Source organism: Drosophila persimilis, unplaced genomic scaffold, assembly GCF_003286085.1.
Source record: "Drosophila persimilis strain 14011-0111.01,24,50 unplaced genomic scaffold, DperRS2 tig00000191-arrow-pilon, whole genome shotgun sequence".
Taxonomy (NCBI): domain Eukaryota; kingdom Metazoa; phylum Arthropoda; class Insecta; order Diptera; family Drosophilidae; genus Drosophila; species Drosophila persimilis.
In genome coordinates this window covers 1,466,131-1,718,870 of record NW_020825298.1, presented here as the reverse complement: position 1 = coordinate 1,718,870, position 252,740 = coordinate 1,466,131, and the positions used below count along the sequence as shown (strand labels likewise).

Genomic DNA, 252,740 nt, shown 5'->3' with positions numbered 1-252,740 from the left:
TATCGTCAAATCTCAGAGACAATTAAGGCTAGAGTAACCAAATTTGGTATCCGCACTTCTATTAGATCTCACTAAAAAACGTATATCTCAAAATTTCGCCCCACCTCCCTTCCGCCCACACAAATGACGAAAATCTGTTGCATCCACAATATTGCAGATTCGAGAAAACTAAAAACGCAGAATCATAGATAACGACCATATCTATCAGATTGCTGAATCTGGATCAGATCAGATCATTTTTATAGCCAAAAGGAACAAATCAATTTGCAGTGGCTACGCAGCGCCCGACGTCACGCTCAGACTGATTTTCTGTCTCTCTCGCACGCACTCTTTGTCGTGTCGTTTAATATTCGCGGAGTCTGCCGGAGGAGAGCCATACTTACTAAGTAACGGGTATAAATGTAGAGTTGCGGTGTCCGCAGCAACTCACAACGTTCCCCCCCGTTAGATATAATATTTAGGGTAGAAAACGGCAGCCCGATTTTAATACACATTCATCTATTCCATCGATTCCAACAATCATTCACATGTTCGAGTAAACGTAGATTTGTTTAGTTTTTTGACCATAAACCGCAAAACATAGAGGGGCGTACGAGTAAGCACTGTTTTTTGGATTGGCAGCTCGAAAATGGCATAAAAACGCTACTCGCAAACGTTAAAGCGAAACGAACTGGGGCTCCACGAATGGGAATGAGAGAGAGCCCCGAATATAATAAATAAACTCTGAAGGAATTCCAATTCCTTGGGGCGTTCATCAAAGCAAAATCTATATCAATCATACGTACACACAAACGCATCCACAATCGTATCTGTATCTATTTGATGGAAAATTGAAACATTATATAAAATATTGGTTTGGCAAGCTCATGCATGGCCATGGCCTACGCCAACAATCCAACATACTACCCACTCGGAAAATTACCCCCTAAAAATAATTTAACACACACTCGAGGCTGGACAAAAAAAGTGGATTCAATTTAAAGGAATTCAACAGAAGTTATTTCTGGGACCACAAAAATAGGAAGTGCGATATCGTTTTCTGGTGACCCAACTTTAAAGATGTTTGTTCGAGAGTTAGAAACACGGCAGCACAAAGGGAAACAGTGGAGCGTGACATTGCTGGAAATGTATGCGGCGGAAAATGAAGTCATTATTTCAAGGTAAGTCACGTGGTCGCGATGCTGGCAACCGACTTTTAGACCCAGCTCCCGCCGCGGACCCATCCCCACTCTGGCCAAAAATCAAAGTCACACTTTACCGCTCCCGCAGTCACGGCTGTGTTTCTTACCCTTTCGAGCTGCCGGTCTTTCCCCGACTCTACTCTTTGGCAAAGTGTCAACGGCAGTCGTGCGTCTCCATCTCGGCCACAGCCACGCATCGTGTCCTCATCCAGAGCCCGACTCTTGACTGCTGTCTCGCACAGTAAAAGAAGCAATAGAAAACAGCAGTATCGATGTTGTGGCACAGTTGGGTCGCCCTCTGGATACCCAATGGGCGGCATTTATTCCCAGGATTCCCATAAATACCGAACAACTTTTGAGGCTGACTTTAAGGGTAATTGGTTTTTATATGATATGGTATGAGCTAGTGTTCCTCCTTCTAAAAACACTACTTCGGTGGGCGTCAGAATAACGGGAACTTCACTCATAATACATACGATTACTGGGTATGTAAACGTTCCACAGACTAGCCTTCCTTTTGTCTTCCTGTCTTCTCTTTGCTTCCACCAAAACCGGGCTGACAATGACATTTACACTTCAGCTGCTGCTTTGCCCAAACTTATGGTAGATGATGGATGAAGGAACGCAACGTTGACGCTTGTTTTGCTCGGTCTAGAGTCATTTTTGCAGAATTTATCTCATTAAGCATAAACCAGTTGTAATCATCATTAACCTGACAATATAGAAGGGCTGTCATAAGGCCCAGCCCCTTTCATTTCAGGTTTATGCATAACGTACTTTCATTGCTTTGAAGAGAAAAGACTCTTTATTTTCAATGGTCAATTAGTTGGTTCCTCATTTTAGGGAGAGAAGGTTGGCGCAGAGGCTACCAAATGAAAATTTTAATAATGCAAATCCCTTGCTGTAGCTGGCGGCTTGTTGCATGCAACCCGTAGTTGCAGTCACCGTCATCTGCCACCTGCCTCCCTGTCTTGCCCACACTGTACAGGACGCCTTTGGCTATGTGCCATCATCGGCTTGTCGTTTTCAGTTTTAGCGTCTGCCCGGGCCTCGACACAACAATGCCCCAAAAACGCGACCAACTAAGCCTCCGACAACGAGCGCAGAGTTAATTGAATTGTGTTTACTCTATGGGCCAGAGCATGAGCATCAGCATCAGCCCCAGCCAAAGCCCCATCTCGTACCCTCAGCAGAGCCACGATGTTATTTTTGGGCTAATATTTTTCTGGGGCAACCTCGCATCAGGGCTCCATCAAAAAGCTATTTAAGACTCAACTTCATTTTCCAATTTGGGCGCTGAGAAGGTCTAGTGAATTATTTGCCAAAACTTATGTGCATAGATATGTACTCGGGAGTTGTGCAGAAACTTAGAACTTCCATGAATCTTAACGAAAAATCCACTGAAAGTTTCGGATATTGCATTATTAACTATATTCAAAGTTCTGGCCATTAACGGAGCAGCGTGAGGCACAATGTGGCAAAGTTTTAAGCAGACTTTCCGAATATTAAATCGCGAATTCGAGATTCAACAAAAGAGAAAAGTTGTTCAGCTAATTGTTATAATAATTAGCATAATTAGCGGGCAGGTAAGCTTTCAGTTACCCAAATCAGATCAGACATCGGCCCGAGCTCCACAGACGGGAACTAATAGCTTTGCGTTTCCCCCCGTGGAACCGATGGTCTGTCTATCCGCCGGTTTCAATTACATACTTTTTGATGCTCGTATTAATGTGGACAAAGTGTATCGCAATCCTAGTTCCCTAATGCGTCAAGTGGCCGCAGGACATTTCCCCCCGGAGGACTTACAGTCTGTGTGGAGTAATTTTGAGCGCGTGCGAAATGCAAAAGTTTTGCCAAGTGCGCAATGAGCCGATAAAAAGTTTCGATTATAATGGAAATTTTAGGGCTTGCAGCAGACACGGTCCTGGCTGGGAAACGGGAAATGGAACGCCTGGTGCTGAGGGAGCATAAATCGAGAGCAGAATGCCACATTTAATTTCCAAGCCATTGGAAACTGGTTCAACTTGTTATGCTGGTCTCCCAGTGTTCGGAATCTAGAAATTGCTTTAAAGTTGTGATAAACATATTTAGATCTAGTCGCACACGAGTTCTGGTAAAGTTTATACGATGTTTTAAAGTTTCTTTCCCATTTATCGTATTGAAAATTTGGGTTTGTTTAGAAATGAGTTAAGCGAATAAATGTATACTTAATTGAATTATAAGAATCAAAGGACGGTTGTTATTTTTCCCTAATATAAGATGATGCCCGATTTGTTTCTATCTTTGAATGTTTACATAAATGTACATTTAAAGGCGCTTCTAAAATGGCATCCTCTGTGTAAACATGTAAACGCTTGAAAGTTTCTGCTTCTGAACAAAATCACTTATTCTCCACAGAGCACAACAAACGTCAGCTGTTTTATGGCCTTAGTTCACTCAAAGTTTTTTAACAGTATCAGGCTAACAGCACTCAAAACCAACAGCCAAAGATATCCCTTTGTCGATGCAGAACGGTCTTTATGGCATCGTATATGACAAACAACCGCTTTACTATAGTGCTTCATTGTTTGAACATAAAGTTCATTTCGTGCCACAAATGGAACGTGATCATTAATTTAACTGCCCTTTTACCTACAGCAAAGACCAACAAAGAATAGTTGCTCGAAATACTTAGTAGACCTTCGATTTATGGCCCTTCAATAGCCCCGCGAACAAAGGCCGGGTATACAGAAATATACGAACAAAATGTCTCAATTTACTCGCTTTCTATAAATTAAAGCTGGATGCTGCTATACTCATACATCCCTATAGATTTAGTTGGTGGCGAATGGTTGGTATATGAAAACCCATTACCGGCTACGCTACTCAACATAATGACAAAACTTGTACACGTGCAACGGACAAAGTTTTGTGGCAATCATTTTAATTTTTATGATGTTTGGTAGCACAAAAACTAAAGCTTTACACAGTTTTGTTATTTCCCGTCCGGTGTCTCTCTGGATTCGCATTGGTGTTCTTTTTTGGGGTTTGAGGTCCACAGAACATATTTGTTTCCCCCTCTCTTTGAGTGCCGTCAAACATATCTTTCTCTTTCTTCGAGGGACTCCAACAACTCACTTTCTATACCTCTCTCTCTGTGTCTGAGTTTGTGGGTGGCATTACTTTTAATGCCTCTCTGACAGCTTTATGGGCCTATGTGTGAGAGTGTGTTCAATAGCTAGGACACCGCATGATTATGCGAAAATTACGCATACGCCGCATACTCCACGTGCGATTGCTCACATTTGAAGTGTTAAGACCACCTTGTGTAGGTATGTACATGACGGGGCTCACTTCAACTGGAATGTGCTCTGAGGCGCTAAAATTGAGCGCGACTTTATCAATTTTTTTTTGCATGCCTTTTTGCATTCATTATTTATGCATTTAATTTGTCTGAAAAGGCAAAACACTTGAAAACAGTTATCATCCGTCGCACAGTGGATGATAACTTGAAAACCGTGAGTTTACTCTGAAGATTTTCCCCTTTTTCAACAGGTAAAAGAACTTAAGAATTATTTAAGATACAAATTTTATTTTTCATCCCATGGTGACGGGAAAAATTTACGTTTTCTGTGATGTCTCTGGGACAAGATGTCCTATGGCCATCATAAAAAACACATCAGAAACCAATTTTTATGAATACGCAAGTGAAAATCAATAAAACTCGCAACGTTCATGTATATAATATATTCTACATCTGAAATGTCAGCTTTTCAAAGGAAACACAAATATGTGGAGAGACAAGGTATGAAAACAGAAAGATAGGCAGAGAGGAATCGACATTTAAGCACTTTCCGGGCCCAAAGAAAGCGGCGTTAAATGAAGCGCAAAATGGGCGCAACAATAAGCCCAAATGTGTCTCCAAAATGTGTTTTGGCAATCTAATCAATAAAAGGGGAACTCAGATATTTGAATGCCGATAAAAGGCAGGAAGTTCAAAGCTCAAGGCAGGCACAAGGTTGATGAAATCCATTGATATGTGAAATAATTTGACGTTTGATTTTAAAATGAAATTAAACGGGCACCGGAAAGTCTCCCTGCCCTTTGAAGTGGGTCAAAAACTGATGTCAGATAAGATTGATGAAAGAAATAATTAAAATGATTTATACTGACTGCAATGGGAAATTGCTTACCATTTGAGTAAAAACTAATGAGAGAATTAAACACTTTTCAATCGAATGACAGCTGTTTTCAATATAAATTAAATATAAAAAATTCCTCACTTTTGGTCAGTATCCGCAAGGATGGAGCTTATGCACTGTCTAGGAATTATAAATTTGAGGTTGATTGATTTCCGTTTAAATGGTTTTGCATATATTTTCATTTGTCCAAAGTCGCGACCCATGCTGTCCATTCCTTCCGTCTTATCTGGCTGTTTTCCCCAAGTGCCAAATGTCTATTGGACAAACTTTGCTCTTCAAGTTGAACTTGATCGATATTCGATTGAATCAGAGTGGACAGCGGATCTCTTTCTAAACGCTGGAATATAAACTGCAAGTCATGACCGTAAAAATCAAGAGCTTGGCTGTAAAAAGTGTTTGTATTGAGTATAAGAATCGATACACATCATGGCAATGCGCTGCATTCGCAATTTTTGCTGCTGACGGCAAACGCAATTTATGCGATTCTTATTTGTTCGAGTTTTCTTTTTCGGCAATGACCTTAGCTTACCCTGTGGCCTCTGCAGGCCAAGTATTGGCAAGACTCGACTGGCAAGTGGAGAGCAGAGCAGAGGGGAGAGATGCGAAAGGATGCAATTCTGGGGCTTGAGTATTTGTGCAGTAAATGAGCCGTGCAGCCGAGTTGGGGAAGCGGATGCTGGATGCTACTTGACTTTTATGGCTCTCCGGGAGAATCACCTTCACTCCTTTCGCTTCATTAGCCATTAATTTGAGGCGCCTGTAGACAAAAACCTTTCAATGCCTGGGCGTGGGCGTAGACGGTAGGGCACGGCAGCTTATGGTGGAACTAGCATTAAATTGTGGCATGTCTGGCATGCTCGAATGAACCTCGCGCGGAAATCTCATCGACAAGGCCAATATGTGCAGCACAAACTTCCATCTCTGTCCCAGTGGGGCAGTATCATAGCAGAAGGGTAAGTATCTTTAAATAGAACAGACTCAGAGATAAGATATTTTACATGTTATTTCTAGGAAGTAATTATTCGCTATCATATATAGAATAATAATGCTAACATAATATATTTTTTTTTATTCATGCTCCTGACAGTCGCAACGACATAACTCAAGGTTTGCTGAACAAAAAACGAAACCTTTTCCTTCTCAGAAAAGCAGCAAATAATCTATTAGGTTTGGAAAAACACACATCCAGCGACAGGAAATGGACAAAATACGACACAAAAACATCAAATGGCGAAGAAAAACAACTGTAGAATAAGAGGAGGAGAATTTGTAACAAATAACAAGCAGAAGCAGGGGCAGAAGCCGGAGCAGAAGGCAGGGAAGTGCAAAATCAAGAGGCAACAACAACGTGCCATCGTCGAGTATTCAGCTTTAGAATGGAAAGGACCCGACCCGTGTAGACAGTGCGAGAAAACAGTGACAAAACATGTCTCACTACACGAATTTGCGGCAGTCCGAGACAGGAAAATAAAATCCGGACAAACGCTACAGATATTACGACTAGAAGATACCTGCGAAACCCACCCACATATAAGCTAGAAAATACTGCCAACAGGAGTTTCCTTTGCACTGAGCTCGTTGACAATAAAATAATTAATTAAAGTCTGTAAACTAATAGCTAATACACTCTTGGTCTGTTAGAGTACCGGGTATGACGACGGCGGGCAGGCAGGAAAATTAGTTTTGTTCTGCCGAGTGTAGGAGTAGCTAGCCGTGTTTGCGGGTAAAAACTTTGGCCGAAATGAAATGGGCAAACAGAGACAGGGGCCCGGTGGGAGCAGGTCTCCGAGGTGAACAGATGCAGGAGCTCCTGATACCGATACTGATCCAACTCAATTCCAGGGCGGACTCAATAGCCGTGCAAATGTACACAAAAATGTCAAAGTAGTGCAGGCCTTGAAGTTGTCTCCAGCTGTTGTTCTCTTTTTCTTTTTTCTTGCGTTTGGTTTTTGTCTATCCGAATGCTGACAGGCTTTAGCCGACAGGATGCTGGAAATTCGAGAATTTATTTAGCAAATAAATACATTGTGATGAGGCGATTCCCCTGCGAGCATTCGAATAAAAGGTATAAAAGATTTGCACTTGGAAGCCAGGAGAAGAAGTTCATCACTGATTTGGGTCAAACGACCAAGTACTACCGTGAATATAAAGTTTTAAAATATGTGGGCTACAATTCAGTGGAATTCGGTCTCAAAATTGATTACATATTTGGTAGAATCGTTGCCAAGTTTTGCACATACATACATATATGTAATTGCATGCAAATGGCTTATTAATATTTATTAGGGGTACGATGCAAGGGTATGCATGAAATTTAAGATTAGTATTACAGTATGTCCCTGGTGAGTGAGAACGATAGAGTCTTAGGCAGCCCCATACCGCGTTGCCTTGGCTTGCTACTTAGTTTAGCATAAAATTTTAATTTTAATTGCTAGCATGTGCGTGGCAGTAATGCCGAAGGGTTGACAGGCCACACGCCATGTCCTTACGGCCATCCACAATTCCCCCATCCTGTGCCACTTATTTTGTTCATTAATTAAGCTTTTAATTAAACTTTTCCCGTATAATGCGAGTGCGTAAAGTTGATTAACTTGCAGCAGCCAAGCCAGCCCCGCACGAAGGTGTCAATGTTTAATGCATGCCACCAGAACAAATCAGAAGCCGAGTGTTGCCCGTCAGCTTTAGTGCGGAAATTTATATGAATTTTTCAACCCATCCATACAGAGCATCGTCATGGAGCTGGCATAAAGAAATTACCTGTGTGCCCGGAGCCCTCGTGTCGTCATGTCTTCGCCGTGCAGTGAAGATTGCATTGGGTGGCCGAAAGGGGTTTCTGTATAATTTTTATGTATGTACAAATATTCATATATCGATCGACAATCCCCCAGACACCATCGCCCTGGCCCCCGGCATTGGAGTGAGAATATTTTCATTCAATGGCTGCATTCTCAGAAGCTGATGGAAATAAAACACCTTTGTTGGATATGTCACGGCCAGTTGCAAAGTAAAACAATCGGAGAGTCGCATTTAATTGGATTGAGTCCTTAGCTGAAATTGCTTTCCTTTTCTTATAAAGTCGGGATATATGATTACTCCATGTAAGAAGGTGGCTAGAAATTAGAATTGCCATTAGGTCCATCGAAGAAAATAACAATGTTCCGTTTCGCTTGACACCTTTTCCAATATTTAACAAGTCCGTTAATAATTAATAATGGTCGAGGGCGGCCATCAAAAGTGGACTCTCGAAAGTGCCGTCAGTTCAACTAAATAAATCGGCTTAAAATCTTTTGCTAGTTTTAATGGCCGCCATTACCCGTGAATGGCACCTGACAGCTTATTAAAATGTCAAAGAGGCACACTTTGGTCTCTTTTCTGGACAGTTTCAGAAAGGAAACTTAATTGCCAATTGCGGCGTTGTTTGCTGCCGTGCATGCGGAACAAGGCTGCAGTTCATCAGTGTGCCAGCTATAATTTATTCACCTCCATCGGCCCGGCACACACTTTCTCTCAGTTTCCCAATTTTTTGCTAGCGAGAAAACATCACGCATACGCCATGTGGTCCTCGCTTGGGATAATTTCTTTTGCATTATTCGTTTTTCTCTGCTCTAAGCGGATTACAAATTGTACAAATGATTTTTAAAATGCTACAACACGTTGATCTTTACAATATAAATATAGAATCAAATAAAAGGCATTTTCTGGGTCGACTTGCCAATGCTCTTGGGCAGCATCATTTCTGGTAAGCTATTGTGGCAAAAAAACTCAGGAAAATCGAGAGAGTTCAGCAGTTTACGGCATATTTCTCGTCTTGAATTCCAGAAATGCTTACAGGAATATTGTTTTTAATTGAGTCTTAGAGTTGGGGTTTGTTTCTGTGGTTTGTGAAAAAAGCCATCCAAAGGACTTCAGCAAAGGGCACAAACTTGTTTTCAACTTTTCCATCAGTTTGTGGAACGAAATTGAAAATAACTTAATGATGAACCAGACAGAATTAGAGAGTAGCCGCAGAATTCGTTAGCGAAGCATTGACAAGCTACACCTGCAAATGCTATTACCCTAGCCCCAAAAAGTCACAATAGCCATGTAAGTGTCATGTAAAGCGCAGCATTTGTGGTGCTCAACGTGCTGGCCGTTTCATTTTTCCATTTGGCTTACATGATTTATGACCAGTGCTTTTCGTCGTGTAATTAAAGGTTCAAACGATGACGGCTATGATATGTCAATTAGTGACGCCCGCTTAACCCTGATTAATGTAAATAAAATAGTAATAATTTTTTAAGGCGCATTGATTGAAATTAAATTACGATGCATAATGCCTCCGAGGGTCGCATAATTCAAAGGCATGACAATTTATTCCAGTTTATTTTTGTCGATTTAAACGCCACTTGATAACATTTGCAATGCAAACAAGGATGGGGGCTGCAAATGCAATGCAAATGCAGTCACCGGAAGCGGAAGCTTAGCCTGCAGCGCGGTCTGGCAGTAGCCCCGAGGCGCGTTTATCTTTTGCTCAAACATTTTGCCGCTTTCCGTGTTCCCGAACTTTTGTGCGGTTCTTGGTTTGCATTGCTTCTTTTTTTGCCTCTGTTTTTTCTCTGTGTGCAGATGTTTGGCCCTCGCTGTGGACCAAGGCTTGTAGATTCGCTCGGTCTGCACGGGACAGTGCGGGAGTTGAAATTTGTATGTCGGTTCGGCTTAATTGGCACGCCCTCTTCAGGAGAAGTGTGTATGCAATCGTTTGACTTTTTATGTGATGAGACACTGCCAGGGGAATTGAATCATAAAAGTGTTGCAAATGACACGGCAAATTAACAGCAGCTGCCGTTGCGGGTCTCTCTCTCTTCCTCTCTATAAAAAGCCAGAGTTTATTATTTATGGGATGGGAACCCTTTCGGTTCCATCTGCTGCTCTTGGTTAGCATATTGCGTAGTTTTGTACTTTGTTTTTTTTTGTTTTATGAGCGACCCAGAGAGTTTGAAAAGCCATCAACTGCAGTAATGCTGTTGGCCCGGAGCAAGGGCCATCCATCCGTTCATCCGCTCATCCGCTAGATCGTCCGTTCCGTCCCTGGCGCGTTGGTGCGTAAGTGCTGCTGGCTATAAAAAATGAAATGCCATCTCTGCCCTGATATGCTCGTACAAGTGTATGCATGTGGATACTGGCTGGGTGTTAAACAAAGTAACACGCTCCCTGACATTCGCCTTGATATATCGAAGTCAACAGCAGCGCTCCGGATGAGTATCCTTAACGGCAGCCACGCAGCTGTGCCTGCAGTAAAATAGTTGAAATTTGTATCTCCCTCTCTCTCGTATGCTATGGTTGTGGGATACATAGCTCCGAGACTCATGATAGATGTGGATAAGTCGAAATGTTACAGGATAAAAGATGCCAGGGAATACTTTGGCCAAGATGAGACTAGTTTAAAAGAGAGCTTGGTAAAGCTACAAATGATTTCCTGTTTGATTTAAGTGTTGGTTAAGTGCTGTATTAACTTTATACTTGTTTCAGTGGGTAGGGATAGAGTGGCCAGAGACCAATTCAAGAGAGTGATTTGTACAGCTCCAACTGACATATTTCCTTGGCATCCCAAGGAGGGTAAAAGAATCCAAGAAATAGTTTCTTGCCGATTATTTAAAGATAAATAAACGATGCTTTTCCTAACTTCCTTAGTTATTCCTATTGGTCTAAAGATAAATACTTGTTTTCAGGCCAACAGCAAGATGCTGCCTTCAAGGGATTCACTGCCCAAAGTCTCTGGCAATTCAACTCTTTAAACAAGGATTTCTACAGCTTGGACTTCATCTCATGGAATACTCGAACTATGTGCATTCTTATGCTTGAACATTAATTGTGGCACTGGCTGTCAAAATTCCCTGGCAACTGTTCTCTGGCCCTAACTTATGCACTCGAGATAACAATATATTTTGTGTAGGAAATTCATTTTCAGTTTCAACCTCAAATGTCACAATTCTGCAGGCAGCAGCCTCCGTCATTTTTCTGCGGGCAGGAAACTCTGAGCAGGCTTTAGCACGTTTTTGTGGTAGCTACAAATCCCAGAACCGAACAGGCACACTCACACCCGCACTCCGAACTGGAGAAGTTCTGTCCAGACAAGGGTTTTGGGGTTGAGGGCTGATTGCGAGTGTGGGTTGTATTTAAATGATTTCATTAGAGACGCGCGTGCCCGAGTATCCCGGGAGTATCATCGCATGTAACGCATTACCTTAACTCATTTATCACCGAATTTACCAGCCCAAGGTCCTGCAACCAGCCCCAATCCGGTGTGTAATCGAGCGCCGGGCCTCGAATCGCTTTGTGTGACTTTCATACGTAAATAAGAGGGTCTCAGGCCCGGACCAGACTTCATCTTGCCCACTGGCTGCTGCTCCTTTTGTGCCTGCGTTAGCAGAATTTGTTAATTTCATTTGCCCAGTTTGCACAGGATTTACCGACCTTTTCTTTCTGTGGCTCGTGTTTGTTTCTGGCGCTGCTCGCCCCTTCTAGCCACTCCACTTTCTCCCCTCCGGCATAGCCCCCGTCTCGGCTCTTTCTGTTTAGTCTTTTGCTCATTTGTGTGTGTGCAAAACTCACTTGTAATTATTTTTGTCCTTTAATTGTGCTCATTATGCGTGTGCTGATTATGCCATGCCCCAAGTGGCTCAATTAATGTGCATGCCGCACATAGAGGCACACAAATGTGTGCCATGCATAAAGTCGGGCCAAAGTAAAGCATGCGTGCTCAGTGCTAAAATCTAGGCCATTTTTCGATATTCAGATGTGAGATGTACAGTGTGTACAGTGTAAGGTACATATGTACATATAGAATTTGGGTAGATCTATGAACCAGGAAAAGGGACCGACCTAGCTGTGCTCTTCTGCATGAATGAGCGAAGACTGTCATGGACACTGGAGAAGCTAAAGATTTGTGGAGTAATCATATATATGAATATGTAACCTGAAGCTATCATTGGATTGAATAAACCAGATTCTGATCATTTCTGCATTATTTCAAAAGAAATAACTAAAACCAAGCATCGTGTATCTCTTGATCGGATTTCTGGCAACGACACTGACACCTACACCTTTTCACTTGTACACTCATGCTTGTACCGAACAAAATTCAAAATTCCTTAAAGCTTGTTTGCCCAGAAAATTGTATTTACCTCAGCCCCATCCTCAGCCGCAGCGTCAGCCCAAACATAAAGCGCTGCCCGCTGCCTGCCACTTTGCCAGAGGAACAATACTTTGGGCAAACAGAACAGAGCAGGCGGAACGGAACCCTTTCGGAAGTAGCCCCATCAGCCCTTCGCCTTCCTCGGGACACAAAAGGGAAATTGGTTTGGGAAATAATTGAAAATATGTTCGATGGAAATGTTTGCCAATGGCAGAACACGGACATGAACTGTCCAAAGGTGAAAAGCAAATGGGCGAAATCAACTCAATTATTAACGGAGCAGCGGAGGTCGGCTCGCAGCTCTGGGAAGGTGAAAAGCAAAGTTGAATTTGGGTCATGGGCCAAAACTTTTCATTGGACGGTATGAAAAATGCCAATATGAAAAGGGATTTTACCAGTGCCAGCCATCCATCCACCTTCCTGTGTCATAGATAATTATATTGTCCCAAATGATAGCATAGCATAGGTCAGGATCTACTTACTTACTTACTTACTGCACAGGTTGGAACGACAATTGCATTAGACCTTATAGTTGTGGTGGACAATAAAATGAGGCAGAAAGAACCTTAAAGTCCCATACAAGTTTCAAGACCCATCTATAATGGGTATCTCTCCTCTATCTATCCCTTCAAAACATGAATATGAACCTAAACCTCTAGAAAGACATCAGAGCTGCCTATCGCAGCGAGTATCCCGGCAATAAAAAATCTGGCATCTTAATCAAATATTCAAAGTATGAAGAATGAGGCTATTGGCCTTCCGCAACGCGACGCATAGCATCGAACATCGTTTGGAAAACAAAGGCAGTTAACTTATATATGTACTTGTACACAAATTGCTGGCAAATATGCGAACAACATGAATAAGTTTAGGACTGGTACTAGAGCCCCCGCAAATGTGTGCAACAATAAAAATTTGGCGCGCCCGTACTTGTAATGCGAATTTTTATTTGAGTGGCCGGCCAAGTCGGGTTCGATGTCGAGTGGTCAGCCGTCGGGGCGTATGAATAAACGAAAGATGCGTTTAGTATGCCAATGATGTGGGTCGGGCCAGTATTTGATTTGTGGCACGAAGCTGCTCTTAATTTGTGCTCTCGTCTTTGCGGCTGTTGCCCTGGCATCGGGTGTAGTCAATGCTTTCGCTTTCCCTGGTCGTTTGGGCGCCGGATAAGGCGATAAGTCTGACCGAAAGATTTCCTTTTTGTCTCTGCATTAAAAACTCAATTGGAAAACTTTCGCAGGCTGGCCGGCCCTCACACAAAAGAGGATCAAGCGAGGCAGGCAAGTGAAAGCGGCTTAATTTGTCAGCACCAAAGAAAATATTTTATGAAAATGGAAAAACAAAAAAGAATACGCAAATATGCGAAAAAATTATGGCTTGACTTTTCGCTTTGGAAGCGCGTGTGTCAATAATGATTAAGTATTTTTAATTGCACAGCCAGTGACGCGGGGGCCACAGTTAGTCGCTTCGTCCTGTCCTCTTGGCTGGCACTCGGATTATGTCAGCTCATTAGCGTCACTTCTCCTGGCGCAGGTCCTGACATTTTAGTGGCACTGGCATGATTAGCTATCCGGGCATATGGGGGCTGCCAGTGGGCTGTCCGGAAGCCGGGTGGGTGGCAAATTAGCATGTGACTGGCTGCCATTTACGCGCTTTTAGGCATCACCCTTCTCGGTGCTTCAAAAATGCCAGGACCCTCGACCAAAAAAATAAAAGAGTAGGTCTGTGTAGAGACGCATCAACTGTCAGGTCGCGTTTAGCTGATGCTCATTCCCATTTGGCTGCTGGGGCGGGTCCTGAATGCGCTCTCTGCAAAAACCTTTCATTCGCAGAGACAGGGCGGGGTACAGTCAAAGGAAGACAGGTCCCGACCCCAGGCGACGTTGGGTTTTATGCTGATTACCCATTGGATATGTCCCCATGGTTTATTCCACAGACTTTGCATTTTGTAAAAGGAGGTACCCGTTCCCGTCAAAATTTTCGTTTAATTTTGTATTACTGATCCGGCAAGGCAAGGACTTAAAACATCCGTGAAAACTAGTGTATTGTTGAACCTAAGTACGAGTACAAGTAGTTATTGTTCCGTAAGAGTATATCTCTTTCGACCATCATTTTTGTGGGCCCACTTTTATATTTACTTAACATTTCCACCTCAATGGTTTTGCTTTTGCTTCTCCTCATTTGCTCTGCTCTCCACTCGACTCCGACCCATATGGACTGCCTAATTTAATTTGCTTTGCTGCCAGAGTCGAGGCCCGGGACCGGCGACGACGCCGTATAATTTATTTTACCGCTAATTTGTATGAATTCCTCTTGCAGTCGCATTAAAGCGACTTCGTCTCATCAGGCATTCACCTGTCCGCTCTTTGTCTGCTCTGTGTCCGTCGGCAGCATTAATGGCCGTTTTTTATGTAGTTGTAGTTGCGCATGGCCTACATAGCTTTTGCTCAATTTGCCCTGACCGCCATAGATCCTTAGGGTTATATTTAAGTGTCTGGCTGGTAGCCTTATTAGACTCGTCTTCTGTTCATATAGCATACATATACACACATATGTATGTATGCAGGAATAAGCGCTTAAAGCTAGAGGTCCTCTGACCTCAAAGCATGCTGGTGGTGAAAGCCACTGCATGACTTCACAGTAATCGCGAATAACCTCGCTGACGTGCAACCAATAGTGATCGCATGGAAAGATTAGTCCGACAAATGTTAATTGAACCAACACACAGAATTTTTGTCTCTGTAGATTATTCGAAACTGATACCAACATCTAATTAAAGCTAATGTGTGTGTGCTTTCATCACCTGAACCGAATGACCGACCAGCGACGATGACGACGCGTCGACGAGGATTAATCTACCTGGGAGGGGGGCCGGGGACTGGGAAGCCAGCTTTATGACCGTTTTATGGTGGGTCACGCATGAGTGCCACTCTAATTAGAGAATGATAAATCAATGGAGTGTTGAACTATGCTTAAATCATTTGTCGCCCATAATGCAATAAGTGGAAGAGCAGACCCTTAAGAATGATATATATATTTTTGCATCTGCATTTTCAAGCGTTGTATAAGTATAACTAGCTATATGTCTGTTTGTCCGACTTTATTATTAACAGATTCATATTTACTTCATGCTAAGTGAACTAATACATCATTCAGTGGCGAAACGTTGACCATCTCTAATTTGCACAATGATCTCTTAGGGGTTTACCTAAAAAGTTAGTATCAACGTCACATGAAATAATATGGATCTATTATCACTAGCTTCAACAGAACCAGAAGCGTGTACGATAAGCAGGACGACCACAAGTTCAATAAGGAAAGGTATTAAATATCGTGAAGAAACTTGGGGTGAATTGTTTGCTGAGCAAGTAAATGAACATATGTACATGTATGCCAAGGTATAGCTCTATCACCTATTAAGTTTCAAGTTTCGCTTGATAACAGCGGATGCGGGTGGCGTGTGAAGGTTTTCTTTGCAATTTTATTTTTATTTCATTTCTTTTTACTACACCAAGCACAACGAGAAAGGTGCGCAAAGTGGGGATTGAGTTCGATGACATTCAAATCTGGCGGGCATTCAAAAAAAGGAATGGGACACACTAGGAAACCTATCGAAATACTTACATTGCTATCCTATATTAATATAAATATATCGTCAAACTCCCATTCTTCTACTGGCGCCAACTTTTAAACTATTTACATGCTGTGTACATGAATCTTACACGGTATCTACATAGCTTTTGCTCAATTTTAAAGATGTTGCGCAACTAAGTCTGCCATTGTTACCGAAAGCGCCACTGTGCCACAACATTTGTTTGCTACATGGCAACTACAGCTACACTACATCCGAAGTTTTAAAAACGCAACGGTTATTTGAAAGACTGACGCTCAGATAGGCTACGATCCATGGTTTAGAGTTGGGTGTTTTTTGTTTTTTTACTTAATTTTTTTTTTTAAATTTAATTCAGTTTTAATTTACTTAATCCATTCAAAGGTTTTGCGCGAAGAACAGTTTTTCATTAATGTTATCCGCTTATGGAACAATTTGCCGCAAAGCTTTAAATCAATTAGAAGGGAAACTAAATTTCATTATCATTTAAAAAATGTATAAAAAAAATAAGGCAATATCACGAATTAATGTGCAGAAACTATTTGGCGGTGAGATAATTCCTTTTTTGGAATGGCTTCAACCAAAGTTAACCAAATTCTAAAAAAATTGGAAGAGCAGATTTTAAAAAATTAGACCTTAGAGGACAATCTTGAAGAACAGGACAAATCCACGAAGTTTATCATTCAGGAACTAGAACAGCAAATTGCAGAGCTTGATCTTAGTCTTTTCCGCAATGAGCTTGAGGAGAAGGAGCGTGCATACCTAGAGGAAATAGGCCGTCTGAGACAAGGAGTCCACAACCTTTACACCAATATTACCTGTTCCCTTTGCCAAGCTCCCGGGACATCTGAGGGGGAACACCGTTTGATTGCGTTGTACTGTGGGCATATATTTGGGAAAAAAGCGTTCAGCGACTCCCTGAATGCCCAATTTGCGGATTGGCATTTGGTTCAACAGATATGCGCTACATCTATGGTCGCAACATCTTGCCAGCTAATTAGTCTTTCTGGTGTTCGACGTCGTAACTCTTAGAAACCTACAAAAATACATTATCATAATAAATAATAATAATATCACGAGTACGACGATTTTTTGTATATAATAGAAAGATACTTTCTACGTTCCTGAGAACTGGCTGCCATTTCCTGCAGAGCCCAATGTCCTGACCAGTGCTTCAGCAGCTTGACTGAGCCAATACGACATTCACAAATACATTGTCATTAAATCATTAAAAGTTAAAAGACTTTTCAGCTAACCAAGATCCAACCTTGGTCCACGGGTCTATTATACCACTCCAGACGACCCGCAGGCCCCCGGCCACCGAAGCGGCTTTAGACAAATGCAACAGTGTGACACGTGTTAAGAAATTCCGCACATGGCAACTTGAAATGCCACACAGCAGCACAAGCACAACAGAGAGGAGCCGTGCAGGGCAGGGCACATGCTCGTACGACATGGGAGATCCACGGTCAGGGCCTTGGACAGAGACCCATTCCATCCCGATCAACATCCCCAGACCCTTTTCGTTGTTTCATAACAAATGACTAACAACATGGCCAAGTGACTGCCAGCGACAAACGCAGCTAGATAGAGAGCTGGAGCCCAGCTGCAGATACAGATACTGCAGCGCAAAACTCGTGCATATGCACAAAAGAAATTCAAAAGCATGCACTCGTACGATACTCGACTTGCAGTCCCCCAAGTACGACTTGTATCTGCATCTTTGCATCTGTGGATCTGGGCATCTGAATCTATGCATCTGTGGATCTGCACAGCGGGCCGATTAGTCGAAATGATGATCAAAGTGCTGAAGCTTCAGATCTGGTCCAGACTGTGGATTGCTGATGTTTCAGATCGGGTCCAGGCTGCCGATGCCGGTTGCATGGTGCTGGGGCAGTGGCAGTCCATTGATTGCGTGTGGCAAACAAAAACAAACGCCACAGCGGGCTTCCAACTGCGGAGCACACAGGAAGCGCCCCGGTGCCTAGTGGCCAGTGCCCAAGCTTATCTCGATCGTTGTTATCTGTGGCAGCATCGCCAAATGGCCAGCCGACTGGGGGATAGGACAGCGCCGGCTTAATATTCAATTTGTGCAAGCGTTTGTTAAATAAGCCCACGCCACCAGGCCCCCTTGCATCGGATGCCATGTATTTGTATATTGAAAATTGCCACAGATCCGCTGGCGGCTTAACTTTAACAAGCCCCTCGCCACGGTCCCCCCCACTGCAATCCTCCAAAGTCCCACAGTTTCGCTAAGAATCCCTAAGTTGCAGGTCTGGCTGGAATCGCCAATCAGCGGCAGCGGCCGAGGCACGTAGCTCGGCTTCCGCGCCGCGCAACTTGTTGCTGTAACACTTCATTTATTTTGATAACCATAAGATTGCCAATAAAAATTGCATGCCACAGCCCCAGCCCCAGCCCATTCCCCAGCCCATGACCAGATGCTCTAGTACACTCCGCTCAACCCTTAGTCTGTGCTGTGTTGTTGCTTTATTGAAATTGCAACTGACTGGATGACGGTATGCGGAGGATGCAGCCAAAAAGCTACCAGAATGGAGAGCAGGTCCCGGCCCGGCCACGCTGTCTTATAGCCAGATTTGTAACGCATTTCCATTTTGGCGGTCAGTGTCAGTGGACGAACACGCTGAAGTTGACAACTGATACGATACGGTTCAGGGCCATTGGCATTGAAATGAGGATTAGGACGGTCCATGCCGGTAAAATTCCATAAGAAATTCGTATACAGCACAATCCCATTCAAAATAAAATCATTCAAGATGATACTAGCAAAAAAAAAAATGCCAAAGAATAAGAGAATAAGAATAAGCATTGCCTCTGCGCATTGTTCTATCACACTATCACCAAAGGCTATACAATACTGTACACCATTGTATAGTCTTTGCTATCACAAATTTCTAATGGTAACATTAGATATAGATTAGATTAGGTGTTAGATTAGAAGACTGGGTGACTGGTTGACTCACTGGCAAGACGATCGTCATGGCAGTCGCCTCTTTGTTGGCCCGTTGGTCGTTCACTTCGTGTGACTTAGTTTTCTGCACGAGGTCATCAGTTTCCTCCTGCTCTGGCTGTAACCATGGGCAAAAGCATGGCTCTTTCTGTTTGCTCTGAGAAGAAATATCTGCGGTCGGCCCGCCCGCAACAAGCGACTGTCTATCCACGTATCTATCTATCTGACTAGCCCCGGGCCCGGTATCCGACTGTCTTTGGGATGTTCTCGAGGCCTGCCCCTGCCTCGTTTTGTCGTCTCTTGCTGGGCATTTTTATCTATTGCCGCGCACGTCGGGTCACATTAACGGTGCTTTCTCAACGCTCGAGTTCTGCAATTTGATTTCCCTTCCTTTTACCTTTACCTTTGCCTTTACGTTTACCTTTACCTTACCCGTTGGGATTTTGTTATTTTCTGTTCAGTTCTTTTCTGTTCTGCCATCAACCATGATCTTCTTCTGCGATGTCTGGCAAGCAAACAATTAAAGTCATAAAAAATTCCGCCAAAAGATTTACAATTGTTAATGCGGTAAGCACTCACCGTACTTGTTGCCCCCAAATGAAACATGCCAGGGAACTATAAAGCTTTTTTAATGTAATTTCATTGTGTGGTTATACAATCGCGATGGATGTTCTGCTGTCACAGATTTTGATATTTGCGCGAAAGAAAATTGGTTGCGATTGCGGGGCGATTCTATATATCATGGGTAGGGAGATGCTTCAGAAGACGCTTAATCATGACGGACCAAATTGATCTTGATAGGAATACTTGTAGGACATTTAAGGGTCCCAGAGATGGTTAGAGAAAAGAGATACACAGTCATACATAAATTTCTGTCTTTGGGTGTGCTTCAGTGTTCGTGTCTCCTCCTTTCTCTTATTTATGTTTAGTCAAAATTGGTTACATTTGTGGGTATTTTTCGATTTAAAGTGGTAGGCCTTTTTATCTTCCCAATAAAATAGTATGACGATAGAGACTCTTCATATAATGAGCTTCTGCGCGCGAAATCCCCAGTTTTCTTGCTCAGATCCGATGCCATTAACTACAACATTAAGCTTTAAATTAATGATCATACTATTCATCATCACTTCTATCGTAACCCAATTTGCAGACCCACTTTATCCGCGTGCACCGTGTGCCACATTTGGCAACATCCATTTGTGCAACTACTGCGCATAATAAACAAATTAAAATGTAAATCATTTCGCATTAAGTTCTTTGTACATTTCGCATAGCGAATTATAGGGAATTCTTGGTTAATTTTCGCTTTCGAAACCATCAAGCTGCGACTCCGACTCCAATTGCGAGGAGCGCTCTGGTCTGAAGATGGCCAGAACCAGAGTCAGAGTCCAAGCAGGGAGGTGGCTGTCGGAGCTGTGCGAGTCTTCCAAGTGTAACTTGTTATTTGCAGTAATTAATTTTAAAGCAAAAGTGCTAATTAATTCAGAGAGCAGAGAAAATCAGTGCCGCAGATGAAGACGAAGGCGTTGGGGAGCGTAGCGCAAATTGTAGACCAACATCCGACGCGTCGGCTGCCCCTCGATTGATGTTGGCAATTAACTGCCAGTTTTGCCCGAAACTGAAGCTTGGCTAAGGTGATTTCCTATGAATTGTAGAGAAGTCTAAAATACTGAAAACCAGTCAAATTGCATAACTGTTTTGAGCGGCGATTCTTTTGTAGATTTGTGGGGACTTATGCAATGTCCAAGCTAGATCAAAGAATCCCATCTGCTGTCTCCATTCCTGTTCCATGGGAAGCCTGAGTTAATAGTAACGCCTACCAATACCTTTAATTATAGTGCCTGTCCCGCGAAGGACTGCCAAAGACCAGGGCCGTCCAAACATGACGCACGTATAGAAAACATATTTCAAACTAAACAAACTCATCAGAACGGACACAAAAACCCGCTCGAACGCGAACTCGAACGCGGTCGCGGTCGCGGTCGCGGCCGCGGACGCGTGCAAAATTAAAAGTAAAGCGAGAAAAAATGTACGAGTAGACAGCGCGTCAGGCCCCGCGAAGAGATCTCTGCCAGATCTCTGACACTGTCTGAATCTGCCTTCCCTCCTTGTTAGCTCCACTCGCGCACACTTCACTGCCAAGGTCGGAAGAAATGAGGATGACGTCATGGTTCAAGCAAGAATTAGTTGGTAAAATACATAGTTCTTTGTAGAAAATCTCTTTCCCCAAAAGGCGGTCTGAATCCTCCATCGATTTGATTCAAGAAAACATTTATCAATTCAGAACTTGTAGCTAATTTGTCAAGCTTTTCTTATATGGCATGGGCATGGGCCCCAGAAGTTGTTGAACCTGACCATGAAGATGATGATGATGTGGTGGTGGTGCCCACAGCCCACGCTGGCCATTTGTTAATGCATATTCTATTCTGGCTTAGCGCCTCATCAAATTTCTAATTTATGAGCCTAAAGTTCTCAGGCCCGGAATGGCCGGGGCCATGCTTTTGAGGAATTGAATGGCCGCTGGCAATTTAGCAATTATAAAATGATTAATTTTTGTGCATTTTCTCAACACCTTCCACTTAGCAGCGGCTCCCGCTAGTCGCAGTGCTGAAGTGCGGGCCCGAGTCCGCGCCCGAGCCAAAAACCGGCACCGAACCCTGCTCCGAGCAAAGTGGAGAGTTAAGGCCTGAAAGATGAGGGCCAGGCGTTAAAGCCCAACTACTGTCGATTAAAGTGCCGCTGCCCCATTACCGTGTAGGGTATCATTAGGCTAGACAAAACAATTTAAAGTAACTACAGCAACTAGCATAATAATGTTAAGGAGAAGCTGTCCAGAAACCGCGCTGCCATAGACAATTTTCATAATGGACAGAAATAAATCTGCAAGTGGCAGCTGCAGCGTCCCATCTCTGGGAACTAAACTGAACCTGAAACTAAAACTGAAGCCGGACTGCATGCCGATCGCGCTGCACAACTTAATTAATAAACTAATGAGCAGTTTGCAGCTCGAGCAATCCCCAGTCCCCACCACACTGCACTCCTGTCCAGTCCCAGGTTCGCCTCTGCCTCGGCCCCAGTCCATCTCGGAGATTATCTACATAAGCCAGACCCCAAACCCAACCCAACCCATCGTGCATCGTGCCGGGCCTGGGCTATGGCTAAGGCTATGGTCGGGGCCTATTTGCTAAGAGATCAGCAAGAAATTAAAATAAATGTGCAACGTGCAAAAATGCCAAAGACCCCAACCGAAAGTAAAACCGAACGTGTTCTCCACCGAAAAAACGGAACACAAAAAGCAACAAGTAAAAGCCACACAAAATTGATTTATGCTTATGGGGACGTCGCGGACTGTACGTGATCATCTCAACGGGATGGAGAAATCAGCGTCATTCGTTTATCTTATCAACAAAATAAGCTTAAAATATGTTATATATTTGGAAAAATAGTAATAGTGAATATTAGAATCATTCTTATTCCACCTCCGTTGTGAAAAATAAGTATTTGATATTTAGAAAGGCAGGAAAAAAAGCAAAATGCATCACGAATTCGGAATAAAATATTTTGATTTCCAAACCTACTTTCAGCCCCTGTTATTCTTCTCAAGTCGTCATCGATCTCTATCTAATCTAATTTCAGACTATTTTCCCTCACTCCCTCACCATTCACTGCGATATCATCTTATGGATCTAAAATATGATTTAGAGCTTCGAGTGGTTCGGTGGGTGCCTGCGGCAAAATATCTTTCGATTGAGAGCACATTGACTCTCAAGAAGCTTTTCACACCTCTTCACCACGATAATAAAACCGAAGCACTTGCATTCCTATAAAAGATCTATAAAAGCGAGCGGCTAATGGGTTCCGGACTCGCCACGAACCCACATGGCAGCAGTCTCTTTGAAGTTCTTATGAGAACTATGGGTACTAATATGCAAAGAATAATGACTGGGGAATGTGTTCTGGAACTCGAATTCGAGCTGGAACTGGACGTTGGTTAAGAGAAGCAGCTGCCGCTTAAGCAGACATAATTACAGGGTCATTATTTAGGAGGCATCCGCGGCAGAGCCTCGACGGTGCGACTAAGACAAATGAGATTAAAAATGGCCAAAGCCAAAAATAAAACTGAGCTCTGACACGGCCAATGGGATGTAAGAGGCTGCAGGTTGGGCCAGTAAATCATTTTGTTTTCACTCTTGTCCAGGTTGTTGTTGTTGCTGCCGCAGTTTAATTATCACAGGTCGAGATTTGGTCTGCTCCCCGAAAGGCCGTCTCTGCGGTCGAAGCTCGTAAATTGTGCAGCGAACAAGATGATGCTGACGGCTGTTTCTATGGTCCGAGAATCCGTCCGAAGAATATTTCTTCGGCCGGGTGTGCAAATTGAAAAAGAGTTGAAAAACTATTCAAATCAATGAAAACTGATAGCCCCAGGGCCCCAGCGGCCAAGTCATGATTAACATGGCTTAGTCGACTCTGGTCCTGGGCCTGGGCCTGGGCATCATGGGCCCTATCCTAAGTAGTACTCTCTGCAGGTACTTTAGTACTTGTGACTTGGACGCACCAAAGATGGCACCATGTACCATTTAAGCGACAACACTTGACCAAGGCAGAAAGCTCTTCTTGGCCAGGCCCAGGCCCAAGCCTGGACCTCAAGCTGAAGCCGATTTGGCGAAATGTATCATTAACAAGTCACGACAAATTTGCTGGCCGCCAGGCATCGGACAAAACCCAAAGCCAAAGCCAAACCAAAGTAAAAGCCAAATTTGGTAAGACCTCGACACCGACCCGACAGCTGCTGCCCTGGCATTAGATAAACTGCAAGGCTGTAAGACTGTAACTACAACTCCAGATCCAAGTGCAAGTCCGACTCCGACGGCGACGGCGACGGCTACGGCGAGTGAATCTTGTATCAAGTGCCAAAGACATGGGCAGGTTGGCCATTTCATTGGGAGGCGATTGCCGGCGGCGGCTGCTTTGAACGGACCCACCGCCACGTTCAGGTGTGAAAAAATCTAAAATGCAAACACCAAACACCAATCCAATCCCAGCCGAACCCCCGATTCTCTGATCCTCCATACAATGCGCGCAACGACGCGTCTCTCTGGTGGAGAGCTTTGTGTGTGGAGTCCATTTGTAGTTGCTCCCTTGGGCGCTGCCAAAAAGCAAACTGAGCCACAGATTGAACAGAGAGGGAGAGTCGGATGCACCGGCGAGGATGTGCGTCTATGTCCGCGCTCAGAGATAGCCACATCCACCTCAGGATCCCCATCGACATTCACTGAATCCACTGCCATTCGTATGAATTATTTATTTCGATTGTCTGCACGCTGCATTATTTTTAGAGGGCCTATAAAGCTCGCAATTTATGATCAGCGGGCAGAAGCTGTTCAAATTATCACAGGGCATGCAAAATTTATTAACAAACATAAAAATTGCTACAGAATTTATTTCATCTTAATTCAATTTAACAACTTAAACAGCCATAAAGTGTTCACATAGTAAATCAATGCAACTCTATGCAGATGCAGGCGATGCAAGCTGCCCACCTCCTGTCCTGTCCACATGCATCATCATCATAATCATCATCATCATTCTAGGTATAGGGGGAGCGAACGAGCCTACCTAGCTTGAGTCTCAGTCTCAGTCCCTGTTCCCCAGTTCCCTCGGAAATTTATGATCTGCGCATGAAAATGAGTCAAAACAAATTATGCCGCTTCCAGTCCGGTGTCCGGGGTCTGGGGTCTCGTCTGCGGCTGATTGACAGCGTTCCTTGGATGCCCACTGACGCCGCCAAATGTAGCCGCACCGATTATGATGTGAGCGCTGCCAAAAAGATTTCCATCAGCAGCAACAATTTTGAGGCATTAATCATGTGAGACAAGTACGAGGGTGGGTCCGAAAGAGTTCTCCCCAAATCTGTGCTGGGGTAATGCACCAGGAATGTTCCCGATAAGAATCGTTGAAGTCCAAGGAGACGGTTATAGGAGTAAAGTAAATCAGGAATTGAGGATGTACTTCCATGACTAGCTATAACTTCTGAACACTTTAACAGATGTTCTGTATATATCCATGGTTTATTTGATGAACATTACTTTGAAATAATTTAGAATAATTTATGAATGCCAGTAATGCGAATGCAAGTGATGGAATGGTGTATAAATCGATGACAAGTCTGTTTAGCTCTGGCAATAGCAACCATCGAGGGTGTTCTTCTGTATCCAGTCCAGGAACTTGCTGACTCTGGCATAGACGCCAGGAGCATTCTTCTGGGCACAACCATAGCCGAAGGAAACGACTCCGGCCAGCTTGTAGCGACCTTCGTTGACGATCAGTGGGCCACCGCTATCGCCTTGGCAGGCATCCTTGCCGCCCGACTGGACCAGGCCGGCACAAAGCATTACCTCGGCAATCTTGTCCTTATAGCGTGTGGTACGGCACTGCTGATTGCTGATCACGGGCACACTCACCTCCTGCAGGTAGTTGGAGGTGACGCCACCCTCCTTGATCAGACCCCAGCCGGCGACAACAGCCTAAGAGGAAAGATCGATAGAGAAGTTAACCCAAAATATGGTCCTGTATTAGATCTCCGACTCACAGTCTTTCCATCAAAGTTGTGATTGGCCTCTGGCAGGCAGACGGGGCGCATGTTTCCTGTGAGTGGCACTGGAGACTCCAGCTTCAACAAGGCAACATCATTCACAATGCGGTTAGGATCGTAGTTGGGATGGATCGTGGTCTGGACAACCTTGCGCACAATGCCGGGGTCCCGGGAGGATCTATCGATCTGGAGCAGGCGAATGGTGATCTGGTCCCGGTTTCCATGGACGCAGTGAGCCGCCGTCAGGACATACCGATCGTTGATTAGGGAGCCACCGCAGAAGAGACGCGGGTAGTGGCGACCCTTGACCAGCTGTGCGGTCCACGGATACTTGTTGGAACGCACCTGCTGACCGCCCACAATGCGATTGACATTGGGAGTGCCGCAGACTGGAAAGTCGAAGATAATTATATCCCTTGCCCTCTCCTTGTTCCGAATGTGGGAAACTTACAGCAATTCTGCTTAGCAGTGCACTGGTTTCGCTGCTTTCCCGGGCGCACAGCCTTCACACCGGCTGGATCCTCCACACCCACATCCAACACATCGGCAAATTGTTGGGACAGCGTCTGCTGTGGGCCCTGGTATTGGTATTGGGCCAAAGCCAGGCTGCAGCCCAGCAGCAGGAGCGGCAGGGCCAGGTAACAACGCATCTTGTCTGGAGTAAACTTCTGAAGAAAGTGACGGCGTTGTTTGCCTACCGTGGGCTACTTATACCATCTTCAAGATCGGAGAAGATCGAGATCTCGTTCGAGCTCGCAGATTTAATAAAACTAAAAATATGAATGTTTCATTGGGCTTGTATAAGCAGCGCGCTTCTTTCTTTCTTTCTCCGCTTTCTTTGTTTGACGGCGCCAATGCCCGATCTGACAACGCGGCGACTTATTTGCATAACACTTTATAGCGAGGCAGGCACACACGCTCAAGCCCTCCCTCTCCTCCCCTCAGTTTCTCAGCTCTTAAGTTGATTTTGTATTTTGTTTGTATTTTTGGCTCTGTACAAATCATCATTTTCATCGAGAATAATTTGCCGAAATGGAAAATAAACTTTTTATGGTCACTTCCCTAAAAGGTTGAGTAAAAATACTTTACCCGAAATTGGGTCATCAAAACCGAGAATCATTCTAATAGATGGGGAATAAAGTGATCTTTCTTTTATTATAATAAAATAAAATAGATGTTGGGTTAATTATTGGAAGGAAAGTTCAAATTCTCTTGGGAAAATGTAAGACCAATGTATCGTAAATTGACTCGAACGCTAGAGAGAGATATAGAGAGATATACATCTACTTAATAAAAATACTAAATGAATTCACTTACTCAAGAGTAACCAATCTTCGGTTACGTGCCCGTATTTTTCGTTTAGTGGTTTGCATATTCATGAAAGTGGAGCAAACGCCACCACTACCACCAAGATGCCTGCCACCCGTTGTTTTTTTAATGGACTTTTAATGCGCATCTGGAGAGGCTTAGGCACAGCCATCGTCATCGACTTTGAGGCTCTGGTGGCTCCAGCGCCTCTGACCCAGCAGATCGGGCAAAAATACACTCTGCCGATGAGTGGGCCATCGACTCGACATCGAGTGTTCCTTTCTACTGGCATTGGCAAGCAATGGAATTGCGATGTGGCGCACATTGCAGCATAAATATCCTTTAATTGCTGGTTATCCGGTATCATCATTAAGCGGAGGCAAACGCTCGCTTTCACGCTACTGCCGTTCCCCTGTCGCAGGATGGAATGGAAATAATTTATAAGACTTTTTGGTCAGGGCAAACCTTCTTTTCGGCATAATTTACAAAACGCAACCGAAACCGATCCAGAGACAAGTTATTCCTCCAGCTCCAGCACCTTATGCCCGTTCCTGCTGCCTGTTGTTCGATCATATTTCTTGTATATGGAATGTCGTCTTCGAGGCCTCCCTCCCTTGTGGATACCGAAATTGATTTGCCCCAGGCCCCAGTGTCGTTCATCCAAACGCCCGAAAAATATAAATTAATAAAAGAACCAAAGAGGCGCGCTGATAAATTGCGTGCAGCTTGAAATTATGCAACATGTGGCACTTTCATGCTCCTCATGCAACAAATTGGTTATTTTTTAATGCAAAAAATTAAGGCAACGACAGAAACTGGAAAAAGAAGAAAGCATGTTGGGTATTTTTCAAGGTACTACTATTTTTTAGGTACTCAAAATTCCACACTTAAGTCTTTTGGCAGTTTGTTCAGTTGACCTGACCCACTACGGTAATCATAAATCTGTCCAGAACCCATTAAAAGTGATTCATGTGTAGACTGCAATTTATCCACTTTTCTAATATCTCACGACTTTGTTCCCCTTCATTCATTAAGGCTCTGATTCGTTTCTTTCCACACATAAATAACTTTTACTCTTATGCAAAACTTGGGCACACGTAAATGCTTTTAGAAATTCGTTTCTTTTTGCCAGCATTTGCATAATTTATTTATTTATAGCGTGGAGAGCCGATCAAATGCCTAAAATGTGAAACAAACTCATTTGTTGGTGGCATAAATTAATCACGAGCAGCATCACAAGTACGAGTATGCAAAGTAGTTCGCTTTGTCAAATGATGAACCAGATATAATTGTTGCAATTGTAATACCAAGCAGAGGCACAAACCAAAGATGGTAGAACAAAGATTTCAATATGGCCATTATGCTTACAACGAGAATTTTTTCAGAATTTCCAACAGGCGTGTCTGAGTGACAAACACGCAGTAGTTCTGGCATATAGAATATGGAGGAATATGCAGATCATTAAACCAGACAAACAAAAGACTGGAAGCAGCACCTTTACTCTGGGGTATGCCAAACTATAACACAATTTAGAAAGGTTGAATGGCATGCCATTCACTCGGCACCAGCCCCAACCTCAGCCCAGTGGCAGTTGCCCGTCAGAGTCAGTCAGTCAGTCACTCATAAATTTGCATAAGAACGGAATACTGTTGCATTATCTAAGCTGAAGTTGCAGTTGCAGTTGCTGTTGCACTTATCTCAGCGGTAGGAGAAATCATGGCAAAAGCAACGATTTTAATTATTGTGTGTGACGGAGACGGAGACGGTTACGACTGCGACTACGACTCCAGCTGAGAAGGAAGAGAGGCCAGTTTTCTTCTAGGAGTCATGCAGACATCTGTCTCTGACTCCAACTCCAACTGTGACTCTGACTCTGACTCTGTCTTAGAGTCTGTTTGTGTCTCTGGCCTGATGTGCTGCATTTGATAACTGCCAGCAATGAAGTCTTAGACCCTTAGATAATGAAAAGGAAGCCAGTCTTGAGTATTGCCGGTAGACTGTAATTCAAATTAGTAGCAGTTCAGACCGCTGGGCCGACGAGCTCGACCAGAAATCTTGGGACTGTAAGATACCTTTTAGAATAAGAATAACATATAAATATGAAAAGGAAACAGCTAGCAAAGCTTACAAAGGGGAATTTCTTTATTCGTATGTTTCAAGATGTGTATCGAAATACGAGTATACTATCGAATTTTGTCACTGATTTGTTACCTAAATGTCCACAACAACAACATACCCTTGCACTAGTCGATTACCTGGGTTGAAAAACAAGAGAAGATTCTGTCAGAGATGCAGAGTTCGAGAGTTGTGTGTTTGTCTGCGGCTACTGCAGAATCGGACTGGCAGTGGCAGTGGCAACAGGCAGCCGGGAACATCTTCTTCCTCAATGACATTAATTCATTTCGTATGCAAAGCAATCAGTGAACTCTTCTCCGCCGCATTCGTTCTTGCTTTGTCTTGGCAATTAGAAAAGAGTTGGAAAATTGTATGCGGCTCCAGCTTGGACTTCGGTCTCCTTCTACGCTCCTTCTCCGTCTTCGGGGACTCAGACTTTTCCGAATGGTACTGCTGCGCACTGATTTGCATTGCACGATTCTCAACTTAATTTAACATAAAGTAAACAAGCGCAGTTAACAAGCCAAATACAAGCCATGAGCGTGCGGGTGCCGGCTCTCGCTCTCCAGCATCATCTCCATCTCCAGCTCCAACTCCAACTGCAACTCCAACTCCATCTCCTGCCCAAGCTGCCTCTCCATTTCCTAATCCCTCAACGTGGCCAAGGGCCCGAGCAGAACCCATGCATGCCTCAATCGCCATCCTGAGGCCCCCTCTGCTGCTGTCGTGTGACGTGTTGTGAAAATTCTAAAATATTTCTTCCGCGACCGGCCCAGCTTTCTCACAAGTCAACGCCAGCGCGAGACACTTTAACACTGCACAGTGGTTCTCATTCTATGGAAAAAGTAAATAGGGAATTTTAAATATCAAAACAATTGAAATTAATTGAATAAAGAGTCAATTGCCGGGGCCTGCGAAGCGAGTGCCCTGAGGGCTTTCACCTAGTGTTAACTGTTTTACATATGAAGTCTCTTTTAAGGCATTGTGTTTGAGTACTTCCGAGAGGCAACTATCAACTGAGGGATATATTTCATGGACACCTAACCACTGTGCACCAATCTAGGCTTCAAGCTGTGTCCATCGTGAGGAGTTTATTAAAAGCCACGACAACAACGACGACGTCCGTCCAGTCAGCACAGCGCTCTCGCCAAATCCTTTGTAAGGTAATTGCTCATTTGAGTTATAAACACGCACACAGACGGTGTCCCTAAGTCTGCCCTGTCCCTATCCCAGTCGCTATCCAATCCCTATCCCTGTCTCCATGGCCGCATGACCACAGCCAGAGATGGCAATCGAGGCTGCCCAGAAAGGGCCCTGGACGCTGGCAACGTCCCCGCTTTGCATGTCTAACAATTGTTCTTCTAATTGCGTTTATGGCCAGGCGAGAGAACACGCCGGAGTCCGGGCAGTTCCAGCTCCAGCTCCAGGCCACCAATGCCTTGTAAACGCAATCGGACAAGATAATCTCGGCATCGCAGCGTGCGCAATGATTTGCAGGGGCCCCAAAAAGGGCATGCCCCATCTCCGTTTCCGTACAGGGGGTTTCTATGTGGCGTGGCATGAGGCATGCATTTGGGCGCAACAAATTGCCGCAACGCATCTGCCAGACCCTGGATTGAGTTGAGTTCCTCAAATTGGCACTGGCACTGAAGGAAATGCGTTACATATTGCATTTATGGGCTGCTTATTAAGTGGTGCAACAAATTGACAGCTCCATTGGCCAGCGACTAGGACGCCGACGAGCCGACGATCCGACGAGGATTGCCCCCAGAACCGTTTCAATAGTCATTGCGAAGCAATTACCGCCCAAACTATTCGCAGAAGGATACATCCACTCAGTATACAGCACTTCATTAAAAGTAAATAAGGTGTTCATGAGATATAGCGATAAGTCCCATAGACATGCTGCCAGTTCGTCGAGATCAATTGATTTGCCCAAGAGTAGAGGGTGGATGGAGGAAAGTCATTCCTAGTGTGGGTTCGTTAGATAACGAATCATTCTCCTACGATTTCTTATACCTTTTATTTTCATTATATTCAATTGTGTGTATAGGTGGAAGGAAGATGGCTTGATTTCCGGTAGAGAACTAACTTCTATAAACATCTCGACTACCATGGAGTTGTCAAATAGTACAGGTGATTGTAGGATTACAAGAGTTAGAACAAAAACCTTGAAAATCAAATGAGTTGAAAGATAATTCAGAATAATATTTTGGAACTTTTACACTCGATGCATCGTTTTGGAAAACTATTTGTAGAAGGCCACAAAAGTCACTACTCAGATAACGAGTTGGCACTAATGCCGACTTTTCCAATCAAATATAATTAATAATATTATTTAAAATGAATATCATTTAGTTAGAAAAAACAATCTTTATCGTTTTAGGTGCATTTCCCTTGACTTGATGTACAGATATGCCTCAATAGATGTACCGCAGCGTCTGCATTCTGGATTCTGAATTCTGGACTCACGTTAAAGCCCTCGACAGTTCTTAAGGCCTGGGTAAAGGCAGCAAATAGTTCGTGCAATTGCCAGTTATGGCTGAAAGCGCAAAAAAAGGCGCGCGTCAACTACTCGTACTAAAGAAAAAGGGAGGAGAATCGCCTCCAGATGTGGACCTGCAGGTTACAATAACACTCGGGACGGGGAACAGCAGAGGCAGCAAAGGGGAACAAAGGCAACACATGGACCGAGTGTGTGGCTAAGTTGAATCGGTGGAAAATTGAAGCCCGGGCTCGTTCTCTAATGATAACTGCTGGAACTTTAAAGGCGCGAGATTGCGGAAATTTCCAGGCTGCCAGCTAACGTATACGTACGAGTACACACCGATACGGTTGCAGAACCGATGACGGCAACAACGAATGCGACGACAACGACGACAAGTGTCAAGCGAAGCTTAGATAAATTTCAAAAAGGGCAACAACATCCACAAGCCGCAAAAACACACGACGACGGGTTGGACTTAGAGAGGAATAGGAGTGAAGTGCAGTGGAGTCCAGGGAGTCCAGGGAGGAGGCGACGATTGCTTGAAGCTGAAGTGGCATGAAGAGAAGCTGGAGACGAAGGCCTCACCTTGCCATGCCGCACAAGTAGCCAGCAGGCAGAGGTAGATGCTTCGTCCCATCTTCTATTCGCCATGCCGGGCGACTCCAAGTCGTCTGAGTGGCATGCCATGACTGCCTCTGCTTCCTGCTTGTTGCTCGTATTTGAACTTCCAGACACGCTTTTGGCCCTTAACATTTTTGACCGTCATTTTGCCGATATAAATTCTTCAGCATCTCTGCTGTTGCCGCTGCTGCTGCTGCTTCTGATTCTTCCTTCTTTCTTTCTGAGAGCCAGAGAGCGAAATCGCTTTGGGTTGCACTTTCTTCGTCGTGCCAGCAAAAGTGTAGATCAGCGCGAAATCTAATTTATGCAATGTACAAGAACATACAACATGTAGCACGATGATGAAAATGCGGCAGCCAGCCAGTAATATTTTTTATTAAAAAGAAAAAACCCAGCAGCAGCGGCAGCGGCTGCGGCAAGACAATCGAGCAACGACAACAACGACGCATGTTTTATGACTCTCATTGTCATTTATGCAAATTAGGAAACGGCAATGGCTCAGGAGGAGCTCAGAAGACCAATGGAGCCCCAGAACCTGAGCCAAAGTCAGAGTCAGAGCCAGAGCCAGGTTCAGGTTCAGGTCCAGGGCCAGACTGATGTCGATGCTGATGCCGATGCCGATGTCGATGCCAAAGCCAAAGATCCATGGCCACTTCTAAGCAACGGCGCAAATTTCCCACCAAACGGTGGAGGAGCTAAAGTTGGAGCTGCCTCGTGGCCTGAACTTTTTGTGTCATGGCCTGGTACGCTGCTCCGCTGCCTCCATCCTGATGTTGCCCCTTCGGCCCAACCGATGATTATGAGCAACATGTTTTATGATATCTGGCGGTGATTTATTATCATTTGATTTAAAAAGCAGTGGACAGGACACACATCAATACGAGTACATGTGGCTGGTCATAGTCGGAGACATGGCGTTATTTATAGTTTTCGGTCCGGCAACGGGAACGGGAACGGGGACTAGCCTCGTTGCAGGGCACGGGCACGGGCACGGGCACGGGCACGAATACGGGCACCTGGCATATGGTAGGGTTCGGTGTTGGTGTTGTTGTTTGTGGATGTGAACCTTAGCCGTGGTATTTCATGCTTATTATCGAAATGTGCGCTTTTATGAGCAGTGCCCAGCATGCTAAAGGTGGAGATGGAGAGAGCCTTTCGGCGATTTTAATTAGTGGAGAGCGGCACCGACAGCCCACAGTCCCTCCAATTCGCTTGATCTCGTTCGGACATGAGAACACCGGCCCAGAACTGTACAAAACCTAATTAATTTCATGTGGCGACTGTAGAACGTTTAGAATCTCTTAGTTAGAGTTAAACTATGGACACGTTTAATTAGCTCTTGAAAACAGTGCAGACCCCCTATCAGCACCCTCTCCTTCAGCACTTTATGGCCTCGGAGGGGTTCAGGTTAACGTCTCCTCAAGCTCGGAGATTGATGACTTGAAGTGGTCTAAGAGTACTTTTGCCTAATTACTTATTCGAATTCTTAAATTAAGGAAGAATTAATAGTACTATCAAGAAAACACTGAAAAAAATTCATTTTAGTAGTGATAACAAAGAGAAAATTTGTAAATTTCTTCTGCATACTTTCAGGATTATATGGAATAACAAATCGTTTACAAATGATTACAAAATTTACATTGAAGACCATGAAATGGGTATAATTTCGTAATGAATACACGAATTGCGAAACAATGCAATGGTTTTGTGACTTTTCCTATGTCAGTGGGACAAACAGAAGGCCGAAATTTCTCGCTTCTAGAATTTATAATCCTTTAAACCGGTTTTCCGATTGATTTGTTCTTAGACATCTCTGTTATGTGTTTGAGAACTATACATCCTCTGGGAAATCCGCAGAGTGTCTGGTCATTCAAATAGACAGTTGGCCCTTGAGAGTCAGCTGCAATCTGCAGCCAATCAAGACCAGATCAATGGGACGATTCAACGTTTTATGGTGTTCGTGTACAGAGTGTTTTATGGTAGGGTTTTCGGGCCCGTTCCTTGAGCGGCTTTTAATGGCGCACTCGAATGGTAATTCGCGGACCTAGCATAAAAACTAATACCTGCAAAGACGGTTCATTAGGGCCAGGTCCAGCCCCTGTTAGTCTTATTAGCCAGGATAGCATTTTTTGTGGTGTGTCTGGTTATGCGCCCATTATAAGCGGCTCATGGCAGCTCGAGACTCGCCCAGTCCCACTCCCGGTCCCAGGCCAATTAGCCTCGGACCATTGTCTGCCCTTCGTTGGGGTCTGTACTTGATTCGATTCTCAGTGCAAATGCGCCTCAGTAATCATGTCAGTTCCGTTTGCATAAATTACCGCTAGCCACACGTACGAGTACGAGTAGGAGAATTTCACAATCGGCGACGTCATCAATGGAATCACCTACGTGCCGGGGCTATCCATCTTTCAGAGTCCCCATCATTCCACTCCGGTTGATGTGCTCATCTCTGGGTCGTTGAAACATTCGACTAAAAATAGATTCCAGCACTGGTGTTTGCTTAATAATTTATTGCTTATTATTACCTTCACATACAATCTTTAACGATGCACTTGCCACCAGAGGGTTGGGCGAGAAGTCCAGGAGTAGGCCTCTCCTCAAGCGTTGACTCTTCACAGATGTGTAAAACCGCCACCGCAACATTGAATAGTGCTATTACATGGGTAAACAACTTACTAAGAAGATGTTTTTTCTGTTTCTATTAATTCCAGCATTTTTTTTCATTTGCATGCAATTACATGGGCATTCACGAGCTAGACAACGATCCAGCAGCAACAACAGAGCATACTCTTATAAGGTACTCGGTGCATATGACATCATCTACCCCTCTCATGGCATGATGCGCATTGCAAAGCCTTGCAGAGGCCAACTATTTTCTTGATAACTTGCCAACGTATCTTGCCATATCCATCCACGAACGAAGCTTAACAGCCGCCGCCCACACTCGCAATTGGCGTTGCCCGTAGACCGCAGCCCAAGTCTTTTCAATTGCAAATTTAATTCAATCAATGACTGCAATTTGGCACACTCGGAGAAGGCAAAGGTACTTCCAGTCACTGTCTTTCCCTTCCTCCGGTCTGCGTCTGGGGCTGGCCGATCCAAGTGCACATTTAACTGTTAAATGTTGCAGCGGCGTTTGCATTTAACACGCGCAAATTGCTGCTCTGCTGCAACAACTGCCAGCAATGGGAAAGGTAGAGAGGCAAAGGTAGTGGGAGAGTCAAAGCCAAAGTCAAAGTCAAGACACAACAACCATTAGAAATTCTAATTTCCACAACTTGAGGGGCCAGCCATTGTTGGCTGGTAACTGAAATCAGCCATGCCAGGAGTCACCATCACCCACAATCGCAGGGCGGCTTTCGAGATGCCGAGGAAGATGCAGATGAAGGTGGCAAATATGTAAGTCACGTTGCCCATTCCGAGTGGTTTTGGGTCGGGCTTTGTTTGGTGTTGCCATTGACAACAACCTAGACTGTGGCCGTTGCCTCATCATCTGCAGCGGCAGCAACAGCAACTGCAGAAGCAGCAGCAGAAGCAACATTGCTGTTGTATGTTGCAGATGCCGCCGTAAACAATTGCGATAAAAAAGCGTGCGAATTTCTCACGAACATTTTATGTATAGACGTTGCCGTATACCCAGCCTTTGGCTCTAACCCAGCCACCTATATACGAGTAATGCCATGGCCATAGTCAGAGTTGGCGACTGGCCTCCGATTCGCCTGGCGCATGTTCTGGAGATGGCGGCGGTATTTGTGCTTTGATTGCCCAAATTCAACATGGCCAAAACAACAGCAACATCACCAACATCAGCAACATCCACATACACATCGAACAACAGCAACATCAACATCCACATCCAAAACAACATCTACCACATCCAGAGCTTAACTCCAACAAGTTTCGCCTTAAGTGGGCTGTGGGTCAAGCCATGGCCGGCATTTTTCTATGGCACTAATGATTTTGGTATGGCACAATTGATTGATTGCTTGATTGAGTGCATTGAACCTTGACGGTCAAAGGGGCCTGGGCTTTGGGGGTCTGTGGCCAAGAGCCAAAGGTCAATTGGTTTGTCAGCGGCTCCATGAGGATGTTGATGATGTTCTTGCTGCTGCTGCTGCTGCTGCTGCTGCCGCTGTGACATCTTTTACATCTACGGCGTTCATAACAAACAGCATTGCATGGAATAGAACTCACGTCTAGAAAATTGTCCAACTGTTGGGTTTATTATTTCGATTGAAGATGGCAGAATCCTAGGCACGTAGCAGCACTTTGGGTTTGGTCTGTGTCTGCACCATGGACTGCGGCAAGAACTTGCTGCTTCTTCCTAGTGTTGTGTCTGCGGAGCACCACTTCTAATGATGCAAGCGAGGTCGTTCAGCCAGCTAGCCAGCCAGCCATCCAGCCATGCCTCCCATCTGCAAGTTTTTGTTGTTGGTGCTGGGAGTCAGTTGCAGCCTTAGTTGCTTCCACAGCCTCAGCTGGTGGCTTAGTTGCAGTGTCTGTTGCAGCCTCCGTTGCTGCCTCAGCTTTGCTCTTCTCCTGGCTGCAAGCAATTCTTCTCTGGTTTTTCTTTGCTTTTTTTCCTTTTGGCCCCATGCCATGCCTGGTCCATGCTTATTTTCTATTACTGCTTTTTCCACTTAAGGCCATTGCACTTTTTACGTGCATGCCACGGAGGGCCATTGCCGTTGTTGCTGCTGCTGCTGCTGCTGGTGCAGTTGTTGCTGCGCTAGCTGGCTGTACGTGCAAAGGTTGTGAAAATGCTGCTGCTGCCGCTGCTGCAACTGAAACAGCGGCTGTGTGTGTGGAAAAGTTGGCAACAAATTTTGCGTCATGCTTGGAAAAAATGAAATGGAGCGAAAAAATGTTCGAGCTGGACAAAGTCAAAGCCTCCACTCCACTTGGACCATGGGGTCTTCTCATACTCCGGCTGTAGCTCTTGTCTCGCTTAGGCTACTGCTAGTCGTACCAGGGAAATATGGGACTTTTTAGGTTCGTTGACTTTGAACATTGTATTGGCATTGTTCTTCTCACTTTATTATTTGCTGTTGCAACAATTCGCGTGCAGTAGCCACAACAGCAGCCAGAGCTGCAGCCCAACTGGAGGAAGGCTCGCTGTGGAAAACAAAGCGCATATAATTCATAGCATCCAGGCGGAGCGGAGCGGACCAAGCTGACCCTTTCATTAGACGCAGACGGGCTAACTTTATGCATCCTGCGCGTTGATTTCCATTTAAACGACAGCGTTAGAGAAACAGAAGCAGCAGCCACAAGAGCCAAACTGGCTTCCTTGATGGCTATCCACCGGCAGTCTGTGAGTATTCAAGTCGCAGCAAAAAGCGAAAGAACCCATTAAAATAGCTGCAACTGTAGCAAATGCAACTTCTCGACAGGGACAGGGACATGGACAACGACGACGTGGTAGGTTCTTGTCACAGTCGCATGTGTCCAGACCCCTGGCCTGGCGTGGCCTGGCCTGGACTTTGATTTGCTGTGGCGACCCAGGCGGACACGACCAGCGACAACTTTGACCACCGAGGTTCTGGCTCTGGCAGAGACATAAGACACCGGATCATGGACTTTGCCACCGAATAGAGTGATGTCTGCAATCCAAGAAACCTTTAGTTTTGTTTGCTAGTTAAAGTTTTGTCTAAGTAAATGGGAAACTTTTTAGCCTTTCCCTTTCCCATAGCCTTTCTTATAGCTAAATCAGAAAAAAGAATACAAATAATTTACAAATATTATTAGAGAATCTTCTCGAAATATTTAGAAAAATCTCGATAAACAACAAACAAGTTTAACCCAAAATCCAGAAGCCTTTCCCAAGCGATTCGCTGAAGAACCAGAATTAGGACGCAGTCAAGGGCCTGGGCCACGTAATGTGGTCACTTCTGTTCGTGCTTGGGCGCGAGAAAGAAAGCACTGCTGCAGAGATCTCCCACTTATACGGCGTCTGCGTGCAGCAATTAGTGGAAAATTGCATGGGAAAATTCTATCTGGAAATATGCAAAAATGCGCGGGCGTGCCTCAATGCCTTCGAAGTCGAAAGACTTAGGACAGAAACTTACTTTGGCCAACGCATTTGGCCAGTGGAATATTTCAATACCCAATCACTATGATTACCATTTATGTGGCCATGCCAAAACGGATTGTTTTGCCAACGTTTAAAATACCCAATCGTTTTATAGATATAAGAGTAAGAAAGACGAAACGGTTCATAAATTTTTTTCCTAATACTAGATATTCTGAAACTTAACTCCACGGTGTTACTCGTATTTAAAAAATTTAAATTAACTAAGATTATTGGTACGAGTAAATCAAATTAATTTTATATAATGCCGAATCCGAAGTCATCTAGATAGCTTCATTCCAATATATTTTCGGCAGGCAAAAAAAAACATTTTTACAACTCGTAGGGGCTACCTTATGATACTAAGGCTTCCATTTGCACGAAACCAAAGAAAAAACTCATACACCCCCCTATCAAACCAGAATTACTGACTATCATAGAATGGTGGGGAACTAGTTTACTTCCTTGTTTTCGACGGCTTGGTCGAAAAAACCAACAGCAAAATCGAAACCTTAACCTTAAACTTAAGCTTGCAATCAGATGCCCAGGCCTCGCACTCTGCTGTCTCCGTTTCCCCCAGTGAACTTGCTCGTTGCATTTGTAAATTTGTTGAAAATCAGAAGATCAGAGTGGGACACGGAGGAGTTGCATGCATGCAGCGCATTTGACGTAATAGCCTCAAACAACAGCAACAGTAACAGCAACAATCGGAGGAAAAGTTCATTACTCCACTTAAGAGTACCCTGGCCACAGCCACAGCTGCACAAAGTTGAACATTCTGCTTTTTGGTGCCCCAGCCCGAGTCGACACGAATGCGGAGAGGTCGCTGAGCCGTCATCATCATACACTTTGGCTTGAGTCTTTATTTTCCACGGGTTTTCTTTTGGTTTCTTGAGTCTTATTTGGGGAGTTCGTTTTTGGGATGGATGTTAGCTGCCTGGCTGACTGGCCGGCTGGCTGAAGTGGGCGGTAAAGGAAGTTGTCGGTTTTCGTAAATACCAAACATTTACCAATATGCTAAACGGGTTTTTTCGGTTGCCCAGTCGCCAGGTTGTCCGTGGCCACGGTCGCAATCTTCTATTTCTATAGTTGGCCTAAAGGTTAAGGGGAAATCATTTCAAAGGAAGATGTACATCAAGCTGATAGTGGCAAACGGCAACCTGTATAGTGCACATAAATTGCAGTGCCAGAGGCCCCCGTAATTGGTCTCCGGGTCTTTTTTTCGGCCAATTGTTATGAACATGTCAAAGTTAACGACTTTGCCTAGCCGTCAGCCATTCGGACTGTCAGCTGGTCAAAGTGTTAAGTGGCTAAGAAAGACGAGGTGTTGCTCCGATCAATGACTCTCTCTCCCACTCTGTAAAGTGCCTGCCATCTGGCGCTGGCCAGCCCCAACTTGTGGTTAAGGGGCCTTTGCAAATAACAATCTATCTTTTTAATGGCATTAAATTGCAACTTCAAAAGCATGTGGGCACGATGAAGCTTAATTCGGAATGGGTTTTCAGAGAAGACTGTGATATGGGTTGTTCTACCTAAACATGTAAGCATCTCCTAGTCGTAGATGCTTACATGTTGAATGCTTTCGATGTTCTGACTTGGCCCAGAAAGTTGATTGAATTGTTGGTTTTACTTATAGTATTAAGTATTATAGTATTAAATTCGACAGATTACAAACCACTAGATTTTACCAGGGAGTTTGGACATTAAAAAGAAAAGAACTAATTTTTAAAATATGATATTGTGAACCTTTATACATTGCCATAAGTCTCTGCGTTTATATATTTATGTACGAGTATATTCAAAGTATATTTTATTTATTTATGGACCGTTATAGACTGTTCAATAGTTGGATAGACATTTGATAAGATCATCGCCATCGATACATGACGTACAATCAAATAAAAACATGTTTAATAACACAATGAAGAGATACCAACTCAGAACAAATTCAAACCAAAATTGAATATATCCTTATTGTGGAATAGGAATACCCATTTTCGATTGATCACAAATATTCAAACCATACATCTCTATAAACGTGCGGTAATTTAATTAATTCAAATGCTGCTCATAATCGTAATCGGGCATCGAGGCTAATATTTGGTGCCTGGAGCAGCGCTGGAAATACATAATTCATTGCTTGATTTGCGTTTATTGTTTTGATTTGTGATTAGAAGCCATAAATACTTATGCCACCGTGATGCCGTCATCATTATGCACATCATTCCCTCTGCCTGCTGCAACGTGACTTGTCCAGTGCTGGGTTCTTCGTTTCGCTCAGCTTTTTCTATCAAAATAATTCAATTGAATAAAATATTTAAAGCCCGCTTGGCTTGTGCTAGTCGTCTGCCATTCCATTCATTATCATGTGCGGGGCGGGTCTCGGTCTGTGCCTCACTGCTGTGTCATTCGCCATGTCATATGCCGATTGTGAGGCTTGCAAACTAACCATCTGAACAGGCTTCCCAGACGAGACCATGGGTGCACTATGAGCTCATCATGAACACGCACCCGGCGCACCAAACGACCTTGATGGTGGAAGAAGCCAGGGTTGTTGGGGGCGGTACATCACTGACACGCGCCCCCAGAACAGTCCAGGCCAGCCTAGTGGCAATTAACAGATAATTACGGCTAAGTGATCTTCCCCGGGGGCCTGAAGCTTCGTTAGAGTTGATGTTGATGATGATGATGGAAGTTGGTGGAGAAGGAGATTGCCGTCGCCGAATGTGGTAATGTTACCGAGTATTTTATTGATAAGCTTTTTTTCTCGATATACTGCGAAATAAAGTTGTACCTAAGACCCGCAAACAGTCTTGCTCGGTAGTTCTGGAAACTGATATGAAATACATACATATATTGCATATAGCGTTAAAGTGCATGGTGAAAATAGGGGGAAATCCCTTTATTTATTAAACTGATATGAAATACATATATTGCATATAGCGTTAAAGTGCATGGAGAAAATAGGGGGAAATCCCTTTATTTATTACAAAAAACCAATCATCTAATTTTGGTCTGCGATGATCGCATTCATGCCGTGATTTCGCCACGCAAATTCATCTTCATCAGCTACAAAAACAAATTTTATTATATTATGTGAATTGCTTTCAATTGCAGTTTACCTCAATCTTATTATGGTGCGGTAAATCAGTGCCCAGGACATAGGCTAGCTTGGTATACGCTGCCTCAGAAGTCATGTCTGATCCAGATAAAACGCCCAAATCGCTAAGCACTGCTCCAGCATCGTAGATTGCGGCTACGGAGCCGGACAGGCACTGAGTGCAGTTGACGATGATAACTCCGCGATTGACGGCACTCCGTAGAAGAGAAGTTATCTCGGTCCAGTTTGAGGGTATATTACCAGAGCCATAGGACTCCAGGACAACTCCCATAATGGGCTCCGCCAGAGCCGATCGAATCAAATCCAGTGACATATCCGGAGTTATTCTCAAGGAGGCCACATTCATCTGAAATTCGCCTGTCACAGCGAGTGGCCTAGCTCCGGGCCCTGGGCGTACCAGGAAATTATTTATAATTATGTCACCTTCAAACGTGCCCAGCATTGGAGCGTTGGGAGAATCAAAAGCATCCAGAGAGTTGCAATTGACCTTGACCGTTCGATTGCCACGAAGCAGCTTGTTGGCGAAGACCACGCACACTTCCGGTATTTTATAGCAGCCGGATATGATCAGGGACGAGACGAAGTTGTTCCTGCCATCGGTGCGTGTTTCGTAGATGGGTATCATTGACCCGGTAACGACCACCGGCTTATCCAAATTTTCTAGGAAAAACGACAGGGCAGAGGAGGTGTACGCCAGCGTATCGGTGCCATGGAGTACAACAAACCCATCGAACAAATCGTACGTCCTCTAGAGTTAGCGATTTCTATGAGATGCATATATTTCATTTAAATTTATTTGTAATACATACACCAATATCTTGGGCTATGCGTTTCCAATCTTTCCCGGCCATATTACTGGAGTCCAGCAATGGATCGTACTCTATGAATTGGTAGATAACCCGTACTGACTGACCTTTTACCAGGGGCAGCGCCAGGAAGCCGTCTGGGACCTGTAGGCTGGGGTCATGCAGACTGACATCCTTCCGGATGAACCTTTCAAAAGCTTTCGGTTCTGGCACTAATACTAAAAGATTCAAAAACACAACACTGAACTGGAGCTATCCGTATGCACTTGGAGGCCTCTTACCACCATTGTCGTTGGGAGTCATCCCAATGGTGCCACCAGTATAGATGACAAGAACTCTTTTAAAATTTAGACACTTCGACATTTTTACCTACTGGTTTATCAGGTATACCGATCAGAAAGCGTTGCAAACAAGCACTGAACCTATTTTTTTAACCTAATAGCCAACTTAGCTACCCATAAGATAAAACGAGGGGGAACGTTGTGAGTTGCTGCGGACACCGCAACTCTACAGTTATACCCGATACTAAGTCAGTATGGCTCTCCTCCGGCAGATGGCGCTAATATTAAGCGACACGACAAAGAGTTTGTGCGAGAGAGACAGAAAATCAGTTTGAGCGTGACGTCGGGCGCTGCGTAGCCAGTGCAAATTGGTTTGTTCCTTTTGGCTATAAAAATGACCTGATCTGATCCAAATTCAGCAAGGTCATTCTCTATGATTCTGCGTTTTTAGTTTTCTCGAATCTGCAATATTGTGGATGCAACAGATTTTCGTCCTTTGTGGGGGCGGATGGGGGTGGGACGAAATTCTGAGATATACGTTTTATAGTGACATCTTAAAGGAGTGTGTGTACCAAATTTGGTTACTCTAGCCTTAATAGTCTCTGAGATTTGTGGTTGCCTCAGATTTTCGTCCTTTGCGGGGGCGGAAGGGGATGTGGCGAAATTTGGACATGAAACGGTCAAGGTCCGATATCACAGGAGTGTGGATACCAAATTTGGTTGCTCTGGCTTTTATAGGTTCTGAGATCCTTGAACTCATATTTTGCAATTGGCAAAACCGACCATGAAACCTGTGGTTTAGAGTGAGACAGAGCGAGAAAGAGTGAAATTGTTTTCGTGATTCTGGCTGTAATAATTATACGATCTGGTTCAGATTTTGCACTCTAGAAGATATAGTCATCTTCTACGATTCTTTAGTTTTCTCGTATCGTCGAAATTGTGGATGCCACAGATTTTCGCCCTTTGTGGGGGCGGAAGTGGGCGGGGCAAAGTTTTGAAATATTTTTGGAACAGTGACATATCACAGAAGTCTGGATCCAAAACATCGTTGCTCTAGCTCTTATAGTCTTTGAGCATTAGGCGCTGAAGGGGACGGACAGACGGACAGACGGACGGACGGACAGACAGACATGGCTCAATCGACTCGGCTATTGATGCTGATCAAGAATATATATACTTTATGGGGTCGGAAACGATTCCTTCTGGACGTTACACACATCCACTTTTACCACAAATCTAATATACCCCAATACTCATTTTGAGTATCGGGTATAAAAATTCTGTACTTCCCCGTAACTTATTTTATGCAGTTTCGTACCTAATCTAATCAAAATCTAGCAGCATGTGCTAGCAAATAACACAAAATAACAAAAATTTATAGAAATTTCGTAGAGACATGGACTGTTGGTCCATGACCAACGTTGAAAACATTGTCCAGCAAAATATTGGGTTTACTTCTTTCTGTTTTTGTTTTTTTCAATTATCTAATCATCTAATAATATCATCGTCTAAAAACGATAAATACATATGTACATTAAGTACCGCGGCGCCTCTCTTGCCCATCTGCTTGGTGCACTCAATAGTTTGCATTTGCTCTTGCATGCTTTCGGTAATAAATTGTGCGCTCTCCTGTGGTGGTTACGAATGCTTATTATATTTCTGGAAACTGATGAGAGATGGGATTCATGTATCGAATAGGGGGAAATACTTGGTTCCGAGAATCTATAATCTAATTTTGGTTATCAAATTCTCAAATTAGCACTGAACTTTATCTTTCGACCTCGTTCTTAATGATAGCCACTCTAAAATAAGGAAATGCAACAACAAATACTAATTTTGTACTTTCCCGTAAATTGGATCGAGCGTTCGAGCGTTTGATTCGAGTTCATAAGAGGTTGTGTGTGTGTTGAAACAGTGGTGAAGGTTTATTAATTAGCAATTGGAAATTGGCGACGCCTGCTCATAGGTCGACTACGACGAATTTGGTTTGTAAAAAGGCTGTTTCCTCTTTGTGAAATAAGATAAGATTTTTTACATGGCATATTGATTTGTAGGTATTAACGAGCTACCGATTACACTTTTAAGTTGCATTTATTGAATGATTCATTAACAGTTAAATTGAAAGTTCTAGTCCCATATTGACTTGACAAATAGTCGCTAAAATTGGCGAGACTACAAGGTTGGGTGATTTGTTAGTTAAACATATGTAAGAAGGCATTCATGGAACTGAAAAAAAATTTTTTGCAATATTTATGCAAAGCAATGCTCATTGATGAGCGTTTTAAAAAGGCATTTAATTTTTATAAAGCTATGTTGATGACATTTTTAATTAGACACACGCCAAACACTTTCATTGGCTGGCGTTCGAGCTGACCCCCTCCCATTGGGCAGAAGGCCTGCAAGTTGCCTGTGGCTATAGATTATGGTTATTTATGTATATGGCTATAGTTGCGGCATTTCATCCAAGTCCCGACTTCATCATATAAACACTAATGGGCATCAAAGTCACGTAACATGTTGAAAATATACATGTACATATATGGCCAGATTGAAAATGATCGATTGGCCATTTCATTGTTATCCCACAATTTAACATAGAATATTTATTATTCCATATTTAAGTGATTCTAGAAATTTAGAAAAATTATTTTGAAATTACAAAGAACACATAAAAATATGGGATATATATTAAGGTAACCAAGGTGCTATGCTAATTTGCTTTGGTCTTACATATATATATATGTACATATGTATATCTAATCTATATATTTATGTATAATTCGGCGACTGTATAGAAGGAGATTGCCGTCGCCGAATGTGGTAATGATACCGAGTATTTTATTGATAAGCTTTTTTTCTCGATATACTGCGAAATAAAGTTGTACCTAAGACCCGCAAACAGTCTTGCCCGGTAGTTTCGCAATCAAAATGGTAGCCTCAAGCGTAGCCTAAGAACCCAAACGAATCAATACTGAGATCCACTTGGAAAAACACATGTCGAAACGGCCCCTGGCATTAAGATGTTTGGATGTGATTTTCACATATGTACATATCTCGTAGCGGTTGTCGATATTTGAGAGCCCTCGGTGGCGTAAGACAAGCAGGTGGACAGGAGAAGTGGGACAACTTCTACCTAAGGGCAAAAAGCAAAGTAGCGTGGTAAAGGGCCCTAGAACCGTTCTACCAGCATTCTTTGGTTGGAGAGAACAAAAAAATATAGATAAACACGATAATCAAGAGTCAAATTCATTTCTTAGTTGATAGACATTTATTTTTCTTGCTGCACATGTCCACCGATTGAGTAATATTATTGTGCAGTTTTTGTTTATTAATGCGCGTAAGGTTTTAATAAGTGATTAAATACAAAACTGAAATTGAGCGTCGCTCCGCGTCTTGTTCCGCAACTGGACTAAAATTCTCGCCGATCTGCTTCGTGCTCTCAATAATTTGCACTCGCTATTTCTTGCTTTGCGCTCTCCTCTTGTGGTTGGGAGCTCGCTGGGAGCGAATAGGCGAGTAAATGGTTTATGACTAATCTATTTCTGGAAACTGATATGAAATACATATATTGCATATAGCGTTAAAGTGCATGGAGAAAATAGGGAAATCCCTTTATTTATTACAAAAACCAATCATCTAATTTTGGTTTGCGATGATCGCATTCAAGCCGTGATTTCGCCACGCAAATTCATCTTCATCAGCTACAAAAACAAATTTTATTATATTATGTGAATTGCTTTCAATTGCAGTTTACCTCAATCTTATTATGGTGCGGTAAATCAGTGCCCAGGACATAGGCTAGCTTGGTATACGCTGCCTCAGAAGTCATGTCCGATCCAGATAAAACGCCCAAATCGCTAAGCACTGCTCCAGCATCGTAGATTGCGGCTACGGAGCCGGACAGGCACTGAGTGCAGTTGACGATGATAACTCCGCGATTGACGGCACTCCGTAGAAGAGAAGTTATCTCGGTCCAGTTTGAGGGTATATTACCAGAGCCATAGGACTCCAGGACAACTCCCATAATGGGCTCCGCCAGAGCCGATCGAATCAAATCCAGTGACATATCCGGAGTTATTCTCAAGGAGGCCACATTCATCTGAAATTCGCCTGTCACAGCGAGTGGCCTAGCTCCGGGCCCTGGGCGTACCAGGAAATTATTTATAATTATGTCACCTTCAAACGTGCCCAGCAGTGGAGCGTTGGGAGAATCAAAAGCATCCAGAGAGTTGCAATTGACCTTGACCGTTCGATTGCCACGAAGCAGCTTGTTGGCGAAGACCACGCACACTTCCGGTATTTTATAGCAGCCGGATATGATCAGGGACGAGACGAAGTTGTTCCTGCCATCGGTGCGTGTTTCGTAGATGGGTATCATTGACCCGGTAACGACCACCGGCTTATCCAAATTTTCTAGGAAAAACGACAGGGCAGAGGAGGTGTACGCCAGCGTATCGGTGCCATGGAGTACAACAAACCCATCGAACAAATCGTACGTCCTCTAGAGTTAGCGATTTCTATGAGATGCATATATTTCATTTAAATTTATTTGTAATACATACACCAATATCTTGGGCTATGCGTTTCCAATCTTTCCCGGCCATATTACTGGAGTCCAGCAATGGATCGTACTCTATGAATTGGTAGATAACCCGTACTGACTGACCTTTTACCAGGGGCAGCGCCAGGAAGCCGTCTGGGACCTGTAGGCTGGGGTCATGCAGACTGACATCCTTCCGGATGAACCTTTCAAAAGCTTTCGGTTCTGGCACTAATACTAAAAGATTCAAAAACACAACACTGAACTGGAGCTATCCGTATGCACTTGGAGGCCTCTTACCACCATTGTCGTTGGGAGTCATCCCAATGGTGCCACCAGTATAGATGACAAGAACTCTTTTAAAATTTAGACACTTCGACATTTTTACCTACTGGTTTATCAGGTATACCGATCAGAAAGCGTTGCAAACAAGCACTGAACCTATTTTTTTAACCTAATAGCCAACTTAGCTACCCATAAGATAAAACGAGGGGGAACGTTGTGAGTTGCTGCGGACACCGCAACTCTACAGTTATACCCGATACTAAGTCAGTATGGCTCTCCTCCGGCAGATGGCGCTAATATTAAGCGACACGACAAAGAGTTTGTGCGAGAGAGACAGAAAATCAGTTTGAGCGTGACGTCGGGCGCTGCGTAGCCAGTGCAAATTGGTTTGTTCCTTTTGGCTATAAAAATGACCTGATCTGATCCAAATTCAGCAAGGTCATTCTCTATGATTCTGCGTTTTTAGTTTTCTCGAATCTGCAATATTGTGGATGCAACAGATTTTCGTCCTTTGTGGGGGCGGATGGGGGTGGGACGAAATTCTGAGATATACGTTTTATAGTGACATCTTAAAGGAGTGTGTGTACCAAATTTGGTTACTCTAGCCTTAATAGTCTCTGAGATTTGTGGTTGCCTCAGATTTTCGTCCTTTGCGGGGGCGGAAGGGGATGTGGCGAAATTTGGACATGAAACGGTCAAGGTCCGATATCACAGGAGTGTGGATACCAAATTTGGTTGCTCTGGCTTTTATAGGTTCTGAGATCCTTGAACTCATATTTTGCAATTGGCAAAACCGACCATGAAACCTGTGGTTTAGAGTGAGACAGAGCGAGAAAGAGTGAAATTGTTTTCGTGATTCTGGCTGTAATAATTATACGATCTGGTTCAGATTTTGCACTCTAGAAGATATAGTCATCTTCTACGATTCTTTAGTTTTCTCGTATCGTCGAAATTGTGGATGCCACAGATTTTCGCCCTTTGTGGGGGCGGAAGTGGGCGGGGCAAAGTTTTGAAATATTTTTGGAACAGTGACATATCACAGAAGTCTGGATCCAAAACATCGTTGCTCTAGCTCTTATAGTCTTTGAGCATTAGGCGCTGAAGGGGACGGACAGACGGACAGACGGACGGACGGACAGACAGACATGGCTCAATCGACTCGGCTATTGATGCTGATCAAGAATATATATACTTTATGGGGTCGGAAACGATTCCTTCTGGACGTTACACACATCCACTTTTACCACAAATCTAATATACCCCAATACTCATTTTGAGTATCGGGTATAAAAATTCTGTACTTCCCCGTAACTTATTTTATGCAGTTTCGTACCTAATCTAATCAAAATCTAGCAGCATGTGCTAGCAAATAACACAAAATAACAAAAATTTATAGAAATTTCGTAGAGACATGGACTGTTGGTCCATGACCAACGTTGAAAACATTGTCCAGCAAAATATTGGGTTTACTTCTTTCTGTTTTTGTTTTTTTCAATTATCTAATCATCTAATAATATCATCGTCTAAAAACGATAAATACATATGTACATTAAGTACCGCGGCGCCTCTCTTGCCCATCTGCTTGGTGCACTCAATAGTTTGCATTTGCTCTTGCATGCTTTCGGTAATAAATTGTGCGCTCTCCTGTGGTGGTTACGAATGCTTATTATATTTCTGGAAACTGATGAGAGATGGGATTCATGTATCGAATAGGGGGAAATACTTGGTTCCGAGAATCTATAATCTAATTTTGGTTATCAAATTCTCAAATTAGCACTGAACTTTATCTTTCGACCTCGTTCTTAATGATAGCCACTCTAAAATAAGGAAATGCAACAACAAATACTAATTTTGTACTTTCCCGTAAATTGGATCGAGCGTTCGAGCGTTTGATTCGAGTTCATAAGAGGTTGTGTGTGTGTTGAAACAGTGGTGAAGGTTTATTAATTAGCAATTGGAAATTGGCGACGCCTGCTCATAGGTCGACTACGACGAATTTGGTTTGTAAAAAGGCTGTTTCCTCTTTGTGAAATAAGATAAGATTTTTTACATGGCATATTGATTTGTAGGTATTAACGAGCTACCGATTACACTTTTAAGTTGCATTTATTGAATGATTCATTAACAGTTAAATTGAAAGTTCTAGTCCCATATTGACTTGACAAATAGTCGCTAAAATTGGCGAGACTACAAGGTTGGGTGATTTGTTAGTTAAACATATGTAAGAAGGCATTCATGGAACTGAAAAAAAATTTTTTGCAATATTTATGCAAAGCAATGCTCATTGATGAGCGTTTTAAAAAGGCATTTAATTTTTATAAAGCTATGTTGATGACATTTTTAATTAGACACACGCCAAACACTTTCATTGGCTGGCGTTCGAGCTGACCCCCTCCCATTGGGCAGAAGGCCTGCAAGTTGCCTGTGGCTATAGATTATGGTTATTTATGTATATGGCTATAGTTGCGGCATTTCATCCAAGTCCCGACTTCATCATATAAACACTAATGGGCATCAAAGTCACGTAACATGTTGAAAATATACATGTACATATATGGCCAGATTGAAAATGATCGATTGGCCATTTCATTGTTATCCCACAATTTAACATAGAATATTTATTATTCCATATTTAAGTGATTCTAGAAATTTAGAAAAATTATTTTGAAATTACAAAGAACACATAAAAATATGGGATATATATTAAGGTAACCAAGGTGCTATGCTAATTTGCTTTGGTCTTACATATATATATATGTACATATGTATATCTAATCTATATATTTATATATAATTCGGCGACTGTATAGAAGGAGATTGCCGTCGCCGAATGTGGTAATGATACCGAGTATTTTATTGATAAGCTTTTTTTCTCGATATACTGCGAAATAAAGTTGTACCTAAGACCCGCAAACAGTCTTTTCCCGGTAGTTTCGCAATCAAAATGGTAGCCTCAAGCGCAGCCTAAGAACCCAAACGAATCAATACTGAGATCCACTTGGAAAGACACATGTCGAAACGGCCCCTGGCATTAAGATGTTTGGATGTGATTTTCACCTATGTACATATCTCGTAGCGGTTGTCGATATTTGAGAGCCCTCGGTGGCGTAAGACAAGCAGGTGGACAGGAGAAGTGGGACAACTTCTACCTAAGGGAAAAAAGCAAAGTAGCTTGGTACAGGGCCCTAGAACCGTTCTACCAGCATTCTTTGGTTAGAGAGAAAATATAGATAAACACGATAATCAAGAGTCAAATTCATTTCTTAGTTGATAGACATTTATTTTTCTTGCTGCACATTTCCACCGATTGAGTAATATTATTGTGCAGTTTTTGTTTATTAATGCGCGTAAGGTTTTAATAAGTGATTAAATACAAAACTGAAATTGAGCGTCGCTCCGCGTCTTGTTCCGCAACTGGACTAAAATTCTCGCCGATCTGCTTCGTGCTCTCAATAATTTGCACTCGCTATTTCTTGCTTTGCGCTCTCCTCTTGTGGTTGGGAGCTCGCTGGGAGCGAATATGCGAGTAAATGGTTTCTGACTAATCTATTTCTGGAAACTGATATGAAATACATATATTGCATATAGCGTTAAAGTGCATGGAGAAAATAGGGAAATCCCTTTATTTATTACAAAAACCAATCATCTAATTTTGGTTTGCGATGATCGCATTCAAGCCGTGATTTCGCCACGCAAATTCATCTTCATCAGCTACAAATACAAATTTTATTATATTATGTGAATTGCTTTCAATTGCAGTTTACCTCAATCTTATTATGGTGCGGTAAATCAGTGCCCAGGACATAGGCTAGCTTGGTATACGCTGCCTCAGAAGTCATGTCCGATCCAGATAAAACGCCCAAATCGCTAAGCACTGCTCCAGCATCGTAGATTGCGGCTACGGAGCCGGACAGGCACTGAGTGCAGTTGACGATGATAACTCCGCGATTGACGGCACTCCGTAGAAGAGAAGTTATCTCGGTCCAGTTTGAGGGTATATTACCAGAGCCATAGGACTCCAGGACAACTCCCATAATGGGCTCCGCCAGAGCCGATCGCATCAAATCCAGTGACATATCCGGAGTTATTCTCAAGGAGGCCACATTCATCTGAAATTCGCCTGTCACAGCGAGTGGCCTAGCTCCGGGCCCTGGGCGTACCAGGAAATTATTTATAATTATGTCACCTTCAAACGTGCCCAGCAGTGGAGCGTTGGGAGAATCAAAAGCATCCAGAGAGTTGCAATTGACCTTGACCGTTCGATTGCCACGAAGCAGCTTGTTGGCGAAGACCACGCACACTTCCGGTATTTTATAGCAGCCGGATATGATCAGGGACGAGACGAAGTTGTTCCTGCCATCGGTGCGTGTTTCGTAGATCGGTAACGACCACCGGCTTATCCAAATTTTCTAGGAAAAACGACAGGGCAGAGGCGGTGTACGCCAGCGTATCGGTGCCATGGAGTACAACAAACCCATCGAACAAATCGTACGTCCTCTAGAGTTAGCGATTTCTATGAGATGCATATATTTCATTTAAATTTATTTGTAATACATACACCAATATCTTGGGCTATGCGTTTCCAATCTTTCCCGGCCATATTACTGGAGTCCAGCAATGGATCGTACTCTATGAATTGGTAGATAACCCGTACTGACTGACCTTTTACCAGGGGCAGCGCCAGGAAGCCGTCTGGGACCTGTAGGCTGGGGTCATGCAGACTGACATCCTTCCGGATGATTCCTTTCAAAAGCTTTCGGTTCTGGCACTAATACTAAAAGATTCAAAAACACAACACTGAACTGGAGCTATCCGTATGCACTTGGAGGCCTCTTACCACCATTGTCGTTGGGAGTCATCCCAATGGTGCCACCAGTATAGATGACAAGGACTCTTTTAAAATTTAGACACTTCGACATTGTGGAAATAATGTTTTTTATCCCCAATCGGCCGACTAATTATTCGAATTAAATAAAATTCGGCGCAGAAATAAAATTGCGATATGTTTTTTAATGCGTGACATCCAAATTGCAAGTGTGGCTTGTCTGCCCTTTATATTGGCGCTCCGATCGCTGAGCGCAGCTTCGCTCGGCCGACGTCGGTAGGCAGACGCAAAGCGGAGATAGCGAAGAGCGAGCTGGCAGGGAGCGTTTAGTAGGGCAAGCAAGCGCAACGCTTTAACAAACAAATGAGTGACATAGACATAAGTAACAAACAAAATAAGCGGCTGAGGGCCAAGAATTAGGTGCTATTTGGTAAGCAGCTAATCGGCTGGGTTCTGCTTCGAACATTCACCCCCCGTTGGAAGGCAAAGGCTTTCAACAGATCCATCCTGAAGGGGCAGAACCGCTATTTTTCCAACGGCCCTCTTGAAGATGCTTGCCTGGGCGCAGCTGGCGGCTACGCTGGGTTGATCGTCGAACGCAGCAATCGGCGCTTCCTTACGAAGGCGGCTTGTCGTGATTACGTCTTGATCATCGGGAACCTCTGCAATTGCATAGAATGGCAGGAAATTTGGCAATGTAGAAATTTTTGAAAGTTGAATTTCATTTAGCGTGGATATGTAGGTTTTTAATATATGGAAAAGTTCGCGCTGCAGTTCCTGATTCTCCGATCGCAGTTTTTCCACTTGCACCTGGCACTGGTGCAGCTGCTTCCTGCATTGCTGCTCTACGTTTTGGTACTCCAGCGTTGTGGGTCGAAAATCGTCAATAGAGATGCCCGAGGAATTTTCAAAAGCGGCTAAAGCTGCACGCTTATTCTCCGAGCTATCAATGCTTCCTGATACTATCCAACTAAGTTTTGTCTCCTGCAATGTTGGCAATTGGGCTGACAGTCGAATCTGTCCGACGCACATTAAATCGAAGAACAAACCAGAACCTATCAACAGATCGATACGTTGGGGCTTGGCGAAATTACGATCAGCTAGTTTTAGATTATTCGGCATTGGCCAATCCTTTGCGTCTACGCCGAAGTTAGGCTGCATTTCCGTAATTGAGTTGGTGACAATTGCAGCGAAGGAAGCTCGATAGCTTGCGTCCTGGGATTGTACAACTATATGTACAGACTTGCTCGAAGGTAGAATGGAATCTCCGATTCCAGCGATGTGAACATAAGACGAGCGATGATCCAACTGCAACTGATCAGCGAGTCTAGATGTTACAAAGTTTGCCTGTGATGCAGAATCCAAAATGGCACGACATGGGATAAGTGCTCCATAACGATCTGTTACATGGACGAGGGCAGTAGGTAGCAACACGTTCTGGATAGGCTGAGATTTCTGGATCGAGGGGGGAGGGCTAGAACACCCGCTTGCTAGAAGCACAGTCGCGGCCTCTTGCTGGATCGATTCCTCGGCCGGTGAAGAGGAAGATGAAGCACCAGCTCCCGATGGAATGTGGAGTAGCGTGTGATGTTTGGCCTGGCAATGCCTGCAAAGTCCTGACCTGCACCTCTGCAATTCATGGCCTTTGTTGAGGCAGTTCAAACACAAGCGGCTCTTCTTTGCTTCTTTGTATCTTTCAAACGCAGAGAGATTCAGGAATGCCTGACATCTAGATATGTAATGCTCGGAGGAATTGCAATGGTTACATATGGGGTTAGGATGGTCGTTACTGGAGGTGATAAGGGTGACAGGTTTGTCTTCTCCCACCTGTTGACTAGGACTTGTTGCCATGGCTGATCCCAAATTCTCCAGCATCCGACATCTCGCTTCCAAAAATGAGGCCATGCTTGACCACCGAGGTAGTCCTGACGTCGGCAAGTTCTCTTCCCATTTCTCCTTTGTTTTGTGGTCCAGTTTCGTGCCTATGATGGATCTGCATGGGTATCCAAAGATTCGGACCCCTAAGCAAGCCTTCCGTTTTGTTCTATGTACATATGTCATATTTTTCCGTTTGCACTGGTCTTTTGCATAATGATTCATAACTGTGGCTGTTGCTGTGGCTGTGTATCTGTACCGCTCCCTCGTGTTCGATTCTTGAATTCAATGTACATGTCGGTGCTATCTTGTTCTTACAAATCGCGTGCTGATCGAGCACTTGCCGTTGCCGTTCCCATTCCCCCTCCCTGGCACAGATCCGATTCTGCTTTTGCTTCGCCCCGTGTTTGACAAGAGCGCTACACACGGTTTTAATGATTCCCTGTGGTCTGTGGACGTCGAAGCTCCAATAAGAATTATGACTTTTTCAATGTGATTTCATTAATTTTGTCTGCCGGCCTTCTTGTAATAGTATGGAGTGTGGAGCCTCAGCTGAGTCGCCGCTGTTGGTGTTGATGTCGACTTCAGTTTCTTGAACCCAGCACCAATAAAAAAACCTGCGCAACTTAATTAACTTTCTATTGCTGTCGTTTCACCTTTCCCATCATTGCATAACATAACTGCCAGAATAAAGATAGTCATTCGCCGTTATCGCGGTCTTATCTGCATTAAAAAACATCGTAGTGCTAGCAGAGATAACAGAGAAAGCTCGATTTAGTCGAGTGGACAAGTTATTTGTATGAATGGATGATTAATCGCTATATTGAGTTCACAAATGCACATTATTCAATTATTATTTCCCGGAAAACCCCCGTATTTGCTTATTTGCTCATGCGATTATGTCGGTGATCTCATTGTTGGCCAAAAGAAGCAGGCGTGCAAAATTCCGCTTGGGATTCGACTTCTTGGACTTCCCCTGAAAGGAAATACTCGTATATGGATTTCAGTGGTTTCCTCTGCACGGCTTTGTTCTAATTGCGCTTGACTGATTTTAATAGCAGACTTGTGCGTTGGACTCCGTCTATATATATATACATATACATAGGTTATTAATCAAACAGGCAACTCGCGCCTTCCCCTTTATTGTATTTTAATTACCTGGAATCACGGCTGCGGGCATGTCGGACATGATGTCACTTCATCTGGCGAGGCAATTTGTCACTCATCCTCATCCAGCAAAAGAGAAGCACCAAAGCCAAGCAGTGGCAATAACCACAATCCGTCTAAACACCTACTCTTTGGTGGCAGCTACATCACTTCATCTTCATTTTTATCTCCATTTCCATTACCATTTCTATCACCAAGTACTGGCCCACGACGATGTTGGATTGAGCTGGCTGTTGCTGAGATTGGTCGTCCAATGTGAGCTTGTTTGTTGGTTTTTAATTGGCAGCGCCATAATCTATCATTAATTTTGCAATAAATTGTTTCCATCAATGCGAGGGCTGCCGCACCAATCCGGTTGCCTGGTCTCCCTTTGGAGAGCATTTTATTTATTTTTATACCCGATACTCAAAATGAGTATTGGGGTATATTAGATTTGTGGTGAAAATGGATGTGATGTAAAGTATATGTATATATTATTGATCAGCATCAATAGCCGAGTCGATTGAGCCCTGTCTGTCCGTCCGTCCGTCTGTCCGTCCCTATTAGCGCCTAGTGCTCAAAGACTATAAGAGCTAGAGCAACGATCTTTCGGATCCAGACTTCTGTGATATGTCACTGCTACAAGAATATTTCAAAACTTCGCCCCGCCAACTTCCGACCCCACAAAGGACGAAAATCTGTTGCATCCACAATATTGGGGATACAAGAAAACTAAAAACGCAGAATCATAGATAATGACCATATCTATCAGATTGCTGAATCTGGATCAGATCAGATCGTTTTTATAGGCAAAAGGAACAAATCAATTTGCAGTGGCTACGCAGCGCCCGACGTCACGCTCAGACTGATTTTCTGTCTCTCTCGCACGCACTCTTTGTCGTGTCGTTTAATATTAGCGGAGTCTGCCGGAGGAGAGCCATACTGACTAAGTATCGGGTATAAATGTAGAGTTGCGGTGTCCGCAGCAACTCACAACGTTTCCCCTTGTTATTTTTCTATAAAGCGATCTTTTCATCTGCGTTTGCAAGATTTATGCGCGCGGCTATAAAATAATATGCTGCCATAGCAACGCCGCTCTGCGCCGCGCCGCTCCAGCCAGAGCAGACAACGACTGGGATCTGGTAGTCGGGTGCTCCAGTGTATTGTACATCCTCGGATGGTCATCCTTTGGGCCAATGCCAACTATTTAGGTGGCTAAAAATAGCGTCCCAACACACATACCACAGCAATTGCAATCACTCAGTTTGTTGCTAAAGTCTTTTGTTTTATTTCTGTTTGCATTTTTCAGTGTCAGGCTTGATGCCTCTGCCACTGCCACTGCCTCTGCCTCCGCCTGTACCTCTGCGTCTGCCGCTCTCTGTCCGTTGGCCCAGAATGAAAAAAGGAGGCAATCGGCATGGGATCGCCTCCTCATCGCCTCACCTGAAAGTGAGTTATGCAGTCAACAGTTCATAGAAAATATCTCCCATACTTGTACACACAGATATACTCGTATTTCATCACAATGTTAACTATTTCCCTCTGCGCCATGTGAAATGGGATCGGCTTTTAATTCAGAAGAGCACTTGAGATGGTTTTGATAAAGCATTTCATCAGGCTTTCACCAATCATCAAACGTGAAAGACCAGCAGTCTGCAAGAGTACAAAATACAAAAGAAAAAAAAACAGAATTCAATAAAACAACGCCCATGGGCTAAATGGTGTATTGGGTATTCATGGCCGGAGCTGGACATGGATCTGGTCATGGCCATGGACGAGGTACCTCCATTCACATACACATTTTGTAATAAAATTAATGACACGTCATTACCGTAATATTGTTGTTACAATGTGAGCCGCAAGTACTGGGACTCGACTCCTCACATCGTGTTGCAGCCACGTCTATGGACTGCGACTGCGGCTGGGCCCTCGTGGGGTAAGCACGAGAGTAAGGTGAACCGTTACCACCAGAGTCTCGGTCCAGAGCTGCAGGGTGAAAAAATTTATTCATTCTTTTCGGCCAGCACCCGTCATTAGTTCTAAAGCATTTAGCGTTTAAATTGATAAACAACATTTACATGCAAATTGCCGTAATTTAGCGATAACATCTTTTTGGCCCGTAATGCGAGTCGAGAGGAGGACCTGAAACTGAAACAGAAACGGTTCTCAGGCCCGATAGCCGCTAATGAGCCGAGAGTTAATGCCTGACCTGGGCTGCACTCGGCCAAAATGGTAATTGAATATTAACTGAAAGATCGGGAAAAGAAAAGGCAATCTTGATTGGTGAAAAGCTGAGATCTTTGATCGGTGAAAAGCTAGACAAATTCGCGGGTCAACGGCGTATATGTACATATATCTCACTGGAAATTTCATAGATGGTGAGGAATCATACAATTTAGGAACTGTAGCGTTTGTCAGGCTCGATCGCTTACATCAGCTCTGTTCACTGCAAGAACTTATCTCTAATGGGTGGAAAGCTAGACAAATTTGCGGGTCAACCGCAGTGGACATTTCACTGAGCATTGCTTTCGTAGTGGGGGATCGTAGGGGGAACGGCTGTTGGATGGCAGAAAGGAACGATTTATGTGAGACTGGCACGCCATGTTGTCGCTCCGATGTGGCACTTTAAATGCCAATAGCCGCTTCCCATTGATGCCTTGGAATTTGTGTAATTGCCCTCGACTCTCGACTGTAACTGGCAGTCAAGAATTCGCCTTTGTGACAAGGACCCTCTCTGACAGACAGATAAACTTTAATTGATTGTGCGTGATGAGTGTGTGTGTGTAGGTAGTGGAACGCTCAACGAAACGAGCTTGCCCCACCTAGACTCAAAGGTATATCTCATTATAGAGAGAGCTACATTCAGAAGCCCTTTTGACTCTCACCCACAAGGCGCCGCGGGGTCGGAGTGCTCAGCATGAGGCTGCTGCTGCTGCACTTCCTGGTTGCCTCTGCTCGCAAAATTGCACAATTGCAATGCGCATTTAGTTATGCAAATTTCCCATACATATTTCTCAGACGATGAGCAAAATATTAAAATATTTTTATGACTTAATAAAACATTTTTTATTAAATTCGAGCAGCCAGCGGACAGGCATTTCAAATGCAAATCGCATGCAGCAGCAGGCCAGCACCGAGCCAAGAGTACCGAGCAGAGCAATAGCCCGCGGGCCATGGTTTTGGCTTTGGCTGTGGTTCTGGTTCTGGTTCTGGCTTTAGAATTTGAAATATCTTTGAATTGCAACTGCCAATCGTGCATGAAGTCGGACGATGAGCCACTCCTCCTGAGCCAGCCTCCTGTACACCGCTGCCCAACGCCGTCTCTCCGGCAGAAGCAGCAAAAGTAAATGTTTAAAACATAGCGCCGTGCACTTTTCTCTCAAGGCAAGCGTATAATTTAAATTTAAAATAAATAATAAAAGTAAGATGATGCTAAAAGTGTCGGGCATCCATGCACTTTAGATCTCCTGCGTGCCAGTGCAATAATTTTCCAATGATTGTATATTTTCAAAATATTCCAGGTTTTCATAAAGTTAAAAAGATTCTGCAACACTGAATATCTTTTAGTTATCCGATCATCCATCTCTCACCGAAAATCGATATTGCCTTAGGGGACAGGGTTCAATTGGATCCAATCCATATGCTCAAAAATGTAAGCATTTTCAGTGGTTTGCAGGGCACCGAAGACATAAATTCAGAACGATTGCTCGCCTGCTGCTGCTTTCATTTCAACAGGAAGAGCGAACAACGAGAACAAGATCTTTTATGGAGTCCATTCAGGATGATGATGATCCCGCTGAGCATTTCGGTCATATTGGGATTGGGTAGAACATAAATCTGGGATGCCCGTACCCGTACCCTTGCCACAAAGACCGACATGTTGCGTGTGACGGAGCCACCAACAAGGCGATGGTTGCGTGCCTGGTCAGTGAGGATGGGGATGGGGATGGGGATGGGAAGGGGGTCTATGTTTATAAGGCGTGGCATTCGCGGACGCGAGAATTTCATCGGATTTTGTGGCATTTCTATCTAATTAGACGAAATGCCAAAGATGCTCAATTGGCGCCTAAGTGTTTGTGACCAAATCCAGTTGGTTGATCTGATTAGGCATCGATCGCATCGAACCGAACCGACTCGAATCGATCGGCTGTTCTAATGTGTTTCGAGACCGACTTGGGCATGGTCAACAAGATCCAGCAATTTGTTGCCAGCCGGCCATAAATGGACTTGCAACCAGCTAACGGTAACAGTTAGCTGGCCAAGCTGTGATTTTCATTTCAATTGAGTTATCGGCAAAACGGGCCCAGCTTGAACGGCTAATTTGTGGCCAGCGTTAATGAACAAAGAGGAGTCGGGACACGCGATTCGGGTCCATGACACATGGCCACCCACTCGCCCCATAAACTAGTTACACTCGCACTGAGCGTTATTTTGTGTGTGTGTGTGTGTGTGTGAGTGTGTTTTGTTGTGTTTTTTTGGCCGTGCCAACATCTGGATAATACATTTGCAACGACTAACTGTACACGAAGCGACAATATATGTATGGCATCATCGGGGCCTTAACAGGCTGCCGTGTCAGTTATGGCTTCGACTCGTTTGATACCTTCTGTAAAAAGTTTTGACGATGAAAACTGGAAGGGAAGTACTCGAAAAATGACTTGATTCTCAGCAGCATTTGGCACAGTTTCATCAGTTCTTTGTGCGCAGTCATAAACCGCAACCAAGTTCATCACACTCCTGATACCCTAGGGATATCGGGCACAATACGAGCCGCGGGCAGACTTTGATAGCAGCAACTGTTGTTTATTTACTTTGAAGACAAACCACAGCTCCGACCATCCAGATCCAGATCTAGTGAGATCCCCAGACCGGACCAGGCCAGGCCAGGAGGTAGGTGGCGGCTTAGTGTGCGCAGGCAGATAAAATCATCGACAAGCAACCGCCGCGCGTATCCGTATCACGATCGCCTCGGATGGAGTGCACTTGATTTTGGCGCAACTCTCAGATCCGATCTGCTCCGCTCCGATCCGCTGCGGGATGTGCTCAGAGCGGTGGCCTGTCCACACATTGCACTAATTATGTAGCTGCGAAACCAAAGATTGAGCGGAATCTAGCGGTTCTGATGTAATCTTTTTGTCTTGCCGGCCAACCCACAAATCCGTGGGCGATCTGTTGCTCTGTTTTTCGGCCTTCCAAGAGGAACAGATAGAAAGAGAGAAAGAGAGATCTGCATCTGCGTGATCCAATGGGACGTGGGATGAAGGGTGATCGGGTAAGATGGAGGCTTCGCTGCTGTGGCCATAAATTAGAAGTATGTCATTTGGTTGCTACCGCAGGAGAAAAATCCAGAATCGGCATTCGGCTATAATTTCATGCCCAACTCGGGGGAGAATCCCAAGTCGTTGGCGGAGTGGCACGGTCCCAGTGCCAGTCGCAGTCTTAGTCTCAGTCTCAGTCCCCCATTCCATGGTATCCAATTTCGTAATAAAGCATAACGAATTATATGCACTCGACTTGCTTTATTTCAAGCGACTTGCTGCCGCTGTTGTTCTCCGTTTTGCTGGCCAGTTAACGGTTTTGGCCGGTTGCCTCTTTGGGATTTTAGCCAAGGCAGTAGATGACGATGAAGCAAAAGAAATTGCATGCTGCAAAATCTTCTTTTTTCCTTTTGCATTTTATGCATTTTTGAGGCAAGCAGAACTCTCATCGAATATGCGATTTATGCGGCAATTTGTAAACGAAAATGGCTCTTGCCAAGAATTATTATTGTCCATCATGAAGGAGGGGTAGCGGTAGAGGTAGAGGCGCCTGCCCATCCACAGAAGGCAAAGCAGAAGAGGAATACGGGGAAAAGACATGTCGAGAAGCTCTTAGCGGCATTTAGCAAATATTACGAATTTATACCCATTGCATACCATAAAACAAAGCTATTTTTCTCCACTCCTTAATTCTAGGGAAAATCATTTACCCATCGATTGCAGTGCCCATAGATGTTTCCGAGAGATTTGACGTTCGCCTTGGCCAAACACTAAATGATGAATGGAATGGAAAAGAGCTTTGACCAGCAGGAGGAGAGGTTTCATTTCGAAAGGAAGCGGTTCGATGAATGGTAATCCACGGATCTGTAAAGCGTGTTGTTTACCTTCAACTTGGAGATAAGTTCTGGGAATTAGATGAAAATGAGAGTAGTGGGTAATAAATCGAGTGAATGGGAGATATCCCATCATATCTTTAATATATTCAAACTTTAATCCTTATAAATGGAAACGATTGAGATGGATTTGCAGTTACATAAATACTTATAAATGTCGTATATTCTAAAACGCCAATTCCTATATACATATATATATATGTATGTATATTATTTCTCACAATTTCCAAGTTGTAGCCATAGCTATTAAACAGAGTCCGCTGCCAAAGCTAAGCAAACATTACTTAGATTTCAAAACAGAAAAGATTCCCTTGGCCATGGCCCAGCGTCGTGTGCCAGGCCTAGGTCTAGGGCGCGTTTATACCTCTGGCAAAGGCGGCAAAGGCGGCAAAAAACGCATAAAATTCGCAAAATGGGAAGCCTTGAACTTGACCTGGCCAAAAGGCAGAATCGGCAGCACCAGCAGCAGCAGCAACCGGCAGCAGAAACAACAATAACCATAACAGAGGCACAGTGTCAGGGGACTGAGCGAGTCCAAAACGAAATCGAAGCGCTGACATTGACGCCCTGACCAGGGTCTGGTCGAATGGTCTGGGATCTGGTCTGGACTGAGGTTTTGTGAGCAGCAGCTCAGTCAGCCATGTAAGGGGTTCAAGTTGAGGACCAGAGAGCGCAGCATGAAATGTTATTACATGCGGGAGGGGTCTCGGACTAAGGAAAAAAATCGGAAAAAAATTAAACCTTTTGACACAAGCGACGCTTGGATGAACAGCGATGCAGTTGATGATGAGGATGTTGCCTGGCTGTGGCTGTGGTTGCAGATTATTCCTGTGGTTGTTGTGGGCAACATGTGGATGCTGCCAATTACTTGTTGCAAGCCATCAACATCAAGCGATTTGGCCAGAGAAGCCACCACCAAGCCAATGCTGCCGCCATGGACTACTCCACTCCACTCCGCTCTCCACTTGCTGGCGGTGATGGTGGTGTTGGTGGTGTTGGTGGTGTTGATAGCCATCTTCTTCAGCTTAATTTAGCATGTCTGCTTGGTTCAACACTTTTCGCAGGCAGTCAGCTTCGGCTCATCCGCTCAACCATTCTCATTCTCATTCCCTTTCCCCATTACTATTCCCAGTCCTGGCCGCAATCCCTTGGCCCCTTCGCAACGACGGACGTGCCCATTTGGCAACTTGATAATCTCTTTCTTAAGCGCTGCGGCCAGCGCCAATCACTCAGGACCGGCGAACACTCTATTCCACAACCCTTCAGCCCATCGCGGCCATCTCGGCCCATTGCTCATCATCAAACGTGAGTGCTGTGTTCCTCTTTTCTGTAATTGTCTTAAATCAATCACAGAAAAGTGTTATTATGACAGCGTTATTAATCGTGACAGCGCACTCTGCAAATTGCCCCAGACTGGGAGCAGGACGGGGACCGGTACGGAGACCGAACCTCGATTTTGGTTCCGCCGCTGCCACAGCCGCAGCCGCAGCCGCAGCCGCAACAGACACACAGGAGAAAACCACGTGTATGCGCCTAATGATTTGAACTTGGACCGACATTAGTGCCTAATGCCCGGGTCGGCCAACCCTCTCAGATCTGCGGATCTTTCGGCCTCGGATTGGGATTGGGGCAGAAACCTTCCTCCACATGCGGCCCACGCGGGAGAATGCCGTTAAATGCAAATTATTTTCATTTCTGTGCCAATTGCTGTGCTACTTTTCGACTATACCTGTCGAGATCTCTGCTCTCCCCCTGCTCCCACTGCTCCCCTGGTCACTGGTTCAGTTCTCTTCTTTCTTCTGGTCGGTTCCGTTCCTGTTCGTGCGCATCATCAAAAGCAAATCATCGTCCAAAATAGAAATGCCATTCCACGTACACGCCGCTACCTCTGGCCAAAAGAAATTTCTTGGTAGTTTTATTGATTTTTCATGTTCTACGATTGGCCTGGCCATGGGCACAGTGGTTGGAAAACACACAAGAAAATGGAAACAACAGAAGAAACATAATCAATTTGATGTGAAAATAGCTGGCAAGAGTGAAAGATAGTAACCATTTGAGGTCGTTGATATAAATATGATAAATATTCGGATCAAACAGCATACTTTTGTGGTAGACATTTGTGGCATACAGCCTTGCATTTAGGATATTTATTTATATTTATTTATTAGTGGTATTTTATTTGTATTCCTAAGAATCGCACGAATACCTCGAGTTCGTACTTATAGAATTTTCTTAGACATTTGTGAAGCCCTGTGTCCCACTGTGCCATCGCATAGACCGTCCATCATAATTGCGGAGCTGCTCGTTCTGTGCATCTGATTAGAATTACAGAACCCAGAGAACTGGCTAGGAAATGTGATTGCGGCTGGCAGGAAATTGAGGTCAGTGTTATGATTGTTTTGTGGATGAGTTTTCTGCTTTTGTTTCTTCGGCATATTTTTGCAATTTACGTTGAATTGCCACGGGAACAGGCCTGGTCTGTGTCTGGGTCTGGATCGCAGACAAAGACATAGTCAGCCCCGACCAGAGACAGAGTCAGAGACAGAGTTTTAGATGGCTATTCTTGGGGTAAGTCCAAGTGTCTCTCTCTCTCTCCAAGACCCGGATCAATGTTCATTGACATTGGCACTCGACGCTAATCAAACAAACAAACGGAGCTCATTAGAAATGGTTTCTGCCTCAGAGATTTTAGCACCCAGCGCTACCGCACCATAAAACCGCGACTCGGTCTTAGACTCTAACAAATGTGTGGGCGTGGCAAATGAGGTAACACAGGGGCAGAAATGGGGGCTCCACAAGATTCGCGCCTCTCAGCAAAGAAATTGACAGCAAAAATATTTTCTAACTGCCGCGCTGGAGCGTTTCGCTCTTCAGGAGCCGCCGGCTAGCCCGGGCCACTCAAGGAGCTGCATCTGCATCCGCTGATTTATTATTTGCGTGTGTTATTTGGCTCACACACACAGCCCCTGTCGTATATCATGCTACAAGAAGAGGCACAAACATTCCAGTTGACAGTTCATTTGCCTATGTGATTTGCTGGCTGGGGACAGGCCCTACGTCTGGCTCTGGCTCTGGCTCTAGCTCTGAGTCTTGGTCTGGTCCATACGCAGGCAGATCCTAAACAATTTATGACTGCCACTGGAGGCAAGAAACTCCAACTCCAATAGCAACTGCCACTGCCACCGCAACTTGCTTTTCTAATTAGCATTTACAAATGGCTGCCGTTTTAAGGGCCCTTCGGTGGCCTTTGGTGGCTCATTAGGATCTCTAGTGCTGACAGCCGGCGAGTGGAGTTGCTAATTTGTCACTGAATGCCATTTGCAGAGGGTTCTTCAAATGTTTGCACGTTCCAAGTAAAGGTAAAGGTATTTATGTTAATAGAAATTGGTTTTGCTTTCGACAGGAGACGCCTGCAAGACTGGGTTTGCTAAGAGTTGGAACATAACTTACGAAGGACTTTCGATTGGAATTCGTAGTGAGTAATTATGATAGTTTCCGATCATATATAGTGGATTTTAATGCTGGATATATTTGATGTAGAGCTGTCTCCTACGTTGAGTAAAGAATACGATTATTTAGCCCTGTGAAAAACTATTAAACGAATACGTTCTTCCAAGAATGTGCCATCTCTAATCGAAGCCATATCCCATCAAATGGCATTTTTTGTACCTACTTTGGAGGAACCTTTTAAGGCTTTCAAATAGAAGGACCCAGTGCAGGGCCATCAACTGGAAATTAACCAATCACTTAGCATTCAAATGCCAGACCAGGGCACACGTGCAGGAACTCCGACCACAAGGCTGTCATCTCTGGCGTCTCTGAGTCGTCCGCCTGGCGCTAATCAGGATCGGGAGTTGGGAGCGGCTCCATCAGCTCCACCCAGTCCCCAGAGCCGTTGCCCACTGCCTACTGCCTGTTCATGTGTGTGAGACACCTCTCCTCTAGTATAATTTTTAATGGCTTTCGGATCGCTGTGGCTGGAAATTCACTTGCCTCTCGTTGGCAGTCGTCCAAAACTAAGACGACACTTGAGCAGTCAAATGACCGATGAGCAGCGATCAGCAACTGGTTTCTTCAGCCAGAGAATGAGGATCTGCAGATCTATGGGTTATTTCTTCTAATATTCGGTCATGAATTTGTTGTTATGTGTGAACGACTCTGGATACCTGGTGCTGGAGCCATCTTAATTGGTTGACTGCACTCGGATTGATCTGTCCGTTTCGCGGAGAGAGCGAAAAAGTGTGTCAATGGCTTAATTGGCTGTCTCTGGTGGGTGTTCAATCAATCATTTCGTTGAGCTTCCGTTAGACTACACAGACGACAGATGACAGGCTATTCACTTGACTGCCTGACTGACTGACTGAACACAACTGTACCCTGTTCTGTACTGTTGTGATTGGACCATCATCAAGCTGTCTGTCTCTTTGTTTAGGCCAGAGCAGCAATCCTGGTCGAAAGAAAAACCCTTGCGGCAGATTAGCCCTGGCCGAACCCTTCATTAAAGCTACTTATGTTGCTACCTTTTCGGGGGCAGGAGACTATGAGGACATGGACGATTCATCTTTAATTGGCACCGAACATGCAACAGTTTCATTTTTCAATTTTAACTGTAAAAACAAACACGTTATCCACGCCGCTGTAAAACAAATCAATTTGCCATTTTCAATGCTACAGGACCACACTGTTGGGCTCTGCTCTGGGCCGGTACGGGATCTTACCTGGAATTCAATTAAGCCGCCCAAATGGATCCTTTGGAACAGTTGTGCGTGAATCGCCACAGCCACAGAACCAGTACCAGCACAGCATCAGCACCCTTCCTAGACCACAGAGATCACACAGCCAGAGACCTCCGCAGATCTGGGTCTGAGTCTGGGTCTAGAAACCCCTGGCATGGGGATCTCAATGTAACTGCGAACCCATAATTAAAAAAATGTTTAGCTCTGGTTGAAATTAATTTTGAATATACCCATACTATGGCTGAGACTCTGGCACTTGACTCGGACATGGCAGAGTCTGCTTTTGATGCCGAGCCGCCGCGCAAATTGCCTAGCCGGGGCATCAACTCTTGTGGCATGGGAACACAGCGTACAGATGGCTCTTCGTCTGATGGCTGGATCTGAATAACGCGCGGATTAAGTTGAGCATTCAAATTGAAACTGACATTTTCTGGCCAAGGCCTCTTCACCTTCCTCCACAGCCACTTCACACCGCCAGTCGCTTGTCAACGCACCGCGCACCATCATCATATCATCCTGGACAGAGAGACGAGTACCCCCGTTCCTGGCCATAAAATATAATTCCCCCATCCTCCAAGGAAATTAGTTACATTGTCTGTTGTCCGTGCTAATAAAAATAGTGCTAAAGCCGTAAAGAGCTCCCAGACTCCAGCTTCGAGGTGTAGATCCAGTTTTTAGGGCCACGAACCTTAAGAACATTTGCTGGATCCTCTGCTCATTTTCAATGCCAAATCCATAATTAAATGCGCATAAAAACCGCTTGGGAAATATGTATTTCCAAATAGCGCTAATTCAATTAGACAAAGCCTTTCAGCAGGCGCAAATGAGAGTCAAGTGCTGGGCCTTTGTGGCTTCTGTTTGTGGTTTTTTGTTTGCGAATGCATTTGACTAATTGCCACAACCTACGCGGCTACGTGGAGACCGAGATGGAGGTGTAGGAAATGGTCTGGCGGTTATGCAACCAGGTCAACAGAGGCACGATTTGCCAAGCTCTGACTATGATGAACACCTTGTCCGAACGCCCAGGCGATCCATCAGCCGCCACAGACTTCACATGCGAGTTGCTAAAAGATCCACACACTAAGTGTACGAGCATATGGAAGGGAAGATGGCTTCGGTTCTGGCAGTACTCGCACTCGTAGATTGGGCAATCAGTAGCCAGAGCTTTTTAGGCAGACCCGTCGTGTTCTTTTCAAAATTGACGTTTTCCGATTGTTTGGGTAATTATCATCATACGTTCTTTGGCCAAATGATGATTGGTGGTCTTATTTCTTGTCAGAATTGGATTCTCATCAGTGATTATTTCTAGGTAATGGTAAGTCAAAATTTCTATAATTAATTCTTAATCAAATCCACGTATAACTGAAAATCATAGGTACCTGTGGAGCATGTATCTCTGCCTGTTTGAATCACACTAGCATCTTCAGCGACAGCAACATTACATCGTCTAAAAATAATACCTCAAATTAATCACTTAATGACAAATATAAATTTCCAAACAATTCATATTTGCATCCGAGTAGTAGAGAGTAGAGTCATTAAAACTTTTCCATAAGTTAAAAACCAGCTTGAGTCATGCGTCGAGAACCGCTATAACTTGAAACACTGCAGTTTCTGTCAATCAAATTCTGCAACGTCTAATGCAATTTTCGAATGAGCCATCAGGTGTGATGTCACTCCATCGATTGTCTGTACCACGAAGCGAAATCGAATGCCAAAACTCTAACACGATCAATAAGCAGATGGTTATTTATGTTGGGGTTCCATAGAGATGTCGGCGTCTCTTGCGGCGTCGCCAAGAGATGACGGGACACCCACGTAGGCGTTGATTTTAAGCTGATTTCAAAGCCAGACAAATGTGCGGCTTAGCGTAAGAACAGAGTTTTGCACGCCCAGCGGCTTAAAATGAAATTCAATATGTTTTTTTCTCTCGTAAATTTAATGATATTTTTTTCGCATTTTTCTTCAATTTTGTTTGCCTTCTTTTTGTCTTTTGTTGCGTCAGCGCACACGAGTCAAGTTCGTTGTCTAAGTCATTCGATTTGGCCAAGAGAGAGCATGGCCAACTCACCACGAGAGAGGACGGTATGGTTGCGTTCTCGCTCTCTTGCTCTCCCTCTCTCCCGCTCTCTGTTGCCAATTGGAATTGTCAAAACAATGACGTCAAGGCCCGTAAAACCAAAACAAACCGAAGCCGGCCACGTGATTCGACAAGAGCAAACTTGTTCGCGGAGAGTATACTTCCAGCCGTCAGTTTCTGACACTGGAAACGGTTTGTTTACTTGCGAGAGGCCGTGCGCTCTCCTTCCATGGAATCTGTCGCTCTCTCTCTACGAAAGCCTCACTCTGTGGGGCTCTCAGTATGGGGGCTCATTCTCCTACGAGATGCTCACGTGCTGCTGAGGCCGCCTCTGCAATTTGTGCATTTGGTCAAGTTCAAGTGTGGTGAGGTTGGGTTTCTTTTGCCGGTTTTGGGATCGGGCTTTGGCTTTGGCCAAGACTTGTCTTGTGGCTTATAATCTCTACTCTGAGACGCGCGCGACCTCAGTCTTGCTGCGAACTTCAACGTGTGAAGTGGTCTTTTGTGGATCTGTAAGTTTCGAGGGTCCCTCGTACCTCTAGCCGTCTCGCCACCGATCGTCTTACGTTGTTCTCGTACGTTCGTTGACCGACGGATCGGCTCGGTTCGGGCTTACGTCATTTGGTCGGCTTACGTGCTGGCTGCCACTTTGGGGGTTTGTTGGGGCAGTGCCTGGACAACTTGCCGCATTCCGAGTCGTGCCTAATAACCAGCCAAGTCGTCTGCGCGCATCGTTGCGAATAAAAAGAAAAATTTCAAAGAAAATCGCGACTCGTCTCAAATTGATTTCTTATGTGCGCGCTTTACTTCACGTTTTTTTTAATTACAATCATTAATTTTAATGGCAAATATTATACGAAATTCGAAATAAAGATTGGCGGGAGCTGGCAACTTGCAAACTTGAAGTGTGAATGAAAAATATTGAACGCAATTCACAGCCTCTAAAACAATAATTTAAGACAACAATAACTTATATGAAACATATTGAAAAGATTATGACTTTTTTAAATGACTGTAATACAAATATTCTATTTCCGGATCTAAAGGAATTGTTATAAAATTTTTCGACACAACAATTTTGGATTTTTATGTGAACTAATCCATTTTTCACAACATTTTCAACTTGTGTGTAAAAAAGTGAATTTTTTAAATAAAAGAAAATTTTGAAACTATTTAAGAGGATAACATAACAAATGACAAATTAAAAACAGATTTAAAAACATACAAGTAAAAAAAAAATTTCCTTCCAATTGAACAGTTTGTTACTGAATCATTTTTAACAATAAACCATACTTAAGAGTGAAATTTAATATCAAAATAAAAAGAAGTGGCATGGTTAAAATAATATTTCAGTCTAAAATTGGTTAATTTCGGATTAAAAATGTTCTATAAATTATTTATTGCATTATTTATTAAAACAAGAAAAAAACTTAGTATAAAATGACAATAAATTGCATATAAAATATTTATCAAAACGCACAATTCAGTGGCTTTCCAATTTTCAAATGGCAAAATGCAATAAATAAATGCAACACAATCGGGTACGACAACATTTTGTCGCTACCTATATACAATTAGCCAAATTGTCGGCAATAAAACAAAAAGTGCAACAGCAAGAGAACATGCAAAACGAACAATATCCAGGGACAACGCCAACGCAATCAAAAGCCAACAACTCTATAAAGGCCCAAAGAAACGAGAACAAAAACGCAAGCCAGCAAGACGGGGCACGAGCCCAGGTTTGAGTCTGTGTCTGTCTGGGGACTGGCGGTCTGCGGGACTGGGCCTCTGACATGGGTTGTTCTTTGGGTTCCCTGCCACCTTGGAATAGGCAAAATTAACTAAATTACAACATCAACGGCAACGGCAGCATCACCAGCAGCAACAACAGCAGCAGCAGCAGCAGCAGCGGTGGCAGCAACAGCCAAAACGAAGCTGCAGCAAATTTGTTGCACATGCAAATTTATGTGTAAGTGAACAGCAGCCAGGGAGACGACTCCCAGCTCTGGGCCTGGCCCCAGCAAATAATTGTGTTTAAACAAAGTTGAACGCTGCTTGAACGCTGGTTGAACGCTGCTGCTGATGCTGATGCTGCCAGATCTAGGGTCTTGGATATCGGTCCTCTCTGCATTAAGCCATATCCGGTTCGAGGGCTCTATGGACTCTGGGGCTGTCTAAATTTAGCGCTTAATGAAGCTGCTGCTGAGATTGCTGCTGGATGTAGTTCATGTTGCTGAATCGAATTGTCTATACAAACAGAGTGAAGTCGGGTCGGTGCAGTGCAGTGCAGTGCAGTGCAGTTCGGGACCTTCTTCGCTATAACTCATCACAATTGGCAAATTAAACGCCAACACAACAAATGATCGGCAATGGGCCATTGCAATTTGTACGAGTGTCTGCATCTGAGCTGCTTTTGTATCTGGATGATATATGTTCTCTCCGTTGCTTATTTATGGCCACTCCAATTGAGAGCAATTGATTTTTGAATGCGTTGGCGTTGCATAACTCGCATCTCGTCCCACTCAACTCTCATCCCACCACTGACCATCCATCTATCCTTTGCAGATCTCTAAGCCAGAGAGAGAAGAAACCCATATACACGTAGAGTACTCCTACTTGTGATTTAAGTGTGTGTTTTACCAAGTGAAGTGAGTCTCTGAAGCACCACAAATATAATCAATTACAGTGCAGTGAGAAAAAAATAACTAAACAGAAAGAATTATAAAGAAAACCAGAAAATCTCCATCTCAAACCGGGCAACAAATTTTGTTTTGCGGAGAAATGAGTAACAACAAATTATTGGTAAGTAATTCACCACTAATTGAATGTAAAATTTGGCCAAATCATTAACCGAAAACCACAAAACAAGCTTCAAATGTACTTTGATTGGCAATTTATTTATTGCTTTTCATTTCACTTAATTTTTTTTTTATGAGTTTTTGTGGCTATTTCTTTTGTGTTATTTTTTTATTGTGGTCTCTAGAAAACGAGTTTGGTAAACATTTTGACACAATAGGTAATAGATAGGCGCCTATGATATAGCTGATTATTATGAACATTCTATAAACATAAGGAGTACAGAAATTGTTTTACATTTAAGCCTTTTTCTTTGGCTACAAATTCTATGCCTCAATTGGTAGTTAATAAATTCATTTTTTATGGTCTTGCAAAAGTATTTGGCCACAATAATTATTGGTTATTAGTGTCGGCTACTTTGAGGCTGATTGGTATGAGAGTTCTTTGAGAATTAAGTAGTGTAAAGGGATTTTTCGTTTACTAGAAGAGGCAGTCACTTCTTTCATTCCACTCAAGCAATCACATACAGAATCTGATCTCATTGATTACTAAACACATTTATGTATAATTAGTGAAGCGTTTAAATTCAATCAAGATATATTCAAGTGTTATTTATCTGCTCATCAGCAGAGCCAAAGTCAATCAATTGCTAGACAGTTTCAAATGTTTCTCGGATATATAGTACCAATGTACATATATGTACACACTATGTATAGCTTTTGCTGCTCATTGATGTGCGACGGTAATGTCTGCCGCCCCTCGAAGGTCGAACAGTTACTGCAAAATACTTGAGGGCGGCAAATGAGAAATATATTTGTAGTTGTTTGATTTTTGTTTTTCCACTAATATTAATTATCCATCTTTCGTCTAGACAATTATTTTTAATGTTGAGTGGGGGAATAATAATCCCTGGGTCAAGTTTGTTTCCCAATTGCAAATACATACATATGTACGAGTATATGTATATATTTTTTTGAATTTATTTCCTTTATGCCTGGGCTTTTGTTTAATATTTAAATATTTTCAAGGCGTGTTGATATTTGCCAAACTCGATTTGACAGCATTCAAATCTGTTGTTGGTTTTCTTTTAATTTCGCAGAGAGTTATTCGGTCTTTCAACTATGCGGACACGTTTCTTTCTAGTTGTTTTTTGGCAGATCTTTTCAAAAGAGTAATTCGCAAAACAGCGTCGCAGAGAATTGCAAGCAAATGTTTGCCGTAATGCCTGAATGGCCACAGCCTTGAATTTAAATCAGTAAGAAAATAAGTATAAATAAAAACCACTCAATATTAATCGGGGCTGGGCACGACACAGCAGCAGAAGCAGCGGCAGCGTCAGCAGAACGCAGGTTCGACCTAATATTAAGTAATTTTATTATTTATAAAAATAAATTGCTGCGGTGGGCCAACTAATTGAATTAAACCCATACTCCTGATGAGGTTCGCCTTCGCCTCCTCCCAAGAAAGACAGAAGGAGACATCAGTTCCAACACCTCCATCCTATATATTGCGTGTATATATACATATATTTATTCTCATATGTATTGTAGGGTCGGTTGAACACAATCATTAAGCGCAATTTACCTACAAAGTTGCATGCCGCCAACAGTGCTACAGAGGAGCGGTGTGCCCCGTGCAAAATGATTATTACCATACGCCCCAGCAGCAGCAGCAGCAGCAGCAGCCACCAACCGTTGGGTTTAGGTATCCAGATGTGAGGCAACGGGCCAGCAGTGACTGCAGGGCCGTAGACATACAGATCCGTGGCAACGGGCCACCAGGCAAGCGAAACGAATCGAAAGACTTAAGGCACGAACTTGACGTGCTCAAATCCAAAGTGTGGCAAATCAGCTGGTTTGCCTTTACCGCAGCTTACAGCACGAAAATACACGATGCACTTACTGCCTCACCGCCAATACGAGTATAACTAAATAAATAAATAAATACCTAAGAGCGAAGAAAAAGCATCACAAAAAATAATACGTGTCGCTTTACATGGCGACAAGTCAAGTGAAAGCTGCTGGAATTTATGGCCCGGCCCGGTCCGGACCCGGCTTGCACTGCACTCAACTGGGACTGGGCTGGGCTCTTTACGAAACTGCCTGTATTTTTGCTTCAGCTTCTTTCTCTCTCCTTTCGAGTTTTCTGTTTTCTTGAGCACATAACAGCCGGCTGTCAATAAATAATCAAAATAAACCCGAACCGAACTGAATCACTTGCTAATTGACTATTTTTGGTAACTCGTCGCTTGTAAAAATTACTCAAAGGAAGTCCAAGCCAAAGACTGTCTGTCGCAAGTATTTCACGAATTTGTGAAATGGGTTTGGTGGTGTAAAAACCCCACAAGTGATGCAACCATTTGGCCGAGTGCCCAGGCCCAAAATGCAATTAATTTATGTATTTAAGACAATTTTGTAAGCAATAAAGAAAGTCGTTGGAACAGCATACTTTTCGAGCATTATCAGACTTCCATCTGGCATATCTGTATGAAATTGAAATACTTTTAATGCCCGCCTAGAACAAAATCGCCAGGCCATAAAAATGCCTCCGACTTACTTGTATTTGTAGTAAAATGTTAATGTCCATAGAGTTTAACTATGGGTCTGGACTACCCTAACATTAAAACTTTGTCGCAGGCCGTATAAATTTTACGATGCGATTCCCTTTTTTCGAGAGCAAAGATCTTTCGGTCTCCCATTTAATTGCTCTGCCCAGATCTTGGCCAGTTTTCCCACAAGCGTTTTTATGTCACCTTAAGTGTTTCGCCCTGGAGTCGCATGCGATATGAGATCATCAAAATTTATTCCGCACACATCATCGGGCGAGATCGAACCCATTCACGTTTTCGAGGCACGTACATATGTTCTGGGGCGGCAACGAAACATATGTAAAATACAAAATCCTATTAAGAGCTTTCCATGATTTCGATCGAAACAAAACGAAAAGGCGTAAAATAAATACATTTTGATAATGGCAAATGAATGAACACACATCTCTCTCCTCCCTCTGTACAGCCTGTATGGACGTTCTTTCTTTGGGTGTCTTTGAACTTTCGCATTTGCCTGGTTCTTGGCCTCAAACAGCGAAATTCGTGCAATTCATTACAGCCCGAAGAAGGAAAAAAAAACCAATACTATTGACAGTAATTGCGTTTAATAACTTTAACGATTTACAGTTATGTGAGCGAGTGTATGGGAGATAGCTAGGAATGCTGAAAGGGCAATGGGCAATAAGCACTAATCATCGGCCAGCCAAAGCAAACTATTAAAGCAGCTTAAAGATCCCCAGTGCCAGTGCCAGTGCCAGTACCAGTCTCAGCCGATCCTATCCGACCCCATCGTTGGCTCCCAACTTATGCAACACTTAAGTTTTATGCTTTCCATAAATATCCAAGCAGGTAGCCGACTGCTACCACCGGCTCCTCATCTCATCGCATCGATTAAACTAATTAAATTGTCATAAACTTTAATGCTGCCTCCGTGCTAGACAGAGAACTTCAGACGGATTTCAGCAAGTTTGTTGCCTTTGCGTCTTTTGTTTGTGCCAGCCTCGAACTTCGTCTCAGAGGAGGGCTATGTGGCCGTAATTAAGGTCACCAATAGTCACTTATTAATGTAGTTATAGAACCCACTTGAACTTCAAACAAACAAAAACCCACTCTTAACCTGTTCGCTTTATTGAATTAATGCCCAAGCAGATGCGTCAGCAGCCGATCAGCTGTCTTTCTATACGGGTTTCTAGTGTCCGAGCGAACTCTGTGCACTCTGTGGAGATATATGTATATGTATCTAACGTATGTCTAACCAAGGCAAACCACTTTGGGGGTCTGTCTCTGGTATCTCTCTCGCGAATCTCCCGCACCGCACTCCATAAATGAGTGTGTATGTGGTATGTGTGCCTGTGTACGAGTATATGCATTGATTTCATTTATTTCTTGCATGCAAATGTGTGGCTTTTTGGGCAAAAAGAAAACCAGTTTGACATTTGGCAAGTTTACGCTCTGTTCTGACATTTGATATTCAATTTCGAACGGAACAAAGCCTTCATTGGCACCGTTTTAATTGCGAACATTTGTCGCAATACCGGTGTATATACATTATATAGAATTTATTGTATCCACCCACTTGAAAAGCGGATTTTTAACTGTAAAAGATATTTATTATGGCTTATTTAAAGCGGATTTGAGCAAAAATTTTATTTTTTTGCTTACTCTTTATAATTGATAGAAACTTCTAGATTAAAAGATAAAGATGTCTTAATTTTTATTTTAAAATTCATTAACACTTAAAAATACTGTATTGGGATGTAAGAAACTTTTAGATTCCATATGTGATTGATTCAATTTACTGCCTTGTTTGCTGTCAAAAGTTAATTGTGAAATTAAATTAATGATGTATGTCCCACCAAATAAGTTCTATCATAATCCATATAAAAAGCTTACCATTTTGGCTTAATAAATTTATAGAAAAAAAACAACCAAGGATCGGTGATTCACAAGGCCATTTTGGAGTTAATGGAATGCAAGTTTCTGTGATTTTCAATTTGCACAAAAATCAATTTCCAAGGTATTGCTGGGTATATTTGAAGATACAATCCATATTAAAAACTCTCAATTTAAAAGAACAGACATTCACCCAAAAGATTCGTGATTCATACAGCGAATTGGAAACTTATGGAAATTTCATAAGTTCATAAGGAAAAAGAAGATTTTAATATATTCCAGCAGTGTCTCAGACAAACAACTTTCTAGAAAGTCAAAAAAAGGTGAAGGGGAAGGAGAAGGAGAAAAACCCTCGACAAGAGGCTAACAAGAGCTCTACTATAAAAAACTGAAAGAGAGCTGTTCAAAGAGGATAAGCCATAGGCTTGACTCTGATACCATCTCAAATTCGGTTTAATTTGCAAAAGGAATTTCCTAATGAAGTCTATAAAATCTTAATCGATACCGATTCCTGGAAGAAAACGAACATTCTGGCATCTTAATGGGAATTTCCTGTTTATTAATATCAAGATGCTTATAGCCATAAAAATATGGTCGAGAGTTTATAGATTTTTCTAGCAGATGCCAATGCAACTCTCTGGCAACATGGTTAACCAACTTCAGGTCCAAATATGACGCCCACGTCAACAGCTTCAGCTTTGAGGCCGTGGCTCTGGCTCTGGCTGTGGCTGTGGCTTAAAAGCAAAAATGTATAAAAATCGGGTAGAGCGATTTTTATGGAGACATCAGCTGAAAGCGCACTTCACGTGGCCGGAGACTGAGCTCTGGGATGAGTTCTGGGCAGAGAGGAACTTACCATAAGTACACCATTATCATGATGATTAAAACTTATTATTGGCCGTGTATTACTATTATTAGTGGACACGGACAGACAGACTCGTCTCTAGTCAGGGCGGTTACACGCACGCCGTGCCTGTGAGATCTCTGTGTGGAAATCCTTTCATAATTCCCCAACAAAACCCCAGACCCTGGGTCCTCTCCCCTCCATCCACCGTCCATCCTCCGTCCATCCTCCATCCATCCTCTGTGGGTATGCATATTTTTAAAACAGGCAGCGATTGCGGCCAACATGTTATTAATACGTAGAAACAAATAAGCAAAAACAATAAGAGTGCCGAGTGGCGAGTGCCGTGTGCCGGGGTTCAACAAATACGAAACAAAAGCAACAAAAACTAAAACCAAAACGCGTTACAATTCTGCGGGCAGACTGGGGCTACACCCCAAGACCGGGCGGGGTCTATCAGGGAGTGGGTTTGGGGAATGGGTTCAGCCGCACATTCACCTGGAGCTGGGCACGACGCCGACGATGACGACGTGCGGCTTTGGCCATTGTTTGCTGCAGTCTTACCTTGATGGTCGTTCACTCCTCGATCTCTGCCACAGTCGCACTCGCAGTCCCAGTATCTGCCTCAGTCTCTGCCCCAGCTGAGCTGCAACAACTTTTACTACTAACACACATGTAGTGGAGACTTCGAGTTGACTTTCAGCGCGCCATCAAAAAAAATATGAGCGCAGAGAGCGGCGTGGCCGCGGCACTAAAAATCGCTCAATAATATGTACACTGGCCATAGCAATTGAGCCAACTAGTTGACCAGGCCGGCCAACCAGCACTCTACCCCCCAGCAACCCAGCAGCTCAGCTTCCCATTCCCATTCCACTCCCCCTCTGTATCTGATAAATAGAGTGGTTCACAAAATGCTGCCGCTGTGGCAGTCGCTGTCCTGGCCATTTGATTGTTGTGGTTGTTGCTGTTGCTGTTGCTGTTGGGGAGGCCAAGCCTGTTTTTTTTTTTTGGATACCCTTGCAGAAAGCAATTGCGATTTTGACCAGCCGTTTGTCAAGCAGATAAGAAAGAACGGGCTCAGAAGCATCCCTCGTCAGGGCACCGCCAATATTGTATATTTTCAAATACGAATTTTACAAAACCAACACAAATATTTATCGAAATCTGTGGTAGGAATTGTTTTTTCAGAGTATCTACATCTTCGGTCCTCAAAGCCAACCTTCCTTTCTGGCGTACTTTTGTTGCTGTGTTTGTTGTTGGCCAATGTTTGCCAATAAGTTTCAGCCCCGGCATTGCTTATCACGATTTGTGGCCATATTATTTCAGTATTTTTTTTCCTTCTTTCTTTTTGCTCGTTGCGGGTCGTGTTCGATTCAGGCGGCCTCTGAATTTTTAACGCATATTTTGTAATTGTTGCCGCTGCTTTTCCGAGATAGTCTCTCTGTGCCACAGTTGACCTTTCTTGCGGGTCCATTTGCATACGCATTCAGACACAAGACACACAGGCAGCGACCAAGGAACCCCGGAACCCGTAGACCAAATCAAGTTCGTTGGACAGAGCAGTTCATTGGCCCATCACAGAGCCAGAGCCAGAGCCAGCGACAGAGCCATAGAGAGGCAACAATCGTCGCAGCTGCCTGTAGCCCCTGGTCTCTGTCTAATTACAAAATGAGCTTTTCTACGCCTTTTCTAGTTCTTGTGGTTCTGCGGCAGTTCTTCTGCTTCATTCAGTGCTCATAATTACGGCCAAATGAATGTTATAACCATAAAAATTAACTTTAGCCGCCGCTCAAGTTATGCTTCAGTTAAATTCCTTTTTGTTTTTTTGCCCCTGGAATGAAAGGCAAGAACTTCGTAGGCATTCTAATGGCAGATGGAATGCTGGATACCCTCGTAATCCCAGCCCAGCCCAGTCATAGCGATAAGTAATCTCAAATTTTCTAGTACTCTGGTTAGCTGCTACATCTTCCCTTATATTCGAGGCAAAGCCCAACAGAACGCCACGGGGCCACGGGGCCCTGCTTTGCATGAAGAACTTCTTAATCATGGTTCGGCCTTTGTCTTTGGGCCAGTTCTCGTCTAATTATTTACACGCTCTGCGCATGCATATCAGTTACCAGTTACCAGTTTTCTTCTTGCCAGATTCCCCATCCCCCAAAAACCCAACCCGAAAGCCGGGGCTGCTGCTGCTGCTGCCCTCGAGCCAAGTGTTGGAAATGTTGTACAGTTTAGTGGCGTCAAACGCTTCGCTGAAGATAGGCTTGTTGCTGCTTATTCAAGGGGAGGGCGGGGGCAGGGCGTAGTTGTTGCATTAGTTACATAATTTCGTTTACCGTTTCTTTAGCCGTTTGATTAATTGGTAAAGAGCCAAGAATGCTGCACTCAGTCTCCCTCTCTCTCTACCTCTCCCTCTCTGTGTTTCTCTGATTATTGTGCAGTCGGCTGTAAATTTATTCAAGTTTGTTGCTTAAGTCTTTTGTTCTCTAACTGTTCCATGAGCCGCACAGCGACGATGACTGCGGCCAATGCAGTTATTAAGGTAAGCCGCTCTGAGGGAAATTGTATGCAAGAGAATGAAGTAAATACTCTTTCCTTCTATCCCTGATTCTCTTTACCAAAGCCCGCTCTAAATCCAAGTCGAAGCCCTATGCCTTCTAGAGAATACCTCCCCGTCAATACAACAAATCAAAGCTCTCCCTCTGATCACATTTGGCAAGTTCGTTGCCCAAGTCTTTTGATACCGATTCGCTAATAAGGAAATGCATCGCTACTGGCAATTACATGATCTACATAGTCATAAGCATGCATGCTCAAGATACCACAACAAAATGGCCATTTATATTCTAATTATGTAGGCATTTCCATCTCCAGTCACGCTACTTTTTCTCACTCTCAACCCGTGAAAGTCTCACTGCCGTCGTCCCCCAGTAGCTACAACAATAAAACGCTGATTAGGCGTTTTTCCACAGAATAAAGGAAATACTCGTACGATACAAATTCTAACCGAATTTCTATTGGCATGCACAGAACACAACACAACGAAACACAACAGAACTGAACAGAAAAGTGACCGTAAGGTGGTGATACCCTAAAAAAAGGAAAACCGGCAGTGTCATGCCTGAAGTTGCTACCAGACAAACATCATTACGATCGGGATGGAGATGATAATGATGATCAGGTTGATGATACCTCACGGGGCAAGTGTTGTATCTATGGCAGGAAAACGGCCAATTTTCATTGCCTTCCAAGTGCCAAAAGCAACAACACTTGGTCGATGTTGTTCTTTGTTTTCTCTCCCTGTCTCCCTGTCGGCCAGCCTGAATGCCTCTGTCTCTGCCTCTACCTCTGGCTCTGCCTCTGCCTGACTTCTTGCTTCCTCACATCCTTTGTCTGTGTATCTGTGTGTGTGTGCGTGCAAGCAAGTATCTTCAAAGGAATTTCCATAACCGCTAGCATTCCATGCGTATGTGTGTGTGTGTCTGTGTCTGTGTTTGCTTTGACTCTGCCTAATGGCCAAAAGATACAACTACTGCGAGCTCGTAGATACTTCTTGTTTGGTTCTTTCAATGCCTTTTCCTTTCCGTACGTAACGAAAATGAGCGCAAGCAACAAATGCACGGGTGGGGGGCAAGGGTAAGGGGAAATGTGGCAGGAAAATGTACAAACAAACAGAGAAAACAGGTTTTTCTTTTGCTGCCCTAGCCCGGCCCGGCCCGGCCCGGTCCAATCCGATCCGGCTAGGCCTGTCCCGAAGATGCGTGCCAGTGCCAGGGAAAATCTGTTGTGGAAAATGCAAAGAGTTCTGCATCCGTGCATTGGCCGGAGCTTGACCCTCTCTCTGCGAGTCGAAGCACTCTTTGGCTCTGGCTCTGGCTGTGGCTCTGGCGGATTAACCTACGCATTTTTCAATTAGGAGTACGAGATAGCCGTGTAGTCCCCCTGGAAACTGTAGAGCCTCTATGGCATTCCACGCACTCGTGCATCGTGTGGCATTTGCCGCTTTGCAGCGGCTATGTAGGTTGGTGTGGCAACCAACGGTACTCGGCTGGAGGCGCTTTTTTCGGCCAGGTCTTAGTCGCAGTCGCAGTCGCAGTCGGATGGATCCACAGCCGATCCCAGGTAATTTGCAAAAGCTGGCAAGCAACGCGCTCAACAGGCTCATCACTTAGCCATCTAATGTCTAACTGCACTGTCAGGCCAACTTGTTTACGCTCAGTGCTCGCAGCATTCAGAATATACCCTATCCCAACGGCTGTTGTCTGCTATGGAAAGAGTCTTGAAGACCCAATAAAATGTAGGGGGAGACGGAGATTTCGTTACGTGTAAGGAAAGAGAAGATGTATGCTAAGAAATGATTAAGAGATATTTTAAATCTAAAATGTATCCCTGATGAAAGACCCACGTCTCGAATCAATCTGGAACTGCCAAAAGATACTACTTCCATTTGTACAAGGCATACAATCGTCTGCTTACCTCATTGGTGACTCCATTTGGTTGCATTTTCAGTTTTGCATTTTGCATTTCTGTTTAGGCCAAATGCTGCCTCGGCCGCGTTGTCAGCGTTGGCGTCGAACTACCGTAGTAGAGGAGGTTTTTAGGTCAGAGCCCCAGAGCCGCCTCGAATCCGCGTCAGAGCCGCCTTAGCACGCGCCTCGCATAACGTCATCGTTGTGGCAGCTCCGTCAACAGTCAGGCTTATGCAATGCAATCGGGGGCAGAGCGGTACGAGTCAAATAAATCATAATGCTGGGGGGAAAGAGTAACCAGTCGCATACTATATGGGCTCCTTGGCCTGGGCAATTATTTAAAGTACTTATGCAAGCTCCCAAAGCAGGCCCCCTTTAAACATTTACCTATTTCCACAAATGGACTAAGATCATGAACATAAAAACATAAATAAATTAGCAAACAAATAGCATAAACCATTCACAGCGATTGGCTCTGTGCCGGCGACTGCGACTGCACCCCCGTGATGCGTACGTGGCGTCTATGGGGGAAACGTGACTGGGGAGCTGGCCAAAGCCCGAAAACTGAAAGCACAAGTTAAGTCTTTTATATCGGCAAAACGATCTGAGCAAAAATTTAAAACGTGACTTAAATTGAGCGGAAAAAATTCGCTACATTTTTGCATTTCTAATAAAAATTAGGTACGGGCGGAACGGGATCAAGTACAGCACTTCAGCGAATGGGCAATTAAAATAAAAGGTGTATAAAGTGTAAACAATGAAGCAATGTTGATAATTAGAAAAGAAGAAACGGAAAATATTCATAGCCATTCGATATAAAAACTGTCGGATAATCTTAATGGTAAATATCTTCGTTTTACTATCTGTGTGTTCTTGCCCCATCAAAAAGTAGTAAAATTAAAGAGCTTCAATACAGTATAATTATAGGAAATGAACATCAATGAAGCTTGTTTAATGAGCAGAAGATTTATCTACTCACAAGTATTTATTCGAGCCCCATATCCATCCCATTCAAGGCATAATATGAAATCAAATCCAATAAGAACATACTTGAATGTGGTCCCACCTGCTGTTGAAGGGCCCATCATTAATTTCCCACCACTGGCAGATTCCCCCAACTGGCCTACTTCTTCGGCACCGAATCGCCTTGATATCAGCTCTGATAACCACTTCACTTGATTAATAAAGCCATTCCCCAATTGATGATGTTCTTTCGAAAAACAGGAAAACAAAATTAATGATATGCTGGACTGGAAACGATTTGTATAAAGGAGACTCTAGAAGAATCATTACCAGTATTGTATGATTATTATTCATACGATTTTGATTAGCCATTATATACCTATGAATTAAGCAACAATCTTTAGGTGGAGGCCAAAAACAAGTTGCAAGCTCAATTCCAAGTATATACCAAAAAATCTCCCATGACGCATTTATATCGAATTGTGACCTCATTTTTAATAGTAATCAAAATAAAATCATAATTTTTAATCCACAAGTACAAGATCCGTCTCGGGCTTCAGATCCAACTTCAATGCTGGCATAATCCCCATGAAAATCCGACTTCGGTCGTTGTTTCACTTTTTGAAGATATAATTAATTTATTTTCAATATCAACTCAATTTATCAGTTGACTTGACAAATACAATAGCTATAACAAATTAGTCAGTGTCTCTGGGTCTCTCCCACTCTGATTGTATCTCTCTCGATCTGGTTTTTCTCCCTCTCTCCGGCTGCTCTCTCTCTCTCAATCTCAAACTGTTATACGCTCAAACTGATTTTCAAATGCCATTCCGCACTTAAACGAAACTAGTTTTTGCCTTTTCTAAGGTTTGCCTCCACAGAGAGCCACAGAGCTGTATGTCAGCTGTTGGCCAGGCCTGTTAACTTGGCCAACACGATCGTAGCTGCAACCGACACGGAGACGGAGACAGGGACAGACTGGCCGAGAGAGAGAGAGAGTCAGTCTGCCGGCGCACGGCATTGTGTGCACCTCGCTCGATATTTCGCCAGCGGAACAATCGATTCTCGTTTGTCTTTCGAGTGTATATATGTATGTGCGTTCCCCCGATCCGGCCACGGAACTATCCCACTCGCATTTGTGCAATGTTCAAACATTTGAACAGCTGAATAAAATTTGAAAAGAGTGAAAACTGTGCCGGCAAAACACATGATAAAATAAAGATACAAAAAATTTGCAAAATTTTCTACGGCTATTGCTATTTGCTTAATTCGTTGACGCCCTGTAATTTGTTCGTGTTGTGCTGAAAACTGAAACCGAAATTAGATGTTTAAATGATTGCGTAATGCTTGGACTATTTCTGACATTTTCGCCAATTTTTTGTTTCCACTCTGCAATTATATTTTTGCAAATGTTTTTCGCGAAAATGGAAAACGACTATGAACCCGCAAATTAGTAGGACTTTGACACAGTTTTTAGGTTTTTTCTGGGTTTATCCGGAGGCTAATCGGCCACGTTTGAGTTGCTTTTTGGCTCGCCAGGTGCAAAGTGCATCCATCAACCATCCCACGGCTTAAAGCTTGGGCAACAAACTTTCGCCCACTAACAAAGTTACGAGAAGAAATAAAATGTTAATAAAGCCATAAAAAACGTTGTAAATAACCATAAACACTTACATCACAGCAACCTGTTGCATGTCTCTGTCTCTCTGCTGCAGTGGCACACTTTTTCAACAGCAAAAATTATAATAGCACCAAGAAAAATCACGAAAAGAAGGCTGATGGAAAGTCGAAGCCTTTGCTACTCTTGGAGAGCAATTTTTCCTTTACTTTCAAAGCTCTGCTATGATTAGGTGTTAGCCAGAAAAATGAAATGGAAGAGTGCTTTATGTCCCACAGAATCAGGTATAGAGATATGGATTATCTTGTACCGTTCTCCTTTGCTTTGCAAACGTCTTGTCACAATCATAATACTCCCTTTAAGAGCATACAAACCGAAGCAAAGTTGCATTTAATTAATCACAAAATGAGCTTCGAGTTTTGAGCTTTTGCTTGCGTTGTTTATGAATGAATGAGTGCTCCCGAGTGAGTGAGTGAATGAGTGTGTAAGTGACTTATGAATAAGCCCACATAGCTGGCTGGCTGGCTGGATGGCTGCCGCTGGTTGCCCTTGGTCCGGCTGCAACTTTTGTCATCCTCCTCGAAGCCCGAGCAAACAACATAAATTATCGGGCCTTTGCTGCCGCTTCTGGGGCTACCTTCTCGGTTGAACCATATAAAAATATGACTTATTAATAAAAACAGACAACTTTGGGCAGGTCCGGGCCCCGGCCACAACAACAGCAACTTAATAAAGCCACAACTAGCGGAGCAGCGGACCGGCGGACCAGCGGATGGCAATGTGGCGCCTCGTTGCTGAGGCAACAATGGGGGCAGTCCCTAGACCAACTCCAAGTCCCAGTCGAATCGCCTGGCCCATCATAAATACTGATGTTTTGTTGATTTTTCATTAAATGTGTTAAATATGCCAAGTGTAGACGACGCGTGTGGGTTTTTCTCTCAGTCTGTGCCCCTCCTGTGGCCGACCAGGCATAAGAGTTGCATGAAATTAGCCGCACTTGTTGCTTGCCTCTGTGGCAGCTGTTGCAGTTTGCTTGATTTGGATGTGAATGCACTCTCAAGCAGAGGGTAACACTGATGTGTCTTGAAGTTTGCCAGGATCTCACTTTTATAGCGATAGATTGAATCAAATGAAGGATGAGAAGCAGCTAAATTACTATATTCTTCGAAAATTCCTTTTGGATATTGGTGCAATTCCCAAGCTCGCAAACGTATTTCACGCCCCTTAACCCATTGCAGCCATAAAATTTTATTTCGACATTAAACAATCCCCACAATTTTCTGAGATGTTCTCCAAATAAACTGTACTTGGCTTTCAAAGAAGAAAATTGGTAATGAAAACATTTGTTAGTGCCTATCGACTATCGGTTAGGCAAAAGTTAACAGTTAGGCAATTACGGCAGGTTTTTATGTTTGTTTAAATAAAAGTTTAACCGCACTTTGCGTTTTGGCTCTCTCTCGTCTGTTGGCCAAAACGAATACGCCCGCAATTGTTGCCTCTGCAAAAACCGCTCTACCAGGGGGTCCTCATGCCTCATCCTTTTCTTGGGTTTCTTTTCGTGGTTCCATTGGCATTCCCAAGCTTGCATTTTTAATTATTCTTGTTAATTTTTTTGGTTTTTTTTTAGCTCCATTTTTGGTATGTGGCACACGTTTTGCCTTAATGTTGCTTCATACTTCATTTGCTGCATGAAATAATTGCGGGGCGTAGAATTTAATGTGCAAAACGGGGCGGGGCGTTCTCAAAAACGAAAAAAAAGGGTTACCGTAAGATGGGAGATATTCTGGGGCTGGTGCTGGTGCTACTCCTGCTGCCTGTCCCATTACATGCGGAAATTACTTCATTGCAATAAAGATTGGCGTGTCGATAGGGCCAGGAACCCTTTAAATGGGGCACTCTACGGCGATCTGATATAGTCCAGGCCCCCCACCGCAAGGTCAGTCATCGGGTTCGTTGCCTAAGTCTTTCGTTTTCGGTGGGGAAAACTCTTAAATACCAAAGTTTAAGCTGGCTAATTAGCATAAGACCAGCAAGCAGGCCAGCCATGCAAATCGAATGAGTCAATGGCTATACACCCTATATATAGGGTTGCACTCCCACACGATCCAAGCAGTTCCGTGCCGCGCCACAGCGAAAGTTCACAAAACTCTTGTGGAAACAAAATGTTTAAAAAACATTAAGAAAGAGGCAGACACACGCCCACAATTAGTCAGTGTATAGTGTGCGTATATAAATATATAAATATGCATGTGTGTTGGTGTGGGTGTGGGTGTGGGTGTGGTGGGCGTGTAATGTGCGCCTGACACCAAAACGGTTAAATGTGGAAATACAAGAAATTCAACTGAATATCAAGCGCAAAAATTACGTCAATCAAAAGTCAAAGCAAGCTGAAAACCTGGTAGCCAACAAGCAACAAAATATCAAAAGCTAGCCACAAATCGTATAGGTTTTTTTATATTTGTGCAAAGGCGTCTCGGGTATAACAAAAAATAAAAAAGAGGAAAAAAATTATTGCCTGGTCTGCTGCCGACGAGCGGTCCAGGCCAAAAATGGACCAGCAGAGCGGGCCGAGAGCGTCTGGGCCGAGTGTGGGCAGCAAAGTTGCCTAACAGCCAATACACACACACACACACACAAACACTGGGAAAGAAAACACTCTCTCACACAAGACACACACACAGGCGCAGTTTAAGCCAAGTTTGAAGTCGCGACGAAGATCGGCTGTGGCTTTAAGCTCTTTCACATTTCAGTTCGTTTTCAGCGCGCGTGCGGTGCGGTTCTCTCTACCAACGGGTCTCCTACGAAGTGTGTGTACAGTGTGTACCGAGTGTACCAGTCTGTGTGTTTGCACAGAGACAGTGTTACCTGTGTGTTGGCGGATACCCAGCTGCAGCCGCTTCAGCCGCTTCAGCCGCTTCAGCCGCTGCTGCCCCTGCCTGAGCGCATAATCTAAGCAACAAATATTTATTGAATTTGAAATTGCAGTGAAAGTTTGCGTCAGGCGTCTGTTAATTGTTTCAATTTTACCCTGTGAAAATTCCAAATACCAAAAAACCAAGCGCGCGCAAACCAATCAAAAGTGTTCCAAGAAGAGCGTGAAGAGCGTGAAATATCGTTAGATCCCGATCCCAGCAATAAGAAATATATCCAGTGTGTGTGCCTGTATCTGTGTGTTTCTTTTGACGGCAAATCGCTTTTGGCAGCTGCTGCGGCAGCAAAAGCCAAGCCAAAAGAAGAAAAAAGCCAACGCTTTTTGCTGGCGTCGATCTTCGTTTGGCAGCTGTTGGCAGTATGAACTGATTTTGGCCGCCAGTTGATGAATAAAATGGTGAGCCCGACTTTTTTGAATACTTCTAAGTGCAAATTTTAAGTGGTATATAAAACATTTTTAATATCATTCAAATTCGAGGCAGAGAGGAGAGATTGAGATGCTAGTTAGTCGGGGATAAGTGCGAATAAAATTTAATGCATTTTGAGAGAATACAAATTAAATTCAACAAATGCAAAAAATGATATATTTGAAGACTTAAATTAAATATTTCCTGTACTTGTAACATTTGATGCATTGCAATTTTAAAGCAAACAAGTAAAGAAAAGTTTTTGTTAATTTATTAATTACACAATAAAAAACCCATAACTAATATTCGAAAAAAACCCACATAAAACAAGTTAATAGGTGTAAAGACCTTTTACAAGAAATCGAGTGAGTCTCCGCCAACTCAATGCAAAGTAGACACAAGATTCCCACACCATTTTCCAGCTGAAAAAGACCTGAGATCACTGACACAAATAACGCTGGCATACAAAAATTTACATGACAAATTTCCGTTTTTTCCACCCCAGTGCAGTGATAAAACAAAAACAAAACAACAAGTGGAAACAACAAAAAGAAACGTTCACTTTCATTTGTGCAAAATCCCAAGCCAAAGTCATTGTGGGATTTGATGAGTCGAGAGTTTGGAGAAGATGAATACGCAGATGGAAACGGGCCCGAAGACGCCTTGTCACTGGGATTTTTGGTCATGAGCTCTCCACTAATGCTGTTTATTTTCTCTGCATCTCATTTGTGGAAGACGAAACCCAAACACAAATAGAAAATATGACAAATAATTGCTTCAAATGCTGGCTTGACACACTTTTGCCCGAATGTCCAAAGAAAGAGTTTGTCAAGGCACAACAAGTGTCCCAGAAGGTGACCAAAAATGAAGCTGGGCCCTAAAGCTGAGGTCAGAAAAAACCTAGGGTACTAGCGAGGTATTATAATTATGATTTCAGTCCATACAGCCATCTGTCTGAAACTTCAGCTTCAATATGTATCTATTCCTATCTTTCGAGAAGCAAGTCTTTGAGAGAACAAGTTTTTTTCTCTCTGAAGATAATCTTACCACTCTGAAGAAGCTTTACTTTAATCTGTTTCCATACGAATTATTAAATATAGATCTATATTTTTAAGGGTATCCAATGCTTCGAAGCCAGTTTTTTTGTTGTGTTTCTTGTACGAGATTGTCTAGATTTTTGGGGGATTTGTTTGACTCTTGAGAGTGATTTTTGTGGCCAAGGCAAACGCACGTTTGGCATGCGAAAATTTGTCGAAATCTTTGCCCACAGCTTTTGCCAAAAATTGCTCACGGCTTATTGATGGTGCCGATGCCAGTAGGAGAGCTCTGGCTGTGTCTTGTGTTGGTTTATTTCTTTTTTTTTTTTGGTCAGAAAAAGGCGACTACTGCAGCTCTCATTTGTCAGTCAGTCGGCGCCAGTTTTGGTTGGAGCCAAAGCCACGAGTGGCTGCCAGTCATTTGAAAGCCATTGTCTTTGGTCTGGTCGTAGGTAGTACTTTGGTTGGAGTTCGTGGCTCATCTTTGGGGGATCGCACTGACTGACTGACTCGCTAACTGATTTTTCAAACCGCCTGACTGACTGACTGACTGCCTGACTACTTTTGTTTTCTTCAAGCTGGTAGTGCCGATGCGTTTGTTAGCTGTTTGCTGTGCGGCAAAAGGTGCAAAACTTTCACTTTACGTGTATGTCTGATTGTTTTGCGTGCGATCTGCCGCGGCGTCTGGGAGAAATTACAATAATAATGCCTATAAATTATGAGCCAAAGCGCTTGACTCACTCGCTGCGTGGGCGAAAGAAATTGCCACAATTAAATGAGCCAAGGGACCCAAAAAACCCAGTGAATGCTTCGCTGGCGACTCCCCTTCCAAACCCCAGAAGAGCCCCGGCATAAGGCGACACATCTTTCACATTTTGCAGAGATCTCTATCAGAGGGAGAGATTTTAATTGCAAGATCGAAAGACTTGAAAAAGAAACTTGTTTCAGTCTACAGCACTCTTGGTACACTTATCGAGACTTTTCGCGATTTATTGCAGTAGGAAACAAAGACTTGGCCAACAAGCGGCATTGGTCGATGAAACCTTTATTGAATGCAAATAAAACTGAAGTTTTATAGCCAAGTGAAACTCGTGGGAAAGAGATTTGGCTACTTTCAACCGGGTTGAAGATTGATACAAGCGATTTTGTGTAATTCGTAAGTCATGTTGCGAGGCTTCTCTCTCCATTCCATCAGAGCCATTACGATCTACGATGACCCAAGCGTTTGCCGAGACAGTGACTCATTTGGCTGCTCTGATCCCCAACTAGTTTCTGCATCCCACACAGTCTCTTGAACCGCAACTTTGGATCGATTGGAGCTGCCACTCAAGGTCTTTTCCCAGCCAGAGCATCAGAGCAGCCAAAGCATCGGAGCAGCCAATATCCAAAGCCACAAAATTCTAATTAATTTTCGCACAAAAGGCATTTCGCATTGATCTCTTCTGTCTGCCGCATAGCCAAAAAGAGTCAAACTGTGTGGGCACCGAACCAGATGAGCAAATCACTTGAAGACGAAACCCAAAGCCAAAACCAAATCTAAAGCAAAAGCTAAGGCCTAAGTCAGTGCCAACCTGTGCCTGTTGTCTGTCTTCGAAGCGTCTAACATCATTAGTCTGCGGAGGCTTTTGGTGGCTTTGTGGGCGATGCGATGCTATGCGATGCGATGCGTGGGCTCCAACCATGACACAATCGCTCAGCGTGCCACGGCACCGACCATGTGGTCCTCCTTTGACTTGCACTTGTTATGCGTTTTCCAGCCTACTTTCACCAGAACTCGGTTTCGTTTTCATTGCCATATACGCGGATACTTCTTTGGGATGACCCAAAAACAGAAAAATGGAGACCATCGAAACATCTCTGCCAAAAAAGCAGCAGCACAGAAACCGAAACGAAGTCAGCAAAAGATCAACACAAAAGCGAAAGTAAAACGGCGACCAGTTTTTTCGCTGTGTAGGGCTGCTGCAGCCACAAAAGACCTGAATTGGGATTCGGCTTCGGATTCGGAGTAACTCAAAATGATGTCATGCTGCGGGTCCGTGGCAAAGGAATTGCCAAAAAAAAAAACAGCAGACATCAAGCGGCTCTTTGGTTTTAGTGGACCCCAAATTTTGGCCTCTACGAGTATCTGTATCAATAAAATGGCTTCGTCTCATGCAGAGACGGGGCAGCATGCAACCAAATGCAAAAGTAACCAGACGACTTTGGCCCAGCCCAGTTACGAGTGAGTTCCGATTCAGATTCAGTTCAACATTCGAGTGCCGCCACCAACACTCTGTCGCACAGATGTCGCTGTTGCCGTCGCTGTTGCTGTAGTTGTTGCCGTGGTTTATGCCGCACAAGACCCTGATCTCGCTGCATATAACTAGCTGTAATGCCGTTTATTTATTTCATTTAAAAAATCCCTGTCAACGGCACAGCCTCCATCTCGAGTTAAGCCTTTAAATTTATGACTCATATTAGTTGCAGTCGCCGTCGAGTCGCAGACTCTGGCGCTGCCGCTGCCGCTGCCGCTGCCGCTGCCACTGCCGCCACCAACAACGTTGGTGCCGCGGAACAACCAACACGGAAACTTTTTAAACTGCAATTTGCAACAATTTTCGTAGCAACTGTAAAGCGGACTTAGCCAAAATAAGAAAAACAAAAAAACAGACACAGAAGGTAATGTTGCTGGGGCACAGCGAAGATTGGTTGCACTTACAAAAAGATACACAAAAAAGTAGCTAAATGGAATACAGTTTCAATCTATAACACAGTTCTATTTGTTCGGAAAATTAATTAACAAACAGCACAAACGTATAAACTTCTCGGTTTCGAGCATATTTTTTCTGACCCAAACCTTTGATTCTATATGTACGAATAATCGGAATAATCAACACAAAAAGGAGGGATTAAAATCCACTTCAAACTTCCGTGGAAAGTGTCTTTCCTATTTGAAAAAACATATGCAAAAACGACTGCTAAAAATGTTCTAAAATCTTACAAAATTGTTAGAGATAGTCCCTACTCTTCTTCATCCCTCTTGCAACATCCCATACATCGCATAAGAAAATAATCCCCCGAATATCTTAAGGCTTGATTCTAAAATGTTGCTTCCATAGCCCCTCGCTCTAGAGATCTCTGGTAAAACTTCTGGGAAATACCAAAAATTCTTTAATTCCTGTAAAAAAAAAAGAGTATCCAGAACACCAACATCTCTTCCTGAAGAGCAACGACAGCTACTAGCCGCAGCCAGATCTCCGCCTGTTGTGCGGCCAATTAACGGAATGTCTGCTCCGATATCGCTACCGTAATTTAACTTTCAAATGCAGAGCAACAACTACTACTGCGGGCACTCGTACAACAATGTGCCAGACGAAAACCCGTTGTAGACATGCATATTGTATATCCCATATCCCCATATCAGGGCACCTTAAGCTGCAGTCGGAGTAGGAGTTGGACCTGGAGCAGGGGCTGGCGCTGGCGCTGAAGCTGGAGCTGGAGCCTAGGTCTTTTGTTTGCGCCCTGTCAATGCACAATCGGGCTGGCTAATAACTTCATTTAAATTAATCTTGCCACAGCAGAGAGCATGGGGAGCCTGCTGCACGTACAGCCACAATTTAAAATTCAATCACCAAGCGTTTGAAGCTGCCACCGCAGGCGAGCACATAACCATAAACATTTCCCCTGTCTCCAGACCAGCGGTGGAGAGTTCGGTGCGGAGTTCAGCTTGGAGTTCGCCTTGACTTCAGAGAGCACTGACGCATCCTGTCATTGTCGTAGTGCCAGCTCATATCCTGTGGATGCGCGGATGCGTGCCACTACTCGTAAATTGCTAAAACCGCACATGCTAATCAACATGGGCAACCGCATTTATTAAATTACATTTGCGTGGCCTAATCGAATTGGCAACCAGCAACCGGCAACCGGTGGCCGGTGCCCAGTGGCCAGTGGCCAGACACCCCTCAGGCCTCAGCCAGCCACCGCAGTAAGTGATATAGTCAACAGTAGCCATAGAAGTACGAGACGTTGTCGGACTAGGCGCTTCTGTTAATTAAGCTCGACAGTCACTTCTGGTTTCCTCAAAATGGAAGGAACTATCGCCTGAATGGCGCCTGAAAAAAGTATTAGCAAGAAGCATTCAAGAAGCGTGGAGAATATTATGACAATTCAAGACGACTAGAAACCTAGAAGATTCAGCAAAACTTTTAACCAAATTCTGGCCAAGAAATTCTTGTTTTAGCACTGCATGATCTTTGGTCATTGCCTTTCGGGTTTTCCGCCCCAAGTATTCCCAAAAAGCCTCCTCAATTTCATCAGCTCCGGTTCTAGCTAGTTTGTCGGTTATGGACAGGGACAGGCCATGAGTCAACGCCGCGAAGGTCGACAGCTGCCGCCATCTCACAGCTTTGGCGACACCTCGGAACATATTTGGCTTGGATGGTGCGTGGGCTTTACAACTCTGTTGGCTTGATTAAAATGTACGAGCAGTGTGGCCAACGCCAATTGGCTTATTACCCGCAAGCCGGGGCTAAGACCGAGACCAACAACAAGCCCGCTTTGCATATATGTATGAGAAAGAGAGAAAAAGTGAGATTCTAACAAGCGACTTGGTAACAAACATCGACAGCCAGAGCCACATCGCCATCGACATCCAAGATTGAGTCGGGTGTGTGTTGCAGAGGCGTTGTGGTGACCGTGGGCGGGGACATGGGAGGCCTTCGAGCCACTCTCAGTCCCACACACAGCACAGCACAAAGAGCTTTTTGTGTAATTAAAAGCTGAGCGGTTTTTCCACTCAAATGGTGCGCTGATTGATATTCACGGCTAATTGCCAAAGGCTTGGCTCTGACTCCGACACTGACTCTGACTCTGACTCTGGGCTGGACTCGGAACGAGAAGAAGAACCTTCTCATGGCACTTCCCCTAATAGTCACTTACACCAAATGTCAAGTTCAAGTGACGGCCCTTGTAGTCGAAATGTGTAAAAACAATGTACAATGAGGCATTTGATTGATGTGCCTCTTCGTCAGAGATCATGGTGATGATGATGGAGATGATGCCGGTGCGTCAGCAAGAAATCCACAAGCTCTTCAAGTCCCATCATCAACTAAATGCTGTTGTAGTTCTTTGACTTCTTGGCTGTACGAGTACGATGGTGGAAAAGGTGTGGATTAGAACAGTGGAACTTCTGTGACATTCCCTGTCTTCCGTCCGTTTAAAGAACTGCAAAAGCCGCTAATCCTTCCCAAGTCCCAAGAAAGCGCTCTGTTCTGTGGAGGAGAAAAGGCATTAAGACAGTGACAAATACTTTGAGAAGCTAAATCTTGTACCCTTTTCCCTGTTAGACTTTTCCCGAAAATGTTCTCCGGCAAGTTCGTTGCCACAGTCTTTCGTTTGAGGTTCCACTTCTGTGGAAAAGAATCTCTCCCTCCATTTCGTTTTGAGCTTTTCCAGAAGAGTGAGTGCCGCAAGTTCGTTGCCAGAGTCTTTCGCTTTGCCACAAACTGCAAACTGCAACTGCAACTGCAACTGCAACTGCAACTGCAGCTAATTGGTGAGCAAAACAGCGAACAAGAGCAATAATGTACCGCAGACAACAAATAACAACGTGTAATGAACGCAGCTTACAGTTTTTTCTCTTATTCTTTTCCTTCTGGGTTATTCCCACTGCCGTAGTACCCGCCGTAGTACAACATGAATGAAAAGTAAAGTAAATTGGCCTCAAGTCGTCGACGTCGTCGTCGTCGCTGTTGTCGGGTTCGGGACATGAACATCAAGGTGGTCGCAGCCGCTGTCGAGTTCAGACAAAAACTGAAAATAAAGGAATACTTATACACACACATATATATATATATATATACATATATATATGTATAAATGTACAGACAATAAATTGTTAAATAGCCACAGACCCCCCCGCAACCTCAATCCCGTTCACCATCCAGAGAGACAGGGAGAGACAGGGGAGACCGAGAGGCCGTGCCTGGGCATGGCTTAACAATTTATGCCATTTTAAAGCGAGAAATGAAACACGCCCCAAGTGCATTACAATAAATTATAGAAATATGAGCGAGCATAGCAAAAAACTGAAAAACGAAACTGAAACTCAAAACAGGGAAACCGGGACTGACTCTTCCACTGCCCCTCCATGCGGCTCACTGACGCATTTGTTTTCTCCATCTCCATCTCCGTCTCTATTATAAAGCAATTAATGCCCCGGCTCGCTCCATTTTGATTATTTTAATAATTCATAAAAGTAGAAAAGCGAAATAAGCGCATAATTAGGACACCCGGGTGGGCCGGAGGAGGAGTAGCCAGGCAGCCAGGATATCCAGCAACCGCCAGCATTGGCACGACTTTGGACAGGGCTCATTAAAAATGGCCCGCTAAAAATAGCAGCAAACATTTGTGTTCTGTTCTGTTCTGTTCTGTTCGGTTCGGTTCTGTTCCTGGGGAGTTGTCCTGCACTATCCTCACATATTTTCATATTAATTATCGTGGCCACTCTCTGGCCACTTGTACAGCTGTCCGACTGCAACAGAATGTATGTGCAACCTGCAAGCAAGTCCGCCGCAGCCACCACTCTGGACTCCACTCCACTCCACTCCACTCAACTCCAATCCACTTAGCTCCACACTCGAGCTCGAGTCCCCACTCCTCTCTAAGTATTCTCTTGGGGCCACAGATGCAAAGCACAGCCCCCGATGCCGATATGGTGGACAGCGACAATTCGCGATGCGAGATGCCCCTGTACAGATTTCGCCGATTGTCCGCCATTGACTTTTAGCGATAATTAACACCTAGGTACTAAACCAAATTGCAACTGCTGCCAGATGCGACACAAAACCCAAGCACACACACAAAAAAAGGCAACTAAAACTAAAAAAGGAGACCCGCATTCTCTAGTACAACAGAGAAAAACTCGTACTCGTACTCGTACTCCCGAAGCCGAACCCGTAGCCGAACTTCATATCGATGGTTTTTATGGCTGGCTTCTTACATTTATTTTATTGCTGGCAAACTGGAACTTTGCTTATTGATTTGCATTTTTACAAGACTTCTTGTTCGCGGCACTGTTGTCGCTTTTTGTGTCTAGATTTAGTTATTTTTGTATATTTAAATTGCATGTATAGTAGTTGTAGTTTCAAGGTCCACTCGAGTCCAGTCTGGTACTTGCCACTGCCACTGCAACTGCCACTGCCACCGAATCGGGAGTAAGAGTACTTGTATGATAATTTAAGCAGGAATGCTGTGCCGAGGATTAGCCAGAAATATCGCCTTGGTGATGTTCTTGGCAAGTCATAAATTAAAGGAGACTAAATAAATCAAGATAAGCCTCGAAAAGACTTCAGGAAAATCGCTGAGATGATTTATGTTTCATGCATTTCAAACTTTGTTAGCTCTTAGCTCTTTGAGAAGTGATGATTTTCTACGGACATTATGGAGAAGATCCCCGTACAGAAGGGCTTCTATTTATGGGAACAACATCCCTCCAAGTCGTGTAGAAATTTGATCTTTACTCTAGCGATGTTTCAGGATCGGACTCTTTGATCTCTAATTGGTTTTCAGTGATGTGCTCTCTGTGGCCTTGTTCTCTCCCATCGATAGCTGTGCTGTTGTAAGCGATTAATTATCGTTCTCAACGATTATGTGTAGCACAAAAAAGCCCCACATTCCAGCCACAAAACCCCGGTCGCATGCCTAAATTTGGCCAAATTGGCAACACTGAATTGCAGCTACCGACCAGGCCTAGCTGGCCATTTACAATTACCATCACCATCAGCCATCACCCAACAAAGTCCATCCTCCATCCAGCCGGGCATTCCGATTCCAGTCACATAATCATACTTTGCTGCTGCCCACATCACCGCCTGACTCATGCTGGGGGCCCTTGTGGCACGGCTCTGTGGCGTGGCCCTTCTGGTCAAGAGCACCGACCAAATTGTATTACGTTAAATTCAATCAATGCATCAAATCCACGCACGCCCCTGCGCTGGCTGTCTGTCCGTCTGCTCATCGTTCATCGCCCACGCGTTCCATGACAAAAAAAATAAGAGAAAGAAAAGAAGTCGACGATCGATTCGGCATCGACTTTGGGCCTGGAATTGCCAATGGACATGGCTCTTGAGTTGGCTTGAGTTGCAGGAACTTGCAGGCGAATCATAAAATTATGCAGAGCACATACCCCACTCACATATGCGTATAGACCGCACCACAGACACACACACACACACACACAGATACGTACTGGCACATGGAGCTATTATACAATAGGCAATTGCATAAAACTCTTTTTACGATGCGTGGTTGTCGTCTTTGTCAGTGGTAAGCCCAAAGAAACCATCAACATCATCATGACGATGGCGGCGGCGACGGCGACGCCGGGTCCGGGCCGGGCACGTACGCAATGCCAGCGGCAACTAATGCCCAAGTCTGTATATCGTCTGTAGTTGTTGCTGGTGTTGTTTATTGAAGTGCGGGACTACGCGTTATGTTTTCCTCTTTGTACCCTTGAAGAGGGTACCATGACTTTGAAGAGGTGTTTGGCGATGTTTGCTGCGACCATGTTCATCTTTCGAAATCTAAAATTGCTACAAAATATACCACAATCGTATGAATATTGCATAGATCTTGCTCCTCAAGGGTATCTGTGTCTTCGGCTCTCAGTACCCATCCATTCTGCCGCCTTTTGTTGCCAGTGTGGCGACTGCGCACCGCTCTGGAGCGCATTCGCAATTTACAACACAAATAAACCTGGGCCACAAAAAGGAGAAAGAAGCAGACCAAGTGGCAAGAGAAGAGGGCAGGCACAACGCCAGCGACGGTTTACTTCCGCCGGATAAAATACGTAAAACTCATATATATTAGAATCGCAAGAGCCTGAACTTTGAGTGGAACCTGCTATGCAAACCAGACACGCACTACAGTCAACAGTCTTCAGTCTTCAGCCTAAAGTCTTCAGGGGGAACGAATATTAACGAGAGACAGAGACAAGTCGGGAGTTTTGGAGTGTCTGATACTCGTTTTGGGTTCTTGACTCCACCACAAATATACGTATCTGTGTATTTCCGTTAGCTACTGCCCTTTTGTGATTGATCGTTTTGTAGCGGGTCCCAAGCGCTTAATCATAATTAGTGGCCCCGTCTTCAAGGGTGGGACTGGATAGGTGTCCGTGTCCCAAGTCAAGTGCGTGCGGAGCACTTAGGCAAATCAGCGAAGCGTCCAAAAGGTCACCAAATGCTGGCCCAGACAGACACTTGTAATTAGAGCCGAGTCTACGACTGGGAGTGGAACTTCCCTCGGCCTGCATTGAATTAAATCGACTGCAATTTACCTTTCTAATGGCCAGTTCCATTTATGGGCGAGCTTGGAGCTCGCAGCTCGGACTGTACTCGAAGATCGTGTGTGTCCATTTATGGTTCGAGTCTGCAGGCCGGAATGCAGTGCCTCCTACTCCACCTCCTGCTCCTTGGCCAGACTCTGGTATCTTTCACTCGGCGTCAGCGTAGGCGAAAATTGTGCAGTTTGGAAAGCCAGGCCGTCGAAAGGCGCCACCGGCTCTCGTCGAATTGGAGGTCAGGTCCCGCACATGTGGGCATTGGGGAGGCGGCTACACTCCAAGAAAGTGTGTCAGCTTTGGCATTGAAGAGAAGTAATAGGTTTACAGATTGTTTTCGATTAGAGCAGGCAATGCCTTAGATGGGACTCGGACATTATACAGCACTGGTTAGACAACAAAAGGTTAAGCTGTAGATGGAACTGAACGTTCCGAAGCTTACATTTGTATTTATAAGATTTTCTTCGTTATTTCTACTTTAATTTAATTTTATAGCAGCTGTCAAGTAATCAGTGTGGTCTTACACAACACTGGCTCGCACAGCCTTACGCAAAGCTGTTAAAGCTCCTTCGCTTAAAGCTGAGAACTCATTCGAAAGTGATGATTATCTCAGAGCTGGCAATGCCTTACTGAAGTCCAAGACTTTATTCAACAACTGTACATTCCAGATGAGGTTTCTCTAAAAACTGGAAGCTTCCTTTCAGTGTAATTTCATTTTGTTTTGGTTTACTTCTTCTTTTAGAGGTTATGCCCTTGGCATATTTAACAAAAATCCATATAGTATTTCTCTTCTCCCAGAGTGCGATCACAATTTACGACTCTCTGGACATTTACGAGTCGCAGCTTAGACACATTGTGCCGCACATTGAAGCCACAGTCCAGGGACAGCCTTTTCAATTAAAAACTTGAACAAAAAAAAAACTTGAAATAAATTGCGACCGCAGCGGTGTAAATAAATATTGACATTTATGTTTAGCAAGATGTAGGGCCCCCGGAGGATCATCGGCTGGGCATGGTATCCGCAGAAAATGGGCTCTGGGCAATAATGTTGCACGGGATAACCACACAGACACAGACACAGGCACAGATCGTAGTTTAAGCCATGACACACTATAAAAAGCCTAATTAACACCTTCCCTTTTTCTCTCTCTCTCTCTCTTATTTGCAGGTAAGCAAAGATACGAAGTCATCATTGAAAATGCATTAAAGGCTGCACCCAGCCCAGGGTACCGCCAGGGTTGCCATCACTTCGGTAGGTTGCTGCAAGAAAAAAATCGAAGCTAATTTCTGGGTTAAGTACTGGGTAAAAAATCACAGCGTCATGGTCAGCAATGAAAGCGAAATTTCGCTGTACGGACCGACCCCGCGACCATTCCCATTGCCATTCCAGAAACAAAAACGAAAATCGAAAGAAACCTGAGCCCAAACCCCAAACCCCAAGCCCCGAAACCCGAATCGGAGAGAGAGGAAGAAAAACATGCGTCGCCTGCAGTCAACATTCTTTTTAACAAGTTGCCCGCTGGGGCTATGGGGGCCAGAGACCGGGAGGATGGGCCAGAGCCCAGAGAGACCAGAAAAGGGCCCGAAGCTGGAGCTGGAGCTGGATCTGAAGCTGGAGCTGGACCCGGTCAGATACCGGGGAGAGGCAGTCAAAGTCAAGTTAAATACGCCCGCCGTGCGTCGGGGCTGAGGCTTTTTGGCATGTCCGCTCGGTCTGGGGGCCAGGCCAAGAAATATCAGAAGATCAAAGGCATTTTAACAGCCAGCGCGTCCACCGCGCGTCCAACGCAAACAATCAACACGGCCAAAAGAGGCAGAGCATAGGCTCTGGCTAGGGGTAGGGCACAGCACCAGAGCAGCAGAAGAGCAGCAGAAGAGCAGAGCATCACAGCACCACAGCACAGACATGTCCAACGTGCCGGCTTATGGCCTAAAACCTGTGCACTTAGTTGGAGGACACGTACAGGATAAATTAGCAAATATTTGTTGTTCAGTTTTGTTGGCTCTGTTGCTGTTCGGAAACACAGGGCAGGGACGAACTGGCACTGGCACTGGCACTGGCTCGACTCGAACTCGCAGTCGCACTCGCACTCGCAGTCGACTTGCATTGCATTGCGAATTTTATTTCTTATTTAAGCAAAAATTGCATTTAAATTGTTGCCGCTCGTGCAGCTACTTTGCCAAAAGGTTAAGCATTTAACCTTGACATTTTCATCCGCCCAGCGAAGCGCGACCATCGATGGCCATTTCTCTTTGGCTCGAATTCGGCAGCGGCTCGCAGCAAGAATAGAGTCTTTCCAGTGGCACGGCATCGATAATGTCTCAATTATGTCATGGCTATTGTCACAATCGCGCGCACCATCGCGCTCCGCCATCGCACTTCTCCCTAACTCGGTTACGCTTACGGTACACCAAGTGCCATCTCTTAACAAATCGAATACATATCGCTGGTGGATCTCATTGGGTGCATAAACAAAACAGGGGCCAACACACCATAAACCAGAGGAGACCCCAGGCAGCAGCCAGCAGGGCAGCACGGCAGCAGGCCCGCTGCCCAGCCAGAGAGACAATACATCAGGCAGGGGCCAGTGCCAGTGCCAATGCCAGTGCCAGTGCGTAGTGGCTGCTACTACAAATAAGTCGCTATAGTCGTCTCCCAGGTTCCCCCATTGTGTTGCTTGTTTACGCCATCCCCATCCCCATCCCCAACCCCATCCTCATCGTTGAGACTATCCTATAAAGAGATTTAGTAGCTCGAACATGGTGCCAGCCTCCTGCTCCGACTGGACGACTGGGGGACTGGAGGACTGTCCTTCTGCGCGTGCAATGCTCCCTCGCACTCGTCTGCTTTGCATGCTTAACCCCTAAGCTCGTGCGGCATATTAATCTTATCAAAAACTTGTCAACAGCCAGCAAAAGTCAATCGATCCCAGACAGCTCGGCCGCTCAGCTCTTCCCGCTGACAAGATATATGCATTGTTCCCCAGCATCCCTCAGTCCCTGTTGCGTGTTTCATCAAAGCTACTGATGCACAGGGATCTTGACAGCTTGGGGTTAAACACTTGAAGGTATATAATGGAAATGATGGGAACATTTTGCTCTTGAACTTTCGGGCGTTTCGCTACAAAGATTTCAAGTTTATGTTGTCCTGAGGACAGCTTCTGTTGGGTAAAGCTTTTCAGAAATAACTGCTTTGAAATGGCTCAAAGGGAATGAAGGGAACTCGTGCTGCTCCCTATCCTTCCTTCAACGAAACTTCCCCCGAATCATCTACCTAATACCCTCTACATCCAAACACTGACAAAATTCCAAAGAATCGCTCAAATTCAAGCGGACCCCCATTCCCTGGACCAGTAATGACTTCCTGCTTTAGGTAGTATCAGGAGCCACTCACCCATAAACCCAAATCCGATGGGAGCTCTAGCTGGGGCTGTGGCTGTGGCTGTCCCACAGCCAAATGATTAATGTGCCCGAGATGTGGGCTAAGATCCTGGCTCTGGTGGGGGCAAAATGAATGCGCCGAGAATTATGTATTTGGGTTAATGTTACACCAAAGCCGTTTGCATTGCTTTAATTTTGTTTTAACACAAAAATTGGCCAGCACCAGTATTTATTTTATGTGCGCAATGCAACTGCCACAAAGCGCTCTTCGACTCGACTTGGACTGCAATTTCCTTCCGTCGACGGATTGCGCATCTTGATCGCTGCCGTTGGAGCTGTTGGAGCTGGGTTCTCAGGCCGTGGCCAGAAACTGGTATGCCCAAGCCAAGCCGAAGCCGAGTCCAAAGCCGATGCCGATGCCGATGCCTATGCCGATGCCGATGCTGCTGTTGGCTATTTCAAAATCTAACTGTTAACTGGAAAAGTTGAACGTACTTGCAGCATGCAACATGCAACGGCTGCACCCACGGCACAGCAGCAACACCAACAGCAACAGCAATAGCCAGCCAGCAACTGAAACGAGTTGAAAGCCGTTTTCCAGAAAGCTGTTTCCCTCGACCGGGACTGGGGACCGGGGAACGGCGAGCGGCGAGCGGCGAGCGGTGGGGGGCTCCGCAACAGCAGCACCACTTGAAAGTGGTTTTGTTGTCTAACTGCGTTAGTTTTGCTTTAAATTGTGCGCCTGAGCAACTTCAACGGACTGCATCGGCAACTCCTCCGAGGCGGCTTAATGGCTTTGGCGTTGGCTTTGGCTTTGGCTTTGGCTTCTTCATCGTCGTCTCCGTCGCCATCATCGTCGCCTCGGCTGGGTTCTCGTTCTCAGGCATGCTGAATGCTGGATGCTGGATAAATGTCATAGCGGCGGATGCGCTGAGCGCATTTATCATTAATCAAAGACCCATCCAGAGACTTCCAATACTCTGGGATCTGGGATGTCAATGCGGAAATAGTACTAGTGCCAAGCCATGCCATGCCATGCCATGCCAACATAGCGGGCTGCCAAACAGCTGTTACCCCGGTGGTCGATCATTTCCGGCGACCGGTCCGGTCCGGTCCGCTCCGCTCCGAGTTCCTTTATTTTGACATTGGGCCAGCAACGGCAATTACTTCGGGATGTTCTGTTGCGCCTCTCCGCCACTCCGCTGCTCTGATTTATGAGTTTTTAATGAGCGGCAACTTTACACGAATTGTTAACAAGTTGTAGGCTGGAGCTGGAGCTGCCGCTGGAGCTGGCAATATGGTGCGAGGCGACAGCCACTAAACCATGCGCATGCGCACTCGCACTCGCACTCGCACCTTGACATATTCGATTCGTGCGAATTGTCGGAGGCGACTCCCAGATATGAAGATGCACCAATGATACGGTCAATGGGTGTTGGAATGCATGGCACTACCCTAACATTGGGTCTAAACTCCATTGTCACTGAGGATGCCTTTGTCTGTGGTTTATGCTACCCCTCGAAGACATAGAATTTTCAATTAATATAAACTTTTGAATAGTTCAAATAATATTCTTCTTAGGGTATGTAACTGTCAAAAGAGCATCCCATTTTCCACTACAAAAACGTGGCACTCCCTTTGTTTCTGTTGTCTTTTGATTGATTATGCATTTTCATGCGAACTGGTTGCAGTTGCTGCAACAGTTGGGGGCATGCGGGTAGCTGAACATATGTATGCCTGGCTGCAGCCAATCTCCTCGCGGCCCGCAGCTTGTTGGAGACAGGCCGGCGGCGGCATTGTCTGCCAGGCGCGAATGCTCGTATGTCTGGGGCACTCATAAGCCTGGCTATGGACTCCGATACCGACTTCGACTCCGACTCCGAGTCCGAGTCCGAGTCGTTGTGGCTGTCAGTGACCTTCAGTGTGAGGCGGCAGAAAACCCGCAATTAGACAAAATGTTAAGACGCAGGATAAAGCGCGCAAGTTGCAAGTTACTGGCGCCGCTGCCAGCAAGATTTATGCGTCCAGCCAAAGGGAGCAGAAGCAAGGAGGACGCAACGCACCACACCCTCTGGTCCCTGTGACAGTTTGACATTGAAAAAGTATAATTAATTGATTAGCCCACCAGCAGGTGGGCGTGGCCCGGGCCTGGCCCCAGCCACAGCTTTAATCGATTAAGGAAAGATTTATGGTACGAAAATATTCAGCCGCACAAATAAATGGGGCGCCGCCTGCTATTTGGGAATCAATCAAAGGCCGATTGCACGTAACCCGACTTACAAAATGATGTACGAGAAAGGTATAGGTCAAGTGTTTCGCCAATGCCCGGTACCCTGGGTATCTTAAACGAAGCTTCGAAACAAGCTTCGGAAACACCTCTCTCTAGCTGTTACATACACCTTCCCGTACACAATAAACCCCTGACTACTGGGTGTACCCGCAACCAGTAGGAATACACAGTATTTAAATGTGAAAAACATTCCGAACTACTGTTAATCGAGTCATTGCATTCGATCATGCGCCTGACGCATCCGGTCGCATACTTTGGGCGTGGTGCCATTTTTCCAGCTATCAGCATTTATTTTTAATAAAGATATCATCATTAATTTTGACTTCCAATATGTTTGCCTGGGGTCTTTGTATACTCGTAGAACCGAATGTTTGCTCGGACGATCGAGCAGAAATGTGTCATTCGCTTCTTTGACTTTGATGAACTGGCCAGACAGGTTAATACCAGATGAGATCACCCCAGCGACGGCGACACAGCTATAGCAAACGTTGATGACGGCGACGATAGCGTTGGCAGCATTCAAGAGGTATAGCAGGCCAGGCCAGACCGAAGAGCCAGTTTCTGATCGAGAGAGAAAGAGAGATTAAGAAATCCAACGAATTTCGGCTACACAACAGCGGGGCTACGGCGACTTCAACTGATAGTAGAGCCTCGCTGGCGGCGACTGGCCTTCATTCAAAATTATTTGACATTGTACAAATATTTCGATAAGATCTACCATTCACATGCGTAGAGCCACAGATCGATCTACCATGAGAGCTGTTTTGTGTGCCGTTAGCTGAGGGCGGGGAATATGCTTAATAATAATAATGTCAATGCTTGAGCGCATAGAATGGGTTTTCAATGATCCAAATACTTTTGAAAGTACTCAAAATATCAATTTATTCAGCCAGTTATCGAATAGATCTTTCGAATGGTAGAATTATAGATGATATCATACATTTTCAATGATCTGAATATTCATAAAAAGAATACGAAACGTAAAACCACCTATTCATTCAGGTTTTATTTTTATAATATAATAATATGGAATATATCGATTTAGTAAAGATCAATACTTTTTAAAATATTAATCTTTTTGACGGAAGGAATTCATGTTCTCATGCTCCCAAAATCTGTATAAATACTAAAAGTATCCATTAGAATACATTTTAAAAGGGATCTTTATCCTAAACTTGAAAGTATCAATTAATTAGCCTGCATCCGCTTCTTAATCGAAGCTAATCGGCTATCGGTTGTAAAGCCACTTCTGCTGTCATTGACTGCTCTCAAGATAATAGAAACCCAGGCAATTACAATTAAAAGCGTGACAGTACACAGAAAGCTATTAAGAGCGCATATCAGATAAATGGCTCTTCGATTCGTTGGGACTGCTGATAATTTGGAAATTTGAAATACGTACCAGAGATTAGGCTCTTGGGCTGGGGCTGGGGCTGCCTCACTGCATTTGGTATTGGACTGGCTGGACGGCTTAGCAATTCGTGATTCCCAATCAGCAGGAGTCGGCAGCAAGCAGCAGAACAACAGCATTTGCTACATTTATCACGCACATATATCAGCTTGTCAGCCACAAGGCCCCTTAAAAGAAAAAGGGAACCCAACCCAACCCAATACCAGAGCCAGAGCTAGAGCCCGAGTCAATCGGAAAAAAAGAGGGGAAAGAACCAACCAAATTACGCTCATTTTGCGGCTACATAAATTTATCAGGCATCACAGAATATTCTCAACCACAATACTATAAACATAAAATCAACTCCTCTCTCTCTCTCTCTCTATGGATTGAGGAAACCAGAGGAAAGCCAGCTTTAATTAAGTGATCATGAACATGGTCAAACACAAATCGCCAAAGGCTTGGGAGACCTGGCAGAGCTGGTGGTACCCCTACCCGGACATGGAGATGGTACCCAGCCACAGCCACAGCCACAGCCAGAGCCAGAGCCACACAAACGTCCAAACAAGATTAGAGATGGCTCGGGCACTTCAAATGTCGTTAGAACAGAGCAAATCTATGGCCCAGCCAATTCTTTTTATGGCCAAGACCAGCAACAGACCAAACAAGACCGGGATCCCAGTCTCAGAACTGCAGAACTGCAGCATCCTGAGGATCCGCACAGCACAGCACAGCCACAGCCAAAGCCAATGCCAAAGCGCATGTAATTTAGCTCAGAGTGTGTATTTTATTTAAGCGTTTATTAGCTGATAAACCGAAATAGATAAATCGTAAGGGAAACTCAACTCCTCTGCCAACTTCTAAAAGAGGTCTGAGGTCTGGGGCTTTACTCGTCCTACCTTTGGCCCGTTGAAGGTTTTATTGGCAGCCAAAGGCTACATTTTTAACATGTACACCAGAGATAGATAATGGGCAAATACTTTTACACACTCCACTAAGAAAGTTGTTTCGTTTACGCCCCAAACTTTGGTCCAGGGCCCACTTCCTGTGCTGTTGTCTGCTGGGTTATATCATAATTACGAGCATACCATATAAAGATGCTATCTGTTTTTCCACACAAAATTATGACATTTTTCCCCGTTCCCCGTTCCCCGAACGGATAGACGCAATTTTTCAGTCATTCTATCCAATTAACAGTCGTCCCAGGCGACTGGACAGCCCAAACTCTAATGAAAATCAGTCGCCAGCCGATGTCGAGAAACTGAAAGTGGAAAATGGAATGCGTGAGAAAACTGCGTTGCCACAAACAATGAAAAAACATTTTCTGTTCGCTCGGTCGCCAAAAGGCTGAACAATTTTTATGCCGGTCCCGTTGTTGTATAAGTTTCCAGGGGAAGAGTAAAGGTACCCAAGTCAGAGCCGGGCCGGGGCCGGAGCCGTGTTTGCGCATAAATTTCAAGTGTCATTTACCTGTCCTCACATTTGTCTTTTGTCTTTCTTTGTCCACTGTTTCTGTTTCTGTTATTTTTTGGCACCTGTCCGAGATGACCAGGCCAATTTCTGGCCGCCTCTTCGTGCTCAAAATTTTCAAGTTAATTATTTGTATTTGTTTTGGGACTCAAGCTCAAGTCCCGCAAATCGCCTTAGCCTTAATTGTGTTTTTGTTTCATTTATTTAACGTGATTTTGATGGTTTTTAATGTACGATTTCTGTTTTGTTTCTTTCCGTTTCTTTGCAGCAAAAATGAAAATATTTTTGCCACTAGTCACGTGGATAGTGCTACTACTCTCGAGTGCAGTAAGTATTAACCGAATGTTTAACTACAATAATTAGCTTTAAGAAAGCGATTAGATCATCCGATAAAAACATCCAGCAGTTAGCGTATGGCTCATAATGAATTTATGGGTTCTGTTCTCAAGAAGCCATTCGAAAAGGTTCAAACAAAAGACAGGCTCACGCCCAAAGAGAAAGATATTGGTTAAATTTACGATCCGGCACCTCATTATGAAACAAATTCTTATACAAATATCTCAAATGGGGAAATGGAGACCCCGAACAGAACGACGAGAGAGAGAGAATGGATGGGACGGAGAGATGGTAGAGACCTTTGATGACCTAACGGTACCTGGTCGGTCCGGTCTCCTGTCATGCAAATGAGCCATAAAAAGAAATTACTGCCAAATGACTCGACTCCACGGCCGACCATAGGTAAAACATATTTATTAAAACTAACATCTGACTGTGAAATCAGAGAGGAAAATCTACTCGCAAGATGCTCTAAGATGCAAAGCAAATTTGGCAGCCAGAGACGAGAATTCCGGGGCAAAACCAGCAACCGACTACAGGTAAAGAGAGACTGTGTCTGTGTATATTAATGATAGGGCCAAGCGGAAGAGCAAAATCACTGGGCCGCCACTACGGTCAACGACTGGACGCAGCCAAAGCCGAGGCTGAGGCTGAGGCCGAGGCCGGGACTCCAATCGATAAAAGAAAGCCAAGAAAACGTAATGAATAAAAATAGCCGCATTAGCTGTAAAAACGCTTTGATAGTCATCGATTTATGCACTCCGAAGACGGGGAGCACGGCATGGGGAAGGAAGTTCGGGGCCTTGAGAAATTGGCCAAAAGAATGCTCTCTAAGCCGAAACGTAAGCCGAGAGAGAGTTCATTGACTTTATGCCCGTTTTGTGGTTTGTTATGCGACACGTCTGTCAATGGAGGGGCCCTCTCTTTTGGTTTTTGTTTGGTTTTATAGATTTGCTTTCTTTTGTGCGTTGGGATATGATTTATGGTTTGATCTCGTAGCCAACGGAGGCAGTCATAACTTACTTGATTAGATCTTTGTCCACTGGACCTAGAGGTGGGTATAATGATAATTAGTTGCGAATTTTGTGGTTTAATTGTGGGCCTTACCTGTTGCCGAAAACAACAGCAGAGCAGAGAGCGGCGACACAGTGCGCCACAAGAGTTAATGCCCATTGACAGTTATAACGGATGCACTTGAGCGTTGACGTGCAACGTCGTCATCTGTCTGCCGTTGTCATTGTGGCTGTTAACAAGCATTCGAGCGAGCGAGCCATCCATCCAGCCATCCATCCAACCGCTTGGCTTCGAAAAATTGCTCATTGTAGTCGTTCCCGGGGCCTGGCACACACGGCGCGCCGCTCAATGTCATGGGAGCCGTTCAGCAGCCGCATCATCATCTACATCAGCATCCCCACATCGGTTTCGCACATCTTTACTCGCACGCCTTTAATTGTTGCATCGCCGGGGCTGCTGTTCCCTCAGTTGAGTGCATGTGCTGCTTATTGTGACGCCGCCGACGCCTGTCAATTGATAAAAGTAGCAGCCGCATAGTGGCAGAGATACACAGGTAGCAGGCAGTAGCAGAGGCGGAGGTGGAGGCGGAGGCAAAAGTGCAGGAGGCACAGACGGCGAAGGCAGCAACCGACGACAGCGACTGGCGGCTGAATCTATTGTTTAGCAAGGCCGTTAGCGTTGCATGGCGTGAAGCGAGCAATTGAAAACTAAAAACAACATAGAACCTCCACGAGCAGTAGATGATGATGATGGTGGTGCGGGCTGCGGCTGCGAAGCTACTGCCTTGTGGCTGGCGGTGGTGGCCCGATACGAATCTGCCCAAAACAATTCTCAGCCGAACTTGAACTTGACAGCCGTCTGCCCCGTGTTCACACCTTCCTGCAGGGTCGTAGAGCACTTTGAGTGGCTTTTCACGGACTCCATTGTGCGGCTCATTAAGCAGCCACAACAAAAGAAATTAAATTGGTCGTAAACGAGGAAATTAAGAAAACGGCGGCTTTTTCGCGCGATAAACAATGGAAGGCAATCGATAGTCGAAGTGTTAATTAATACTAGTGCTGGTAAAGGCCGTATTCCACTACCCTTTAATACCGATATAGCATGAAACACAAGCAATACGATACACTTGGATTAGGTTATTATTATATATTATATATATATACATATATATATATATTATATTATTATATACATACTTCAAAATTATTACTGCAGCATTGATCGTATTTATGAATTGATAGGTTTCCTATTGCTGCGCGCAGTCACACAAGGAAAATGCTCAATCTTCAATTGATCAATCACTTTAAAAATCCCCAATGTATTATAAAATAATCGCTTGCAAATAAAACACAACATATTACGAACTTTTAACAAGTATTACATTATTTGGACTGCTGTAAATGCAGATCGATAATGGCCGTTATGACAATAGACTTTGCTAACCGACTAACGCTTGGCAGAAAAATTAGCAAAGTCTAATGGCATAACAGAAAACAATTTGTTGATTTAATTCATAAGTTTATTTTTCAGCTAAATGCATTTAACATTTGCTGATATGTGGAGTCATTATAAATAAATTGAACAACTTAAAAAAGTGTTCACATTCATTTAAATACATATGTATGCGATAGAGAAGCTTGTTTACTTATTGCAGACAGATATCAAATTGTACAAGGTGGTCTGCTTACTCTCTTTCGGGTATCTACTGAGAGCGGTGTGACGTCATATCTGATGAAACAGAAAAACAATTTTGCTGTTGTGCTAAAAAATACCCTAAAAAATACCCCAAAAGAGAGTGCGTTGCGGGAGCAGACCACTTGGAATAATTTTAGCATGTTACAGCCACTGATCAATAGTTTATTTTAATAAACTGTTTAATTGAACTTGTTCTGAAAGGAGACGCACAACGCAATTGGAAAAAAATGTATTGGATTGGATTATTACTTGGATTCGTCAGTGCGTTAGTGTATTTACGGTATATTTTCGACATGAGAAGGTATATTTTGGTATATTTCTGAGGGTCGGACGGTATATTTTAGAGACTGCGCACAACGTTATTGGAAAGAAAAAACCAAATTGGAGTTGGAAGCTGGAATTGCCGCCATTTAATGACTATATTTGAAAAATAGAAACCACGACGCAGGAAATCAAATTAAACCAGATACAAAAATAGAAGTATCCATTTGTACACATGAACATATAGCAGCAGCAATGCGACAAATGTGTATGTGCCAGTGTGTGAATATAGAAGAAACTAGTTTTAATTCATTTTGCTGGAGCACAAAAAGGTCTTAAGTGACAAACGTGTTTCCCAGAGCCTATATCTAATGTTTGTAACACTCGAGCGGGCAGAAACAGACAAACGCCACTGCCGCTGCTGCTGCCGCTGTCGGCAGTCGAGAGTTTTGGCTAAGAAAATATGGCAAACGGCAAACAACTTTTGTTTTGTTAAAAGTAAAATCAGCCAAGTGTAACAATTAAGTGGCGGCAAACAACGCCAGACCAGCAACAGGCAGTAGCACTACTACGCTCCCATACCAGCGTCGTGAATGTCTCTATGGAATGGCTGTAGCCTGGTGCGATCGCATCGTGCCCATATGGACCACATCGTGGTTGAGAAATCTACCAAATCGCTGTCTCTCTCTGTGCCCTGTGTTTGGGTGGAAGAAGAAGCTCAGGCCGGTGCTGCCGGTGCTACGCCTGCTACGTTTTCTGTATATAATTTGAATTTAAATTAGTTTAAACCTGATTGTGCCCCTGCCCCACCTGTCCCGCTAGTTGTAGAGGTTGCAGCGAAGGTTGCCATTAGAGGGAATTGGGGTTAAGCTGCAGGCTTCCTCCGGCATTTGTGCGTGTAATTAAACTAACACCACAATTCTTTTGACTCGCCCACAGGTACATTCACAATATTCACAACAACCGCAACGTATCCAGACAAATTTGAGAAAGAACAGTCGATTTCGTGGCGAGGTATTCTTCCTGAACCTCGAGGATGGCTACTTCGGATGCCAGGTCAACGAGTCGACAGACTATTTGCAATTATACGAACTATCGAAACTATGCGACGGCAATCAAGACTGCTATCTTGGTTCCGATGAGCAAAACAAAGAGCTCAAATGCACAAGTGAGTAATCTACGAATGCATATCTGCTGTTCTGGATAATCTAACATTATGTTTCAATCTCCCTCTCTCTGTTTAGATGACTGTGATAAGGACGGCACAGTGTGCACACATGGCGCGTGTTTGAATGGCGTCTGCCATTGCAACGATGGCTATGGCGGCTGCAATTGCGTTGACCTAGGTGAGTGGCTTCGGCTGGCTGGGGCTTCTTCTCCTTTTACATAACCGTTACCAAATCTCTTTTCAGATGAGAACGAATGCAAACAGCATCCATGCGATGTGTTTGCCCATTGCACAAACACATTGGGCAGCTATACGTGTACCTGCTTTCCGGGCTATCGTGGCAATGGTGTTCACTGTGAAGGTAAGTGCCAGTCCCCAGTCCACAGCTCTACAGCACTACAGTCTTTTGCAGTTTCTTTGTATTTGTTGGCATAATGATGGTCCAGCCAACAAATGATTGTTGTTGCCGTTTTGTACTTCCGTCAACGTCGTCGTCTCTTTTTCTTGGCCCAGACTCTAGGCCAGGCAGCACTTTGGGCTAACGGTTTATAGCAGGTCTCAAGTACCAGCCTCCAAAGCCAAAGAAAATGTAACAAAAGACGCGCCAAACAATAATATGAAAGCTTTTCTCAGTCGCCACGAACTGTGGGCTCCCTGAAGATAGAGAATAGAGTATACTTATCTGCGAGGTAATAATAATGACCGTGTAGCGATTACACTTGAGTGCCGCCTCCCCGCCAGACATTGTAGCAGCGGCAGCAGCAGCGAACCCAGGCCCAGGGTTACACGATCGTACATGCACTCGCAAATAGCACAGATTAAGCTCTGGAAAAATCGGAGCTTCGAGTAAATATATCTTCATCGGTTTCCGTTGATCTGTATCCTGTGCACTCATTTCGTTTGCTCGTTATGCTCGCAGCAGGACCCCGAAAAAACCTTCGAAAAGACCACCTGTTCCCTCCGACCAAGAACCGGCTGCCGTAATTGGACCTGGCTCTAATGTTACCTAATAAAAAGCCATCAAAAAGCAGCCAGAAAGAAGAGCAATAATAACTAGAAAAAGTGTAAAGAACGCAGAGATTCTTTCTTCTCTTCTGAGATTTTTCCTATAGACGATGATGATGGTGATAATGATGCTGCTGCTTCTACGGCTGCTTCTTCAGATGATGACGATCGTTGTGGTTGAGAAGAGAATAAGGAGAAGAAAGAAATCCAAAACAATATAAAGCCACAGACATTTGTAGCAATGCTTTCGCGCCATGCAACACACATGTGTGTGTGTGTGTGTGTGTGTGTGCATGTGGAAGATGTCTGTTAGAAGTGGAGGAATCAGTGTCATGTAATCTGACCCCAAACATGGACACGCCAGAACTTTCAACACCCTGGAGAGAGGGAGAGGTGGCGCACCATGTGTGCCCCAACACACCGGCATTACCCCACTGGGTATGAAGACGTTGCCAAGATTCTAGATTAAATGTGACCACTGCTGCTCCTACGTCTCCTACGTTCAGTAAAAGCGGGCAGGCATGCATAAATTCTGAGCCAGCGACGTGTAACGCCAGCATCGCATTTCAGTCATTTCAGTCGGCATTATCTAATTCTCTTCTATAGAAACTTTTTCGCATATTATGCATGATCCCATGGATCATGAAGATCATCATGATGATTGGGATGCACGTTGCATTGGGGACAGGGGCCTCTGTAGCTCTCTCTCTCTCTCTCTCTCTGTCTGGCCTTTGCTCTGCTCTGGACTTATCCAGAACCTCGTCAAATTGTCTGTAATCATCTGAATTAGTTTTAAATATGCTGGGAAAGCTTTCAGCGCTCTGCACATGTGCGTGGAATAGATGTACCTTCATCAGGGGCACGCACACGGTATGCGTTCCCAGAGAGTCTGCCGGGGACAGAGCGGGTGCTCTCTTAAACACACAATTAAATGTTGATGTAGTGCCAGTAGCCGGGTTTTATAATTATAGATTTGAGGTTTAATTTATTTAAAAGTATCAGATTGAGACTGAGATTGAGCGTTTCCCCTTTGAATATTTTAGCAGTGGCTTGATATAGGGAGCAGCTCTCTTCTGCTGATGCCCCGTTTCGATAAGAAATGGTAGTGGGATTCCCTTAAGAGTCGCCCAAACAAAGTTCATAAACTTGAACAATAGTTTGACAGGCAAAACACATACTTTTTCCCACTCGTATAGCCATAAAAATTGGTAATCATAGTGCCTGAATGTGGGAAAACGCAATTCCAATGGTTGAGGAAGTCTCACTTTCCCACTTTTAGCCTCAGTGGACAGTGCTCTATTATTACCATTCTCTGAAGACTCTCCAATATTCCAACTATCCTTGTATCCCAGCAAACGTATCAGATCCCCCAGATCTCTTTTAAAAAGAAACGAATATTCCCCTCTATCGTGCGATGAATGGTGCATTCAGTCCACAAATGTGTACCGCAGGCGGCTCGGCTCCAAAGTGTAACCGAATGTGTCCCCCAATGTTATGTAAATCCTGTTTTGCATCAAGTTCACCCAATAAACTTTGCAACAAATCACATTGCCGTCGTCTTGGTCTTGGCCTGACAAACCTACTCTACGCTCCTTGGCTTAGAGACACATTTTGCGTCGGATGGAGGCACCGGCACCGACACCGGGCACCAGGCACAGAGTCACCAGCCTCCAGCATGAGTACAGAGATATGTACCTGTTTTCCTGTTTAGTATTTGGTTGCTTATTTTTTCTTTTCATGCCTCTAACGGTAGTTGGTGGCAACACCTGTTTTTAGACTCGATGGTGCATTATTTCATGTTCATAACTCAAATGGGTTCGATCCAGCAATGGCGATGGCACGGCGCTGGCTTCGTTAACGCATCGCAAAAGTCCAGTTATGCAATGACTGTTGAAAAATGATAAATCCACACGCACGCTCACAGTCGTAAAATCGCGCCACAGATAGAGACCTATATCTGGCCTATCGATCCTTCTAATGCATTTGTCTTGCAGCCACAGCCACAGCGGCAGCCCCAGCCCCAGCCCGAGCCACAGCCACAGCTACAGCACTCCGCGTGCAATAAATGGAATGAGCCTCTCGAATAGAGTGCTAAAATTTATATCCAAAGACAACAAGGAAAAAACACGCTCAAAAAGAGTCGAGAACACCCTGAAAGAGAGGATAGTATGATTTTAGGCAGATGTTTGTGACGCAAAGAGGGTATCATATACAAAGGTCGTAAAGTAGATAGATCTTAGAAATAACAAGAGCTCTTGGCTGTTTATTTATGATTACCACCTTTACTTCCACTAGTATTTCATACAATTTCCATAGGAAGGATCGGTTGATAAACCAATCTCTGTATGAAAGGGTATCCACTGCTTCAGACCCTCTACAGCTGTGGCCTTTTGCTATTGGATTTGTCCGCTCGAGCCGAACGATCGTTCGCGCTGTCCGCCGCCACGTTCACCGGCTGGCAGGCGGCTGCTCCCTTTCGTTTCGCTAACTGGGGCAGATCATTAAAACGGATAAAATAGATTGTGCCCACGTAGCAACGCCGTCACAGTCGCGATCGCAGCACCAGCAACAGCTCCAGCACCAGCTCCAGGTCTGTGGCGGTAGCATTGTCGGCGCTTAATGCCGCCGCCTGTCCTCAAAAGCCGCAAACGGCACTGGCACTGGCACTGCCTCCAATGTGGGACTCTCGATTGCCTCCAACCTCGACTTCAACTCCAGGGCGGACTTCAATCCGTCGTCGTCTTTGGGGCTGGGCAACGCACCAGTTGGAGATCAACGTCAGATGATAAGCCCTGGCTTTTTTTATACTATACGAGTACTATATCTTTTTTTTGGTTCAGAACATACGCGTCGTCGATTGTCGGTGGCTTCTTATTATTTTTTGTCTTATTTTTTGTATGTTTTTGTAGGTACTTTGCACTTTTTGCATATCAAAATGGCAGCAATTAATTCTCGTGTCGAAGCCGGCGCGCTGATAAGGCATGAAAATGGCTTTAAGCGTCGGCATTGACACGCCTAATTATACGAGCGTGTATTTGCCACATTTACGCACAAATGAGGGGCGTCTCCACCAAAGAGCAAAAGCCACCCATGGATCTCCAGCTCTACCTCTAGGTCTGAGCTCTAGCTCTATTTGTGGGTCCGGATCCGGCTGACATCACTTTGCCACTCGACCTTGATCTTAGAGCATATACTTAGTTTATGGAAAAACTTGCCGCATAATTGCGTAACAAATTGTTAACTAATTTTGGTTTTCTTTATTATGATTTCTTCGTCTCTTCCCCCCACCTCGTTTTGCTCGAGTTCAAGTTCAGAGTAGATTTGTGTGCCTTTTTTTCTGTATTCGTATTACGATTTATTCGAGCTGCTAATCATCGCCTGGCAGTGGAGCATGAAAGTCATGTCCGCTCGTAAATTTTATCTGTTTGTAGCCATAGTCAGCCTCATGTGGTTTTCGGATGCACTGAAAAATCATGGCACGAATGTCATAACTCAAATTGCACTGGATGCTAATTAAGTACACAATTACACAATTTATTGGATAGACGCCAGACAGACGAGACGGGACCATTGGAGACCAGACCATGCTTTATCTAATGTGCATATTAGATCAGTTGTTGCATTTCAGGTTTAGTTTTACAATAGTCTGATTGGTAATTAGTTTTAATTAGGGCAGTGCTTTATGAGAAGGCAAAATGTGCAAAGGCACCCATCGAAGGGAATAGAGCACTATTGATACCCCACTTCGTATCTTATTCATTAAACAATAGCTGCGATTGATATTTATCAATAAATGGCAAACTATTCTTCCTCTCAAGTTTTTTAGCTGTAAAAATGTTCCATAAGCAAAAGGATACAAGTGTACGTTTAAGTCCCAAAAAGATAGTGCAATTACAAATCGATAAATCAATTTTATATCCAAGCTATGGAATCGCAAGTTCTTTCGTTTGCCAAAATCTGAACGGAATATAAAATTAAATAATTATTTTAATTGTATATTCAATTATATCTGATTTTCTTTGAAGCAGGAAATCCCTACTGAGGCACACTCAACGCTCTCTGCGAGTATATAGAAAGTATACATAGGTACAAAATTGTATATAATACTTATAAAATAATCATCTAAGCATTTCCCTTGTGGTGTGTGTGTGTGTGTGTGTCTATATTTAATGACCAGATCACCGCACTTTAAAATGCCGCTTGAAAGAAATCTTGTTCTGACGATTATGGTCAGCATTTAGAGAGACGGACAGGAAATCCAAGAAGAAGCATGGCTCCGGGAATTATGTCAGCATCATTTCAGGCAATCGTTGGGTCTAATCACATTGAGTCACGCATATATTTGATTGCTTTTAAAGCGGTCAAATCTGGGCAGAATCTAGGCACGCCTACTGCCCCAAAACTAGAGAGCCAGCAAATTTGTGAACATCATTCTCAGAGGAGGCACAACTAATATTTACACTCAGCGTCTGAGACCAACAGGCTGTAAAAAGATCAGAGCTGGCAGGAGAGGCGCAACGGGGCATGCTACTAAGTTCATTAGACAGCCTTTGGTCAATGGCCCAACTCTGTCTCTGTCTTTGGCTCTGTCTCGGACCGTGTCTGGAATCGCGAGGAGGAACGGCGTGGCACGGGGACCTGCTGCTGTCGTCTTGCAGTCGCATTGCATAAAGTAATTAAACTGACATTGAAACTTAGAAGAACATAGAATGCTTCCTGCTTCTGGAAAAACTTCTGGACTCCGGGACAGCATGGGGATGGCAGATGGCAGTGGAGACTACTCGGTAGTCGACGAGGATGATGACATTGAGTAATCAGAGTTTGCAATTGCCACAAACATGGAATGCTGTCATATCAGTTGGTTGTTAAGAGCGAATACCAGTTTCGGCCGTACCCCGACCGAGAGGAGAGAGGAGGAGTGATGATCCTCTTAATTTATAAGCTAAAAACTAGTAATTATAACTGAACGACCAACTCGTTCTTGTTGTAATTATAAGGGACCCAAACCCTACACACATATGCCGATTCGCTGCTATCTATCTGCAGAGCTCGTCCTTGTCTTTGCCTTTTGCCAACTTTTGTATTTATGTCATATTAGCTATAAATGTACAACTTTTGCTTAGTCGCAGGCCCTCGGATGATTAATGGGCCCAGATTGCGGTCCCGGAGAACGGCTGCCGGCTCGTAGTCGGTCTGTTTCAATCCAGCTGTAGTGCCGCTTCATTGGCTCCGTGTCTTTCTCTCTGGCAATAGTCAATTCTCGATACGATTCGATGCGATACGATGCGATGCGCTGCGCTGCGCGCTATTGGAGCAGAAAGCTCTGAGCCACAGCTCATTCTCCGCATCCTCCTCCTTCCGCCAGAGAATCAGACAGCGGACATGAAAGGTTAGGTTGGATTCAGGCTTATGCAATTTGAGAGTTCTGGTGAATGTAGAAATCGATTCTCACTAAGAAATGTCGTTGATTAAGATTGTAATCATGAGATTTGTCTCTGTCTCTGAAGCGTTCTTAAGTCTCAATTTCTATGAACATTCTGAATGAATCTTTGGGATGCACTAAGACCGATTCTTTTTGAGAAGATTGATTACTATTCTCTTGGAGGTATCCAAATTTCTCTGTTTCTGTAGATTCGAATTGCAATGGTTTTAAATATTCTTCTACTGAATTGTCTAATTTCTATGATCTATGGTTGTCCCATTAACATTGGCCACACACCCATATCTACTCTTATTCGTATTCGTATCCAATTGCTATGAAAATGTATGCAACTGGTGCATCCTGTGCTCTGACATTGTCGTCGGGGCTTCCACTCGCGCGAATGACACTGAAATGTCATGCGTAATATGCAAATCTCGATGGCATCCATTGCCACATGGCTGGTACTCCATGTCCGATTCCCCGCGACTGTGAATGCGAGCAGAGCGCGCATTCAAGCGGCAAAATGCGTAGAGAGACCGGCAGTCAAAGCCAGAGCTAGAGCCAGAGCTAGAGCCAGAGCCAGAACACGTCTCTTGGATGGTGCCGCCTGCGTGGGGGGGCATGCAATAAATAAGTTGGAAGGTGGAAGATAATGTACTGCGTTTGGATTTTAATTACTTGTCATTTGTTGTGTAGCATCTTCGATTAATCACGGTCCTCCGTCGTATCTTCCTCTACTTGCAGACATTGACGAATGCCAAGATCCCGCGATAGCAGCGCGATGCGTGGAGAATGCCGAGTGCTGTAATCTGCCGTCGCACTTCCTGTGCAAGTGCAACGATGGGTACGAGGGCGACGGTGAAGTGCTCTGCACGGATGTGGACGAGTGCCGCAATCCGCAGGCCTGCCCCCCGAACGCCCAGTGCATCAACACGCCTGGGAACTACACCTGTGCCTGTCCCGAGGGCTTTGTGGGCGCCGATCCCTACAAGGACTGTCAGGACGTGGACGAGTGCACATATCCGAATGTCTGCGGACCCGGTGCCATATGTACGAATCTCGCGGGTAGTTATCGCTGCGACTGCCCGCCGGGATACGACGGCGATGGACGCGCCGACCAAGGATGCGTGGACCAGGACGAGTGTGCTCGATCTCCCTGCGGCCGCAATGCCAACTGTTTGAATAACGACGGCAGCTTCCGCTGCCTCTGCCCCGACGGCTACAGCGGGGATCCCATGCACGGCTGCGAGGGTGAGTGCAACAGATAGCCTAGAAGTTTAATCATCATTTGACATTTGACATTTACCATTTTGGTTGTATTTTTTGCACTTTTGTTTGTTTTTGAATTGGCGGCACCTACAAAATACCAAAACAAAATACCAACACGCACACATCACACACACAACATACCAACATTAATGCACCGCAAAATGCTACATTAATACCGAAACAAAACATAATACCAGATGTCGATGAATGCGCCACTAACAATCCATGCGGTTCGGGTGCTGAATGCGTGAACATGGGCGGTAGCTATCAGTGTCGTTGTCCCCTCGGCTTCGTCCTCGAGCATGATCAGAACGCAGAGCCACCTCTCGCCATCCTGCCACTGGGCTATGGCCAGGGGGAAGCCGATATCCAGACGGCGGTGGCTCCTGCCACATCGGGCGCGGGCTTGGCCTGCCTGGACATCGATGAGTGCAACCAGCCGGATGGCGTGGCCAAGTGCGGCACCAACGCCAAATGCATTAACTTTCCGGGCTCGTATCGATGTCTGTGCCCGAGTGGATTCCAAGGACAGGGCTATTTGCATTGCGAGAGTTAGTATTTATTGCCTGCTTTAGACATGCTTCGTCCCCAGGCTCTATTTTCCGTATTATAGTATATTCCGATGGAAATACTTGGTATTTTCAGATTTGTATTACACCTTTTATAGTAGTTTCAATCGTTTAAGCGATATTTGAAATATATTCCAGTGAAAATACCAAGTATATTCTTAGATATTACGGAATTTTCAGTATTATATTTAGTATTTAAATTGCAAAATACTGAAAAAAGAGCCTGAATATTTTTGTAACTCCACGAGGCTTGCAAGATCCGAGGGGATAAAACACCCGCATGGACTTGCAGACCTTGTGGGAGGCGCTTCCTCCTAAAATTCCCAATCCCTCCCACCCGCTAAATGCCTTTAAAGCTGCCTATTTTTTTTAGCAAGCTTCAAGCCTGAGCTTTTATGCTTTTCTAGCAGTTGCATGCTTTTCAGACAGCTTCCTCCTCGACACCCACTGTAGTCCTCCCTCCCACCTCTATCCCTTCTATATCTACAATACCTGTATCCAGTATCTCCTCCCGCTCCCCCACTTCACGCTATATGCTCCCTCGCCTGTCTATCATCCAATTTTGTATTGTTTTTGAATACTAATTTAATTAATTTATAAATATATTTAACCCAATCCCCCCAACCACCACCACCACCACCACAACCCGCCAATGAACCACGCGTTTGCCCCAAACACCCTGCCCCTCGACCGATCCAGACATCAACGAGTGTCAGGACAACCCGTGCGGCGAGAATGCCATCTGCACGGACACGATCGGAAGCTTTGTGTGCACCTGCAAGCCGGACTACACCGGCGATCCCTTCCGCGGCTGCGTGGACATTGACGAGTGTGCCGCCCTGGACAAACCCTGCGGCCAGCACGCCCAGTGCGAGAACACGGTTCCCGGGTACAACTGCAAGTGTCCGCAGGGCTACGACGGCAAGCCCGATCCAAAGGTGGCCTGCGAACAGGTGGATGTGAACATCCTCTGCCGCAGTAATTTCGATTGCACCAACAACGCCGAGTGCATTGAGAACCAGTGCTTCTGCCTTGACGGATTCGAGCCCATTGGCGCCAGTTGTGTGGACATCGATGAGTGTCGCACCCATGCAGAGGCTTGCGGCCAGCATGCCCAGTGCCTGAACACGCCCGGCTCGTATCGTTGCGACTGTGAGGCCGGGTATGTAGGCAGTCCCCCGAGGATGGCCTGCAAGCAGCCCTGCGAGGATGTCCGCTGTGGGCCGCATGCCTACTGCAAACCGGACCAGAACGAGGCCTACTGCGTCTGCGAGGAGGGATGGACCTACAATCCCAGTGATGTAGCCGCCGGTTGTGTGGACATTGACGAGTGCGATCTGCTGCATGGACCCTTTGGCAGCTGTGGCCAGAACGCCACATGCTCCAACACCGCCGGTGGTTACTCGTGCGCCTGTCCTCCAGGCTTCTCTGGAGATCCGCACAGCAAGTGCGTGGATGTGGACGAGTGCCGGACTGGCAGTAAATGCGGATCGGGCGCCGAGTGCGTGAACATGCCCGGCGGTGGATACACCTGTCGCTGTCCCGAACACACCATTGCCGATCCCGATCCTAGTGTGCGCTGCGTACCCATCGTGAGCTGCACGACCAGCGAGAACTGTCCCGGAAATGCCATCTGTGACGAAACGAAGCGTTGTCTGTGCCCGGAGCCGAATATAGGCAACGATTGCCGGCATCCGTGCGAAACGCAGGACTGCGGAGCCCATGCCCAGTGCATGCTGGCCAATGGTCAGGCGCAGTGCCTATGTGCACCCGGCTACACTGGAAATGCCGCTCTTCCCGGCGGCTGCAACGACATCGACGAGTGCCGGGCCAATCCTTGTGCGGAGAAGGCCATTTGCACCAACACAGCGGGTGGATATCTTTGCCAGTGCCCGGGCGGATCATCGGGCGATGCCTACCGCGAGGGATGTGCCACATCCAAGAGTGCAGGCTGTTCCGACGCGAATCCCTGTGCGGCTGGCGAGAGCTGCGTGCAGGATTCGTACACAGGAAACAGCGTGTGCATCTGCCGCCAGGGCTACGAACGCAATTCGGAGAATGGCCAGTGCCAGGACCTAGACGAGTGCTCCGCGCTGCGCGGAAAGCCAGCCTGCGGACTGAATGCCCTGTGCAAGAACCTGCCCGGAAGCTACGAGTGCCGCTGCCCGCAGGGCCACACCGGCAACCCCTTCATCATGTGTGAGATCTGCAGCACCGCAGAGTGCCAGTGCCAGGCGCCGTACAAGCTTCTGGGCAACAGCTGCGTCCTCGCGGGCTGCTCCAGTGGCGGCCAGGCCTGCCCCAGCGGTGCGGAGTGCATCTCCATTGCCGGTGGCGTGAGTTACTGCGCCTGCCCCAAGGGTTACCAGACGCAGCCGGACGGCACCTGTGCGGATGTCAACGAGTGCGAGGAGCGCGGCACCCAGCTCTGCGCCTTTGGAGCTCAGTGCGTGAATCAGGCCGGAGGCTACACCTGCCACTGTCCCGAGGGCTACCTGGGGGATGCCTACAACGGACTTTGTGCTCCGGCCCAAAGGAAGTGCGCCGCGGACAAGGAGTGTGCCAGCAATGAGAAGTGCATCCAGCCGGGAGAGTGTGTCTGCCCACCGCCGTACTTCCTCGATCCTCAGGACAACAACAAGTGCAAGAGCCCCTGCGAGCGATTCCCCTGTGGCATCAATGCCAAGTGCACGCCCTCGGATCCCCCGCAATGCATGTGCGAGGCGGGCTTCAAGGGCGATCCCCTGCTCGGCTGCACAGACGAGGATGAGTGCGCGCATTTGCCATGCGCCTACGGTGCCTACTGCGTGAACAAGAAGGGAGGATACCAGTGCGTGTGCCCCAAGGGATTCACCGGAGACCCGTACAAGAGCGGCTGCATCTTTGAGAACGGAACGCCCAAGAGCAAGTGCCTCAGCAACGAGGATTGCGCGAGTAATCTGGCCTGCCTCGACGGCAGTTGCCTGAGTCCCTGTGCCAGTCTCCTGTGCGGATCGAACGCCTACTGCGAGACCGAACAGCATGCGGGATGGTGTCGCTGTCGCGTGGGTTTCGTCAAGAATGCCGATGGCGAGTGCGTCTCCCAGTGCCAGGACGTGATCTGCGGCGAGGGAGCCCTGTGCATACCCACCAGCGACGGACCCACCTGCAAGTGCCCGCAGGGACAGCTGGGGAATCCCTTCCCCGGCGGCAGCTGCAGCACGGATCAGTGTACGGCCTCGCGGCCTTGCGACGAGCGTCAGATCTGCATCAACGGACGCTGCAAGGAGCGCTGCGATGGGGTCGTCTGCGGCATTGGAGCCACCTGCGACAAGAACAACGGAAAGTGCGTCTGTGAACCGAACTTTGTCGGCAATCCTGATCTCCTCTGCATGCCGCCCATCGAGATGGCCAAGTGCTCGCCAGGCTGCGGGGACAATGCCCATTGCGAGTACGGATTGGGACAGAGCCGATGTGCCTGCAATCCGGGAACATATGGCAATCCCTACGAGGGCTGTGGCGCTCAGAGCAAGAATGTCTGCCAGCCGAATAGCTGTGGTCCGAACGCGGAATGTCGCGCTGTGGGAAACCACATCACGTGCCTCTGTCCGCAGGGCTTCAGCGGCAATCCCCATGTGGGCTGCCAGGACGTGGACGAGTGCACCAACAAACCGTGCGGCCTAAATGCCGCCTGCCTCAACACTGCCGGTGGCTTCGAGTGCCTCTGCCTGTCCGGACACGCCGGAAATCCCTACAGCAGCTGCCAACCCATCGAGAGCCGGTTCTGTCAGGATGCAAACAAGTGCCAGTGCAACGAGCGCGTGGAGTGCCCCGATGGCTACAGTTGCCAGAAGGGACAGTGCAAGAACCTCTGCTCCAAGGCGGCCTGTGGACCGCGTGCCATCTGCGATGCTGGGAAATGCCTCTGCCCCATGGGCTACATCGGAGATCCGCATGATCTCAGCGAGGGATGCAGCGTGCGCGGCCAGTGTGGCAACGATGCCGACTGCCGTCACACGGAGATCTGCTTCCAGCTGGGCAGGGGTCTGCGCAAGTGCGTGGATGCCTGCTCGAAGATCCAGTGCGGTCCCAATGCCCTCTGCGTGGCCGAAGATCATCGCTCGTCGTGCATCTGCTCCGACGGTTTCTTCGGCAATCCGAGCAATCTGCAAGTGGGCTGCCAGCCGGAACGGACGATACCCGAAATGGAGGACAAATGCAAAACGGACAAGGACTGCGAGCGCGGCTTCGGCTGCCAGACTTCATCGGCCCATGGCACTCGGGATTGCATTAATCTATGCTCGAATGTGGTCTGCGGACCGAACGAGCTGTGCAAGATCAATCCCGCGGGACATGCCAACTGCAATTGTGCCGAGAGCTTCGTGTGGAACCCGGTGGTCTCCTCGTGCGAGAAACCCTCGCTGCCCGACTGCACCAGCGATGCCAACTGTCCGGATGCCTCCGCCTGTCGCCCGGACGTCCTGGGCGTGCTCAAGTGCGTGGCCATCTGCGATTCCTTCACCTGTCCGGCCAATGCCATTTGCGTGGCCCGGCAGCACCAGGGACGCTGCGACTGCCTCAACGGTTTTGTGGGAAATCCCAACGATCGGAATGGCTGCCAGCCGGCGCAGAAGCATCAGTGCCGCAGCCATGCCGAGTGCCAGGAGTCGGAGGCCTGCATCAAGGACGAGACCACCCAAACGCTGAGCTGTCGCCCAGCCTGCGAGTCGGTCAAGTGCGGCCCCCGTGCCGTCTGCATCACGAACAACCATCAGGCCCAGTGCCAGTGTCCGCCCGGACCATTCGCCGGCGATCCGTACGATCCGTTCAATGGCTGCCAGAGCGTGCCGTGTGTCTACAATCACGACTGTCCCACCACCCAAATGTGCAACCGAATGACCCACACCTGCTTCGATGTCTGCGATGAGGAGTCGTGTGGCGAGAATGCCATCTGCTTGGCCGAGGATCATCGCGCCGTGTGCCAGTGCCCTCCCGGATTCCGTGGCGACCCACTGCCCGAGGTGGCTTGCACCAAACAGAGCGGCTGTGCCGCAGGAACCTGTCATGCATCGGCCATTTGTGAGGTCACACCCGAGGGACCCGTGTGCAAGTGTCCGCCTCACTTCGTGGGCGAACCCAAGAGCGCGGGCTGCCGTCCGGACGGCCAGTGCCCCAATGGGGATGCCGACTGTCCGGCCAACACCATCTGCGCGGGCGGACGCTGTCAGAATCCGTGCGATAACGCCTGCGGATCGAATGCCGAGTGCAAGGTCGTGAACCGGAAGCCCGTCTGCAGTTGTCCGCTGCGTTTCCAACCCATCTCCGATTCGGCCAAGGACGGATGCGCCCGCAGCGCCTCCAAGTGCCTGACCGACGTGGACTGCGGCGGAGAGCTGTGCTTCAACGGCCAGTGCCGCATCGCGTGCCGGAACTCGCAGGACTGCTCCGACGGCGAGAGCTGTCTGAACAACGTCTGTGTGGTGGCCTGCCTGGACCACAGCCAGTGCGCCAGTGGCCTGGCCTGCGTGGAGGGTCACTGCACCATCGGCTGCCGCAGCAACAAGGAGTGCAAGCAGGACCAGTCCTGCATCGAGAACAAGTGTCTGAATCCGTGCCAGTCCGGCAACAGTTGCGGCCCTAATGCCCTCTGCAACATTGCCCAGCACCGGAGTCAGTGCAGCTGTCCGGAGGGATTCGAGGGCAATCCCACGCCCGAACAGGGCTGCGTGCGAGTGCCCGCTCCCTGCCTGGCCAGCAATCAGTGCCCCAACGGACACATGTGTATTGGCAACCAGTGCAATCTCCCCTGCACCAAGACCTCCTCCTGCGCGATTGGAGAGCGCTGCTATCAGCAGGTGTGCCGCAAGGTCTGCTACACCAGCAACAACTGTCTGGCCGGGGAGATCTGTAATGCGGATCGCACCTGCCAGCCAGGATGCGACTCCGACGCGGACTGCCCGCCCACAGAGCTCTGCCTCACTGGAAAGTGCAAGTGCGCCAGCGGATTTATTGGCACGCCCTTTGGCTGCTCCGACATCGACGAGTGTACGGAGCAGCCGTGCCATGCCAGTGCCCGGTGCGAGAATGTGCCCGGTTCTTATCGCTGTGTGTGTCCCGAGGGTACCGTCGGCGATGGATACACCAAGCAGGGCTGTTCCCAAGGGCGGCAATGCCACCAGCCGGACGATTGTGCCAACAATTTGGCCTGCATACAGGGCAAGTGCACGGATCCGTGCCTGCAGACCGTGTGCGGAGCCAATGCCCATTGCCAGTCGGAAGGACACGAGGCTCAGTGTAGCTGTCCTGCTGGATATCTAGGTGATCCAAATGATACAGGAGTCGGCTGCTTCAAGGTCGAGTGCATCGATCATGTGGACTGTGCCAGCGATCGTGCCTGCGATGCGGAGACGAATCGCTGCATCAAACCCTGCGACCTAACCGGCTGCGGCAAAGGAAACTGCGAGGTGTCCGACCACAAGGCGGTATGCGCCTGCTACGAGGGATACCAACTGGTCAGCGGAGGAGTGTGCGAAGATATCAACGAGTGTCTGTCGCAGCCCTGCCACAGCACGGCCTTCTGCAACAATCTGCCTGGAAGCTACAACTGCCAGTGCCCCGAGGGACTCATCGGAGATCCCCTGCAGGCCGGATGCCGGGATCCCAGCGAATGCCTCAGCGATGTCGACTGTCCCGCAACCGCCAGTTGCCAGAATTCCCGATGCCGCAGTCCCTGCGAACGGCAGAATGCGTGCGGCATCAATGCCAACTGTCAGGCTCAAAGCCACCAGGCCGTGTGCACCTGCTCCGTGAATTCCCGCGGAGATCCTCTCGTCGAGTGCGTACACATCGAGTGCTCGGACAACGATGACTGTGGCGGGGACAAGGCCTGCCTGGATGCCAAATGTATTGATCCTTGCTCTCTGCCCAATGCCTGCGGAGCCCAGGCTCTCTGTTCGGTCCAGAATCACATCGGAGTCTGTGCCTGCGAGTCGGGCAGCACCGGAGATGCCAAACAGGGATGTGTGCCACTGCAGTACTGCCAGCAGGATGCGCAGTGCGCACAGGGAAGCATTTGCTCGCATGGAATTTGCAGCCCCCTCTGCAGCACCAACAGGGATTGCATCTCGGAGCAGTTGTGCCTTCAAGGCGTCTGCCAGGGCACCTGTAAATCCAACACGACCTGTCCCCAGTTCCAGTTCTGCTCGAACAACATCTGCACTAAGGAGCTGGAGTGCGGCGCCAATACGGACTGTGGCGAGGACGAGACCTGCCAGATGGATGCCTACGGACGTGCCCGCTGTGAGCCCGTGTGCCTCGGTCGTGCCGCCTGTGGCCGCAATGCCGAGTGTGTGGCTCGCTCCCACTCTCCGGACTGTATTTGCAAGGATGGGTTCTTTGGGGATGCCAAGTCGGGCTGCCGCAAGATCGAGTGCAGCAGCGACGAGGACTGTTCGAACGACAAGAGCTGCGACAATAATATGTGCAAGATCGCCTGCCTGATAGGCCAGCCCTGCGGGGACAACGCTCTCTGCACCACGGAACACCATCAGCAGGTGTGCCACTGCCAGCCCGGCTTCAGTGGCGATCCCCGCGTACGCTGCGATGTCATTGACTTTTGTCGCGATGCTCCGTGCGGACCCGGTGCCCGTTGCCGGAACTCGCGCGGCTCCTATAAGTGTAGCTGTCCCCCCGGCCTCGTTGGTGACCCGTATAATGAGGGCTGTCGCAGCTCCGTGGAGTGCGAGACCAACGAGGACTGTCCCCCGCATGCTGCATGCACCAAAACTAACGGCGTGGCCAAGTGTCACGATGTCTGCGCACAACTGCAATGTGGCCCCAACGCGGAATGTGTTCCGAAGGGCCACATCGCTCACTGTGCATGCCGCATGGGCTACGACGGCCAACCCGCTGACCGGGTGGCCGGCTGTAAGCCATTGCCCGTTCCCTGTCAGGTCACCGGCGACTGTCCCACAAACACCTACTGCTCGGATAGCGTCTGCAAACGTAAGTACTCTCCACGCACCCTTGCCTGCAAAAACCCCACCACCGACTCTACCACCTTCCGACTGCAAAACTCTACTGCAAACAATTGCATTCGAATGCAGGTGTACCTGAACGAGTAAAGTCTTTTTACCTATCTTCTTATTAGTACCTACTTACTCACTTACTTACCAAAAACTAGCACAGAAATCTATACCAGAGATGTTGTGGCATTCAATGGGGGTATTATTTTTATTACTTCTTTTTCTAAATAACTAGTATCATAAAAACCATACATATTTAGCGTTTCATCGTAAAAATAACAGAATCTTTCAAAGCGAATTCTTCAAAACGAATGTAGCTGTTCACTTAGGGGAAATTTTTACTGCGATCACCCGAAAGTGATAGCAGAAAACGAACGAAAGCTGTGAGGTACATCACAAAGCAACTGTACAGTGGGCTGCGTAATTAACAAACAATATTAGAGCATTACTTTAGGGTACGCCAATGACTATGAATTATCGATTTAATAGCTAATAAGTATGATAAGGAAAATAATTGATTCTTTGTTGGAAATTATATCAAAGAGGGAAAGCATTCACAAATTAACTTTACAAACGCATCAAGTATTCCACAATAACTGATAAATATACGATTTAGATTCCTTTGCAAACCCTCAAGTGTGTCACAACATCTCAAGAAACTACCATAACTACTAGATACTTACTTCAAAACCTTGGACTGGCCTCGATGCCCACGCATTAAACCAAACGCTAACTCTAACTCTTAGACTAGATGCAAACTTAACTACAAATTACACACAAACGACAACACACGCCGAACACGAACGTTGCAAGAGACGGGAACTTAACCTCCTATAGAATTCAAGTCAATTAATTCTCTCTCTCTGATTTTCCCTATAAATATAGCTGCCTGCGTGCTGGACACCGAGTGTGGGCCGTCGGAGGTGTGCCAGGGCGGCCAATGCTTCAATCCCTGTGTCCAGCCCCAGGCCTGCGGCCAGAACGCCGAGTGCGTGATGTTGAACCACCTTAAACAGTGCCACTGCCCGGAGGGTTTCACCGGAGACTCGTCGAAGGAATGTGTCCGGGTGCCAGTTGCCTGCGATGGTGACTGCTCGCCTGGCTACACCTGCCGCGACTCCATGTGCCTTCCTGTGTGCCACAACGATCTGGAGTGTGCCTCCAACGAGAAATGCTTGCGGGGCAATTGCATGCGTAGGTTCCCTTCCTTCCCTTCCATCTCACATGATTTTCATACCTAAATCTGATCTTATTTTAGTGACCTGCCGCGTGGATAACGATTGCTTCTTGGGGCACGTCTGCCTGCACAACAAGTGCGTCTACGGCTGCCATGTGGATGATGACTGCAGTGCCTCCGAGTCCTGCCGCAACGATAAGTGTGTGAATCCCTGTGTGGAGAGTCCCTGCGGCCCAAATGCCGCCTGTTCGGTCTCCAATCACCGGGCCACCTGCAGCTGTCTGGAGAGCATGGTACCCAATCCCACGCCCCAGGTGGGCTGCGTGCGTGCCCCCCCGCTCGAGTGCCGCGAGAATCGCGACTGTGGCAACGGGCTGGCATGCTTCGAGTCTGTGTGCCGCCCCTTGTGCGCCGACGACGCCGGCTGCCTGACCAACGAGCGTTGCCAGCAGGGCGTCTGCAAGCCACTCTGTCGCCACGACAACGAATGCGCCCACGGCGAACTGTGTCTGGGACTTAACTGCGTGCCCGGCTGCCGGTCCGACCAGGGTTGTCCGCCCGAGCTTTCCTGCTCTGCCCAACAGTGCGTGGATCCCTGTGCAGACCCCACGGCCTGTGGAACGAATGCCCTCTGCCAGACGATTGACCATCGCAAACAGTGCACTTGCCCGGAGGGACTTAGCGGCAAGGCCAACGTGGCCTGCAAGGTTCCGCGAATCGCCTGCGGACGCAACGAGGACTGCCAGAACAACCAGTTGTGCTACGCCGGAAGCTGTCAGGGCAAGTGTCGCAACGACCAGAACTGTCTCTCGGACGAGCGCTGCATGCGTGGAACCTGCCGCACAGTCTGCAACACGGATGAGGTCTGTGCCCAGGGCCAGATCTGCGAGAATCGTGTCTGTCAGACCGGTTGCCGCAACGACCTCAGCTGTGCGACCGACGAGGCCTGCGTGAACAAGAAGTGCCAGAATCCCTGTCGCAGCCCCGGCCAGTGTGGCCAGTGTGCCGACTGTCTGGTGGTGAATCATGGCGTCCAGTGCCAGTGTCCGGCCTCTTTCATTGGAGACGGCCTCACTGGCTGCCAACTGCCAGCGGAGCGCTGCCATCCCGGCTGTGAATGCGACGAGAACGGGGCCTACTGCGCCACAAAATGCTCCCGAACGGAGGACTGCGCCTGCGGACAACAGTGCGCGCGCGGAAAGTGTCGCAATAAGTGCGGACCCAAGCGACAATGCACCGTGGGACAGTTGTGCGAGCGAGGCGCCTGCATTGCCGGCTGCAAGTCCAACAGTGACTGTGCCGCCGACCAGAGCTGTGTGCGCGGCAAGTGTACTGACCCATGTGCCGACGACAAGGCCTGCGGACGCAATGCCCTGTGCACCGTGTCCGAGCATCGTATGCTCTGCTACTGCCCCGACGGCTATGAGGGAGAACCCAGTAAGGAGTGCGTGCAGTTCGAGTGTCGTCAGGACTCTGACTGCGACAGCAGCAAGCGATGCGATGGCGGCAAGTGCCGCAATCCCTGCCTGGAGTACGGTGCCTGCGGCACCAATGCCCAATGCCGTGTAGTTAACCGCCAGGCCCAATGTTCCTGCCCACCCGACTTCTTTGGAAATCCTGCCAGCGAGTGCCAGCCCCTGGACGGTGGCTGCTCCAACAGCCCGTGTGGCGTCAACTCCAAGTGTACCGAAGTGCCCGGCGGCTACGAGTGTGCCTGCATGGATGGCTGCATCGGGGATGCCAACAAGGGGTGCCTCTGCGAGGGACCTCTGGTGAATGCCTGTCATGATCATCCATGTGGATTGAATGCGGCCTGCCATGTGCTGGACAACGACCAAGCCGAGTGCTACTGCCCGGAGGACTTCCCCAACGGAGATGCCTATGTGCAATGTAAACCATATCTTAAGACTCTTTCAAAAACCAAAGCTAATCATCTTTATCCTTCGCGGTAGGTTATTTGACTCCACCGCAACAGGACTGCCGAACTCTCGGCTGCGATGTGGGCGACTGTGTGCGCCATGGCTATGAATATGTGTGCCAGCAGGGTAAGTGGCCCTCCATTTATACAAGTCTCGTGTGTTTTTAGCCCTTAGAGTACAGAATAGTGCCTAATCATGTTAACCAGCGTTCCGTTGCCGTTTTTTACCAACCAAAAACATAATAACTGGAGGTCTGTTAGTAACCAATTGAAATTGAATTTGTTGTTATAATTTTATTGGTTTTTATTAGCCATACATAGATGCGAGTTTTAAAACCACAAAACAAAAACAAAAACCACCCCAAGCTAATTAGCTAATTCCACTAATTCAAACACAGCCTCCTCCGGCTGCCTAGACTACTAGAAATACGTATTTGACCAAAGAGTTCAGTGTAGTGTGTGTGTGCCAAAATCTAATACGTAATTGTTAGAGTATTTATTTATTTCTTAACAACCTATACACATGTGCGAAAAGCCAAGCATACGTATAATTCCAACCCCAGCACGCTCAAAACAGAACCACACAACACAACCACCTACACACAACAACGTACAATTCCCGATACCTGATCCTTGAATAGCCATCACCAGACCAAAGAGTTAGTTATAGTTCTTTAAGTATCCTTTAATATAGAATACAATGCAACCATACATAAATACAGCATATGGAAATTCGTGGATTGTTGCTGTCGCTATCGCGGTTACCCAATCTGTGCCTAAATTCATTTTTGAAACACACAAAATACCACTTACTCTATGAAGCAGTTTTTAAGTCTAGACCTTAAGTAAATTTAAAATCATACTAATCAGAAAGCAAACAAAGAAGAGCTGGCTCTTTCCCCCATAAAAAAAGCTTGAAGCTTGCGTTCGTTCTCATTTTTCATTCTGGCTTTCATAGAGCTGCTCAACTCAACTCTCATTGGAATTCGTTTAGTCACCATACAAATTGGCTTCTGAATAACCATTTCTGTATTTTGAAAATCAGCTCTCCGCGGCATCCATATTCTCGCACAGATTCAGTAGACAAAAAGTTGGTTCATCCTCCTCCTTACCTAACAAAACAAAACAAAACAAAAAACGCCGCGATAGCGATACGTAGCCCCAGTATTAAATCTAAAACAAATCTAAATGAATCTAAAATAAAAAAAAAAAAAAATTAAAAATACAACACATAATAGACAACAATCCTCAACACATCCTTGATACATGATAAAATCATAATCGAAATCCATAATCCCAAAAATTCCTATCCTTCCTTCCTACCGAATCCGCTCTGTCCACCGCCCACCTATTGTACCCTGCCCTATCCACAGCTCTGTCGTATCCCTATTTTTTGCTAAAAAGAAAAGCCCTTTTCGTAGATTTCTCAAATGAAAATAAAGTCTCAGATTGGGAACTGTGGACGGGACAATTCTCACACATAGTTCACACAACATATGCTTGAAATTTGAAACCAATTGAGAGGAACATACAATAGTAAATCAATTTAAGATCCACTACAATTCAATGATTGTATAGAATCCATAGCAAACCATAAAGCAACATCAACAATAACAGCAACTACAACAAAAACAAAACAACAACTTCTACTATTTTCAATGCATCCCTAAAGCAGTCAACAAAAAAACATATAACCGAAAAGATCTACTATTTGTACAAAATACACAACAATCCTTACAACAGTACATATTAAGAAAGCTCCTGCTGCTGCCTATCCTACCACACACTCTATTGGTTGCAAACTCTTTTACAATAAACAACAACAAATAAAAACCCAGCCCGAATTGAACTTAAAATGTAACTAAATTTGACTAACCTTTCAATATTGTTTTTTGGTACATTTGACTAGCGATTAAGTTGTATATACAGAAAAAGTTGTACATATGTACATATTGTTTATAGGCCGCATCTAAGCGGCCAAAACTAACCAAAAAAAAAAATCAACCCCGAAAATATCCAATCTGTAAATATAATCGAAATTTAAACAAAACAATACTGTGAATTATGAATAACAAACGAGGATTGAGAGTTCGAAAACTAGTCTCCAAGTATTTCTAACGTACGTTTTCCAAATTGTATTTATTCTTACCCATCGATTTTCCAACTACTATTTCCTGTACTCTTACTAAAGCCTACCTATATTCCTATAAAAAGCTAATCTTCCGCTCTCTTTCTCTGAATCTGAATCAATCAATCAATCACTCACTCACCAAAACCAATCGCCAATAACGTGTCTCTCGTGAGGGCAGAGCGCATGTGTTGGATGTCGTGTAATTTTTGCCATTACTGAACAAAATCCAAACAACAAAAAAACAACAACATACAAAAACCAATATGTATTAGCTCGAATTCGCATTAATCTCCAGATATATATATCATTGATCAGCATCAAATTGGGTATATCTCCTGCTCTATATGCTCGCTCGTTAAAATATGGTAAATCATCAAGGATTGTAACTATTGCTCACATGTTCTCACTGCTACTACGCCTGCTACTCGCTCTCTTGTACGCTGCCTCCAAAACTATCAAATTCATTCGACGAAACCCAGAAGCAGTCAGAAATTGGCTTGCTTTTAGATACGATACTAAATACCACAAACTACATATTATAAAACCCGAGTTATTGTGAGATGTTCCCTTCACAGTTCTACAATTTGAATAAGACAACCAAATGAAATCTGAAAGAAACTTTTTGCTGCACTAAATTTTGGATGAGGAAATCCAATATTTATCTTTCTTTAGTTTTCGCTTCCTTGTGATTTCTTTTTGCACACCGTTTCTGAACACAGTTCGTTGACAAATTCCCATCCCCCCACTCTAAAATTTTACTTTACTCTAACAAAATCCCATGCACAAAACCCCCAACCCCCCAAAACTGAGTCCACAACAATCCCACTGACACTTAATCGAACACCACAAACCAAACCACAAAAACCGACCCACAACACACACAATAAAACCCCAATACCACCCAACCACCAAAAAAAAACCACACAAAAAACACTCAAGCAAAAAAGAAGTCCAAATCAAAACAAACCAACAAAAATATAACTTGATTATACTGTTTATATATTGTCTCGTTTAAGATTTCTCCCTTTTTGTTTATTAGAAACGTTTAGATATAAGATTTACCCCCAGACCCTACAGCACCCATCCACCCAAACACTTTTGTTCTATGCAAAAAGCAAACCCAGAATCTTCTACCAGGCTCTGTCTACCAAAAAACCTTTGACTCAACGACCCTTCAATGTCGCACTTCCGTACTTCTATGTGTTTCCCTCGGAATGAAGATATATTTAGATATATCTTCACATTTAGTAGCGTACCGCGTTTATGCCACCGAATAGACGAATGCACCCACGAAACCACCAACGATTAACATTTAAAACCAACCAAAAAAAAAAACAACTCCTGTCTATCTCTCTCTCGTTCTTCCCGCCTGCTGAATGTTATGTTATAGACACCGAACAATGCTACTCAGATACGGATTGTCCCAGTGAAAAATCCTGCCTCCAAGGACACTGCAGCGATCCTTGTACAATGCGTGGCGCGTGCGGCTCGAATGCGCTGTGCAAAACTGTTCTGCATCGTCCGCGCTGCTCCTGTCCAAGTTGCCACATCGGCCGGCCCGAAGTAGAGTGCAAGCCCGATCCCAATTGTCTCACCGATGACATGGACGCCAAGACCAAGGAGCAGATACCATGCTCCAGTGACAACGAGTGCCCGGAGACATTGCAGTGCGGCCAGTACGGCCAATGCACAGATCCATGCAACAATCCCCTCTTCATTTGCGAGAGCAACAAGAAGTGCGAGACACGACGCCACCAGCCCGTTTGCATCTGCAAGTCGGGCTTCATAGTCAACGAATACGGAGAACTGACGTGTGCACCGGATAAGCGGGAATGCTATCGCGATGATGACTGCGCCTCGAATATGGCCTGCACGGATGGCAAATGCCGGAACCCCTGTATTGTGCCGTTGGGCCGGGCACCGGTCTGTGCCGAGAACAAGTCCTGCGAGGTGCAAAACCACAAGCCCGTGTGCATCTGCATGCGGGACTGTCAGCCCTCGATATCCATTTGCCTGCGGGACGCTGGCTGTCCGGCTGGCCTTGCTTGCCGTAAACTGCAGTGCGTCGATCCTTGCAAGTTTGCAACATGCGCCCCCAACTCGCCATGCATTGTCGAGGATCACAAGCCGATATGTAAATTCTGCCCACCTGGATTTATAGCCGATGCCAAATATGGATGTCAAAAAGGTAAAGCACAAACGTACTCTCTCTCACCAACCACTCTTTGGCTCCATGCCGCAAGAGAGTGCCTTTCTGTCTCTCGAATATTGTATCTTTGTTTCCCGCCTTCTACTCTCTACCACCACCTACCACTCTCTCTCTCTTACTGTCTCTCACACACGCTCTCACCTTTTTGCCTAGCTCTGTCTTATTGTCTGTCCCCTCACAAGAAACACAAAAATTTACCCGATTTACCCGACGAAATATATTGACTTGATATTCCTATCTAAAGTTTCACGCCTCGTCAATCTGTTTCTCGAGAGATTTTTGTGTGTACATGTACATAGGACTGAGAAACTAACTGCCGCCTGTACTCGTATAAATCTTTTGCTTATCGATATGGTCCAAAGAAATAGAAAGCTTAGTTACAAGCCAAAAGTGTGGGCCAGCTCCCCCGTGTCTAGCGACTATAACAAGCCCCAAGTTAAACGCTTTGCGCCACTAGCACCTGTGACGATGCTAATGCACCATAATCCAAGAAAAGCGTTGACCAAAGTGTAGATCTATGCATCTGATCTATCCAAACGCAAACAATAGTAACATGAAAACACAATAAATACAAGCAAAACTCTTCTGAACATTCACACACGCTCATGCTCACCGTGATATTAATCAATTTAATAAAAATGCCTCTTGAATACTATGAAAATCTTAACCTATGATTCTATGATAAACGGTGACAAATGTACTACTAATGGTAAAAAAAAAAACAAACAACCAAACAAACAAAAACCAAACCAATATGTAGCTAACTAATAGTAAAGAAGTTTGTTCCTAATTTGAAATTAACCGTAAATAGTTGATAAAGCTTCGAAATTCCCCTACAGTTTTTCAGTTGTATGCAAGAGAATTAGTAGAATGAAAATTCAAAGAGTATGTTTCTAGGTACCGTACCCCTCTGTATATATATATAGTGCACCAACCTCTTTTTTGTTGTAGCTATACACTTTCTATATCCTTTATATAAACTGGTAAAAATTTGTATATATTTTAACGTATTTTATTTTTTAAATCTTATACTTTTATTTTGAATTATGTACAAAATACTCCACTCAAAAACCCAAAAAATTATCTAAACAAAAAAAAAACCAAAAACCAAGCAGATATGCCAGGTGGCAACTGTACCTCAGACGAAGATTGCAGTGAAGCGCAACAATGTGGATCGTCTGGTCAATGTATCGATCCCTGTCACACACTCTGTGTGGGCGCGATAAAGTGCGTCACTCTAGCTCATAAGGTTACCACATGCATATGCCCCAAGACTTTGACCAACAACAGCACTACTGCGAACTGCATACCCACCAATTTGACAGACGAACCGATCGAAACTACAACGGAATCAGTCAGTATTAAGTACACGGTTATGCAATTGGCAAATCAAACCGAAATGCGAACACGTTATACCGATATAGAAGCTGAGGAGGAAACAACAGTATCTTATAACACGACAACAGAATCGTACAAAACTACCAAGCACCTTGCAATTGACACTACACCAGCAGCTCCAGATACATCCAGTTCTCCTACTACAGAAACAAATACCGCAGTATCAATAACTGACGATCTGACCACCATAGTCCCAGATGCAAATAAAACGACAACCCTATTCACGGAACAAAGCACCAGCACAGCTCCAACAGTAACGGCATCGATTTCCTTTGAAACATCTACAAAATCCGAATCAGCAACGATTCCGATAGATATTCGAATGGAAACTGTACAACCTGTAGTAGCAAACGATAGATCGACACTTACACCCATCTCTAGGAAAACTACCATTCCAATATCTGCTTCAGAAACATCAACGTCCCTTCCCCAAGACACCTCCCGAATAGGAATGACCGATTACACTACAGAAGAAGCTCCTGAAACTGTACCAACTGTAGTACCGATCTCTAGGGAAACACGTATGCCAACATCGGCTTCTGAAACAACCACATCCCTTCCAGGAGCTACTACCCGAATGGGAATGACCGATTACACTACAGAAGGAGCTCCTAGGACTGTACCAACTGTAGTACCGATTTCTCGGAAAACAAATATGCCAACCTCTGCTTCTGAAACAACCGCATCCCTTCCACAAGAAACTACCGGAATGGGAATGACCGATTACACAACAGACGGCGCGCCTAGAACTGGACCTACTGTAGTACCGATCTCTAGGGAAACAACTATGCCAACATCGGCTTCTGAAACAACCACATCCCTTCCAGGAGATACTACTCGAATGGGAATGACCGATTACACAACAGAAGAAGCTCCTAGGACTGCACAAACTGTAGTACCGATCTCTAGGGAAACTACCCTTCCATCTTCAGTTTCTGACACACCCACATCCCTTCCGGGAGATAATACTCGAATGGGAATGACCGATTACACAACAGAAGGCGCGCCTAGGTCTGGACCAACTGTTGTACCGATCTCTAGGGAAACAACTAATCCAACATCGGCTTCTGAAACAACCACATCCCTTCCAGGAGATACTACTCGAATAGGAAAGACCGATTACACAACAGAAGGAGCTCCTAGGACTGTACCAACTGTAGTACCGATCTCAAAGGAAACAACCATGCCAACCTCTGCTTCTGACACAACAACATCCCTTCCACAAGAAACAACTCGAATAGGAATGACCGATGACACCACAGAAGGTGTGCCGGGGACTGTACCAACTGTAGTTCCAATCGAAAGATCCTCGCTTAAGCCCCTCCCCAGGGAAACAACAGTGCCAACATCGGATTCTGAAACAACCACATCCCTTCCAAGAGATACTACCCGAATGGGAATGACCGATTACACCACAGAAGGAGCTCCTAGGACTGTACAAACTGTAGTACCGATCTCTAGGGAAACTACCCTTCCATCTTCAGTTTCTTACACACCCACATCCCTTCCAGGAGATAATACTCGAATGGGAATGACCGATTACACAACAGAAGGAGCTCCTAGGACTGTACCAACTCTAGTACCGATCTTTAGGGAAACTACCCTTCCATCTTCAGTTTCTGACACACCCACATCCCTTCCAGGAGATACTACTCGAATGGGAATGACCGATTACACAACAGAAGGAGCTCCTAAGACTGTACCAACTGTAGTACCGATCTCAAAGGAAACAACCATGCCAACCTCTGCTTCTGAAACAACCGCATCCCTTCCACAAGAAACTACCGGAATGGGAATGACCGATTACACAACAGAAGGCGCGCCTAGGACTGGACCAACTGTAGTACCGATCTCTAGGGAAACAACTAATCCAACATCGGCTTCTGAAACAGCCACATACCTTCCAGGAGATACTATTCGAATAGGAAAGACCGATTACACAACAGAAGGAGCTCCTAGGACTGTACCAACTGTAGTACCGATCTCAAAGGAAACAACCATGCCAACCTCTGCTTCTGAAACAACCGCATCCCTTCCACAAGAAACTACCGGAATGGGAATGACCGATTACACAACAGAAGGCGCTCCTAGGACTGGACCAACTGTAGTACCGATCTCTAGGGAAACAACTAATCCAACATCGGCTTCTGAAACAACCACATCCCTTCCAGGAGATACTATTCGAATAGGAAAGACCGATTACACAACAGAAGGAGCTCCTAGGACTGTACCAACTGTAGTACCGATCTCAAAGGAAACAACCATGCCAACCTCTGCTTCTGACACAACAACATCCCTTCCACAAGAAACAACTCGAATAGGAATGACCGATGACACCACAGAAGGTGTGCCGGGGACTGTACCAACTGTAGTTCCAATCGAAAGATCCTCGCTTAAGCCCCTCTCCAGGGAAACAACCGTGCCAACATCGGATTCTGAAACAACCACATCCCTTCCAAGAGATACTACCCGAATGGGAATGACCGATTACACTACAGAAGGATCTCCTAGGACTGTACAAACTGTAGTACCGATCTCTAGGGAAACTACCCTTCCATCTTCAGTTTCTAACACACCCACATCCCTTCCAGGAGATACTACTCGAATGGGAATGACCGATTACACAACAGAAGGAGCTCCTAGGACTGTACCAACTCTAGTACCGATCTTTAGGGAAACTACCCTTCCATCTTCAGTTTCTGACACACCCACATCCCTTCCAGGAGATACTACTCGAATGGGAATGACCGATTACACAAAAGAAGGAGCTCCTAAGACTGTACCAACTGTAGTACCGATCTCAAAGGAAACAACCATGCCAACCTCTGCTTCTGAAACAACCGCATCCCTTCCACAAGAAACTACCGGAATGGGAATGACCGATTACACAACAGAAGGAGCGCCTAGGACTGGACCAACTGTAGTACCGATCTCTAGGGAAACAACTAATCCAACATCGGCTTCTGAAACAACCACATCCCTTCCAGGAGATTCTATTCGAATAGGAAAGACCGATTACACAACAGAAGGAGCTCCTAGGACTGTACCAACTGTAGTAGCGATCTCAAAGGAAACAACAATGCCAACCTCTGCTTCTGAAACAACCGCATCCCTTCCACAAGAAACTACCGGAATGGGAATGACCGATTACACAACAGAAGGCGCGCCTAGGACTGGACCAACTGTAGTACTGATATCTGGGGAAACAACTGGGCCAACATCTGCTTCTGAAACAACCACATACTTTCCAGGAGATACAACTAGAATGGAAATGACCGATTACACAACAGAAGGAGCTCCTAGGACTGTACAAACTGTAGCAACGATCTCTAGGGAAACTACCCTTCCATCTTCAGTTTCTGACACACCCACATCCCTTCCAGGAGATACTACTCGAATGGGAATGACCGATTACACAACAGAAGGCGCTCCTAGGACTGGACCAACTGTAGTACCGATCTCTAGGGGAACAACTGTACCAACATCGGCTTCTGAAACAACCACATCCCTTCCAGGAGATACTACTCGAATAGGAATGACCGATTACACAACAGTAGGCGCTCCTAGGACTGGACCAACTGTAGTACCGATCTCTAGGGAAACAACTATGCCAACATCGGCTTCTGACACAACCACATCCCTTCCAGGAGATACTACTCGAATGGGAATGACCGAATACACTACAGAAGAAGCTCCTAAAACTGTACCAACTGTAATACCCATCTCTAGGGAAACAACTATGCCAACATCGGCTTCTGAAACAACCGCATCCCTTCCACAAGAAACTACCGGAATGGGAATGACCGATTACACAACAGAAGGCGCTCCTAGGACTGGACCAACTGTAGTACCGATCTCTAGGGAAACAACTATGCCAACATCGGCTTCTGAAACAACTACATCCCTTCCAGGAGATACTACTCGAATGGGAATGACCGTTTACACAACAGAAGGAGCTCCTAGGACTGTACCAACTGTAGTAACGATCTCAAAGGAAACAACCATGCCAACCTCTGCTTCTGAAACAACCGCATCCCTTCCACAAGAAACTACCGGAATGGGAATGACCGATTACACAACAGAAGGCGCGCCTAGGACTGGACCAACTGTAGTACTGATATCTGGGGAAACAACTGGGCCAACATCTGCTTCTGAAACAACCACATACTTTCCAGGAGATACAACTAGAATGGAAATGACCGATTACACAACAGAAGGAGCTCCTAGGACTGTACCAACTCTAGTACCGATCTTTAGGGAAACTACCCTTCCATCTTCAGTTTCTGACACACCCACATCCCTTCCAGGAGATACTACTCGAATGGGAATGACCGATTACACAACAGAAGGAGCTCCTAAGACTGTACCAACTGTAGTACCGATCTCAAAGGAAACAACCATGCCAACCTCTGCTTCTGAAACAACCGCATCCCTTCCACAAGAAACTACCGGAATGGGAATGACCGATTACACAACAGAAGGCGCTCCTAGGACAGGACCAACTGTAGTACCGATCTCTAGGGAAACAACAATGCCAACATCGGCTTCTGAAACAACCACATCCCTTCCAGGAGATACTACTCGAATGGGAATGACCGATTACACAACAGTAGGCGCTCCTAGGACTGGACCAACTGTAGTACCGATCTCTAGGGAAACAACTATGCCAACATCGGCTTCTGAAACAACCGCATCCCTTCCACAAGAAACTACCGGAATGGGAATGACCGATTACACAACAGAAGGCGCTGCTAGGACAGGACCAACTGTAGTACTGATCTCTAGGGAAACAACTATGCCAACATCGGCTTCTGAAACAACCACATCCCTTCCAGGAGATACTACTCGAATGGGAATGACCGATTACACAACAGAAGGAGCTCCTAGGACTGTACCAACTGTAGTACCGATCTCAAAGGAAACAACCATGCCAACCTCTGCTTCTGAAACAACCGCATCCCTTCCACAAGAAACTACCGGAATGGGAATGACCGATTACACAACAGAAGGCGCTCCTAGGACGGGACCAACTGTAGTACCGATCTCTAGGGAAACAACTATGCCAACATCGGCTTCTGAAACAACTACATCCCTTCCAGGAGATACTACTCGAATGGGAATGACCGTTTACAAAACAGAAGGAGCTCCTAGGACTGTACCAACTGTAGTACCGATCTCAAAGGAAACAACTGTGCCAACCTCTGCTTCTGAAACAACCGCATCCCTTCCACAAGAAACTACCGGAATGGGAATGACCGATTACACAACAGAAGGAGCTCCTATGACTGGACCAACTGTAGTACCGATCTCTAGGGAAACAACTATGCCAACATCGGCTTCTGAAACAACCACATCGCTTCCAGGAGATACTACTCGAATGGGAATGACCGTTTACAAAACAAATGGAGCTCCTAGGACAGTACCAACTGTAGTACCAATCTCAAAGGAGACAACCATGCCAACCTCTGCTTCTGAAACATCGACATCCCTTCCAAGAGATACTACTCGAATGGCAATGACCGTTTACACAACAGAAGGAGCTCCTAGGACTGTACCAACTGTGGGACCGATCTCTATGGAAACTACCCTTCCATCTTCAGTTTCTGACACACCCACATCCCTTCCACAAAAAACTACCGGAATGGGAATGACCGATTACACAACAGAAGGCGCGCCTAGGACTGGACCAACTGTAGTACCGATCAATAGGGAAACAACTATGCCAATATCGGCTTCTGAAACAACCACATACCTTCCAGGAGATACTACTCGAGTGGGAATGACCGATTACACTACAGAAGGAGCTCCTAAAACTGTACCAACTGTAGTACCGATCTCTAGGGAAACAACTATGCCACCATCGGCTTCTGAAACAACCACATCCCTTCCAGGAGATACTACTCGAATGGGAATGACCGTTTACACAACAGAAGGAGCTCCTAGGACTGTACCAACTGTAGTACCGATCTCTAGGGAAACTACCTTTCCATCTTCAGTTTCTGACACACCCACATCCCTTCCAGGAGATACTACTCGAATGGGAATGACCGATTACACTACAGAAGAAGCTCCTAAAACTGTACCAACTGTAATACCCATCTCTAGGGAAACAACTATGGCAACATCGGCTTCTGAAACAACCACATCCCTTCCAGGAGATACTACTCGAATGGGAATGACCGTTTATACAACAGAAGGAGCTCCTAGGACTGTACCAACTGTAGTACCGATCTCAAAGGAAACAACCATGCCAACCTCTGTTTCTGAAACAACCACATCCCTTCCAGGAGATACTACTCGAAAGGGAATGACCGTTTACGCAACAGAAGGAGCTCCTAGGACTGTACCAACTGTAGTACCGATCGCTGGGGAAACAACTATGCCAGCATCGGCTTCTGAAACAACCACATACCTTCCAGGAGATACTACTCGAATGGGAATGACCGATTACACTACAAAAGAAGCTCCTAAAACTGTACCAATTGTAATACCCATCTCTAGGGAAACAACTATGCCAACATCGGCTTCTGAAACAACCACATCCCTTCCAGGAGATACTACTCGAATGGGAATGACCGTTTATACAACAGAAGGAGCTCCAAGGACTGTACCAACTGTAGTACCGATCTCAAAGGAAACAACCATGCCAACCTCTGTTTCTGAAACAACCACATCCCTTCCAGGAGATACTACTCGAATGGGAATGACCGTTTACACAACAGAAGGAGCTCCTAGGACTGTACCAACTGTAGTACCGATCTCTAAGGAAACTACCTTTCCATCTTCAGTTTCTGACACACCCACATCCCTTCCAGGAGATACTACTCGAATGGGAATGACCGATTACACTACAGAAGAAGCTCCTAAAACTGTACCAACTGTAATACCCATCTCTAGGGAAACAACTATGCCAACATCGGCTTCTGAAACAACCGCATCCCTTCCACAAGAAACTACCGGAATGGGAATGACCGTTTACACAACAGAAGGAGCTCCTAGGACTGTACCAACTGTAGTACCGATCTCAAAGGAAACAACCATGCCAAACTCTGCTTCTGAAACAACCGCATCCCTTCCACAAGAAACTACCGGAATGGGAATGACCGATTACACAACAGAAGGCTCGCCTAGGACTGGACCAACTGTAGTACCGATCTATAGGGAAACAACTATGCCAACATCTGCTTCTGACAAAACAACATCCGTTCCACAAGAAACAACCAGAATAGGCATGACCGATTACACCACAGAAGGTGTGCCGGGGACTGTACCAACTGTAGTTCCAATCGAAAGATCCTCGCTTAAGCCCCTCTCTAGGGAATCAACCAACAAGCCAACATCGGATTATGAAACAACCACATCCCTTCCAGGAGATACTACCCGAATGGGAATGACCGATTACACTACAGAAGAAGCTCCTAAAAAGGTACCAACTGTAGTACCGATCTCTAGGGAAACAACTATGCCAATATCGGCTTCTGAAACAACCACATCCCTTCCAAGAGATACTAGCCAGATCGAACTGACCGATTACACTACAGAAGGAGCTCCTAAGACTGTACCAACTGTAGTACCGATATCTGGGGAAACTACCAGGCTAACATCTGCTTTTGACACCACAACATCCCTTCCAGGAGATACTACTCGAATGGGAATGACCGATTACACAACAGAAGGAGCTCATAGGACTGTACAAACTGTAGTACCGATCTCTAGGGAAACTACCCTTCCATCTTCAGTTTCTGACACACCCACATCCCTTCCAGGAGATACTACTCGAATGGGAATGACCGATTACACAACAGAAGGAGCTCCTAGGACTGTACAAACTGTAGTACCGATCTCAAAGCAAACTACCATGCCAACCTCTGCTTCTGAAACAACCACATACCTTCCAGGAGATACTACTCGAATGGGAATGACCGATTTCACAACAGAAGGCGCGCCTAGGACTGGACCAACTGTAGTACCGATCTATAGGGAAACAACTATGCCAACATCGGCTTCTGACACAACCACATCCCTTCCAGGAGATACTACTCGAATGGGAATGACCGAATACACTACAGAAGAAGCTTCTAAAACTGTACCAACTGTAGTACCCATCTCTAGGGAAACAACTATGCCAACATCGGCTTCTGAAACAACCACATCCCTTCCAGGAGATACTACTCGAATGGGAATGACCGTTTACACAACAGAAGGATCTCCTAGGACTGTACCAACTGTAGTACCGATCTCAAAGGAAACAACCATGCCAACCTCTGCTTCTGAAACGACCGCATCCCTTCCACAAGAAACTACCGGAATGGGAATGTCCGATCACACAACAGAAGGCGCGCCTAGGACTGGACCAACTGTAGTACCGATATATAGGGAAACAACTATGCCAACAGCTGCTTCTGACAAAACAACATCCGTTCCACAAGAAACAACCCGAATAGGAATGACCGATTACACCACAGAAGGTGGGCCGGGGACTGTACCAACTGTAGTTCTAATCGAAAGATCCTCGCTTAAGCCCCTCTATAGGGAAACAACCGTGCCAACATCGGATTCTGAAACAACCACATCCCTTCCAGGAGATACTACTCGAATGGGAATGACCGATTACACTACAGAAGAAGCTCGTAAAACTGTACCAACTGTAGTACCCATCTCTAGGGAAACAACTATGCCAACATCGGCTTCTGAAACAACCACATCCCTTCCAGGAGATACTACTCGAATGGGAATGACCGATTACACAACAGAAGGAGCTCCTAAGACTGGACCAACCGTAATACCGATATCTGGGGAATCAACTTTGTCAACATCTGCTTCTGAAACAACCACATCCCTGCCAGGAGATAATACTCGAATGGGAATGACCGATTACACAACAGGAGGGGCTCCTAGGACTGGACCAACTGTAGTACCGATATCTGGGGAAACAACTTTGCCAACATCGGATTCTGAAACAACCACATCCCTTCCAGGAGATACTACTCGAATGGGAATGACCGTTTACACAACAGAAGGCGCGCCTAGGAATGGACCAACTGTAGTACCGATCTATAGGGAAACAACTATGCCAACATCGGCTTCTGAAACAACCACATCCCTTCCAGGAAATACTACTCGAATGGGAATGACCGATTACAGTACAGAAGAAGCTCCTAAAACTGTACCAACTGTAGTACCCATCTCTAGGGAAACAACTATGCCAACATCGGCTTCTGAAACAACCACATCCCTTCCAGGAGATACTACTCGAATGGGAATGACCGTTTACACAACAGAAGGATCTCCTAGGACTGTACCAACTGTAGTACCGATCTCAAAGGAAACAACCATGCCAACCTCTGCTTCTGAAACGACCGCATCCCTTCCACAAGAAACTACCGGAATGGGAATGTCCGATCACACAACAGAAGGCGCGCCTAGGACTGGACCAACTGTTGTACCGATCTATAGGGAATCAACTATGCCAACAGCTGCTTCTGACAAAACAACATCCGTTCCACAAGAAACAACCCGAATAGGAATGACCGATTACACCACAGAAGGTGTGCCGGGGACTGTACCAACTGTAGTTCTAATCGAAAGATCCTCGCTTAAGCCCCTCTCTAGGGAAACAACCGTGCCAACATCGGATTCTGAAACAACCACATCCCTTCCAAGAGATACTACCCGAATGGGAATGACCGATTACACTACAGAAGAAGCTCCTAAAACTGTACCAACTGTAGTACCGATCTCAAAGCAAACTACCATGCCAACCTCTGCTTCTGAAACAACCGCATCCCTTCCACAAGAAACTACCGGAATGGGAATGACCGATTACACAACAGAAGGCGCTCGTAGGACTGGACCAACTGTAGTACCGATCTCTAGGGAAACAACTAATCCAACATCGGCTTCTGAAACAACCGCATCCCTTCCAGGAGATACTACTCGAATAGGAAAGACCGATTACACAACAGAAGGAGCTCCTAGGACTGTACCAACTGTAGTACCGATCTCAAAGGAAACAACCATGCCAACCTATGCTTCTGAAACAACCGCATCCCTTCCACAAGACACTACCGGAATGGGAATGACCGATTACACAACAGAAGGAGCGCCTAGGACTGGACCAACTGTAGTACCGATATCTAGGGAAACAACTATGCCAACATCGGCCTCTGAAACAACCACATCCCCTCCAGGAGATACTACTCGAAAGGGAATGACCGATTACACAACAGAAGCAGCTCCTAGGACTGTACAAACTGTAGTACCGATCTCTAGGGAAACTACCTTTCCATCTTCAGTTTCTGACACACCCACATCCCTTCCAGGAGATATTACTGGAATGGGAATGACCGATTACACAACAAAACCAGCTCCTAGGACTGTACAAACTGTAGTACCGATCTCTAGGGAAACTACCCTTCCATCTTCAGTTTCTGACACACCCACATCCCTTCCAGGAGATACTACTCGAATGGGAATGACCGATTACACAACAGAAGGGGCTCGTAGGACTGGACCAACTGTAGTACCGATATCTGGGGAAACAACTTTGCCAACATCTGCTTCTGAAACAACCACATACCTTCCAGGAGATACTACTCGAATGGGAATGACCGATTACACAACAGAAGGAGCTCCTAAAACTGTACCAACTGTAGTACCGATCTCTAGGGAAACAACTATGCCAACATCGGCTTCTGAAACACCCAAATCCCTTCCAGGAGATACTACTCCAATGGGAATGACCGATTACACAACAGAAGGAGCTTCTAGGACTGGACCAACTGTAGTGCCGATCTCAAAGGAAACAACCATGCCAACCTCTGCTTCTGAAACAACCGCATCCCTTCCACAAGAAACTACCGGAATGGGAATGACCGATTACACAACAGAAGGCGCGCCTAGGACTGGACCAACTGTAGTACCGATATCTAGGGAAACAACTATGCCAACATCGGCCTCTGAAACAACCACATCCCCTCCAGGAGATACTACTCGAATGGGAATGACCGATTACACAACAGAAAGAGCTCCTAAAACTGTACCAACTGTAGTACCGATCTCTAGGGAAACAACTTTGCCAACATCTGCTTCTGAAGCAACCACATCCCTTCCAGGAGATACTACCCAAATGGGAATGACCGATTACACCACAGAAGTACCGGCAAGACTTATGCCAACTCTTAGTTCGTTCAATAGATCCACCATCCCAACTGCTTCAAAGGAAACAGAGCCCACCCCTATATCGGTAGTGACGCCTGTTTCGGCGGTTGGTATGCCAAATGCCACCGAAAGAACTGTGACTATTACTCCGACAATAAATTGCATGACTGAAATCGACTGCTCTGACGATGAGACTTGTGTGGCAGGCATATGCATATCACCTTGTGAGTACTATCAAAATGTTTGCACTGTGCAAAATTTGACAGTCTGTCGTACATTGAACCACACCACAATGTGCTTTTGTGATACCGCCGCTGATGTAAATAGACCCGATTGCTCTATGAAAGCAGGTAACTAAAGTTGTGTATATAAGTTGTGTAAGTCTTGATATCGAATCATTAATGAATGAATTGCAAGGAACCACAGGGTTGCGGTATCGTGGCGCCGACTACTTTCAACGCCAATACATATAACTGGCAGATCGTAGGCGCCCACTTCAGTCTATCTCTACTTTTGGATTTCCAGCCATCACCCTTCTCTACTTGTGGCATATACTCCTATATGTATGTTCATGTATGAGCAGCCATCCGATTTGTGGGGGCACGTGCATGCTAGAATTTGTTTTATTATTCCTCGCAATCCCCTCGTGTGTTCTTTGTGCCTTTGCGGTTATCATGCGCTACTTCTTCCTTCACATTTGTCTCCGCTCCCTTTCTTGTTATTGCTCGTACTGCTTCTCTTCTGGCTGTCCTTCGTTCAACGTTTTTGCACCGAATAAATCCACCCACCCACCAATCAATCTTCTTCACCACCAGCTGCAATACTACACCTGAGATAGTTCGAACTGGCCCATGAATGCCAATCCATTGGGGTTCTCCTCACCGTCTAGCGTTCAGTCGTTTGCATGTCCTCTTAATGTTTGCAATGTTGCTCGTTCATGTTTTAGTTGCCTGCTTGTCATCTGCCTGCCTGCTGCAAATCTCATCAAATCAAATCCAAATCCTTTTTCATCATCTTGAATGTTTATCGTTATCAATTATCGTTCTGGAACTATGATTTCCATTCGCATGTTCTCTCTCGGCGTGACCGACTCCTTTTCAATTTTTGTGTGTTTTAATCTGTGTTGACTTTTGTTGTATTTAGTACATATACTCGTTTTAGTTGAACATTATCATGTACCGTAAGTGTATTTGTCTGTATTAGCTGCATGTGGTAGATGGTTTACTAATTTATAACCCCAAAAAATCCTAGTAGATAAATGGATACTGTAGGAAATAACACTTAAATAAAAAATGCACTAACCCCCAATGCTTTTGCATGTGTATATGTTGTTTGAAGCAACAGCTTACAACTAAAATATAATACATATATTTAACTAATGTATAACGCCTGCTAGTATTTAATGTGGCAAAAATTATAGAGACTAAAGAACCAATATTGAAAATAGAAGAATTCTAATACTAACTGCATTGAAATGAATTAATGAAAGAGAAACTACCTACCGAACAGGATTCTTGATCAAGGGAATGACTTACATTTTACCGACCAATATATTAATGCACGTGTGTGCGGAACTATGAGATTTTTCTAGCTGAACCCAACTAATCGCATAAATCTCTGGCACCAACAGAAATCGGTTGCGCATCGAGTGATGAGTGTCCCACCCAGCAGGCGTGCATCAATGCGCTTTGCGTGGATCCCTGTACCTACAGTAATCCCTGCAGCCGTACCGAAGACTGTCGAGTTCTCAACCATCAGCCTTTGTGCTCTGCAGGTATGTGCTTCATCTAAAAACAAACTAAGTGGAAATTTTAATGCGTAATGTTATTGAATTTTTTCAGAAATGGGTCGCACTCCTGGGTGCGAGCACTGTCCGCCGGGTGCCAATTGCGATCCCACCACTGGTGCTTGTATCAAGGGTAAGTCCTGTCTCAAAAGTCCTAGCTAATTAATACTAAATACTTAACACTAAAAGTGTAAATACAATGTGTACATATATGTCTAATATAAAATAACCTCCCGGTTACCCGTGTAAATACCCGTCTCTTTCCTTAGCTAATGTAACAATAACAACTAGTACTACCAAGAAACCAAGAACAACCAAGAGACCAACACCAACACCAAGAACAACTGCAACTACAACCACAACCACAACAACTGCTAACCCAAACAAAAGTGTCAAAACACCGACCACCACCACTACCTCCACTAGCACTGAATCGAGCACAGCATCCACAAGCGCTACTAACCAAACAACCAGTAAGAATAAGCCACCAGACACCGAAAGCACAACATCCCACACGGATGCCACAAGGCGGTACCGCGATGGAGAGAACAATATAACCGATACACCGACGGCAAGGCCATCGGTGGCAACGACCAAGTTGCGTGGCGAAGACGTGGCCGGCGACAGTCAACGGCGAACCACAACGACGCCAAAGATGAAGACCACGCGTTTGGATACATCCAATGAAGTGCCCGATGCGACAACAACCTGGCCGACCGAGCTGCCAACCACTGATGGCACCACAACGGAGATCTACAGCACAATAATTGTCCCACTGGGAGGCAACAACGCCACCACCACTACTGACATCTCATTAATTAACCCATGTACAGTAGATACTAACTGTGCCCCTAACGAGCACTGTAAGCTGGGCAATTGCCGTAAGAAAGGTATTTTTATTTACCAAATTTATAAGTGCACGCCACTTTGGGATCTTTCCAGCACACAAAATTTAGGTCTGCACAAATCCACCACATGTATGTACATAAGTCTTTCGGCTCAAAATTAATGAGTTAAATATTTGTGTGCCAGTGTGAGACAACAACGAAATGAAAGCAAAGCCATTTGCCATTTGTATGAATTCGGAACAATCCCTCATTTTCACTTAATGAATTCGTGCCTCTTACTCTTACGTCTTACTCTTTTCACTTAAAGTTTTTCGACGTGGTTTTTTTCATTATCTGAATGAATATACACACTCATTCATTCGAACTTATTTCGAGCGTATGTAGCTTCAATACATTCCATTCCAAAAGAGTACAATTTTGAGTGGATTCTTGCAGATCTCTTACCCACAAATCAGTCTTCGACATTGTTGCTAATAAATTTATGTTAAAAAAAGATCCTAAAGTGGCAAGAGCGCATCTATTGTACATATATAAATACTTATGTATAGGGCTTGTTTTTGTGATCTGGCATTTTACCAAATAATTTTGTAAAAATTGTACATACCTTAGCCATAGCCCCTGTACATATTATTGAAATCATTTAATATCATTTTTAAAACCATCATCAATTACTTAACTCCTTTAACTCACTAAATCCTTTCTAACAAGTAGAGCCACCGGGTACACCGAAAACACCAGAACCCTGCCAATCGAACAACGATTGCATTGAGAGCGAGGCCTGTTACATGGGTCTGTGCCAGGATCCTTGCGATTTTGCCAAGATATGTGCCGCGAGTGCCAAGTGTACGGCTAAGAGTCATCGACCCATATGCACCTGTCCGCAGGGACATGAGGGCAATCCGATGGTCAAGTGTGTGCCCACCGAAACCTCAAGTAAGACACTAATCGAATTAATCAATTAAAAATAATTTCAATGGGATAAACTAAACGAAAGATAATTACCATGGAATTATGTCCGACATAAGTTAATAAAATTCCTTCACTTTCAAGTTGAATGTACAGACAATTCCGACTGCGGAGTAACGGAGGCTTGCATCAATGAGAGATGCCAGCATCCATGCGATGTTCACGATCCCTGTGCCACGAATGCCATTTGCATCAACACCAACCATGCGGCAGACTGCAGTTGTGCCGATGGTTTCCAGGGCAATGGACGTGTCGGCTGTCAGCCAGGTTAGTATCGCTAAAACGCTATAGCACACAGTATATGGCACATCTCTGTTGTCCTCCAAGGAATCCTTTGCTAATCTTACACATCGTTTCGTTTCCCAAACGCTCTCTTTTTCATAAACACTGTACAAATACCCGTACACCACGTATACACCATGTATAAAATTTGTACCGTCCCGACACCTCAACTATAAATACACCCACAACCGTACAACCCGAATATCGCACCCGTAATCGTAACCCAAACCAATAGCACGCACCCATGTCTGCCAATACAACGAGGACTGTCCACCGACGAAACTCTGCGATCGCCTCAACCGTCGCTGCATCAATCCCTGCCAAGAGGATTCCTGTGGCGAGAATGCCGAGTGCGTACCAATCAACCATGGAACTGATTGTCGCTGTCTGCCCGGCTTCCTGGGCAATGCCTATGTGCAGTGTTCGCCGCTGCAGGGATGTCGTGCCGACACCGAGTGCGATTCTAGTCAGGCCTGCATCAATGGAAAGTGTGCATCGCCCTGTCAGTGCGGCGCCTTTGCACTCTGCGATGTGATCAACCATCGTGGGGTGTGCAAGTGTCCGCCTGGATACAATGGAAATCCCCAGGTGGGCTGCAGTCCGCCGCAGAATCCTTGCGATCCCAATCCCTGTGGCCTCAGTGCCCTGTGTGAACTGGACAACGGCAATCCCATTTGCTACTGTCCCAAGGGACTCACAGGAAATCCATTCAAGAACTGCAGTAAGTATTCCTTAAGGACTACCAATAAACAAAAAACTAATTACTCTTGATTATGCAGTCCCGGAAGGCGATGAATGCACACCGAATCCTTGTGGACCCAACTCCGGATGTCGTCGCGTGGATGGGCAATCCGTCTGCTTCTGCCTGCCCGAATACGAGGGTCAGCCCCCTTTGATAGCCTGCGAGCTGCCGTCGAACCCATGCGGACCGTCGCCGTGCGGCCCCAACACACAGTGCACCGTCCTGAGCAACGGCTTCTCCAAGTGCACCTGCCTGCCGGGTTACGTGGAGAGCCCCAACACCATTCGTGGCTGTGTGGAACCCATCAATCCATGCGATCCCAGCCCCTGTGGCACTGGTGCCATCTGCGACTCGTCGCGCCAACCAGTGTGCTACTGTCCGGACAACAAGATCGGAAATCCCTTCAGGCTGTGCGAGAAGCCCGCGGTGTCAATTGAGCTCTGCCAGCCAGGTCCTTGCGGCCGAAATGCCGACTGCTATGTGGCCGGTAATCGTGAGGAATGCTACTGTCGCTCAGGATATGTCGGCGATGCCTACCAAGGATGCCGCGAGCCAAGTCGCACCGTCTGTGACCCGAATCCATGCGGACCCAATGCCAATTGCGTTGTCGCCGGCGATGGACAGACCGCCTGCGTTTGTCCCGAAGGTCTCTCCGGTGATCCCACATCGCTGGTGGGTTGCCACGGCTATGAGTGCCAGGTTGATGCCGATTGTCCCCACAGCAAAGCCTGCATGGGCTTCCGCTGTTACGATCCCTGCCCCGGAGCTTGCGGCCATGGAGCCAACTGCCGCGTTGAGGAGCATCACCCCGTTTGCTCGTGCAATGCTGGCTTGACTGGCAACCCAGGAGTCCGTTGCTATGCCCTGGACCATCCGAAGACCAATCCGTGTGTGCCCAGTCCCTGTGGCGTCAATAGCGAGTGCAAACTGCTCAACAATCGCGCCGTCTGCTCCTGCATTCCCGGCTACCTAGGCGATCCAGAGTCGGGCTGCCAGCCGGAGTGCGACATCAACTCGGACTGCGGCGAGATCCTGTCGTGCATTAACCACAAGTGCGTGGATCCCTGTGCAGGAGCTATTTGCGGTATCAATGCCATTTGCAATGTCCGCCAGCATACGCCAGTGTGCCATTGCTTGGACGGATTCGCCGGCGATGCCTTCCTTCAATGCGTGCCGATTGGAATTTTGAAGAACGTGTCGCGCGACCCGTGTGCCCCGTCCCCCTGCGGACCGCACGACGTCTGCTCGGTCTATGGCGATGGTGTGGCACTGTGTGATCCCTGTTTTGGACCCAATGCCCAGCAGAATCCACGTTGCCGACCCGAGTGTGTGGCCAACTCCGACTGTCCCTTCGATCGTGCCTGTTTGGGTCAGCGCTGCCTCGATCCTTGCCCCGGCTCCTGCGGACGCAGTGCCCAGTGTAATGTGTACGAACACAATCCGGTGTGTTCCTGCCCCGTAGGACTCTATGGCAATCCATACGAGCAGTGCACCATTCAATCGGCAATTGTACCAACTCCAGCGCCAAGCTGCGCAAAGCTGCAGTGCGGCGCCAATGCTGAATGCAAGCGGGCGCCCGGTGGCCTCGCCTGCGTCTGCCGCAAGGGATACTTTGGTGATCCACATGTTGGCTGTCGTCCAGAGTGCGTGCTCAATAGCGACTGTCCCGCGGACAAGGCCTGCATGAACTCCAAGTGCGTGGAAGCCTGTGCTGGCGTGTGTGGTATCAATGCCGTCTGCCGTGTGGTGAACCATGCCCCAGTGTGCATCTGTTCTGAGGGTTACAGTGGAGATGCCTCCATTGCCTGTAATCCTTACTATCTGCCACCCGTTTCACCGCCCATTGTGAGGCCACATCCGTGCGAACCCTCGCCCTGCGGTCCCAATTCCCGCTGTCTGGCCACCCCCGAGGGATATGCCGCCTGCTCCTGCCTGCCAAACTTCAAGGGAGCCCCGCCCGTCTGCCAGCCCGAGTGCGTCGTAAGCTCCGAGTGTGCTCCCAACCAGGCCTGTCTCAACCAGAGATGCGCGGATCCATGTCCCGGTATCTGCGGTGTCGGAGCCCGCTGCGAGGTGCTCAATCACAATCCCATTTGCTCGTGCGAGCAAAAGTTCGAGGGAGATCCGTTTGTTGCCTGCTCTCCCATACCCGAGCCGGGTCGCGAGGTGGATCTGCCCAAGAATCCGTGCGTGCCCTCGCCCTGCGGACCCAACTCCATTTGCCAGATCAAACAGAACCGCCCGGTCTGCTCGTGTGTGGCCAACTACATTGGCAGCCCGCCCTATTGCCGGCCAGAGTGCACACTGAGCAGCGAGTGTCCTTCGGACAAGGCCTGCATCCATGAGAAGTGCCAGAATCCCTGTGCCAATGTCTGTGGACACAACGCCCGTTGTACGGTCATCGCCCACTCCGCTCACTGCAGCTGCGACCAGGGTTACGAGGGAGATGCCTTCATCGGCTGCTCTCAGACAAAAGAAGAGAGTAAGTACAATTATTTGTCTATAAAATCAGGATATCTCATCCGAAACAACTTCCACTCACAGAATCGGGTGATGACTTTGGACCCTGCTATCCCAATCCTTGTGCCGAGAATGCCGTGTGCACACCACACAACAATGCCGCTCGCTGTAGCTGCATTGAACCGTACTTTGGAGATCCGTACAGCACTGGATGCCGGCCCGAATGTATCTATAACTCGGAATGCCCCTCGTCGCTGGCCTGCATCAAACAGCACTGTCGCAATCCTTGCACAGCTGCCTGTGGAGCCAATGCCGAGTGTGCCGTGGTCAACCACTTGCCATCCTGTAGTTGCACCCGCGGTCACGAGGGAGATCCGTTCGTGGGTTGCAAGCGTATGCCTGTGGGACCTGTGAGCGTCTGTGAACCGAATCCTTGTGGCCCCAACAGCATCTGCCGAACGGTCGAGGGTCATCCCACGTGCAGCTGCCAAGTGGGTTACTTTGGAGCCCCGCCACAGTGCCGGCCTGAGTGCGTCGTCAGCTCGGAATGCTCGCAACATCTGGCGTGCATCAACCAGAAGTGTACTGATCCGTGTGCCGAAACCTGCGGCTTCAATGCCAAGTGTCAAGTTAATAACCACAACCCGATATGCTCTTGTCCCAGAGACTACATTGGCGATCCCTTTGAACAATGTGTACCTAAACGTAAGTCCAATATAAGCAGGAATATTAGGCGAATCTAATGCATTACTTTGCGTTTCCTGCAGCATCTGAACCGCCAAAGAATTTGGATCCCTGTCTGCCCAGTCCATGTGGACCCAATGCCAATTGTCGGAATGTGAACAATCGCGCCGAATGCTCCTGTGCTCCGGGCATGTTCGGAGCCCCACCGAGCTGCCGACCCGAGTGCGTTATCAATCAGGATTGTCCATCCAACCGGGCTTGCATTCGCCAGAGATGCGAGGATCCTTGCATTGGAATCTGTGGCTTCAATGCCCACTGCTCTACACAGCATCATCAGCCCAAGTGTGGGTGCATTGAGGGTTTCGAAGGCGACCCGTACACCGGCTGCAACATGCGGGAGAGTGAGTACACATTTTACAGAGTATTTGCTATCCTTTCCAAGAGCGCAGGACGCCTGCTCGTAATGTTACATGTTCCTTTCAGTGGTGCTCTAGACGTAAATGGCTTTTGGTATTCATTGATTTATGCATGTTCCTTGTATTATGTACATTTTATAGCATCCTTCTTAGATTTAAGTCTATTTGTATCCACATCCTGTATCCATATCTATATCTATATCCATTCCTATCCATGCTTGCTATGTTAGTCGTGGTTCCGGACCAACCAGCCGATCCATGTCACCCATCCCCATGTGGTGCCAATGCCATCTGTCGTGAACGCAATGGTGCCGGGTCATGCAGCTGCATCCAGAACTATTTCGGTGATCCGTACATAAACTGCCGCCCCGAGTGCGTGCAGAACAGTGATTGTCCCGCGAGCAGGTCCTGCATCAACATGAAGTGCGGCGATCCCTGCGCCAATGCCTGTGGCTTCAATGCCCTCTGCCGTGTGGCCCATCACCAGGCGGTTTGTAGCTGTGAACCCGGATTCACAGGCAATCCGCAACGCGCCTGCGTCGAGCGTCCCTCAAGTATGCCTACGCAACCATCTCTCGGTCCCAAAAACTCTTCTCTAAAAGCTCTTTGCCCATCCTCTCCTTAGATATGTACCTGCCCTTGCCCAAAGACCCTTGTAGACCATCGCCTTGTGGCCTGTTTAGCACTTGCCACGTGGCTGGAGATCACCCCGTTTGCGCTTGCCTTCCGGACTACCTTGGCGTTCCGCCCAACTGCAAGCCCGAGTGCCGCACAAGTGCAGAATGTCCCTCGGATAGGGCGTGTATCAATCAACGTTGCCGCGATCCCTGTCCCGGCACTTGTGGTTACAATGCGCGTTGTCGCTGTACGAATCACTCCCCCATTTGTAGCTGCATCGACGGCTACACCGGTGATCCGTTCCATCAGTGTCTGCCCGAAAGAAGTAGGTTTCACTATGAGAACTCCAATCCTCTCTTGGATAGCGCCACAATTGAAATGTCGTATGTTTGTAGAACCGGAGCCGATACCAGACCCCATCGTGCCATTGAATCGTGCCTGCGTACCATCGCCCTGCGGTCCCAACTCCCAGTGCCAGGTGGCCAGCACTGGAGCCGTGTGCTCCTGCGTGGCCAACTACATTGGACGTCCGCCGGCCTGCCGGCCGGAGTGTAGCATCAATTCAGAGTGCCCCGCCCGGATGGCCTGTATGAATGCGCGTTGTGCCGACCCGTGCATCGGTTCCTGCGGCAACAATGCCCTCTGTCATGTCAGTCAACATGCTCCGGTGTGCATGTGCGAGCCTGGCTTCAGTGGCGATCCCTTCACCGGCTGCTACAAGATCTTAGAAAGTAGGTCCTTCTAGGGAAATACTCAGACTCGTTGCCCAAAATACTTAAACCCCACCATTTCTGTGCCACACAGCGCCCATTGAGGTCTCACAACCCTGTCGCCCCAGTCCTTGCGGCTTGAATGCCTTGTGCGAGGAGCGAAATCGCGCTGCTGCCTGTAAATGTCTGCCCGAGTACTTTGGGGATCCGTACACCGAGTGTCGCCCCGAGTGCGTCATCAATTCGGACTGCCCCAAGTCGCGGGCGTGCGTCAATCAGAGATGCGTCGATCCCTGTCCCGGGATGTGCGGCCACAGCGCCCTGTGCGCTGTCTTCAATCATGCACCCAACTGTGAATGCCTGCCCGGCTACACGGGAAACCCCATTGTCGGCTGTCACCTGGTACCCGAGACGCCACGCTGTAAGACCCCCACAAAGCTAGGCCCCCGCTGAAACCCTACTAATTGTCGCCATTTACCGCCCTCCTGCTCGATCTAGATCCCGACCCAATAGTACCCGAAAATCCATGCCAACCCTCGCCCTGCGGCCTCTACAGCAACTGCCGCCCGGTCAACGGCCATGCAGTATGCTCCTGCGTACCCAACTACATTGGATCCCCACCCAACTGCAGGCCCGAGTGCATGAGCAGCTCGGAGTGCGCGCAGGACAAGTCGTGTCTGAACGAGCGGTGCAAAGATCCCTGCCCGGGCACCTGTGGCAACAATGCGATCTGCCGTGTCGTTAACCATAATCCCATCTGCTCCTGCAGCCCCGGCTTCAGCGGTGATCCATTTGTGCGCTGCTTCCCACAAGAAAGTAAGAATCGAAGGCAAAACTCGAGAAGAAGGACGTACTTTCGGCTAGCCGAAGGTTCGAATACTTTTGCAGATTAAGAGATTTGAGAGAGTTTCTTTCTTGAAGACTATTCTACATGTCTGTCCGATGTCGAATCTGGAAGAAAATTCAAGTAGAACCGATTGTTCAAATACGATTTGTGAATCAAGATATCTATCTTTTAAAACCGGACAGACGCCCTCCCATTTCTGATATTGCTCCGATTGCTCCGAGATTTGTCCAGCCCATATACTTTGAAGGAGTACTAGTCTCTAGGGAAAGAGCTAGTGGTGGAGATAGGGTACACTCTTCGAGTCTATTCATCTGCAAGGGTATAGAAACCGAAATGTTCTCTCATCATCACCATCACTGAAGTGCCCCTCTAGTGCTTTCTCCATTTCATTCCATGCTTGACATCATCCTCTCTATATATATATGTATACTATATCTTTACTTTATTATCTCCTTTGTATGTACTCTATTTTATGGCTTATCTTTGTGCATGATGTTATCATATTTGTGGTTTCCTGGTGTCCTGGTGTGATGGTACATTTAGAACGCCCCATCGTCCATGATCGCGTCGAGCCATGCGTGCCCTCGCCGTGCGGGCCAAACTCTCAGTGTCGGGTGTCGGCTAATGATCAGCCCGTCTGCTCATGCTTGCAACATTATGTGGGTAGGGCGCCAAATTGCCGACCCGAGTGCACTTCGAACTCGGAGTGTGCCGGCAACATGGCCTGCATCAATCTGCGGTGCCGGGATCCCTGCGTGGGTACCTGCGGAAGTCAGACCACGTGTCTTGTAAATAATCATAGACCGATATGCCGCTGCCTCGAGGGCTATGCGGGCGATCCATTCTCCGAGTGTAGTCCACAAAGTAAGGGTCAAGCCACACTCGACGCAACGCCAACGTCATTGCCCCACATTGCTAAACTGCTACCCTTTCCCCACTTCATTCATTTAGCTATCGTTCCGCCCGAGGTTGCACAGCCCTGCAATCCCAGTCCCTGCGGCGCCAACGCGGTGTGCAACGAGCGCAATGGTGTTGGCTCCTGTTCCTGCCTGCCCGAATACAGTGGCGATCCGTACACCGAATGCCGGCCGGAGTGTGTCCTGAACAGCGACTGTTCGAAGAACCGCGCCTGCCTCAACAACAAGTGCCGCGATCCCTGCCCAGGTGTTTGCGGTATCTCCGCCGAGTGTCATGTGATTAATCACGCGCCCAGCTGCAGCTGCCCCTCCGGATACACGGGCAACCCATCGCAGTACTGCCGGGAAATACCAAAATGTAGGGTCTATCTTTGTGTCACTTCTCCTGAAACATCGGTTGAATGAATTTTATTTCCCCATGAATTCTAGTGGCCCCGCCTGTCCAGCCGTGTCGCCCGTCGCCATGCGGCCCGTACAGCCAGTGCCGCGAGGTGAACGGACATGCGGTCTGCTCATGCACCACCAACTATGTGGGCACTCCGCCCGCCTGTCGACCGGAGTGCTCTGTTAGTTCCGAGTGCTCTCAAGACAGGGCTTGCGTGAACTTGCGCTGTGTAGACCCCTGTCCCGGAACCTGCGGCCACGAGGCCATTTGCAAGGTCACGAATCACAATCCCATCTGCTCGTGCCCCAGTGGCTACAGCGGCGATCCGTTTGTGCGATGCGCTCCACGGCAACAAGAACCGGAGCAGCCAAAGTCCAATGAGAATCCCTGCGTGCCCAGTCCCTGCGGCCGCAACTCCCAATGTCGCGTGGTGGGCGAGACTGGCGTCTGTTCCTGTCTGCCCAACTTCGTGGGCCGTGCGCCCAACTGTCGCCCAGAGTGTACCCTCAATTCCGAGTGTCCTGCCAATCTGGCGTGCATCAATGAGCGCTGCACAGACCCTTGTCCGGGGTCATGCGGCTTCAATGCCTACTGCAGTGTCGTTGGCCACTCGCCCATCTGCTCGTGCGACAATGGCTTCACTGGCGATCCATTCGCTGGCTGCAATCCGCAACGTAAGCGCGTCACTTCGCAGCTGTTTCCCTTTTGATATCCGACCTAATCTCGTTTCGTGTGACCTGCAGCTTTGCCAGAACCCGATGAGCGCCTGACACCCTGCCAACCCTCGCCCTGTGGCCCCAATGCCGAGTGCCGTGAACGCAGCGGCGCCGGCTCCTGTACGTGTCTGCCAGAGTACTTTGGCGATCCGTACAGTGGCTGTCGTCCCGAGTGCGTGGTTAATAGCGATTGCTCACGCGACAAGTCCTGCGTCAACCAGAAATGCGTGGACCCTTGTCCTGGCGTTTGTGGCCTGAACGCCGAGTGTCGTGTGTCCAATCACTTGCCCAGCTGCTCGTGCCTGGCCGGCTACACTGGAAATCCGTCGAGTGCATGCCGTGAAATACCCCAACTCCCACCCCCACGTAGGTGTACCTGCAAATCCTAAAAGAAACAAAACAAGACTAAAACCCTACTAAAACCCATTCCCCCAGCCCTGGCCGATGTGAATCCCTGTAGACCCTCGCCGTGCGGTCCGTACAGCCAGTGTCGGGAGATCAATAACCATGCCGTGTGCTCTTGCCAGCCCGGACTCGTTGGCTCTGCCCCCAACTGTCGGCCCGAGTGTATCATAAGCTCCGATTGTGCCCAAGATCTCAACTGTCAGAATCAGAAGTGTGTGGACCCGTGTCCGGGCACATGCGGCATTGAGGCACGTTGTCAGGTCATAAACCACTATCCTGCATGCTCCTGTGCCCCAGGCTATACCGGAGATCCCTTCAATCGGTGCACTAAAATATTGTGTAAGCATGATACGATGTCCCCTTCGAAGGGAGGGCAAGCCAATTGGTGGATACCAGATTCCACCAGTTGGGATGCACTCTTTTAATCACGGTTGCCATATGAAAATGATGAGATAGATAATATCCAAAGATTATAGAACACCTGGAGGATGAATTTCCTATAAGAAACGCCAGTACAACCCGTTCAACCAACGACGAAAACGTACGCTCTCATTATGATTCCTGTTGATTCTCCCGTAGCTCTCATATTTATATTCTTCAGATTTACTTCCGAAGGTACTCTCTTGCTTGTCGTGCCCAGAGCCTACTCTCTCGCATTCTCCTCGTTGATTCTCACTTGTTTTCAATACATGCGTCCCATCTATGTGTTCTATAATCTGGAATTATACTTTTATTTATGTCTCCTAAAATGGTATTATAATGAATACGAGTACACTTCTGTGTGGCAACCGTGTGCCCTGATTCCTCCCTTCCTATTGCATGTATATACACTCTTTACTTTAATGTTTGATTTTTCTGTTTCTCTATTTTATGTTTTTGTGATTTTTATGTACACTATGACTATGTAAACTACTATCCATCCAACTCCAATCTATCTCCGATCTATCCGACTACCGTACTACCTATGTAATGTTTTTATGTAAAATGTGTGTTTATGGCATGGATATGTTGACTATGGCTATTGGCTATGTGTAGTGGAGCCCACAATACCCGAAAAGTCCGGTAATCCCTGTGTACCCTCGCCGTGCGGACCCAACTCGAAATGCATCGATGTGCGCGGTTCGCCTGCATGCTCCTGTCTGCCGGACTACCTCGGCCGGCCGCCCAACTGTCGGCCCGAGTGCATGAGTAGTGCGGACTGTCCGGCGAATCTCGCGTGTGTCAACCAACGCTGCGCAGATCCGTGTGTTGGAGCTTGTGGCCAGAACTCTCTGTGCCAGGTGATCAAGCATCGTCCAACATGCGAATGCGTTCCTGGTTACACCGGCGATCCGTTCTCCGGCTGTGCTGTTGTACAGCAAAGTATATATCAATTGCATGCCAACGTATACCTTATCCTCCTCCACTCACACCACTTTTCCCTTATTTTCTGCCCTATATAGTTACGCCAACGGAGGCGCCACGCAATCCCTGCAATCCCAGTCCATGCGGCGCCAATGCCGTGTGTCGCGAGCGCAACGGCGCCGGCTCCTGCACCTGTCTGCCTGAATACTTTGGCGATCCGTACAGTGGCTGCCGCCCGGAATGTGTCCAGAACGATGACTGCGATCGCTCCCGTGCCTGCATCAACAGCAAGTGCCAGGATCCTTGTCCCGGTGCCTGCGGAATCAATGCCGAGTGCCGTGTCCTGAATCATGGTCCCAACTGCAACTGCTTCGAGGGCTACACGGGTGATCCGCATCGCTCCTGCGCTCTGCTTGAAGTGGTGACCCGACGACCCGAGAACCCATGCCAGCCCTCGCCCTGTGGACCCTACAGCCAGTGCCTGGACACGAACAGCCATGCGGTCTGCTCCTGCCTAGAGGGCTACATCGGAGCACCGCCCAGCTGCAAGCCGGAATGTGTCGTCAGCTCCGAGTGCCCCCAGAATCGGGCGTGCATCAATCAGAAGTGCGCCGATCCCTGTCGCGGATCCTGCGGCAACAATGCCAAGTGCCAGGTGGTGAACCACAATCCCATCTGCAGCTGCGTGCCCGGCATGACCGGCGATCCCATCAGCGGCTGTACACCCAGCGAAGATGCCAAGGAATATCAAGAGCCGTGTGTGCCCTCACCCTGTGGCCCCAATGCCATTTGTCGCGAGATTGGAAACCAAGCGGCTTGCTCCTGCAATGCCAACTTCATTGGACGTCCGCCCAACTGCCGGCCAGAGTGCACCAACAACGACGAGTGCCAGAATCATCTATCCTGCCAGCAGGAGCGCTGCGTCGATCCCTGTCCTGGCTCATGCGGCAGTAACGCCGTCTGTCAGGTAGTGCAACACAATGCCGTCTGCTCCTGTGCCGATGGCTACGAGGGTGAGCCGCTCTTCGGGTGCCAGCTGATTCCCCTGCTGTTGCCCACCGAGGCGCCCACATCGCCATGCGAACCTTCGCCGTGCGGCCCCCATGCCGAGTGTCGCGAACGCAACGGAGCCGGCGCCTGCTACTGCCATGAGGGCTTCGAGGGCAATCCCTACGATGCACAGCGCGGCTGCCGACGCGAGTGCGAGATCAACGATGAGTGCACGGCCGCCCAGGCGTGTGTCCGCTTCAAGTGTATCGATCCCTGCGACAATATGTGCGGGGAGTACGCTCTCTGTACAGTGGATAACCATGTGCCCACCTGCACCTGTCCGGCCGGCTACAGCGGAGATCCGTTCTTCAGCTGCAAGCCCGTGCCGGTTACCCCGCGTCCACCGCTGAACCCGTGCAATCCCTCGCCCTGCGGCCCCAACAGCAACTGTCGCAGCATCAACAACCAGGCCGTATGCTCCTGCCAGTCGGGCTTCGTCAATCAGCCGCCCAACTGCCGACCCGAGTGTATAGTCAGTGCGGAGTGTGCCCCGGAACGTGCCTGTGTGAACAAGAAGTGTGTGGACCCATGTCTGCACACCTGCGGCATTCGTGCCATCTGCAGTACCAAGAACCACAGCCCCATCTGCACATGCCCCCGCGGCATGAGCGGTGATCCCTTCGTTCAGTGCTCTAGGATACGTAAGTATATGAAAGAATCAATGAAAGAGAAATTCTAATGTTCGTCCCGTCCCATCCGCAGCTATAACACACGATGTGACTACCGCAGAACCTCCAGCTGCATCTTGTGTGCCTTCACCTTGCGGTCCCAATGCCAAATGCCAGATTGTGGGCAATAGTCCGGCCTGCTCCTGCTTGCCGAACTTTATTGGCGCCCCACCACGTTGTCGGCCGGAATGTGTCCTGAACTCCGAATGCGGACCCACGGAGGCGTGCATCAATCAAAAGTGCGGCGATCCGTGCTCTGGTTCCTGTGGCTTCGAGGCCAAGTGTCATGTTCTGAACCATCTGCCCATTTGCAACTGCATCGAGGGCTACGAAGGCGATCCGTTTGTGCGCTGTACCGAGAAACCAGAAGGCAAGACCCCGCCGCCGGTCGCCAACGATCCGTGCAATCCGAGTCCATGCGGCCCGAATGCCGACTGCTTTGCCGGTGAGTGCCGCTGCCAGAATAACTATCAAGGAAACGCCTACGAAGGCTGCCGACCCGAGTGTACCCTCTCGGCGGACTGTCCGCGGGACAAGGCCTGCATGCGGAACAAGTGTGTGGATCCCTGCCCCGGAATCTGTGGCAACAATGCCGTTTGCGAGGTGATGAACCACATACCCGTATGCTCCTGTCTGCAGGGCTACGAGGGCGATCCGTTTACCAATTGTCGCGTGAAGCTCATCGAAGATACACCTAAAGTCCAGGCCTGTGCTCCGTCCCCATGCGGCTCGAACAGCCAGTGCCGCGATGTCAACGGACATGCCGTCTGCTCGTGCCTGGAAGGATACATTGGGGCGCCGCCTCAATGCCGTCCCGAATGCGTGGTATCTAGCGAATGCTCTGCGCTACAGGCTTGTGTCAACAAGAAGTGCGTGGATCCCTGCGCCGCTGCTTGTGGCCTGGAGGCACGCTGCGAGGTCATCAATCACAGCCCCATCTGTGGCTGCCCTCCTGGCCGAACTGGAGATCCCTTCAAGCAGTGCACAGAGATAGCCGTGGCCCCGCCTCCAGATGTTAAGGAAGCCCCCAGAGATCCATGTGTGCCCTCGCCGTGCGGACCCAACTCCATATGCAAGCCCGATGAGCGAGGACCCGTGTGCCAGTGCCAGCCAGAGTTCTTTGGTTCGCCACCCAACTGCCGGCCCGAGTGCATTATCAATCCCGACTGTGCCTCGACGCAGGCCTGCATCAACAACAAGTGTCGCGATCCCTGCCCCGGCTCGTGCGGCACAAACGCCGAATGCCGCGTCATCGGTCACACGGTCTCGTGCTCCTGCCCAGCGGGATATGCTGGCAACGCGTTTGTGCAGTGTGTGCCGCAACAGGAGGAACCGGTCAAGCCGTGCCAACCTTCGCCTTGTGGCGCCAATGCCGAGTGTATTGAACGGAACGGAGCTGCTGCCTGCAAGTGCATCGACGAGTACCAAGGCAATCCCTACGAGGGTTGCCGACCCGAGTGCGTGCTCAGCTCGGACTGTACCACGGACAAGGCATGCATACGGAACAAGTGTCAGGATCCCTGCCCGGGAATTTGCGGCCTGAATGCCCAGTGCTATGCCGTGAATCATGTGCCCAATTGTGTCTGCCTCGATGGTCACACGGGCGATCCGTTTACCAACTGTCGCCGCGTGGAGCCCACAACGCCACCGCCAGTCGCCGATCCCTGCATCCCCTCGCCCTGCGGCGCCAACAGCAAGTGTCGCATTGCCAACGGACTGGCCGTCTGCTCCTGCCTGGAGAGCTTCATTGGAGCTCCGCCGAACTGTAAGCCGGAATGCACGGTGAACGCCGAGTGTCAGCCGAACAAGGCCTGCCACAAGTTCCGCTGTGCCAATCCCTGTGCAAAGACGTGCGGCATCAATGCCAAGTGCGAGGTGATCAATCACAATCCCATATGCAGCTGCCCCTCGGATTTGACAGGCGATCCGTTCGCCCGTTGTTATCCAGCGCCTGCCGTTGCCGGACCTAAGGATGCTCCGGAGTCCAAGACGCCCTGCCAGCCCTCGCCATGCGGCCTCTACTCGGAGTGTCGCGTGCGCGACGAGCAGGCCTCCTGCTCCTGCCTGCCCAACTACATTGGGGCACCGCCCAACTGCCGACCCGAGTGCATTGTGAATACGGACTGCTCGCCGAACCGCGCCTGCATTGCCGAGAAGTGTCGCGATCCCTGCGACGGCTCCTGCGGCATCAACTCCGAGTGTCGCATCCAGAACCACCTGGCCATATGCACCTGCCGCGGTGGATTCACCGGCGATCCGTTCGTTCAATGCGTGGAGATCATTGAGACGATCACGAAGCCTCCACTGAACGAACCACAGGATCCCTGCGACCTGCAACCGTGTGGAGCCAATGCGGAATGCCACGAGGGCACCTGCACCTGCTTGAGAGATTACCAGGGCGATCCCTATACGGGATGTCGTCCGGAGTGTACGCTGAGCACCGACTGCGCCCCCGTCAAGGCGTGCTTGAACAAGAAGTGCGTGGATCCCTGTCCCGGAGTGTGTGGCCAGAACTCGCAGTGCGATGTCTCCAATCACATACCGATCTGCAGCTGCCTGCAGGGCTACACGGGTGATCCGTTCGTGCACTGCCGCCTGGAGACGCCCGTGGCCAAGGACCCATGCCAGCCGAATCCCTGCGGTCCCAACAGCCTGTGTCATGTGTCGGCCCAAGGACCGGTGTGTGCCTGCCAGCAAGGCATGCTGGGCTCACCGCCCGCCTGCAAGCCAGAGTGCATAGTCAGCTCCGAATGCTCCCTGCAAACTGCCTGCGTACAGAGGAAGTGTGTCGATCCTTGCCCCGGCGCCTGCGGCCAGTTCGCACGCTGCCAAGTGATCAACCACAATCCATCGTGCTCCTGCAATTCAGGATACACGGGAGATCCGTTCACGCGCTGCTTCCAGGAAGAGCGCAAGCCGCCAACACCCACGGAACCATGTCAACCATCACCCTGCGGACCAAATTCGGAGTGTAAGGTGCTCAATGGAAATGCCGCCTGCTCGTGCGCCGCCACCTTCATTGGAACGCCACCCAGCTGCCGGCCCGAGTGCTCCATCAATCCCGAATGTCCACCGACCAAGGCTTGCATACGCCAGAAGTGCTCCGATCCCTGCGTGAATGCCTGCGGCTTCAATGCCCGCTGCAATGTGGCGAATCATCAACCCATCTGCACATGCGATGTGGGCTACACAGGAGATCCGTTCACCGGCTGTCAAAAGGAACAAGGTAGGACCCCGTTTTCATTTATCTTTTACGAATATCTAGTAGGTAGGCCAAGGCGTAAACCAGCTTTTTATACATACTTTTATGTGGTTTTGGTTTGCTGCTTACTGGGCGCCCAGTACAACATGCGCTCTAAAAATGAGATCTCGATCTGGAGCTTACATATATGCACACACCATACATTGTTTACGCCTTGGATGGTCCCTTCTTGAATGTGAAACTCTTTGAAATCCCCAAAGTTGAATTGTAATGAAAGTACCCCTCGTAAAAAACCCCTATACTTGAAGTTTCACATTCGTTCTTTGCGTATTAGAATAAATGAAGTATTTTTCCAAACACAAACTGCAAGTGCAAGCGCTGCAATTGCATATTCCATTTACTTTAAAGCACTATTTGTTTGCACTAACTTTTTTTGTATTCTCATTAGGGGTCTGCAAGAATGTATTATTAATTGGGGCACACAAACTCACTCATTCATTCACTGTTGGAATGGATGGAGAGCAGAATGCATTCATGCAGACCTCTTCAAGTCAGTTCCACCTCACTACGCGTGTTACTTGTTCTAATACGCTCCTTAGGCAGCACAAATTACATACATACAAATATATTCATTAAAATCTATGATTACCGCACTTACTGGCACAATGCATTGCAAAATGAAGTTTTCTACACCCGAATCGAATTCCACAATTTCACTTCGATACGCAAAATGCAAATTTCAACGAGCACGCAGTCTGTACGAACTGTCGGAGTGAACGTGACGCTGAAAGTGTCTGTATGCTGGGGGTAATCAAAGGTTTTGATTAGCTTTTAACTTTTAATATTTTATACTTGCTTTTGCCCCTAACGCCTGAATATACAATATGCAAACTTGTCACGCCTTTATTTTTGCTTCCTTACCAAAAACCAAATCCAAGCCGTATTATAATGCCTCCGCTCACCCACCAAAAAACAAAAATACCCGCCTTGACTCTTGGCTCCTAACCCCTGATGATATTGCTGTTGCCTCCGCCTTTTTTTGGGCGGGAACCAAATCTGTTGACATGCTTTTACCTAATTCGTTATTTGGCCCACCACACGACCATGTCTCTCCAGTTGCTTACTACCCCACAACACAAATTGAAACCTAACCCAAAAATTACCCGAAATTGAGTACTGCGTTGTTGTCCCCCCTACCAAAAGCAAAATCTACGTTACGCCAAAGATCTAAACTAAATTCTAGTCAAGAACAAATTAGAGTATTCAAATGTATAACATAAAACTGTAGTTTAACCAAAGAAATCAATAAATCCAAGGATATAACCCCTGCAATAGACAATTGTTTTACTTACGACACGAAAAAAAAGTAACGCCACTGCAATGGCACAACCACAGCACTTACACAACACTGCCACTACCACCGCACACACGCAGCGCACAGCGTTTAACAACACTAAGCCAAGCGGTAAATATCGCAGCACACACTAAATAAAGCGCTGCACTTGAAATGCAATTTTATTTGCAAATTTCGTTAACTGAAGCAAAATATAATGCCAACACCTAACTATACCGTAAACGTACTGTAATCTGTAACCACAATTGGATTAATCAGAGCCGCAAAGGCCAACGCCAGGTGTGTGTTGTACTGTACTAAACCCGAGATCCACTGAAGAATTATAATTAAAACTCTCTGACCTTCGTTTCTCCGTCTCTCCCACTCAAATCACTTTCTACCCCCCCTAACAAAAACAGAGCGCATTGTCAATGAACAGGTGACGCCCTGCGAACCCAATCCCTGCGGCTCGAATGCTGTATGTCGCGAACGCAATGGGATCGGCTCCTGCCAGTGCCTGCCCGATTACTTTGGCGATCCCTACCAGTCCTGTCGCCCCGAATGCATCCGAAACTCGGACTGTCCCACGAACAAGGCCTGCCAGCAGCAAAAATGTCGCGATCCCTGCCCCGGCACCTGCGGCACCAATGCGGACTGCAGCGTTACGAATCATCTGCCCACCTGTACATGCCGCATCGGATACATTGGTGATCCCTACCGCTACTGCCATGTGGAGCCAGCCCAACGTAAGATACCCACACACCCATCTGAGATCCATCGTGAGATTGTCCCGTCCCCCTTTCTAGCTATCCGTCTGGCCGAACCCGCACAACCCTGCCACCCCTCGCCGTGTGGCCCCAACTCTCAGTGTCGCGAACTCAACGGCCAGGCCGTCTGCTCCTGCATCGAGCTGTACATCGGTCTGCCCCCCAACTGCCGTCCCGAATGCGTGCTCAGCAGCGAGTGTCCCACGGACAAGGCGTGCATAAGTCAGCGATGCCAGGATCCCTGCCCGGGTACATGCGGCATCAATGCCGAGTGCCGGGTTCGGAATCATGGTCCACTCTGTCAGTGCCGTCAAGGCTTCACCGGCGACTCCTTTACCCGTTGTTATGCCCTGCCACGTAAGACCACCATCCACTCTATCTGCCAAACAGAGAGATCTAACAGACATGCAACCTCTTTAGCCCCGCCGCCTGTTGTTCAGCGTGTTGATCGTGATCCCTGCATGCCATCGCCCTGCGGCTTGAACAGCCAGTGTCGCAATGTGCAGGGCGTGCCCTCCTGCTCCTGTCTGCCCGAGTTCCTTGGAGCACCACCCAACTGTCGTCCCGAATGCACCATCAGTGCCGAGTGTTCCTCGAATCTGGCCTGCATCCGTGAAAAATGTATCGATCCATGTCCAGGGTCCTGTGGCTACGATGCAGAATGCAATGTGGTGAATCACACGCCCATTTGCGTCTGTCCCGTAGGCTATACTGGGGATCCGTTCAGCAGTTGTCGTCTGTCGCCACCCGAACCCGTTCAAAGTAAGCCTAATCCTTGATCCTTGATGCTGAGTCCCTCCCTAACTGCAAAACCCCATCGTACGTAGGTGAATATGTGGATCCGTGCAACCCATCGCCGTGTGGTCCGAACGCGCAGTGCTCCAACGGTGTCTGCAGCTGTTTTTCCGAGTTCCATGGCGATCCCTATGCCGGCTGTCGTCCGGAATGTGTCCTCAACTCCGACTGTCCCAGGGACAAGGCCTGTCTGCGCAGCAAGTGCCAGAATCCATGTCCAGGAACGTGCGGCGAGAATGCCATTTGCGATGTCATAAATCACATTCCGATGTGCCGTTGTCCGGACGGCACCGCTGGCAGTGCCTTTATACGCTGCTCTCCCGTCCAGCAAACTATTGTGGAAACGAATCCCTGCCGTCCATCTCCCTGCGGACCGAATTCCCAGTGCCGCGAGGTCAACCAGCAGGCGGTTTGCTCCTGCCTGTCCAGCTATATCGGTGCCCCACCGTCCTGTCGCCCCGAGTGTACCTCGAACGCCGAGTGCGCGCCCTCGCAGGCGTGTCTGAACCAGCGTTGCGGAGATCCTTGCCCTGGCACCTGTGGCGTAGGTGCCAACTGTGCCGTGGTCAGCCATAGTCCCTTCTGCACCTGTCCCGAACGCTTCACCGGGAATCCCTTCATCCGTTGTCAGCCACAAAGTAAGAAAGAGGCAAGCCCTAAGCGAGTATTGTCAATAATGTTTGTCCTTCCCAGTTGAACCCGTGCGTGATCTCGTCCCAGTCGAACCCTGTCGTCCATCGCCATGTGGCCCCTATTCCCAATGCCGCCCTGTTGGCCAAGAAGCCCCCGCCTGCTCCTGCCTGGAGACTTACATTGGACGGCCTCCGAACTGCCGTCCAGAGTGTGTAACGAGCTCGGACTGCACCAGCCAGATGACATGTGTCAACCAGAAGTGCGTCGATCCGTGTCCCGGACGCTGTGGTCTCAATGCCGAGTGTCGTGTAGTGAGCCATGCGGTGCAGTGCATCTGCCAGCAAGGCTTCACCGGCGATCCCTTCGTGCAGTGCAGCCCCGAAACCATCCGCGACATCGAGGTTCGCACTCCGTGCAGCCCCAGTCCCTGTGGACCGAATGCCGTTTGCCGTGATCGCAATGGCGTCGGTTCCTGCCAGTGCCTGCCCGAATATTTCGGAGATCCCTATGCCGGCTGTCGGCCGGAATGTATGCTGGACTCGGACTGTCCCTCGAACAGGGCGTGCCAGCAGCTGAAATGCCAGGATCCCTGTCCCGGAACATGCGGCCTGAATGCCCAGTGCCAGGTAGTAAACCATCTCCCAACCTGCAATTGCCTCACTGGATATGAGGGGGATCCGTACCGCCAGTGCACCAGAATGCAAGAGCGTAAGAACCGTCCCTTCCCTCTCCTTCCCTCATCCACTAATGAGAGCCCACTTTTAGCACCACAAAAAGAGTACGTGAATCCTTGCCAGCCCTCGCCCTGCGGCCCCAATTCCCAGTGTCGTGTGGCCAACGAGCAGGCCGTTTGCTCTTGCCTGCCCCTCTTTGTGGGAACTCCTCCCGCCTGTCGACCCGAATGCACCATCTCCTCCGAGTGTCCCAGCCATCAGGCATGTGTTAACCAGAAGTGCGTGGACCCATGCACCGGCGACAGCTGCGGCAGCAATGCCGTGTGTCGAGTGCGTAACCACAGTCCCATCTGCAGTTGCCTCAGTGGCTTCACTGGCGATGCCTTTACGCGTTGCTTCCCCATTCCACGTAAGTGTATGCCCACCCAATCCCGTAGAAGAATGCCAACTGAACGAAGAATCCGTCCTAAACAGCACCACCGCCCGAACGGATCCAAGAACCCCTGAGAGATCCCTGTCTGCCTACGCCCTGTGGACCCAATTCGGAGTGCCGCAACATCAATGGGGTGCCCGCGTGCTCCTGTTTGTCCAGCTTCATGGGGCAGGCGCCCAACTGTCGACCCGAATGCACCATCAACGCCGAGTGTCCTGCCAATAGGGCGTGCATCAATCAAAGGTGTCGCGATCCCTGTCCAGGGGCCTGCGGCCTGGATGCAGTCTGCAGTGTCATCAATCATACGCCACTCTGCGCCTGCATCGATGGGTATATCGGAAATCCCTTCACCAAATGTAGCCCCAAGCCACCAGAACCCACATCCCCGCCACCGGTCGCCGACGATCCATGCAATCCCTCGCCCTGCGGCTCGAATGCCGTGTGCCGCAATGGCCAGTGCTCGTGTATACCCGAATACCAGGGCGACCCCTACGTCTCCTGTCGTCCCGAGTGCGTGCTGAACACGGACTGTCCCAGAGATCGAGCCTGCGTGCGCAACAAATGCATAGATCCCTGTGCAGGCACCTGTGGCGTGAATGCCCTTTGCGAAGTAACCAATCACATACCCATCTGTCGCTGTCCCGACCGGACGTCCGGCAACGCATTCTTCGAGTGTCGTCCCGTGCCGGCGAAGCCCATCATCCAGCAGAATCCCTGCCAGCCAACGCCATGCGGACCCAACAGTCAGTGCCGCGTTGTGCAGAACACGGCAGTCTGCTCCTGCCTGAAGGACTACGTGGGCAGTCCGCCCCAGTGCCGACCGGAGTGTGTCACCAACTCGGACTGTCCGGCAGATCAGTCGTGTCAAAACATGAAGTGCCGTGATCCCTGTCCGGGAACATGCGGCTTCAACGCCCTCTGCAACGTGGTCAATCACAGTCCCTTTTGCAGCTGCCCCACGGGCATGTCCGGCAATCCATTCGTCAGCTGCCAGCAGCTGCCCCAACGCGATGATCGACCCCAGAACCCCTGTCAGCCCTCGCCCTGCGGCCCCAACTCCGAGTGTCGCGTCTCAGGAGACTCCCCATCATGTTCCTGCCTGCCAGAGTTCGTTGGAGCTCCTCCCAACTGCAAGCCCGAATGCATCTCCAGCTCAGAATGCCCCACCAACAGGGCCTGCATCAACCAGAAATGCGTAGATCCCTGCCCTGGACTATGCGGACAGAATGCCAACTGTCGGGTGTTCAGTCACACGGCCATGTGTCTGTGCGAGAGCGGCTTCACCGGTGATCCATTCACTCAGTGTAGTCCGGTCAGGGATGCCCCCGTGGAGGTACTGCAGCCCTGCAATCCCAGTCCCTGTGGCGTCAATGCCAAGTGCGAGGAGCGCGGTGGGGCTGGATCCTGCACCTGTCTGCCGGAGTACTTTGGCAATCCCTACGATGGCTGCCGCCCCGAATGTGTCCTGAACTCCGACTGTCCTTCGAACAGAGCCTGCGTGAATCAGAAGTGCCGCGATCCCTGTCCGGGAGTGTGCGGTCAGAGCGCCGAGTGCCAGGTGGTTAATCACCTGGCCACATGCAATTGTCTGATTGGCTACACCGGAGACCCCTACACCCTGTGTCGCATCGTAGAGAACGAACCACGTAAGAGTATCCCGTCCTCTGTCTCCCCAATGATCTTCTCTGACCATCGTGTTCCTTTTAGCCGTAGCCATCTATGTGAATCCCTGCCAGCCGTCACCCTGCGGTCCCAACTCGCGTTGCCGCGAGATCAACGATCAGGCTGTGTGCTCCTGCCTCCCCGAGTTCATTGGCAGTCCCCCGGCTTGTCGGCCGGAATGCACCAGCAGCTCGGAATGTGCCGCCGACAAGGCGTGTGTGAATCGCAAATGCGTGGATCCCTGTCCGAATGTTTGCGGTCAGCAGGCCGAGTGTCGCGTTCGCAATCACAATCCCATCTGTAGCTGTCTGAGCGGATACACCGGAGATCCATTCACCCGCTGCTACCGTCAGCCCCGTAAGCCACAAAGAATACTTCGAATACCATGGAAGAAATTCTATCAAACCCACTTTTCAGCTCCTCCTGAGGCACCTATTGAAAGAGAACCCCTTGATCCTTGTGTACCCTCGCCGTGTGGGGCCAATTCCCAGTGTCGCGATGTCTATGGCACACCCTCGTGCTCTTGCCTGCCCCAGTTCTTAGGACCGCCGCCCAACTGTCGACCCGAATGTTCCATCAATGCGGAGTGTCCCAGCCATCAGGCGTGCATCAATCAGAAGTGTCGCGATCCCTGTCCCGGCTCCTGTGGCCTCAACACCCAGTGCAATGTGATCAATCACACGCCCATCTGCAGCTGTCTTCTGGGGTATATCGGGGATCCATTCAGCGTTTGTAATCCCGAACCGCCGCAGAAAAGTAAGCCCCCTTCGGTCAGCCCTACACATTCAATGGAAATAATGTTTTATGTGTCTTCAAAATCCCAGTTCAAGATCCACTGCCACCTCAAGATCCCTGTTATCCCTCACCCTGTGGCTCCAATAGCCGCTGCAATAATGGCGTATGCTCGTGTCTGCCGGAGTACCATGGCGACCCCTACACCGGTTGTCGTCCCGAGTGCGTCCTCCACACAGAATGCGATCGTAGTCGCGCCTGTGTGCGGCACAAGTGTGTGGATCCCTGCCCCGGAATATGTGGAACGAATGCGATATGCGAGGTCCTGAATCACATTCCCAACTGTGGCTGTCCCGCGGAAATGCAGGGAAATGCCTTCATCCAATGTAGCCCTGTGCCACGTAAGCCCAATCCATCGACTGTCCCCCGCATTTGGAGTCCCTTCAAAGTCTTGGATATTACAGAACTCGATGACGTGCAGAATCCCTGCCAGCCCTCGCCCTGCGGACCGAATGCCCAGTGTCGCGTGGCCAACCAGCAGGCCATTTGCTCCTGCATCGCGCCCTTCATTGGCAGTCCACCCTTTTGTCGTCCGGAGTGCACCAGCAACGCGGAATGTCCCCTGAACCTGGCATGTTTGAACCAGAAATGCAGCGATCCTTGTCCGGGCGTCTGCGGCCGCAGTGCCCAGTGCCATGTGACGAACCACAGTCCTTTCTGTCGCTGCTTGGACCGCCACACGGGCAATCCCTTCGTCAGTTGCCAGCCGATCATTGAGCCGCCAGTGCCGCCGCCGCGTCAGCCATGCCTCCCCTCACCCTGCGGCGCGTATGCCCAGTGCCGGGAGATCAATGAGACGCCGTCGTGCACCTGTCTGCCCGAGTACATTGGCGCTCCGCCGAACTGTCGGCCCGAATGCGTTACCAGCTCCGAGTGTCCCACTCATCAGGCTTGCATCCAGCAGAAGTGTCGCGATCCCTGTCCTGGTCTGTGCGGCCTCTTGGCGGAGTGTCGTGTGCTCTCGCACACTCCCAGTTGCGTCTGCCCCGAGGGAATGGAGGGTGATCCCTTCACCCAGTGTACGGAGAAGAGAATCCAGCAGTTGGATCGATTGGACCCATGCAACCCCAGTCCCTGTGGCGTCAATGCCAGGTGCACTTCGCGCCAGGATGCTGGCTCTTGTCAGTGTTTGCCGGAATACTTTGGGAATCCCTACGAGGGCTGCCGTCCGGAATGTGTCCTCAACTCTGATTGTCCATCCAACAGAGCGTGTCAGCAGCAGAAGTGCGAGGATCCTTGCCCGGGAACCTGCGGCCAGAATGCCATCTGCAATGTCCTCAACCACGTGCCCAGCTGTAGCTGCCTCACGGGTTATTCGGGCGATCCCTACCGTCAGTGCCTGCTTGAACGCCAACGTAAGACATTAGACATAAAAATTCGCTTGGAGATCAATGCCTACAATCCCTGCTCTAATTTTTGTAGCCATCAAGGAGTATCTGAATCCCTGCCAGCCTTCGCCCTGTGGCCCCAATTCCCAGTGTCGTGAGTCCAACGAGCAGGCCGTTTGCTCCTGTCTTCCCGAATATGTGGGTGCGCCTCCTGTCTGTCGTCCCGAGTGTACCATATCCTCAGAGTGCTCGCCGGATAAGGCCTGCGTGGGCCAGAAGTGCATCGATCCCTGTCCGAATACCTGCGGAGAGCAGGCCACCTGTCGTGTTGTGAACCACAGTCCCATTTGTACGTGTCGCGCCGGTTACACGGGCGATGCCTTCTACCGCTGTGTACCCAAACCCCGTAAGTAGACCCCGGAACGACCAGGAGTCAGAGGTCCAAGTGTTTTAATCTCCCAATTTTACCCAAAAAGCTGTGCCAGTGGCTCCTCCAGTGCAAAAGACACCAGTCGATCCCTGTGTGCCCTCCCCTTGTGGCCCGTATGCCGAGTGCCGTTCGAATGGCGACGCTCCTGCCTGTTCCTGTTCGATTGGGTACTTGGGGGCTCCGCCCAACTGCCGTCCCGAGTGCCGCATCAATGCGGAGTGTCTCAGTAGAGAGGCCTGCATCAATGAGAAGTGTCGCAATCCCTGTCCCGGCTCCTGTGGCCTTGGTGCCACTTGCAACGTGATCAATCATACGCCCAGCTGCACCTGTCCGCCGGGATACACGGGCGATCCGTTTACCCACTGCCAGCCCCAACCTCCACCGCCACCACGTAAGACCTTAAGACCTTGTAGTTCCATTCAGAAATGCTTTAACGATCGGATCTCCTTAGCTGTGGAGCTAGATGATCCCTGCAATCCCTCGCCCTGTGGAGCAAATGCTCTGTGCAACGCAGGCGTCTGCACGTGCATCCCTGAGTACCATGGGGATCCGTACATCGGCTGTCGTCCCGAGTGCATCACCAGTTTGGATTGCTCGCGAGATCGGGCCTGTGCACGTCACAAGTGCTTCGATCCCTGCCCGGGCACCTGTGCCCCCAATGCCATTTGTACGGTCCTCAATCACGTGCCCATGTGCACCTGTCCGGAGGGGTATGCTGGCAATGCGTTTATCCAGTGCCAACCAGTGCCACGTAAGCATCCCAGACATCAGAAACTACTCCAAATTTCCAGAGAGATTCCAACCATTTCCTTCCGCCCTTCCCACAGCACCAATCATTGTCCAGCCGTGTCAGCCATCACCCTGTGGCCCCAATTCACAGTGCCGTGAGGCCAATGGTCAGGCGGTATGCTCCTGCGTGCCAGGATATATTGGAACCCCTCCACTCTGTCGACCAGAGTGCACCTCGAACGCGGAATGTGTGTCTCTCGAGGCGTGCGTGAATCAAAAGTGCGTGGATCCATGTCCTGGAGCCTGTGGCAGGAATGCCCAGTGTAGTGTCGTCAATCACAATCCCTTCTGCACGTGTCTGCCCCACTATACGGGCAATCCGTTTGTGGGCTGCCAGCAGATCATCGAGCCTCCTCAGAGGGAGGAACTCGTGCCACGCGATCCCTGTCGACCCTCCCCCTGCGGACCCAATGCCGAGTGTCGGGCCGTTGGGGACACAGCATCGTGTTCCTGTCTGGCGGAATTTGTTGGCTCTCCGCCGTACTGCAAGCCGGAATGCGTGACCAACTCCGAGTGTCCATCGAATCGTGCGTGCATCAATCAGAAGTGTCGCGATCCTTGCCCTGGTCTGTGTGGTATAAGTGCCATTTGTCGCGTTGTCTCCCACACGGCCATGTGCATCTGTGATGCGGGCCTCACCGGCGATCCCTTCACCCAGTGCCAGCCGATTGTCCACGATGTGGAGATCATCAATCCGTGCCATCCCTCGCCTTGTGGCTCGAACGCCGAGTGCATACAACGGAACGGAGCGGGCGCCTGTCAGTGCTTACCGGAGTTCTTCGGGAATCCCTACGAGGGCTGCCGTCCGGAGTGTGTCCTCAATTCGGACTGTCCTGCGAACAGAGCCTGCCAGCAGCAGAAGTGCCGCGATCCCTGCCCCGGCAGCTGTGGCCAGAACGCCGAGTGCAATGTCGTGAACCACACGCCCATCTGCAGCTGCTTCCCTGGATTTATAGGCGATCCGTATCGCTATTGTAGTCAACCGCCAGAACGTAAGCTAGTTCCAATTATCGCTATCCTTAGCAGTTGTACTAAATTTTGGTCGTAGTTAGTTACTAATTCCAAGCGTATATTGTATCCTAACCCAAACCACTAGCTATTGTCCATGACTACGTGAATCCCTGTCAGCCATCGCCCTGTGGCTCCAATGCCATTTGTCGCGTGGTCAACGAGCAGGCCGTGTGTTCCTGTGGCCCCGAGTTTGAGGGAGCCCCGCCCAACTGCCGTCCCCAGTGTACCTCCAGCTCTGAGTGTCCCTCCACCCAGGCTTGCATCAGCTACAAGTGTGCCGATCCCTGTCCTGGTGTGTGTGGCCAGCTTGCGATCTGTGAGGTGCGAAACCATAGTCCCATCTGTAGGTGTCCCCCGGCCATGATGGGCGATCCCTTCGTGCGCTGTCTGCCACGACCAGAGAGTAAGGAACGATCCAGAACTATGATCCAGAATGGTGTTAATCCTTTACGACCCTCGACAGTTCCTCCACCCCTAAGAGATGTGGCCCCCTACCGCGATCCCTGTGCACCCTCACCCTGTGGCCTTTACTCCACCTGCCGCAACCAACAACAGCAGGCTGTGTGCTCCTGTCTCCCGAACTACTTTGGCACTCCCCCGCATTGCCGACCCGAGTGCTCCATCAATGCAGAGTGTCCCAGCCACTTGGCGTGCATTAATCAAAGGTGTCGCGACCCCTGTCCCGGCGCCTGTGGCCAGCAGACCGAGTGTCGGGTGACCAATCACGTGCCCAGCTGTCTGTGCCTCCAGGGCTATGTGGGAGACGCCTTCTTGGCCTGCCACCCAGCTCCACGTAAGACCTTGACCTTAACCTCTTCAGAACTCTTTGCTAATCCCAACCCTACAGCCCCTCCAAGCAACGATGAACCCCGTGATCCCTGCAATCCCAGTCCCTGCGGCAACAATGCCATTTGTTCGGGCGATGGTCAGTGCCGCTGTGTGGCCGACTATCAGGGGGATCCCTATGTCTCCTGCCGCCCCGAATGCGTGCTGAGTGCCGAGTGTCCTCGGCATCTGGCCTGCATTCGCCAAAAGTGCACAGATCCCTGTCCCGGCACGTGCGGTGCCAATGCCATCTGTGAAGTCCAGAGCCACATAGCCATGTGCCACTGTCCCCCGGGAATGACTGGAAATGCCTTTGTCCAGTGCAGCGCCGTACGTGATGCAGTGGATGTCTACCGCAATCCTTGTAGCCCATCGCCGTGCGGCAGCTATGCCGAGTGCCGCGAGCGCAATGATCAGGCCATCTGCAGCTGCCTCCCCAACTACTTTGGCGTCCCCCCCGCCTGCCGACCCGAGTGCAGCAGCAACTACGATTGTGCACCCCATTTGGCGTGCCAGAACCAGCGTTGCGTCGATCCCTGTCCGGGAGCTTGTGGCGCCCATGCCCAGTGCCGAGCTGTCAGCCACAGTCCTTTCTGCAGCTGCAGACCTGGCTACACGGGCAATCCCTTCGTTCAGTGTCATAGGATCTGTAAGTCTAACCCCCAGTCCATCACCAGAAGTGTCACCTAATTATTGCCATGTGTTCCGTGTACAGTTGAACCTGTGAGGGATGTGGTGCTCCGAGATCCCTGCCAGCCATCTCCCTGCGGTCCCAACAGCGAGTGTCGGCCCGTGGGTGATACACCATCCTGCTCATGTCTCGCCAATTTCTTTGGCACTCCGCCGAACTGCAGGCCCGAGTGTGTATCCAACTCCGAGTGCAGCACGGTCCAAGTTTGTGTGAACAATCGCTGCAAAGATCCCTGTCCAGGGCTTTGTGGCACATCTGCAGTTTGTCGCGTCATTAGCCACAGTGCCATGTGCCACTGCCAGCCAGCATACAGCGGGGATCCCTTCATTCGCTGTGATCCCATTGTTGTACGTGATCCCATAGAGGTCCTGCAGCCCTGTAATCCGAGTCCCTGTGGCGCCTTTGCCGAGTGCCGGCAACAGAATGGAGTCGGCTCCTGTCTGTGCTTGCCCGAATACCACGGCAATCCCTATGAGGCCTGTCGTCCCGAGTGTGTCCTGGACTCCGATTGCGCCTCGAACAGAGCCTGTGTAAACCAGAAGTGCCGCAATCCCTGTCCCGGAGTGTGTGGCCAGAATGCCGAGTGCTACGTCCGCAATCATTTGCCCACCTGCAACTGCCAGAACGGCTATGTGGGAGATCCTTATAGCTATTGTAGCATTGAGACCAAACGTAAGCAGACATCAGAAATCCCTGTATCGCTCTATAGAGCTCTTCCCTCTCCCATTCCAGCCATTCGTGAGTATGTGAATCCCTGCCAGCCCTCTCCCTGTGGCCCCAACTCCCAGTGCCGTGAACTGAATGGCCTGGCCACTTGCTCCTGTCTGCCCGAGTACGTGGGCAGTCCGCCTGGCTGTCGTCCCGAGTGTACGGTCTCCTCGGAGTGTAGTTTGGACAGGGCCTGTGTGCGCCACAAGTGTGTGGATCCCTGTCCAGGTGCCTGTGGCAGCAATGCCAATTGTCTTGGAATGAACCATGCCCCACTCTGTTCCTGTCAGCCAGGCTACACGGGAGACCCATTCACCCGTTGCTATCCATTGCCTCGTAAGTCGCTTCTCCCCTCCCCAGAGAGTGTATGTCCTCTTAACATCCTTCCCATTCGATCAGCTCCCACAACGCATATACTCTACGACATTGTAAGCGATCCCTGCCAGCCGTCCCCTTGCGGTGCCAATGCCCAGTGCAGGCAGTCCCAGGGTCAGGCCATCTGTAGCTGTCTCCCCAACTACTTTGGTCTGCCGCCCAACTGCCGACCCGAGTGTACCCAGAGTTCCGAGTGCCTGTCCAGCCGGGCGTGCATCAACCAGAGGTGTGTGGATCCATGCCCCGGCTCCTGTGCCTACAACGCCCTCTGCACCACGCGTAACCATGTGCCGAGCTGTCAGTGTCCCCCCAGATATGTGGGAGATCCGTTCACCAATTGTTACCCAGAACCCCAGCCACCACGTAAGAATCGAATGGAAAAGCATCCTGCTGTAAACATCTCACAACCCCTACCTATACTCCACCCATAGCCACACCCATTGCCCTTGATGATCCCTGCCATCCCTCGCCCTGCGGACCCAATGCTCAGTGCTCGAACGGTCAGTGTTCGTGTATTGGGGACTACCAGGGGGATCCCTACAGGGGCTGCCGCCCAGAGTGTGTCCTGAATGCCGACTGTTCGAAGGATCGGGCCTGTGTGCGCCACAAGTGTGTGGATCCCTGTCCGGGTACCTGTGCCCCCAATGCCATATGCGATACGATCAATCACATCGCCATGTGCCGCTGTCCAGAGCAGATGACAGGCAATGCCTTCATCCAGTGCGAGTTCCCACCTGTGGCATTGACTCCACCCGATCCTTGCGCACCGTCACCGTGCGGCCCCAACAGCCGTTGCCGCGTACTCAACAACAATGCCGTCTGCTCCTGCATTGAGGACTATGTGGGTACGCCACCCAATTGTCGGCCCGAGTGCACCCACAATTCGGATTGTCTGCCGCGACTGGCCTGCCAGCGGCAGCACTGCATCGATCCCTGTCCCGGAACCTGTGGCTTCAACGCCCTCTGTCATGTGGTCAATCATGCTCCAATCTGCAGCTGTCCGCCGCAACACAATGGCAACCCCTTCGCGGGCTGCTTCCCGGAACCAGTGCGTCGCGATGAGGAACCCCCCAGGAACCCCTGTCAGCCCTCTCCTTGCGGACCCTATGCCCAGTGCCTTGCTCTGGGAGATCAGGCACAGTGTAGCTGTCTTCCCAGCTACATTGGAACGCCGCCCAACTGCCGGCCAGAGTGTGTGACCAATTCGGAGTGTCCCTTTGACAGGGCCTGCATCAGTCAGCACTGCCGCGATCTCTGTCCGGGCGTTTGTGGCTCCAATGCCCAGTGCCATGCGATAAGCCACGCCGCCATGTGCCATTGCCTGCCCGGCTTCACGGGGGATCCATTCACCGCCTGCCACCAGCCTCCGATCGTTCAACAAATCGAATATGTCCAGCCTTGCTCCCCGAATCCCTGTGGGGCCAATGCTGTGTGTCGCCGCGAGGGCAATGCCGGCTCCTGCCAGTGCCTACCCGAATACTATGGCAATCCCTACGAGGCCTGTCGTCCCGAGTGTGTGGCCGACAGCGACTGTCCATCAGATAAGTCCTGCCACCAGCTGAAGTGCCGCGATCCGTGTCCCGGGGTTTGTGCCCTGAATGCTGCCTGTCGCGTGATCAATCACCTTCCCACTTGTCATTGTCTCAGCGGATTCCTAGGGGATCCCTACAGCTACTGTCGTCTGCCAGAGAAACGTGAGTTGAAGATCTGTCTGTGTCCCAAGATTAGCCCTAACCCTACGCAAACCGTCCTTAGCTATTCTCAAGGAGTACGTGAATCCATGCCAGCCCTCGCCCTGTGGCCCCAACTCCCAGTGTCGTGAGAACAACGAGCAGGCCATCTGCTCGTGTCTACCGGAATATGTGGGGGCTCCGCCTAACTGTCGGCCCGAGTGCGTCTCGAATGGGGAGTGTTCCCGTGACAAGGCATGCCTCAATAAAAAGTGTGGCGATCCCTGTCCTGGAGTGTGCGGCTCCAATGCCGAATGTCGCGTCTTCCAGCATGCCCCCATCTGTAGTTGTCGTCCAGGGTTCACTGGCGATGCTTTCTCCCGATGCCTGCCCCTGCCACGTAAGAGAAGAGTCTACACCCAAGCAGAAGAAGAATCTGTAAATCTATCCTACCCCTTTTTAGCACCCCTTCCCCCGCTCTTGGATGTGTATCGCGATCCCTGCTTACCCTCGCCCTGCGGCCAGTATGCGGAGTGTAGAGACAACCAAGGCTCTGCCACCTGTACCTGCCTCACCGCGTACTACGGCACTCCACCCAACTGCCGACCCGAATGCACCATCGCCGAGGATTGTCCCTCGCATCTGGCGTGTCAACAGCAGAACTGTCGCGATCCCTGTCCAGGAGCCTGTGGCTTCAACGCCCTCTGCACGGTGATCAACCACAGTCCCACGTGTCAGTGTGCTCCAGGACTGATTGGCAACCCATTCACATCCTGCCATGCTCGGCCACGCGATCCACCACCACAACAGGATACCAGCGATCCCTGCGCCTCGATTACGTGCGGTGCCAATGCCGTCTGCCAGCAAGGAAGATGCAGCTGTCTGCCAGAGTTCATCGGAAATCCATTGATTGGCTGTCGACCCGAGTGCGTCCTGAGTGCGGAATGCGACTGGGACAAGGCGTGCGTGCGGAACAAGTGCATCGATCCCTGTCCCGGCACTTGTGGATCCAGTGCCATCTGTGAGGTCCACCGACACGTGGCCATGTGCCATTGTCCCCCGGGAATGACTGGCAATGCCTTCTCTCAGTGCCGACCACTGCCGCCGCCAGCTCAGGATCCCCCCATCATAGTCGATCCCTGTCAGCCCTCGCCTTGCGGACCAAATGCCCAATGTCGTCGCATCAATGGCCAGGCCGTGTGCTCGTGTCTGCCACAATTTGTGGGCATGCCACCATCCTGCCGTCCGGAGTGCGTAAGCAATGCGGAATGTCCGCTGCACTTGGCGTGTCTGCAGCAACAGTGTCGCGATCCCTGTCCGGGATCCTGCGGCCTCAATGCCGAGTGTCGCGTGATCAATCACAGTCCCAACTGCCACTGCATCCAATCGTTTACTGGAAATCCATTTGTGGCATGCCACCGTCAACCTCCGCCTGCACCTGCCAGGCAGGACCCTGTTCCGCTGGATCCCTGTCAACCCTCGCCGTGTGGCGCCAATGCAGAGTGTCGCGTCCAAGGAATCAACGCCCAATGCAGCTGCCTCGCTGGATTTGTGGGCACACCACCCGACTGCCGGCCGGAATGCGTATCCAACTCCGATTGTCCCACGAATCTGGCCTGCCGCAACGAAAAGTGCCGCGATCCCTGCCCCGGAGTCTGTGGCCTGAATGCGGAGTGCTATGTGATCAATCATACGCCCATGTGTACGTGCCTCGCTGGATACAATGGCAATCCCTTCTTTGGCTGTCAAGTGGTGCGCGATGTCCCAGAGACACCACTCAATCCGTGCGTGCCCAGTCCTTGTGGCGCCAATGCCGTTTGCAGCGAACGTAATGGAGCAGGGGCATGCCAGTGCCTGCCCGACACCTTTGGCAATCCCTACGAGGGCTGTCGTCCAGAGTGTGTCCTCAACACGGACTGTCCCAGCCATTTGGCGTGTGTCAATCAACACTGTCGCGATCCCTGTCCAGGCACCTGCGGCTCCAATGCCCTGTGCCAAGTGCGCCATCATCTGCCACAATGCCAGTGCCTAGCGGGCTACCAGGGCAATCCGTACACCTATTGCAGCCTCCTGCGTGATCGTAAGACACTCCTTGACGTTCCCTTGGCAGACTCACCCCACATTTTCGTCCTCCCTGCAGCCCTGCCCGAACCCATTGCCTCCCGTCCCTGCCAGCCCTCGCCTTGCGGACCCAATGCCCACTGTCGCGAAGCGAATGGTCAAGCTATATGCAAATGCCTGCCAGACTTTGTTGGATCCCCGCCTGCTTGTAGGCCCGAGTGTACCATCTCCAGCGAGTGCGACTTGACCAGGGCATGCGTGCAACACCACTGCGTCGATCCCTGTCCGGGGATCTGCGGCAGCAATGCCCAATGCCGTGTCCTCAACCACAGTCCGCATTGCAGTTGTCTGCCCGGCTACACTGGAGATGCCTTCAGTGGCTGCCAGCCGATCCGTAAGACTCCAATGATCCACCCTTTGGACTTTCCTAACACCAACAAACCAAACAAACCCTTTGCAGGACCCGTCATTAGCTATGATGCTCCGCCCAAGGATATCTACCGCGACCCGTGTGCACCCTCGCCCTGCGGCACCTTCGGCCAGTGCAGAGCACAGGGCACCCAGGCCGTGTGCTCCTGCCTGCCAGGATACTTTGGTGTCCCGCCTCAGTGCAAGCCAGAGTGTGTGATCAATCCAGACTGCGCCTCGCACTTCACCTGCATCAGCGAGAAGTGCCGCGATCCCTGTCCCGGCTCCTGTGGCCTGCTGGCCCAGTGCAACGTCATCAATCACACGCCCATCTGTAGCTGCCCCCCTGGCTATCAGGGCAATCCCTTTGTCAGCTGCAGACCCCAACCTCCTCCAGCTCCGGTTCCAGTACTACGGGATGCCTGCAATCCCTCGCCATGCGGCCCCAATGCCGTTTGCAGTGCCGGAGGACAGTGCAATTGTCTCGCAGAGTTCGATGGCAATCCGTATGTGGGCTGTCGCCCGGAGTGTGTCCTGAATTCAGAGTGTGCCCGGGACAGGGCCTGTCAGCGCAGCAAATGCGTGGATCCCTGTCCGGGGGCCTGTGGTGTGGGCGCCGTTTGTGAGGTGCGCAACCACATACCCATTTGCCTCTGTCCACCCGGGACTTCCGGAAATGCCTTCATCCAGTGTACGACCATCCTTGTTCAATGTAGGTTCCATTGGAAATGCTTTGTTGAAGAAACCCCTCCACCTAATTCATCCTCCCCCGTCTGTTGTTTAGCTTCTCCCGTGGAGCCCCCTAATCCCTGCCAGCCATCGCCCTGTGGATCTAATGCCCAGTGTCGCGAGGCCAACCAGCAGGCCGTGTGCTCCTGCTTGAGTGGATACTTCGGTGTCCCGCCCAGATGTCGACCGGAATGCACCATCAACTCAGACTGTGCCCCCCACTTGGCGTGCCTCAATCAGCAGTGTCGCGATCCCTGCCCCGGGGCCTGCGGACAATTTGCCAACTGCCAGGTCATCCGACATGTCCCGCACTGCAGTTGTCCCGCAGGATACGCGGGAAATGCCTTCTCCCTGTGTCAGCAGATACCACCAGCGGTTGTGCAGCGAGAGCCCCTCCCTGTGAATCCCTGTCATCCATCCCCATGTGGATCGAATGCCCAGTGCACGGAACAAGGCGATCAAGCCATCTGCAAGTGCCTTGAAGGCTACATAGGACCGCCACCCAACTGTCGACCAGAGTGCATAACATCCTCCGAGTGCCCGAACCAATTGGCATGCATCCAGCAGAAGTGCCGCGATCCGTGTCCTGGTTTGTGCGGACAGGCAGCCAGCTGCCAGGTCGTGAGCCATGTGCCCTCGTGCCTGTGCATTGGAGACTACATCGGAGACCCCTACACGGGCTGCCGTCCAAGACCAGCAATGGAACGAGACCAGATCAATCCGTGCGCGCAGAACCCATGCGGTAGCAATGCCATGTGCAGACAGCAAGGAGGAGCTGCGGCATGCCAGTGCCTGCCCGAGACCTACGGCAATCCCTACGAGGGCTGCCGACCCGAGTGTGTCGTCAATTCGGACTGCTCCGGCCATTTGGCCTGCTTGAACCAACATTGTCGCGACCCCTGTCCTGGTAGCTGTGCACCGAATGCCCAATGCCAGGTCGTCAATCACATCCCCAGCTGTAGTTGCTATCCCGGCTACAGAGGGGATCCCTATCGCCATTGCCATGCGGTGCCTATCCAGGCGGAACGTAAGCAACCCACCCTTTGCACTAACCCACAATCGACCAACACGTTTGCACCCTTCTGCACCCCTCCAGCAATCGAACCGGTTAATCCCTGCCAGCCCCCGCCCTGTGGTCCCAACTCTGAGTGTAGCGTAGCCCAGGGACAGGCTGTCTGTCGCTGTCTGCCCGATTACTATGGCTCGCCGCCTGCCTGTCGACCCGAATGCACCACCAATCCCGAGTGTCCCCACGATAGGGCCTGTGTGGCCAGACATTGCTCCGATCCGTGTCCAGGCGCTTGCGGGCAGAATGCCATTTGTCAGGCGCATCAACACCGAGCCCTGTGCTCCTGTCCGCCCGGCTACACCGGCGATGCCTTCACCCGATGCCTGCCATTACCTGCTCGACCTCCCCATCAACCCATTCGACAGTCGTCTCCTGTAGATCCCTGCGTGCCCTCCCCCTGCGGACAGTATGCCCAGTGTCGCGAGGAGTACGGACAAGGTGTCTGCACCTGTCTGGACTCCTACTACGGCACTCCTCCCCACTGTCGACCCGAGTGCACCCTCAACTCCGACTGTCCCGGCCATCGGGCGTGCATCAACCAGAAGTGCCGCGATCCTTGCCCCGGTGCCTGCGGTCTGTACGCCCAGTGCTCGGTCCTCAATCATGTCCCCACCTGCTCTTGTCCGCAAGGATACCTTGGAGATCCCTTCTACCGCTGCTATCCAGCGCCAGCTCCGTCTCCGCCTCCAGTGACTCCTATTGTTGTTGAAGATGATCCCTGTCATCCTTCCCCCTGTGGTCCCAATGCCCAGTGCTCGAACGGCGTCTGCAGTTGTCTGCCACTCTACCAGGGCGATCCCTATGCGGGCTGTCGTCCCGAGTGCGTGCTGAGCACAGAGTGTCCCTCGGATAAGGCATGCATACGCAATCGCTGCGTGGATCCGTGCCCGGGAACTTGTGGCTCCGGAGCCCACTGCAGAGTCCAGAATCATGTGGCCCTGTGTCACTGTCCGGACGGCCAGCAGGGAAATCCTTTCGTGCTTTGCCAGCCAAAGCAGCAGCAGGATTCACCCATTCAGCTGCATCCCTGCCAGCCATCGCCCTGTGGCGCCCATGGACAGTGTCGAGAGATTGGTTCTCGCGCGGAATGCACCTGCCTGCCTGGCTATTACGGCAGTCCGCCCGACTGTCGGCCAGAGTGCGTCAGCGACTCCGAGTGTTCCCCGAGCCTCTCGTGCGTTAACCAAAAGTGTCGCGATCCTTGTCCTGGCGCCTGTGGCTATCTGGCCGAATGCCATGTGATCAACCACAGTCCGCAGTGCGTTTGCCCGGCAGGGTACACGGGCAGTCCGTACTCCCAATGCCAGGTTATCGGTTTAGCTCCTGTCCAACGGGAACCCATCGATCCCTGCCAGCCAACTCCCTGCGGCCCCCACTCACAGTGCAGCAATGAGGATGGCCTCAATGCCATCTGCCGCTGCCTGCCCGAGTATCTGGGCGTGCCACCCTACTGCCGACCCGAGTGCATTGCTAACAGCGAGTGTCCCGGCGACAGGGCGTGCATCAATTGGAAGTGCCAGGATCCCTGTCCCGGTCTCTGCGGCTACAATGCGATCTGCCGGACGTACAATCACCAGCCGAACTGTGTTTGTGCCCCCGGGCTGGTGGGTAATCCATTCAACTCGTGTCTGCTGCCAGCACGTCGGCCCTCCTACGAATCCCCCGCGATACCCCCCACAACGGCCATAGAAGTACTGCAACACGATCAGCCCATCCGCAATCCGTGCGAACCGAATCCCTGCGGGGCCAATGCTCGATGCAGTCAGCAGAGAGGCATTGCCTCGTGCGTCTGTTTGCCGGATTACTACGGCAATCCCTACGATGCCTGCCGTCCAGAGTGTATTCTCAATTCCGACTGTGCGTCGCACAGGGCGTGCGTGCAGCAAAAGTGTCGCGACCCGTGCCCCGGCACCTGCGGCCTCAACGCCGAGTGCCACGTCCTGGATCATTTGCCCCATTGCCAGTGCTTCAGCGGCTACACGGGTAATCCTCTGGTCTACTGCGCCCCGCTGCCCGTTGTCCAGGAATGTAAGCATCCAACATGCAATCCCCCATCGACTCCCAGTCTAATCCTTTCGTCCGCCCCAGCACCCTTAACTCCATGTGATCCCTCGCCCTGTGGACCCAATGCCAGGTGTCAGCCATCGAATGACCAAGCCGTTTGCTCCTGTCTGCCCGATTTCTACGGAACCCCGCCCCAGTGTCGTCCCGAGTGTACTTTGAACTCAGAGTGTGCCCTTGACAGGGCGTGTATCCATCTCAAGTGCGTCGATCCCTGTCCAGGAATCTGCGGCTTGAATGCCGTGTGCCGGGTGCATTATCACAGTCCCATCTGCTACTGCATCGCCTCGCACACCGGTGATCCGCTCACCCGTTGCTACGAGATCCCCACCAGACGTAAGAATACAATCGCCGATAGTATAAACGGTTCAAAGCCTAACAACCCCAATCCCTTGGTCACTCATTTCCCGACAGCCGCGACAGCCGAAAGACCCCAACAGATATACGACACCCCATCACCACCCTATCCAGTTGCAATTCCCGGATTGGTGTACATTCAACAACCGCAGCCGGGAATTGTCAATATCCCCAACCAGCCACCCATCCATGATGTCCAGTACCCAAGACCACAATACCCTCCACAATCAATTCCACAACAACCAGGAGTTGTAAACATCCCCACGTATCCTTCGCCACAACCGACGATTTCCAATGTTCCGTCACCCGAAACACCGATTCAACAGCAGCCTGGAGTTGTCAACTATCCATCTTCGGTTCCACAACAGCCAGGAGGAATAGTAAATATTCCTTCTGTGCCACAGCCCGTGCCTGTAGTTCCGAAACGACCAGTATTTATACCAACGCCGGCGAACGCCACACCTGCACCACAGCCTGGAATAGTGAACATTCCCTCCGTGCCACAGCCAGTGTATCCGTCACCCCAGCCGCCCGTTTACGATGTGAACTATCCCACGCCCCAGACACCGAGTCACCAGCAACCTGGAGTTGTCAATATTCCTTCAGTGCCACACCCTTCGCCGCAGCCAGGAGTCGTTAATATACCTTCGGTGCCCCAACCTGTCTACCCATCACCCCAGCCACCGATCTACGATGTAAATCATCCTACGATTCCTCATTCTCAACCGGCACCCGGAATTGTGAATATACCTTCCGTACCGCAACCGCAACCGACACCTGCACCACAGCCGGGAGTGGTTAATATTCCTTCTGTACCGCAACCGACACCTGCACCACAGCCGGGAGTGATTAATATTCCTTCTGTACCGCAACCGACACCAGCACCACAGCCGGGAGTGTTTAATATTCCTTCTGTACCGCAACCGATACCGCCGTCGCATCAACCGCCAGTTTATTTGTCAACACCCTTGAACTCTGTGCCACCTGCACCACAGCCAGGAATAATTAATATTCCCTCTGTACCGCAGCCCCGGCCTCCCATTCATGGCGTCCATTATCCAACGCCTCAGACACCGATCCCTGAAAGACCTGTTGGTGTTGTAAATATACCATCCGTGGTGCAACCAGTGTATCCCACACCCCAGCCGCCAGTTTACGATGTGAACTACCCCACGCCACACTCCCCAGTGCCCCAGAGGCCAGTGATAGTGAATATCCCATCTCTGCCGCAGCCTGTGGCACCTGTATCGCAACGTCCAATATTTACACCGTCACCTGTGAGCCCTGTGACACCTGCACCACAGCCGGGAGTGATCAATGTTCCTTCTGTGCCGCCGCAACAAGTGTATCCCTCCCCTCAGCCGCCGATTGTGCAGAGCCCTGCCATATACGACGTGTACTATCCACCGCCGCCGTCGATACCAGGTGTCATCAATATACCCTCGCCTCCCCGGCCAGTATACCCGGTGCCCCAGCAACCAATATATGTTCCGGCTCCACCAAGGCCAACTCCACACCCACAACCACAACCGGGTGTAGTAAACATTCCTTCGATGCCACAGCCTACGTATCCGCATCCGAATCCACCCATTCATGATGTTAGCTACCCGACACAACGACCAAGTCCCGTGCCGGGTGTCATAAACGTGCATTCTGTGTCACAACCAACTCCTGTGCCAAATCCTGTGCCTGGAGTGATCAATATTCCGTCACAACCATCACCACCGAATATTGTACCAACTCCCGGAGTTGTAAACATACCTTCAGTGCCACAGCCCACGTATCCAACTTATAATCCACCGATCCATGATGTTAGCTATCCAACACCGCAACCAATTCCCTCTCCTGCACCAGGAGTTGTAAATATTCCTTCCGCGCCACAGCCAGTGCCGTCGTCGATTCCTGGTGTGATCAATATTCCGTCACAACCATCACCACCGACAGTTATAGAAATTCCTGGAGTTATCAACATTCCTTCAGTGCCACAGCCTACATATCCAACACAGAATCCAACACCTATTCAGGACGTTAGCTATCCAACACCACAACCAAATCCTATTACAGGAGTTATAATCGTGCCTTCTGAGCCACATCCAGTTCCTTCATCAACGCCAAGTGTGATCAATATACCATCACAACCATCACCACCGCATGTACCAGCTCCCGGAGTGGTAAACATTCCTTCGGTGCCACAGCCCACGTATCCGTCACAGAATCCACCTATCCAGGACGTCAGTTACCCAACTCCCGTACCAAAACCTGTGCCTGGAGCGATCAATATACCATCACAACCATCACCAACGATTTATGTACCAACTCCCGGAGTGGTAAACATTCCTTCGGTGCCACAGCCCACGTATCCGTCACAGAATCCGCCTGTCCAGGACGTCAGTTACCCAACTCCCGTACCAAAACCTGTGCCTGGAGTGATCAATATACCATCACAACCATCACCACCGATTTATGTACCTACTCCCGGAGTGGTAAATATCCCTTCGGTGCCACAACCTTCTCCTGCGGCACCCCAACAACCTATGTTCGATGTCAACAACGAGACTCAGAGGCCACAGCCACAACCCCAACCTACACCTGGAATTATCAACATACCATCCGTAGCACAACCAGGACCCACTCGTCGACCCAACTATGGTGTGGCAAGGCCCGTTTTCGAGTTCAATCCCTGCTACCCATCGCCCTGCGGACCGTACTCGCAGTGCCACAATCGCTTTGGAGCGGCCGCGTGCGTCTGTCTGCCCAACTACAGAGGAACTCCGCCCAACTGTCGGCCGGAGTGTGTCGTCCAATCTGACTGTCCCTCGGCGCTGGCGTGCATAAATGAAAAGTGTCGCGATCCCTGCCCGGGATCATGCGGCTATGAGGCAGTGTGTCGAGTGCATGAACATGTGCCCCATTGCTTCTGTCGCTCTGGATACACAGGAGATCCTTTCGTTTCCTGCCAACCAACACCGATACAGCATGAACCCATAGTCCAAAAGGATCCCTGTTATCCTTCGGTATGCGGACCCAATGCGGTGTGTCATGATGAGAAATGCCGTTGCCTGCCGGAATACCGAGGCGATCCCTACTTTGGCTGTCGTCCAGAGTGCGTCCTGAACACAGAGTGTGCCCGGGACAAGGCATGCATCAATCAAAAGTGCCAGGACCCCTGTCCAGGAACATGCGGACTGAACGCACTCTGCCATGTCTACAACCATTTGGCGACCTGCTCCTGCCCGGATAGAATGCAAGGCGATGCCTTTGTGCGCTGCGATCCCATCCCAGCCACAACAGAGCCGCCTCCAACCACATTGCCCGCGGTGATACCACAGCGTACGCCCATCAATCCGTGCCGACCTTCGCCATGTGGAACCAATGCCAACTGTCGGGCCTATCATGAGCAGGCGATTTGCTACTGCCTCCCGGGATACATTGGCACACCACCCGCCTGTCGTCCCGAATGCACCTCGAACTCCGATTGTGCTCTGGACAAGTATTGCCTGAATCTCAAGTGTCACGATCCCTGCCCGGGGGCATGCGGCATACGGGCCATATGCCACGTGCAGAGCCACAGTCCCCGCTGTCTGTGTCCGCCCCATCTCACGGGCAACCCCTTGCTATCGTGTCAGCCCATAGGTATGCCGGAGAACCCTCTAAACCCAAACTTAAACCCAAACCCAAACCCCATCCTGATCTCACGTCTTACTCTTTCAGTTTTGCCACCACCTCCTCGCGACGAAGTTAACCCATGTCTGCCCTCACCTTGTGGCCCCCACTCCGAGTGTCAGGCCACGGCAGGCGGCTCTGCCCGCTGCTCATGCCTGCCCCAATACCCCAGGGGAACCCCACCCCACTGTCGGCCCGAGTGCGTAAGCAGCGCCGACTGTCCAGCCGACAAGGCATGCAGAAACCATAAGTGCATCGATCCGTGCCCTGGCACCTGTGGCCAACTGGCTCTTTGCCGTGTGGTGTCCCACAGCCCCATCTGCTATTGCCCCGAGGGCTACGTGGGCAATGCGTATAGCATTTGTGCTCGTCCTGCGCCCGTGAGGGATGTGGTTGTACCTGTGCCTGTACCTTGCCAACCCAGTCCTTGCGGCATCAATGCCATTTGTCGACCCAACCATGATATGAGCGTATGCCAGTGTCTGCCCGATTATTACGGCAATCCGTATGAGATCTGTCGCCCCGAGTGTACGGTCAATTCGGATTGCAGAAGTGACAGAGCGTGCCTCGGCGAGAAGTGTCGCGATCCCTGTCCCGGTGCCTGCGGCCCCAATGCCCATTGTCTGGCCATTAATCACAGCCCCGTCTGCGAGTGCCACGAGGGTTTTATTGGAAATCCCTACCTCGCATGTCGTAGGGTGCAACATGAACGTAAGAAACGAACTCTAAGAATCGCCCTAATCCTAATGCGTCTCTTTCCTCTTGCTCTAAACAACAATGCAGTACTCAATTCTCAGTCTTATGCCTTCTCAGCCCTCTCTATATGCCGTCATCTCCTTGTAACCTTAAGCATCATCGTTAAACCCCTAAATCCATCGAGTCTCTTATCGAATAAGCTACCTCCATATAAACCCGATCTTAATGCCACTTCCACTCTCTCTAAAAAACAACGCAGTGCTCAATTCCTTCAAAATTCAGCTCTAAATTCTCAGTCTTATGCCTTCTTAGCCCTCTCTATATGCCGTCAAGGAGATGACGGCATATAGAGAGGGCTAACCTTAGGTAGGCAAGGTAACCTTAAGCATCATCGTTAAACCCCTAAACCCATCCAGTCTCTCTTCGAATAAGCTACCTCCATATAGTCCCGATATTGATGCCACTTCCGCTCTCTTTGAAAAACAACGCTGTGCTCAATTCCTCCAAAATGCAGTACTCAATTCTCAGTCTTACGCCTTCTCTTTATTCGGTCATCTCTTTATCATCGGTAAACCCCTAAATCCATCGAATCTCTCATCGAAAATGCTAGCTCTTTGCCATAATGCGACTTCCAAACAACGCAGTGCCCGACACTTAGCCTACCATAGGGTACATCTGATAAAGTCTATTAAACGTCGTGGGCATGGTGCTGTTTATTTTTGCTCCTTGCCCACCGTTGCCGCCCTGAACGCTTTCGAATTTCGCGTCTAAAATGCTCTGTGACAATATGCTAGCTTTTTACGAAACTATATACGCTTTTGGTTGCCTTTTTAATCGCTAAACGCTTCGCCATGGTCATGTGATTTGTACGAATTCTAAATACTCCAATATTCTCAACCTCCTAAATAGCCACGCCTCCGGAATACGTGAATCCCTGCCAGCCATCGCCATGCGGTGCCAATGCCCAGTGTCGCGAGTCCCAGGGCCAGGCCATATGCTCCTGTCTGCCCGAGTTTGTAGGCACGCCGCCCGCCTGCCGTCCCGAGTGTGTGATCAGTGCCGAGTGTCCTGCGGACAAGGCGTGCATCAATCAGAAGTGCCAGGATCCCTGTCCCGGCTCCTGTGGTCTGAACGCCCAGTGTCATGTGAGGAATCACAGTCCGCTCTGCTCGTGTCTGCCCGGGTTCACGGGCGATGCCTTGACCCGCTGTCTGCCCAATCCCCCACCACCAAAGCCACCAAAGTCGGAGGACCCTCCTCGTGATCCCTGTTATCCCTCGCCCTGTGGACCTTACTCCCAGTGTCGGGAGGTGAACGGAGGAGCCAGCTGCAGCTGCCTGCCCAATTATGTGGGCGCTGCTCCCAACTGCCGGCCCGAGTGCACCATCAATGCGGAGTGTCCCAGCAGCCAGGCGTGCATCAACGAGAAGTGTCGCGACCCCTGTCCGGGTGCCTGCGGCTTTGCCGCCCTCTGCAACGTGATCAATCACACGCCGAGCTGCTCGTGTCCCAGTGGCTATACCGGAGATCCATTCACCAGCTGTCGGATCGTGCCACCAACGCCGCCCCCGACGAGTATGCCAGCCCTCCATTTTACAGCCCCCTATGTGGTCTCTTCTAATCCCGGCCAAACCTCTTTTACAGCTCCGATCTCCGATCCGTGCCAGCCGTCACCCTGCGGCGCCAATGCCCAGTGCCGCGATGGTCAGTGCTCGTGTCTGCCCGAATATCAGGGCGATCCGTACACTGGCTGCCGGCCCGAGTGCGTCCTGAACTCGGACTGTCCGAGGAACAGGGCCTGCGTGCGACAAAAGTGCGTCGATCCCTGCCCAGGAAACTGTGCACCGAATGCCCTCTGCAATGCCGTCAACCATATTGCGATGTGCCACTGTCCTGAGCGAATGACGGGCAACGCGTTTGTGTCCTGCTCCCCGCTGCGCGATGAGCCCCCAGCGCGTCCGCCCAATCCCTGCCATCCATCACCATGCGGAGACAACGCCCAATGCCTGGAGAGAAACGACGTGGCCATCTGCTCCTGCCTGGCGGGCTACTTCGGTCAGCCTCCCAACTGCCGTCCGGAGTGCTACGCCAGCTCCGACTGCTCCCAGGTGCACGCGTGCATCAACCAGAAATGTGTGGATCCCTGTCCAGGACAATGCGGTCTCAATGCCATCTGCCAGGCGGTGCAGCACAGAGCGCACTGCGAGTGCAGTCCCGGTTACACCGGCAATGCCTACTCCCAGTGTCATCTCGTGATTGTGCGAAGACCCGAATCCAATGCTGTGCGCGATCCCTGCTACCCATCGCCCTGCGGCCCCAACTCCCAGTGCAGCAATGAGAAGGGTCAGGCGCAGTGCCGCTGCTTGCCAGAGTTCCAGGGCACACCTCCCAACTGCCGACCCGAGTGTGTCAGCAACGACGAGTGCTCCAATAGCATGGCCTGCATCAATCAGCGCTGCACCGATCCCTGTCCCGGCAGCTGTGGCCAGAACGCCCTATGCGTGGTCCGGCTGCACACGCCCAACTGTCAGTGCCCCAGCGGCATGACCGGGGATCCTTTCCGCCTGTGCCAAAGTAAGAATAAGACTCTCTCCTTCCCCACCGCCCATGCCCATTCCCATTCCCCGACCCCGAAACAAGTTTGCATATTGTATTCAGGCAGGGACCGACCTCCACCTGTAGGATTCCATTTAACCAAATTTTTCCGTAATCTTTACCCTTTGCAGAACCACCATTGCAGGAGCCACCAGCCACACCGAAGAACCCCTGCTATCCATCGCCCTGCGGCACCAATGCCGACTGCCGTGTGACCGGCCAGAGCTATGTGTGCGAATGCAGCCAGCAGGAGTATATAGGGAATCCCTACGAGGGCTGTCGCCCCGAGTGCGTGGGCAACTCCGAGTGTCCTGCGAACAGGGCCTGTGTGCGCAGCAAATGCGTGGATCCCTGCCCGGGAGTGTGCGGCCTGGAGGCGATGTGCAACATGAACAACCACATACCGATCTGCTCCTGTCCGGCAGGATACACGGGCAATGCCTTTGTGCAGTGCACGCGCCTGCTGGCCCCACCACCTGTCTCCGATCCCTGCTATCCCTCGCCGTGTGGACCCAACTCCGTGTGCCGAGTGCAGAGCGAGAAGGCCGTGTGTGAGTGTTTGCCAGGATTCTTTGGGAATCCTCTGGCCCAGGGCTGTCGCCCGGAGTGCACTCTGAGCTCGGACTGCGCCAAGGATAAGGCCTGCATCAATGCCAAGTGCGTGGATGCCTGCGTGGGCGAATGCGGCTACGGAGCCGTATGTCAGACCATCAACCACAGCCCCGTCTGCAGTTGCCCCGCCAACATGGTGGGTAATCCGTTCGTCCAGTGCGAGACACCGCGCCAAGCAGAGCCAGTGGATCCCTGCAACCCATCGCCCTGTCGCAGCAACGGCATCTGTCGTGTCCACAATGGCGCTGCCACCTGCAGCTATCCTGAGTGTGTGATCAACGAGGACTGCTCCCGCGATCGCGCCTGCGTTAGCCAGAAGTGCCGCGACCCGTGTCTGCAGGCCTGCGGCCTCAATGCCATCTGTCGTGCCATCAACCACAAAGCTGTCTGCAGCTGTCCACCCGACTTCTATGGCTCGCCATACGCCCAGTGTCTGCGGCAGATCCCACAGCTGGAGCCCCCGAAGCCGGAGTGCGTCAGCGATGCAGAATGCACCAATGACAAGGCCTGCATCAACCAGGTGTGCAGAAATCCCTGCGAGCAGACCAATCTCTGCGCCCAACAGGCCCGCTGCCATGTCCAGCTCCATCGTCCGCTGTGCGTCTGCAACGAGGGATACTCGGGCAATGCCCTGCAGCATTGCTATCTACTCGGCTGTCGCTCCGACACCGAATGCGCCCCTACCGAGGCCTGCATCAACGAAAAGTGTGTGGATCCCTGCAGCTTCACCCAGTGCGGCGCAGGAGCCACCTGTCGCGCCGACTTCAACCACCGCGCGCGCTGCCACTGTCCGGATGGATACCGCGGCAATCCTCTGGTGCGCTGCGAGCGACCGGAGTGCCGAAGCGACGACGAGTGCTCGTTCCATTTGGCCTGCCGCAACGAGAGATGCGAGGATCCGTGCAACTGCGGCATCGGTGCCCAGTGTCGTGTGGACAACCATCGCGCCCAGTGCCGCTGCCCGGCCGGCTTCAGTGGAAATCCCGCCATACGCTGTGACCTGGTGCCCGTGCAACCCGAGGGCTGCACCATGGATGCCGAGTGTCCCAGCAAGCTGGCCTGCTTCTCAGGCGAATGCAAGAACCCATGCGCTGTGACCCATCCGTGTGGCGCCAATGCCATCTGCGACGTGGTCGACACACTGCCCCTGCGCACCATGACGTGCCGCTGTGAGCCTGGCTATGTGGGTGATGCCGACATTGGATGTCGCAAAGGTGAGGCATCGGTCCAAGTCCAGGATCGATCATTGATTAATTCTGCTTTTTGCTTTACTTTTGAGTTTGCTTCTCTCTCATTGCAGCAGAGTTTTAGTTGTGTGTAAAGTGCTGAAAAATATAATATATATATCTCTGATTCTTTGATACCCGATCTTTCGAGCATATATGCACCACCTTTGCAGTTGTACATATATTAGCAAGCACTCTATAACTCTTAACTCTTGCACATGCCAATACCATGTCTAATTGTACTACCAAAACCCTGCTAATCTTTTGCATTTTCCTCTGCACTAGAACCCGCTCAAGACCTGGGCTGCACATCGCACGATCAGTGCCAGGATACGGAAGCCTGTCGCGCTGGCAACTGTGTCAATCCCTGCCTGGATGGCTCCCCTTGCGCCCGAACAGCCCAGTGTCTGGCCCAGCAGCATCGCGCCATTTGCAGCTGCCCTCAAGGCACCCAAGGAGATCCGTTCACCAATTGCTACCAGCCACGTAAGACCCATTGAAGCCTCTATATCGATTGCGTTTTATTTATGATATGGTCCTATGCAGCTCAAATCACAGCTGGATGCACACACGACTCTGAGTGCACGCCAACCACGGCGTGCATCAATAAGCGTTGCCAGGACCCATGTGCCGAGGCCAATCCTTGTGCCGGCAATGCCGAATGTCGTGTGCAGAACTCTCGTCCCACATGCTACTGTCCCGCTGGCTGGGGCGGTGATCCGCAAGTCCAATGTTACAAACGTAAGTGGAGAGACTCTTGACAAGTCCTAAGATACCTAAACAAACTCTTTATTTCACAGCTGAATGCAAAATCAATGCCGATTGTCCCTACGACAAGGCTTGTTTGAACGAGAACTGCGTGAATCCCTGCACCCATGGACAAGTGCGTTGCGGCAGTGGAGCCCAATGTTTGCCACAGAATCACCAGGCTGTCTGCAGCTGTCCGGCCGGCACTCAGGGCAGTCCCTTCGTGGCCTGCATAACCGGCCATTGTCAATACAACGAGGATTGCGCCGATCACGAAGCCTGCGACCGCCTAAACCGCGTTTGCCGGCCCGTCTGCGAGCAGGAGACCTGTGCTTTGAACGCCATCTGTGTGGGTCGACGCCATCAGCCGCAGTGTGAGTGCCGCGCAGGATACCAGGGCAATCCGTTTGTCCAGTGCGATATGCCACAGCGAACCCCACAGGCTCCGGAGTGCACACAGGATGCCGAGTGTCCCTCAAAGCTTGCCTGCATCAACGAACGCTGTGCAGATCCTTGTGCTACTCCTCATGTGTGCAGTCCCCAACAGACCTGTGCCGTCCTCGATACCCTGCCACTTCGCACCATGATCTGCAAGTGTCCCAGCGACACGGTCACCGATAACGCGGGCAACTGTGTGGCCATCAGGAGACCCATTGCCCCGCCCAGTGGTGGCTGTCAGCACAGCTCCGAGTGCGCCAATCCTGAGGTCTGTTCGAATGGAAACTGCCTGGACGCCTGCCGCCTCGAAAAGTGTGGCGTCAATGCCCAATGTACATCGCGGGATCACTATGCACAGTGCAGCTGTCCCGCCGGCTACCAGGGCAATCCTCGCATCGAATGCTATTCCACAGAGATCGGCCTGCCGAAGAGTCCAGAGCCAGGCTGTACGCGAGATGACGACTGCCCCAGGGACAAGACGTGCCGCAACGAATTGTGTGTGAGTCCATGTGCTGCGGATGCCTGCGGCATCGGTGCCTACTGCCATGTGCAGCAGAGGAAGGCCATCTGCCGCTGCCCGCCTGGCTATTCGGGCAATCCCAAGGATCGCTGTCTGCCACGTACGTACACAGCTCATAAAGTCCCAATTCCAATAGATTGTAATTCCAACACTTTCCTTCGTACAGCTTCTGATGTGATAACCGTCGGCTGCAAGTCCAGTAGCGATTGTCCTGTGACAGAGGCGTGCATCAATGCCCAGTGCGTCAGTCCCTGCAACTGCGGACCGAATGCCGAATGCAGCGTTAAGAACCATCGTCCCATCTGCTACTGCAAGCCAGGATTCTCGGGCAATGCCCAGTTCGGCTGCGTGGCCATTGGCTGCCAATCGGATGACGAGTGCAGTGGTGACAAGCAGTGCTTGAATCGCGAATGCATCAATCCTTGCCTGGTGGTCGATCCCTGTGCATTGAATGCCGAATGCTACGGACACAATCATCGTGCCAACTGTCGTTGTCCCGCTGGCCTGGAGGGAGATCCATTCGTGCGCTGTCTGCGCCTCGAATGCCACTCGGACTACGACTGTGCCTCGAACCTGGCCTGTGTATCCAACCAGTGCGTGGATCCGTGTGGCCAACAGAATCCCTGCGCCCAGAATGCCATCTGTCAGGCCCTGCAGCATCGAGCCGTCTGCCGCTGTCCGGAGCAAATGCCTCTGGGCAATCCGTATGCCTACTGCGAACGCCGACCCGTGGAGCCCGTGTGCCGCGATGATGGTGACTGTCCCAGCGGTCTGGCCTGCATCGATGCCAAGTGCCAGAACCCATGCACCGAACTCTCCCCCTGTGCCCGCACCGCCCAGTGCAGTGTCCTCGATAGTGTCCCAGTGCGGACCATGGTCTGCGAGTGTCCCGAGTCCCAGGTGCCAGACGCCAGTGGCGAGTGCCGCCAACTGGTGCTGGCCAGTCCACCGGGCTGTGAAAGTGACCAGGATTGTCCCGACCAAGAGGCGTGCATCCATCGCCAGTGCCGCAACCCATGTAACTGTGGCACCAACGCCATCTGCCAGGTGACCCAACATCGTGCGGTTTGCAGCTGCCAGGATGGCTTCGAAGGCAATCCCTATGCCGCCTGCCGCTCGATCGGCTGCCGCGTGGATGGTGAGTGCGATTCTGGCAAGGCCTGCATCAACGGCGACTGCATCAATCCCTGCCTCATCAACGACCCCTGCGGACCCAATGCCGAGTGCTTCGTGCAGTCAAACCACGCCCAGTGCCGCTGCCTCAGCGGATACCGCGGCAATCCGTACGAACGCTGCCGCATCATCGGCTGCAGCAGCAACAACGACTGCCCCACGGACAAGACTTGCCAGAACGAGCAGTGCGTGAATCCCTGCGTCTACCACAATGCATGTGCCCCGCGCGCCGAGTGCCGCCCCCAGAACCACCTGGCTGTCTGTCGCTGTCCTTCCGACTTTGTTGGCAATCCTTACGTGGACTGCCGTCCCCAGCCGCAGCCCGTCTGCGTGCTGGACACGGACTGCCCCTCGCGACAGGCATGCATCAACGAGCACTGCGTGGATCCTTGCCTCGTCCTGGAGCCCTGCCAGCGGCCTGCTCAGTGCCAGGTGACGCCCACGTCCCCAGTACGTACCATGATCTGCATCTGTCCGGATGGATACATCAGCAGCGGCAGCGGCAGCTGCAAGCCCACTACCGGCATCGTCAAGGTGGGTGGTTGCATATCGGACTCTGACTGTGCCGCCGACAAGTCCTGCCTGAACGGCATCTGCCGCGACCCGTGCAACTGCGGCGTGAACGCCGAGTGCCGCATCAAGGACCACAAGCCTGTATGCACTTGTCGCCAGGGCTACGAGGGCAATCCCGAGTTCGAATGCGCCAAGATCGAGTGCAACATCAATGCGGACTGCCCCGGCACGCATGCGTGCCGCAACCAACTCTGCGTGCCCGCCTGCCAGGGTGAACAATGCGGCTCCAATGCCCAATGTTTGGCCATCAATCATCGGGCCGTGTGCGAATGCGCTCCCGGTCATGGTGGAAACGCCCGTCTTGGATGCACGCCACTGGGCTGCCGCACCGACGACGAGTGTCCCACGGACAGAGCGTGTGTGAACGGCAAGTGCAACGATCCCTGCGCTACAACGGCCATCTGTGGCCAAGACGAACTCTGCAAGGTCTATCAGCATCGTCCGCAATGCGCCTGCCCGCCCGGTACTGTACCCGGACGCAATGGATGCGAAACGGAACGCCATATCCCCATCTGCATTAGCGACGGCGACTGCCCCAGCCAGAAGGCTTGTCTGCGTGGCGAGTGCGTGAATCCCTGCAATGCCACACAGCCGTGCGGCGTCAATGCTGAGTGCCGCGTGCGCGACACCCTCCCAGTAAGGACCATGATCTGCGAATGCCTCGAGGGCTACACCGGCAATGCGGCTGTGCAGTGCGACAAGCGATCGCTCTGCGTCATCGAAAAGGGCTTCGTGCGCGATGTGGACGGACAGTGTGTATGCCCACCGGGCACCGCTCTGGACATTTACGAGTACTGCACCCCTTGCCAAGTGGAGCAAGGCTTCCGCATCGACGAAAGCGGCCATTGCATATGCGCTCTAGAGCGTGGCATGGTCATCGACGAGCGTGGTCGCTGCACCTGTCCCATTGAGCTGGGCTACAGCCTGACGCCCCGAGGAGAGTGCCAGCCGGAGGAGCCGCCAGAGTGTACCACCAACGACCAGTGCGCGGACAATCGGTACTGCAATCTGGATACCAAGACCTGCGAGGATCCCTGCCTGACCAAGGTGTGTGGAGTGAATGCCTTCTGCAATGCCATCAACCATCGTGCCCAGTGCCAGTGCATTACGGGCTACACGGGCAATCCGGAACTGCATTGTAACCACACCAACTTCCGCACCGACTTCCCCAGACCCGACATGGTCGTCAGCTGCCTGGCCGATGGTGTTCAAGTAGAAATCCACATCACAGAGCCCGGCTTCAATGGCGTGCTTTACGTAAAGGGCCACAGCAAGGATGAGGACTGCCGTCGTGTTGTCAATCTGAACGGCGAGACGGTGCCACGCACCGAAATCTTCCGCGTGCACTTCGGCAGCTGTGGCATGCAGGCGGTGAAGGATGTGGCCAGCTTTGTCCTGGTCATCCAGAAGCATCCCAAGCTAGTCACCTACAAGGCCCAGGCGTACAACATCAAGTGCGTCTACCAGACGGGCGAGAAGAACGTAACCCTAGGCTTCAACGTGTCTATGCTGACCACAGCTGGAACCATTGCCAACACCGGTCCACCGCCCATCTGCCAGATGCGCATCATCACCAACGAGGGCGAGGAGATCAATTCGGCCGAAATCGGCGACAATCTCAAGCTGCAAGTGGATGTCGAGCCAGCCAGTAAGAAATTGAACCCCAAAACCACATCTGAACAGTATCCTAACCGTATCCGCCTAATGTTTCTCCCCACAGCTATTTATGGTGGCTTTGCCCGCTCCTGCATAGCCAAGACCATGGAGGACAATGTCCAGAACGAGTATCTGGTGACAGACGAGAACGGCTGTGCCACGGACACCAGCATCTTTGGCAACTGGGAATATAACCCGGACACCAACAGTCTGCTGGCCAGCTTTAATGCCTTCAAGTTCCCCTCGAGCGACAACATCCGATTCCAGTGCAACATACGCGTCTGCTTCGGCCGATGCCAGCCCGTCAATTGTGGTGGCTACAATGCCTTTGGGCGACGTCGCCGCTCTATAGCCGACAACTCAAGCGACACGACAGCCATTGCCACCAACTCAGGGGTTGAGGGTCAGCTACGCGAGGAGATAACCATCTCATCGAATGCTATTCTCACATTCGAGAAGCGCAGCGGTCCAGGCCTGAATGATGCCAACAGTGAGTAGTAGCCCCCTAGGGATGATTCCAATGGGATTCCTCTCATTCTCATTTTCACACACTAACTTTTTACCTTTCGTGCCATCCTCTAGTCAAACCGGCGGCACAGCGAGTGGAGGATATATGCGTTTCGATGGTGGGACTGATCATTGCCTTGGTTATCACGGCTCTATTGGCTCTTGTGGCTGTCGCCGTGGCCGTCTCCTGCTGGCTAATGGCCTACAGAAGGCGACCAAAGACCATAGCCCCGCTGCCACATCCGCCAGAGTTCCCCAACCCACTCTTTTCCAACCCCGACGCTGTGCCCGAGCCAACGCCAGACTACATCTCCTAAACACAACACTGGAAACACACACACCTAGCTATAAAACCTTAGTCGATAAGAAAAATAAGAAAAAACACCAATACCAGAGAAAAAGGGTAATCTTCACAGAAGTTTAAATTAATGTGAATATTTGAGAGGCACGTGCAAAAAGTTCTGCAAAATGCAAAACATCTAATGATATTTCAATGAAAATGTGAAGAATGAATCAAAGAAAAACAAAAGTACGTTTGTGAGCAGAAAGAGGAAAAACGGGCCGGACTAATGGCCGTAAAACGTAAAACGAAAGAAAACGAAAGTGTAAAAAGCGAGAATTGTATGTAAGCAAAATGCATGCAAATAATAATAGTAGCTTAAGAAAATAATTTTATTATTTGTATTAACGTTTAATGTTCTCTCTTTCCCACTAATATGAGAATTTTGCGTAGTGTAGCAGTAGCCGAGTATTTAGCTTCCACATGCATATGTAGAATCCAATCCAGAAACTGCCAAACAGAAGATGTAGGAGAAGCGGGGGTACCCAGAGTGCAGCTACAAACGAATTCTCGTCCTCTAACGACAACTTCTTCATTAGTCGATTATCAATATTAATATTCTGTTATATATATTACGATGATATATATGACTAAAGACTTCCTATAAATATTTAGGGTGTGGGTAGTACCAACGACACTTTGTATTATAGCACAGAAACACAAACACACACACACACTTCCTGTAACTTTAAACGTGAACTCAACTCGCCTTTTAAAATTGAAAACTGCCTTGATTTTCCAACACGAACGAACAATGCACCCCAGAATACTCTTTCTCTAGCAGTATGTAAGAAATCGTTGGACCTTTCGCGTGTGTCAGCTATAACCACTTGACAATATGCCAACGATTGTCTCTGATGGATTGTACAAGAGCTCAAGAGTTTAACACACACACAGATGCACACACACACACACTCTAAGCTCGAAGCACACGGAAATAGTTCTAGAAAGAATATTTATATAACCTTTCACTGCCACTGAGGCGTCAAGCAGCGCACAAAACGATACATACTGTCCATCTAATGCATAGGAAATACTAGGCTTGTTTTAATTTTAATTGCAACGACGACGACTAATGGAGGATTTGATTTTGACCACTGTCCACCCACGACTACTTACCACTGTACCATTGTACCACTGTACTACTGTACTGTACCACTAGCCTCTACTATGGTTAACCAATTATTTTTGTAGTTTCTTAGTCAATTAATATTAAATTGTTGTGATTGTTTTTAATGCAAAAGAGATACTTCCACTAAACTTACTAATATGTAGGGAACCAAGTATAAAGAATACTTTAAAAGGCAACGAACCAGCGCGCCCTTCCTCCCCCAGAACCCTTCCATCGTCTATTTCCCCCAGCAAGGAGAGTCCGCTGCTGTCAACGCACCGGAAACTACGCAGCGAATTTTCGTTTCCGGTGCCTGTTCATACAGCGCCACTGTACTTGATGGGAGTTAATTGAGAGTATAGGGATATAGAGGGGTGATGATCAGCCTGGATAATTAAATTATTAAAATGAAGTTTTAAATAAATATTATTAAACGTAAACAAAATGTATAGTCACTACTTTAAGCCGAACGTGAAGCGTTTAGAGACAGAAGAGCACTTCTTTATAGTGAAATACCATAAAAATATATAAACTCGCACTCAGACACGTACACAAAGAGACAGACATTGTAAATAATACGCAGGCAGCAAAACTATGGTATTTTAGGTAGCGCATTATTGTGTATAGGTTTCCATACTTTGATCCTCTCCCAAATCAGAACCCGATCCAAGCCAGGCATAAAATTATTTTCTTAATTCCACAAACACATGGGCGCACTTCGATGTACCTAAGTGAGTGCACAAATTATTTCAAATGATAACCTAAATGATCACAATTACCAAACACTTTTATTTTTCTTTTATAACTTTAACAAACATGTACCATTTTATCCGAGCTCTTTTATAGAGCTCCAAATAGAGTTCCATCTGGACAAAACTTTTTGCACTGGCAGCAAATATGATAAATTCGAAAGAAAGTAAACCCTTATTGTAAAAAGAACACAATAGTTCAATTGTAATTATAAAGAAATGTATTTAAAACGACAAAAAATGAGAAACGAAATTAATTGTAATCGCTTATTGTAAACTAATAAATAAATAAATAAATATAAATCACAAAATGTCCTATTGAATTTAGAATTAATACGTAGAACACTCGAATATCAAATCTGTGTCAACTATCATCTCTGAGATACTGCTGTATCTGTGAGACGCAAAACTGTAGCTTCTTTTTGTTGCTTTTATACCCGTAATCAAAATTAATATGCATAAGCATTTGGGGAGAGTGGAGGTGGTCTGGCAGCCGCAGAACGAGCTTAACCCGCTTACCCCAAGCCCCACTTCCATTCCCAGTTCATTATTCCCATTATGGGTATGGCTGGCTGGTCTGTTGTTCTGGTTGTAGTATCTTTGTTTGATAATGGAGAGCCAGAGCCCCCACACATGAAGAGCACGAGCACCATATGGAGAGTACCATTCCCCACGAGAGAATGAGAGAGCGGATCGTAGTGATTGTGGTGCCGCCACCGCCGCCGTCCACGTAAAGTGTAAACGATATTCGCGAGCGTGGATGGGATCAGTTGACATTTGACAGCGCGCGTGGTGGCACGTTTTGTGGGGCCATTGTCTGAAGGGAAATCCATAATTCAGCGCGTATACCCCGGGCCGCGAATTAGTCGAAAGTTTGGTATCTTTTGAAGCTTCAAAGTACTCATAAAATCGCAGTCGCACCGACTCTCGCATTGAGTATCAAGTACCGGTATATCTTGATTCCGGGCGACTGTCGTTGCCGGGTAATTGATACAATTCCATATAATGTGTGTTGATTATGTTATTACGAGTATTATGATGGAAATTAGGCAACAAATGGGGAAAATAAATAAATAAAACTACAGAAAAAGTGAATCCCAGCAAAGTTGATTGTATTTGAGCTGGCAACAAAATGAATGAAATTACCATTATTACTGTCAATTGCAATCGTTCTGATTACCATAATTAATGTGTGTGATTATATTTCGGTTAGTGTGTCGTGTTTTCGATTGCGGTGACTGTTTTGTGACCAACAAAACCATCAATAAAAAGTTCTTCAATCTCCGTTTGTTTGAGCCCCGACAACTGGACAAACAATAGTTGTATAATGGCATACTTGCCCTATCGATTGATAGTTGGCGGATGGGCCACGATAGCTCTCATTAACAAGTCCGAGTGCTAATTTTTGTATGGTCGAACAAGCGACAGTGTGAAAACTCGTAGAACATTTGCTTTATGATGCACAAGATCCATATAAAGTTTACGATATATATTCGAACGTCGCGTATTGGATGACAATTTGTGTCCCATTGTTAGACAAACAACAATTAGTAAAACATTTCTCACTATTGGGGTTTTCTCATGATTTTGGCCGCACTGAGAACACCCCACAAAGAAAGTCATTATATTCTACACGGATCATAAGTGATTGATTGATCCAACCAAATACTGATGTATCCACAATTGGCAATGTCATCCCAAGACAAAAGATGGTCTCAAAAGTAATCTTTTAAGAGGCTTACGGCACACAGTTATGTAAAAATAATACCCCACCTAAGCCCAACACTTGCATACACCAATCTATTTAGTATTTCAAATTCCAAGCTTAGTCAAACATTTTATATTCGTGCCTCGCGCTCTGCCAGACAAAATTTACATACAACTTGGGGAACAGGCCAGACCAGCTTATTGCTATTGCTGTTACAATGAAACCCCCTTGGCGTGTCAGACACTTGATATGCGGGACATATTTTGTACGAGTATTGTCGTGTAAGATGCGTAATTATTAATTGACGCATAGCTTTGCCATTCTCTTCGAATTCAGTGACCCTTGGATACCGCAAAGTCAGTGGAGCAAACAACAGATCAAAAAGATCATCGCATGCTTATGACGCGTACTGTCCGTTCATTTAAATCCATGGAAACTTTTATTTCAATTTGTTTGAATTCGGCAATCGGGCAGGAGAGACTATCTTGATATGGTTAAACCATCACAAATGAAAGCAGGCAAAGAAATTCTGCCACATAAGGTGCTGCTCAGCGAGTGGGCACAGTCTACCGATAAGATACAAATTTGTATCTGCCAAGTCAAGTGTTAGTAGCTGTCTGTGTGAGTGCTGTGTGAAGAGCTCGTGTGAAGTTTTATCTCTGGCGGAGATAAAATTAAAAAAAAAATGGGACAAAACTTCAGCTTGTTTATTTATATGAAAAAATAAGAAGAAATACATATATACAAAATGTACATGAGAGTCCGAGTGAATTCTTTAGAAACTTTCGTTATGTCATGATTATCGAAAAACTTAAGCTTTGTTTGTCTGAGGGTGCTCTTAGGCTGCACAAAATAGTTTTTCTTAAGGAAAGTTTTTTCATATAAAGATGATCCAGAAACCGGCAAGAGTATGATCTGTCTTCTGCCATGTATATTTCTGCTTTGCTACTGATTTATTTCAATATGACTTGAAAGCCTAATCCTAACATACCACAGAGAACGGCAATAACAAGATTGTTATATTCAGGGTTTTTCTATGTGATTTAAAGGCAGCCCCGACAAGATCCCGCTGAGAGAGTCGCAAACGCTGCAAAAGACCCGGCCTCAGATTGTGAGCATTAAAATGATACGAGTAGATACGAAAGCAGAAACACCAGCAAGCCAGTGCAAACATCAGCAGATGCCGCAGTCCAACATGGTTTTATGATCAGCCCCAAAACGCAACCCCAGCAGCTCGAATTTGCGCAGCAACAAACCAGCAACCAGGAGGAGATCACAGACCAGATCCCAGCAAAAAAAATCCAACAGCATGTCGGACAGCAATGAAAACTCTGGCGGACTGGCGAAGACAGCCTCCTCTCCCACTGCCCTCAATCTAGTGACGAAGCGCTCCACGCTTCGACACAGCCAGCTGTCGGACAGTGGTGCCGAGAGTTGTGGCGACGGCGGCGACGAACAGGCGCGTCTCATACGCTCGTCCTCCTCCCGTGCCCATAAGTACATTATAATACCGGCCACACCCACACCCGGAGCGACTGCCACGGTGACCTTCACCCTTGACGATTGCGATCCGGCGATCCCGGCTCCCATCTCGCCCACGCCCGCGACCCTGACCTGCACCACCACCACGACAATGTCCGGGGATACGGTGGCCGTGTCGCCGCTCAGCATGGATCTGCGCCGGATCGGCAGCCACAGCAGCAGCATGCGCTCAGTTGTTTCAGGTAAGGAGAGAATTTGAGAAGGGTATTCATTATAAGTCCTGAACATTTTTCGTTAGAAAATGAATATTTTCGGTATGGATATCCTCCTTAAAATATTCATTAATGATTTCAATTGAAGCAGATGTACTTTGTATAATAATCTTATTCCTTTATAAAATCATTTAAAATATATTCTACAAATTACCTTTAGGTTACATGCCTGCCCTTAACGACAGCAGTGGCAATCTTGTGGGTGGCAGTGCGGTTGCCACTTCTGGGCTGCATGCCCCCAATCCGCTGTATATGCAACCGCAGGCCTCGCTGAGCGGCAGTTCCTATCTATTTCACGATTTGCCCGCCCAACAGATCTACTCGGATGTGACATCGGTCCGCTCCCTTGCCTCCATTGGCATTGGATCCACAGACGGACGGAAGTTGGTCATACGTCGAGTGCCGACCACCGCCAACGAGCTGTTCGACATGGTCAATCCCCAGACACCGCCGTAAGTTATCGAGCAAATCCATAAACGTAGACAGCTGCGAACGAGTACAATCAGCCCTATCTACGGCCATTAGCATTACAAAGCGGAGCCGATAAAACGAACTAACATTTGTGGCAAATTTGGCCAGCGTTTGGCACCTCAGCATAAAAAGCAAATGTTGGCATAGCCTCATGGAGCATTCAAACAGCAGGCAAACAGAGAATTTTAACACCATTGTGGCATCTCTGGTCGGGGACATGTGATAGCGCCTCTGGGGCGCTGGAAACGTGTCGGAGGCAGCCACCAGCTATTTTTAAGCAGTGTTCCTTAACGAGATCAATAGATTGATATTTGTATTGATTCGAGCAATTACCACGCCCCATTGTGCTCCAATATATAGCGGCTGGCTGGATTGCTGGAATCTGAAATCTGGCGGCCAAGCGCCCGGATCAGTAGTCAGTAACGTGTCAGCCCGCAGACGACGCAGTTATCCCAGTTCCGTAATCTTATCCGTAGCCCTGTCCTTGCTTGAGCGTGTGTAGAGTGAATCCAACAGTGATGGCCGCATGGATAACGTGAACTAAGGACATATCATAAAGTTACTCTCGCATACACCACGCTATATACCGAGATCAGACCCGTAGTAGACCGCATTATAATGCCCTACCGTCAGGACTACGATGCCCAGTCATCGAAACACTCGGAGCAATCCACCTTCCGCTTCCAACGTGTGGCCAAAGTGTAAGAATCGATCGCTGGATCATTACGTAAAGCCCCAATCGAATCGCATCAGGCCATGTCTGCTGCCTAAAAGTGTTTGGTGTTGATCTACATACATATATCATATATGTACATATGATCATAGCCTTATTAGTTTAGGCCATTAGCGAATAAGCGCTGATTAAATATGAACGAATATTAAATGGATAAGTGGGCTGATCTGAACAATGAAATACAAAGCAATCCCTAATATACACAAGGACCCTGTTTAGATTCAGATTAAATGTCTGATTTGTGGTGGCTAGAATTCTTTATAACAAAGGGGAAACAGAGATGCATCGCCTCCCACATCACACCCCATTCAGCATTCTGTCCCCCACTCGCATCAGTCCCATCATCTGATCCGCTGATTCCATGGCAACAACTGGCCCAACACCAGCACCTCACGGGGCCAGCCCCCATTGGGGTATGGGGCATGTGATTACTGCAATTAAGCCATTTGACGCAACAACTAATCGCGGTCGCTGTTTGGGTGCTCGCGAAATCTGTTAGGGGTGCACTGCCTACGGACTAAGTGTTGACATCAATTGGATGCGCCTGGCTGGGCTTATGACACCACAAGAGCTCCACTTACAATAGCTCTTCTCCTCTTTGCAGGCCTCTGGGCATCGATGACGATGACAGCTACATGGATATGTCCGACGACGCTGTGCAGCTGAAGCCACGCCAGCAGCACTGGGCCAACAAGATGCAGTTTGTCTTGGCCTGCATCGGATACTCGGTGGGTCTGGGAAACGTCTGGCGCTTTCCCTACATGTGCTACAAGAGCGGCGGTGGTAAGTAGAGTCTAAATAGATCTTACATTACTTCCTAGAATTCAAAATCGGATCAATATCTGTTCGGATACGGCGTAAGAACTCCAGAATGCGCTCCAAGAAAGCCGCTCATGCGATAAGGCAGATACATATTTACTTTGATTTCGTGCGACAAGAAGAACTTTTAGTTGCTCTAAAAGCATTTGACAATTTTGCGCTTTAAGCGGCATTTCCGCTCCAGCGTTTAAAAGCCATAAATTAAAATTTAAAATAAAGCGGTCACTGTCATCATCTGGACAACGTCTTCCCGTACATTCCTCCCTCCCTCCCACCATCCATGGTGGATGATCACGCGAGTCACTTGGATACCCGCGTCCGTCTTCATTTACTTCGGTCACTCGGTCTCTGGCTCGTATTCGGACTCGGAGTCGGACCTGGTGCCCCATTTACGTATATAATGAGCACAAGATCTCTTGATAATGATGGAAAAGTAGGGAGAGAGAGATACTCGTAAGCCCGTACGGCCTTATGCAATTTGCAATTGTTGATGTCAAATATTTATAATTAATTTAATTTATTTATTTAGCTGCTGTCACATTTGTGCGCACATTTACATACAGACCCGTATCTAATTTTTGTTTTTGCTACTGATATTTCCAGGTGTTTTTCTAGTGCCTTATTGCATAATATTGTTCATATGCAGCATTCCGCTGCTATTTATGGAGCTGTCTGTGGGCCAGTACACTGGCCGTGGACCCATCGGCGCCCTGGGTCAACTATGTCCTTTGTTCAAAGGTAAGTTTACGACGAAGCGACGTAGAAAACTTACAAATTCGTATCATTCCGATGTTGATCATATTTAGATAAGGCATTGAAAAGCCATTAGATCACACGAGGGATGGGGAGTCTCCACATCTCATGGGTAATGGGCTAACTAAATTCTCGGAACTTTTAGAGCCAATTCGAAATAAAAGCTTATTTGAAATAAAATTCATTGCGTCATTTGTGAAAATGCTTCGGGTTTCACAAATATTCTTCCGCCGCAATGAATTAGGCAGGAAAACAATGGAAAAACGCGGATGCGGGGTGAGGCTTACGCGTCGTACCATGACCAGCTAGAAAGTGTCGCTGCCTTGGCCAGATCCATTGCCAAGGTCGGTTAGATTAACAAAAAATATATGTACATACATATATGCATGTGTACTCGCATGCTCATGGATGTGTGAGCGATGTTTTTTAGCTTTGAATTCCCCCGTGGGGTGCTCTACTTCAGTACGGACGGAAACTAATTAGCCGGATTCATTGTTGTCGTTGTGGCAGTGGCGTGAAAATTTGAGGCGCGGAAGTAAGCTCCCGGCTCCCGTCTCTAACGCCTCCACACTCGGACCGGGCCCAAGGCTGAGGTTGTCAGTAGGGTCATAAATCTGAAAAACAACTTTACAAAACGCTTAATTATTGTCAATATTTTGCCAACCAACCGGCGTTGGTTGCCGACACTCCCACTCGCAGCCCTAAGATAATAAATATTAATTTGTGTAAAACTACTTAACCAAGATTCGCGAATGGTTTCGAGTCCATCCAATTGTCGCTGTGGCAAACAGAACGAATTGCACATTATGCAGATGATCGTCAGTCTAGACACTAAGCATGTGGTACCAAATGAAACCGGTCGGATTTGCTGCTGGATGAATTAGGAATATGGGAATTTATGCCCTAGCTCACTGAATCGACATTACATACCAAGCGAAAGATTTGGCCACATGCATTTGAAAAAGAAATAGAAATACTGAGAAACAAAAAAAATGCTGAGTTTTAGTTGAGTTATCTTTATTAAAAATATCTTGGTTCCTACTTTTACTATGCGTTCTGTCAATGTAAACATATAGAATATCTGTTGATGATGAGCAAATCACATACCAGTTATTAAAATCCATCCCAAAAATTTCAGGAGCTGGACTCGCTAGTGTGGTCGTCTCGTTTCTCATGTCCACATACTATAGCGTCATCATAGGTTATTCAATTTACTACTTCTTTACGTCATTTAAAACGGAGATGCCCTGGATTGACTGCAACAACAGGTAGGTTAAGCCGAGCAGAGCAATGCAATTATGTACCATCGCCATCGCGAATAACAATCTTTAAATTTCAGATGGAATACGCCGGACTGTTGGGTGCCGCAACGCAAGGAAATCAATGCCAGTGCACCGGACACATCACGCACCCCCTCAGAGGAGTTCTTTGAGTAATGAATGCATTCCAATTTGCCCCAATTCACAAATCTACTAAGACTCTTTTAAAACTCTTCCTGCAGAAATAAGGTGCTACAGATTAGCGGTGGCCTGGAATATCCGGGAATGATGCGATGGGAGCTCTTCGCTTGTCTTATTTGTGCCTGGCTAATGGTTTACTTTGCCACATGGAAGTCGATCAAGTCTTCGGCCAAGGTGCGGTACTTTACGGCCACTTTTCCGTTTGTGCTCATCATCATACTAATGGTGCGAGCCGTGACGCTCGACGGGGCGGCCGAGGGTCTGCGCTTCTTCTTCCGACCAAAGTGGTCGGAGCTGAAGAACGCCAATGTGTGGATCAATGCCGCCTCCCAGAACTTCAATTCGCTGGGCATTACCTTCGGATCCATGATCTCCTTTGCCAGCTACAACAAGTACAACAACAACATACTCCGCGACACGATTGCGGTGAGTGCAGTGAATATGATAACCAGCCTGCTGGTTGGCATATTCGCCTTCTCCACACTGGGAAACCTAGCACTGGAGCAGAACACCAATGTGCGAGACGTCATTGGCGATGGGCCGGGCATGATATTTGTGGTGTATCCACAGGCCATGGCCAAAATGCCGTACGCTCAGCTGTGGGCGGTCATGTTCTTCTTCATGCTGCTCTGCCTGGGCCTGAACTCTCAGTTTGCCATTGTCGAGGTGGTGGTCACGTCTATACAGGATGGCTTTCCGCGCTGGATTAAAAGGCACCTGGGCTACCACGAGATAGTTGTGCTTTTTGTCTGCGTTATCTCGTGCCTCTTCGGTATGCCGAACATCATACAGGGTGGGATCTACTACTTCCAGCTGATGGACCACTATGCTGCCTCGGTGACGATTATGTTTCTAGCCTTCTGCCAAATGATCGCCATAGCCTGGTTCTACGGCACCGGACGATTATCGAAGAATGTTAAGCAGATGACCGGAAAGGCTCCATCATTCTATCTCAGATCCTGTTGGCTTGTGCTGGGACCCTGCCTGCTCTTTGTATGTGATCCGGGTGTAGTAGAAACTTGATGAACAATATATCATGTCGCCTTCTCTCTTTTTGTAGGCCATTTGGGTTCTGAGTCTCATCAACTACCGTGAGCCAACGTATCATAATGGGAGATATACTTATCCAGACTGGGCGTATGGCATTGGATGGATGTTCGCATCTTTTTCACTGATCTGCATACCAGGGTATGCGCTAATCAACTTCCTGCGGACCGGCGGTGACAGCTTTTGGGATGTAAGTGGATAGATTTGTCTTGTCTATTTGTTAGCATCCGTCAATAGCAATGTACGTATTCCCCTCTATAGCGCATCAAGAACACGCTACGACCAAATATCTACGAGTGCAAGATCTGTGGCGAACATCACTGCGAACACGACTACCCAGAACAGGAACAGTACATGCTGGCCCAGGAGCTGGCCACCGTGTACAGGCCCACAACCAGCCACCTACATCATTTGGGAGCAAAATCCGGCTATAATGCTATGCAGGCCTCGACCACGGGCCCCCAGGGGTCCCACTCGGAATACAAATATCAGTCCAAGGCCCACGCCGAGCCACCACCGAACACGACAGATGAGCAAAATGGCAAATAGGCTAGCGCTTGGCACGAATATCCTGTTCAACTAAAACCGATTTCTGAGTATTTTTAATGAATCATTTTTCTGGCTTTCCATGATTAAATCAAACTAAATAAATTATCGACATTGTCATGAACAATCGATATCGATAGCAGTTGGAGCATTTGACCGGTCTCCAGTGTGAAATTCGATGTGTCTTTTTAGCCCTGACCACTAACCATACAGTATATATATATATATATATATATATCTAAGCCCTGACTTAGACAGAGACAAAGAATACATTTAAACTGTTGATCGACATTCTATCAACTTGAAGGTTTTAAATTGGTTCTATCTGAATAGAGCTGTTAGACGCGAAATGTGGCACGACCAATTTATGTTATGCGAAAAGCCACAAAAAGTGCTGCTAGGCGCGAGAGGTGTCCCTGTGTTATCGAAATATTTTATGTCAGCTGCAATGTTTTGCAGAAATTATATTCATTTAAATTTTGTGTTATGTGATGTCTGCAAGAAGATAGAACAAGATAAAACACAAATTAAATTGCATATCTGCTGTGCATCGAAGGACCCATGGGAAAGATTAGCGATTATGCACAAGAACAGCGTCTGGATTTAGTACCTCTGCAACAGGTGCCGGCATGGAATACTGTAAGCGGATTTGCTGATAATATAAATACATTCTCAAAATACAAACTTACGTCCTTTTCCAGCAATACAATATATAGGTACCGTTGATTGCTTCTGCAATCTTTTCATCGGAGTTTATCATTGGCCAACATGTTAGACACTTGGATTGGTTCCTTTCTCCAGTGTCATTTAGGTTTTGAGTCTCATCAGCTACTCTTAGGAAACTTACCACAATATTACATGGCATTGGTCTTTTGTACGCATATTTCTCTCTTACTTGCACACCGGGCTATTTATAATCGTTTGCAAATTTATTTTGCGTGATTGTACAGAACAGGAGTAGCACTCGTACATTCTGAAACAGAAGCTGGCTACCGTGTGCAAGCCCAGAATCACTCATCTGGGTCGTTCTCCAGTGTGCGAGCATTTGTGTGGACACGATTTCGAGTAGAAGGAATATTTGTAGGGTAGTTCATTATTATCCGTATTATCATTTATCATCAATTGGTTCGATTTCACACTTTCACTATCTGACTGTTCCCCATCCTCGTCTTTTTTAGATTATCACATATCTCTTCTTCATCATCTTCTTCCATTAGTTTGAAATACAGTTTATGACTTTTGTCGAAGGTTTTTAAACTAACTTCAATATAAGAGAGGCTGGCTACAGCCATTAAATTTTGATGAAGGATTAATCGTATTCTACACTTTTGTAGATAAATATATAGCTTATAACTAATTTTTTATTTTCCCCACGAATGCGCAGTTGGGTTATTTTCGCCAAGTGCAGTTAGTAATCAACGTCTGCTAGGCTATATAAATAAATGGTTTTCAAAAAGCTTATTTTAGAGTGCAAGAATTTCATAAAATTGAGATGTATTCTTAAATGTATGATATTTGTAATGTTTTATTAGAGTTTACATTTAAAACTGTTTATAAAGGCCACACATTTAACATCAAATATAAAATGTTTGATAAATTTTGTCAGTAATCTCGTTCAAAGAGATCTGTATGTAAAAAAATACGTAAAATATGAAAAAAAAATTACAGTTAAGGGGAATAACATAATTGAACATATAAAATTCATAGATAGCGCTTAAAGATCTTGTTCTGCAGTAGGAGCGATCGTATCATCCTCTCTCAGCGTTCTTACGGCTGTGATCTCGAAGAGTGATGGAATGGCACAGTTGTCGTTGCTTGTGTGAGTAAGTATGTGTCTTTGATAGCTACTGTTTCTGTATCTAAAAGTCTTTGAGCAGTGGAGGCACTTGTAAGGACGCTCCCCTGTGTGAGAACGGAGGTGTACCTGGAGATTCGACTTTTCCTGAAATGACTTCGAGCACTGAGTGCATTGGTAGGGTCGTTCCCCTGTGTGAGTAAGAGTGTGTCTATCAAGCTTTGATTTTTGTTTAAAAGACTTTGAGCAGTAAGAACACCTGAACGGTCGTTCGCCAGTGTGAATCCGGGTGTGTTCTCGGAGATGAGATTTTTGTTGAAATGACTGCGAGCAGTGAGAGCATTTGTATGGTCGTTCACCCGTGTGTGTACAAATGTGAATATGTAGAGGTTCTTCCTTGCTAAACGATTTGTAGCAGTGAGGACATTGGTAAGGTCGTTCACCCGTGTGCGATCGGATATGAATCCGGAGACTATCGGATCGAGCAAATGACTTGGAGCAGTGTGTACACTTGTGCGGCAGCTCCACAGTGTGAATACAGGTGTGTTCGTTGAGCTCGGAATTTTTTGTAAGCGACTGAAAGCAGTGAGAGCACTGGTGGGGTCTAATTGACAGCGGGCAGTCAGGAAATTTGTGTGTTCGTTCGTCTGAGTGAATAAGGATGTGTTTTTCATGACTGGATTTTTCTTTGAAGTACTTTAAACATTGGCAGCATTCGTAGCTTCGTATATCTGTGTGCGTACGGGTGTGTCTATCAAGGCATGATTTTTGTATAAAAGACATCGAACAGAGGGAACAATGGTAGGGTCGTTCTCCTGTGTGCGTACGGGTGTGCGTTTGAAGAGTGTATTTTAGTCGAAATGACTTTGAGCATTCGGAGCATTTGTAGGGTCGATCATCTGTGTGCGTACGGATGTGAATCTGTAGAGTTCCTTTCACGGAAAATGACTTGGAGCAGTGAGGACATTGGTAAGGTCGTTGATTCTTATGCAAACGGATATGAACTCTAAGACTTTCGTTTTGGGCAAAGGACATAGAGCAAAGAGAACACTTATACGGTTGCTCACCAGTGTGTGTAAGGATGTGCTCTTTGAGTTTGATATTTTGTGTAAATGACATCGGGCAGTGAGAGCACTGGTAAGGTCGTTCACCTGTGTGGGAACGTGTGTGTATTTGAAGATGGGCGAGTTTTATAAATGATATGGAGCACTGGGAGCACTTATAAGGTGGATTCCCCATGTGCGTACGGGTGCGTCTTTTAAGATTCGATTTTTCTGTAAAAGACAGAAAAGATTTTTCTCCTGAGTGAGTACGCGTGTGTGTTTGAAGGTTGCATTTTAGCCGAAATGATTTTGAGCAGCTGGAACATTTGTAGGGTCTGTCCACAATATCCGTCTTATTGTTGTTAACTTGGTGTATCTCTTCATCGGTTTCTAATTGGTTCGATTGCTCATTTTCAATGTCTGAGGGTTCCCAATCCCCGCCTTCCAAATGGTCTTCTTCTCTATCGTCTTCCATCAGTGTTAAATAGAGTGTATGGCTCTGCTCACATGTTTTTATAAGATTGAATGCATTTACAGCATCCTCAAGGCAAGGCGGACATATGTTTTCTGGTAGTAAATCGCCTCGGCTAACCGCGTACCCAGTGCACTGTGATATCATGTCAGCAATGCAAGTGTCCCATGTGTGTGTCTCATCAAAAATATTTGTGAATGGTCCGGAGTTTGCCCTGCAAACTCTGCATATTTCCTCCATAGTCCTGCAAGTAAATTACTATTATATATAAATAATACAGGACGCGCCATTGCATGCACGAATGCATCGAATATTGAACAAAAAAACGAACCCACTGTGCGGCTTTTATTAATTGCAAAAATGTAGTTTGGATGTTTCCTTGGCACGAATTAGTTTGTTTTGACCACAAAACATAATAATTAGAGCTGTTAGACGCGAATTGTAGCACGACAAATTTATGTTATGCGAAAAGCCACAAAAAGTGCTGCTTGGCGCTAAAGGTATCGAAATAGTTTATGTTAACTGCAATATTTAGTAGAAATTATATTCATTTAAATTTTGTGTTATATGATACTGGAAGAGGACAGAACAAGATAAAACACAAACTAAATTGCAAATCTGCAATGCCTCGAAGGACCCATGGGAGGAATGATTTTGGATTACACACAAGAGCAACGCCTGGATTTAGTACCTATGTATGCAACAGGTGTGGGCATGGAATACTGTTAGTGGATTTTCCGAAAATATAAATACATATGTACATTCTCAAGCTGGTATTTATACAAATATAGATATCGTTGACTCCTTTCTTTATTGTCATTTAGGTTCTGCTTTTAACACGCAACGTATCTCAACAGGACATGGCAATGGTATGTGCGCATATTTATCAGTAACTTGCATACCGGGTTATGCGCTGACCAACTTGCTGCGGATCAGCGCAGATAGCTTTGGGATGTAAATGGATAAAGTCTTACGTATGTATCTATTATCGTTTGTCAATTCATGTTATTCTATATTCCATTCAATGAGGCCTCCAAATATACACTAGAATTAGTTGTAGCGAATATCGTTTGCATAATTGTACAGAACAGGAGCAGAACTCTCGCTGGCTGGCGTAGAGGCTGGACACCGTGTGCTTGCCCATAACCAGCCACCTGCTTTTTTGGGAAAGAAGTCCGGCTATGCTGCTGCATACCAATCCATATCAGCCCAAGCCTAAGCCTAATCGTGCGAAAAAACCGTGGATCAGTGGAAACATTGGTAGGGTCATTCTCCTGTGTGCGTACATTCGATAACACAACATACATACATATGTATGTAAATTCATTCGAATAGATGAGCTTGCGCTTAACAGCTCATTTCTTCTCCTCTTCTCCATTTCTCAAAACTAAAACAATTCAAGTGGAGGAAAAAATTAACACCAATTGGCTGCTTGAGGGTTTGATTACGCTTATTTCTCATGTAAATATTTATGTAAATATTGTTGTATTCCGTTCATTAATATTCATTTACTTGCAGGACAATGCAGGAAATATGCAGAGTTTGCATGACAAACTCCGGACCATTCACAAATATTTTTGATGAAAGACCCACGTTGGAAACTTGCATTGCTGACATGATAACACAGTGCACCGGGTACGTGGTTAGGCGAGGCGATTTACTACCAGAAAACATATGTCCGCCCTGCCTCGAGGATGCAGTGAGTGCATTCACCCTTAAGAAAACCTGTGAGCACAGTCATAAACTCTATTTCCCAGTGATGGTGGAGGATATAGAAGAATTTGCCGATACTCTAGAAGATGAGGATTGGGAACCGTCAGATATTGAAAGTGAGCAGTCGAAACATTTTGAAAACGATGAAGAGATGAATCAAAATGATAGCAATAACATTGATCAATTTGTACGACCCTTCAAATGCTCCGACTGCACAAAATCCTTTCACCAAAAAGCCCATCTTCAATCACACACCCGTACGCACACAGGTGATCGACCCTACCAATGTTCCTACTGCTCGATGTCGTTTGCACAGAAATACAATCTTGACAGACACACTCGTTCACACACTAATGATCTTTCATACCAGTGCCCTCATTGCTCAAAGTCCTTCATACAAAAATGCAATCTTGAAAAACACACTCGTACTCACACAGGTGATCGACCCTACCAGTGCTCCCACTGTTCGAAGTCATTTCCACAAAAATCCCATCTCCATGTACACAACTGTACGCACGCCATGGAACTGCCGCATATGTGTCCTCACTGCTCTAAGTCATTTTCCCGTTCCGATAGTCTACGGATTCATATCCTCCGGTTGCACACGGATAAACGACCATACAAATGCTCTCACTGCTCGCAGTCATTTCAACAAAAATTTCATCTCCGAGAACACAGCCGTATTCACACTGGCGAACGGCCGCATAGATGCTCTTACTGCTCAAAGTCTTTTAAACAAAAATCAAAGCTTGATAGACACACTTTTACTCACACAGGGGAACGACCCTACCAATGCACTCAGTGCTCGAAGTCATTTCAGGAAAAGTCGAATCTCCAGGTACACCTCCGTTCTCACACAGGGGAGCGTCCTTACAAGTGCATCCACTGCTCAAAGACTTTTAGATACAGAAACAGTAGCTACCAAAGACACATACTAACTCACAAAAGCAACGACAACTGTGCCATTCCGTCATTCTTCGAGATCACATCCGTAAGAACGTTGAGAATGGAAGATCCTATTGCTCCTACTGCTCCAACCCTGGACCGTAATTATTCGTCAAAACGATGACGCCTAATCCCAATCGACTATTTCCTTTGCCGTTTTGTGTTACTGTTTGTTGTTGCAGTGTAAGGACTGGCAAGTAGATCGATTTTAAAACTGACGTCGAAACGGCTAAGCATGACTTCTATGACTTAAATAAATTATGTATGTATGTAGATCAGAGGTCGGCTTAAAATGTTAATTCCAATAAAATATTATAAAAAACAATCACAAATTCCAATTGTAAAATATTCATTATGTTCGATTTTCTCACCTCTCAAGAGATAAATGAGCAGAACCATACGTGCCAAATATCAGAAGTCTCCTTTTTAAAAAAGAAACTAAATGTCATAATAAAGTTTTTATTTTATAATTTAAAATCTTAATAAATAGATCCAATTGAATTTATCCAAGTAAATTTTATATATCCCATATTCTTAATTTAAATACCCATTGCCAATCCATGAAGAAATAAACAAATATTTATTAATTATTTTCTTTTTAAGTTGGTGAACAATTTAAAATTTCATTTTAATTTTGATTTGTCAAAGACAAAAAAAAGGATTTCATTAATAGTACATAGGAATTTATTTGCATGCAGATCTATAACCTGCTTGAGGCAAAGGACACATTCACAGACTTAACTAGTGGGCCGAAAGGTGTCCTTTGTCTGGAGCAATCAGACCTTATCTGTTTTTCCTAGCTTCGCATGCAAGCAATCCTCAGGGTGCTTACGAGATTGTGATATACCAGATAGTACCGGAATGGGAGTCAAGTCATTGGTGTTGAGAGTTAGTGTATGTCTTTGGTAGGTTTGGGTTTTGTATTTAAATTAGTTATTTAAAGTAGACTTAGGGTGAATATTCTCTATGAGTTCGGAAGTGTATTTTGAGATGGGAATTTTGATTAAATGACTTCAAACAGTGAGAGCACTGGAAGGGTCGTTCTCCTGTGTGAGTAAGGATGTGTCTATCAAGTTTGTATTTTTGTATAAAAGCCATTGGACATTCAGGGCATTCGAATGGTCGTTCATCCGTGTGCCAAAGTATATGATCTCGAAGAGAAGTGGCGTGAGCATAAGAACTAGAGCAGCGGGTACACTTGTACGGTCGTTCCCCTGTGTGAGTCCGGATGTGCACATTGAGAGTGCATTTTTCTGGAAACGACTTCGGGCAACGAGAGCATTTAAAGGGCCGCTCACCTGTGTGGGTGTGGGTGTGTATTTGAAGATGGGCGAGTTGTTTAAACGACATCGGACAGTAAGAACACTCGTACGGTCGCTCCCCCGTGTGAGTTCGACTGTGTTGTTTAAGTTCGGAATTCTGTGTGAATGACATCGAGCACTCAGGGCATTTGTAGGGTCGTTCCCCAGTGTGCGTACGGATGTGATTGCGGAGAGTTCCAGCGTGAGGAAAAGACTTGGAGCAGTGGGTACACTTGTACGGTCGCTCGCCCGTGTGAGTGCGGTTGTGTATCTCTAGGTTAGATTTTTCTGGAAATGACTTCGAACACTGAGTGCATTGGTAGGGTCGTTCACCTGTGTGAGAAAGGGTGTGTCTATCAAGTTTAGACTTATGTACGAAAGTTTTTGAGCAGGAAGAACATTTATACGGCCGTTCCCAGCTGTGTGTATGGCTGTGTCTTTGGAGGTCGGATTTTTCTTGAAATGACTCCGAGCAGTAACTACATTTGTAGGTTCGTTCATCCTTGTGCAAGCGCAAATGAATTCGGAGGCAATCGGATCGGGCAAAGGACTTAGGGCAGTGGGAACACTTATAAGGTCGTTCTCCCGTATGACTACGGATGTGTATCTTGAGTTCGAATTTTTGTGTAAATGACATCGGGCATTGGGAACATTTGAAGGGTCGATCACCCGTGTGTGTACGGGTGTGTCTATCAAGATTATATTTTTGTGCAAAAGACTTCGAGCAGTGGGAACATTTGAAGGGTCGATCCCCTGTGTGCATACGGGTGTGAGTTTGAAGATTGGATTTTAGTCGAAATTTCTTTGAGCAGAATATGCATTTGTAGGGTTGTTCTCCCGTGTGCGTACGGATGTGAAGCCGAAGAGTTCCGGAGTGAGAGAAAGACTTCGAGCAATGAGAACACTTATACGGTCGCTCGCCCGTGTGAGTTCGCATGTGAACTTTGAGATAGGATGCTTCTTTAAATGACTTCGAGCAGTGAGAACATTTATGTGGTCTATCAATTTTATCAGTGTTATCAATTTGATCCGTATTATCAGTGCTATCAATTTTATCAGCGTTATCACTTTTATCAGTGTTATCGCTACCATCTTGATCGGTTTGAAAATGTTTTTCACTCTGGTCACTTTCACTATCTGACGGTTCCCAGTCCTCATCTTCCTGACTATCGGAAAAGTCTTCTTTATTCTCCTGCACCACTGGAAAACTGCGTTCATGGCTCTGCTCACAAGTTTCCTTAAGATTGAATGCATTCACTGTAGCCTCTAGGCAAGGCGAACATATATTTTCTGTTAGTGAATCGCCTTGCCTAACCACGTATCCTGCGCACTCCGATTTTTGTGTCTCATCCAAAATACTTGCGAATGGTCCAGAATTTCCCATGCAAACTCTGCATATTTTCTCCATTGTCCTGCAAAAAAATTAAACGGAGTACAGAAACGCACAATTGCGCCAATTAACTTATGTACTTTTTATTGGCTTTTCTTCCTTGTCCAACTTTAGCTGAGGGTAGGTATAGGGTTGTACATATGAATATAATATGTACGATTCGATTTTGGTTCGTATTTAGCATGGAGCTGAATACATACGAAATCGAGCTGTAAAGCGCAAAAATTAGCACGCAAGACTTGCTGTAAGAGCGCGGAAAAAAACTGGTCAGTTTTTTTAGTAACTGGAGAATTTAAGTACACTTGGAATCAATACATTCTATTAGGATACCGGTAGTCATACATGGAAAGTAATGGTATGTCAAAATGTTTCGATGTGGCATTCATTTCCAGCATTATTTTTGTTGCTCTTATGATAACTGGTGTGAAACTCATTTGGACACCAGAACAGACAGACAGAGCTCGAAACTGCCTTTGGTCATTGGTCACTGGCTAAGAAAATGCCAGAAACGTTTGAAAAGGTCCGGTCGTTCTTTTCGTGGGGGGGAAAAAAATTGAGACCTATATCTTTTGTTTCTTAATGCTAACTGTGTAAATAATAAACGAGGTCTTCTTTTATACCCAGTACTCATTTTTCTAGCATTTGTCATGATAGACGAAAAAAAAACATAAAGAGAAAGAGAAGAACCACAACTGCTATTGTTTATAAAATTGGGTTGCAAGTGGATAGATAACCACGTATCTTTTATCGTATTGCCAACCATGAATTCCATTCTAAAGCGCATCAAGAAGGCGAGCAAATATCTACGAGTGCAAGATCAGCAGCAGGAGCACCACACTATTATACAGTTAGAACATTTGTAGGGTCTGTCCATAATATCCGTCTTATTTTCTTCATCGGTTTCGAACTGGTTCGTTTGCTCACTTTTATCACAGATGTTTTCTTCTCTATCCTTTTCCATCAGTGTTAAATAAAGTTTATGGCTCTGCTCTCAGATGGTCTTTAGATTGAATGCACTCATTGCATCCTCAATGCAGGGCTGACGTATGTGCTATCATGTCAGCAATACAAGTATCCAATGTTGGTCTTTCATCAAAAATATTTGTGAATGGTCCGGAGTTTGCCATGCAAACTCTGCTTTTATTAATTGCAAAAATGTAGTTTGGATGTTTCCTTGGCACTAATATGTTGTTTTGACCACAAAACATAGTAGTTAGTGCTGTTAGACGCGAATTGTAGCACGACAAATTTATGTTATGCGAAAAGCCACAAAAAGTGCTGTTAGGCGCGAGAGGTATCGAAATGTTAACTGCAACGTTTTGCAGAAATTATATTCATTTAAATTTTGTGTTATATGATACTGGAAGAGGACATAACAAGATAAAACACAAACTAAATTTCAAATCTGCAATGCTTCGAAGGACCCATGGGAGGAATTATTTGGGATCATACACAAGAGCAACGCCTGGGTTTAGTACCTATGCAACAGGTGCGGGCATGGAATACTGTTTTCTGAAAATAAATACATTCTCAAGCTGGTATTTATACAATTTATACGATTGACTCCTTTCTTTATTTTCATTTAGGTTCTGCTTTTAACACGCAACGTATCTCAATAGGACATGGCAATGGTATGTGCACATATTTATCAGTAACTTACATACCGGGTTATGCGCTGACCAACTTGCTGCGGATCAGCGCAGATAGCTTTGGGATGTAAATGGATAAAGTCTTACGTATCTATTATCGTTTGTCAATTCATGTTATTCTATATTCCATTCAATGAGGCCTCCAGATATCTGGCAGTGCAGGCCAGGCCTAAGCTCAATTAGTGGCTTAATGCTGACATATATTTATATATATATATATATCGCCAGCACATGACTGAACTTTCGTTAATGCGTATGATAAACTATTCCTGAAGACCCTCGGAACGGTCCAACGAGTCTGGAAACGCTTGTCAATTGACGTTTGATACGTTTAATATTCTGTAAAATTAATCTTAAAGCAAACTTTTTAAACTTTAACAATTTTTCTGCGTGTGAGCGCGTATGTGTCGTTTTAGAGATACGTTATGGGCGAATGATTTCGAACAGTGAGTACAGGTATATGGTCGCTCCCCCGTGTGAGTGCGGATGTGTACTTTGAGTTCGATATTTTGTTTAAATGCCTTTGAGCAGTGTGAGCATTGGTAAGGTCGTTCACCTGTGTGGGACCGTGTGTGTATTTGAAGATGGGCGAGTTGCTTGAATGACATGGAGCACTGGGAACAATTATAAGGTCGCTCCCCCGTGTGAGTGCGGATGTGTACTTTGAGTTCCGAATTTTGGGTGAAGGACATCGGGCAGTGGGGACATAGGTATGGTCGTTCACCCGTATGTGTACGGATGTGTATCCGGAGAGTTCCATCGTGCGAAAAAGCCTTCGCGCAGTGAGAGCATTGGTAGGGTCGTTCGCCCGTGTGCGTTCGAGTGTGTCTTTCAAGTTTGGATTTTATTGTAAAGGACTTTGAGCAGTAAGAACATCTATACGGTAGCTCACCAGTGTGAGTGCAGATGTGTTCACTAAGATGGGACTTATGTTGAAAGGATTGAGAACAGTGGAAGCATTTGTAGGGTCGTTCGATATAATTCGTCTTAGCTCCAGTATCTTGTGAACATTCTGCATCAGTTTCCATATTGTTTGATTTGTCACTTCGCCTACCTGACCAATCCTTGTCAGTCAGATTATACTTTTCTGTCCTCACGCCCATCGCTTGGAACTGGAGTTTATGGCTCTGCTCACAGGTGCTCTTAAGATTGAATGCACTCACTGCATCCTCGAGGCAGGGCGGACATATATTTTCTGGTAGTAAATCGCCTGGCCTAACCTCGTACCCGGTACACTGCTCTATCATGTCAGCAATGCAAGTTTCCAATGTGGGTCTATTATTAAAAATGTTTGTGAAAGCTCCGGACTTTGTATTGCAAACTCTGCATATCTCCTCCATGGCCCTGTAATTGAATGAATCTTCACAATCGGAATACAATAATATACATCTACTGGTGAATCAAATGAAATATTATTTATTTAATCAAGAGCCACATATTATTACTTGCGAGTTGTTTTGTTGTGATTAGAGCTAATAACATAATGTGCTGTAAGGCGCGCAGCACATGGTAACAGGGTGTGTTAGTACTGTAAAAATATAGTATGGATGTTCCTGAAAGAGATTTTAATATTCTTTAGACTAACCTGAACTTTTCATAACTTTTCAGCAATACGGTTCAAGAATACATTGTTAAATTGCAAAATGTTGTGGCATATTTTTATTAAATATACATATCTCTCTATTATATACAATTTTTGACGGGGATTGGCGCACGAGCAAAGCGAGGGTGCTGTGCTTGCCCTCTAGTACTCAATAAAACTGTACACAATATACAAATGTACTAGCTTTTTTGAGTGGGCGAACGATTAAGCAGCACCTGGAAAACTTAAATATTTGGGTCGTTGGGTCTGTGATTTGTGTGGATCCCTTTAATAGTTGCAACCATTAACTCGTATTCGAATGTACGCCTAAAGGTGTTCTTTTTCTGAGACTATTTCGCTCGTTTTTAGTTATTCCGGAAAGTTTCAAGATCTCGATCTGCAGTGGAAGAACTCGTGCCATTCTTCATGGAGCCTATGGATGTGAGTTCGACGATCAACGGAATTTAGAAGGGAATTTATGCATCGGGTAGACTTGAAAGCTCTTGTCCCGTGTGAGAAAGGGTATGTCTTTTCAGAGATGAGTTGTGAATAAAGGCCTTTGAGCAGAACGAGCACTTGTAAGGATGCTCTCCAGTGTGAATACAGATATGTGCTTGGAGATCGGAACTTTTCATAAAGGACTTTGAGCAGTAGGAGCATTGGTGGTCGGATCGGTCCACCGTGTGAGTACGTAAGTGTGTATCAAGATTGGATTTTTGTATAAAGGACTTCGGGCAGTGGGAACACTGGTAGGGTCGTTCGCCAGTATGCAAACGGATATGAGCCCGTAGGCAAGCGGCTCGGGCAAAGGACTTGGGGCATTGAGAGCACTTAAACGGTCGCTCTCCCGTATGAGAGCGTATGTGCACTTGCAGCTCTGATTTTTGTGCAAACGACATAGAGCAGTCTGAACATTGGTATGGTCGTTCACCGGTATGCAACAAGATATGATCCCGAAGTGTTCCGGCATGGGAAAACGACTTTGGGCAATGAGAACATGTATACGGTCGCTCTCCGGTGTGTGTGCGGCTGTGTACTTTTAGATGAGACAGTTCTTGAAATGACTTCGGACATTCGGAGCATTGATGGGGCCGATCTCTTGTGTGGGTACGGATGTGTATTTGAAGATGGGAGTTCTGCTTAAACGTCTTCGAGCAATGCGTGCACTCAAACGGTCGCTCACCCGTGTGAATACGGATGTGCACTTCGAGTTCGCTTTTTTGTATAAATGACTTTGAGCAGTCGGGGCATTTGTAGGGTCGTTCACCCGTATGAAATTTGATGTGTCTATATAAGTTGCTTCTATGCGTATACCGCTTTGAACAATGGGGGCATCTAAATAAAGCATCGACGTCCTTATCATCTTTTTTGACTTTTTCATCACAGTTCTCGTCGTCACGATTATCACAGAGGACCTCTTCCATACCCGTCTCCCTTTCTTGGAAGTAGAGTCTGTGGCTCTGCACACAGATGGTCTTTAGATTGAATGCACTCACTGCATCCTCAAGGCAGGGCGGACATATGTTTTCTGGCAGTAAATCGCCTCGGCTAACCTCGTAGCCGGTGAACTCCGCTATCATGTCAGCAATGCAAGTATCCCAGTTTTGTGGCTTGTCGAAAATGTTTGTGAATGCTGCAGACGTACCCACGCAAACTCTGCATATTTTCTCCATTTTCCTGCAAGTAAATGAATCTTAAATAAACAGCCAACAGGACTCGCAATTGCGCACTGGAACGCATTGAATATAAAACAAACCAACTTGTTCGGCTCTTCAGAATTGCAAAACATGTAGTATTGATGATTATTTGGCACGATTTAGTTTGTTTTGACAACAAAACAGAAGCAGTACAGCTGTTGGGCACGAAATGTATCTGTTAAATTATGTGCTGTTAGGCGCGGAAGGCATGTTAAATTATATTTAATGCTAATACAACAAACAACAAACCCAACAACGAATTAAATGACAATTGGGCATTAGTGTGAAACAGATTAAAGCTTTTCGTATGAACAGTTTAAGGCATTGCTTTTTGTTCACACATAGAAGAAATACACAATTTAATTTTGATGTCGCCGAATAGATTGAAATATTTAATTAGGAAACAATTTAGGTAGATACATATGTACATAAATACTTATAAGCATACGAATTAAATAATTTGCTGCTTCTATAGCTTCTGTACATATCGATAGAGCACATCGAACTCTTCAAACTTTGGCACGGCACTGAAGTTGCGCGGTGTTTTGCAGTACTCTCCATAGATAATCTGACTTTTGCTGGGAACGGTCGGTGGATGCACACTCAGATACGAGTTTGTGCCATAGTTGCTCAGAGGGCGCAGCGTGATGCCCCTCATGATCTTAGCGAGCTCTTGGTCGCGCTGGGCCACGGAAGTCTGGGCAGGCCGAGCTCCTCCACTGGACAGTTTTTCCAGTTGGACGTATTTCTTATAGATGGCCATGCTCTGCTTGGAGGGCGCATTAATGCTGCAGCCATAGACCTGATCCATTGAGGGGAGCACCGAAGCCAGCGTTATAGCGGCCGGCTCAGCCGATTCTGTTTGCTTGGCCTCTTTCTCGGCAAAGCTGGCACTAAGCTCCTCATCGCTGGAGCTGTCATCGCCTTCACTAGAGCTTGAAGAGTTGCTGTTTGTCGACCCCGTGGAACTATGGCCAGTCATCGAGGGATTTTGACGAGCTTTCCTTGAGGTCTGAATCTGTCTCTGAAACGGACTGTAGTTTGTGCGGAATGTGGGCATAAAGCGCATTGCCAGCTGGCTTATCTCAAAGGCAATGTGTTCGCTAAGATCGGTCCACTTGAAGGACTGATGGTAATTTGAGTAGGCATCGATCATCTCCAAGCCATTGCTGTGTACGCGGAACAGCTCCTTGACGAGTTTGTTCGAATCGGCGCACGAGTATGGCAAGCACTCTCGTACCTTATGACGAACCCAATCGGTGATCTGTTTGCTATCCGTGCTGGGCACAAAGTCATTGTGCATATCGTAGTCGGTTTGTAGCTCCCATATAGGTTGAGTCACTAGATAAAAAACAAAAATACCACTATAGCAGTTACATTCGTTTGCAGAACTAAATGATATACTCACATTTTGTGTGACTGGGCTTGTAAATGCCAAGAAAGAGATTGATGCTGTGCTGCTTTTCAGTGTCGCTAAATGTATTGCTGTAGTAGCGACTGAGGGTCTGCATAACATCGTTGCCTTGGGAGCCCCAGGGAGCCGTCTTTCGATATGTCTTAATCCTATGGACCAGCTGAGAGCCACCATACTGCAACGCTAGAGTATCACCATGCTCCTCGTACAAGTGCTCCAGCATCGTTACACAATCCGAGTCAAACTCTAGCTTGGCCGACTTCAGAAAACCTAATCTCTCTAGTTGGTGCCCCAATGCACACTTTCCAATGGCAAACTGGGCCGAGTTGGTTCGGTCCAAGCAGTCCACGCAATTAGTGCGTACAATGCCAGTCTGAAGGCTGAGCTCGCTGCCTCGAGCTTTAAAGAACATATTCGTCAATTGAATCACACTTTCCGCGTATATAGCCAACTGATCCATGACGTTTCCACCACTCAAACGGCTCTGACGAGCCATATCGAAGTGTATGTGTTTCATTCGATGCGGCGGAGGTAGAAACTGATTTAGATAGCGAATGCTGTACTCCAGTTCCTTTGAGATGATAGACTCGTGCTTCCGACGCTCTCGTTTCTTAACCAGGTTAAGCATTATTAATGGTGCCCCATAGTGGAACAGCAGTCGCTCAAAATGCCGCGAGGGAGTCTGAGCGTAGGGATCACATATGACCACCTGTATCTGAGGCTTTGGAACCATTTTGCTGATGTCCTGCGACCAGTGGGATGGTATGGAGCCCCGCATTTGCGTAAAGGCGCACAGTCGCTGACCGTCGCTTACAATTTGCTCCGTCTCCACTTCATTGGCTACATCGCCCTGGAAGTTTGCACCTCGCTTTAGGAAGCGTGTACCCGCAAAGCGCGTACTGCGTCGCGCTATAAGGCAGACATTTACATGCCGTCCAAAGATGCTGATGCACGATTGACTAACAAACCCGTGGGTGACCTCCAGAAGCCAGTCCTTTAGCATTATACCCTCCATTGGTTGTAGAAGATAGGCATTCCATACAAAACGCTTGCGGGAATCGCTTCGAAATGCATAGTCCACACGCTCATGAATCTGTGCCACGTTATTAGTCAGCGTGTTCCAGTCGGGTAGTGGCTCGTCCCGATCCAGGTCCACTTTGGCTCCCACAAAGCGCGGCGCCGATTCATTATACTGCAGCGTTCGTGTCAGATCATACGAATAGGAGAAATAAAAGTTGCTTCGCAGGTCGATGTTCTGAAACATTTTCTTGTAGCGATCCTCGTGTGGGTGCGGTGGTCGCTGGGATGTCACCTCGTTCACACGTACCATTACTGTGTCCTTAATGGTGTAGACCAAATGATTTCCAATGAAGGCACAACACTTGCGCTTGGTAACCAGTATCAGGTAGTAGCCCTCGAGAAATCTGACAAAGCCCAACACCCCATAGGCTGATGTCACCTTCGGTGAGCCCGTGAGGGAAGCCACAAAGCGTCTGATTTCCAAGTTATTGAACTCGTTGGCATTTTCCTCGATACTCAAACGGTTGTGTGCCAGCCGATCGATGGTGAGCAACCGAAATCTAGTCTCGCGGTTGTTGCTGCCCACCAAATACAAACGCTGAAACACGCAGAGTTATCAAATAACATTTTCAATTAAAAGTGACATCTACTTACTGTGCGGGTCTCATAGAGCACTACCTTCTGTATGCAACTGATCAGAGGATTAAATACTATATTTGGGTTTCCATTGTTCATGTTATATGCGTTTCGATGCGCTTTTCCGCGAATGGACGACAATTTGTTGTATTTGGCAAGAATTATTTGTTTTGGCAACAAAACATCATAAAACGAGCTGTTGGACGCGAAATGTAGCTCGCCAAATTTATGTTGTCCGGACAGCCCACAAAAAGTGCTGTTAGGCGCCAGAGGTATCGACGGGTTATCGAAATATTTTATGTCAGCTGCAATGTTTTGTTGAAATTATATTTATTTAAATTTTAAGCTGTATGATCTTTTCAAAAAGACAGAACAAGATAAAGCACAATTTAAATGCATATCTGCAATGCACCGGAGGACTAGTGGATTATGCGCAAGAGAAACGCCTAGGGGTATGGAATACTGTAAGTGGATTTGATGAAGATACATACATATATGTACATATGTAAATAAATTCTCAAAAGTCCTTTCCCAGCAAATTCTTTGCTTTAATTTCCAAACATTCATGCTTCTGACACCTTGTGAGCAGTGATGAACACCTCGGAGTATATCAGTCCATTGGCCACTTGAATTTGTTCCTTCCTTTTTGTATTTAGGTTTCGAGCCTCATCAGCTACCATTGGGGAGATGCATGTATCCGGACTAGGCCTATAGCATTAGTTGGATAATCACATATATTTCACACTGATCGGCATTCCGGGCAATGAACGGTCATAGCTGGAGAATTTCGGAGGTTCGGATGTTGCTATCACCAGAACAGCTTTTTTAAATTGAAGGATACGATAGTAATACTTAGGATAGTACTTAAACCGAAATCTAGATGCTGGTTTGCTCTTGAGTTTTCCTGGAGTTTCTTATCAACTCCAGTCCACTGCTCTTCCTTCGGCCTTGTCATATCTGCCAATTTGTATGCCCGGTACTTAAAGAGAATAAGGATTATTATATGCGTGCAAGTACACATAAATGTACATATTTATATGGCAGAAAGAACCGTTTCCAGCCCCATAAAGTAAATATTTTCGATCAGCATAACCGTCTGTCCGTCTGTCCCGATGAGCGCCTATATCTCGGAGACTATAGTCGATATTCCACTGTTACTAGTATATTCCCGCGCAAAGGACGAACATCTGTGGCATCAACAATTTTAAAACTATACGAAACCTGAAACACGGAATTGTTTGTTATGGATAAAAACCTTTTGTTTGTCATTGTATAATTTTTTTATTTAAATAACTACCATATCAACATCAAAGTTAAATTATTTGCACATCGTTTTGTTTTTTAAATATTGTTGACGTCCGGCATCGTACTGAAAGCACTACTTCGGCCGTTCTTCCCAGTGAGAGAGAATATTATGTGACCGTTGAAATGGGCCTTTTCTTAAAATAGCTTCGAGCCCTAAGCACATTGGTAGGCTCGTTCAGCCGTGTTGCGAACGAATGTGTCTGTTAAAAGTAGATCCTTGTACGAAGGTTTTCGAACAGTGTGAGCACTGGTAGGGTCTTTCACCTGTGTGGGTGCGGTTGTGTATTTGAAGATGAGAGAGTTGTGTAAATGACTTCGAGCAGTGAGAACATTTATGCGGTCGCTCCCCAGTATGAGTACGTATGTGTGCGCTGTGATGGGCTTTTTGTTTAAATGACTTGGAGCAGTGGGTACACTGATATGGTCGCTCCATCGCGCATTTTTGGATGTGCAATTTGAGTGACTCTTTCTCTTGAAATGACTCCGGGCAGTGACAACATTGAAGGGGTCGCTCTACAGTGTGAGTACGGCTATGTGCCTTCAGATTGTGTTTTTCTGTAAAGGATTTTGAGCAGTCGGAACATTTGAAGGGTCGTTCATTTCTGTGCCAACGCAGGTGTCTTTTGAAACAGTACAGTTGGGAGAAAGACTTTGAACAGTGAGAGCATATATAGGGTCGTTCACCTGTGTGCGTACGGGTGTGAATCTTTAGATATCCCTGCGAGCTAAATGACTTTGTGCAGTGAGAGCATAGGTAGTGTTTTTTACTTGAAGGGAAACGTGTGTGGTCTTGAAGATGGGAGCATTGGTAGAGTCGATCACCCAGCTGTGTGCGGTTCTGTATCTGACGATGGGCAATTTGTTTAAACGACATCGAGCATTGCGAAAGTTTGAAGGGTCGATCATCGGTGTGCTTATGGGTGTGTCTTTCAAGATTATATTTATTTGCAAAAAACTTCGAGCAGTAGGAACATTGGTAAGGTTGATCACCTGAGTGCGTTCGAGTGTGTGATTGGAGCTGGGATTTTTGATGAAAGGATTTTGGGCAGTCGGCGCATTTGTAGGGACGTTCCACATTGTGTATTTTTTTGTGTCTATTTAGATTCGATTGACGCGTATAGCTCTTTGGACAAAGACTACATTTGAAGAGATTATCGAGATCCTTATCACTTTGGACCTCTGCATCGGGTTCAAATTGGATCGATTGCTCACTTTCAATATCTGAGGGTTCCCAATCCTCGTCTTCCAGATTGTCACAGATGCCTTCTTCTCTATCCTCCTCCATCACTGGGAAATAGAGTTTATGACTGTGCTCACAGGTTTTCTTAAGGATGAATGCACTCACTGCATCCTCGAGGCAGGGCGGACATATGTTTTCTGGTAGTAAATCGCCTCGCCTAACCACGTACCCGGTGCACTGTGATATCATGTCAGCGATGCAAGTGTCCCATGTGTGTGTCTCATCAAAAATATTTGTGAATGCTCCGGAGTTTGCCATGCAAACTCTGCATATTTCCTCCATAGTCCTGCAAGTAAATGACTATTATATATAAGAATACAGGACGCGCAATTACATGCAGGAATGCATCGGATACAAAACAAAACAACGAACTAACTTGTGTAATAATTGCAAATTGTTTAAATTGATGTGTCTTTGGTACGAATTAGTTTGTTTTGACCACAAAACATAATAATTAGAGCTGTTAGACGCGAAATGCAGCTCGACAAATTTATGTTATCCGGACAGCCAACGAAAAGTGCTGTTAGGCGCGAGAGGTATCGATGTGCTATCGAAATAGTTTATGTTAACTGCAATGTTTTGTAGAAATTATATTTATTTCAATTTTGTGTTATGATACTTCAAGTGGACAGAACAAGATGCATCGCATCGAAGGATTAATGGATTATGCTCAAGAACAACGGACCAGCTTTGTACCTATGCAACAGGTGGCGGCATTCTCGAGATACAATTTTACGTCCTTTCACAGCGCAAAAAGCATATGATCGAATGAATCGGGTGAATGAATGAATGAATCGAATGAATGAATGTGTTATCGAATCTAACAATATGGCTATTCATATAATTTGTTTTTCCTTTTGAACTGATTTGATTAATAAATTCTGAATAGCAAAATATTCTATGACCCGAATTACTGACAAAAAAATTAGAGCTGTTAGACGCCGGATGAACCAAAAAAGAAGTCCTGGTAGGCGCGAAAACAAATGGGTATTTGGGTGTCAATTATTGTATTCTTTTGCTTTAACAAAGCTTTAGGAAGGTTTTGCGAGGTCCCCGGTGTTCTCGGTGTCGCTCCCAACCAGTCGGTGCTCTCTATCTGGCAGATCGTTCAAATGGGCTCCGTGGGCACATGTTCCTCCTGTGCTTGCGTGCTTGCTGCCTTCAGCTGCAGACGCTTCTGCGTTTTTTCTGCCATCCTGATTGAACTCCATGCAGGATATGATATCCGCATCTTTGATATCCGGCATTCTGCTGTCTCTCTTACTTACATAATTGGCAGCACTAACAACGTCGCAAAAATGTGACTTAAGAATTGCCAGTATTTCGCATTCGAAATTGACTCGTTCAGTTTTAGTCCAATTTAGCGAAGAACTAAACCAGATGAAACCGAGCACCGTGGCGCGCAAGATGTCATAGTTGGAACTCACTTTTTATGTTAAGGTTTCATACATATCAGCTTCCCAGATATCCGCTGCCGTCTACTAGAGGGCGTTTGGTGGGTGCGCCACCTGATGAGAAATCCAAATTGTATGAAGATTTCATGCACTTCAGCATTTGTCGAGTGACAAGAATATAATTTACATACAGCGGCGAGACTTTGTCAGATATAGGTTAGATTAATTACATGTGCATGTAGCTTACATGTTACCGATGTATATTACCGAACATGTAGCAAACAAACTTTCTGGATTAGATCCCAGGGTCTTCAGCTTTGGCGTTCGCCTTTCACCGTTTTGTGATTGACCGGGTAATGTTATTTTATTTCCAACCTGTTCATCATTTCCATGTTTTCTTGTTCCTCTCCTCTTCTCTTATTTTGTATTCCCTCCAGCTTCCGCCGTAGCTCCTTCTCCTCTCGGGATGTCCAATGGTCCTTCACCCTGGCCATTTACAATAAGGACTTTGACTATGGTAACCAATGGATTGGCTACGCGGGCTACTAGACTCTAGATAGATCTCGTTGTTGTTTTAGGATAGGTTTAAGATAGATACAACTGTTTTCCAGTTGTTTATTTATTCATACTAAGTTTAGTTTTTATGAATTAATATGGGACGCGGGGGTTTTCCAATTAAACGATCCTATTTAACAGTCAGGAAAACAGGAAAATATGACTGGAGAAAATATCCTTGATAAGGGCTTCACCAAATCAAGGATTTTCTTACGATCACAGGAAGCCGTCCGACGTCCAGATGGGGCCACAAATAGCGACGAAATCGGAATATGATGTAACCATCATGAAATTTGCCAAAAATCAGCCTCATTTTCGTAGTGGAGATTTTGATGCCGTTCGACAGTCTGGATCCTTACGATCCTGGCAGAGTTGGTCTTTCACCGATTTCAAACATTTGGATGTGCATATCATTTAAATACTGGTTTCATTTTCTTCCAACAACATAAACTATACATATTTAGTATTCTCGGCTATTTTCGAACCGATCTGGGCGTTCCAGGCCTTTTTGTAATCGGGATAGTTTTCCGGATACCGGATACAGGATTCAGCAAGGATGATTTTTCAATAGTTTTATTCATCATAACTAAGCTTAGTATAAATAAATAAACAAGGGGAAAAACTTTTTATTTACTATTTAAATATATGGACGCGTATATCCTTAAATCTAACTACATAGAACGAAATATATCTGGAGTGTAGTAGCCCGCGTATTCCCATAGTCATAGTCCTTGTTGTCGATGGCCAGGTTGAAGGATAACGATGGCAAGGGTGTGCTTCTAGGCCTTGGTCTGTCTCGAATCCCCCTCGGCAATGCTTTAATAGGACTCCGTCTGGCGGGGGATATCGGATACGACTCGGTTTGTGGCAAAGCGTGGGGTACATAGATCCTCTGTGAATTAAGATATATTTCAGAATATATCCACAATTATCTACTGATTCACTTACGCGTCTCGAAGGTTTGCTGACATTCCGCCGTCAATCACTTGTCCCTGCTGCAGCGGTCGGGACGCCACATTGCTAAAATTAAAGGAAGAAATAAATAAAGTAAATTAATAAATAAATAAATTACCTGGTGGGCTAAAAAGAGGGGACCGCGATGAGGGAATACAAAATAAAAGAAGACGAACAAGAAAAAATGGTCTGTAAAAGATGAATAGTGGGAATAAAGCTTACCCGATCAAAGCCGATGAGATAAAGAAAGCATCGTGCAGGAGGAAAGACGGTGTCGGTGAAGTATGCACCTTCGAAGCACGTACTTCGTGCCGTAATATTTTCCATGTAATCCGCACGACGACGAAGAATTCGCGAAGAAATCCTTTTTATAGACATAATTGACCTCCACTCGCATTTGATTCCTGGTCCTCTTGCTGCTGCTGAGGCTGCGGGCCTGCTGCCTATCTGTTATCGAGTACAGAAGAACTTCGTATGGATCATTAATAGTTTCCAGGGAGAGTAGTCGATCGGCAGAAAACAGTACGCGCTGCAATAAAACCCTACCAATAACCATGGCCCCAGTCACTCTGCTTCTTGCATTCAAGCTAATTGCTCTGAAGTCTGACATTAAGACCAACCCTTGCCACATTTAACCCCAAGCATATGCCAAATCCGCCTCCAGCTGCGGCAGCCACGGGCAGTCGTAAATGGGGATAGACCAACTATGAAAATTTGCCACAATTTGTGGGTGCAACAGACTCTGAGTTTCCCACCTCCAAAATTTGACGCCTGATCAATAATATTGACTGAGCTGTGGAAATTCTCACACACACACAGAGAGAGAGAGAAGTGACGGAGGTGGGAAAATTTGCATGCAGTCGGGGCACGAATGAGAGCCATGATGGTGATGGTGATGGTGATGATGATGAAATTAAAGCAATACAACTGCCAGGAACGAGGTGCCGGAACCGGGGTGCAGAGAGGTAACAGACAGACAGATTGAGTGAGTGACTGAGCCCGGGATTGGAATGCAATTGGTTGACTGCATAACATTGGTGGAACCGTTTTGGAGGCGAGCAATGCTATGCACATACATATCTCTCGTGTATTCCATGCACAAGTAGGAAATTACAAACGGATGTGAATGCATCAATTCCAGTTGAAGGACTACAAATGCCAGCCGTCCCTTCCCTCCCTTCCCCGCATGACAATCTCTGGCAAACAGTTCAATAAACCTCAGCAAACAAATTTAATATGCGTGGACAGTGTGGGTTGACAGTCATGACAACGCATCCAGACTTTCCAGCATTCTTGTACGTGTGTGTGGGTGTGTGGGTGTGTTGAGAGAGCAGTTCAATTGTAATTAATTGGCCATGTCTTGCAGTCAAAATTAACACGTTTGCATCAAATAAACTTGATACGAACTCATTCAGCATTCAGCACTCAGCACTCGAACATCAGAATATTAGAAGTTCTCATGTAGCTCGAATTGTCATTGAATCGATGCCGAAAGCAATCCAAAATGCTTTAATGTGTATGTAGAAGAGTTTGATTCTAAATGAAACTTAGGAACACAAATTTGGATGGTGATTTCACGTAATATTAACTTAACTTTGCTGGCTTTTAGTTTTTCAAAGTTGCAGGCTCAACACGGGTGAAGGGAGACCGCTTGCTGGACTCCCTTCTCCCCCCTCTTCGGCCCAACTTCACATATCGTTGCACTCGTTTGTTCACTCGCGAATGTTTATTTAGTCGATGGCAATTAAAGTCTCGCGCCAAATTAAATGAAAACCATTTGCGCTCATTTCAAGCAGAATAAAATAATACAAACTCTAATTTATATGAAACTGCGCGTATGCCAAACTAAATGCATCCCCGCCCCGCCCCGCTCCGCCCCTATTTCACCCCTACTTATTTTCCTTTTTTTAGTTTCGTTTTTTTGTGCAATTTTTTATTTTAGTTGGCGCTACTTTTTAAAATCAAAGTTAGTGGGAGAGGGACGGAGAATAAGTGCAAGAGGGGATTGGGAATGGAAATGGGAATGGGAGAGGGTTGTGTGGCAGGTTTGGGTCGGGGCCAGTCCATTCCGCTTCCAACTAAATAAATAAAAAGTGAATTTTTAATTAAAAGTTAAGTGGCAACTCATTTAAATTAATGTTGACTCAAGCGTCATAGCAAAACAGTTGGAGAACCCAAACAGAGGGAGAGACAGAGAAAGAGAGAGATGGAGAGAGAGAGAGAGAGAGAGGGTGCATAGAAGTGCAAGTGGGTGGGTCTGGGTTTGGGTTCGGGTTCGGGGCATCATGGTGTGTGGCGGCACTTCACTCCTTAATAAGCATTATGCACCGCAGGACCTTGACGGAGGGGGAGATGGACTCCCGAGACCGTATGCCCAACGAACACTATCGGAACACAATGCAATGCTACTCTATCGCGAAAGGATCAAATCTGTCCAGCAATGGCAATAAACGAACAAAAACTTTAATGGAAAATTTCCCATTTTTATAACTATGCGAAGAGATATTTATTCTATGGGATTCAAGTCTCTCCCATCATCCCAATTCATTTTCCAAACGACTTAAGCTGGTCAAAGCTGATTATTGAACAATTTCCGCTGGTGGGCTCTGCCCCCAGGACCGGCAGGACGGCGGCTGCCAAAAGAGCCGAACTTGCTCCAATCCCAGCTTCACTTCACTTGAGAATGCATCTCTCCAAGTTTCGCTGTAAATCTCTCGCTCTCCCTGGAGAAACTTGCGCGTTAGTTTCGCTTGGATTGGATCGGCTTGGTGGTCGGGGAGGTGGGAACACTTACATAATTGAATGGGCGGAGATAAGAAAAGCCTTGCTCGCCATGAACTTTATCATTATTTTGTGTTAATTATGCATCTTTCGACGGTCGGATGTAGCGAAAGGGAGAATGGGCGGCAGGGCGGCATGGCGGTCGGGGAAAATTCTCTTCTCAATGCCCAATTATCATTTTTGGGGCTGGGAACTTTTGCGGCACTTAATAACCAAGATCCCAGACAGTACCGACCTCAGCAGACAAAAACTTTATCCGCTGTAGTAACTCCTGGCGGAATGGACTCCTGGAGGAGTGGAATGGAAGGAGGGGGCGCGGGGATTATCAATTTTCAGTTTTCAGTTTTCAGTTCGCTTTTCATTATGGAAACCTTTGAACTTTCCGCAATAAGTTCGCTGGCAAGGCTTGCACTTTTCGCTGCCATGGACTATTCCCTGGCCATTTTTCGAGGGTTTTCCACTCCAGTCTGTGCAGGGCTGTCAATTAGCCGAAGCCCTCAAACCGAACAATGGATAAATAATTCAACCGGACTACAGCGCATCTCCTTTGCTCGGAATAGGCATAAACCAAAGGCGCGCCAATCCAATCTCTTTCTGTCTGATGCTTGACTAAACATCCCCACACACACACACACACAGCCAGTACCCAGCACCCAGCATCCAGCAAAAACAAAAAAACTAAATAATTTTCATCTATAACATCCCTTTCTCTTTCCCAGTGTCACTCCCGCCCCCACTCTTCTTCCATCTCAGAGCTGACTTGAAGTGTTGTACGTTTTTTGCTCTGTTTTATTTTTTCGGCTATTCTCTCTCGCTGTGTTCCTCCTGCACGAAAATTAAGTTTGTTTTCCATTAAGTTAAATAATTACGAAATTATCCACCAAAGGAGTGACTACAGAGGGTGGAGGGGTGGGTGTGGGTGTGGGCGTGGGGCGTTGCCGGAATAGCAGCTGCAGCGCTGTTGCCCCTTGTGCTCAGTGTGTAACTGCCAATGATAGCTGCCTCCTGCTTGACTGACTAACTATTTGGCCAGGGCTGGAGGATGGATCAGCAGAGAAGATCCAATTTCCTACCAATGGGGATATGCGACTAATGTCAGGATATTGTAGAGGAAGGAAAAGCCTGTACCATCTGTACCAAATGATGTCCTAGCTGGTGCAAGGTCTGGGTTTTCGGGAACTTTGTTATTCCCATAGCATCCCTGGACTACTAATATTGCAATTCCCGGACATATCCAACCCTGGACCAGCAACGAGAACCGTCAGTTCGGCAAAGAGGAATCGCGAAAAGTTTCGCTTAAACGATGTCTCAACACAGGCTCATTATCTTTGGCCCTACTCGTACTCCTCGCTGCTTCTTTTCTCCGCCCTCCCCCTTCCTCTCGGGGCCGTGTCTTTTCTTTAACGCTTCGCTAATCAAATTCAACATTTTTCCGTTTTAATTTGACAATTCGAAAACAGACAGCCGAGAGAGGGTCGAGGGAGGGTCGAGGGAGGAGCGTAGAGCGCTGAGGGCCGAGGGCAAACCTTGGGCAACAGCTGTGGGCTGTCAATTGGAAAATGATCAAGTAATGCGTAGATGGAAATTGGCAGGCCGAGAAGGAAAAGAACTATCCAAGCCTGGGGCTGACAAGTCCCGAGCTGCGAGTATTCGGCCAAGACAGTTCCAGCTTAGAGGTGACCTTCGAGTGCAGCTGGGCAAAATGCATTACAATTAGCAACCAATTAGCCGAGTAGAGGGTCCGAGTGGTGGCACAATTGTCACTAGTTTGTGTCGTCCCAAATTGATTGAATTTACTTGCCAGGAACGTGACCAACGCTCCACTCCTTTCCAACGGGAGGAGGACACGTGTTTGGCATATCTGAGATGGCTTCCACCCCCACCCACCGCCACTGAATTGGAACTATACGGATAGACGGATAAAGGACGAAATGGGTGCGCTAATTGGGCAACAAAGTGTCGCCAGGGCATTCTTCAAATGCGTTTACTTGGCATTCAATGGGTTAAAACCATCTCCTTGGCATTTCGGATATTTCGCTGTAGCGATGGGAACTTTCCTTTCGATCAAATCAAATAGAAGATATAAGTACCCATAGTACCCATGCGTTTAAAGCATCGTTTCTGTCGGCTCGGAAATATATCTCTGGCTCCTATTCAAGTCTTGCAACTTTTTTATTTAGTTCTGCTTTTATGTATTTTGTTTTAATTTGTATGGGATAATTTCTGTGTTTTGTTTTAGTTTTGTGCCGTGTGGGTGGGTGTGCTGGGACGCGGACGAGTATGTAGTTAGCATTTTGTGGGCTTTCGCTCCGTCATAATTTATGCATTACGGTCTTGGCCTGGCTTTCATGAGTGTGCCGCCCCGCCCAACGCACGCTCTCCTTTTCTCCTTTCTCCAACTCTATGTATGGATCTAGCCCGGAGTGTCCGTACGTCTGTCCGCCTGGCGGACTCTCTAAGCGCCGACTTTTTGATGGCAAGCCAAGGCTTTGCTCACTTATCAGCAGTCGGGCAGACGTGGCGCGTTGGTGTCAATATAATTTAAGCAAATGTATGCACCTCTCTCACGGATGGAACGAATGGACAGGGGCACACATACGTACACATACGTACATACGATATATGAAATTTTTAATCAGCCAAAACTTTGCTCTCAGACACAACACACAACACACGGCACACAGCACACACAAACACCAGAACGGAAAACCGACAAAGATTGAGATTTGCATTTTTATAATTTCAAAGTTGTAATTAGTATAATTTTACAGTTCTAATTGGATGATGATTGGCCCAACTTTATTTAGGCCGTATGTGGGTGGCATGGCCCATAAATATGCATGAGGGTGCCGGGAAGGAGGGTGTCTGGGCCTGGAGAGAGGCCTGGCTGTAATAGGACTAGGCCCAACCTTCATTTGGCTTTGGCTATCATTTCGAATATCATCTTAGAGACAGTTCATACCGCACAAGGGGTGAATATTCAGACTATATATATCTAATACTTGAAGAATGAATTCCGTCACTGAAATCTGTTCCTTTAAAGCAACCACGAAACAAGTTCTCTGGTTCTGGTTTTGGCTCTGTCTCTCCCTTCGATTCAATCTTATGACAGCCAAAACGGCGAAAAAATATCAAAATGGCAAGTGAAAACCCTCGCAAATAAATACGAGTGGAATAACCGAAAACCGGAGAGCACACATGCCCGTATCCATGGCCATGTCGACGGTGGATATGGATGCGAATGTGAATGTGAATGTGAATGCGAATACTAGTACTCGTCCAAGTCACCGAATCGATGCACATTGAGCTGAGTTTTGAAGTCATTTTCAATGTTTTTGATTTCAGTGATTTGTTTATTTATGCATAAAGCATGCGATTTTGAGCTGGATTTTGTGCGAACATCAGCAGAAACCTACTGAGCCAGAAGGGAGTGCGAGTGCGAGTGCGAGTGCGAGCCAGAGTACGGAAATACTCGTGATAGGAGGAGGAAAACTTAGATATTCCAAGCGAATGCACTCACACTCACACACACACATACACTTACCCAGAACAGTCCATAACAGACCAGACCAGAGCAGAGCAGAGCAGAGCAGACCAGAACTGCAAACAAATCAAACTCAAAATCGTGTGCGAATGCGAATGCGATCGAATCGTAAACACGGCTGCCATGGATTCCACGGAAACGCAACTTGCACACACAAAAACGATTTCATTTTGCCTCCAAATAACCATTGATATGTCCGCTTTCTGTTCCCAGCTTCCTGTTCAATACGTACTGGCAGTGGCACTGGCACTGGTACTCGTACTCGTACTCGTGCTGCGGCTCCCCAGCTTTCGCTCTGCATTGTTTGCATTGACACGGACCGGCTATCAAACTGGCAAAAGTTGACTTGCCCCCAGGCTTTGTTCGTTTCCTGTCAACTTGTGGCCATAAAAAATGAGGTGGCAAATAAATATTGCGTACCAGATACACGCACACACACACACACACACACACACACACACACACACACACATACTCCTATCCCCGTATTTATTTCCAATCTATATCTATATATGTATACACGTATGTGTGTTATCCATTTGTCCGGCGGGTATTTGTGGTTTGTGCTAAGGATAATCGATGCCATGACCTAGACTTTGTGCCAGTGGATGGATGTAGCAACAATGGTTTCGCTAATGTTTTATTGACTGTCGAACCGGAAGGGACTTTCATTAATTGGAAAATAGTATCAGATTTAACCAGTATGCCCACCCCTTGAAGGATGCTTTCAGGTTCGACAACAGCCTGCAAAAACACAACAAATCGATGCATTCAGATGGCAGTTACTCCTACTAGGGGTCTTGAGATCTATATAGCCTACAGGGTACACAGGATCATCAATGGATGCCAAGGAGTCGTAACCATTTCCGACATACGACTTGTGGAACTTGATTCTTTCAACATATTTGCTTTTCAAGTGATGCAAGAAACATCGTTCTCTGTCCCTCTCTCTTTCCCCTCCACCATATATACAATATATGTCGCTCTACGTCGTACGTCGTTGGGATTCTCGTAAGAATTGCTAATAACCAATTTCGATTCAATTCAAGTGTCAGGACAAGACGACAAAGATGACGGCAGCCAACCAAGTAGAGAAACCCCTGGAATAGATAGTGGGAGCCAGACAGAGAGAGGGAGAGAGAGAGAGGGAGAAAGAGAAAGAGAGTGGGAGGATACCACGACCACGGCCACAATCCACACGGGAAGCACAGCCAATTGAGTATTAATGGTCACACTGCTGCTTCTGCTTCTGCCACTGCCACTGCCACTGTTGGCTGCCCCTGCTGTCTGTAACTGCCTCTTGCCCCATGCCTCATGCCTCTTGCCTCTTCCTCTGCTGCTGATGCCAGCAAGTTTCCCGTTCAGAATTATGGCAGGCAGCGGCAGACCGATATCGGGGGCGACAGGGACACCAGAGGTCGCCCATTTGAAAGTAAAATCAAACATATTAGAAAAATTGTTCGACGAGAACAGCGTCGGGGTCAGGTTGACGCCGGTCTTAGTCTGCTTATGCCCTACACCAGGCAAGAGAGTCCTATGATTTTCCAGGGATTTCTAAGGAGCTCCTTATACTCACTCTAAGGATAAATCCTTGGCTGCATCGAAATGAATCAGAATCGCAGGACTATCTACATAGTATATATATGTAGGGTATCAAAAGCTGGGACTAACGCCCAACACCAACACCAATACCGTTCTTGTTTGGTTTCGGCTTTGGCTTTGGCTTTGGCTTTGGCGCCGGTTCACCGTCATTCGTTAGCAGATCCCCGGGATGATGATATATGAGATTAGCTCAAGTGGCATTCGATGGCAGCACGCCAGCACGCGACACTTCGCCCCCTCTCTGGGGCTCTGCCTTTTGTCGGATTTTATATTAATGATAAATTAAATTGTTCATTGACTTGAATAATTTTGTGCGTTGTCGATTTCTGGGGGAATTTTGTGGATAGTTTCCACACACACAAACAATCCCCATCCCCCTCTTTCCATCTCTCTCCCCATCGTTTCGCATGATAAATTGATGAATTTTCTGCGGCATTTGAAGAGGGGAAAAGGCACAACAACTGTCGTCAGTGCGTGTCACAATTATATAACTATATTATGCGCGGATTACTGAACAATTGATGGTTAAGGCATGCCGGATAGACAATCAGACATTGAGCTGCAGACTGTAGGGCGTGGGGATCGGGGGGATCGGAGGGAGTGCCATTAGAACCACTTCAACCTCAAGTTACTTATGGCGGAACTTTGTATCTGGTACTCCCCGCAGTTTTCTTATCCCGAAACCAAATTGAACTTAAAACAGAGACACTGCAAAGTGAGTTAATAGTTCAAAAACTATCCATGCCTCGCCCCGGAAGCTATTTCCTTAAGATTTTTCCATGGCCGCTCTGCAATAATTAAACAATTTTCATAGTTTTGGTGGCAATAATTCTGTGTGTTGTCAGAACTATTTTCAAAAAAGAAAACGAAACGAACCAAACCGAAAACAATTTACAGATTTTGCACAAAAATTTTAATTAAACAAATTTTGTGATGTATTTGGGTGTGTGTGTGTGTGTGTGTGAGAGAGAGAGAGGAAGTTGACTGTAAAAGCAGAAAACTTTTGGTTTTGCACGGTCTGCGACTTCCTCTCTCTCTCTCTCTCTCGCTCGCTCCTTGGGTCGTAGGAAGTCGGCAAGAGCAACTCCAGCATGGTCCTGGTCCTGGTCCTGGACCTGCCTCTCGCTGCCTGAGTACGCAATTCAATTCAATTTTTGCACCATAAGTTGTGCTCAAAATACCAGGAAACTTGCTCAATAATATGGCCAAAAGAAATATATATATATAAACACAAAGCAACAACAACAGAAGATAGACAGGAAAATTCTGTGTGTAGGAAATGTTGGTGGAAAGTTTTTTCCACAGAAATGGCACAGAAATGCTTGACCCTGGACTGCTGGGACCGGGTTGATGCGGGGGACATCATCCGCATAAATCTCAGCAGATGCCTGGATATTTTACCCGGCATTTGAATGTCACCAAGCACCGAGTGACCCTCCTGTGCTCTCCAACTGAAACTCCATCCCGTCTAGACTTATAAAGTCGTCTTATCCCGGAGAAACACAGGGGCACAATAGAGCGAGAGGGAGAGAGAGAGAGTGGGAAGGGGGAAGGGGGGGGGAGAGAGAGACCCTAAAACCAATGTCTGACTACCACTTAAGCGGGCCAAAACATATAAATCTTGCAATGGTTGGTATTTCCACAGCACCAACAACAAGTTGAGGCAACAATGTGCAATTTTATTGCCAAACCTCAGACGTTGCGTACACGAGAACGTAACGTAAGCTGCTGTTACTGCATCAGCAACGGAATGCCACAAAATGCTTCCACCATACGTTGCCACAGTTTGAGGAATGAGTTTGGGAAGCAGCAGCAGCAGCAGCAGCAGCAGCAGGACCAAGGGTGGGGCAAGGCAGTAAAGCAGGCAGTGACTGCTGCGGGGCTCTTCAAACGGAGTTTGACAGCAACGGAAATGTTTTGGGCGACTTTCGTGTAAGAATTTTCGGCTGAGGCAACAAATTTTGGCTTTAAGTCAAAGTTAAATCGAAATTTGGTTGAGTAAATAAATAATGTATGTTTGCTGGGATACATTGGGATCACTTTTGGTGATTAATTGTCAGGGGTATGTTTATAGCTCTGATTTACAGTTCTGTGGCAGCAATTTATTCCAGATATTGTCTATACTGTGTAAAAAGCTGAAAACAAAAGGCCTTCAGTAAGGAAAGAAGTGAAGTTTCTGAAGAGGAAAGGTTTGAAGAATGGGTGCAGCACCTTTGGGAAGAGACCGATGCTATAGTGAACTAATCCCTTCCATACCTCCGAAAGAGCTGCTTTATTTAGTCAACTGTGTCCCCGACCCATCCACTAGTTAAGCCTTTCAACTGCCCCACAATTATAGGCTCCATCGAGGGTCCTTTTACAATTTGTGGCTGTAAATACAGGCAAATACAAATACTCGTGTGTGTTTCACACAATTCAAACGCAACGCACCTTTCACTTGTGTGACCGCATCACAATGTGCAGAAGCAGAAGCAAAAGCAATAGCAAAATACAAAACATTTTGTTTGTGGCATTTGGAGCATGTCCCCGGCGTCATAATTAGAAATGAAAAGTGAAAAATATATTTCCACTTTTCAGCAAAAACAACGACAACAACGAGAGCCAGGGAGGAGGAGGAGGAGGAGAACAACGACAGCCAACGACCACTTGGCCATTATTTATGTTAATTGTAACGAAGCTGAGGCGACGTTCATCATGCTGTCTCTCTGTCTGTCTCGTTCCCTCCGCCTCTCCGCCTCGCTGCCTCTCTTTCTCTCTCGGTCATTCAGTTTGTTGCAACTATTGTGTTGTTGCTGCTGTTGTGGTGGGGCCACACGTGACAGCAGCAGCTCAAAACCCCCATGCGAGACAATGGGGCTATCGTGGCGGGAGCTAGTCTGGCGCCATCTCAACCCGGCTTCCCCGTTGCACAGTGGTCCGGGATGTCCATGTAAATCATGTCTAAGGATGCACTTTCAAGGATTCAATAATTGTAAAGAGGTTTCCATAACCATTGTCCCACTGTGCTCGCCTGTGTGGAGTGTGTGTGAGTGTGTGGGAGAGTGTGTCCTGCCCCCCTGCCTCGCAAATGTGTGTGTCCGTGTGTGCCAGTGCATGGCGTTATTAGGCTAATGGCTGCCCCGTGGGCATTCAAAGCTTTTGTGTCTAGCAAAACGCTTTCGTCCCGCTGCCGGCCGCCTCCTGGTCCGCCGCACTGCAGGCGGGGCAACAGCAGCTGCCACACAGCTGCCGCTTGCTGGCCATAGTCGCTGCCGTTGCAAATATGCAGCGGCAGGCTTCCAGGCTTCGAGGCTTCCAGGCTAACTGACAAAGCCACGCACAAAACGCATTGAGACGCCATAATTGCAGCCAGTTGTCGCACTGGGATGCTGCTGTGCCCCCCTCCGCCCCTCCGCCCCCTGCTGCCATCGCATCTGTCTCCTGCCGCCGCCTAGGCGCCTGTTCCCTGTCCAAAACTCAGCCCCTCGGAATGGGCGCAAGTGCGTTAAGTGCAATGACAGCAATTGCGTTGACAGCGGGGCAAAATGGAACGAACACACACACACACAGACACACACACAGAGGAGATGTAGAGAGAGGGAGGGAGAGACACTCTCGGATAGAGATACAGAGTTGCCCCATCATTTGAAGTGCAGTTTATATTTAGTCGGCCACACAATGACTGACTGGATCTGGATCTGGATCTGGATGATGCCCTCCATCCCCAAGCCCCACTCGGTGGCACAGCTCCAAAGTGTATTAAACATGAGGTAAGGATGGGTCTTGGGTCCTGACGAGTCCACGCTTAGGCCTGTCCACAGCCCCACCTTCTTGGTGATATTTCCTGCCGGGGGCTCCTTCTATCCCCACCGTGGTGCAAATAAATTGCAGCCTGGGCCGAGCTCCGTTCGAGTCGAGCAGAGTGGAGCTGAGTTGGCTTGACATGCTGCCAATTGGCCGCGTGCGTGTTGCATTTACAATTGCGAATCGGGTCAATTTGCAGCCGAGCATGAGTCCCCGTTATGGTGTGAAGGACCTCCAGCTGAAGGAAGTGTGGGAATGCACAGCCAGAGCAGGGTGTGAGTGTCTTTGTTACGAATGCCCTGGAATGCTGGGGGGGAGTGTGGAAACGATACTCTGCTGAGACATGCTGGAAAACGGGGAAAGGGCGTGAAAAGTATATGAAAGAAGGAAAATGAATGTGTGGAATATAGACACAGCACAAGGAAAGGTACAGGATGACAGAAGGAGATAGTTTCTTGGGTGCGCGCTCCTTTAATGCAATTTGCAATCCCCAAATTCCCGTACATTTCGGGGGATGAAGCAGCCCAGTCTTGGCTGATGAGTTTAATGGGATATTCGCTTGCCCTTCGTTGCTTCCTTGGCTAATTTCTCCACAGATCTGTCTCTCCAGGCTGGCCTCATTTATATTGGGCCCCCATCAAAAGAGTGCCCTTTCAGCGCAGAGCGAATTTTTCATTAGCCAACATAAAAATTATGAAATATAGCCCCGAACTGCTTAAGCAGTTGCCCCAAAATGTGGCAAGAGGCGAGGGGAGACCCGAGAGCTCCGTGATTTATGCCGCCTCGACTTAACACCGCAAAATCTGAGCCTTTGTGTCAATTTGTTTTGCGTGCCACCAGAACCCGGCTCTCACGCACCCCCCAAACAAAGGAAAGGATGGGTTGGGGCTGGGTAGGAAAAGGCCAAGTGAATAATTAAGCGGTTTATAAACATTTGTCTCAGACAACGTTAAGTGGGAGCAGACGAAGTAGAAGAAGAAGTAAAAGGAGCCCGGCCAAGATGGGTCTAAAACTGAGAGCCTAAACATTATTTATGCGAGCTGGCCATGGGGCAAGGGGTATGAGGAATGAGGAATCAAGGCCGGGAATAAAGGGGAACTCTATGGCAGAACATAGTTAGTAGCCGGTCAAGATACCCTTTCGGAAGGGTACACAGAGGGAGGGGGCGAGAGAGGGGGGGATGGGCTAATTTGTAAATGGGGGCCTTTAAAGTTGGTCCAACGGACTGCAACTATTTATATTTAATCGCATGCTCCAATTGCAAAAACAATTTAAAATCAACTTGCTCGTTAAGTGAAGCGGCACACTGGTCGGCACGGCACAGCACCCCCGTGCCCCTCTGTGTTGCGAGCCCTTTCCTGAGCATCCCCCTACGCCCCTGCACCGCACCCCTCTCTCTGTCTCTCTCTCCCTCTCTCTCTCTCTCCGGTAACCGAACGAGGCTGCAGTTGTAACTACCGCTGCGCTGCCTCCTGCTGCTGCTGCTGCTGCTGGCTCTGCCACCGCGCCGTCGTTACTGCTGCATTTTCGACAAGTGCTTTTAACATTAAATATTCATTTACAGCATTAAGGGCACTCGAAGTCACGCGTTAACGGTACAGGGTACAGAGCACACACACACACACTGTAGCGGCAGCGTCGGCGGCGGGGAAAAAAAATAAACGGGTTGAGGCTGAGAGCCAGGGCGGTGGGCAGCCAGCCAACTGAGAACGTGGCGCATCAAGCAAAACGGACACGGGCGTGCATTAAGTGAATATATTTCTGGGCCTCTGAAGCCAGCCAAAAACTTGGTCACCTGCAGGGCGGCAGCAGCAAAGGTAGGACCAGGCAGAGAAGCACCAAAGCAGAGGCCGGCAGCAGAGACAAGAGCACTAGCAGAGGGCTAACAGAACGATAACATACATGACTATTGAAGAGGAGCAACAGCAACAGGAGGAGGAGGCAGAGGCAGAGCAGCAGACCAAAGTAGTGCCCAAGTAGTTGAGGCATTCCCATGGAACTCTCTGACAAAAGTTGCATATTCGTTAACAGTCGAATGCCCACCCTCAGAGAACACACAGAGCGCGAGAGAGTGGCTGCCGGCATAAGCGACTCGAAGAGAGGCAATGCCGCTCTCCTCCGATAAGCTTCGGCCAGAGCGCCGTTTCAATGCCGTTCGTCCCGCTCTAAAAGACCAAAAGCTCTGCACGTACGAGCGAAAGCGCGCCTGAGAGAGAGAAACGAAAACCGCACGAATTCAAATTGGGTCTGTGCTCTCCTTTCGCTGCGTTTCGTTTCGGGTCGTTTCGTTGCGGGAGCCTTCGTGGGGCTGTGGGAGCCGCAAACGATTTCAGTCTCGATTGCGGACTCGTTGCTGGAGCTCTCGCTTAACGGGATTTGTGGGCAGGGCAAACACTTTGAATAAGCCATGCAATTATGGCTCTCTGTTTGAGCCAAGCAAATAGTCAAATAGCCAGCAATGCAATTACGTATATAGATGTTTGCTCCACGAAATAACATCTCTAAATCTCTTATATTAAAATATATATATCTTTTAAGTCTATTGACATTAGAGCTAACTATGACCTTGAATGGGATATTATGAATGTTTAGTAACCCAAGAATTTACACACATTTTAATATATTAATTTTTGGAGATTCGGGTAAAGGAAACTCTATTCGGGTGAAGCTACGAAGCACTTAATGTGTGCTTTATTTGTTAAATCTTTGAAATATGAAGTTGTAGACTTGTGGACCACAAGAAAGCCACAAGTCCCTAGGCCAAAAAACAACACTGCAATCCTTAAATTGTCTCAGAAATTCCACACTCCAGCAGGAATATGCTTATTTTTCCAAGAAACAAAAGGTAGGTAGAAGTTCGGATAGAATTCCCCAAGTCAAATCCTCGACAACAGTGACATCCGGGTCACCGGCCTCATCAAGAACTCAAGTTCTAATCTAAGCGCCCACACACACATCATAAAAGTATTTATGCGCAATTTAACACGAAATGAAATATAATTTTTTGTTGCTATTTTTGCGTTGTGGGGGTTTGCCGGGGTTGTGGGGTTGTCTCTTTCTGGGATACTTATGCCACATGCATGACAATTATACGAAACAAAATTTGTTCGCTCCGAGGCGGCCACGTGGAGCATTCCTCAGCTTTTGTGTAATGATTAATGAATGCGCGAGCGGAGCGGAGCGGATGAATGAGTGGGTGCTGGATGGGTGGATGGGTGGATGGAGGAGTGTGTGGGGGTTGCACGAGTGGGTTGGGGTCTGTGCACGCGTGTGTGTGTGCTGCTGACTCCGGAGTTGACATCATAATTCGGGCATTTGCTGGCCAAAATGCGTTGACAGTTTTGAGGCATTAGGTGGTGAGGAGGTCTGACTGGAGGGCAGCGGTGCTGCGCAGAAGGTCAGAGAGGCATTCGTGCGAAATCAAAGCGGGGACAATATTAATTAGGAAAATGTAATAACACAACGCTTAAAGGCAAATCAAGACCAAAGAATCAAAGAACACGATGATGGAGAAGATGCAGATGAGAAATCAGCAGAAGAGGAAAACCAAGGAGGACCCAATATAAGCCTCAGAGTAAAAGAGTCAGATGCAGCAAGGGGAGAAGCCAGCAGCCGCCCACTAGCAAAATCTGCTTTTATAATGTCAGGCATTTGAAAATTTATATGCAAGACGCATGTTGCCGCATGCCACATGGCGCCAAACATTTGCCCAGACAAAAGGCCAGAGAGAGGCGCGCATTTATGCCAAACACATTGGCAAACATAAAATTTTAAACATGCATAGGCCAAAAATACAACACAGAGCACAATACAATACACACTCGCATTCTCAAGAAAAAAGAGCACATCAACCGGCAACCAGCAACAAGGCAGAGGGAAGCCTAAGAAGTGGTAAGAGCACTAGCCGAATGCAGGATTCTCTGACACCCTATAGACGAAAAACTTCCGATAAAAGAAAGAGATATAGTAGTTCATAGTTCCAACTCAGAAAAGATGCCCCTGATGAGACAGGTCTACTCAATTCCTGTGCCACTCCATTGAATTGCCTACAACAGGCACCCTCTACCATCTGCCTATAGGCAACTGATCTGCCTCGTCGAGTGGCATCTGAAGGGTATGCGCTGAGCAGTCGATGCTTGTTGTTTGCTTAGCCCCATGGCGGCCTCTAAGCGGCTTAAGGAGCAGCAGGAGCAGCGACTGAGCACAAACATTCTACTAAATTTATATTCCTCCTCCGCCCCATCACACACACACACACACACACACACATATGAATGTGGCACATACATTTGCATATTTGCGTGTTTTCTATGCCGCTATTTCTCTATCTCTTTCTTTCGTTTTTCTCGTTGCGCCTGATTATGGCGCTTAAGGAAAACACTTAAAACGGAAAGAAACAAGGAAGAGGGCTATCAGTCGATATACCGACTACAGGATACCCGCCAAAGGATCCAAGGTATTTGAATGCTGCCAAAGAAAACAGGAACCTCATTCTGGCTGTAATTATTTAGGATTATTCCACAATAGCTATAGAACTGTGCGGATTGCAGAGATTTGTGGGAGTCAGTAATGTTTTTCAGGGACCATGCATATACCCTTGAACTTCCTAAGTACCGGGTATCAAATGAGAAAGGAGAGAGGGACCGCCTGGGGCAGGCCGACAAGTGCCAAGCGCAATTGGGGTTAATATCCCTGGCACGACACAAAATTCTCACTCTCACACACACACACACTGACACACACACACACAGACACACTGACTGGAGTTTATTTTGAATTATTTATGGTTAAGTTTATGGCAACATTTTTGACTCTGCTTTGGGCGTCGCTCAACAAATTTCCCATGAAAAATACACAAAAATTAATAAAGCCAAAGCCAAACCCAACTCCGACCCCAAGCAAAAGAAAGAGAAGTGAAAATGCCAGAGAAATAGAAAAGTTTGTTGCATAATAAGCAGTTACCTTTTGTTGCCGTTGCGTGTCGGCAAATTAAAAGCCAACAATGTCTGCAAAATTTCGCCAGCAAAAAATGAAGCAGAGCACAAAAAAAGAGAGACGAAACAAAAAGAACAGAGCACAATCCACGACGTGTTGTTATTTGTGCCTCAGCTTGCCGAAAGATTTTTGTCGCCATGCCCGAGGGCTATAAATTCGCTCAGGCTTGTGGCAGCCAAAGGTACAGGGTAGCAGGGGTATGCACATACCTGTATACAAGAAACAGCTAAAAGTAAAGACTTCCTCTTTGCTTGTCTTTCAAGGTAGAAGCCAGTAGAGTTCCCAGGCATTTCTCTCTCGGTTCTCTCTCACGTAGAGTGCCAGCCATTCGCATCCTTCCGCTGGAGTTGCCACCTTCATGGCCATGCAGATAGCCCCTTTTTTCAGTGTTTTTTCTTTTGTAGTGCTCTGTTGTATAGTACTCTACTGTATGTGTTTGTGCATTGACATTTACAAAGTGAGAATTTAATTAAACTTAATGAAAGTGCATGAGTGTCTTGTGGGGCTGAGTGGGGGGCCAGTGACCCCCCCCCACTGGCAGCAGGCCAAGCGGACGGACATGAGGTACGAGCACGAGTTGTTTTAGTGGGCAATTGGCAGGCCATTCGGGCCGTTGCCTGTTTACGGTCTTGGCCATTAAAGGCCAAAAAGTGCTGCAAATATATCTGGGGGGAGGGGGCTGTCCGCATCCCCACTGGGCTCATTGATGATGAGCTTCAGTTTCAGCAGCACCCGCTCAGCCTCAGTCGAACCACATTGCGTATGCTTAATGCACACAAAATCGAAATCGAAAACAGCCGAAACGGAAACGGAAACAACAACAGAAAAGAACGAACGAATGTCGGGTCTTCCGAGTCGCAGTAGTGCGTACCCTTCTGGAGATCCAGATAGGTACCTATGTACTTGCTGTAATGGCCCCATCTTGCCAGCAAGCTGCTCCCACTTCTCCCGTATCCTGTATGTGCGTCCTCCTTTATCCCTGCCTATCAAGCATCTGATCCCAATCAGCATACCCTCTGCCAGAGTACTACAAACATCGGAGGAAGCGAAGAAACTGACCCAAATTTCCGCTGCATTGCGTTGGTTACTCTCTCTTCCACGATGAGTGCGTACCGGGGCCCCACTGCGTATGATTAATTTAAGT

The 252,740-nt window shown here is 47.4% G+C and overlaps 11 protein-coding genes and 2 long non-coding RNA genes across 24 annotated transcripts; 4 read left to right on the top strand and 9 right to left on the bottom strand.

Annotated features, from left to right (window-relative positions):
• Nucleotides 1-25,262: 25,262 nt before the first annotated feature.
• On the bottom strand, nucleotides 25,263-26,462 carry LOC6595348 (trypsin-1). Its single transcript, XM_002020785.2, has 3 exons — nucleotides 26,161-26,462; nucleotides 25,707-26,098; nucleotides 25,263-25,641 (listed from the first exon to the last, which is right to left on the bottom strand). The coding sequence occupies exons 1-3, from the start codon at nucleotides 26,357-26,359 to the stop codon at nucleotides 25,288-25,290; spliced, it is 945 nt and encodes a 314-aa protein (XP_002020821.1). The 5' UTR covers nucleotides 26,360-26,462; the 3' UTR covers nucleotides 25,263-25,287.
• Nucleotides 26,463-27,339: 877 nt separating this feature from the next.
• LOC113565790 lies at nucleotides 27,340-107,909 on the bottom strand. Its single transcript, XR_003408793.1, has 3 exons — nucleotides 106,951-107,909; nucleotides 106,867-106,891; nucleotides 27,340-27,429 (listed from the first exon to the last, which is right to left on the bottom strand). It is a non-coding gene; the product is annotated as an uncharacterized LOC113565790 (long non-coding RNA).
• On the bottom strand, nucleotides 41,305-42,580 carry LOC6595350 (L-asparaginase). The gene is made up of 4 exons (XM_026988945.1): nucleotides 42,520-42,580; nucleotides 42,242-42,456; nucleotides 41,434-42,180; nucleotides 41,305-41,380 (listed from the first exon to the last, which is right to left on the bottom strand). Exons 1-4 carry the CDS (start codon nucleotides 42,539-42,541, stop codon nucleotides 41,342-41,344), a joined length of 1,023 nt encoding a protein of 340 aa, XP_026844746.1. The 5' UTR covers nucleotides 42,542-42,580; the 3' UTR covers nucleotides 41,305-41,341.
• Nucleotides 45,834-52,249, bottom strand: LOC6595351 (L-asparaginase). Of its 2 annotated transcripts, XM_026988944.1 has the most exons (5): nucleotides 52,182-52,249; nucleotides 51,903-52,118; nucleotides 51,734-51,841; nucleotides 46,274-46,912; nucleotides 45,834-46,220 (listed from the first exon to the last, which is right to left on the bottom strand). In XM_026988944.1, exons 2-5 carry the CDS (start codon nucleotides 51,942-51,944, stop codon nucleotides 46,182-46,184), a joined length of 828 nt encoding a protein of 275 aa, XP_026844745.1. In that variant the 5' UTR covers nucleotides 51,945-52,118; nucleotides 52,182-52,249; the 3' UTR covers nucleotides 45,834-46,181. The 2 variants fall into 2 exon arrangements, with proteins under 2 accessions (XP_026844745.1, XP_026844744.1); XM_026988943.1 differs by lacking the exons at nucleotides 51,734-51,841; nucleotides 51,903-52,118; nucleotides 52,182-52,249 and adding exons at nucleotides 47,082-47,296; nucleotides 47,360-47,420 and having other exon boundaries at nucleotides 46,073-46,220; nucleotides 46,274-47,020.
• LOC6604583 lies at nucleotides 105,776-202,871 on the top strand. Its single transcript, XM_026988946.1, has 71 exons — nucleotides 105,776-105,834; nucleotides 109,753-109,981; nucleotides 110,058-110,159; nucleotides 110,226-110,342; nucleotides 117,153-117,659; nucleotides 118,946-126,229; nucleotides 127,135-127,443; nucleotides 127,508-129,316; nucleotides 129,379-129,471; nucleotides 132,866-133,663; nucleotides 147,873-148,016; nucleotides 148,084-148,161; nucleotides 148,298-148,918; nucleotides 149,588-149,809; nucleotides 149,927-150,109; nucleotides 150,360-150,845; nucleotides 150,904-153,348; nucleotides 153,411-154,031; nucleotides 154,094-154,411; nucleotides 154,657-154,980; nucleotides 155,052-155,369; nucleotides 155,440-155,775; nucleotides 155,849-156,175; nucleotides 156,253-156,570; nucleotides 157,145-157,465; nucleotides 157,553-157,876; nucleotides 157,948-158,577; nucleotides 158,647-158,985; nucleotides 159,055-159,363; nucleotides 160,060-160,386; nucleotides 160,467-162,059; nucleotides 162,121-165,312; nucleotides 167,041-167,367; nucleotides 167,428-167,745; nucleotides 167,809-168,150; nucleotides 168,216-168,821; nucleotides 168,877-169,524; nucleotides 169,582-169,899; nucleotides 169,965-171,569; nucleotides 171,631-171,942; nucleotides 172,003-172,341; nucleotides 172,410-172,718; nucleotides 172,782-173,732; nucleotides 173,800-174,111; nucleotides 174,182-174,526; nucleotides 174,587-174,886; nucleotides 174,963-175,916; nucleotides 176,021-176,338; nucleotides 176,399-176,728; nucleotides 176,783-177,409; nucleotides 177,476-178,123; nucleotides 178,184-178,495; nucleotides 178,559-178,897; nucleotides 178,966-180,228; nucleotides 180,290-180,604; nucleotides 180,668-182,284; nucleotides 182,345-182,659; nucleotides 182,726-183,385; nucleotides 183,458-184,429; nucleotides 184,499-186,499; nucleotides 186,560-190,522; nucleotides 190,601-191,263; nucleotides 192,158-192,823; nucleotides 192,893-193,822; nucleotides 193,975-195,669; nucleotides 195,967-196,167; nucleotides 196,228-196,422; nucleotides 196,482-197,486; nucleotides 197,553-200,780; nucleotides 200,853-201,278; nucleotides 201,371-202,871. Exons 1-71 carry the CDS (start codon nucleotides 105,781-105,783, stop codon nucleotides 201,610-201,612), a joined length of 55,995 nt encoding a protein of 18,664 aa, XP_026844747.1. The 5' UTR covers nucleotides 105,776-105,780; the 3' UTR covers nucleotides 201,613-202,871.
• A 1,436-nt stretch (nucleotides 202,872-204,307) lies between these two features.
• LOC6595354 (sodium- and chloride-dependent GABA transporter ine) lies at nucleotides 204,308-212,917 on the top strand. Of its 4 annotated transcripts, none has more exons than XM_026988496.1 (10): nucleotides 204,308-204,478; nucleotides 206,253-206,927; nucleotides 207,118-207,409; nucleotides 208,766-208,944; nucleotides 209,584-209,718; nucleotides 210,872-211,001; nucleotides 211,073-211,165; nucleotides 211,235-212,186; nucleotides 212,254-212,430; nucleotides 212,502-212,917. In XM_026988496.1, exons 2-10 carry the CDS (start codon nucleotides 206,513-206,515, stop codon nucleotides 212,787-212,789), a joined length of 2,661 nt encoding a protein of 886 aa, XP_026844297.1. In that variant the 5' UTR covers nucleotides 204,308-204,478; nucleotides 206,253-206,512; the 3' UTR covers nucleotides 212,790-212,917. The 4 variants fall into 4 exon arrangements, with proteins under 4 accessions (XP_026844297.1, XP_026844296.1, XP_002020827.1 ...); XM_026988495.1 differs by having other exon boundaries at nucleotides 206,231-206,927; XM_002020791.2 differs by having other exon boundaries at nucleotides 204,308-204,502.
• Nucleotides 212,918-214,323: 1,406 nt separating this feature from the next.
• Nucleotides 214,324-216,518, bottom strand: LOC113565828 (gastrula zinc finger protein XlCGF26.1-like). Its single transcript, XM_026989113.1, has 2 exons — nucleotides 216,428-216,518; nucleotides 214,324-216,340 (listed from the first exon to the last, which is right to left on the bottom strand). Exon 2 carries the CDS (start codon nucleotides 216,334-216,336, stop codon nucleotides 214,501-214,503), a length of 1,836 nt encoding a protein of 611 aa, XP_026844914.1. The 5' UTR covers nucleotides 216,337-216,340; nucleotides 216,428-216,518; the 3' UTR covers nucleotides 214,324-214,500.
• A 145-nt stretch (nucleotides 216,519-216,663) lies between these two features.
• Nucleotides 216,664-219,290, top strand: LOC6595356 (zinc finger protein 239). Of its 6 annotated transcripts, none has more exons than XM_026989119.1 (5): nucleotides 216,664-216,802; nucleotides 216,921-217,070; nucleotides 217,183-217,356; nucleotides 217,499-217,557; nucleotides 217,615-219,288. In XM_026989119.1, coding segments are annotated over exons 4-5 (1,266 nt in total). In that variant the 5' UTR covers nucleotides 216,664-216,802; nucleotides 216,921-217,070; nucleotides 217,183-217,356; nucleotides 217,499-217,555; the 3' UTR covers nucleotides 218,879-219,288. The 6 variants fall into 6 exon arrangements, 5 of the variants coding, with proteins under 5 accessions (XP_026844920.1, XP_026844921.1, XP_026844919.1 ...); XM_026989120.1 differs by having other exon boundaries at nucleotides 217,145-217,356; XM_026989118.1 differs by having other exon boundaries at nucleotides 216,664-216,853; nucleotides 216,921-217,356.
• Nucleotides 219,291-219,364: 74 nt separating this feature from the next.
• Nucleotides 219,365-222,541, bottom strand: LOC113565829 (zinc finger protein 431-like). 2 transcript variants are annotated; one of them, XM_026989115.1, is made up of 2 exons: nucleotides 222,370-222,541; nucleotides 219,365-221,467 (listed from the first exon to the last, which is right to left on the bottom strand). In XM_026989115.1, exon 2 carries the CDS (start codon nucleotides 221,461-221,463, stop codon nucleotides 219,703-219,705), a length of 1,761 nt encoding a protein of 586 aa, XP_026844916.1. In that variant the 5' UTR covers nucleotides 221,464-221,467; nucleotides 222,370-222,541; the 3' UTR covers nucleotides 219,365-219,702. The 2 variants fall into 2 exon arrangements, with proteins under 2 accessions (XP_026844916.1, XP_026844915.1); XM_026989114.1 differs by lacking the exon at nucleotides 222,370-222,541 and adding an exon at nucleotides 221,526-221,577.
• Nucleotides 222,542-222,814: 273 nt separating this feature from the next.
• Nucleotides 222,815-223,191, top strand: LOC113565833. Its single transcript, XR_003408823.1, has 2 exons — nucleotides 222,815-222,934; nucleotides 223,032-223,191. It is a non-coding gene; the product is annotated as an uncharacterized LOC113565833 (long non-coding RNA).
• A 1,549-nt stretch (nucleotides 223,192-224,740) lies between these two features.
• On the bottom strand, nucleotides 224,741-226,442 carry LOC113565831 (zinc finger protein 501-like). Its single transcript, XM_026989122.1, has 2 exons — nucleotides 226,437-226,442; nucleotides 224,741-226,353 (listed from the first exon to the last, which is right to left on the bottom strand). The coding sequence occupies exon 2, from the start codon at nucleotides 226,347-226,349 to the stop codon at nucleotides 225,153-225,155; it is 1,197 nt and encodes a 398-aa protein (XP_026844923.1). The 5' UTR covers nucleotides 226,350-226,353; nucleotides 226,437-226,442; the 3' UTR covers nucleotides 224,741-225,152.
• A 321-nt stretch (nucleotides 226,443-226,763) lies between these two features.
• LOC113565827 (polyphosphoinositide phosphatase) lies at nucleotides 226,764-229,594 on the bottom strand. Its single transcript, XM_026989111.1, has 3 exons — nucleotides 229,462-229,594; nucleotides 227,782-229,405; nucleotides 226,764-227,714 (listed from the first exon to the last, which is right to left on the bottom strand). The coding sequence occupies exons 1-3, from the start codon at nucleotides 229,540-229,542 to the stop codon at nucleotides 226,843-226,845; spliced, it is 2,577 nt and encodes an 858-aa protein (XP_026844912.1). The 5' UTR covers nucleotides 229,543-229,594; the 3' UTR covers nucleotides 226,764-226,842.
• Nucleotides 229,595-230,688: 1,094 nt separating this feature from the next.
• LOC113565830 (zinc finger protein 239-like) lies at nucleotides 230,689-232,384 on the bottom strand. Of its 2 annotated transcripts, XM_026989117.1 has the most exons (3): nucleotides 232,365-232,384; nucleotides 232,094-232,288; nucleotides 230,689-232,035 (listed from the first exon to the last, which is right to left on the bottom strand). In XM_026989117.1, the coding sequence occupies exons 2-3, from the start codon at nucleotides 232,116-232,118 to the stop codon at nucleotides 230,924-230,926; spliced, it is 1,137 nt and encodes a 378-aa protein (XP_026844918.1). In that variant the 5' UTR covers nucleotides 232,119-232,288; nucleotides 232,365-232,384; the 3' UTR covers nucleotides 230,689-230,923. The 2 variants fall into 2 exon arrangements, with proteins under 2 accessions (XP_026844918.1, XP_026844917.1); XM_026989116.1 differs by having other exon boundaries at nucleotides 230,689-232,288; nucleotides 232,365-232,378.
• Between the last annotated feature and the right edge of the window lie 20,356 nt (nucleotides 232,385-252,740).

Bases quoted from the DNA above. Each gene is read 5' to 3' on its own strand.
- LOC113565828 (XM_026989113.1), bottom strand. From the start codon at position 216,336: ATGGAGGAAATATGCAGAGTTTGCAGGGCAAACTCCGGACCATTCACA.
- LOC6595348 (XM_002020785.2), bottom strand. From the start codon at position 26,359: ATGCGTTGTTACCTGGCCCTGCCGCTCCTGCTGCTGGGCTGCAGCCTG. The intron at 26,099-26,160 runs GTAAGTTTCCCA...TCGACTTTCCAG, and splicing joins CACTGCTAAGCAGAATTGCT to TCTGCGGCACTCCCAATGTC. The intron at 25,642-25,706 runs GTGAGTCGGAGA...CTTTCCTCTTAG, and splicing joins ACAACTTTGATGGAAAGACT to GCTGTTGTCGCCGGCTGGGG.
- LOC6595351 (XM_026988943.1), bottom strand. From the start codon at position 47,381: ATGACTCCCAACGACAATGGTG. The intron at 47,297-47,359 runs GTAAGAGGCCTC...TGAATCTTTTAG, and splicing joins GACTCCCAACGACAATGGTG to TATTAGTGCCAGAACCGAAA. The intron at 47,021-47,081 runs GTATGTATTACA...CGCTAACTCTAG, and splicing joins GCATAGCCCAAGATATTGGT to AGGACGTACGATTTGTTCGA.
- LOC113565827 (XM_026989111.1), bottom strand. From the start codon at position 229,542: ATGAACAATGGAAACCCAAATATAGTATTTAATCCTCTGATCAGTTGC. The intron at 229,406-229,461 runs GTAAGTAGATGT...TGCGTGTTTCAG, and splicing joins TGCTCTATGAGACCCGCACA to CGTTTGTATTTGGTGGGCAG. The intron at 227,715-227,781 runs GTGAGTATATCA...TTTTTTATCTAG, and splicing joins CAAGCCCAGTCACACAAAAT to TGACTCAACCTATATGGGAG.
- LOC6595350 (XM_026988945.1), bottom strand. From the start codon at position 42,541: ATGACTCCCAACGACAATGGTG. The intron at 42,457-42,519 runs GTAAGAGGCCTC...TGAATCTTTTAG, and splicing joins GACTCCCAACGACAATGGTG to TATTAGTGCCAGAACCGAAA. The intron at 42,181-42,241 runs GTATGTATTACA...CGCTAACTCTAG, and splicing joins GCATAGCCCAAGATATTGGT to AGGACGTACGATTTGTTCGA.
- LOC6595354 (XM_026988496.1), top strand. From the start codon at position 206,513: ATGTCGGACAGCAATGAAAACTCTGGCGGACTGGCGAAGACAGCCTCC. The intron at 208,945-209,583 runs GTAAGTAGAGTC...TGATATTTCCAG, and splicing joins GTGCTACAAGAGCGGCGGTG to GTGTTTTTCTAGTGCCTTAT. The intron at 211,166-211,234 runs GTAATGAATGCA...CTCTTCCTGCAG, and splicing joins CCCTCAGAGGAGTTCTTTGA to AAATAAGGTGCTACAGATTA.
- LOC113565829 (XM_026989115.1), bottom strand. From the start codon at position 221,463: ATGGAGAAAATATGCAGAGTTTGCATGGGAAATTCTGGACCATTCGCA.
- LOC113565831 (XM_026989122.1), bottom strand. From the start codon at position 226,349: ATGGAGAAAATATGCAGAGTTTGCGTGGGTACGTCTGCAGCATTCACA.
- LOC6604583 (XM_026988946.1), top strand. From the start codon at position 105,781: ATGAAAATATTTTTGCCACTAGTCACGTGGATAGTGCTACTACTCTCG. The intron at 156,571-157,144 runs GTAAGAATCGAA...TGGTACATTTAG, and splicing joins GCGCTGCTTCCCACAAGAAA to AACGCCCCATCGTCCATGAT. The intron at 171,570-171,630 runs GTAAGAGTATCC...TGTTCCTTTTAG, and splicing joins CATCGTAGAGAACGAACCAC to CCGTAGCCATCTATGTGAAT.
- LOC113565830 (XM_026989116.1), bottom strand. From the start codon at position 232,270: ATGGAGGAAATATGCAGAGTTTGCATGGCAAACTCCGGAGCATTCACA.